Here is a 288358-nt window from a genome sequence, read left to right as displayed (position 1 = left end):
CTTCCCAATTTGATCTACAGATTCAGCGCAATTCCCACCAAAATCCCAGCAAGTCATTTTGTGATATTGAAAAACTGATTCTAAAGTTTACATGAATACTGTATCCCAAATATACACAATTATTATTTGTCAATGAAAAATAAATTCTTAAAAAGTCAATTTTAAAATGTAAAAAATAAAGTTTTTATAGAGAGGCAAAAGGCCCAGAGTAGCCAACACAATTTGAAAGAGAAGAACAAGTTGGAGGACTAACACTACCTGACTTCGAGACTTACTATAAAGTTACAGTAATTAAGGTAGTGTGATATCTGCAAAAGATTAGACAAACAGATGAAGAAACAGAATACAGAACTCAGAAATAGACCCACATAAATAGTTAACTGATTTTTGAAAAGGAGCAAAGGAAATAAAATGGAGAAAAGACAGACTTTTCAATAAATTGTGCTGAACAACTGGACCTTCACATGCAAAAACATGAATCTAGACATATACCTTACACCTTCATTAAAATTTTGTCAAAATGGATTACAGACCTAAATGTAAAATCCAAAACTAAAACTCTGTGAGAAGATAACATAGGAGAAAATGTAGATGACCCTGGATTTGGCAATGACTTTTAAAAAACGACAACAAAGGCATGATCCATGAAAGGAAGAACGGATAAGCTGGACTTCATTAAAATGAAAACTTTCTACTCTGCAAAAGACACTGCCAAGAGAATAAAAAGATAAAGCACAGACTGGAAGAAAATATTTGCAAAACTCATATCCAATAATGGATTATTATCCAAAATACACCAAACAGCTCTTAAAATTCAGCAATAAGAACACAAACAACCCCATTTCATCAAAGATACACAGATGGGTAAATAAGCATATGAAAAGATATTCCATATTACGTATCAGGGAAATGCAAACAAAAACAATAAGATACCTATACATTTATTAGAATGACCAAAATTCAAAACTCTTACAACACCAAATGCTGGTGAAGATGTGGAGCAACAGCAACTCTCAGTCATCGCTAGTGGAAATGTAAAATGGCACAGCCATTCTGGGAAAGTTTGGTGGTTTATTACAAAACTAAACATACTCTTACCATACAATCCAGCAATCATGCTCGTCAGCATTTACCCAAAGGAGTTAAAAATTTGTATGTCTACATTGAAATCTGCATAGAGATTCTTATAGCAGCTTAATTCATACTTGCTAAAACTTGGAAGCAACCAAAATGTCCTTCAGTAGTTGAATGAACAAAATAGATTTGGTGTACATCCAATGAAATATTATTCAGCACCCTGAAAAGAAATCTGCCAATAAGCCATAAAAAGACATGGAAGAAACAAATGCATATTACTAAGTCAAAGAAGCCAATCTAATGAGGCTACTTAATTAAATGACTCCAAATATATGAGATTCTGAAAAAGGCAAAACTGGGAAGCAGTAAAAAGATCGGGGTTGCCACTGGTTAAGGGGAAAAGAGGGATGAATAGGCAGAGCACAGAGGATTGTTTTAGAGCAGTGAAACTCCACTGTATGACACTATTAACAGTGGATACGTGCATTATGTATTTGCCCAAACCCACAGAATGTACATCACCAAGGGTGTACCTAATGTAAACTGTGGACTTTGGGTGATAACGGTGTATCAATATAGGTTTGTGTATTATAACAAAAGTACCACTCTGATATTCATAATGAGGGAGGATGTCTGTAGAGGATGTATCAATAAAAAATATATCTTTAAAAAGATCTAAGTAGAGAAAAATAAACAAAGGCTTTGGCATTTTGGAAAGAAATAATATATAAGTAGATCTAACCAAAAAGCATAGAAAAGGATACTTTTACTGAAAACATGTTTATAACATTGTATCAAATACCAAAGTCGGCCTTGACAAACCTTCACTGTTCTTGATCAAAAACTATAATAATTTTATTTTTTCTATTTGAGGTTACTGAAGAAGATAAATCATGTTTTACCCTCTGCTTTAGTTAGAAGGAAATTCATGTGGCCTTTCTCTAGGAACTTCATGAAATATGTTTTTGTATATATACAAAACCAGCTTTGGGGGGGATCCAATTTATGCATCTATTCATTTTTACTGCTGTTATATAGGTATTTGCCAACCACTGTGAACAGATTGAGGATTTATAAATACATGCAAGCCTAAAGATTACCAAACAATTGATATACAGTAAACACAAATGTATTAATCAGAATCTCTTAATACATCTAAAGATCAGACTCATGTAAAAGAAGAAAATATATGTAATGGCTAAAAACTAGGGTTTGAACAGATTTCTATGCCAAAATATTTTAATATATTATTTGATATAGGTTTACAATAGGTAAGTGATACTGGTACATTCCATTTTTACCAGTGTATTAACTTAGCAATTCTTAAACTATGATCAGGGAGCCCCTGGCCATCCAAAACCCTTTCAGGAATTTTGTAAAGTTGAAACTGTTTTCACAAGATATTATTTACCTTTCTCACTCTTATTCTCTCACAAGTGTACAGTGTAGTTTTCAAGAGGTTACATGATATGTGATAATTTCATCACAATGACAGCTAACAGGACATGTACTTGATATTCTTTTATTCTAAAAAATTTGTTTTAGTATCTAATATGGCAAATATTGATAAACGTTAATCAAATATTAAAACAAAGCTCTTTGGGCACTCAGCCTCAAAGAGCTATAAAGAAGTCTTGAGACCAAAATGGTTGCAAACTGCTGCTTTAACCTATGAAGTAACCTGCTGTTTTCCAATCAAGACCATTTTCTAGGCCGGGCGCAGTGGCTCACGCCTGTAATCCCAGCACTTTGGGAGGCCGAGGAGGGCGGATCACAAGGTCAGGAGATCGAGACCACGGTGAAACCCCGTCTCTACTAAAAATACAAAAAATTAGCCGGGCGCGGTTGCGGGCACCTGTAGTCCCAGCTACTCGGGAGGCTGAAGCAGGAGAATGGCGTGAACCCGGGAGGCGGACCTTGCAGTGAGCCGAGGTCACGCCACTGCCCTCCAGCCAGGGGGATAGAGCAAGACTCCGTCTCAACAACAACAACAAAAAAGGCCATTTTTCTAGAGTTTTCAAGAGCAGAAAGAGAATTTTTTAAGTTGGCAATTTTGGAAAAATGATCAAGCATATATGACATTATTCTTTATAGAAAGCACAATAATAATGAACAACTTAAAGAACAAAGAATTGTTAACCAAATTAATAAAATTTTACTAAGCAAGAACTCTGAAAACATGAATAATTAAGTAATAAGCAACTGTTAGTAACAAATGTATAACACGTCAACTCAAATACTAACTCGAAAACACTAAGCAGAAGCCTCGACTCTCTGCAGCTGGTTAATCCAAAAGCTCTTGTAGTTTTTCCTTTGCAAAGAGTCAGTGACGAGAACTGCAGATATAAAGAAATTTACTTCTTTCTTTTTAGGGAAAACAAGAACAAAAACAAAAACCCTAGCTAAAGAAAGTTTCTAAGTTAACCAAATAGTTGTTCAAACAAAGAAAAGGCAATTTTAAAAAATATTTCCTTAAGGCACTTAAATGCCCATATTTTTCAAAAGGAAAAATTCAGAAAAAATGTACCTGAAAATGGCTGGATTGCAGACATGCTTTGGATCCAATGCTTCGCCTTGTATAAACTCATAGCATAGTCCATTATTGAAGGTACAGTAGAGTTGTGGTGCACACCCATGAGCCTGCAACACTCGAAAACTCTTTACTTCCTCATCTCGATCGACTAATAACTCAGTCTTATTGCCATAAATTCTCACCAGGACTACATCCTCCATGGTATTTCCCACGTAACAGCCAATAAGTTTATTTGTGATTCCATCTGTAAAGAGCTGCCAAAAATAAAAATTAAAAATGGGGGAAAAAAAGGAATTATCTATCTTTACAGAACAGGAGATAAATTGAAAATCATGAGTTAAATACTTATTAAAGAAAACACCAACTTCTTAACATAAAAGAACCATCTTTGAATACAATTTTATCTAACATCTATAATTTTAATTCTATATTTAAACTAAGGGGACAACTAATGTTAATATGTTGCCCTTAATTCATATAACATGCCTTCCTTGATCCAAAGTGTTAATTATTCACTGTCTTCAATATTTCTATATAACTTTTTTGATACATGCCATTTCTTACAGTCCACCTTGTATCACAATCTCTGCACATCTGTGTGTGTGTATGTGTGTGTGTACACATACAGGGAATCTCTCCTATGTCCAACAGATTGGAAAGTCTCTGAGAATGGGAACACTGTCCTATTCCTGGTATGGTTCATTACTTATAGAAGTCCTTAACAACATTCATAGACTTGTTACTAAATATACAAATATAATCTACCATAATTTAATTATGGCAAATCTCCAACTTACTAAAAACTCAATTTTAAATATTAATTTTAAAGATTATCTAATATAACATGCATTAAACATTGTGTTATGCACTCAGGGTATAACAGTTTTGACTATTATAATTTAACCACTATGGCTATAAACAAAAACACAACCTTACAGAAAGACAAAAGAGATAAGTAGAGATTTCTATGGTATTTTTTTAAATGAGACTTTGGGGCTTGTCAAGACCTTTAAGTCAAATACTTTAAATCCTTTTTTAGATCTGAGCACAGAAGGTGTATTTCAAAAGGAAACAGGTGATTAGCAATACTAATTATAAAAGTCTATTAAAAATTATAATTTTCATTTTCCTCTGTATTAATCTGACACTAGAACTAACACTTCACTTCTATTATAATTCAGCACTTTTGGAGGCTCCCAAGTGGAACAAAGGGAGAAAAGAAGAAAGCGAAAGCAAGAATTCAGGATATTTTTTCCATGTCAACAGGGCAAGAATAGGAAAAAAGAACAGAAGTTTTAAAAGTATGTATACACATTTAACTAATGCTTGAGAAAGAGGGTAAATATTTCTATCTCAATTAGACTGATATGATATTAAATGACATATAAAAAAAGATGTGAAACTATTTACTAAAACTATTAATAATATACAACTAACTAGTGTTGAGATAATGGTTTTTATTATATATAGGTCTTAGCTGTTACCTTTATTCACATAATGCAGTAACACTTCATGAACCAGTGTAAAGGGACTTATTTTGAATATCCCCATTTTTTAGATATGTGCATACTAGTGTTGCTTTCCACCTAGATTTCAAAAAGACTGTATGAAAGACACTGTCAGGAAGTATATATACTTAAAATGAGTATTTTTTATCATAATTGTAATTTTATTAAAATCCGCAATGAAAAACATGTTATTTCTTATCACAATGCCACTATCAATTCACACATGCTGTTCTGTAACTTCTTCAGATGTCATAGATAGAATATTTCAAATACAGTAATAAAGATTGAGAAACCTTTTAACATTCTGAAATGTTTATAATGAATGAAACTCTGGGCTCCTCAAACTCCAGAAATCATCATCTCCATTTTCTGAATCTTCACAGCAAATAGTAGGTGCTTAATACTTAATACTAGGTGCTTAACACTAGAACTCATATAGTTACCAACATTAATGTCTTCATCCAGCTTATAAAAATTGCATTCTCTTGTTCTTGCCTATAATGATCAAACATATCCCTAAATTGACCATGCTATATTATACACATTTATTTGTGCAAACATAAAAAGATGTATACATGTAAGGGCTAGAGACAGATATGATTACTCAATACAGATTACTAAACACTAATTAAACATATATAAAGATGACACAGTGTCACAACTCCAATGACCCTGGCCCTAACTTTCTGTATTGCACAACAGCTACATAATTGGCAATGAAATGATAGGCAAAGAAACCTCTAGAATAAAAAGATATGTGAATAATATAATTCCACATTTATCAAAATATTTTATGTATAAAGATTTATTTGTCTACAAAGATACTAGGTAGTTTAAATCTTGTTTCTTTATTTTTTTGTTTCTCTGTAAGTAATTTAACCTTTTATCTTTTGGCTTATGCATGTTTACTAACTTGTATTTTCACAGCAATGAACCTGGTTTACTAGTGGAAAAATCAGTAGCAAAACAATGGCCTGGCACTCAGTAGGCCTTGAAGTCATGCTGAACATAGTTTTACAAAACATCAATATTCAACATCAGATGAGGTCACTCTGTGATTATAATGGATCCAGAAAACAACAAAACCACTCTGTAATCATGTCTGAAGGTGGAAAAAAAATACGAACTTTGTCCAAATGACAAAAATTACCAAATATCTCCTTATCCTGGCTAATATGAGTGACTGCTGCTCTTTTCCAGTCAAACTTTGGCCCTGCTTCATTTCTTCAGCCTTCTAGGTAAGATTAAGACACCCCTAAGTCATAGACTTATCCCACTTCCTTCCTGACAGCATCCAATCCAGAGAATACCCTGTTTACCTTGAACCCTCCACCAAATCACCAGACAAATCCCCACCATTCTCAATGATGTAGTTCTCCCTTACTGCAGTGAGTAATAAACCCAACTTCTTCAGCTACAGGTGAGTTTCTACCGGTTTCTCGCTGGAGAACAATGACTTCAGTTTAAAGATGGACAGGTGATACTTCTTACCTTTGCATTGTTCCCACCTCATATATAAACCACAAGTAACTCAATGTGCTGAACCATCTAAAATACGCTATTAAAATACACTATACACACTCTAGCTATGTATATTATCTTAAATATATACTAGAAATATAAAATTCCACCTCAGTAGAGGTGAGACAAAATATAAATCTTAGTGAGCTCCTTTTAATGGGGCTTATCCTGCACTATTTGTCAAGTATTTCACACGGCAGTACTTGAGAGGATGAGCTACAGAGCCAGAGTTTGAGTTTGAATCCCAGCTCTGTTACATACAAACCGAGTAAACTTAGGCAAGTCACTTACCCTCTGTGTGTCTCTATCTCATATATAAAATCAGTATATTAGAATCTACTTATTGCATTGCTCTGAAGATTAATATGTTATATACATAAAAGTACTTAGAACAGTGCTTGGCACTCAGTAAGCTCGTAAATGTAGCCAATGATACATTTAAATTTCAATACAAAACAGAAAAATAATGTTGAAATTATAAAATAATTAAGACTAAAATATATGTTAAAACAATATTTAAAAACAATACTTTCTTTTTTTTTTTTTTTTTTTTGAGACAGAGTCTCGCTCTGCCGCCCAGGCTGGAGTGCAGTGGCGTGATCTTGGCTCACTGCAAGCTCCGCCTCCCGGGTTCATGCCATTCTCCTGCCTCAGCCTCCCGAGTACAGGCGCCCGCCACCTCGCCCGGCTAGTTTTTTTGTATTTTTTAGTAGAGACGGGGTTTCACCGTGTCAGCCAGGATGGTCTCGATCTCCTGACCTCGTGATCCGCCCGTCTCGGCCTCCCAAAGTGCTGGGATTACAGGCTTGAGCCACCGCGCCCGGCCTAAAAACAATACTTTCAATATGTCTCTGAAAGTAGCTTAAATCCAAATAGCTAAATGTTAAATATCATTTCTGGGCAAATTCTCTTTCACATCTAAAAAAAAAAAAAAAGGCTTTCAATTTAGTTAGAAATGCCATTCAATGTTACTCTCTCAAGTTAGTATTATCCTATATGCATTTGGTTTTGCACGACGAATTATATCCCGTTAAACTTTAATCCCTAAAATGTATACTACTAAGCTAGTAAATTTAGCTACTAATCACTTCTAATCTTTAGTTTAAATATTAACAGCTTTTAAATACTAGGAAAATTAATAATGGATTCTCAATTTGTTCTCTGCCTTACCTCATCACGTAATTTTTAAAAACAACATCTATATTGGTTAAAAATACAATTTAAACTTACCCTTTAACAAATTCCAACAACCCAGGAGTCTATTTTTTAACTGCTTAATATTGATGAAGTTATCAACGTTACTATGAAAACTGGCAATTAAGTAGAATTAAGCGTTTATCCTACATTTTATGTAAACCACATTTCATAATATCCAAACCGCTCTAATTAATGAGAGAAAGTTATGTACCAAAGAATTCCAGTTGACAAATGTGGAGGATACAACAGAAAAAGTATTCAGGAAACAATCTTCAATGAATGAGACCATTAGATGAAAGATTGACAGGTAATTTTATAATGGTAGGAGTCATTTGTCACCTCCTGATTTCAAGAAACAATCTGACATGCTATACCTTCTGATGTGATGCAATATGAAATACACTGCACTACCCATGATTTGAAATCTAATCAAGTTTCTAGATCTTCTCTTTTTTTTTTTTGATAAGAGTCTCGCAGTGACTCTCCTGCCTCAGCCTCCCAAGTAGCTGGGATTAAGGCACCTGCCACTACACCCAGCTAATTTTTATATTTTTAGTAAAGACAGGGTTTCCTCATGTTGGCCAGGCTGGTCTAGAACTCCTGATCTCAAGTGATCCACCCGCCTCAGCCTCCCAAAGTGCTAGGATTCCATGTGTGAGCCACGATGCCCGGCCAGATCTTCCTATTCCTAAGAAACACCACATGGCTGGCCACAGTGGCATGAATGCCTATAATCCCAACACTTTGGAAGCCAGGAGAATCACTTGGGGTCAGGAGTTCAAGACAACCCTGGCTAACGTGGTGACACCCCGTTTCTCTAAAAAAAAAAAAAAAAAAAAAAAACCACCACAAAGAGGAACAACAAAAAATATACAAATCCACAATGTGGGTCTTTCTACACAAACGCCCCACCAATAGTCAATAGTATGGCAGTCTAGTTTACGGAGGCTTAGGAAACACACAGATGCATCTAGTTTGTTTCCTAACTCAAACTAATATGTATAAAAATATTTTTTGAGGTAAAATTTTATTATGAACTGGCTATTAAACAGTACTTAGACATTACTACTAATTTTGCTAGGTGTTATAATGGTGCTGTGATCATGTAAAAAAAAATTTTTTTATGTTTACAAATGCATACGGAAATACACAAAGACAATGACAAGGTCTGACTGAGATTTGCTTTAGAATACTTTAAAGGGGTTAAAAATCAAATGAAGCAAATATGGATTCTGGATAATATACGAATATTTTATTCTCTCAATTTTGAGTATGTTAGAAAATTATAGTTTTTAACTTGCATGATACAACTAATCAAAGTGTAAGTGAGGAACTCTAGAGCTTCTATTAGAGAATTACAAAATATAAAAGATCAAGGAGAAATTCTAGAGTGTCTATTAGAGAATTACATAATATAATATAGCACAAGTATGTAACATTCACTTGCTAGCAGATTCCAAAACAAGTAAATGATAAAACTTAAAGACAGGCCGCGCATGATGGTTCATGCCTGTGATTCCAGCACTTCAGGAGGCCGAGGCAGGTGGATCACTTCAGGTCAGGAGTTCGAGACTAGCCTGGTCAATATGGTGAAACACTATCTCTACTAAAAATACAAAAATTAGCTGGGTGTGGTGGTGCATGCCTGTAATTCCAGCTACTCACGAGGCTGAGGCAGGAGAATCACTTAAACTCAGGAGGCAAAGGTTGCAGTGAGCCAAGATCGCTCCACTGCACTCCAGCCTGGGAGGCAGAGTGAGACTCCGTCTCAAAAAAACAAAACAAAACAAAACACCTTAAAGACAGGTTAAAAAGGGGGAAAAAAAGTTAAAAGGTCCAAGTGTTATGGGACGGAAAAATATATTATGCGGCCATGTATCCCACCCACTTCTAGAGGCCAACTTCTTTCTCCTTCCCTTCTCTGCCAAATTTCTTGCAAGAGAATTTTGTATTCAATCATTTCCACTTCCAAACCTACCATCTGCTCTTTTTTTGTAATTTTTATTTTTATCAATCAACAGTAGACCTCCCGCTAAACTACTTTTCAACTCTCATGCTATTTAATTCCTTATTTTTAAATACCATTCTTAAACTGCTTTTCTGTAAAGTTTACACATTATCTGAGACTTCTTATGAGACTGAGCTTTATTTTCTTCACACATATACTCTCTCTCTCTCTCTCTCTCTGTCACTTCTCCTATCTTCCTCTACCCAATATAAGTATATCAGATTTTTTATTTTATCAATCTTCAATTACACTATTTTGTACACATCCTTCCAAACCCCAACATGAGATATACTGTAAATTTCCTTTCCGGATAGTTTGTTTCCTCTTTAACTAATAACTGGCTTATTTTCTCATTTGCTTACTTTTTAATATACCTATTTGTACTCTCTATATTAGTGACTTTCAAATTGGGCTATAAAGCCCTCAAGGAATGGGAATGGGAATCCAAGTGGGCAAAAAAGCTCTGCTATATCCCCAGCACATACAAACGCACATGTGCGCATATACTACACTACCACCATCTCGCCCTCGTTTATTTCACATATACATGACACCTGGGGACAAGATTTTATTTAAACAAAGAATTCTAACCCTATAGAAAAGGTTGAAAATCACTGATAAAAATCATCTAATGGGCCACTTTCACTCTTGGCCAAGGCAAAGTAATGGGGACAGGATTTACCCTTTTACTTGAAACAACCTCTCTCCCACAAATAAAAACCAGACAAAGCATATGAAATAACAATTTTTAAGACAATGGACTTTAGAGAGAACAGTGATTCCTGAGAGATGGGAAACAAACAATATGAACTCTATGATTGCCCCCAGCTTAATGTCTTGAGAGAATTCTCAGGTCCCAGCAAAGGGAAAGAGAACCCAGATGGAGCTTGTGTGGACTTCATTAATTGAGATAAACTGAGCATCAGAGGATATCAAAACAGCTAGAGTATGCAGGACAGAGTAGTAAACCGGAAAGACAGGGAGACAGACAGAAAGGAGACAGCACTCTAGAGGATCTGCAAATGGCCCCACTGTATCCCCTTGGTATCCGAGGGGGATTCATTCCAGGACCCCACCCCCACAACACCACCAAAATCTACAAATGCTCAAGCCTGTTAAATTTTGTTTTAAATTTTTTTGTTCATATTATTTTACATGTTCTGAAAGTCTGTTATATAGAATGATGTAGTAGTTGCACATAACCTATTTATATTCTGCCACACACTTTAAATCATCACTAGATTACTTACAATACCTAATACAATGTAGATGTTATGTAAATAGTTGTTATACTGTATTGTTTAATAAATAATGACAAGAAAAAATATCTACACGTGTTCAGTACTGAAACAACCATCTTTTTTTTCTCTTAATATTTTCAATCCGCAGTTGCTTGAATCCATGGAGGCAGAAGCCATGGATATGAAAGGACAACTCTATATGCTGCTTACAAAACACATAGAGAAGAAGCTGATGTAGCTAGCTATCTCATAACAGATAAAATAGACCTTAATGAAGTATTACTAAAGATAAGGAGGGACATTTTATAATGACAAAGGGATTGATCCACCCAGAAGATATAAAAATTCTAAATGTGTATGCATCCAACAATACAACTTCAAAAGATACAGAGCAAAAACTTACAGAATTAAACAAATCCCATAATAAATGTAGGAAATTTGAGCACACCATTCAAGACCTCAATTTTAATTTTTTAAATGTTTATAGATAACACTATTTTTTTACAAGACCTCATTTTTTTGAGCAGAGAAAAATCATTATGTAGTAAGAGCTCTAAACAACAAAGTTAAAAATCCAAATTAACTGACATACACAGAACACTACACTCAACAACAGAATATTCTTTTTCTTATCTTTTTTTTGAGAGGGTCCCACTCTGTTCACCCAGGCGGCAGTGCAGTGACACAATCACAGCTCACTGCAGCCTCAACCTCCCAGGCTGAAACAATCCTCCCACCTCAGCCACCCGAGTAGCTGGGACTAAGGCGTGCATCACCACGCCCGGCTAAGGTTTTGCATTTTTTTGTAGAGACAGGGTTTTGCCATGTTGGCCAGGCTAATCTTGAATTCCTGGAGTCAGTCTGCCCACCTCAGGCTCCCAAAGTGCTGGGCCGTGCCCGGCCAAGAACATACTTTCTTTTCAAGGCTACACAAAACATTACCAAAATTGACTATGGGCTTCATTATAAAGCAAGCCTCAACAAATATCAAAGGATTAAAATCACTTAGAGTATCTTCTCAAACTACAGTGGATATGAGTTAGATATCAATAACATACACACCAAATAAAACTGGTTAAGATAATGAATTTTTATGTTTTTATAACAATTTTTTTAAAAAATTAAATATGCATCAACTCAATGGAAATGAATCAAATACACATGTAAAATAAGTGAGATAAAGAAAAAAACACCACAATGGCAATTAGAAAACATTTTGAACTAAATGATAATAAACACATATTGTCAAGCGAGTGGTATCTGTAACCTAATATCAACACTAGAAGTCTTAGAACTTCTTTCTGTTCATTGTTTCTTGGTATCATAGTCACCAAAGAAAACACGATGCGCAGTCAAGCACTGCATGGAACAACGCTTTACTCACACAGAGAGGAGACAAAGCAAGATCAGCTTCAGTAATGGGTGTTGGTCTCCCATGGTGGGCAAGTGCCTCCCAGTAGCTGATGCCAACAACTGGCCTACACAAACCCCTCCTGGGCTACAGCAGACCAACCCCATCCCTCCATCCCCTCCCCACTGGGAAGACACTGTAGGTGAGCCAGGTGACATACGACACACATGCTGAAGCAGAGCAAAGGAGTACACACTGAGTCTAAAACAGGAAAAAATATTCCCACACAGGAAAAAATAGGTCCAGCACAGGCTATGAGGACTCTTACCTCTTGGTAAGAAAGTGTTTCAGGCCCAAAGCCCATTTCTATTTGGTGAGAAGGGATGGAAGGACTGTGTGCATGAGACTGCCTTTCCCAACACAAGTCAAGACTTGTGGATACTTACAAAGACATGTAATGAACAATATATGAGAAATTTAAAAGGCAAAAAATTAGTGCTTCCAGCTCAAGAAGCTAGAAAAATAACAGCTAATTAACCTTCGAAAACAAAAAAAGGATTAGGAAGGAAATAACGAAGGACAAAACTATCAATAAAATAGAAAAACTCAACAGTCAAAAATTGTTATTTTTTAATAACTTCAAAAATAGCAAACTTTTGAAAACTTCAAAAGTTTGAGATGTGATGGTTCATGCCTGTAATCCCAACACTTTGGGAGGCCAAGGTGGGCAGACTGCTTGAACTCAGGAGTTCAAGACCAGCCTGGGCAACATGATGAAATTCCATCTCTAATAAATAAATAAATAAATAAATAAATAAATAAATAAATAAATAAGCTGGGCACGGGGCGAGCACCTGGTCGAGGCTGTAGTGGGCCATGATAGCACCACTGCATTCAATCCCGGGCAACAGAGTGACACCTTGCCTCAAAACAAACAAAAATTATTCTTTGAAAAGATTAACACAGTAGATAACTTCTTAGCAAAATGTATGAAGACAATAAAGTGACACAAATGATAAAGAAATGAACTTCACTACAGACCTTAAACATGTATTATTAAAAGCAACTCTTCCAAAAATAGAAAAAAAAGAAATACCTCCGAACTTGGTACCAAAACTTGTCAAGGACATTATAAGAAAGGAAAATTTCAGACCAATCTCTTTCATAAGCAGAGTTGCAAAAATCCTAATCAAAATATTAGCAATTGATACAATAATAAAAAAGAGAATATATACAACCAAATAGGGTTTTCTCCAGGAATGCAAAGGTTACTTAACATTTAAATTTTTTTTAAAATCAAAGTAATTCACCTCAATAAGAGAAAAATTAAGAAAAATCTTATAATCATCATGAAATGCAGAAAAAACATTTGGACAAATTCATCATTCATGATGAAAATACTTAACAAACAAAGAATAAAAAGAAACTTGCTTAATCTGGTAAAGTCATTAAAGAAAATCTATAGCATATATCATACCTAACAATAAATTATTGAAAATGTTCTCCTTAAGACTGGGAAATAAAGGATGCCCACTATCAACTTTCATCTTTTTCAAGTGTGTTAGAGAGGTCCTTACTAGTGCAGTAAGACAAAAAGACAGAAGGACAGACAGCAATTATGTATTATTTTCAGATTTTACATAGAGAAAATGCAAAAATAATCTACATAAAAACCTTTAGAATGTGAAAAATTCAATATACAACAATTATAATCCTATATACCAACAACAAAGTAATTTTTTAAGTGACATCCTTTACAATAATATCAAAAAGCATCAATACCTAGGGATAAATCAAATAAAACACATGAGATCTCCACAGTGAAAACTTCAAAACTTTGAGAGAAATTAAAAACCTAAACAAACGGCATATATGGTGTTTATTAATTTTAAGATTCAATCTTGTTAAAAGAATTCACTTCTCCCCAAATCTATCTATTGATTCTACAAAATATAATCAAAATCCTATCCAGTTTCTTTTGTGGGAATTCCAGAATTGAGTCTACAACTTATATGGCAACTTAAAAAGTCAAGAATAGTCAAGGCAATCTCAAAAACGAACAAAGCTGGAGTCCTATACCAAAGCCTATAATAACTACATCAAATACCAAGTCCTGTAGCAATGATTGAGCGTAATCCGCACACAGTGGTACTGCTGCAGTAACAGACAAAACAGACCAAAAGAAAAGAACAGGCGGGGTGCAGTGGCTCGCGCCTGTAATCCCAGCAATTTGGGAGGCCAAGGCGGGCAGATCACTTGAGGCCAGGAGTTCAAGACCAGCCTGGCCCACATGGTGAATTCCCATCTCCACTAAAAATACAAAAGAAAATTGGCAGGGCATGGTGGCGGGCACCTGTAATCCCAGCTACTGGGGAGGCTGAGGCAGAAGAATCACTTGACCCCGGGAGGTGAGGCTGCAGTGGGCCGAGATTACGCCACTGCACTCCAGCCTCAGTGACAGAGTGAGACTATGTCTCAAAAAAAAAAAAACAGAACAGAATTCATAAACAGATCCACATATAATGCCATCTGATTTATGACAAAGGTGACACTGCAATGGGGAAGTATTTTCAACAAATGATACTGCATCAACCGACAGCCATTTGGGAAAGAAATGAATCATAACCCCTCCACCTCAAACCATACATAACAATCAATTATAAACCAGATGGCTTATACATCAAAGTGTAAAATATGAAATAATAAAGCTTCTAGAAGAAAATAGGAGTATCTTCATAACTTTGGCACTGGAAAAGATCTCTTGTTCAAGACACAAAACATACTATCCATTAAAAAATTGAAAAGTTAGTCTTAAGACTATCAAAAGACAATATTAAGAATAAAAATGTGCAGTCGCAGTGGTTCACGCCTATAATCCCAGCACTTTGGGAGGCCAAGGTGGGTGGATCACCTGAGGTCAGGAGCTTGAGACCAGCCTGACCAATATGGTGAAACCCCGTCTCTAGTAAAATTACAAAAATTAGCCGGGCGTGGCGGCGTGTGCCTGTAGTTCCAGCTACTCAGGAGGCTGAGACAAGAGAATCGCTTTAACCCGGGAGGCAGAGGTTGCAGTGAGCCTAGATCGCACTACTGCACTCCAGCCTGAGCAACAGAATGAGACTCTGTCTCAAAAAAAAAAAAAAAAGAAAAAGAAAATGTAAGCCACAAAGCAGGAGAAAATATGTGAAAACATTATTTCTAAAAGAGGACGCAACTAGAATATATAAAGAATATCTACAAACCATTGAAAACATATTTCTAAGAGATGACTCATCTAGAATACATAAACAACATCTACCAATCATTGAGAAAAAATCAGATAATCCAACAGAAAAATCAGCAAAAGGCTTGAACAGGAACCTCAAAATAGAACACATCCAAAAAAAACCCCCACACACAGAAAACAGATGCACTAATTGTAGAAACAAGAGCAACTTTATTTTAAAATGTTAATCTACCATGTAACTTCTGACAAACCCTTGTCCAAGAATGCCTAAAAAATGTCTTTCTGTAGAAATGTCCATTCATTGTAAGTTTCACCCAAAACAACCCTTGATGCTGGGTTGCAGAAATTGTAAGTTGTGACACCCATAGCCACCTACACATTCCTTCCAGAGCATGCATACTTTCCCCAAGACATAAGACCTGGGTCTGAGGGGTTGTGAGGTAGAGACCTACCTGTTTTGTAGCCACCCAAGACCACACTTCTGCATCTAACTTCCCCTAGTAAGTCACCCAAAACCAACGAACTGGATTTGTCTGCCTCCTTTTTTGGTTTCTCAGCTCCTTCCACATTTAGAGGTTGCTTTGCATATATGGCCCTTTCACAAAACAGTAGTTATCAGGAATATGCAAATTATACCTGGAATAAGATACTCCAATACCCACCAGAAAGAAAAAAATAAAGGCAGACAATAGCAATTACTGGTAAAGATATACAATAACTGAAACTCTCACATATTGCTATTAGGAATATAAACCGGGACAATCACTTCAGAAAACTGAAAGCATCTAACAAAGCTGAAAATACACAAACTAGATGACTCAGAAAGTCTACTTCTAGGTATCCACTTAACAGAAATGGATATTCGTGTTCAAAAAAAGTGTATTTGTAAGAAGCATAATTTGTGATAGTCAAAACATGAAAACAACCCAAGTGTTCATTAACAGTAGGAGACAAATAAATCAAGGTGTATTCTTAAAATGGAATGATAGTCAGTCATGGAAAAGAACAATAACTATACACGCTTGAATAAATCTCTCAAAATCTGGGCCTATGCCAAACCAAAATTTTTAAAAAATACATATTTCATATGATGCCATTATATAAAATTCAAAAAGAGGCAAAACACTGACACAAGGCACAGTGGCTCACACCTGTAATCCCAGCACTTTGGGAAGCTAAGGTAAGAGGGTCACTTGAGGCCAGGAGTTCAAGACCAGCCTGGCAACACAGCAAGACCATATCACTACAAAAAAGGTAAAAACTAGGCAGGTATGGTGGCATGCACCTTTAGTCTCAGGTACTCTGGATGCTGATGTAGAAGGGATCGCGTGAGCTCAGGAGTACAAGGCTGCAGTGAGCTATGATAGCATCACTGCACTCCAGCCTGGATGACAGCACAAGACCCCATCCCTTAAAAAAAAAAGTAAAAATTTAAAAAATAATAAATAATAACTAAGTCACATTATGTTTAACATGATCATCAAATATTAGGTTTGTGACTATCAAAAATTATACTCCCATTCAAACATGGGAAAATGTTTATAAAGGGCTAGTGAAAAAAAGAATATAAAATTATATATATGATTGCAAATACGTAAAATAGGTTTAGGAGAAGTAGACGGTAATAAAAATAAAACAGTTGTAAATAGAATATTGATGACAGGAAATTGATTTTTTTTCTCCTATTCAGTTGTGGTACAACCTTTCAGTAAAACTAAATTATTTCATGTTCATATCGTTTCTTGTACAAAGACCTTCATGCACTTATTATTTTCTCAGAGTACTTACTTTCAAAAAATAACTAATTCAAAACATTCTATTTTGTTAATTAGAAAAAAAAAAATCTGCTATTATGATTACCACTAGAGGGAGGGAGAGATCAAGACTAAGAAGGAAAATGAAGACACTCGGTTGCTGGAAATTAGTTTTCTTTTCCTGGGTTGGGGTGGGTAAACGTTTTACAACAATTTATGATTTGTCCATTTTTCTATATGTTTGCTTTTTTTTTTTTTTTCCATTTTTAAAAGAATGTTAAAAATGTATTTATAGCCATTCTGGTATATCAAAGAGTAGAATAACTCCTTAGAAAACAAAATAAAGAGAAATAGAACCTCTGATTTCTTAAATAAAGGTATTCTACTACGTCCCTATCTTTGTCATCCACTCCTTCCCCCACAAAAAACACCTTAATCTTCTTCCCTAACCTGCAATCAATTAACAAGTCCTGCACATTTATTTTCTGAAATGTGAAATCTGTACCTTATTTCCATCTCATCTGTCCTAATCTGGGCCCCAGCACCTCTTGTCTGGACTAACGCAACAGTCTCTCTCAAATTATTTCCTCAAGTTTTTTAAATGCAATACACAGGAAGAAATATATTTATCATTTGATATAATATGTACATAGATACTTTTTTTTTTTTTGAGACGAAGTCTCGCTCTGTCGCCCAGGCTGGAGTGCAGTGGTGTGATCTCGGCTCACTGCAAGCTCTGCCTCCCAGATTCACGCCATTCTCCTGCCTCAGCCTCCTGAGTACCTGGGACTACAGGCGCCCGCCACCACGCCCAGCTAATTTTTTGTATTTTTTAGTAAAGACAGGGTTTCACCGAGTTAGGCAGGATGGTCTTGATCTCCTGACCTTGTGATCCACCCGCCTCAGCCTCCCAAAGTGCTAGGATTACAGGTGTGAGCCACCGCGCCCGGCAGTACATAGATACTTTTATATAAAACGAAAGCACGCTTCACAAAAGAATACGTACCACTGGGTGCAATGGCTCACGCCTGTAATCCCAGCACTTCGGGAGGCCGAGGCAGGTGGCTCACCTGAGGTTGGGAGTTCAAGACCAGCCTGACCAACATGAAGAAATCCCGTCTCTACTAAAAATACAAAAATTAGCCAGGCGTAGTGGCAGGTGTCTGTAATCCCAGCTACTCGGGAGGCTGAGGCAGGAGAATCACTTGAACCCGTGAGGCGGAGGTTGCGGTGAGCTGAGATCACACCATTGTACTACTCCAGCCTAGGCAACAAAAGCAAAACTCCATCTCAAAAAAAAAAAAAAAAAAGAGTACTTACCTTACTACTTGCAAGGCTGTCTGATGTATCCTCTACAATTATGTACTCTAACTCATCTTTTTAAACTGTAATGGTCTGAAGACAGTATTGATTTGGCATCTTATTAATGTATGGTAATCACCAGTTTCAAAACCAACGTTCTGAGTGATGACTTATTTCCCAATTTAAAACATTTCCCTCAAACAACCCTTCTCTACATTCTTGCCTGTCACTTCTCTAATACGTGATATAATTTACCTGCTTAAAAATGTCCAGGCCAGGCGTGGTGGCTCACGCCTGTAATCCCAGCATTTTGGGAGGCCAAGGTGGGTGGATCACTTGAGGTTAGGCATTCGAGACCAGCCTGGCCAACATGGTGAAACCTAACTTCACTAAAAATACAAAAATTAGCTAAGCATGGTGGCGCAGGTCTCTAATCCAAGCTACTTGGGTGGCTGAGGCGAGAGAATCACTTGAACCCCAGAAGCGGAGGTTGCAGTGAGCTGAGATCACACCACTGCACTGCAGCCTGGGCGACAGCGAGACTCTGTCTCAAAAAAAAAAAAATAAAATACAAAAATAAAAACATCCAGTGGCTTCCCATGATGTCCTAAATGATGAGTAAGCTGCTCAAAGTCTAGATTCATTGCCTTTGTGAGACAGTTTTCCTTGCTCAGAAATGTTTCTCCTTTCAGTCTGATCTCATCTACCCTTCAAAGCTTAGCTCAGGTACCCCCACTTCTATGAAGCCTTCTGTCCTACATTATTCCATGCCTACCTTGGGCTACAGTTAGTTGTCCAAGGACTCTTACTGAAAACTAGCATTATACCTAGTACAAAAAACATGTGTCAGAATTACTGAATTTTAGGAGCTCACAATTCTCTCAGTTGGGATGGGAGAATTGGAAATGAGAGGTGGAGGAATATAGTACCAAAACATACTATGCGTAATTGTAGGTATATCATTGAATTCTCATGACTATTTTCCAAGGTAATCCCATTTTACAGGGACTTTAAAACTTGCCAAAGGTTACAAATGGCTGGAAATAATATTGAAAACCATCCTCTTTCCATATTATGCTCAGTCCCCAAAAAGACGTGATGCAGTTTACATAGTCCAAGTTACACGGCTATTATACATGAAAACAAACTAGCACTTTAGGCTCCTGACTGCATAGTCACATCTTAATAAAATACATGGGAGCCTAACAAACTTTTCATGTTTTTGATGGGCGTCTATTAAACATTATATACTTTATTATTCTAAAATGCTGAAAACAGGGAGGGAATAGGAAACGGAAAACTGGATATAACCACTAATATTAAAAGTTACATTGAATATAAACTATGACTCCTTATTCGTATCTACAGGACTCAAGATTTCCTATAATTCTTAGGGAAAGTAAACTAATATATTGTTTACTTTTTTAATGTATTAAAAAATTAGCCGTAACTTAATATATTAGCTTACCTAAGACTTTTCAGAAGCTACTGCTGAAAGGAACAAACTCATTTTTTTAAAAACAGAAAAGAAAATCGATTATTATATTAGAACACTAATGGAGACATAACTTGAGAGAGCAATTGTATAGATCTGGCTTTTTCTTCTTCCTTTAAGACAAAGACCAATATAAAATATTAACTATCAATATTAAGAGTGGTTACAGGTTCTTAATAGACTATTTAGGTAACTACCTCCAACACTGTTAGAAAGAGGAAGGATATGAAAACTGCTGTGTAGCTACACAACCTAACACAAACATAAGTTTCCATGATAGTTCACATATGCTTACAAAATATAATGAAAAGATTTTTTAAAACATGCATTCAAAAACATGCAAAAACCTGTAGTAAAGCAGAAAGAACAGTACATTTTTGAAACTTCTTGTGTAATCTTTGCATGTGAACTAAATTTGAATGTTCATTCCATAAACATTACGTTGTTATAATTTTCTTATTTGTCTTCCCCATCGGACTAGGAATTTCAAAGAGCAAATGTTTGTTTTTTGATTCAAGCATTCAATATATAGTAGGTGCTCAGCAGCAATAACGATTATCATGAAAGATAGCATTTATTTTACCCTCACAATAACCCATTGAGGTAGGGACAACTACTGGATCAATTTTACAGCTCAGGATACTGGACAACAGGAAGTTTAATGATTTGACCAGGGTAACAAAGCTAGTAAAGTACAGAATCTGGACTCAAAACTAGCACTGTGTTCAAACCTCATGCTCTTGAGTACTGTAACATACTGTTATTGAAAAACAAAGTTGCTATAAGGTACCATATAGCAAACAATCTCATTTAGACCCAGTAAAGGAATAAATACATTAGTTTTGTAAGGTTAAATAATAATTATGGTGTTAATATCCTACCTATGAAGCCTTTGTCATTATCTACTATAAGTTCCAAGTAATAGAAAAATTCACAGTGACAAGTTAGCGAGAAAAACAACATTGCTTAATACAGCAAACAGAAAGATCCTGAGACAACATAACTGGAATATTCCAAACACTAATTCATCAGCTCTTCAGAAAATGAAAAACAATTTTAAGAGTCCATTGAGAAATATTTTGGACCTGAGACGTGACTTGATTCTTTATTCCTTTATACAATGACTATCCAAAGAAAAGTATTAAAAATTAAAAATCCAAATCTTCAAGTAAGTTAGAGAGTTGTTACACAACAAAAGTCACTATCCTAAAGGAAAGCTGAAGTGATCCCTTTTTCCTAAAATGGTATCACATATGAAAAAAGTAATGCAAATTTATGTTCAAGGGAACTTGAAAGTAGAATCTTTTTATGAGCCAAAGCTTTTAAGAAATTAATTTTATACAGAAGCACTTTCCCTGCCTTAATCATAATATACAAACAAAACTCTTGGTCAAAGAACAATAATTCATAAGATGGTTTCTCATCTCAGATCTGCCATTTGTAAACAGCAAATTCAGTTTCATTAACTATATAATACATATTAACAGTACCATCTACATCTACCTCACAGGATAGTTGGGAGAATGTATGTGAAAAGTGCTTTATAAACAGTAAAGGACTATTAAATACAAAGCACTGTGGCTGTATTGTTGTTTTAGATTTACTCTGCCTATTCTGTTACTATACTCTGAAAACCTCACCACCTCCTTTATACTTTATTCTTTTAATCTAGTAAGAACAGGAATTCTATCTAAAATGAGATATATTATTGCATGTGCCCACAAGTTTTGAGCAAAGACTGGGCTTTCTATCATTTTGACTCTAGTCTTTTTTTAGCTTGTTTTTTCTTTTTATTTTCTGATATGTTCTGGATAGTTCAGCTTGCAGGAATAATCAATCACCAGATAAGTATCACTACAGTAAGTTTCTAAGGTATACTTCAAGTATATCTTAAACATACAAAAATGTTAGAAAAATACTGACAAAAAAAAACAGGCTAAATTACTGATACTCGACTGCTCTAAAATTACATTATATTCTGTCAACTATATAATACATACTTCTTCTGAAATGTGAGGTATGATTTGTATCTGTTTCAAGGGAAATACAATGAAATCTCAAAAGAAAATATTTCCATTGAGATTTACTTTCAGAATTTAAAGAAATTCTGAAGCATTATGAAAGTAGAGTTTGCAATGACCTAGAATGCAAGGCGCCAGATCTATTGAGCTGAAAGGTGAACTCATCAATTCAGCTTAGCAGATGCTTTTAGGCCAGCTTCTAGACCAAAGCTTTGCTTGCACATGGAGGGAATGTATTTCTAACTAATAATCATCTTAGGGAAAAATAAATGGTTGTATTTACCTGCACTTACAAATATTAAAAATTCAGATTATAAACCCAGAGGTCTTTAGGTTAAAAGTTGCTACAAGAAACCAATATTTAATCACACGTAGTTACTTTCCAACAAGCAAAAACAGTTTAATGTCACTACATTTTGCCCTTTTTTACCTACATCCTGGCTTACTTCACTGAGTTTCACCTAAAAAAGAGATAGTGTCTACCTAATATGGTTGTTTGGACGACTAAAATAAAAAAATATAACTTACCTTACCCCACAGTAGCTATCATTACTATTCTACAGACAAATACATCAAAGGAAATTCCAGTCTTCAAAGCTTCAAACTTTAAAGTCACTGCTTAAAAGTAACTGATCTGCCAACGCTGGAGTTTACCAGGATGTAGCACTCTTTAATTAATAATGTTTTATGTGTAAATGACTGCCAGAAAATAAATCATCTTAATAAATTTTAGAGCCTTATATAATAAAATACAAATAAATTGATAAACTAAACAAGTACTGAATTTCAGTTTGGAAGATGCATTTCCTTTAAAGGAAATATATTTTTTAAATGACATAAAAATCACTTCGCGTTCACTATTTCCTGTATACTCGGCTAACAAATACTCCCTTAAATTTCAAAATGTGTTGTCTAACAGTTTCTTTTCCAAAACATACGGGTCCTTTTAAGCTGCTTAAAAACTCTTCTAGGCAATAAGAACTGAAACTAACGCGTGAAAACCCAAGTGTCAGGAACTGCTCTGAGCCCTAGGCACTGCTCATGTTTTATTCATCTCTGTATGGGCGGCTGGCTAGTTTAGCAAAGAATTTAGCAAATAAATCAACAAATACTGGTGAATAAATTAGTCATCAAAACGAGGCAGATGGTTTGGCTAATTCAAATGAATGTTCTTACATTATTGCTCAGATTTAGAACAAATCCCAAATATCCCAGCCTCGAAAATTACTGGGTTTTTTTGTTGTTTGCAAGGGAAAAGGAGAAAATGAGATCTATTTTCGTATCTAGTTCCTGAAACTAAAGCTAAAAACAAATTAGTATTCAAAAAAAAAAAAATCACGTAGTGGAAATCATAACTTCCAACTATCAGAAAACTCCTAGAGTCTCAGGGATTTTTCTCCTCCCAATTTTTTCTCTATCTATCAATACGGTGTCCCATGAAAAGGAAAGAGTCACAAGCCACTGCTCCTTCTAGTATCAGGTATTAATTTCACTAAGACGACTTTAATAATTCAGAAATATCGACTCAAACAAAACAATGTGTGTGGTGCTACCTAAGAACCGACCTAGCGATGCGTGGTCGTGGTCATTGCTTTGGGAATAGAGTACGCTCGCCAATCGGAGGGCTTGGGAAGACAAAACGCAGTGTGAGGCATCAATGAAAGCACATCGCAGGGGGAGGGGAGAGGAAGGAAAAGATCAGAGAGGATTAATGACTGCATTACTGGTGGGACGGGAGGAGGCAGTCGAGGACCCCGTGCAAGGGGAGTGGAGAGGTTCATTTTGCAGTGACCGTGGACTGGGGAGTGGGAGGAGGGGCAACTATCAACAGGAATCTCCCCCCTGTGGATGGGTGCGTCACTTACGCAGCCGCTTCTGGAAAGAGAAAATGTGCCCTCAGGTCAATCTCAAAGAGCAACTGCGACGGGAAGGGGGAGTGACCTTCCTAGGTGTGAGGGGAAATACAGGGTCACTTCCCAACGGACTTAGGGAGGAGATGTTGCCCTAGGTCCTCCTCGGTCATCGTGGGACACAGGCGATTGTGGTGAGGACCCCCACAGCCGCGTGAGGGACATAAGAGACCCAGAGCTGAGGTGTGGGCGTTACCTGCAGGGTCACCTCCTGGGGGTCCCAGTGAGGCCGCAGGTGTTGCAGGAGGCTCAGGGCTCCCTCCCGGCAGCGCTGCTCCTCCTGATCCTGAACGGTGACGTTCAGCTTGGGCACCTCCGGGGAGCCGGGAGGGACGTGGATGTAATTGGCCATGGCCCAGGCGACGGCGGAGACTACCACCACGACGACGGCGACGGCGACCACGAGAACGGCGGGCGCCGACAGACTGGTGGATCCTTCCGTCCCGGGGCGCCCTCGCGGGAGGGCTGGGGGCGCTCGGACGGGCGGGCGAGCGGCAGGAGAACGTCTGGAGGCGGCACTGTCGCCGATCCGGGTCTGGACAGCAGCTGAACTGAGCCCGGGCCGCTCTCGGGAAAAATTCCTGTTGTCGGCGCTCGACCGCGGGCGGCCGCGGAGCATGCCGGGGCTGGCCTGACGCTGGCGTCACGCGCGGGGCGGGGCCTGCGCTGCGTCAGGGGGCGGAGGCGGGGTTTCTCGCCTTCCGTCACAATGGAACCGCTGTAGCGCGATGGACTTGTAGGCCTGCGATTAGCACACACCCATCCCTGGGAACTGCTGGTCTGGAAAGCGGGGCTGCTTCTCCGGGATGAGCCCGAGCCCTCTCAAGCCCCTCAAGGCATTGAAGCTTTAGCTCACCTGATCCGAAAGATCGTGGGCATCCGGGCTCGAGTTAAAGACTGAATTTTTGTGGGAAGCAAGGGACACGTTCTAAAATAACCCTAGGATCACTCTCCGAACTTGTGCTGAGTCTAGGCAAGCAGTGTTACTCAGTCGCCTTGATCTTGGAGCTGCTGTGTACTGGGGACCTCACACTAGCCTGGTTAACTGTATTCCCATTAGAGTACACGGGATCGCAGTACTCGGGACAAGCTGAGTTCGGGTATTTGGGTAAGACAACTGCAACACTTAAGTTATTTGTGGAGTAAGATGTTCGACCATACAGAGAATAATTCGAAGCTGGGGAGAACAGGTTAGAGTCTGGTATATAGAAGAAAGGGAAGGAAAGGAATAGTTTTGAAGCTCAACACTAGAACAACCCGATGTCCGTGCCAGGGTACCTCGAGTGGGCCATGAAATCTTGCGTCTCAGTGCCTTACAGGGAATGGTAGAAACTGGATAAGCTACAAGTAAAGTATTGGGGCCTCCTAATTTTCCTTTTTGATGGAGGAAAACGGTCTGGGATTCCCTGCAGCACTTAGTACTTGGTGAATACGTTTGTTAGTAGTAAATAAAACCCTTAACTGGACTGAGTTTCATTAACATTCAAAATGTTTAATTACTTCACCAGCATTAAGTTTACATCCTGATTGTTAAAGAAAGAACCTACTTACCTTTGTAATTCGCAAAGTAATTACTTCACCTATAACGGTAAACTTCCTAAACTAAAAAGAGTGGTGGAAATGGAGCTTTATAAAACAGCAAAGAAGTTGATTTAACATTTTTCAAATTTAGTGGGTTTTTTTGCTTGCTTTTTAAATTTGTTTTGAGACGGAGCCTCACTCTGCATCCAGGCTGGAGTGCAATGGTGCGATCTCGGCCCACTGCAACCTGCGCCTCCCGGGTGTAAGCGATTCTCCCGCCTCAGCCTCACGAGTAGCGAGTAGCTGGGATTACAGGTGCGTGCCACCACGCCCAACAAATTTTTGTATTTTTAGTAGAGACGGGTTTCACCACGTTGGCCAGGCTGGTCTCGAACTCCTGACCTCAGGTGATCCACCCACCTCGGCCTACCAAAGCGCTGGGGATTATAGGCAGGGCGCGATGCCTCGCTGGCATGAGCCACCGCGCCCTGCCAGATTTAGGCATAATTTTCTACTAGGAACATTAAGAGTGTGTGTTCCTTCCACTTGGGGGAGAAATCGTAAATATACTAATACTTTCACATTGCAGATAATATCCCTTGCATTTTTGTATAAAATGTATTTTTATTAAGCAGTTGACATTTTAAGAATTTTAAAACTTTAAGAATTGTAAAATAATTTAATTTAAAATTATGTTGCAAACTGCACTGGTTTGTAATGGTAAATAAGAGTCCATTAACAAGTAGAAGAAAAAGAAAAACAACTGTTAGGTACCTGAGAAAAAAAGTAACAAAAATGTACAGGATCCATGGATAAAATTAATGGAGAAATGAACCATATTCATAAATGAGAAAAGATTAATATAAAGGACTCAATTTTCCCTGAACTAATCAGTACATATAATGCAGTTCCAGTTAAAATCTCAAAAGGGTTTTTTTACTGAACTTGTTAAAATGACATTGAAATTCATATCAAAAGTTAAGGTCCAAGAAAAGTGCTGTAATTGGGGAGAGAGGAATGGGGACAGGTAAGATGAGGGAATATATTGGGAGGACCAATCCTACCAGGATGTATTATATATTGGTTTAGGTATGGGCACATAAGCTACTAGAACATAATGAAGTCCCAGAACAAAACCCATGCACATATGAGAACTTTGTATATAACAAAAGTACCATTACAAATTAATGAGAAAGTCCAGACTGATCAATGAACCGAAGTGGTACAGTTGCTTTTTGTATGAGAAAAAAATTTTGATCCCTCCCTCTTATTAGGCATAAAAATTAATTTGGGGAAGATTAAAAACCTAAATGTTAAAAGCAAAACTTTAAAAATGTGCAAGAAATATCAATTCTTATCAACCTAATCTACGGATTTAATTCTAATCACCCCAGGTTATGTCGTAGATATCAGCAAACCAGTTCTAATGTTTACATGCAAAGTCACAAGAGCCAGAGTAGCCAACACAATATTAAAGAAAAACAAAGTCAGAAAACAGACTTGAAGACAGTATAGCTGGGTGCAGTGGCTCATGCCTGTAATCCCAGCACTTTCGGAAGCTGAGGCGGGAGGTTCACTTGAGCCCAGGAGTTCAAGGCCAGCCTGGGCAACACAGTGAGACCTCATCTCTCCAAAAAAAACTTAATTAGCCAGGTGTGGTGGTGCACACCTGTAGTCACAGCTACTCAGAGGCTGAGACAGGAGGATTGCCTGAGCCCAAGAGATTCAGTCTGCAGTGAGCCATGATCAAGTTACTGCACCCAAGCCTGGGCAACAGAACGAGACCTTGTCTAAAAAAAGAAAAAAATAATAGTATACATTCCAGTAATCAAGACAGTGTAGTATTGAGGCCAAGCCGAGTGGATCACTTGGGGTCAGTAGTTTGAGACCAGCCTGGCCAACATGGTGAAACACTGTCTCTACTAAAAATATAAAACTTAGCTGGGCGTGGTGGCAGGCACCTGTAATCCCAGCTACTTGGGAGGCTGAGGCCGGAGAATCACTTGAACCTGGGAGGTGGAGGTTGCAATGAACCAAGATCACACCACTGCACTTCAGCCTAGGTAATAGAGTGAGACTCTGTCTCAAAAAAAAAGAAAAGAAAAGAAAAGAAAAGAAAAAAAGACATGTAGTACAGTGTAGTATTCTCAAAAGAATAGATAAATAGATCTATGAAACAAAATAGAGTCCAGAAATAGATCCACACAAATACCGTCAACTAATATTTAACAAAGGAAAAAGGCAATTCAAATTTTGAATAAATGGTGCCAGAACAACTGGATATACACTTGCAAAAAAAAAAAAAAAAAGAATCCAGACACAGACCTTACACCTTTCACAAAAAGTAATTTAAAATGGATCGTAGACATAAATATAAAACACAAAACTATACAACTCTTAGAAAGCAACGTAACAGAACATCTAGGTGACTCTGGGTTTGGCAGTTACTCTTTAGATGCAACATCAAAAGCGCAACCCATGAAAGAAAACTGGTAACTTGTACTTCATTAAAATTAAAAACTTTTGCTCTGCAAAAGATAGTTAAGAGAATGAAAAGAGAAGCCACAGACTGGAAAAAAAATGTTTGCAAAACATATTCAATAGAAGACTTCTATTCAAACTATACAAAGTACTCTTTAAACTTAACAATAGAAAAACCCAATTTTAAAATGGGCAAAAGATCAGAACAGATATCTCACCAAGAAGATATACAGATGGCACAAAAGCATATGAAAACATATTCAATATCTAAACAATGAGATACTATTACGTATCTATTGGAATAGCTGAAATCCAAAACACAACCAACCAAATGCTATGAAGATGTGAAGAGGAACTATCATCGCTGGTAGGATGCAAAATGGTACGGTCACTTTGGAAGACAGTCTGGCAGATTCTTACGGAGTTAAACATAGTCTTACCATACAATCTAGCAGTCATGTTCCTTGGTACCTACCCAGATGACCTGAAAACTTATGTCCACACAGAAACTTGCACACTAATGTTTCTAGCACCTTTATTCATAACTGTCAAAAATTGGAGCAACCAAGAAAATAGATGAATGTACAATAAAAACTGCTACATCCATAAAATGGAACATTATTGAATGATGAAAAGAAATGTAGGATCAAGTCACAAGAAGGGAAGAATGGAGCATAGGAGATTTTTAGGGCAATGAAACTATTCTATATGATATTATAATGGTGGATGCATGACATTATAAATTAGTCAAAACTCACGGAACTATGCAATACAAAGAGTGAACCTGAATATAAATTGTGGACTTTAGTTCATATTTGTATTTTTGTCAGTCAACATACTCCCTTGCTGTAGTAGTTAATAAATGTAAATGAATAAAACAGTCCGAAAATATAGAATCAGATTTCTATGATTGTAAGTTAGAGAAGGATTCCTAAACAGACTCATAAAGCACGTACTATGAGGAAAAAGGATTGATAAATTTGAAAACATTAAAATTTGAAACCTCATGACTGAAAATACCATGAAGATAAATGACAAGCCATAAAAAGATAAGATATTTGCAATGTGTATGATCAAAAAAGTATTTATATTCAGGATACTACTAATAAATAAGGAAGTTAATCACCCAGTAGAATAACTGGCAAACAAATAGCAGTTTGAAGAAAAGGAAATCCAAATAGCCAATAAACTTTTGAAACGGTACCTCCCTAATTGTAATGTCTAATAATAAGATAATGTAAATTAGAATAATAATGAGATACCATTTCACACCCATTAGATTGGAAAAATTTTGAAGTCTGATAATGCCAAGTATACATTTCTTGTGGAGAAGTATATTTATTTGTAAAAACTTTGGAAAACAATTTTGCAAATTTTTATAAAGTTAATGGTAGACATTCTTTACCATCTAGCGGTTTCAATTCCAGGTAGATGCGAAAATCCTATACCATGTACATGATAAAGTGTGTACAAGAATGTTCACTGCTGTCTTGCTCCTTGTATTGCTAAAAACTGGCAGCAGTCTAACTGTCCCACAATACGAAAATGATTAGGTGGATGGATAGTTAGATCAACAGATCATTAGATGTTAGAGAGATAGGAATATATTATGACAGAATAAAGATGGCAAATGGAACATATGCATCTACTTATGCACATATTCAGGAGGCAACAGCGGTCCTAGAAGTCGAAATTCAAGCAATAGTTCTGGAAACCCAACAGCCCTTCTGGTTAGTTGAGTTCTCTGTCTCTTCTCTCCACCTGTTTTTACCTATCTTCTGTTTCTAATTGTCTGGTTTTGCTTCCTCATGATTTCTGTGTACTGGCTTCTTTTCATGTGGCTTCCTATCATTTAGATCTTACTCAAAAGTTGTTCTCTCCATGGAGGGGCATTTCCATCCATCACTTCCCTTATCACAACGACCTGTTTTATTTTTTATATATCATAAAACAATGGGAGTTACCTTGGAATCAATGTATTCACTTTTTTTTTCCCAGCAAAGCAGCAAAAGTTTATTAAGCATAGTAACACTCCCAGAGAGGGGAGAGTGCGCTGACCTCTGTGAAATGAGATCAGCTAAAATCAGTGTATGTTTTATTTACCTTTTTAGTGTCCCTCTTACGTATTAGAATGTTAGTGCCAGCAAAGCAGAGCCACAGCTTGTCTATTGCCACATTTCCACTGCCTACAATAGTGCCTAGAACATAAAAAGATAATAAATGCTTAAGTCCACCTAATTAGTCCTGAAACTGTGCCAGTCTCACATAAGAATAGCACTCAGCCAGGGGCTGTATCCGCTTAACTCATTATGCTGAAATCACCTGCCTGATCGTTTCCTAGGCCACTGGCCAGCCCACTAGTTATCTTTGAGTCTGGAAAAAAATCTTAGCTACAGGGTGTCAGTAAAATATTCCAGCATCTTGCAACACAGGTTGAGAGAATATAACATAGCTATTAAGATGTGACATTATTTTGAAGTATACAACACATTTAATAGTCCCTTTCCCATACTTCACATGGCATTGGGACCCTCCAATACCTGGAATGTCCTGCCTCCTATGTCTGCTTCTTACACCCTCACTCATCCTTCAAAGCTTAACTCTCCAGCAATCTTCTTCATGGAGCTTATCTGGATTTTCCTAGTCCAAATTTACTTCTCCCTCTCATATATCTGTTAAAACACCTACAAAATTCTGCCTTATGACACCCACATTGTAGATTTAAGTCATAATGATTATACCACATATAAAAGACTAGAAAAGCTGTTTCTAACTTGTTACATAATGAGCATTTGTCTGAGGGAATGAAAGGATCACTGAATATAAACCCAGGGGTGCTCTGGTTGTTACGTGACAAGGGTCTGGATTCAGACCCCAAGAGAGGGTTCTTGGATCTCATGCAAGAAATAATTCAGGGCGAATCCACAGTGCAAAGTGAAAGGAAGTTTATTAAGAAAGTAAAGGAATAAAAGAACAGCTACTCTATAGACAGAGCAGCCCCAGGGGCTGCAGATTGCCTATTTTTATGGTTATTTTTTGATGGTACGCTAAACAAGGGGTAGATTATTCATGCCTCCTCTTTTTAGACCACATAGGGTAACTTCCTGACATTGTCATGGAATTTGTAAACTGTCATGGTGCTGGTGGGAATGTAGCAGTGAGGACAATCAGAGGTCACTCTCATCACCATTTTGGTTTTGGTGGGTTTAGGCTGGCTCCTTTACTGCAACCTGTTTAATCAGCCATCCCTCTTGTTTTTTCTGAGCAGCAGTCAGAGATCACTGGTTGATTTACAGGAATAAGCAGGGCTGGCCTAAATTGCAGAAAGAAAAACAGCAGATGAGACTACAATTTAATAGCAAGTATACCATAGTTACTGAAACATAATCTCTCTCCAGTTTCCCATTGCTACTAAAGACAAATTATGGTAAGACCAATTTGCTTTATTATACTTGGCTTGATTATTTGTGTAAAGTGCAGCAAGAATCATAATTTGCCATACAGGCTTTTTCATTGGCTTTGATGGAAATTTGTTCCATAAGGAATCTCAGATAACACTTTTTTAGAGCCAAGTCCTGCCATGGGTTTGTACCCTCAAATACCCAAGTTGAGTAAATTCCGTTCCTCTTGGGGTCCCAAGATAACTTGGGGCTTCTGGACCTGAGAAAAAGTGACATTCTTTACTTACCACAGGTAGAAAACCTGTACAAGGGACTGTGTAGGCAAAGTATGAGGCCAGTTCCCCAAAGGGCTTTCATTGGTTTTACAAGTCAAGTTTGACTCCTTAAAGGAAAGCACACCATTCCAGTTAAAGCCTTGGTAAAATAACCAATTTCTCCAATTGCGTCCTGTTGCAAAAGAAAACTGATTCTTATTGCACTTATGTAAATAACCACACTTAACTTATTGCCATAAGTTAAGAATACTCACAAATAGTCTCCAAATTCTGGAGAAATCAGATAGAGAGAAACAAATATGTTCCAAATGTTATTCACAGCAGTATAGTTTACTCAATTGCTACAAGCTGTAAATAGCTCGAAAGAAAAGTTTTCTTGAATCTGGGAAAAAAAACAAAGGATCAGCAATGTTTTAAGCAAAAAGTCACAAAGATTACTTATGCTTTTTATTGATTCTGGTTATTTAGTTAACTCCTGTTTTGCTTGATATTCATGAACACTTTAGCTGTCTGTGACAGTTCTGAAAGTTGTTTCCTCTATTCTAATGTCACAATTTTCAAAGTGTCAGAAACCTGCATATAAGAATGTCTGTTAGAGTTCTATAGCTGATTATAAACCAGCTTCTATGGAGAGTTAAAACAAGACAAAAATTGTCTGTGGATGACGAAACGTCTTAGGACAGCCACAGTCACAATTGACAAAGGAATTTTGGTTACCTCTCTGGCACAAAATGATTTTATGTAACAATATAATTACTCATAACATACACTAAGCCATATTAGAATTACAGAAGTTTCCCATAATTTTGGAACATATATTAATAACACATTTACAGCCCAAAGAAAACCAAACACCATTTCATATTTGATAATGCTTCCTATGTAATTTATTTTTCTTGAGACGGAGTCTCGCTCTGTCGTCCAGGCTGGAGTGCAGTGGCGCAATCTTGACTCACTGCAAGCTCTGCCTCCTGGGTTCACACCATTCTCCCACCTCAGCCTCCCAAGTAGCTGGGACTACAGGCACCCGCCACCATGCCTGGCTAACTTTTTTGTAGTTTTTGGTAGAGACGGGGTTTCACTGTATTAACCAGGATGGTCTCGATCTCCTGACCTCACGATCCACCCATCTCGGCCTCCCAACGTGCTGGGATTACAGGCATGAGCCACCGCGCCTGGCCCTACATAACTTTTATACCAAATAAGCCAAATGTCACTGTTGCACTAGTGCATTATTGATGTCAAACCCAATTCTTAATGAAACCTTATCAATAAATGTATTTAATTTTTATCAGTTTGACCAAAGGTAAGATTTTCATAAACCTTTTATAACCCTTTACAATTTTTGTTAAAGAGCAGATCATAAGCAGGGTTTTGCTTTAAGAAAAACCTGTTAGGCCAGGCATGGTGGCTCACACCTGTAATCCCAGCACTTTGGCAGGCTGAGGTGAGTGGATTGCCTGACGTCAGGAGTTTGAGACCAGCCTGACCAACACAATGAAATCCCATCTCTACTAAAAATACAAAAATTAGCTGGACATGGTGGTATGCACCTGTAAACTCAGCTACTTGGGAGGCTGTGACAGGAGAATCACTTGAACCCAGGAAGCTGAGGTTGCAGTGAGCCTAGATCACACCATTGTACTCCAGCCTGGGCAACAGATCAAGACTCTGCCTCAAAAAAAAAAAAAAAAAAAAGGGAAAACCTGTTGTGCTTTTATTCCAGTGGTTAATTTGCAGAAAAACTGAATAATATCCCTTTAACTTTAGCCAATGTCCACACAGAATCTGTTTTACGGGTTAATTTTTCATAAACCATTAGACATTTTTCCTTTCTTAAACAATCCTTTAACACTTTAGGCAGAAAAAAATCTACCTTCCCATGACTTCTTATACTCTTTCACCAAAAACACATTTTACTTTCTTTACACACCTTGCATGTAAAGTTGTTTCTTTGTAGTTTTAATTACATGTTATAATGTTAACTTTTAGCAACTTCTATTTTTGGTGAAAACCTTGGTAAATCTGAGATTTTAATTATGTACTAAGTGTGGATCCTACTCTAAGACACACCAGGCAGAAGTACATATAAGAGCTGACTCTCCAGCATAGCTAGGGGGTGTGGCTAATTCTACATGTTCCCAGGCCTTACCTTCCTTAAGCAGGCAAGTTGTATAGTAAGAGTCATGGTAGCATTGTATGAAGCATTTAGAAGGCCTAACAACCTTTGAATTGTACATTTCTTGCATAAATTTCCTCCACAAATCCTTTCAAGACTTACACAGACTATCTGAGACATTCTTGAACTTTCTGACTTGCCCTAAACATCAATAGTCATTTTACTTTAAGACAAGAATTGGCCATACAAGATCATTTCTCATATAAAATCTTTTTTTATAATTTTCTTTGTATAGCTAGGGTGCATGGTGAATTCCACATGTCCCCAGACCTTATCTAGAATCTAATGGCTTTAAGATAGGTAAATTGAACAATTTTCAAGCAGTTTATGACCTTAAAGCATTTAGTAAACTTATTATCTGACCTGCATAATTTAGACCGAATATCTTTACTTACCAATAATTTTTAAAACTACCTTGGCCAGGCACGGTGGCTCATGCCTGTAATCTCAGCACTTTGGGAGACTGAGGAGGGTGGATCACAAGGTCTGGAGTTCAAGACCATCCTGGCCAACATGGTGAAACCCCATCTCTACTAAAAATACAAAAAATGAGCTGGGCATGGTGGCATGCACCTGTAGTCCCAGCTACTTGGGAGGCTGAGGCAGGAGAATCACTTGAACCCAGGAGGCGGAGGTTGCAGTGAGCCCAGATTGCACCACTGCACTCCAGGCTGGTGACAGAATGAGACTCCATCTTAAAAAAATAAAACAGAACTATCTTTAGTTCCCAAAGATTACTTAAGTCACATGACTAAAAGTCATTACACTTTTTTACTTTTCTGATAAAATATTAAGCTCTTATTATTTTTCAATTAAGCTATTTCATATGTAAATATAACAAACATAATACATATAAATACATAGACAGAAGATACAAGATCATCCCCTAGGCCAGGAATTGAAGCCTGAATCCAGGCCACCATTGTGAAAAGAGAAAGCATGACCACATGGTTACAAGGTCAAGTTCCCAAGGGCATAACTGACCATAGAGAAACTTCATCCAGTTTACACACACACACACACACACACACACACACACACACACACACACACAGAAAGCGGGGCGGGGGAGAGAGAGAGAGAGAAACCAGAAATCTGACTGGTAAGAAATTCTTATCCTTTTGCTGGCATTACAGGCTTCTGGATTCCCTTTCCCCGAGCAGCCCTAGTGACCCAGCTGGCTGTACACAGCCCCAAGGGCCAAGCCACAACACAAAGGAAAATTATCTTTTTCTGTTCTGGCCAGAGCAAAATACATGTGACAAAACGTAGACATTAGCCACTCTGCTTAGCACCCATTATTAAACTTGAAAGGCTTAAACTTGCCCCTGGTTGGGCCCCATCATGGTTAATCCAACCTCTGATCAGGAATTTCAACATGTGGTCTCTGGGCAAGATGGTCACCCTGAATAATAGAAAAGATAAGAAAGAGAAAGGAGAGAAAGAAAAGCATTGCCTGTGGCAGGGTGGGGAAGGCAAAATGATCAGGGAGGCCAGAGAAAGACCCACCCATTGCATCGACACTGAAAAGGTCAGACGGCTGCTGCCAGTCAAGCAGGGATCTTTTCCAGCAATCCTATCAGCTTTCAAGTTTTGCCTTTTGGGGAGGAAAATGCTCCCCATGTCACCCAATCCTGTACATGCCTAATCCTAGCACCCACAGGTCTCAGCAGAGTGCAAGGCAGATTAATCCAAAGAAAATAGCAGTTAACAACCCATAGTGCCGAAGCTGTCCTTGGCCAAGAGGAACTTTATCAGGAGGGGCCTCTAATTCCCTAAATCTTAGAAGACCTCTAATCCCCTTCTAAGTTGGGCCTCTAACCCAAGGCCAGTCAAGCATCCTTGCCTTTTATTAAGAGGGGCCTCTAACCCACTCTGTCTTAGGAGAGACTATAACTCCACTAACTTGGGCCTGTAACAAGCCCATTCTTTATCTGGGTACCATACCACTTACCCAAAGTCGTCCAATCAGTGTTGCAGTCTATTTCCTTCAGGTTGGGGGAGGTTTCTTTAGTATTGTCCCTTCACGATTGGCCAGAAAGATGCTACAGGACCCCAACACTTACCCAAAGGTAGCTGTTGGGTCCGGGTTTCTACACTATGGTCCCTCCTGTGGTCACTAGAAATATGTTATAGGACAGGGGTCTGGATTCAGGCCCCAAAAGAGGGTTCTTGGATCTTGTGCAAGAAAGAATTGAGGGCGAATCTGCAGTGTAAAGTGAAAGAAGGTTAATTAAGAAAGTCAAGGAATTAAAGAACAACTACTTGATAGAGCAGCCCCAAGGGCTGCCGGTTGCCCATTTTTATGGTTATTTCTTGATGATATGCTAAACAAAGGGTGGATTATTCATGCCTCCCCTTTTTAGACCATATAAAGTAGCTTCCTGATGTTGCCATGGCATTTGTAAACTGCTATGGTGCCGATGGGAGGGTGGCAGTGAGGACGACCAGAGGTCACTCTTGTCACCATTTTGGTTTTGGTGGGTTTAGGCCAGCTCCTTTACTGCAACCTATTTTATCAGCAAGGTCTTTATGATCTGTATTTTGTGCCAACCTCCTATTTCATCCTGTGACTTAGAATGCCTTAACCATCTGGGAATGCAGCCCAGCAGGTGTTAGCCTCATTTTACCCAGCTCCTATTCAAGATGGAGTTGTTCTGCTTCATATGCTTCTGACATGGTCATAAATGTTTTAATTACAATGGGATTAGATTTAGTTACCAGAGTGTTGCAGGAAGTCAGGGACCCTGAACAGAGGGGTTGGAGCCATGGCAGAGGAACATAAATTGTGAAGATTTCATTTTAAGATGGACATTTTATCAGTTCCCAAATAATACTTTTATAATTTCTTATGCCTGTCTTTAATCTCTTAATCCTGTTATCTTCGTAAGCTGAGGATGTATGTCACCTCAGGACCACTGTGATAATTGTGTCACTTGTACAAATTGATTATAAAACGTGTGTTGGAGCAATAGGAAACCAGTGCACCTTGAAAAAGAACAGAATAACAGCAATTTTTATGGAACAAGGTAAGACAACCATAAGGTCTGACTGCCTGCAGGGTTGGGCAAAAAGAGCCGTATTTTTCTTCTTGCAGAGAGCCTATAAATGGATGTGCAAGTAGGAGAGATACCGCTAAATGATTTTCCTAGCAAAGAATGTTAATATTAATACCCTGGGAAAGGAATGCGTTCCTGGGGGGAGGTCTATAAATGACCACTCTGGGAATGTCTGTCTTGTGCAGTTGAGATAAGGACTGAGATATGCCCTGGTCTCCTGCAGAACCCTCAGGCTTACTAAGGTGGGGAGAAACTCTGCCTTGGTAAATTTGAGGTCAGACCGGTTCTCTGCTCTCGAACCCTGTTTTCTGTTGTTTAAGATGTTTACCAAGACAATACAGGCACTGCTGAGCATAGACCCTTATCAGTAGTTCTGCTTTTGCCCTTTGCCTTGTGATCTTTGTTGGACCCTTGTCAGTAGTTCTGCTTTTGCCCTTTGTCCTGTACCCTCCAAAGCATGTGATCTTTGTTTGACCCTTAGTAGTAGTTCTGCTTTTTGCCCTTTGAAGCATGTAATCTTTGTACCTCCTCCCTGTTCTTACACCCCCTCCCCTTTTTAAACCCTTAATAAAAACTTGCTGGTTTGAGTTTCAGGCAGGCATCATGGTCCTACCGATATGTGATGTCACCCCTGGCAGCCCAGCCGTCAAATTCCTCTCTTTATACTGTCTCTCTTTATTTCTCAGCCGGCCGACACTTACAGAAAATAGAAAGAACCTGCATTGAAATATTGGGGGTGGGTTCCCCCAATACAGAGTAACAACATAAAGAATTTGCAGAAGAAAATATTCTGTGAAACAAGATCATGTAGGCATGTCTAACAGCTAGATCATCCACCAAATTACAAACATGTTCAAAATCACTCTCACACACCTCATAGAAAATCAGTTAATTCATGTCATTGTAGAGAGAACTGAATATTCAGGAATTCAAAACATCTGTGATACCAGACTTCAAAGACATACATGCTTTGCCCCACCTTCCATGAAAGCAAGGGAAAAAGAAGGCCACTAAGGGCTGAGATTTTTAGAGATGCTACGTCAAAATGAGGCTGCCACTATTCTGCACTTTTCGACTTTAAGACAGAGTAAGGGATCTGGTCATCTATAAAACTGCTGCAGCAACCACATTAATCATCTAAGAAAGGCTTACTACTTACATGTGTGCTCAGTTGTAACACCTAATATTTAACTCTATACAACCTGCCTCTTGGTTCTTATTCTATCTTGTCTCTTTTTGTATTTCTAGAATCAGAAATTATAGAGTTATAAATTATAATTCTATTTCATACATAAGATTATCTCGAGAGCTGGAATTCTATCATTTTCCCTTTTATATCCTCAGCAGTCTTAAGACTGTGTTTACATATTGTAAATTATAATTGTGGGTTTAATTGAACAAAGAAACATACCAAACTGTCCCTAATTTTCATAATCTAAAATATATAAGGGAAAAATTGTAAACATCAGTATATGAGTAATGAAAAAGGATGTACCTTACAAATGTTAGATCACATCTTTAAGCCATAAATTGTGAGGTCAGCACAGGAATAAAGAGATCAATACAAAAAGAAAGATTCAAGGATATATGGTATGTAGAATGTAAAAAAGGCAATATTTTAACTCAGTAGGGGAAAGTTATTAAAAAATAATATTGAGGCTGGGCACAGTGGCTCACACCTGTAATCCAAACACTTTGAAAGGCTGAACAAGGGAGGATCTCTTGAGCCCAGGAGTTTGAGACCAGCCTGGGCAACAGAGTAAGACCCTGTCTCTACAAAAAAAAAAATAAATAAATTAGCCGAATGTGGCCATGGCACAAACCTAGAGTCCCAGCTACACAAGAGGCTGAGCCGGGAGGATTGCTTGAACCCAGGAGGTTGAAGCTGCAGTGAGCCAGCCTGGGTGACAGAGCAAGACCCTTTTTTAAAATAATAATGATAATGATAGATTACTTTTCACAGATTTTGGTAAAGTCGTTTCAGTAATCAATGTTATTTAAGTTGTAGTAATAAAAAATTCACAAGTGCTGATAAATACTTCATCATTATATAAATATCAAATATATGCATATATATTTGCATATATAAATGCAAACACATATATTCTAAAACTATATTTATACATATTTATATATTATGTATATATAATATATACATACATACATTCAGTATATATACATGTATATATATAATATATACACATACATAATATAACACGTATATGTTATGTATGTATATAATATATAAATATGTACATATATAAATATACGCATTTATAAATCTATATTTATGTAGTGACAAATACATGACTCTAAAGATGAAAAAACAGATACTTCGCTTGCTTAAATCCTGGAGGTTTCTTAATCCATTTTTCCTCAGGGCTTAGGTAATGATTGCCATTTAGTAGCCACTTAATTAATTGTTGAGTGATAAAACTGGTAACAGACTAAATATGTTCTGCGTTACAGTTTAAAATTTTTTTTTCAGACTCTATGCTGAATTGAATAATCAGCCTTTATTGTTTTACTACTATTCCAACTTTCCCCCAAATGAATGCAATCACTTTAACACCAATTCCTAAGTTAAACTTTTAATATCTTTACACCTATTTGGTTCTTCATAAGGAATGTTTTCAAAAATGTTTTGATATTTTGAAGAGAGGATTTCAGAGCAATTATGTACCCACAAACTACAAAAGGTTAATGCCAACTACTTGTGTGACTGTAGTATATGAAAGACACACAAGAACCATTTTCTCCAGCTTCAGATTCTACTTGGCTTTGCTCCAACGCGTGCAATGTTTTTAAGACTTTCTTGCTCTTTAGAGATGTAGTGAAGGGGATTAAAAGGATATGAACTTTGTAGTTAGACAGTCCTGCTGTCGAATTTGAGCAATTTATTACATCTCTTTTAACCTCAGTTTCCTCATCTCTGTTGTTATCACTGCAAAACCATTGCAAAACAGTGATAACAACAGTGATGCAGAGAAGATTTAAATAGATGATTGTCAATTCTTTGAAATAATTCCTGGTGCTAGGAAGGGCTCAAATATGTTTTGAGCCAATATTATTAAATATTTATCTGAATTAAATAAAATGGTATATAATAGCTATTATTGCATGAGTTATGTTATTATTAGTAAGTAGTAGAAGAGGTAAAAGATGTTCTTAACTTAATCCAGGGAAATTGTTCCAATGTTTAAACTTTAATTAGTTCAGAACCCAGAACTTCAGAATCTAGAACTGAGTTAAAACTTTGGGGTCTGCTTTTCTTTTCTTTCCTTGGGGTAAGTTTATCACAGGCTAGCAGGGAATATGCTGGGAAAAAGTAAAGAGAATATCAAGGACCTACTTTCTCTTGTCCTTTGTTATCTACTAAGTCTGCTCATGTTACTCTCCTTTTTTTCCCATTGTATATTTTAAAGCTGCTGTGAGTAACATGACCTGGAAAGAGAGCACTAGCAAGGAATAAGGAGTGATACAGTGACTGGTGGCTAAGAGATAATGTCTGCAAGTCACCTAAAACCATTGCAGACACAGGGAGATTGGCTTTTATGGATTTGGAGGATTCCTGATTTTGAAGACTCTGATGATTGCTAAAGAGTTAAATGAAATACTAGTGTGTTTTTGTGTGTGTGTTTTGTTTTTGTTTGTTTGTTTGTTTTTATAAAAACAGGCAGAATGTAGCCCTATTAATTGTAAACTGGCGAGATAAACCAGGATGCCTTGGTAACCACTAGACAACAGATTGTCAAGAAATCCAGTAATAACCATCCAAAAGAGTTTAAAGTACAATGAGGCGAAATCCTGATGGCTTTAAAAGAATAGAGCCTACTGTACCAATTAATTAACTTTTATGATAGTGTTAGACCATTAGTGACAACGAGGAAACATTGGATTTAATATATTTGAACTGTGGTAAGATGTGATTCTTTCTTTTTATCAACACATTAAAACCATATGGTCTAGAATCCAGTATTATAAATTAGAAAATTGACTGGAACTCTTATCCAAATGGTTCACAGTACTATTGCTGCTGAAATTTACTAAATGGGTCTATTTAAGGATCAGTCCAAGGGATTTTTAATATACTTATATGAGACAAGGATGAGACATTTTACAAAAAACAGTAGGAGTTTCTACCCACTCATACACCTCTGAGTCAGTGCTTAGAAACAGTAATTGCCAAACTGAGGTACACCTTCTTGACCCAAAACTATATGTCTGAAACAAATACGTAAGAGGTGTCCAAACACAGACCTTCAGATGGAAAAAATAAAAAGGAAGGTGGAGGAGAAAAGGGAAAGAGGCAGAGAGGTAGAAAAACCTAAATAATATAAGATGTCCTAATTAGCTATAAAAGGAATACAAAACTTATGTATTTAGATAGATACAAATTGACTCCTTTAATGTAGTTATCTCTTGAGCTGATCACAAAATAATAAATGATAAAAGCAGTACACATGACAAATTATAAAAAACCAAAATTATCAACCTGAGGGTGAAAACAAGGACCAAATATTATGAAGCAAATGAATATTCTTCTAAGTAAAAACTGAGTCAAAAGGAAATTTAAAATATATTGTAGTGGGCCATTCTTGCATTACTATAAAGAAATACTTGAGCTTGGGTAATTTATAAATAAGTGAGATTGAATTGGCTTACAGTTCTGTGGGCTTTACAGGAAGCATGGTGCTGGCATCTGCTAAGCTTCCAGCGAGGCCTCACCAAGCTTACAATCATGGTGGAAAGTGGAGGGGGACCAGGCACATCACATGGTGAAAGCAGGTGAAAGTGAGAGAGTGGAGTGAGGAGGTGCCACACACTTTTAAATGACCAGATCTTGCATGAATTTAAAGCGAGAACTGACCTATCACCAACGGAATGGCCTAAGCTGTTCATGAGGGATCCATTCCCATGGTCCAAACACCTGCCACCAGGCCTCACCTCCAGCATTGGAGATTACATTTCAACATGAGATTGAACTGGGGACAAATATCCAAACTATATATACACTGATATTATTTTCAAATTTATTGATATGAAAACTATATACAAAAATGGGCTACTGCTAAATCAGAACTTTTTTATTATCAGAATAGGAGAAGAGAAGATAAGCACTGTGCTTAACATTTAAAAAAATATCGGGGCTGGGTGCAATGGCTCACGCCTATAATCCCAGCATTTTGGGAGGCCGAGGAGGTGAGCAGATGACCTGAACTCAGGAGTTTGAGACCAGCCTGGGCAATGTGGTAAAACCCTGTGTTCACAAAAAATACAAAAATTAGCCAGACATGGTGGCTTGCACCTGCAGTCCCAGCTACTTGGGAGACTGAGGTGGGAGGATTGTTTGAGCCTGGGAGGCAGAGATTGCAGTTTGCTGAGGTAGCACCACTGCACTGTGTCTCAAAAACGAAAACAAAAACAAAAACCTTCAGGGAGGGGAAATGGGAAGAGCCGTCTCTCTTTCAGCTTAGCCAAGGCCACCTCAGCTATAATAGAATGTGCAAATATAAATGGGATTCTGTTGTGCCACCAATAACCAGTTCAGGGGAAAATATTTTTTCAAAAAAAAAAAAAAAAAAGATTGCATAGGCATTTGCAGCATAAAGAGTAAGTTACTCAGGAATAAAGATGTGCAAGAACTTTTTCTTTTTCTTTTTTGGCATATGCTCATTTTTAAAATTATAAAATATTAAAATGTAGAAAGAAAGAAAGAGTGTCTTTTTGTCTACTTGGCAATCATTACAAATAACATGAGCTCCACACAGTTTCGTTACAAATAATTTAATCCAAACAGTGATTAGTCTAAACAACAAAGTGGTCAAAACACATTCTCAGTAACTAACTTTTATACATGATGCTTCATTTACCAATTTCTCGATCATTATACATCTTTAATAATTTTTGTCTGGTTTTGAAATTTTTCAGTTGGTTTTCCTGTTTTTCTTAAGTATTTTCAGCTAATTCTATAGGTCTGAGCTATATGAACACTGAAATTTAAAAAATAACCTAAATACTAAGTGGGAAACAAATTTGTGTTATCCAGGCTGCATAAACTTAGGCAGTCAATACATTAAAATGTAGTCACGAAAAGTATCCATTGAAATGAAAAACAAAATAAGGTGATCAAACTGTATGTAATGTGCTTTCAAGTTAAAAAACTAAAATTAAAAAATACATATATATGCACATATATATCTATATTTATGCTCAGAAAGGGATTTAGGAAGGTAGAAGTCATTGTTCAACATAAACAATATAAACCAATATTTTTATTGTAAATTGACAAATTATTGTATATATGAGGTACAAAGTGATATTATGTCTCATATATACATACAATGTAGAATGATTAAATCAAGCTAATTAACACATCCATCACCTCAAATACATATCATTTTTTGTGGTGAGAACATTTGCAATTTACTCTCCTAGCAACTTTTTACATCTTTTTTAATTTATTTATATTTATTTATGTATTTATTTATTTATTTATTTATTATACTTTAAGTTCTGGGATACATGTGCAGAACATGCAGGTTTGTTACATATGTGTAAACGTGCCACAGTGGTTTGCTGCACCCATCAACCCATCATCTACATTAGGTATTTCTCCTAATGTTCTCCCTTCCCTAGCCCCCCACTCCCTGACAGGCCGTGGTGTGTGATGTTCCCCTCCCTGTGTCCATATGTTCTCATTGTTCAACTCCCACTTATTATTAACTATGGTCATGATGCTGTGCAATAATCTCAAAAAACGTATTTCTCCTAACAGAAACTTATTACCTTTTAACCAACATCCCTACTATCCCCAGCCTTTGATAGCCACCATTCTACTCTCTACTTTTATAAGGGTTCGATTGTTTTTCTGTTTGTTTGTTTGGGTTTTTTTTTGTTTGTTTTTTGAGAAAAGAAGGAAGGAAGGAAGGAAGGAGAGAGGGCGGGAGCAAGGAAGGAAGGAAAGGAGGGAGGGAGGGAAGGAGGATGTCTTGTCTGTCGCTCTGTCACCCAGGCTGGAGTGCAGTGGCATGATCTCAGCTCACTGCGGCCTCTACCTCTTGGGTTCATGCAGTTCTCCTGCCTCAGCCTCCCGAGTAGCTGTGACAACAGATTCATGCCACCACGCCCGGCTATGTAAGTATTTGATTGTTTTACATTCCACATTAAGTGAGTTCATGTGTTTTTCTGTGCCTGGTTTAGTACACTTAGCATAATGTCCTCCAGGTTCATCCATGTTGTCTCAAATGACAGAATTTCCTCTTTTTTTAATGCTGAATACTATTTTACTGTGAATATATACCACATTTTCTTTATCTATTTGTCCATTGATGGACACTTAGGTTGATCCCATAACTTGGCTATTGCAAATAATGCTGTAATGAACATGGTAGCACAGACATCTCTTCAACATACTGATTTCATCTCCTTTGCATATATACCAAAAGTGGCATTGCTAGATCATATGGTAATTGTATTTTTAGTTTTTTGCAGAATCTCCATACAGGTTTCCATAATGGCTATATTAAGCTACATCCCCATCAACAGTGTAAAAGGGTTTACTTTTCTCCAAATCCTCACCAAAATTTCTCTTTTATCTTTTTTGATAATAGCCATTCTGACAAGTATGAGGTGATAGCTGTTTGTGGTATTAAACTGCATTTCCCTAATGAGTAGTGATGTTGAGCATTTTTTAATGTATCTGTTGGTCATTTGTATGTCTTCTTTTGAGAAATGTCTATTCAAGTCTTTTGCCCATTTTTTTCTTTTCTCTTTCTTTTTATTTTTTTCCAGATAGAGTCTCACTCTGTTGCCCAGGCTGGAGTGCAGTGGTGTGATCTTGGCAACCTCCATGTCCTAGGTTCAAGTGATTCTCCTATTTCAGCCTCCTGAGTAGCTGAGATTACAGGCACTTGGCACCATGCCCGGCTATTTATTGTATTTTAATTTAGTGGAGATGGGGTCTTGCCATGTTAGCCAGGCTGGTCTTGAACTCCTGCCTCAGGTGATCTGCCTGCTTTGGCCTCCCAGAGTGCTGGGATTACAAGCATAAACCACCACACTTGGCCCACCCATTTTTCAATCAGGTTATTTGTTTTTTTCTTAATGAATTTTCTGAGTCCCTTATACATTTTGGGTGTTAATCTCTTATCAGATGTATGACTTGTTTTTGGACACTTGTACACCTTCTTTGAGAAGTATTTGTTCATGACTTTTGCCTATTTTTTGATGAGGTCATTTGTTTTTTTGCTTGTTGAATTGTTTAAGTTCCTTATAGATTCTGACTATTAGACCTACGTGGATGCATAGTTTGTGAATATATTCTCCCATTCTGTAGGTTGTCTGTTTACTCTATTGTTAGTCTCTTTAGCTATGTAGAAGCTCTTTGGTTTAATTAGGTCCCACTTATCAATTTTTGTTTTTGTTGCAATTGCTTTTGAGGTCCTAGTCATAAATTCTTTCCAAATACCAATGTCTAGAATGTTGTTTCCTAGGTTTTCTTCTAGAATTCTTATAGTTTGAGGTCTTACAGTTAAATTTTTAATATAAGCCTGGTGCAGTGGCTCATCCTTGTAATCCCAGCATTTTGGGATTTGGGTGGATCACTTGAGCCCAGGAGTTCAAGACCAGCGTGGGCACTGTGGCGAAACTGTGTCTCTACAAAAAATTAAAATATTAGCTGGGCCTGGTGGCATGTGCTAGCTACATGGGAGGCTGAGGCAGGAGGATCACCCGAGCCCAAGGAGGTCAAGGCTGCAGTGAGCTATAAACCTGGCACTGCACTCCAGTCTGGATGACAGAGTGACTCTCTGTCTCAAAAAACAAACAAAACAAAACAAAACGTAAGTCTTTAATCCACATTGAGTTAATTTATATATATATGTTGAAAGATAGGGGTCTAGTTTTGTTCTGCATATGGCTAGCCAGCTATCCCAGCACCATTTATTAAATAGGGTGTCATTTCCCCCGTGCTTATTTTTGTCAACTTTGTCAAAGATTAGATGACTGTAGTGTGCAGCTTTATTTCTGGGTTCTCTATGCTGTTTCATTGGTCTATGTGTCTGGTTTGGTACGATGCTGTTTTGGTGACTGTAGCCTTATCATATAGTTTGAAGTCAGGTAATATGATGCCTCCATCTGTGTTCTTTTTACTTAGGATTGCTTTAGGTATTGGGCTTTTTTTTTTGGTTCCATTTAAATTTCAGAATAGTTTTTATATGTCTGTGAAAAATGATATCGATAGTTTGATAGCAATGGCATTAAATCTATAGATTGCTTTGAGCAGTATGGCCACTTTAACAATATTGATTCTTTCAATCCATGCGCATGAAATGTTTTTCCCTTTGTGTCACCTATGATTTTGTTTAGCAGTATTTCATAGTTCTCCTTGTAGAGATCTTCCACTTATTTGGTTAGATGTATTCCTAGGTATTGTTTTGTGTAGCTATTGTAAATGGAATTGCATTCTCAATTTGGCTCTCAGTTTTAACATTAATGGTACATAAAAATGCTACAGATTTTTGTACATTGATTTTGTATTCTGAAACTTTATTGTAGTCCTGGGCTTTTCTTTGATGGGAAACTTTTTATTACTGATTCAATCTCCTCATTATTGTTCAATTCAGATTTTCTATTTCTTCAAGATTTCACTCTTGGTAAGTTGTATATGTCTAGGAATCTATCCATTTCTTATAGATTATCCAGTTTGTTGGCATATAGTTGTCAAAGTAATCTCTCATGATTATTTTCATTTCTGTGGTATTAGTTGTCATGTCTCTTCTTTCATTTCTGATTTTGAGTTTTCTTCTCTTTTTTTCTTAGTATAGCTACATGTTTATCAATTTTATGTTTTTAATAAGCCAACTCTTAGTATTTTTTATATTTTTCTATTTTTTCGTAGTCTCTATTTTATTTATTTCCCCTTTAATCATTGTTATTTCTTTCCTTCTGCTCACCTTGGACTCAGTTTGTTCTTCTTTTTCTACTTCCTTGTAGTATAACATTAGATGGTTTATTTGAGACCTTTCTCTTTTTTGATATAGGCATTTATTGCTATAAATTTCCCTCTTAGAATTGCTTTTGCTACATCCTATAAGTTTTGGTATATTATGTTTCCATTTTCATTTAACTCAAGATAATTTTTAATTTCCCATTTGATTTCTTCTTTGATCCATTTGTTGTTCAGGAGCATGTTACTTAATTTCCACATATTTATGAATTTTCAAAACTTCTCCTGTTACCGATTTTTAGTTTCATACCATTGTGGTCAGAGAAGTTACTTGATATGTTTCAATCCTCTTAAATTTGCTCAGACTTGTTTTGTGGTCTAACATATAATTTATCCTAGAGAATGTTACGTGTGTTTTTGAGAAGACTGTATTCTGTTGCTGTTGGATGAAATGCTCTGTATATGTCTGTTAGGTCTATTTGATCTAAAGTGTAGGGCAAGTCCAGTGTTTCCTTATTAATTTATATGTAGATGATCTGTTCATTATTGATAGTAGGACTTGAAGGCCCCTATTGCAATTATTATATTGCAATCCATCTCTTCCTTCAGATTTTTAAATGTTTGCTTTATATATTTAGGGGCTCCAATGTTGGGTGCATATAGATTTATAATTATTATATTCTCTTGATGAATTGGCCCCTTTATTATATATAATGATCTTCTTTGTGTCTTTTTACAGTTTTTTTTTTTTAAATTTAAAGTCTGCTTTATCTGATACAAATATAGCTACCCCTGTTGTCTTTTGGTTTCCGTTTGCATGGAATATCTTTTTCTATCTCTTTACTGTCAGTCTACTTGTGTCCTGAAAATTGAAGTGAGTCTCTTCCAGGCAGTATATAGTTGGGTCCTATTTTTTTAGATCCATTCAACTACTCTGTCTTTTATTGGAGAATGTAATCCACTTACAGTTGTCTTAGTTTATTTTGCACTGCTATAACAGAATACCACAGACTGTGTAATTTATAATGAACAGAATTGTATTGGCTCATGGTTCTGGGGGCTGGGAAGTCCAAGATCAAGGGATCGGCATCTGATAAAGGCCTACTTTCAACCTAACACGGTAGAAGGCATCACATAGATGATAGAAAGAGCAAGAGGATGCCAAACTCATCCTTTTATAAGGAACTCACTCCTGTGACAATGGCATTAATGCATTCATTAGGATAGAGCCCTATGACCCAAATACGTCGCCATAGGCCTGCACTTCCCAACACCTCCACATTGGAGGTCAAGTTACCAGCACATGAACTTCAGGTGGCACATTCAGACCATGGCAACATTCAAAGTAATTATTGATAGATAACAGCTTACTAATGCCATTTGATAATTTATTTTCTGGTTGTTTGTAGAGACAGTATTTCTTTCTTCCTCTCTTGCTGTCTTACTTTGTGGTTTCATGATTTTTCTGTAGTAGTATGCTTTGAATCCTTTCTATTTATGTTCAGGGATCCCCATGAGGTGAGACTGAAATGGGCTTCCTGGAAAGCTTCTTGGAATGTTAAAGAAACTGGATATTCACTTCCTAACTCCTTTCAAGACCACAAAAATCAGCATAAGGCTAGCATCATTGTTTAAAATGTATTTAGATATAAAGAAGTTGAGAGTAAAAAAGTCAGATAATCAATATATGAAAACTAATGACCAGGAATATTAAGGTTTGGACAATTTTTTTCAAAATATTTATTTACTTGGCTCTGGTGGCACATGCCTATAATCCCAGATACTTGGGAGGCTGAGGCAGGAGAATCACTTGGATACAGGAGATGGAAGTTGCAGTGTGCTGAGATTGTGCCACTGCACTCCAGACTGGGCAACAGAGCAAGTCTCCTTCTCAAAAAAGAAAAACATATCTATATATGTATATATGCATATACACATATTTATTTGCTATATGTAACATACAACCATAAAATACATATGAATTTATGGATTTACTTATATATAATTTTACACACATGTGTATCTTACATCATCTTTATCATATTGTATATCAGGTTTTGTATAATGCTTTTTTTTCATTCACATTATATGCATTTTTTCATGTGATTAAAATTCACAGAAAGCATAATTTTGTTGGCTACACATTATTGTCATACAACATTTATTTATTTATTTGTTTATTTATTTATATTGTGGTTAAAAAGCACATAACATGAAATTTACCCTTTGAACCAAGTTTTAAGTGTAGAATATTGTTATCTATACAAACAGCATGGATCCAGTTAGCCAACTGGGCCTACTCAGCTGGCTTTTTTGAATGGAAGTTCAAGGCTTGCTTAGCAGGTAGGTAAAGTTAAGCTGGTGTAATAACCACTCACACTCAATTTTCACATTGTAAAATATGAATAATTCTACTAACTAGCTCGTCAGATTATTAACTAGATTAAATATAATGTATAAATCACTTAACACAAAAGCACAGTACCTACTCAGTACACGTTTCCTTTTATTAATAGTATTGGTCAGTTTATGTCAATCTGAACTCTTAATACCAGTGGAGACCTGGAGATATTTAGAGGCTTAGATCACTTAAATTAATTTTGCATCATTAAAAATAAAATATTTTGTTTTCACTAGCTAGCACCATGTTTTCACTTTTAAAATGTGATGCATGCAAATGAAATCTATTTGTGTGTGTACGTGTGTTATCATTTGACTTACATCACACAGTGTCTGACAAAAAGTAATAAATCTTTCTTGAATGAACAGTATTGTATGGTTATAAAGCGGCTACCACATACTACAAACTGTGAAATGTTATATTCTGAGTTCACACAAGACCTACATCACTGAAAGCCTTGGTTGATAACAGTAGATAAAAGGCTTAATGGATTCATTGACTTCCCATAAACAAATAATGAAGTTCATAGTCTATCGTTCATTATACCTGGGCTGAAGGAGACTCTACCATACTTATCTGTCAAGAGCTCTAACTAGGAATGAAGGAAGGAGTTTCCCTTCCCGTTTCAAGTCCCTTGGACAACAAGCTGGCTAATATTGATGGGGAAGGGACACTCGTGCACAGAAGTAGGTAAAACTAGGCACCGTTCAAGACCAGCCTGGCCAGCATACTGAAACCTCGTCTCTACAAAAAATACAAAAAATTAGCTGGGCATGGTGGTGGGCTTCTGTAGTCCCAGCTACTCGGGAGGCTGAGGCAGGAGAATCGCTTGAACCTGGGAGGCGGAGGTTGCAGTGAGTCGAGATCGCGCCACTGCACTCCAGCCTGGGCAACAAGAGCAAAACTCTGTCTCAGGGGGAAAAAAAAAGCAGGTCAAACTAGGCTGAATTTTAAATAACTGAATATGACTGAAAATTTATGGGATTTTCCTGAGGTATCATTAAGAGATGAGTCAGGGAGATTTGAAAAAACAGAATTGAAGTCATTTAGAAAAAAAGTTCTACCTTTATACCCTAAGGCAGAAAAATCGCTTATTAAACTCGTTATGCACATTTTGACGGCAGAAAAACTTTTAAAAACTTTTGAAGTCCATGGTCGTACCACCTGAGTGTACTTGATCACGTCTGGAAAACTTTTAGAGCCATTAAAGAGTTTAAGAACCTTAAAACTAAGGAAGAATTAATGTTACTTATGACATATGATACTTAAGAAGAAAATAATTTACACTACATGTAAATCACTTGATATTAATATTAATAACAGTATAATAAATACATAGTGTAATAAAATTGTTATATTTTCATTAAATTTTATCATGCTAGAAATACCACTTGTGAATTGTGCTTAATAATTTATAACAAAGACAGTAGGATATCTGAAGGATGTCCCTCCTTCCGTTTGCTGCCTGACAAAAACTTATACTTGTATATCCAGACCAGTACAAATGCCACCTCTAGGAATGTTATAAATAATATACTTCTATATCACATTGTATTATAATTATCTGGTTTTTTTTTCCATAACTAGATATGTGTCCTTCAAAAATAAGAAAATACCTTATTTTTGTATTCCCTACCTGGTATAATGCCTGACGCATAGTAGGCAGTTAATAAGTGACTAAGTTATTTAATGAGTAAGTCATATATACAGTCATGCGTTGCTTAACAATGGGATAGTCGGAGAAATTCACTGTTAGGTGATTTCATAACTGTGAAAACATCATAGACACAAACCTCCATGGTCTATCCTACCATACACCTAGGCTATATGGTATAGCCTAATGCTCCTAGGCTACAAACCTGAATAGCATGTTTTTGTATTGGATATGTAGGCAATTATAACACCATGGCAAGTATTTGTGCATCTAAATATGAAAAAGGTACAATTTTTAAAAGGAATAATAATCTTATGGGACCACTATCATATATGCAATCTGTCACTGACCAAACATTGTTATGTGAGGCATGGCTGTATTTCTCATCATTAGAGTTGAAATTAAGTTTGGAATAACTAGAATATTTTGGGAAAGTCATTGATGTTCATGAGCATGAGGTGCTCAATGTACTTGTTTAGTATGACCTTTTTTCATAAGGTTACAGGAGATTTACTGGCAGAGCTGATAATTGACTTTATTGCTCACCAAATTGCTGACTCTAACATAGATATTAAAAATTATGAAAAACATCTAAATTGTTGGCTTTTTAAAGATCACTCTGTTTACTTCAGGCTGTGATGCATTTATTACTATGAAGTCAAAGAACAGTTCTAAGAGATCTTAATTTCCCAGTAACATGATAGTGAGCTGAATAGTGGAATATGACCTAAGGCTTGCAATTCTACGCGAGTGTTTAACTTCCTCAAGTAACTCATTAACTGTTTGTCTTACTAAGCAAAGTGCAGGATGATTCTGAAATAACTAAATAGACTAATAAATGTTTTTGCAACAGGGAAATCTTTCACACTTGTATGCTGTTATTAAAATAGATACTCTACTGTGTGTGAGCTGTCTTAATTCACTGAGATACTACCTCAAATTTTTTGCTTGGTGTGTTTCTTTTTTAACTTCAAATGTGGTGCAGACAGAGTTACAAAGCCCTCATTTCAACTTTGCAAGCCTTTGTGCATTCTTTCTCAAAACAATGGAATTTTCTACTTAGCACATACTCAAATGCATGCAAGGAAATATTCTTCTAAGAGGTAAATACAGTAATGCAGTGATTAATTTTTTAAAAGATTCTATTTAAAAAGTAAACTTAATATTGTTTTATTTATAGTCTTATATGGAATGGTACACCTTTTAAATTCTAAATTAAAGTGACATTGGTATTAATTTGGCTACTATCCTAGTTTTACAAGCCTCGCTACAGGTATTTTCATATCTGTAGACTTGAGTAAAGTGTCCAATATAAGGCCGGGTGCAGTGGCTCACGCCTGTAATCCCAGCACTTTGGGAAGCTGAGGGGGACGGATTGCCTGAGTTCAAGAGTTCAAGACCAGTCTGGCCAACATGGTGAAGCCCCGTCTTTACTAAAAATACAAAAAAATTAGCCAGGCATGGTGGCATGTGCCTGTTATTCCAGGCACATACTTAAGAGGCTAAGGCAGGATAATTGCTTGAACCAGGGAGGTATAGGTTGCAGTGAGCTGAGATCTCACCACTGCACTCCAGCCTAGGCAACAGAGCAAGACTTCGTCTCAAAAAAAAAAAAAAAGGGTCTGATAAAAAGATAAAATTTCTTCAGATGAAGATGAAATATTTTCAGAAGGAGTTCTAAGTGAAAACTCAGTTTAGCCACAATCTAGACATCTATGTCTGTCTTGTTCATCTTTTGTTTCCTAGCACATAAATTAATCTATGAAAAAAGAACCTGAACTAATTGTCTTACAATTAAAGAGTACTTAAACTGAACTGTAATTAAAGGATTTTCTTTTTTGTCAGCAACATAATGGGTTTATATTTAATATACTACTTCTTATCAGGAGGATGTTACTCAGTTAATATAAAGGTTTTTTTAACATTAAATCTCTTTTCCATGCCAATGTCTTTAAATCTTTTCTGCATTTCAGTATTAGATACACTGAATGCATTTTTCTAAATGTTATTTTCCCCCAGAGATAAAAAGTTCCCCTTTTTGGCTGACTATTTGATATATAAATACAATATCAACTTGGGAGATAACAAAACAAAATTCTAATAAAAATACAGAGAAAAGACTGCAACGATTCAGGAGGCAGTGATTACAAGTGAACAGTGGTGATTTCCTAGACTTCTGGGCAAGAACTTCCTTCTTTCTATTTTATGTGCTTTGAAATTTTAAAACTATGAACTATTATGAAAATTTCAGCCATCTTACTTCTTTGACCACCTTTCTGACCAGCAAATACAAATCATAGGCTGAATTTTTCAGTGCATAATTTGCTGTAAAGAAAACTTTTTCCATGTATATACATATATCTGTTTGTTCCCATTTCATGGAAACAATGAAGAATGTAAAACTCCCCTATTTACTGATTCTTGAAAACTTTCAGACACCAAAGCTCAGGTTTAGCCTCAATAGCACAAAGGTTTTCAGGCTGAGGTTTGATTCAGTAGGCCCTTCAAAGTCACATGTGTCCATATCTTTCTAGTGCAAATACCTGCAAGTAAGCACAAATGCCTGTAATGCTGAGAACCACACCTAACAAGAGAGCGATTACATCACTGGCTTCTTCTGCTTCAACAACAGGCAGCATCAAAACAGTGACATGAGACCTAAGGACAACTATGTTGAAACTGAGGTCATGCTGTTGAAATCTTGAGGGCTGAAGGTTCCAAAGAAATGATATACATAGAATTCTATCTGACTTGAAATTTTCCTTTTCTGGAGCTCCAGATGCTGAGACTAAGAGGTTCCTCGTGAGGCTGCTTTGCAGGAAGCAGTCATTACAGGAATCAAAGCATTTTCTTTCCTTTTGATGCATAACTATCTTATCTACACACAGATGATAAGAGCACAGAAAAATGTTATTTCTGTTATTTAGTAATGATTCTAATTTAAAACAAATCCTTAGGTTGCACTAAAAGAAACATCTCGATCAAGAAAAGTAATAGTTCCACTGAATTGGGTTCAAATGAAATGTTTATACAATTGTTATTAATTTTTTAAAATTTTTTTGAGACAGGGTCTCACTCTGTCACCCAGGCTGGAGGGTGGTGGTGTGATCTCGGCTCACTGCAACCTCTGCCTCCTGGGTTAAAGTTATTCTCTTGCCTCAGGCTTCTTGAGTAGCTGGGACTACAACCATGCACCACCGTGTCTGGCTGATTTTTGTGTTTTTAGAGGAGACAAGGTTTCACCATGTTGGTCAAGCTGGTCTCAAACTCCTGGCCTCAAGTGATTCACCCGCCTCAGCCTCCCAAAGTGCTGGGATTACAGGCGTGAGCCACTGTGCCCAGCCTGTTATTAATTTATAATGCCACTAAAATAAATACAACAGAATAAGACTTTTAATGAGGGTGTGGAGAAATACAACCAGAAAATCTAACCTATATCTGTGCCTCCTGGCCAGTAACCCTTTAGGAATTCTGTATGGAGAGCAGGTCAGGTGGGAAAGATGTCTGGGGCTGGCCCTTGGTGGGAGGCTGTGGCTAAGAGGAAAGGCTCAGGTTTGGGAGCCCAGAGCCTTGCCTGGCTCTGATCTCTGACTTCTAGAGCCCCAGCTGCTGGCCGATTCTAGAATATCCTACTTGATATGATTAAAAGGCCTAGGAGAGCTCGGGGCCCTCAGTGGCAAAACAACAATGTCCAACCCTTGGTCTCCTCTCTTTCCACTTTTTGTTAAACAGCATCCCAGTTGGTTTTTCCCACCAGTGGTGCTGTTGAGATTTTTAAAATATTGCCTCCATTTATCAAGGAGAGAAATAATAACTAAGAAATATACCCTTAAAAAATATTTATTTCTTTTTCTAAAAATATGGGAGCCAACATTCCATTCATGGAAGAAAGACAAGGCCAACCTCTTACCCTCAGAGAGGTCCACCTGGTTTGACATTGCAATACTTCGCATTTTTTTTTGGTTATTATTTCATTTCAATTCCATCCTTCTATTCTTCTCAGTCTATATCCATAGACCAAGGGGCAAACAGATACTCAGATAACTGCCAAAAAAAAAATTAGTTACTAATATATAATTAACATTTATTGAACATTATGCCAGCCAGTGTTTTAGATACTTTATAAATATCATTAATTTTCTTTCTTTCTTTCTTTTTTATTTTTTATTTTTTCAAGGTGGAGTTTCACCCTTGTTGCCTAGGCTGGAGTGCAGTGGCACAGTCTCAGCTCACTGCAACCTCTGCCTCCTGGGTTCAAGCGATTCTCCTACCTCAGCCTCCTGAGTAGCTGGAATTACTTGGCATGCACCACCGTGCCTAGCTAATTTTTTATTTTTTATTTTTTTTGTATTTTGAGTAGAGACGGGGTTTCACCATGTTGGCCAGGCTGGTCTTGAACTCTTGACCTTAGGTGATCCGCCTGCCTCAGCCTCCCAAAGTGCTGGAATTACAGGCATGAGCCACTGCACCTGGCCTAAATATCATTAATTTTCACAACCACTCTATGAAAGAAAACCATGATTCAGTATATAGTTCTCTTCAAGGAGAGAAAAACTGCTTACTAAAACTGAGCAATATTAGGTAATTGTGTGAATCCATTCCTAAAGGTCATTGCCTCCACAATAGACAGTTATTTTCAGTTGTAGTTGTATGAATGATATATAATGCCACAGCTGAAATCCTGCTGCTCTGAGAAAGTTAAGAGTGCGTCCATAGAAACCTGAGCAGGTTAGTGAAGCATTCAAAAATGCTGTTGCTCGTGGAAAGGTTAAAATCACTGTGACACTTTAGCATAGAGAAGAGACTACTTAGGCAGCTATCTTCAGATATTTGAAGGGCATTTTGTACAGAACAGATTGGATCTTATTTTTGTATTGCTGCCAGGCACAAATAAGATACACGAAATGGGACAGGGAGACTTTGTGAGTCAATGAGTTCTCTTTGCATTGCTAAAAGTGCTCAAGATTATCATTATCAGGGTAGAGCTTGTTTTTGTTCTTTTTAAATTTATTCCAAAACAAATACGAAACAGCTTTACCAAAAATGAAAGGAAAGAAATAAAGCAGGAAGGTAAAGCGGGAAGATAGGCAGAAAGGAAGGATGATAGAAAAGAGAGAGAGTTTGGGAAAAACATAAGGGGTGATCCATTAAAGATTTTTTCAAGAAGTAAATGGAAAGTAAATTTAAGATGAGTCACTGTTTTCCTAAGAGAATAGGAAGGTTTATCCATTGTATGATCTGGTAAGTATATCAAAATTTTTTTTTAAATTACATAAAAAAGATCCTAAGATACAAAATAGTCAATGTTGATGATATATATGATGGATATTGTCATATCTTTTTGGTAGGATTATGTATATTGATACATTTAAACAAACAATAATTTGACAAAATAAAGCATTTATAACTTCCGCACCATAATTCTACTTCTGTGAATCTATCCTAGTGAAAAAAATCGTAAGAAGCTGTGAGCATAAGCATATTCATCACAGTGTATTTTTTAAATAGCAGAAAATTGGAAATAATATAAATCCAAATTATAGAGGAATAGTACATTAACTGCAGCACATTCAGTGGATAGAATGTTATGTTGCCATCAAAAAGATGTTGTCGGCTGGGTGCAGTGGCTCACACCTGTAATTCTAACACTTTGGGAGGCCGGGGAGGGTGGATTGCCTGAGCTTGGGAGTTCAAGGCCAGGCTGGGCAACACGGTGAAAGCCTGTCTCTACTAAAATACAAAAAATTAGCTGGGCGTGGTGACATGCGCCTGTAGTTCCAGCTACTCAGGAGGCTGAGGCAGGAGAATCACCTGACCCTGGGAGGCGAAGTTACAATGAGCCAAGATTGCCTCTCTGCACTCCAGCCTAGGCGACAGGGTGAGAGCAAGACTCCGTCTCCCCGCCACCAGAAAAAGGATGTTGTCAAAGAATGTGTATCAGCAGGGGGCTAAGGCAGGAAGATTGCTTGAACCCAGGAGTTGGAAGCTGCAGTGAGCTTTGATCACATCACTGAACTCCAGCCTGAGTATACATAGGCAAAACATTTTTTAAAGGACTTGTAAAATTTACTTGGCTCTCTTCTAAAATTGTGAATAAATTCCACCTCAGTGACATTTCCCACATTTTCCTCTTCTTTTCAATTCTCTGCAACCCTACATTATTCTGGATCCTCTTACTTATAAACCACAATCCAATATTCCCTTTTCCCCTTTTGTCAGCTGCTTTCTTTCTCTCTATACCCCTCTATCAGTTATTTTTTTAAAGTTATCCCAGATCAATTTAGTTTTTCTCTCCCTGCCTTCACCCCTTCCCAATTTTGAATTCTACATATCAAAAGTCCATCACTACAGCCTGGCAGAAGATGAGTCTTCTCTGGGGGAAAGGAGGTGGACGCCAGAATGAAACACACAAAGTCAGCATTGTCTCTTGTGGTAGAGGGAAGGTCATCTCCACATTAATAATTTTTTATCCTGTTTAGTTATAAACCAGTTAACAAAATTTAAGATACCAAATATTGAAACTTGGTACTCAAGTCTTATAGTCAAACTGGTTTTTGTTCAAATAGATACACTCCCACCAGAAATACATGAAAATATCCATAATATACACCTGCATCAGCATTGGGCATTTTATTTCTTAGTCTCCTTTTTCAGGCAAAACTAACAAAAATTATGTTAAAGTACTGATAAACACACAATTATAACATTAGCATAAGTGGTGGTGCTGACATGTAAAGGACTAGAAAGGTCTCCCAGACAGAAGGGCCAGGATTTTACCGTGAAAATAAAACTTATTTGGAACTACGTCTTAGGACCCTGACAATTTCTTGCTGAGTTAAGACGTATGATTTACATAAATCCTGGTTACATTGAGGGGCAAAAGAGATGAGAAATAGCCAGTTGTTAATGGGGAATATGTCAAGAGGAAGGAAGACAGAAGTGAGGGCTGTAAGAATACTTAAAACGCTTCCTTGTTTTTGAATTTTTTTAAATTTCAATTTCTAAACATAATTGATTTTACTAGAGGCCTGCTGCTGTCTTTGATTAAATGAGAAAAGATTAATTGCTAGACCTTGCACCCCACTAGATGCTTCCTGTGATATCCTGTTTTCTGTTAACTACTTAATCAATAATTTAATTAAAAATCAGTAGAATTACAAGTATGTAGGATAAAGTCCCATGAGGTCCTGGAGGGACTTTAAAATACTTTAGCAACAAAAAGAAAGAAAATAAGGGTAGCTAAAGCCCATACGACAAAATTCCAGCCCATATGACAAAATCTGGGTGGTGCATGTATGAGGGTTCATTATGCTAGTCTTTCTATAACACTTTTGTGAGTGCTTAACATTCTCCGTAATATTTAAATCAGTAATATGATGAAGGCAATTTTGAGCTGTTTTAAAAAATAAAGTTTCTAAAACTAAAGTTTTCTGTCAACAAAGTTGTTTTTATATTACATCTTGATTTATTGATTTATGTAGAATAAATATAGATGAAAAAATACAGATGAGTTCCTGACATATAAAAAAAAGTCTAACTATCCAAGGATGAAAGAACTATGCATATGATAAAGATCAGATTCAAGAAATTTTAACGTTAGACATTAAGAAGTAACACCAACTTGCACTTCTTATTACAAACAAAGAATCCAACGTGCCTTTGAATTGTTTCCAAGATTCTTCACTTGCTCTTTTCCATCTTCTGTCCCACTTTTCTTGGTCTTGTACCTCAGTCTTGGATTTAGGTTTAAACACCCTTTCTCTTCACTCGATTGTTCTCTTGTTGGTTTATTCGAATGGAAAAATGGAAAATACGCGATGTAGGATTCAAGATAAAATGGCTTTTGGATCAAAAATATTCTTAGAAGAACTGGGACCAATACCAGGAATGGTGGTAACTAAAGAGAGAAGGGAAAAGAATTAACATGTTTTGATTCGTCTATTATGTGCCAAGGCAGTATCATGGATATATATAAACAGCAGGGTAAGACATTTTAAAATATTGATTAAAAGAAGCTTATTATTATTTTCCTTTTTTTTTTTTTTTTTTTTGGCAGTGTCTCAATCTATTGCCCAAGCTGGACTGCAGTGGCACAATCATAGCCCACTGCAGCCACGATTTCCTGGGTTCGAGTGATCATCCCACCTCAGCCTCCTGAGTAGCTGAGACCACAGGCGTGCACCACCACACCGACAAAGTTTTTAATTTTTTTGTAGAGACAGGGCCTCACTATGTTGCCCAGGCTGGTTTCAAACTCCCAAGTTCCAGCAATCCTTCCACCTTGGCCTTCCAAAGTGTTGGGATTACAGGCATGAGTCACTGCATCCGGCCTATTATTCATTTGTTGAAGAGTCACTAGAGTGGCCCTATTTTTTATGCAAATGCAAGACAAGCAGGGTTCTTTGCCCTGTAGTGATGATATAGCAAATATCTTCTATGACTCCATTGAATCAGTCACTCACTGTGATTCTGGGAATGTGAGACTGACTACTGGCACATTTGCATAAGGAACCCAGGGCCTTCTGGGAGGGGAAAAAAATCCTAAATATTTTCTCTGGGAATATACTGCTCCCTCTTTCTCTGAGGTGTGAAATTAGAGAATACTGCTGAGCTAGAGAAGGTAGGCTTTATTCATCCAAGGGCCAGTGGTAGGGATAGGCAGCATGTCTCCTAAGATTAATATAGAGAAAGGTGTTATTTGAACTGGTAACCCCAACCCTTGGCACTCAAATAATAAAATACAGAAGCAAGTAGAATAATAAATATATTTATACTTTTTTCCACATAAAGAGTTAAATAATAAATATATTTGTACTCTTTTCCACATAAAGAGTTAGTTGAGGTTGGGCATGGTGGCTCATGCCTGTAAAACTAGTACTTTGGGAGGCTGAGGAGGGTAGACTGCTTGAGCCCAGGAGTTCAAGACCAGCCTGTACAACAAAGGCAGACCCTGTCTCTATAAGAGAAAAAAAATGTTATCCTTCCCCAGAACAAAGCACAATTTTCACCTCACATTGGATTTTCCCCTCCTTTACCTTTCATTTCATGGAAATTTAGCTCTAAATTATTCTCTGTATGCCATACCTCTACATCTTAGGAAAATTACCTATGTGTAAAATAGTGTTGTTTGCACTTAAAAATAATAATTTGGAGTTAGTAGAAGTGAATAAAGCAAGAGGCATTCAAATCCTATGCTGTCTGTTCCATGGCCAGACTTCCTCATCCTAAATCCTGACTTTGTTTTACCCTTACCGTTTTTTTTTATTTTATTTTTTATTTTTATTTTATTTTATTTTTTTGAGACGGAATCTCACTGTGTCACCAGGCTGGAGTGCAGTAAGGCGATCTTAGCCCACTGCAACCTGGGCCTCCCGGGTTCAAGCGGTTCTTCTGTTTCAGTCTCTTGAGTAGCCGGGACTACAGGTGCACGCCACCACTCCCAGCTAATTTTTGTATTTTTAGTAGAGGTGGGGTTTCACCATGTTGGACACGATAGTCTTGATCTCTTGACCTGGTGATCTGCCCGCCTCAGCCTCCCAAAGTGCTGGGATTACAGGCATGAGTCACTGTGCACGGCCACCTTCTTATCTGAATAGTTCTCACCCTTGATTTCCCACCTCAAGTTCTATTTTCCTCTTGAAATCTCACCAGCCATCTCACTCCACAGAAACGTTTTTCTGCTTCTGAATTCCTGTTATATTTACCACTCATTTTCATACTCTCCCCTATGGTTATATTTGAAGTATATAAACTAAAATTTGAGTTGGAGTTTATTTGAAAGCAGTGACAACATTCTGGATCTTTCTGAACTCTTCCAAGGGATTAATGTGGTGTTCCATATGTAAGTTGAGCATTAGATTGAAATGCTACTAATTTTCTCAGAACATACGAGTTCTTCTACCTCTCTTTGGCTCTGTTTAGCTTAGTAACAGTCATGGACAACAGCATGTGAATCTTAGGACTGTTATTGGCTAACCTAGCAACCATGCAGTTCCCAAGGATACAAACTCTGAAGACACACCCTTTTGGTATGGTAATGAATGAAGCTAAAGAGGTAACTAAAATCAAATGTCAATATTAGAACTAGTGTATAATTAACTGTGGCTTTATGGTCTCTGTAGGAGCCACTATTACCCTCTCTAAATCAAACATTTTCCTTTAGTCACATGAGATAAACGTCTTAAACTTTTAAAAAATGAAATAACGAGAACAAGTAGAGGAGTATCAAGAATAATATAACAACGAACCATGTACACATAATTAACCAACACTATCATACAGCCATTTTTCCTAAGAAATAAAACATTATAGAACTTGAGCCTTCTGCCAGGCATGGTGGCTCATGCCTGTAATCCCAACATTCTGGGAAACTGAGACAGGCAGATAGATCACTTAAGTCAGGAATTTGAGACCAGCCTGGCCAACATGGTGAAACCCCATCTCTACCGAAAGATTAAAATTAGTATTAATAAATAAAACTAATTTATTAATACTAATATAAAAATTAGTCAGGCATGGTGGCACACACATGTAATCCCAACTACTCAGGAGGCTGAGGCACAAGAATGGCTTGAACCCAGGAGGAAGAGGCTGCAGGGAACTGAGATATTGCCACTGAACTCCAGCCTGGGTGACAGAGTGAGACTCTCTCTCTCTAAAAAAAACAAAAAGAATTTGAGCCTTCCTAAATCGTTTTCCTTCCTCTTTCTCCAGCCTAAAGCTGATATGTACAATTTTCCCATTCATGTTTGTGTGTTTTTTTAACCATATATGTATATACTAACACTGTGTAGTACTATTTTGCATATTTACAAATGTTACACAATTGCTATATTAAAAATAGCAATCTCCAAACTGCTTTTTTATTAATGATTAAAATGTCATTAAAAATTAAATTCGTTTCTTAATTTTTTATTGTCTCCTTTGATCATCTTTCATTATTTTCTATCATTATTTTTCTTTCTATTTTCTTTGGCTTTGCTCTCTTTTTTTTGTAAATGTTCTATTAATATGTGTGATTGAAGAAAAATACATCTTTTCTACATTAGTTTGCCTTAAGAAATATATGGAAAGCCTGGCCAACAAAGTGAGATCCCATCTCTACAACAAATTTAAAAATTAGCTGTGTGTGATGGTGTGTGCCTGCAGTTTTAGCCACTCAGGAGGCTAAGGCAGGAGGACTGCTTGAGCTCAGAAGTAAGAGGCTGCAGTGAACCATGATCATGCCACTGCACTCCAATCTGGGTGACAAAGACTCTCTCCCTGCGCCCCAACAATCCCAGCAAAAAAAAAAAAAAAAAGAAAAAGAAAAAGAAATACATAGGACATAGGTTTACTATTAAGTCTAAAATAAGGCCAGGCATTGAGGCTCACACCTATAGTCCCAACACTTTGGGGGACCGAGGCAGGAGAATTGCTTGAGGCCAGGGATTTGAGACCAGCCTGGGAACCCTGTCTCTATAGTTAAAAAAATGCGTGTGTGTGTGTGTGTGTGTGTGTGTGTGTGTGAGAGAGAGAGAGAGAGAGAGAGAGAGAAATGATACATTTGCAATTTTGGTATCTATGTGATTAAATGGCATGAGAAATAAACAATTGTAGAAGTTTAAGGAAAAGATTATCTTAAAGTTTGTATCAATATTTAGAGAAAATGTTTTCACCTACATTGGATATCTTTTTAACTTTTTTTTTTTTTTGAGATGGAGTTTCGCTCTTGTTGCCCAGACTGGAGTGCAATGGTGCAACCTCGGCTCATTGCAACTTTCGTCTCCCAGGGTCAAGGGATTCTCCTGCCTCAGCCTCCCAAGTAGCTGGGATTACAGGCACCCACCACCATGCCTGGCTAATGTTTTTTGTATTTTCAGTAGAGACAGGGTGTCACGATTTTGGTCAGGCTGGTCTTGAACTCCTGACCTCAGGTGATCCATCCACCTTGGCCTCACAAAGTGCTGAGATTACAAGTGTGAGCAACTGCGCCTGTTTACTTTTAAGATAATCTATTTTTCCTTTCACTATGATGGGTCTAAGTGCAGATTATTTTATTTTAAACTTTGGTGTACACTATGATTTTCAAGATTTATGACATTCTTTAATTCTAGAATATCCTATTCATTATCTGTTCAAATAGTAGATCTCATCATACATTTTCTTCTCTTTTTTCCTTTGCTTTAAAGGAAAAAAATAAACATCCAGATAAAGAGGTTCTGAACTTCTACCAGTACTGTAGGTATCTTCAGGTATATGGATGCCTAATAAGCATGCTGAGATGATCTAAGAATGGAGAGCAAACTCCTTTTTTTCTTTTAATTAAAGAATTTTTTTTAGGCCAGGTACAATGGCTCATGCCTGTAATCCCCACATTTTGGGAGGCTGAGGTGGGTGAATCACTTGAGGCCAGGAGTTCGAGACCAGCCTGGGCAACATGGTGAAACCCTGCCTCTATGAGAAATATAAAAATCAGCCAGGTGTGGTGGTTCACACCTGTAGTCCCAGCTACTCATGAGGCAAAGGTGGGTGGATCAGTTGAGCCCAGGAGAATTTTTTAGAGACAGGATCTCTCTCTGTCACCCAGGCTGGAGTGCAGTGGTGGGATCATAGCTCACTGCAGCCTCAAACCTCTGGGCTCAAGCAATCCTCCTGCCTCAGCCTCCTGATTAGCTAGGACTACAGATGCATGCTACCACACCCAGCTAATTTTCAATTTTTGGGAGAGACAGGGTATTGCTATGTTGATGAGGGTTCCTGTATATTTCTTAAGGTAAACTGTTGTAGAAAAGATACTCCAACAAATAATGACTTAAAATGTAAGTATTTAGTTTTCTCATATGTAATCCTGAGGCCACTGGACCAAGTTTCCTGGCTGGTTCTGCTCTACATGGTCATTAATTGGCCCTGATTTTTTCCATCCTGTCTCTTCACCATTGCCTAAGTCAAGAATTCTTAGTCATTTTTGGCCGGGCGTGGTGGCTCACGCCTGTAATGCCAGCATTTTGGGAGACCAAGGCGGGCAGATCACCTGAGGTCAGGAGTTCGAGACCAGCCTCAACATGATCTCTACCAAAAATACAAAATTAGCCAGGCGTGGTGGTGCATGCCTATAATCCCAGCTACTCAGGAGGCTGAGGCAGGAGAATTGCTTGAACCTGGGAGGCGGAGGTTGTGGTGAGCCGAGATCGCGCCATTGCACTCCAGCTTGGGCAATAAGAGTGAAACTCTGTCTCAAAAAAAAAAAAAGAATTCTTAGTTATTTTTGTGCTGTGGACTCCATTGGTCTTCTAGTTAAGTGTATGGACTCCCAGAATAACTTTTAATGCATAAAATGAAATACATTTGGAATCAAAAGAATGATGAATAATAGCCATTGTGTGATTTGATTACCTTCTATGAATCTCAACCTTTAGTTGTTGTTTAATCTCTGCTTTTTGGGAGAGTCTGATCTTCTGCAGCAGAAAACTTAGACAGAAATTGCTACTGGGTGTGGAGTTCAGTCATAACAAAAACTTAAAAATACACAGCAATGGCTTTTGGACTAGGTGGTGGACAGAGAATGGAAGGATGCCAGGAGACTGTTGGAGGAGGCTGGAAAAGCAGTGAGGAGGCTGTCAATAAAGACTGGAGAAACAGCAAAAAGAGCATTAGAGGAGGCTGGAGAGGCAATGAGGCAATTATTGGAAACTAGAAAAGGGGAACCCAGAGTATGTAGTAGCAGAAAAATTACCAAGCTTGTAATCTGTAGAGACTGATTTAAGCACTGATTTATCCAACAGCTATTTATTGAAAATCTATGCTGTGCCAGACACTGTGATAGGAGCTAAGAGACAATGTTAGTGTTGCAAGAAAACTTAATTTCACCAGTTAGCAATTTTCAGAATATTTTTGTAAATATTGGTAGCTTCTAACAATTAAATGTAGGTGGGGTCTACCTCCCTCCACCAATTTCCAATAGCCTTGATGTCAGTGTATTGTAAGTGGTATCTTATAATAAATGTAAATCATAGACGAAATTCTGACAAATATATTCACTAGAATACCATTTTAATATTAATATACACAGAAATTTTAGTCCTTCCATGACAAAATACAGCATAATTCTAATAAGAAATACATAGTAAGGGCTGGGGGCGGTGGCTCACGCCTGTAATCCCAGCACTTTGGGAGGCCGAGGGCGGATCACGAGGTCAAGAGATCGAGACCATCCTGGCCAACATGGTGAAACCTCGTCTCTACTAAAAATACAAAAATTAGCTTTGCGTGGTGGCGCGCACCTATAGTCCCAGCTACTTGGGAGCCTTAGGCAGGAGAATTGTTTGAACCTGGGAGGCAGAGGTTGCAGTAAGCTGAGATCACGCCACTGCACTCTAGCCCGGCAACAGAGCAAGACTTCATCTCAAAAAAAAAAAGAAATAGTAAGATGATGAAGCAGACAAAAGTCATAGTATTAATATTTTTGCAGTAGGTTTGAGAATAAGTTGTTTGTTGTTGATATATTTTACTGTTTTATGTTTTAAGAAGTTTGGTATATTTAGTATCTTACAGATTACTTTTATGATTCCAATACAAAATGTCTCATTTATTCAGGCTTGCAATTTCAAGTTGAAAGGTATAAGGTAACGTTATTAGTTATATAAATGGCATTTTAACCCCTAAAATAAGTTGAGATTCAATATTAATATGTATACATATTTAATTTGCCAGATTTACAAGTCATATACATTCTTGGGAAATTTTGTCAAATGGACAATTTAAACATTTAACTAAAATTGTAAATGAAACCAAATATAAATCAAAGGCCTCATAAAAGTAACTGTTAAAATTTGTCAGATTTATAAATTAATAATTTGATTCATAACTTAAAAGCTTAAGAAATAGGTTTTTGAATTTGTAACATTAATAAATCAAATATGAATTTAATAACTTCAAGTAATATTTTCCTGAGTCATTCTCAAGAACATCAAAATATTGTCCTTGACAAAAATGAATCAAGTTCATCAGTGTAAAGTAATAGTGTTACCGAAAAGGGATCTCGATCCAGATCCCAAGAGAGGGTTCTTGGATCTCACACAAGCGAGTTTGGGGCAAGTTCACAGAGCAAAGTGAAAGCGAGTTTATTAAGAAGTAAAAGAATAGTAAGAATGGTTACTACATAGAGCAGGGCATTCAAGAGCAGATAAAGCAAGAGGAGGAACACATCCATCTTAGGTAGAGGCTTGTTTAAATATCATATAATAAAGAAAACAATGGGGAGCACACCAATGGGGAGATGTGCTGTCCTACAAGGGCGTGTAACAAAGGATTATTATTCTTTGTGTAACTACTCTCTTCTGCAGTAATATATATTATCTTTTCTTTTTCTTTTTCTTTTTCTTTTTTTTTGAGTCAGGGCCTTGCTCTGTTGCCCAGACAGCATTGTAGGGATCCATCTTTGTTCACTGCAGCCTCCACCTCCTGGGCTCTAGTGATCCTCCCACCTGAGCCTCACAAGCAGCTGGGACCACAGGTGTGAGCCACCATGCCAGGCTAATGTTTGTGTTTTTGGTAAAGACAGGGTTTTGTCATGTTGCCCAGGCTGCTTTCTAACTCCTGAGCTCGAGTGATCCACCCTCCTCAGACTTCCAAAGTGCTGGTATTATAGGTGTGAGCCATCGCCTGGCCTGTATTATCTTTAAAGTGAAATTTATTCTTAAACTAAGAATGCTTTTGTTCTTGAGATATGGGACCTCAGGACATTTCCTGGGTTTGTTATTTTCTATGTCTGTTAAGTCCTGAGTCTGTTTGGTAAATATTATTAACTTGTTTCCTTAACTGTACCTAAGAATGCCTGACTTGGGAATGCTGCCCAGTAGGTCTCAGCCTCATGTTACCCAGCCCTTATTCAAGACGGAATCGTTCTGGTTCAAATGCCTTTGACAACAGCTTTCATTGAAAAGGAATACAATGAAGGAATATCGTGTGTGTGTGTGTGTGTGTGTGTGTGTGTGTGTGTGTGTTCTTTGGACTTATTTTTTTATTTAATTTAATAGCTAAAATTTACAATTCTAAAATTTTATTTGAGTGTTTAAGCATTTTAAGTAATACACTGCTAAAGAGAGAGGGTTTTATTTTTTCATTTTCAGTATTGCACTTCAAGAATTGTCCAAAGGTGACCCAGAGAACTCACTGTAGGCTTCTCAGACAATTAACAGCTCCCTCTCCCAGTGGATGGGGATGCAATGAACTTAGCTATCCACAGGCTGGTGATTTCTTATTCCCTAGCAGGAAGGTTACAATTTCCCATGGGCCCCGAGATCTCCAGGAAGGCGTAGATCTAGGATTTTGTGGGGCCTAAAGTTTATATATGTCTCTTTTTGCTGATTCTTCTTTTTTTTTTTTTTTTTTTTTAAAGACAGTCTTGATCTGTTGTCCAGCCTGGAGTACAGTGGTGTGATCTTGGCTCATTGCAACCTCCACCTCCCAGGCTCAAGTGATTCTCCTGCCTCAGCCTCCCAAGTAACTGCCACTACAGGTGTGCACCACCATATCCAGCTAATTTTATTGTATTTTTAGTAGAGATGGGGTTTCACCATGTTGGCCAGGCTGGTCTCGAACTCCTGATCTCAAGTGATATGCCTGCCTTGGCCTCCCAAAGTACTGAGATTACAGGCGTGAACCACCATGCCCAGCCTGACCCTTAATTTTTTATTTCTCAGATAAATCTTATTTCTTAATCCATCCCAGGTGACATAGTAGAATTTATCTTTGCCTTCTTCATCTTAAGTGCTACTATTTGTGTGTTGATTCAGTGCTATTACTCTGTTTCACATGGAGCTATGGGGGAAATTAATTTGAAATTTTATTCTGGACAAATGCAATGGAACAGTAAGACATAACTCTGTGGTAACAATTATGTGTAAGTGGAATGTAAGAAAGATTAGAAAAATATTTAAAATTAGAAAATTTCATTCCTATCAGCAAATTATGACAGATGTGAAAAATATCTCAGGAATAAAAGTGTCTATTGCTACAAATTATGTGTTTTTACATTATACGATTGAACAACATAGGCTTAAACTTCCCGGGTCCACTTATATGTGGATTTTCTTCCACTTCTGCCACCTCTGAGACAGCAAGACCAACTCCTCCTCTTCCACCTACTCCTTACCCAATGTGAACACAACCAAGCTGAAGACCTTAATGATGATCGACTTCTACTTAATATTATGCACAGTAAACATATTTTCTCTTTCCTATGACTTTCTTTGTTTTTTTCTCTATCTTACTTTATTGTAAGAATACAGTGTATAATACATATAACATGTAAAAAATGTGTTAATTAACTGTTTGTGTTATCAGTAAGGCTTCTGGCCAACAGTAGGCTATTAGTAGTTAAGTTTTAGGGGAGTTATACATGGATTTTCAACTGCAAGTGGGGTTAATGCACCAACTCCCATTTTTCAAGGGTCAATGGTATAGCCCTCCCCTCCTTTTTTTTTTTGATGGAGTCTCGCTCAGTTGCCCTGGTTGGAGTGCAGTGGCACGAACTCGGCTTATTGCAACTTCTGCCTCCAGAGTTCAAGCAATTCTCTAGCCTCACAGCCGCAGCCTTCTGAGTAGCTGGGATTACAGGCACCTGCCACCATACCCAGCTAATTTTTGTGTTTTTTAGTAGAGATGGGGTTTTGCCATGTTGGTCAGGCTGGTCTCAAACTCCTGACCTCAGGTGATCCTCTCGCTTCGGCCTCCCAAAGTGCTGAGATTACAGGTGTGAGCCATTGCGCCTGACCTGGTATAGCCCTTTTGCACTTATGCAATTAACATGCCTTTATTATTAAATACAAGATCGTAGCTGAGACTGTAGGCATTTTTAGTAGAGATGGAGTTTCACTATGTTGGCCAGGCTGGTCTGGAACTCCTGACCTCAAGTGATTACCTACCTCGGCCTCCCAAAGTGCTGAGATTACAGGTGTGAGCCACTGTGCTCAGCCCTCTGTCTCTTATATAGTGTGACTGGTGCTTTTGCGAAGAATGTGTTTTTTTCTAACATGGTGTTTTAGTATATTTTTCATAACATTTTTCTGTAATCTTTTTGAGGGCTGCATTTAATTATTTAATTTAGAGTTGTTGACTTCATCAACTGCACCTTATCTAGACAATGTATAATCATATAATATGTACTCTTTTGTGTCTGGTCTTTTGTTCAGCAAAATTTTTTTTTTTTTTTTTTTTGAGACGGAGTCTCGCTCTGTCGCCCAGGCTGGAGTGCGGTGGCGCGATCTCGGCTCACTGCAAGCTCCACCTCCCGGGTTCACGCCATTCTCCCGCCTCAGCCTCCGAGTAGCTGGGACTACAGGCGCCCGCCACCACGCCCGGCTAGTTTTTTGTATTTTTAGTAGAGACGGGGTTTCACCATGTTAGCCAGGATGGTCTCGATCTCCTGACCTCGTGATCCACCCGCCTCGGCCTCCCAAAGTGCTGGGATTACAGGCTTGAGCCACCGCGCCCGGCCCTTGTTCAGCAAAATTTTTTTGTGATTCATCCATGTTGAGACGTGTATCCATAATTCCTTTTTATTTCTGAATAGTGTTACTTTGAATGACTATGTCACACTACAGTTTGTTTATCCATTTACCTATTAATGGACATGTGGGTTGGATCCAGTTTCTAGCTGCTACGAATAAAACAGCTACACATATTCTGATTCAAGTTCTTTACCAGTGGTGAAAATATTCCAAATCTTCAAAGTGATGGGCATTACATAACTACACACATTTATAAAGTCTCATATAACCATATACCTAAAAAGGATGATTTTTACTGGGTGTAAATTTTACTTCAATAAACCTGACTTTAATAATATATGTATATGTATGTGTGTGTGTCTGTCTAAAAGAAGCATAGCACTAAGGAAAAAATGGTGGTTACTAAATTAAGAAAACTTATGAGGTATAAACGTACTTGAAATTGGTTGCAATACATACATAATTAATAATTGTGTACAAACAAGTTGCTATATTCTACCAATAGAAATATGTAGTTATCAAAAAATTGTAGTTAATGTCTGGGTGTGGTGGTTCATGCCTGTAATCCTGGCACTTTGGGAGGCCACGGCAGAAGGATCACTTTAGCTTAGAAGTTTGAAACCAATGTGAGCAACATAGTGAGACATCGTCTCTATTTCTATTTTTTATTGTAGTTATAAAAGATAAATATCTATATTTATCTGTCCACCAATCCATCTATCCATCTCTCTCTCTATCTATCCATTCAGAAAAACTAACTACAAAACTTTTGTTATCGGGAGGCTGAAACAGGAGAATTGCTTGAATCTGGGAGGTTGGAGGTTGCAGTGAGCCGAGATCGCGCCATTGCACTCCAGCCTGGACGATAGAGTCAGACTCTGTCTCAAAAAAAGAAAAACAAAACAAAACAAAACAAAAAAATTTTTGTTATAAAGTTGATATTGGGCCAGCTGCAGTGAGTCATGTCTATAATTCCAGCCGAGGCAGGAGGATCACCTGAGGCAAGGAGTTCGAGAGCAGTCTAGCCAGCATGGTGAAATCCCATCTCTACTAAAAATATAAACATTAGCCAGGCATAGTGACACATGCCTGTTTTCCTAGCTACTTGGGAGGCTGAGCAATGAGATTTGCTTGAACCTGGGAGGCAGAGGTTGCAGTGAGCCGAGATCGCACCAGTGCACTACAGCCTGGGTGACAGAGCAAGATAAAAAAAAAATAAAGCTGAGGTTGAATACAGCAATCAAAAATTTTAGCATTACAGTACATACTTTCTCTTTGTTCTCAAATATGAATAAGATTTTTTAAATGAGCCTTTTAATAATTACTTTGTGAACCAATCTAAGTGTTTTATAATGGTATTGAACTTTTTGCAAACTAGTACACTATATTTGGGTTTAATTTTGTTCAAAATCAGTTGCAAAATTTAATTAAAACATTGGAGAATCAAAAGACTTCAGCTTTTTAAGTTTTTAGGAAATTCTGATTATTAAAACTAAACTTTCAACCAGGAAGACATTAAAATTACCTCTATGAAAGCAAAGAAAAAGTAGAACATTTAACGAGAATGTAAAATTAACAAAAATTGAATTCCATCATAATAGGTTCATTCTTTGAATATATTTTATAATGAAAAGAATGAAATTGATACATCTAATAGTTTTACCACAGTTACATTTGATTAATTATTCTTACAAACCCTAGAGACAAATTAAGAAGGTCTATCTTGAAAAAAATCTCTTTTAAAAAAAGATACTATGGACCAGGCATGGTGGCTCATGCCTGTAATCCCCAGCACTTTGGAAGGCCAAGGCAAGAGAATTGCTTGAGGCCAGAAATCTCATACCAGCCTGGGCAACATAGTGAGACCCCATCTCTACACACACACACACACACACACACACACACACATACACAAAAGATAATATGAATGGAGGTTAAAAATCTTTACTTCTGAAAATATTTGAGCCCAAAGTATTTTACATATCAATACAAATGAAATAAAATTTATAATATCTTCTGTTTAGCGGAATTTTCTCTGAATTTCCCAAGTACCTCAGAATCTGTAGAGGGAATATTTTCTGTATTAAAAATATTATGGTCTAGAAGAACAAATTTGTAGGACTTACACTTATTGATTGCAAGACTTACTATAAAGCTACAAAAATTAAGAAAGTGTGTACTGGCATGCACACTTCCTTAATTTTTGTAGCTTTATACTAAGTCTTGACCTTCATTATATGAATATATGGAATATATATACAATAAATATGTATGTGTATGGAATATATATAGAATATATACATATATGGCATGCATACATACATATATGCATATATATACACATATAGAATATACACATATATTCTATATATACTCCATATATGGCATGCATATATATACATATATTCTATATATATTCCATATATTTATATAAATTATGTATTTTTATATATGGAATATAGATGTAAACAGAATAAAAGGCAGAAATAGAACTGTACACATACACGGCCAATTGATTTTTGACAAAGATGCCAAAGTATTTCAATGTGAAAGGAATAATCTTTTTCAGCAAATGGTACGGGAAGAACTGGTTATTCAGAAGTGCTATAGTTTGGATATGGGTTGTTTGTCCCCAGCAAATCTTACATTGAAATTTGATCCCAAGGTTGGAGGTGGCCTAATGGGAAGTGTTTGAGTCATGGGGCAGATCCCTCTTGAATGGATTAGTGCCCTTCCTGGGGGTAAGTGAGTTCTCACTCTGTTAGTTCCTAAGCGAGCTGGTTGTTAAAGACAGCCTGGTACCTCATCCCTCTTGCTCTTTCCTCCTCTCTTTCTGTGTGATTTCCGCAACACCAGCTCCCCCTCACCTTCCACCATGGATGGAAGTAGCCTGGGGTCCACACCAGATGCAGATGTTGGTGCCATGTTTCTTGTACAGCCTGCAGAACCATAAGCAAAATAAACCTCTTTTCTTTATAAATTTCCTGGTCTCAGGTATTTCTTCACAGCAGCACAAAACAGATTAAGACAAGAGGGAAAAAAAATGAAGCTTAATCCTTAATTTTCATTTCACAAAACTTAACTTGAAATGGGTCACAGAATTACATGTAAATGTTAAAAGTTATAAAAATCTGTGACCTTGGCATAGGTAAAGACTTTTTAGATGGTACATAAAAAGCATGGGCTATAAAAGAAGTAAATGAATACATAGGACTTTATTGAAATGAGAACTCTTGCTCTGAAAAATACAATCAAGAAAATGAAAGGTGAGTCATAGAGAAAATATTTGTCATACACGTATATACTGATAAAGAGCTTACATCCAAAACTCTTACAATTCACAAAGACAAAGAAGCCAGTTCTTAAAACTGAGCAAAAAGCCAGGCATGGTAGCACACGCCTGTAGTCCCAGCTGCTCAGGAGGCTGAGGTTGGGGATCACTTAAGGCTGGGAATTTGAGGTTTTAGTGCACTATCCTCACACCTGTGAATAACTATTGCACTCCAGCCTGGGCAGTATAGTAAGATTCCACCTTCAAAAAAAAACTGAGCAAAAGATTTGAAAAGACACTTTACAAAAGAAAATATATGAATAGCAAAAAAAGAAAACAAAAAAAGTCCATTATCTTAAGTCATCATAGAAATGCAAATTTAAATCACAATAAGATAACCACTGCCCATCCATTAGAATGGCTAATACTAAAAAGACTGCTAACATCAAATGTTGGAGAGAACGTGAATCTACCAGGACTCATGGATTGCTGATGGGAACGCAAATGGTATGGGAATTTTGGAAAATAGTTTAACAATTTCTTTAAAGTTAAACATATAGTTCAACCCAGCAATTCCACTCCTAGGTATTTATCCAAAGGAAATGAAAACACATATCCACATAATAATTTAAATCTCAGTATTTATAGCAACTTTATTTATAGTAGCCCCAACCTGAATCCAACCCAAATGTCTATCAATAGGTGAATGGACAAACAAATTTGTTTCTTTTTATTAAGTAGTATGCCATATATATGTGTGTGTGTGTGTGTGTGTGTGTGTGTATATATAATTATTATTATTTTTATTCACAAGCCAAAGGACATTTGGGTTATTTCCAAGTTGGGGCTACTATAAATAAAGGTGCTGTAAATATTCATGCAGACGTCTTTGTATGAATATAAGTTTTCATTTATTTTGGGTAATCACATGGGACTGGCATTGCTGGGTTATATGTTAACAGTATATTTAGTTTCATAAGAAACTGCCAAACTGTTTCCCAAAATGGTTGTATTATTTGGATCTCCATTAGCAATGTATGGGAGTTCAAGTTGCTCTGTATTTTAGCCAACATTTTATATTCTCACTTTTTTTTTTAGTCTTTGTAATAGGTGTTCTTATGAACTCAATTTTGTCCTCCCCAAAATTCATATGCTGAAATCTTAACCCTCAATGTGACTGTATTTAGAGATAGGGCTTTTCAGGAGGTAATTTAGGTTAAATGACATCACATGGGTGGGGCTGTAATCCAACAGAACTGGCATCTTTATAAGAGGAAGAAACACCAGGAATACACATGCACAGGGGAAAGGCCATGTGAGACCACAACAAGAAGGCACCACCTGTAAGCCAGGAAAAGAGGCCTCCCCAGAAACCAACATGCTGGTACCTTAATTTTGGACTTCCAGCCTCCAGAAATGTGAGAAAATAAATTCCTGTTGCAGTCCATTCTGTGGTATTCTGTTATGATAGCCAAGCAGACTAGTACAGATTGTATAGTGGTATCTCACTGTGGTTTTCATTTGTACTTCTCTAGTGATTAATGATATTGAACATCTTTTCATGTACTTATTTGCATCTTTAGCTCTTTTTATGAACTGCATGTCTGCATAAAATTCATAATTTTGTGCACCAAAACCAATTCTTAGTACATTTTGCTCCACAGATTTCTTAATTCATTAGGATCATTGTCTTTACCATCATTCTGTGACTCACCAGCATCTGTGTTTGGATGAGTAATTTTTGCAAAAATTATGTTTCAGGGCTGAAAGCTTTCTTTTTCCCACAATGGACAGTTATACAAAGTTTAATATAGTGATTACCTTTTATACATTTGATAAAAGTAACTTGTTTTAATTTATGAAAGAAAAATTTAATAAACTATAAAAATCTCTGTGAAAGCAATAAGACAAATGTATAAAAACGATTTTAGTTAGTGGAGCATGGTGGCGCACGCCTGTAATCCCAGCTAGTCAAAAGACCGAGGCAGGAGAATCGCTTAAACCTGGGAGGCAGAGGTTGCAGTGAGCCGAGATCACGCCACTGCACTCCAGCCTGGGCGACAGAGCAAGAGTCTATCCCCTACAACAACAACAACAAAAAGATTTTATATCTTCTTTTTCATACATGTTGACTTACTGGAACAAGAGCAAAATCTGCATTAGATGAGAGGCTCTAAACTTCTCCATAAGTTGGTGTTCAATAATAATGTTTTTTAAGGTCATTGGAGACTTCTGTGAGCACCCATCCACCACAAATAACTCCACATTTGTGTTGTCTGCTTTTGTTTATTTATTTATATATGAGAAAGAGTCTTGCTCTGTCACCCAGGTGGAGTGCACTGGCGTGATCTCGACTCACTGCAACCTCCGCCTCCTGGGTTCAAGCAATTCTTGTGCCTAAGCCTCCCAAGTAGGTAGGTGGGACTACAGGCGTGTACCACCATGATCAGCTAATTTTTGTATTTTCAGTAGAGACAGAGTTTCCCCATATTGGCCAGGCTGGTCTCGAACCCCTGGCCTCAAGTGATCTGCCTGTCTTGGCCTCCCAAAGTGCTGGGATTACAGGCATGAACCAGTGCACCTGGCCTATTGTCTGTTTCTAGATGGCCTATTTGAATTATGTCTGAACATAATACACATGTAGCCTCATCAAATTTGTTTTCCTTTTGTTCTGTTTTGTTTTTGAGACAGGGTCTCACGTTGCTCAGTCTGGAGTGCAGCGACACCATCACAGCTCACTTCCAACCTTGACCTCCCTGGGCTCAGGTGATCCTACCAACTCAGCCACCCAAGTAGCTAGGACTACAGGCACGTAACACCATGGCCAGCTAATTTTTGTAATTTTTTGGTAGAGATGGGGTCTCACTATGTTGTCCAGGCTAAATTTGTTTCCCCAAATGTAGATATTAGAAAATGTGGGATTTGTCTTCATTGATTGTGAAAGTGCAGGTCCTCCTCTACGTTGTTGCTGACTACTGACAATGCTTTAAAACTCCCAGTGTGTGAAGTAAGAATTTCATGGAGATACTTTGCTCCTGCAATTTCTATTCTGTTAAAAGAAAAATCTACTCCATCTAGGGTAATATTGTTTTTACATCAGCCAGATACATAATTCCATCCTGAGTTATTTGATTGCAGCTGATATCAAGGCAGCATAGGCTACTGTTCAGATACAGTGAATAACATGTAAATGTTGTATACTACAGTTTTTTATATTATGCTTACACATGTGTAGTTGAACAAGGCAGTTATTTTCTTTCAACATATGGCCTAGGTGGCCCGTGGACTCTTTCTGTTTGCCATACTGCACAGGTCAGTTTAGGTTTATTCCCTTAATGGCTTTGTTTTTAGTTAGTACTGTAGCAAATGCTATCAGACTTTGCATTCCCAGATCACAGTAACCCAGACCTACTTTCTCTAAGGATGAATTAATTTGCAGCATTGCAGCAAAAAATGTTCCACACTTATTTTTAATCTTGTTTCCAGTCATTCTTAAGTATTTCAGAGTTCTGTTCTTATTTACTGCTTTGCCAATCAATTTTCCACCTTGGCTGAATGCAGTGGCTCACGCCTGTGATCCCAGCACTTTGTGAGGCCGAGGCAGGTGGATCACCTAAGGTCAGGAGTTTGATACCAGCCTGGCCAGCATGGTGAAACCCTGTCTCTACTAAAAATATAAAAATTAGCCAGGGATGGTGGCGCATGCCTGTAATCCCAGCTACTCGGGAGGCTAAGGCAGGAGAATTGCTTGAACCTGGGAGGTGGAGGTTGCAGTGAGCCAAGATTGTACCACTATACTCCAGCCTGGGCAACAGAGTGAAACTCTGTTTAAAACAAAACAAAACAAAACAAAAAAACACTCCTCCTTCAGGCCCAGTATCATCAAACATAAGGTTTAAGTAAATGAGATTAAGTTATTTCTGAAGCAGTTTTACACTATAGTATGTGTCAACATCACTTATGAGGTTGTATCTAACATCCAAACTCTTAATATATAACTGATTCTTAAAAAAAAAAAAAAAAGGAATTAAGATTATGCAGTGGCACTATCATAGTTCACTGAAGCCTTGAACCCCTGGGCTCAAGTGATTCTCCTGCCTTGGCCTCCCAAATTTCTGAGATTACAGGCATGAGCCACTGCATCCAGGCTAGTTAACTATTTAAAATTCTAGAAAGAACCCAAAAATCTTCACCTGTTACTCTTTTTACTGGCAATAAGTAATTATTAACAGCAATATTTAATGTGCTTCCTTCTTCTAGTTATGCCCATTGGGGTCAATGTCAGAGTTGTGGCCAGAATGGGTGGCAGAGGGGGTGAGCCAGCCAGGGCAAGAGGTGGCATCCTACTAGCCGCTCCATGTACTCCTTTTATCCCACAGGCTGCAGCAGCTGTGCCACCATTCAATACTAATTCGTTTTTTGGGGGGGTGTTTGTTTGTTTATTTGTTTAATTTTTGAGACCGGGCCTTGCTCTGCAGCCCAGGCTGGAGTGCAGTAGCGTAACCATGGCTCACTGCAGCCTCAACCTCCCTAGCTCAAGTGATCCTCCCATTTCAGCCTCCCAAGTAGCTGAGACTATAGGTGCACACCACCATTCCTGGCTAATTTTTTAATTGTTTGTAGAGATGAGGTCCCTACCTCATCTCTTTAATTGTAAAGAGATGAGCCTTTACAATAATGTTAGATAATTCACTTTAGACAGAAAAATGACCTTCCAAAAGATTTGTTTTGATTCTATAAATGAAGAATCAAATGAAGAAACTCTATTACTGAAATTAACTGATATTCTATTTTAAGCATCTGATAACACTGGGAGAAAAAAAAAAAAACAGCCACCATCTAACTGTTTGCAAAGCCTTTCCTTCTGCTAATGGAGCCAACACCTTAATAGCTATTGCTCCACTTTTCATAAGTGCACAAAAGAAGTTTCAATAAAAACGGGCAAAATTAATTGAAACATTGATCTAATTCAAAGGTGTGCTTCACAAAGTGATATGTAAATAGGCTTTCTACATCTTCGTATTTTAAATTTTTGTCTCTGGGTACAGTCTTTTAAAATTAAGTATTCACTTTTAAAGTAGAAGCCAATGTTTCTTTAACTGATTTGTTTATTTCGGATTTTCAGCAGTCGGTGATACTACCACGGTCACCATGGTAGATGTAAATAGTGGCAAACGTGCTGTTCAAATAACATGTCCACCATTAATGTTCTTAAGAAATGGAAACACAGTCATTTTTTCATTAAACATGTATGTTATGGGTTGAATTGTGCCCTACCCCACCCCCACAAATGTGTATATTAAAGTCCTAGCACCAGTACTGCAGAATATGATCTTATTTGGGAATAGGGTCATTTTAGGCTTAATTAGTTAAGATGAGGTAATACTGGAGTAGAGTGGCCTCTAATCCAATGTGGCGGTGTCCTTATAAAAAGGGAGAAATTGGGACACAGACATGAATACAAGGGAAATACCATGTGAAAATAATGACAGAGAATTGGGGTGATATTTTTGCAAGCCATGGAATGCCAAAGTTTGCCAGCAATTCACCAGAAGCTAGGGTAGAGGCATGGAACAGATTCTCTTTCATAGCCCTCAGAAGGAACCAATCCCACTGACACCTTGATTTTGGACTTCCAGCCTTCAGAACTGTGAGACAATGAATTTAAGTGCTTTAAGCAACCCACAATTGTGGGTACTTTGTTATCGCAACCTTAACAGACTAATATAATGAGCTTACATTATTTTTAAGTACATTATTGCTAAAAAGGCTTATTATAAAATAAAAATGCATTACCACTCAATAGCATAAGTAAGTCATTTTATATGTGAATTGTGCAATGAATGATAAAATACAGTACTAAAAATTCCCGGCCAGGCGTGGTGGCTCATGCCTGTAATCCCAGCACTTTGGGAGGCTGCGGTGGGCAGATCACCTGAGGTCAGGAGTTCAAGACCAGCCTGACCAAGATGGAGAAGCCCCGTCTCTACTAAAAATACAAAATTAGCTCGGCGTGGTCACGCATGCCTGTAGTCTCAGCTACTCAGGAGACTGAGGCAGGAGAATCGCTTGAACTCAGGAGGCGGAGGTTGCAGTGAGCCTAGATCGCAGCATTGCACTTCAGCCTGGGCAACAAAAGCAAAACTTCATTAAAAAAAAAAAAAAAAATTCCCAGACTTCTCAATACACTTTTATAGTAGGACTGTGCCGCCTTTATTCCCTGCATGTATCTCCTGTACTTCTAACTAATGTACTTCTAACCAACAATTTATTATATTTCTCACTCATCTCCAGGGACTGGCAGACTGGTGGATATTTGCATCTTGCAAGCTAAAACACATGCCAGGCACAGGTCATGGCTCAACTGGCTGATCAACTAAGTGGCTGGAAGGAACAGCTGTGTTAATTAATAACTTCACTCACTGCCACCTGAGACCAAATTCAGCTGACCCTCACCGCTCATGTCCAAGTGAACTTTTTTATATTCACATATTCCCTGAATGGGTATCTTCAAAATGGAGCATAAGTTATTCTATGTCTGGAAAGGGCTGGGGAAAGAGTGATAACCTGATCATATTTAAGATTTAACATGTGTGTAGCTGAAGTCTCTGTTTGATGCACTTACATCTCACATACTACTAGAAGAGACCATGACAGAAGCTGGAAATAGAAAGTGAAGGCTTACCAAAATCATCTCAGATTATTAAAATGCATCTATTGCATTATAATATTTTATTTAAAATGATAATCATATTTTATTTAAAATGAAAAATCCAGGAAGATGCTAAAGTGAGCAGGCAGTAGGATATGTGGTCACTTTTTTTTTTTTTTTTAGACACAGTCTCACTCTGTCACCCAGGCTGGAGTGCAGTGGTGCAATCATGGCTCACTGCAGTCTTGATCTCCCCCAGGCTCAGGTGATCCTCCCACCTCAGCCTCCCAAGTAGCTGAGACTACAAGTGCGTGTCACCATGGCCAGCTAATTTTTGTATTTTTTGTAGATACGTTGTTTTGTCAGGTTGCCCAGGCTGGTCTCGAACTCCTGGGCTCAGGTCATTTGCCCACCTCAGCCTCCCAAAGTGCTGGGATTACAGAGGTGAGCCACCGCGTTCCACCTGTGGTCACCTATGTCATAAGGCTTTCTGGTAGATTGTTTCCATAATTGTTCCAAGTGAATTTATGCTACCTTGTATACATACCGGTGGTATACCTAGTACAGTTGACCCACAGAACAATTTTTTAAACAAAATTTATTGGTAATGCAAAATAAACTGTCATTCTCTTTAGGCTCTATAAAGGTATGCGTCCCTTGTTACTGACTTTACCTGAAATACAGGAAACTTTTCTAATTTATAGGCTCAAATTGGTTGTTTTCTTTTTATTTTTCTCTCAGCAACATTTTCCTCAATTACATCTTTGATTTTTGTTTCTGTTCCCATTGTTCTCATTTGCTTCTCAGGCAATCCTATACTTATTAAATGGGATTTTTTTTTTTTTTTTTTACTCTTCTCCATCTTTATCATCTCCTTTCTCATTATTTTGATCTGTTTTTGTGGACTTTTCTTTTTTTAGAAAATTCTCAGATCTGCCCTCTCTATCACAAATCCCATTTTCTCTGTACTTATTCTGTTCTTTACTACTTTCAAAGCAAACTTACAAATAACAAATATAAAAGATACTTAGGTCCCACCCCCAGAGATACCAATTGAATACTCTGGAGTGTGGCCCAAGCAAGTTTTTTTTTTAAAAAATTGTGGTAAAATATACATGGCATACAATTTGTCATTTTAGCCTCTTTTACGTGTGCAATTCAGTGTCATTAAATACATTTACATTGTTGGCAACCATAACTAGCATCTATTTCCAGAAATTTTTCATCTTGCAGATAATTTTTAACAACTCCCTCTTTGACATGAAAAAACTATTCTTAGAAATAATCATAAAATAAAATGAATCATAATAATGACCATAAAAGAAACATACTAAAAATGTTCTTCTATTCAACTTTTATACAATACTGCCAATAAAAAATAAAGAGCAAATATATACTAAAAAGCACAATGACTTATTTAATGGCTTTTCTGTCTGCCTAACCATTTGAACTTTGACCCTTTGGCTCAAGCAATCCTCCTACCTCAGCCTCCCAAAATGCTGGGATTACAGGCATGAGTCACTGTGCCCAGCCTGATTTCCAATTTAGAATCTACTGTATAAATTCAGGAATAGGTAGTGCTATGGAGATTGGAGACAGGATCCAAGGGAGCTCAATTTATTCATAAATGTTGCAAATGTAATCTTGCAACCAACACAGGTAGCTCAATCTATGTATGTTGGAGGCAACTATATAATTGAAAGTTCTCTGAATTAGCTACCATGTAGAATAAAATGTTTATTTAAAAAGTAATAAAAATGTGGCTGGGTGAGTGATGAAAACAACTCTCGGTGGAGAGGGGAGCTGCAAGGGGATGGGAAGGGCAGGTTGCTCTCCCCTGAGGTTAAGTCACTTCTCAACCTCACGCCTAGTGGCTCATGCCTGTAATATTAGCACTTTGGGAGGCCGAGGCAGGTGGATCACTTGAGGTCAGGAGTTCAAAACCAGTCTGTCCAACATGGTAAAACCCCGTCTCTACTAAAAATACAAAAAATTAGTGGGGCATGGTGGTGAGTGTCTGTAATCCCGGCTACTTGGGAGGCCGAGGCAGGAGAATCCCTTGAACCTGGGAGGCAGAGATTGTAGTGAGCCGAGATCATGCCACTGCATTCCAGCCTGGGCAACAGAGCAAGACTCCGTCTCATAAAAAATAATAAAATAAAATAAAATAAAATAAAATGTAATAGTATCTGCAACAATTATTAAAACTAAACCAACAAAATAATTTTTCAGGAAGGAGTATGCTATCATTGCCATTATCTAGAATTAATGGCTCACTATGCTAATAAAAATAAAAGTAATTTTCAGTAGGTTTTAGTACTGTTTCAAGATTCTCACTGGACAATACATCCGCTTAGTGCCTGGCCTTAGGATAGGCTGCTCTCACGGTCCCACCCTTGGCATACCGCTGGTTCATACCTTGTTAGTCCCTCCCACTGATCCAATGATAGAGGTTGGAAGAAGAGAAATTCTAGGCAGACGGGGCGGGTCTCTGGCAAAATCCCACCTTCCAGCTGAAAAGCCTGAAATCCAGTGCCCAAAGTGAGAACTTCCATCCCTGTGTGCCTACTCTTTTCCTTCCTATTGGTTCTTTCTGAATAATGTCTTTCTACCAATTGAATGTTGCCTTTTCCAAAACTGTCTATGGCCTTCCCCGCCTCATCCTATGTCTGTAAAGATTCCAGACTTAGCTGGCAGAGGAGAGAAGTGGCTTATGTTGGGAAGAAGCAAGTTGACTTCAGAGAAAGCAGCTGGATGTCAGAAAGAGGCAATTTGACTTCAGAAGAGAGAAGCAGAGAGGTGACTTAACCTTAAGGGAGAGCGACCTGCCCTTCCCATCCCCTTTCCAGCTCCCCTCTCCACTGAGAGTTGCTTTCATCACTCAATAAAATTCTACACATTCACCATGCTTCAGGTCGTCTGTATGACCTCATTCCTTTTGGGCACCAGAAAAGAATTCGGAATACACTAAGCATGGGTACCCCCAAAAAGCTGTCATACTGGCCCTTCGCCCTCACTGGTGGAGGGCAGCTGCCCCATGTGACACTGCTGTTCGTGGACAGTGGAACTAAGGGAGCATTGTAACACACCCTCTGGGGCCTTGGAGTCACAGGCACCCAAACCTGGATGCTGCCATGGGGCCTGCGTGGAGTTTGCTCCTGCTGGTACTAAAGCAGCTGGTTCCTACACTTGCTCGCCTGAGCACTCCCTCCCCTGAGGACTGCAGCACAGCAGACCTGAGTGAGTGGAGCTTCCGCCGGCACCTAAGTTCTCCCACCTGTGAGGGGTTGAGTGGGGTGGACTGAGTTAATGGGGCACTTCTGTTGCAAGTCCTGCAAAGGGGTCAAGAAAGTATCCTGCAACACGACATTGACTCCAGGCTTGGCCCTGTGATTTACTTTGCCCTCTCTTATAGCCTTGAGGTTGCCATATGAAAAAGCCTGAGCTAGTAGCCTTCATGCTGGAGTCATTTGACCCAACCAACAGCAGCACTAACCGCCAGGCATGTAAGTGCATTTTTCAGACAATCTAGCCCCAGTCAAGCTACCTCACAATTTCAGTCACATGAGTAATTCCCAGCAAAACCAATAGAAGAATATCTCACTCGAGTCCAGCTCAAATTGCACTGGCCCATAAAATTTTAAGCAAATAAAAGGGATGGTGTTTCAAGGCACTAAGTTTTGGGGTTGATTTTTTGTGCAGCAATAGGTAATTAATATACCATTGTAATAATTTTGATTTTTATTTTGAGTGACATGGGAAGACATTCGAATATTTTGAGCCAGAGTCAGACATGATCTGACCTTTCAAGAAGATTACTCTGGTTGCTATGTTGGGGGGAAAACAAAAAACAAAAAAAAAAAAAAAAAAAAAACCCCACAGCAACATAGGTAACTAAAGAAAGGAGGGAGACAATTTGGCAAGGTGATACAGTGAGCTAGATGAGACATGATGGTGGCAGTTGGGTAGTAGCAGTGCAGATGGTGAGAAATGGTCAGAATCTGGGTTCTAAATTAAGAGAAAGTTTGTTGATAGATTGAATGTGAGGTGAAAGAAAGAGAATCAGAAGGCTCATGGATTTTTTGTCAGATGATAACATGAGAAAGAGCGCAAAACTCTTTTTGTAAGCTAGGGGAAGACAATAACGTCAGGGATTCTGTTCAGGAATGTTAAGTTAGAAATACCTGTAGACATCTAGTCTGCAGGACAATGATTCAGGATTTATATATGAGCTATAAACTTAAGAGCTGTGAGTATATAAATAAGATTGAAAGCCACGAGGCTAGATGGAATTTTCTAGGGATTTAGAGCAAATTGAGAAGAGAAGATCCAATAACTAAATTCTGAGACAGACACTTGAATGTTTAGAGAATCTGTTCTCAAAGTATGATCTGTGGTCCCATGGGGTTCCCTAACACTCTTACCTGGAACCCTGGAGATCAAAACTACATTTTCATAATCATACAAAGACATTATCTGCTTTTTTTTTTTTTTTTTTTTTTTTTTTACTGTATTGACAATTGCATTGAAATACAAAAACAATGGTGGGTAAATTGCTGTCACTTTAGCATAAATCGAAGACAGTGGTACTAAACTCAATTAGAAGTTAATTATATGCTTCACCACTGTTGCTCTTGTAGTTTAAAATGAAATGCCAACTATTGCTCTTGTAGTTTAAAATGAAAATGTAAGAATGCCCTTGAGGAGAGGGTAACCATTCCTGATGACCACTTATTACACATCTATTTATTAACAACATTCTGTATAAAAACGTAGAAATATTAACATTCTGTATAAAAACATGGAAACTTCTCATAAACTACTTCTGGTCCATAGTGAAATTGGCTCAAGGAAAGACACTTGTGCCATTGTTTGAATTGCAGGCTGAATGACTTTCTTTAGGGAACACATTTTTTATCCGAAAATCAACTAACAGAAAAATTAGGTTTATTCAAACTTGGGTTTTTGGCAGACATTTTCTTGAAAATAAACCAAGTGACATTGTCACTTTAAAGAAAACAACTGACTGTCTTTGTTGCCAGTGATAACATTTGAACTTTCAAGCAAAAATTTTGGAAAATTTGCCTCTGTAAGCTTGACAGCTTCCCAATATTGTCAGGTGAGGTCAGTAGTGATATTAGGAAATGTGATTTTTTGATATTATATAATGAGACGTGTCAACATTTGAATAATCTGCATAATTCAGGGAACTAATATTTTCCCATTGACTAATGCATAATGTTACAAAATCATGAATGGGTAAAAAAGCCATTTAAAGTGCAGGATTGACAATAGATTTTCACATAACTGAGTACAAAACATTTACTGATAGAGTTTTAGACTGCACTTCACAATTAACCTTCAAGAAACTAACACTTGGAGTTAGGTACAAAATCAAAGGGAAACATCCAAAATTATTTCAAAAGGCTATTAAAATACTCTTCCTTTTTCCAAATATGTTATCTAAGTTAGGTCAGATTTTCTTCATATGCTTCAACCCAAACAATGCATTAGAATAGATTGAATTAGAAGGAGAAATGACACTCCAGCTGTCTTCTTTTAAACTAGACTAGGAGTGGGCAAATCTTTTCCATGAAAGTCCAAATACTCGATATTTTAGGATTTACCTGCCATATAGTTTCTCTTTGTCACAAATATGCAGCTCTTTCATTGTAGTGAGAAAGCTCCCACAAATACTATGTAAGTTAATGAACATGGCTGTATTCCAATAAATATTTATAAAAATAAGCAGTGGTCCGAATTTGTCCAATAGGCTGTAGTTTGCAGAACCTAGCCCCACACTAGGCAGTAAAGATATTTTTAAAACTATAAAACAATACCAGTTTTCTTACTAATTTGTTTTGAAAAACAGTTTTTTCCATAAAAATTGTATGTAGGTTTCGAAAATATAGCTATTTTTTCATAAAAAATGTATTTCTGTTAATATGTAGTAGGTTTCTAATGATCATGTTTAAACAAATTAATCAATAATTCTTTTTAAGTCTCAACTTTAATGTATGATACAGTAATAATTGATAGATAAAAGCCACATAACCAAAAGCTCTTTGAGAGCTTTAATAGTTTTTAAGAATGGAAATGGGGTCTTGGTACCAAAAAGGTTGAAAACTACTGGTTTGTAGGCAGGAGACATGAGAAGAAACCAGTAAATGAGACAGTGGAGGAGTGGCCCATTGAGGAAGCAGGAAAACTGGAAATGGGATATCCTGGAAACCAAGTGAACAACTTGTTTCAAGGAGGAGAGTGTGAGACTAACTGTGTCATCTGATAATAGCATCATCAGAATACTAATGGTGAGGAAGACCAGGTCAGGTGGCTCACGCCTGTAATTCCAGCAATTTGGGAGGCCAGGGAGTAAGGATCGTTTGAGCCTGGGAGTTTGAGACCAGCCTGAGAAACATAGCAAGACCTTATCTCTGTAAAAAATAAAAAAACTAGCTTGGTGCTGTGGCACACTCCTGTGGTCCCAGCTACTTGGGAGACTGAGATGGGAGGATCGCTTGAGCCCAGGAGGTCAAGGCTGCAGTGAGCCATAATTGCACTACTTCACTCCAGATACTGGTCTCAAAAAAAATGCTAATGACAAGGGACCAATAGACAGCGAAATGTTGAGCTTGTTGAGCTTCAAGAGACAGTAGGGCTAATAGGGCTGTAGGACACTGGAGAAGACGAAGGCATCCAGGGCACTTGTCTTAGTCCATTTGGGTTGGGGAGGCCTTTGCTGAGGGTGAGAAGACCTCATCTACCGGCAAAGAGGACTAATCAGAATTTAGGGACTCAAGGTCCCCACGTTCATCAGGGTCTTCCCACATGTCCCCATTCCAACTTATAGGATCTCATTATTTCCCAGTCAGTGCCTATACTTTGACAGTAGATACCCTACACTATAGGAAATAAGCCTGTCCCTTATGGCACACCTAGAAGCTCTTAGGTCATTTACGCTGTGCTTGACCCAGGAATTTAAATTCCTGAGCTCATCATTTTCTTTCATTACTTTATCCAGTGGCATTAGTAGCAACCAATCAACATCATTATATTTTTCAGTTTTACAACAATATTTGAAACTATCACATACAGAGTTACTCACCTCCTTGCCTCTTGTAAGGGGTTGATTAGGAGTATCCAATGCAGATATTTTGCATATTTCTATAAATAGTTCAGAACATGGACTATTAGTGCTTTCTTTACTATGGAAATGAGATCCTTAGCATTTTTAGATCTAAACAGATTAAAGAGCCAGTTCCAGAAACCCCAAAACCAATTCAGAAAACTCATTTTTAAAATTTTATTTATCTAGAATCACTCTTGTTAATAAAATCTGTATTAGTTAAGGTTCTCTAGAGAATTACAACTAATAGGATACATAGAAAGATAGACATATGAGAGGATTTATTATGGGAATTGGCTCATGTGATTATGGAGGACAAGAAGTAGAATGATATGCTGTTTTGCAAGCTGGAAAACCAAGAAAGCTAATAGTGTAATTCAGTCTGAATCTAAAAGCCTGAGAATCAGGGGAGCCAACACTGTAACTCTCAGTTCAAAAGCCTAAAAGCCGGGGACAAGTAGGGTATGTGTATCGGGGTTGCTGGTATGAGTCCTGAGAGCCTGGAACTCTGATATGCCAAGGCAGGGGATGATGGTTGTTTCGGCTACACAAGACAGGGAGAATTTGCCTTTTCTTTGCCTTTTTGTTCTATCTGGGCCCTCAAGGGATTGGATGGTGCCTGCTTACATTGGCAAGGGTGGATAATCTTTACTGAGTCTGCTGAGCCAAATGCTAATCTCTTTTCACCTTCGCAGACACACCCAGAAATGTTTTATCAGCTATTTGGGTATCAATTAACCAGTCAAGTTGACTCATGGCACTGGTTAAAGAAATTGCTTTAAATGAGTGAAAAGTTCCCACTTCTGAAACAAGAGGTAGTAAATAAAGGATGAAGGCAGTTGTGGGCAAATTTGTAGGTGCAGTAGCAGGAACTGAAGGAGTGTCAATCTGATAGTTTCTATTTTCACTTTGAAGTAGGAGTGAAGCATCTTTTGAAATGAGGGGGTGAAGTGTTTCGGAGGCTTAGAAGAGTAGGAAACGTGAAAGGCTGAAGAAATGAGGAGAGAGAGCTAACGAGGAAAATTAGAGGGTTTCCAGGTAATGTTGACTTGCCAGGTGGGGTTAGAAATTATGAATGTATTGTGGCACCAATCTATATGATTGATGGATTTTCTCTAGCAAATATTTAAGAGCCCAGGTATTAGTACAGAGAAAGTAGACAATAAACCTGCTAGACCAGAAGTAGGCAAACTTCTCCTGTAAAGAGCCAGATAGTACATATTTTAGGATTTGCAGGCTATACAGTTTCAATCACAGCTATTCAACTCTGCCTTTGTAGTATAAAATCAGCTATAGATAATATATAAACAAATGAGCATGGCTGTGTTCCAGTAACACTTATATTCACTGAAATCTGAATTTTGTGGCATGACATTTTATGTCACAAAACATTACTCTTTCACTGATTTTTTTCAACTGTTTAAAAACATAAAAACAATTCTTAGCTTGTGGGCCATACAAAAATAGGCAGCAGGTTGATTGGTCTGTGGGGTCCGTAGTTTGTAAACCTTTGCCCTAAACTTTGGGGCAAATTAGAGGAAGGTACCTGCTCAGGACAGATCTACCCCAGGACTCTGAACAAAGCTTTAGTTTTTTTTTCCATTTGTCCCCTTTGCTGGGTGCTTTTGTACAGTGCACAAACTGCTCTTATGCTTTCAGATTTGGGGATCTATCAGACCCCCAAATGATGGTTGTTTCAGATACAGCATGGAAAGTGAGGATATTGGCACAAAAATGGTTGAAAAGACAGGTAACTTTAGTGTTATCTGAATAGGGGTGGGAGGTAAGGCGGAAAGGTGCTGATAGACATCCAGTCAAGGGGATCAAGGGCCATTAAGTATTTTTTTTTTTTTTCTTTTTTGAGATGGAGTCTTGCTCTTGGCTCTGGTTGCCCAGGCTGGTGTGCAATGGTGAGATGACTCACTGCAACCTCCGCCTACCGGGTTCAAGCAATTATCCTGCCTCAGCCTCCACAGTAGCTGGGATTATAGGCACCTGCCACCACACCCAGCTAATTTTTGTATTTTTAGTAGAAACAGGATTTCACCATGTTGGCCAAGCTGGTCTCGAACCCCTGACCTCAGGTGATCCGCCCACTTCGGCCTCCCAAAGTTCTGGGATTACCGGCCACTGCGCCCAGCTCTATTAAGTGTATATGAGCTCAAGGAACCAATATAATAGGAATAATTGAGGGAAGAGTTGGAACATTAAAGTCCTAGAGAGGCATGTTTGAACGTATGATGTAAGAGTGAAAGAGTTTAGGCAATTTTACGATGTAGTGTGTGGCACATCCAAGGGGTCAAAGTCTTTGATGAGAAAGAGAAAATGGCCACATTGTCAGTAAGTGACAGCACCGATAGAGATTAGAGGTTGACACAGCTGATGTTATGAACATAAAGAAACAATGACAGTAAAAATGTAATGATCTGGAAATGGTTCAGGGACAAAGGGAAGATCAGTCACTTTAACTCATGCCTGACACTCTCTTGTCCTCTCCCTTCCAAAAATTAGCTCCCAACTTTTGCTTCTATACCCCAAGGACTTAGGTCCTTTAAGATCCTTTTCTTTCCTCCCAAAGAACCAGTCAGGAACTGGGAAGAAAACATTAGTGAAGAAATTTAGAGGTTAACATATAAGAAATAGAAAAGCTGGAGATGTTTATAGGTTACAGGTTTTGCTTCATTGTGGTTATATATTTCAACTGCTGACTAGAATCTCCAGCTGAATGAATCAGAGGCTTCTTAAGCTCAATATGCACAAAATAGAACTGAATTTCCTCCTTGACACATTCTGCCCATGCTGCCAGGTAAACTTCTTCCTGCTTTTGTGTAACTCTCTCAGTAAAAGATATTACCAGCCCCTCTCCTTACCCAACTCCTTCCATAGGTTTCCTTAGTCTATCCGACTATCTTCGTATCCAGTGCTACCCCTCTGCTTTAGGTTCTCATCATCTCTGACTTGGATTATTAGAACTTCCTTTCAATGAACTCCCTAATAATCCTGCTTTATTTAAATTTTCCTAAGTTGTTCATCATTGATTTTTGTGTTAATTTGATTTTGTAAAATATTGCATTAAAATTTCATTTATCTTGATACCCAAATAGTTTTGTGCCTCCTTAAGGTGTGCACAAAAAGCAAGTGCTGTCCTCACTTCACTCTTGTCCTAGCCCTTCTCCTACCTCCAGTCTTGTCTCCCTCAATCTGTTTTCCATTTAGCCAGGCAGCCAGTCAAATAAAATACGTAAGTAATCATGCCACATTCCTGCTTAAAATTCATCAAAGTATTCCCCTCAGGTTAATTCAACGAGACCTCACCAAGATCAATCTTGTTCTGGTCCCTGCTTTCTATTTCAGTCTCTATTTTGGATTTCCTCTTTTTCCTCTATTTGTTATTGCCATGGCTAACATTATGTACAGACACAGAATGAACACATAATGTTCTTAGAGCTTCCCATGTATTATTTTATTCTATATGATGAGGTGATATAGATGCTATTATATTATTTCTATATTATTTTATAGCCAAAGGCATTGCTATAAAGGGTTACCTGAGGTTGGGAATTTATTTTAGAAAGAAATTTATTTGGCTTACAATTCTGCAGGTTGTGCAAGCATGGTATCAACATCTGCACAGCTTCTAGTGAGACCTCAGGAAGCTCACAATCATGGTGGAAGGCAGAGAGGGAGCTGCCATACCATATGGCAAGAGAGGGAGCAAGAGACAGAAAGAGAGATAAGTGTCATGCCATGCTCTTTTAAAAACAACCAGCTCTCACGTGAACTCATAGAGAACGCAGTCACTACCATGAGGACAGCACCAAGACATTCATGAGGGATCTGCTCCCATAACCCAAATGCCTCCCCCTAGGTCCATCTCCAACATTAGGGATCACACTTCAGCATGAGATTTGGAGTGGACACACATCCAAACCACGTCAGTCACTAAGCTATAAAGTTTCACAGTTCCCTTCCCCTAAGTCTTTTTATGCTTTTCTACATTTCCCCTCCTTGGAAAACTCTCCATTCCCCTGCTGTGGTTACTTCCTGCAGTAGGTGGATTAGTGGCTCCCCTAAGGCATTCACATCCCAATCCCTGGAACCTGTTACCTAACACGGTAAAATGATTTCGCAGTTGTGATTAGGTTCAGAATTTGAGATAGGAAAGTTATCCTTGTATTATCTGAATGGACCCATTGTAATTACAAAGGCCCTTACAAGAGTGAGACAGGGAGATCAGAGTGAGAGAGAAGATACGATGATGGAAGCAGAGAGGTCAGAGTGATGCCATTGCTGGCAGGGGGCCATGAGGAATGTAGGCAGCCTCTGGAAGTCAGAAAAGGCAAAGAACACACTATTGCTTACAGCCTCCAGAAAGAATGCAGCCCTGCTGACACCTTGATCTTGGACTTTCAATGTCCAGAGCTGCAAGTTAATACATTTGTGTTATTTTAAGTCATTAAATTTCTGGTAATTTGTTACAGCAGCAATGGGAAACTAATACACTTCCTCTGGAATGCCTTTCCTGGTCCCCTCAAATTATATTAGATGCTCTTCCCAAATGTTCCCACAATTTCCTGTTCTTGCCTTTTACTCAGCACTCGCTGTGTTGCATTGCATTTCCTGGTTATGAGCCCATCTCTACCTCTAGGTGGTAAGTTCCTTTGACTGGGATCTCGTTTTTTGTATCCTCAGAACTTTACTTAAAGATACACAGTTGGAGCTCAACAGACATTTGTTGAGTGAATAAATAAATGTGATTTCTCAGTCAAAGAGGGTTTGGATTGTGTGTTTATACTACAATTATGTTTAAAATGATGATTACTAAGCTTAAAATGCAACCAAATTTGCCTTCCTGTTAAGAAAAAATAAAAACATAAAGGACACAGAGTGGGCTTTTTTCTAAGAATCCCATGAACACTGCAGGGGGAAGCAGTTACCTTGACAGTAATGAGAAACCTGCTTTCTTCAGAGAAGCAAATGAAGCAATAAAACAAGAGAGGGTAAAGTAATTAAGAAATTCTGGGCCGGGCACAGTGGCTCACGCCTGTAATCCCAGCACTTTAGGAGGCCGAGGAGGATTACCTGAGGTGAGGAGTTCAAGACCAACCTGGCCAAAGTGGTGACGCCTGTCTCTAAAAATACAAAAATTAGCTGGGTGTGGTGGTGTACGCCTGTAATCCCAGCACTTTAGGAGGCCGAGGTGGATTACCTGAGATCAGGAGTTCAAAACCAACCTGGCCAACGTGGTGATACCCTGTCTCTAAAAATACAAAAGTTAGCTGGGTGTGGTGGTGTACGCCTGTAATCCCAGCACTTTAGGAGGCTGAGGCGGATTACCTGAGATCAGGAGTTCAAAACCAACCTGGCCAACGTGGTGACACCCTGTCTCTAAAAATACAAAAATTAGCTGGGTGTGGTGGTGCAGGCCTGTAATCACGGCTATTCGGGTGAGGCTGAGGTAGGAGAATTACTTGAACCTGGGAGGCAGAGGTTGCAGTGAGCCGAGATCACACCACTGTACTCTAGCCTGGGTAACAGAGATAGGCTCTGTTTAAGAAGAAGAAGAAGAAGAAGAAGAGAAAACCTGAAGTTTAACATAGGCTTATACGTTTTTTACATAGTAAGACACATACTTAGAAATGACATATGTGCTAGCTACGAGAAGTTTTTATTCATGACAGTGTTGAATTGAGTGGGACTGTGCTTGGCCTGCTACTGTTGAATATGACTCAAACACAAGTCAGGAACACATGACATTTTATTCCTATTTTTCTTTTGTTGTGAGTCTTTGTAATGCTCTATGTCTCACTCCATTCAGCTGATATAACAAAATATCATAAACTGGGTAACTTGTAAATGATATTTATTTATTATGGTTCTGGAGGCTGGGAAGCCTCAAGGCACTGGCAGATTTGATGTCTAGTGAGGGCCTGCTTCCTGGTTCATGGAATGATACCTTCTCACTGTGCACATGAGGTGGAAGGGCAAGATAGTTGTTGGGGGCCTCTTTTATAGGGGTACTAATCCCATTTGTGAGGGTTCCACATCACTACAATGGCCCCTTCTCTTAATATTATCACATCAGAGATTAAGTTTCAACATATGATTTTTGGGGGGACACATTCAGACCACAGCACCTAATTTAACAGTGTAATTTCAGTATGCTGATTCTCAAAGGGAGAAGTCATTACACAATCACCTGTTTCTCTCCCATCCTATAACCCACCAACTATTTTAATAGTCTGGCATGGTGTGACTGGGTCATCTGCTTAGGGTATTACAAGCTTAAGTCAGGTGTTAGTCAGACTGGGTTTTACCTGGTGGCTCTGGAGAAAAAAATCTGCTTCCAAGTTCAGTGGTACACTTACCACAATTCAGTCCCTTGTGGTTGTCGAACTGAGGTACCATTTCCTCGCTGGCTATTAGCTTGGAATTCCTCTTAGCAACTAGAGGCTGCTTTTAGGTACTTTTCCTGTGGCCACAATTGTCACTTTACAACACAGATGCTACGCCTAAAAACTTAACAATAAATATTATCATATACCCAGGCAAGATTAAAATTTCCCTGATTGTCTCAGAAAACAAATCTTATGGTTTGTTAACAGAAGGATCCAATCAGGATTCAAACATTGCCTTTGGTTGAATTATGTCTTAAATCTTTTAAAATATAAAACTTTTATCCAATTCTTTATTTTTCTTGCAATGTATTTGTTGAAGAAACATGAATTTGTTTACAGAATTGTCTTCATTTTAGATCTTCCTGATTGCATCCCAATGGTGTTATTTAACATGCTCCTCTGTCTACTGTATTTTTTATAAAATTGGCAAATAGGTATGAGATTTGATTCAATTCAGTTTCAATTTTTTTTTTTTTACAGCAGGAATACTTCATGGGAAGTATTGTGTTTGTACTATTGTATCAAATCAGGAGACACATAAGCTTGGTTCTGTTTCTGTGATGTCAACAACCACTAATCACCATTGGCTGAACCCAAGATTTCATTAGGGGTTGCAGACAGGTGATATTTTAATTTTACCAATTCTTCCTCATTTATTAAGTACAATATTTCTATATAGAAAAACTTTCTCTCATCAACTATTTCCTTAGGTTACCCTGAGGTGCAGTTCTTCCAGGAAGGGCAAGATAAACACTTGATTCATTCTTTTTGTTGTTTCTGTTTTTAGAATAACCTATTGGTTTCCCAGCATTCTCCAAAGGGATCAATAAGTTTTGTTGGTCATTTCTTTTTTTTTTTTTTTTTTTGAGATGGTGTCTCGCTCTGTCACCCAGGCTGGAGTGCAGTGGTGTGATTTCAGCTCACTGCAAGCTCCGCCTCCCAGGTTCATGCCATTCTCCTGCCTCAGCCTCTCGAGTAGCTGGGACTACAGGTACCCGCCACCATGCCTGGCTAGTATTTTTGTATTTTTGGTAGAGACGCGGTTTCACCATGTTAGCCAGGATGGTCTCAATCTCCTGACCTCGTGATCCGCCTGTCTCGGCCTCCTAAAGTGCTGGGATTACAGGCATGAGCCACTATGCCTGGCTTGTTGGTCATTTCTTGTTGTGGGAAGTCAGGGACTCTAAACGGAAGGACTGGCTGGAGCCGCAGCAGAGGAACATAAATTGTGAAGATTTCATTTTAATATGGACATTTATCAGTTCCCAAATAATTCTTTTATAATTTTTTACGCTTGTCTTTAATCTCTTAATCCTGTTATCTTCGTAAGCTGAGGATGTATGTCACCTCAGGACCACTGTGATAATTGTGTTAACTGTACAAATTGACTGTAAAACATGTATGTTTGAACAATATGAAATCAGTGCACCTTGAAAAGAACAGAATAACAGTGATTTTTTTTTTTTTTTTTTGAGACGGAGTCTAGCTCTGTCGCCCAGGCTGGAGTGCAGTGGCCAGATCTCAGCTCACTGCAAGCTCCGCCTCCCGGGTTTACACCATTCTCCTGGCTCAGCCTCCCGAGTAGCTGGGACTACAGGCACCTGCCACCTCGCCCGGCTAGTTTTTTGTATTTTTTTAGTAGAGACGGGGTTTCACCGTGTTAACCAGGATGGTCTCAATCTCCTGACCTTGTGATCCGCCCGTCTCGGCCTCCCAAAGTGCTGGGATTACAGGCTTGAGCCACCGCGCCCGGCCAATAACAGTGATTTTTAAGGAACAAGGGGAGATTTTTAGGGAATAAGGTCTGACTGCCTAGGGGTCCGACAAAAAGAGCCGTATTTTTCTTCTTGCAAAGAGCCTATAAATGGACATGCAAGTAGGGAAGATATCACTAAATTCTTTTCCAAGCAAGGAATATTAATATTAATACCCTGGGAAAGGAATGCATTCCTGGGGGGAGGTGTATAAATGGCCGCTCTGGCAATGTCTGTCTTATGTGGTTGAGATAAGGACTGAGATACGCCCTGGTCTCCTGCAGTACCCTTAGGCTTACTAGGGTGGGGAGAAACTCCGCCCTGGTAAATTTGTCGTCAGACTGGTTCTCTGCTCTCAAACGCTGTTTTCTGTTATTTAAGACGTTTATCAAGGCAATATGTGCACCGCTGAACATAGACCCTTATCAGTAGTTCTGCTTTTGCCCTTTGCCTTGAGATCTTTGTTGGATCCTTATTAGTTCTGCTTTTGCCCTTTGTCCTGTTCCTTCAAAAGCACGTGATCTTTGTTAGAACCTTATTAGTAGTTCTGCTTTTTGTCCTTTGAAGCATGTGATCTTTGTACCTACTCCCTGTTCTTACACCCCCTTCCCTTTTGAAATCCTTAATAAAAACTTGCTGGTTTTGAGGCTCAGGTGGGCATCATGGTCCTACCGATATGTGATGTCACCCCCGGCGGCCCAGCTGTCAAATTGCCCTCTTTGTACTGTCTCTCTTTATTTCTCAGCTGGCCAACACTTATGGAAAATAGAAAGAACCTACATTGAAATATTGGGGGTGGGTTCCCCCAATAATATCTGTAGTAGTAGTTGTTGTTAATATCATTATGAACTCTGGATTATTGCAAATTTGACATGTTCCAATTCATTGCAGCTATTGATCTTCTTGATGCTCAAATTGCTCCATCTCTGGACACTGGGAGCCTCTTTTATTGGCTCCTGTGTTCCTTTGTTGTGACCCTATTAGTCTTGGATAGATTCCTTGCTTTCCAGTATAATCAACTCATCTTGCTCTAGTCTTCCAATTAGCCTTTTCTCTACAGACATGTCTTGGTTCTTTTATGTAGGAAATAGCATTTATTGTAGAGGCCACAATCTCATCACTGGGTGAATTCATTTATTTGTTGGTAAATATTTCTAAGACATTTCCATGAATACCGTTAGAAAAAACTTAAATACATAAATAAAACATCATGCCTATAATCCCAGCACTCTGGGAGGCAGAGGCAGGAGGATTGCTTGAGCCCAGGAGTTCCATACCAGCCTGGGCAACATGGTAAGATCCCATTTTTTTTTAAAGTTACCTGGGTGTGGTGGTGTGTGTCTGTTGTTCCAGCTACTTGGGAGGCTGAGCTGGGAGGATCACTTGAGCCCAGAAGGTTGAAACTGCAGTAAGCTGTGATTGCACCACTGCACTACTGTACTCCAGTCTGGGTGACAAGGCAAGACCGGCCACAAAAGGAGAAAAAAAGAAAAAGAAAAGAGAAAATATATTATAAATTCATACTGTTCATAATGTTATTTCTAACCGTGAATTAGGATGACTGTATTTATTTAATTTGTATATGGTATCTCTTTTTTTCTAACCCTGAAAATCTTGGTTCCTGATGAGACTGAAATAATTGTGTGAACACTCTTTCTCTATATGTATACATACATACATATATATATACACACACACACACACAATTACAGATATATAATACTGGTATTATTACTAGCAGTATGATTAAAAAAACAGTTTAAGGTTTTTTTTGTAGTTACTTTTGTCCTTAGGCTATTTCCCAGTAGGGATGTACAGATAAATTCCTATATTGTAAAATAACTTAAAATAATTCTTTTCTGTATGGTTAATTTTCCATATCTCTACCTTGTTAAGTTTATTTCATTTTGTTTTCAATTAAAATTTTATTTTCAATTAAAATTTTATTTTCATTTACTTTACTTTATAATGATGTATTAGTCTGTTCTTGCATTGCCATAAAGAACTATCTGCAACTGGGTAATTTATAAAGAAAAGAGGTTTAATTGGCTCATGGTTATGCAGGCTGTACAGGAAGCATGGCTGGGGAGGTCTTAGGAAACTTTCAATCATGGTAGAAGGCAAAGAGAAAGGAGGCATGCCTCACATGATCAGAGAAGGAGGAAGAGAGCGAAGGTAGGGTGGTGCCACACACTTTTAAACAACCAGATCTCATGAGAACTCATTCACTATCATGAGATCAGCATGGGGGAAAGCTGCCCCCATGATCCCATCACCTCTCACCAGACCCCTCCTCCAATACTGGGGATTACAATTCATCATGAGATCTGGGCAGGGACACAAATCCAAACCATATCAAATGATATAAATCACTTACATGCTTCCAAATATGTTTGATACATATGATAAAACAAGGTACATTTAGAAAAGTTTAGCTTCATTACTTTTTTACTCCCTCTGTCCTCTCTGCCTTCCATAGATAACCATTTTTGTTTATCATTCATCTAAAAATAATACATACAAGTAGATTTCTCTATATTATTTGTCCACTCCTTTCTTAGATAAAAGATGCTTTTTTTTTTCTCTAAACATGCTTGTTTTTTAATGTTTACCTAGTAAACCCTGGCGATTACACCATAGTCATATGTAGATATTTATTTTATGGCTGAATATTATTCAAATATGCAAAATCACAGTTTATTCAACCAATCTTTTTATGGTAGGCATATGCATTGTTCCTAGTCTTTTTGCTATGTCAAAGAGTGCTGCCAATAATATCCCTGTGCACACAACTTTTTGTGTTTTTGCTGGTGTTTCTTTGGGATAGATTCCTGGAAGTAGAATTATTGGATCAGGCACAAATCCATACCTAATTGTGCTAGATATTGGCAAATTCTCCTCTATAGGGGTTGTATCATTTGCATGCTGAGCTGAAACATATGAGGGTGTGTATTTCTCCACAGCCTTTTCAACAGAGTATGTTGTCAAATGTTTGGATTTGTACCTAATATGCAAAAAATATACAACGTGATAAGATCAATTTGCATCTCTTTTATTATGGCATCTCTTTACATGGTAAAGGACCATTTGACTTTCTTTTTCTGTGACTCACCTGTTTATATTTCTTGTCTATCTTTCAAAAGGATTTTTAGCTCTTTTAGAAGCTCTTTATATATCAGCCCTTTATATATTAACTCTTTTTCTGTGATATAAGTTCCAAATATTATGAGTAACATTCAATTTTTCATTTTTTCATCTAGCTATCCAGTTATCCCAACGTCAATGATTAAGAAATGGAATATGGTGGTTTTTATGCAATTGAAATAAGACCAATATAGTTGGAATAGGGCAGTTGGAGAGTCCTGTGAAATAAAGCTAATAAAGTAGATAGGGACCAGATCATAGAGTCTTATGGTCTATCCTGGAAATTCTGGTTTTTATCTTAATAGCAGTAGACAGCCACTGAAGACTTTCAAGCTAGGCAGTATGTATCAGGGGATGTTTGAGCAAATCTCCTTTAGCTGGGGATTGTAGGTTTATTTGCTCAAATATGAGGCAAGACACTGAGGGCCCAGTAACCAAGCCACAAGGGGCAGAAGTAATGACTAAAGTTCCAGGGTATGAATCTTTAGTATTAAAGATACTAAAGCCCCAATAGCTTTAGAATTAGAAGACCTGTATTGATTTTTCTCATTCTAATATATTTCCCATAAGTATTGCTACCTAGAGCTAAAATTTCCACTTCACCTCATCTGAACTGCAGGAGCTGCCTGCATGATGTGTGACCTGTAATGTGTGAAGCTACTCCCTCTGTGGGAAGCAACACAACCTGTAGCAAGTTTAGAATTCTCTTCTGCAGCTGTCTGGAACAAACTGGATAGGTGCCATATTGTGTGGGCTGTATAGGGACACTAGCCATGGATTCAGCTCACTTGCTCTTCCCATCAGTTGCAGTAATTTGTAACTGCCCACTTGTCAGCACTCCTTTAAATGACGCTAGTGCATAGCGAGTTCAGCTGAAGGGTCACGGTATCCTAGTCTTTACAGATTTAGCAAATATATCTAGCTTTTCTTTTCAAGGTACATTGGGTATGTTATTAGATTGCTCCTCTAACAACAGGGAAAGACTGGAAGTTAACAAGTGGGTTGGGAAATTACATGTCAATTTAATTAATCTAATTAACGTTACAGTTAGTGCCTCTGTGAAGATAATGGCTTATAGGACTATAAAAACTCTAATTATTAGTGCCATCTAATGGGCAAAGGGAAAGGGGTGTGCATAAGAGAAAATATGTAGTGTTGGATTAAAATTTTGGGGTTAAAAATTTTACGAGTCAGGAATACAACCTGGATCCCATGAACTGAGGTGAACTGGGACCTCCTTAAGTTTGTAGATAATGTTAAATTAAAATGGAACAATCTAGCACTAGGTGACAAGCTAACACAAGGTGGAGAAGCCATAGCGTTTAATTTTAATTTTATTTTTAAGTTTTTTTGAGACAGTCTCACTCTGTTTTCCAGGCTGGAGTGCAGTGGTGCAATCTCAGCTAACTGCAGCCTCCACCTCCTGAGCTCAAATGATTCTCGTGCCTCAACCTCCCGAGTAGCTGGGATTACAGGTGCCTACCACCATGTCTGGCTAATTTTTGTATTTTTAGTAGAGACGGGGTTTTGCCATGTTGGTCAAGATGGTCTTGAACCCCTGATCTCAAGCGATCCACCCGCCATGGCCTCCCAAAGTGCTGCGAGTACAGGAGTAATTGGTCAGGGGTGAGGAAGAGTCAAAGATAAGTGTCAGTTCAGACTAGAGTTTCCACAAAGCCCTTATGTAGACATAAATGGAAAACCTGCAGGCTTTGCAGTACCAGCATGAATAAGGGGAACTTGTTTTGGTGCTAACACAATAAGGAAGTGTCTGCCTATTTATATCTCAGTACCATGACTCACTGAGTGCATTGATAGGCACTGATAAAAAGCAATGTGGGCCGGGTGTGGTGGCTCACGCCTGTAATCCCAGCACTTTGGGAGGCCAAGTTGGGTGGATCACCTGAGGTCAGGAGTTTGAGATTAGCCTGACCAACATGGTGAAACCCCGTCTCTACTAAAAATACAAAAATTAGCTGGGTGTGGTGGCAGGTGCCTGTAATCCCAGTTACTTGGGAGGCTGAGGCAGGAGAATCACTTGAACCTGGGAGGCAGAGGTGGCAGTGAGCAGAGATCGCGCCATTGCACTCCAGCCTGGGCAACAAGAGCAAAACTCCTAAAAAAAGCAATGTCTTTCACTGTAATAAGCTTCCAATTTAGAGAATATTTTACTTGATGTGGTCCTTATGCCCATGGTACATTAGGTATGCCCTCATGAGATATAAGGGAACTAATAAGATGATGAGTTTACCTAGATGCCTACTTACCTCATTTTTACTCCTTAATCAAAGCAAAAGTGGGCCACACGGTGGCTCACACATGCATTCCTAGCACTTTGGGAGGATGAGGCAGGCGTATCACTTGAGCCCAAGAGTTTCAGATCAGCCTAGGCAACATGGGGAGGCCTCATCTCTACCAAAATATAAAAATTAGCCAGACGTGGTGGTGTGCGCCTAGAGTCTCAGCTACTCAGGAGGCTAAGGCTGGAGGATCTTCCTGGGAGGATTGAGGCTGGGAGCCTGGGAGATTGAGGCTGCAGTGAACTGTGATCTTGCCACTGCACTTTAGCCTTGGTAACAGAGTGGGACCCTGTCCCAAAGGAAAAAAAAATCAAAGCAAAAGTAACTGAACAGAGCCCAAGTTGTCATTTGTATAATTATACTTCTAATCCCAGCCCACCTTCAAACTTAAAATCAGTGAGTTTCTGGCTTGAGCAATTGACTATGTAGTTGGTGTTGCTGTTTAGTAGAAGACCACCAGATCTTTTGTTGTTGTTGTTGTCATTGTGGTTGTTGTGGTTATGGGAAAGGCAAAGAAAATCAGGTCAGTTTTGGACATCTTGACATTTGAGGTCACTTTGATACTACAAATGGAAATAGTAACTTGGCAGTTGCATATATGGGTCAAGATCCCAGAAGTGAGTTATAGACTAAAGATAACGATTCGAGAGTCCTTGGCTAAACAGATGGAAATTAAAATTATGAGCATGGATGAGATCACCTAGGGAGAGAGTACAGTTGGAAGAGAATAGAGACAAAAACTGAACCTGAGAAAAACACATATTTAATAGTTAAGGACAGGGAGTAGGCTGAGAAGACAGATGTATAAACCAGAATAGGTAAGAGAAGCTTGGTTTCTGAATACCAAAAGGAAGATTATTTTAAGGAGAGCGTGGTCAACAGCATCAAATGCTACTGAGAGTCATGTAAATAAAAAACTGAAGCCAGGCATGGTAGCACGTGCCTGTAGTCTCAGCAACCTGGGAGGCTGAGGCAGAAGGACTGCGTGAGCCCAAGGGTTTGAGACCAGTCTGGGCAACATAGCAAGACCCCATCTCAAAAACAAAAACTTAAAACTAAAAAGTGTCCATTGCATTTAGCAACCAGAGATTATTGATGGCATTAGTGAAAGCTGCTTTTGTAGAATGGTGGTGGCTAAATCCAGATATTAATAGTTTTTGGAGTGCTTAGGAAGTGAGGAGAGGGCATTAAGTACTGACAACCCTTGAGAAATTTAACCTTGAAAGGATGGGAAAGATTAACAGGAACATTTTAGGAAGCCAGTAAAGAAGAGCGATCCAAGTAGTAATAGCATGCATATTAACTGTTAATTTAATTCCACAATAATTTGTTGATCACATGAAGAGCACAAGGCAAAGAACTGAGAATTGAGAGATGAGTAAGAAGCAATCCCTTCCCTCAGAGTGCTCGTGGTTTAGTGGGTGGGGGGGAGAGATGGATACATAATTATTGCATGGAAAGTATAATAATCAATGTATTAGATTTAGTAGTAGCATAGGTGAGAGTGAAGAGCATATTTATTAGGAAGGAGATCAGAGAAGACATAGAAGTGACTTCTGTAAAAGGCAAAAGATTTATACGCTCTAAAAAGAAACAGAGGATTGACTTTTGAACTGAGTTATGAATTCATACGTGTTTGGTAGGATGACTATGAGAGAGATACTCCAGGAAGAAGGAAAAGTATAGTTTTTTGGAAAACTACATGTAATCTTTAAAGAGGTGGGTTCTTGGAATCACATTGTCTAGATTTAAAACCTGCCTCTATCATTAGCAGCTTTGTGACCTTGGGTAATCACCACAGCTTTGAAAACCCACAATTTTCTCATTTATAAAATGAAGGCTGATAATTCCTACCTCAGGATTTTAGGGAGCCTTAAAAGCTGTGAAACTGAATTCAGTAGCTAGCATGCAGCAAGCCAATAATACATGTTAACTCTTGTTATTGTTAATTTAAAATGCAAAAAGAGTGGCAGGGTATGAAGCTAAAGAAGGTAATGACGAGTCACATTATGGTAGATTTGTCAGGAAAGTTAGCACTGTTCCCAGCATTAATTAAAACAAACGAGAACAATTATTAGGAAACAGTTCAACTGAAGTCAGGCTTAAGTCTACTAAAAATAGTTTTCAGGAAGCATCTTAATTATAATCTCTTGTTGATGAAGCCTAAGGCAACAAGTATGTACAAGTACCTAATTAGGAGGCTGAGATTGCTAACCTCTAATTGTGCAATTTGCAAATTTTTTTTACATTACATTTTGTAACGCAATGCATTACTTTCCCATTAATATTGGTGCTAAACTTCATTTTTCTAGTTTTTTTCTTTATACATTTCATATTTTTAAAAATGAGTTGGTAATATGGTAATACTTCGATTTTATCACAAAAACCATTTCAACCCTACCACCAAAAACAACAAACAACACTGATCATGCCGGGCAAGATGGCTCATGCCTGTAATCCCAGCACTTTGTGAGGCCAAGGCAGGAGGATGGCTTAAGCCAGGATTGAGACCAGCCTGCACAATACAGGGAGACTCCATCTCTACAAAAAATTAAAAAAACTAGCAGAGCATGGTGGTGTGTGCATGTAGTCCCAGGAACTTGGTGGGCTGAGGGGAGGATCGCTTGGCCCAGAAGATTGAGGCTGTAGTGAGCTATGATCCTGTCACTGCACTCCAGGCTGGGTGACAGAGACCTTGTCTCAAAATAAATAAATAACCTTGATCACACAGTGTAGCCAACCTTCAGAATTTTGGCAAGGGTATTTTAAGGGTAGAGTCAGACTCCAGAAAAAGCTGCAGGTGGACCTAAGGAAATTTGCATGGGACCTACGACCCCTATCCTTTGACATAGTTCGAATTGATAAAAGTTTCTCTAGTCCAAAGAGCAAGCGATTTTTTTAGATTTTTATTTTGAGGAAGTCGTTTTCTCTGTAGGAGTTCAACTTCTCACTTATGTGAACAATATTCTTGTCATAGAAGGAATTTTTGTCATGAAAAGATAATTCGGGATCACTACTGTTTGGAGTATTTAATCTACTCTATTGAGTATTTTTGAAGTTAAAAAGATCATACAGATATCTTCACTTAGGAATGAAAGGTTATAATCTTTCAGCCGACATGAGCTCTGATTTTGTTGATACTGGGTACACTGTTAATGCTGATTTTGATATTTGGTAAGTACTGGTTTATGTTATATCCTGTGTGTGCCTCCATTTCCCTAATGTAGTCTGAGCCTGTAGATAACACCTTACTCTATGTCTAGTTGAGTCAATGCTTCAAGATGTTTAATGCTCTCCGGGTTCATTTCTTGTGGTTGACTATACTTTCCATGGTAGGAAGTACTGAACTTCTGCTACTACTGTAGGTCTTATCTTTAGGCTTGCGGATGCTTAAGAAAAACACTGTGACGATCTAAGAGTGCAGGGCAAACCATTTTTTTTAATTAAAAAAGTTTCTTTTAAGAGACAGGGTTTCACTCTGTTGCCCAGGTTGGGATGCAGTGGTGAGATGACAGCTCACTGCAGCCTCAAACTCCTGGGCTCAAGCAATTCTCCCAGATTCTCCCACCTCAGCTTCCTAGGTAGCTGAGACCACAGACGAACCACTGGGCCAGCTAATTTTTGCATTTCTTGTAGAGAAGGGGTCTTACTATGTTGCCCCTTCTCCATGTGGCTGGTCTCCAACTCCTGGCCTCAATCAATCCTCCTGCCTCAGCCTCCCACAGTGCTGGGATTACAAGTCTGAGCCACCGCACCCACCAGCAGAAACTTTATTTCAAGAGGCGACTTTGGATTTCAAGGTGACCTCCCCCACCCCGCCCACAGTAATATCTGTGACCCAGTAAACAATACAAGTGCCTATGACTGAATACAACATTTCACCAAATAATATTTATTTCACTATTCGAGATGTGCCTGGTATCTCCTTTTCTTTCTTTTCTTTTTTTTCCTGGAGACAGAGGAGTGATCTCGGCTCACTGCAACCTCCGCCTCCCAGGTTCAAGCGATTTTCCTGCCTCAGCTTCCTGAGTAGCTGGAATTAGAGGCAGTTGCCATGACGCCCAGCTAATTTTTGCAATTTTAGTAGAGTCGGGGTTTCGCCATGTTGTCCAGGCTGGTCTGGAACTCCTGACCTCAGGTGATCCGCCCGCCTCGCATCCCAAAGTGCTGGGATTACAGACGTGAGCCACTGCGCCCCGCCATCTAACTCTATTTCATAGAAAACTGAAACCACCACACGCAACTGTACCCCTTCCAAGTAGAAACCAGCTAATTTGGTTTTACGAATCACTAAAGGGGTCACTAAACGCCGACTGAAAACGCTCTTCTAGCAGTCTTCGCTGCTACTCCATCTGTCACAGCCCATCCGAAAAGCGGCGTTAGCAGCTGGGAAGGCCGCGGCCGGAAGCTAAGTCACAGAGCCGCACTCGCGCTTCAGCCCGCAAGATGGAGCATTTCCCTCCAGGGAAGCAGCGCCGCACCTATGCACAGCCTCGACTCGGTGGATGATGCAGGACTCGGCCCATTTCCCTGCCCTCCAGCTTTCTCAAAGTTAGCCCCGCCCCTTATCTTTCCTCGGCGAGTTTAGTTTCGCCCCGCCAAGTGGGCAGAGCGCCGAACGATCGATGCTTTCTTCAGTGCCCTGAGAGCCGCCATTTTTGAGGGCGGGGGAAGAGAAACAAGCAGCGGCGGCAGAGGCTCAATGGGATGCTGACTGGGTTTTGCTTCTCGTCCCAGCCCTGTGGGGCCGGGGCAGAAGAACCCATCAAAGCCCTTCCTCCGGCCGCCTCTCCGGAATGAGGTCTCAGCACCCGCGTGGGACATCACCCTTCCTCCTGCCTGAGTGAGTGGCGACCTGCGGCGCGACTGCCGGGCGCCCGCGCGCGCCCCCGCGCGCCGCTTCGCTGTCAGTTACCCCGCGCGCCTCCGCCCCTCTCCCGCCGGCCTCGCGCTCGGCGCAGACTCGTTTGTTTGTTTCTGCAGGAGCCCAAGAAGAGGCCGAAACCGAGACCATGCCTGGGAAGCTGAAGGTGAAAATCGTGGCTGGGCGCCATTTGCCAGTGATGGACCGTGCAAGTGACCTGACTGATGCCTTCGTGGAGGTTGGTGCGGGGTCCTGCCCCTCAAAACACAGGGAGCGCCAAGCCCTGTGAAGGATCTACCCACCTCGCCCCCAGCCCCTCAGCCTATTCCCCCCTCGACTGCCCTCCCGTCGGCCGTGATTGTCCAGCTGTCCCACGAGGGATGACCGCCGAGACTTCAGTGCGTGCGATGGGTGCACGGCTTGCAGGCGTCCGCGGCACAGTCCGCTGCGCGGGGAGGCTTGTACTGTTCTGCATGCGGGGGTGACCCTGATGTCAGGACTCATTAACAGGCCACCTGCCACTCAGGAGATCCCAAGGCGTGGCCGCGCAGCCACCGACACACACACACACACACACACACACACACGAATGCCGGGGTGACTCTGATGTCAGGACTCATTAACAGGCCACCTGCCACTCAGGAGATCTCAAAGTGTGACCCCACAGCCACTGAAACACACACACACACACACACACACACACACACCCTTGGAAGGGATGGCCAGAGTGGTGGACATCATGTTTAAGAAGGTGCATGAATCCCTTTATGGACACTTGGAGTCCCACAGTGCGTCCCACATGCCTAACATTTTGTGAATCTGCCATGCATGTTCTAAAACACAACTGTAACACTTCCTGCTCTTGCATAGACTGGTAGGTCTGATGAGGTGTTTCAGAGTAATTTAGCGCCTTGAGGTAGGAAGTCAATTAATTGCCATGGACTTAAATTGCAAAATTGCTTTTTAAGTCTAATGATTAGTTTAAAAGTCATGCAAATTAGTAAAGGCCTAGGGCCGGGAAGGTAATAACCCAGAGTCTGAAAGAAGCCAAGTGAAGATTGTAATAAAAATTGGCGTGATGAGCCAGAGCATTAGAGCAGTAATCATTTGGGCTATTAGTGCTTAGAGTTGATGGATAGATATATCATAATATATAGCCCGATTTCATCTCAATATTCCTGATGTTTCCTAAGTGTTCTCTAACCTAATAATTGCAGTTCACTGCCCCTCCTCATTGTCATGGTGATTCTTAATCACTTCATTGGAGAAAGTTTTTGAGTGCTGTTGTGCCAGATGTTAGGTAATAGGAATCCACAAATAACTGAAGCATAGTGTTTGCTTTCCGGTAGTTCAGACATCGACCCACACAGCCTATTTAATAATTAATAGGTAACATGTTGAATGTAATAATTGCCTGATCTGTGCTAAGTACTTTTAAATTCTTAGTTTTCGCAACAGTCCTACTATAGGAGTATTGTTATTGTCCCATGTTACGGTTGAGGTAACTGAGGCCCAGGAAGGGTAAATAATTTGCTTGAGGTTACATAGCTTGCAAACCTCCATAGCCTGACAGTTTGTTCTCTTAACTGCTCTGCTAATACAGCCTCACCAGACAAAGTGATGAGTATTGTATTAGAATATGGAAACAATTGTCTCTGAAGGTTGAGAAAGGCTTGCTGTGAAAGTGACATTTGAAATGGGCCTTGAAGGACACCCAGGATTTTACCGGGCAAAGGGAACATCAAAGGCAGGCATAGGATGGGATATATAGTAAGTTCAGGAAACTGCCTTAGTTTGGTATGTGTCTGGAGGAAAGGGTATGAGATATGTGGGTAGTGGAGCTTGTTAAGGATGAGGCTGGAAAGCCCTATTTTCTGTAAAAACCTCCTTTTCTGTAGTATTTATAAGGAGAGACAAGGAAGCTTTTTTTTTTTTTTCCTTTCTTTCTTTTTTAAAGACAAGTTTTATTCTGTTGCCCAGGCTGGAATGCAGCTCACTGCAGCCTCCAACTCCCGGCCTCAAGCCATCCTCCTGCCTCTCCCGCTTCAGCCTCCCCAAGTGCTGGGATTATGGACCTGAGCCACCACACCTGGCCAGGGGAGTTTTTAAAGCAGAAATAAAATAAGATCATGTTTGTATTAGTTTGTTTCTTTATAGGATGGCCTGAATGGGGATGCTATTGATGGACTAGACAGATGGGAAGTGAGGCAGGGAGATCAGTTAAGAAGGTGGTAAAATTATCCAGGTAATATGTGGGAATGTGCATAGGAATGGATTTGAACAGGAAGATTTGTGGGACATTTCTTAGGTTAAAATTGTCAGGCCTTGATAGTTACGTGGATTTTGCTGGTGATGAAGGGGCTGATTCACAGGTTACTTACTACTTCCTTCTTTGAACAAATTGAGTGTCGGCTGTTTGCCAGGCTCTGGGCTAGTCACTGGTCTAGCCAATGGATAAACATGGTGAGTAAGACAGACTTGGTTCCTGCTCTTAATGCAGCTTATATTTTAGTAAGAGAGACAGATAAATTTAAAGGTAAATAAGGTAAATAAATTTTAAATTTATTTAAAATTATTTAAATAAAAAGGTAAATAAATTATTGAATATATAGTTACAAATTGGGATGGGTGCCATGAAAGAGAACAATAGAAAGAGAACAACAGGGAACACCTACTTTAGGTTGAGTTATCAGGGGAGGCCCCTGAGAAAAGTGTTTGTCAAACCCAGGATCTGCTGGATGAGAAGGAGCCTGCTGCTGAGAGAGCATATGTGTGTGTGTAGGGGAGTGGGTGGACAGAAGGTAACCCGGATATCTCATGTCGAGATTTGGTGTGTTTTAGGAAGTGAAGGAAGATGCCTGTGGCTGGCACATAGTCAGTGAAGGGAAGAGTAGTATAAGATAAAGTTGGAGAGTTAATCAAAGAGCCAGTCTTGCAAGGACTAAGGCCATGATTGACAGTTTGAATTTTACCCTAAATTCATTGAAAAGCCCTTGTTAAGATGAGCACTATTGTTATATGGAGAATAGATTAAAGGGGAAAGAGTAGAAATCAGGCAGTTAGGAGATTCTGTAATAGTTCAAATAACAGGTGATATGGGCCAAGGTGATGGATTTGATAATGCAGACAAGTGGATGAATTCCACGTGTATTTTGAAGATAGATTAAAAGATCACTCCTAGCTTTCTGAAGTATTGGGTTTTCTGAAACTCCATGGAGATGGTAAAGATTGAGGTGGATCATTTTCCATTTCAGCATGTTAGGTTTGTGATGTCTGTAGGGCCTTTAATTGGAGATGTTAAGGAAGTGATTTATGACTGTGGCATTCAAAAAAAAAAAAGGTCTGAGTAAAAATGAGGACACGAGCCAGTGTTTCTCAAGTCCTGTGAGACCCAGGACTCCCTTTAGATAGCCAGTATTTTACCCTTTCTATCCTGGCATGATATTTTTTAGTTAATATATCCTGTGTATCCTTACAATTAAAAACAAACCAGTACCATGGTCTAACTATGACAGAGAAATAGAAGTTGTTGTTGTTGTTATAATTATTATTTTTTTGAGACAGTCTTGCTCTTTCACCCAGGCTGGAGTGCAGTGGTGTGATCTTGGCTCACTGCAGCCTCCGTCTCCTGGGTTCAAGTGATTCTCCTGTCTCAGCCTCCAGAGTAGCTGGGATTACAGGCGCTCGCCACCACGCCCTGCTAATTTTTGTATTTTTTAGTAGAGATGGGGTTTTGCCATGTTGGCCAGGCCGGTTTCAAACTCCTGACCTCAGATGATCCACCTGCCTGGGTCTCCCAAAGTGCTGGGATTACAAGTGTGAGCCACCGTGCCCGGCCTGTTGTTACTATGTTAATATGGAAGTACTTTTTCATGACCATAATAGAAAACATGAGGTAATCAGATGAATCAATGAATATTTATTCAGCCTTTGTATGTATTAGACACTACTGGATGCTGGGGCTATGGCAGTAAATTTAAAAGAACTTCAGTCATGGAACTTACATTTTAGTGGGAGAAGAGAGTTCATAAATAAGGTAATTAAGTAAAAGATATAGTATACTGGATCAATGAATATTTATTTGACCTTTGTATGTATTAGACACTGTACTGGATACTGGGTCTATAGCAATAAATTATAAAAACTTGAGTCATGGAACTTACATTTTAGTGGGAGGAGAGAGTTCACAAATAAGGTAAGTAAATAAAAGATATAGTATGCTGGATGTTGAGAAGTGCCCCATATGGAGAAAATAAAGCTGGGACACGGAATAGGCAGTGCAGCACCTATGTGAAAATCATGTGAATATAACTGCTTCTCAAACAGAGCGAGACAGTTGTGTAGTTTTGGCATCTCATCATTGCCACTGGTTATCTGATTTTTCAAAATAGTCAACTCGTGGGAAAAAGCAGGGTTGCCTCTTGATTTACATGATGGTTGTAGTTCTTGACAATTATGTACACTGAAACCCGATTGTAATACTTTTATCTGTAAAACTGAGGTTCTAGGTAGGTTTCTTTTTTTTCTCTTTTTTTTTTTTTTGAGACAGAGCTTTGCTCTTGTTGCCCAGGTCGGAATGCAATGGCGCTGTCTCAGCTCACTGTAACCTCCGCCTCCCAGGTTCAAGCGATCTTCCTGCCTCAGCCTCCTGAGTAGCTAGGACTACCGGTACACCACCATGCCTGGCTAATTTTTTGTATTTTTGTAGAGGCAGGGTTTCACCATGTTGGACAGACTGGTCTTGAACACCTGACCTCAGGTGATCTACCCGTCTTGGCCTCCCAAAGTGCGGGGATTACAGGCATGGCCCACCGCACCCGGCCTTCTAGGTAGGTTTCTTACCCATGTGATTGTCTAGTGGGACATTTGAAAATCATGACATGGTAAAAGTCTTCATTGTTGGGAACTCACTTGCATTGAAGAATACCTAGCATTTCTGGCCCTTCTTCACTTAATGCAATTATTGTTTTCCACAAAAACACTGCTAGAAATTTCTAAAGCTTCTTTAGGAGTTGGTTCTGTCTTTTTTGCAAACCCGTGACTTAGGGGAAGGGAGAGAAACAGGATGAATCCTTGAAAAAACTTGTTATTAAGAGGTTTATTAGAGGAGGAGGACTAGGGGAAGGAAACTGAGATTGTGAGCCAGTGGGTGGGAGAAAAATGGGGAACATAATGTCTTAGAAGGCAAAAGAGGAAGTTTCTTTAAAGAGGAAGCTCAACTGTCAGATGTTACTGGGGTCAAGTAAGAAGACAGAAAAATTATTGGATTGGACAACATGGGGGTGTGACAAGAGGCATGATGAGGATGGAATCCCATCCTGTAGTGATTTAAAGAGAATTAAAGTACATGGGAAGTGAGGAAGTAGAAAGAGCATGAATAGGCAACTGTTTCAAGGTGTATGGCTATGAAGGGGGGAGGAAAAATAGTGTGGTATTTAAGAAGTAGTTTTAGTACTTAAAAAATAAATGAAAAGATACAGAAACTATTTGTGTGCTAATAGGAATAATCCCGTAGAAAGGGGAAAAATTAATGCAGGAAAAGGGGGATAATGAAGGATTACAATATGATAAAGGGAAAAATGCTTGATATAGACTAAGTTCATAGAAGAGGGAGATAATGAAGTGTGGGCTAGTCATGAGAAACCTTTATCCTGGGCCTGGAGGATGGTAGAATTTCCAAAGGCAGAGAGAAAAAGGAAGAAAAAATTTTCAGGTGACTAGCACAAACTTGATAAAAGCAAAAGAAGAAATAGGGTATGTATCGATGTAATTGAATGTATTTCAGTTGAATGAATTTCATTCATATGTAATCGGAAGGAGGATTCTTGTTGAACAGAAGTGGGAAATAAATCTGGCTAGGAAAGGGGGATACAGATTATTGAATAGTCCAAAAATTAGGAGGAGAAGTCTGTACAGTTGAAGCTCTCTTAACAACTTCCATTAACTGACTCATTGCAATCCTCAGTGCTCTGCATTCCTTCCATAAAGCGTATTCATAAATACTCCTCTGGGTAAGACTACCCTAGTGTGCCTGGAGTTTCCCATCAGTTGGCTGATATACTTTACCAAGAGGCAGTTGTGTTTATTCCCAAATCTGCTTATGTCAACTGTATTTGTTACTATATTTTATTTAAAGCTTATATAAATCAGTGAATGTAAAGACATGGAAATGGTCACTAAAAATTGCTCTTGAATTAGGTGGAGAAAAGATTGTAAAAAATAGAGGATTAGTGAATGTAAAGACATGAAAATGGTCACTAAAAATTAGTCTTGAATTAGGTGGAGAAAAGATTGTAAAAAATAGAGTATTCTTTGTTCATGCTTTTTAAAGCATCCCAAACTGGAAATCAGAGATGAATGTGGCTTATGCAAAAAAGATGACTAAACAGTTGACTTTTACGCAAATAAGAAGTCTTAGCCTTGAATTAAAAGACAGGAATGAATGTTTGTTTATATGTTTTATCTTAAAATGTTTACAGTTTGTATTATTTTTAGTGATCATCTAATTTAACCAAGTTATTTGATTAACTGATCAAGTATTGGTCCTGGTTGCATTGATTGAGAGAATTTCCACTATATATGATGTCAGGAGTGTAGGAACCCAGCGAAGACCAAGTAATACTTAAAGATGATTAGTCTTGCAGGAATCTCTAGAGTAAGATGGGGTTCTGAATAAGGGAAGTATTAATGGAAATATATCTCAATATTAATGTGTGTTACCAATTGTTTGGCTAAACTGCATTGTCGTCTTGTGTTTTTCTAGGAACCTTTGAGGGAACAGGGAGAGGAAAATAAATATTTAATGAATATTTCCTACGTACATACATTTTGCTAGGTCTCTACATGCGTTATATCATGTAATGCTCACTTAACAATCCCACTTTTCAGAGGAAGAAGCCAATTTAAATAAGATTAATAACTTCCTCGAGGTAATTTAGCTAATGAGTAGGTAAAGAGAATGCTTTACTTTACTGGGGAAGATCTCCATTAAAATCCCTGATGTTCTTTAACAAAGTTATAAGGCATTCATTTAATTGCTGAGTAATAAAATGTCCTTTTAATTAAATAAGACTAAGTGAACCGAGATTCTCCTGTGCTAGAATGGAAATCATCCAATGTTGGCAAAATACACACTCCAGCCTTTTTCTTTTTGTTTCTTGTCCTTTATTTACTTGTTTGAGAGACTGGGTCTTGCTCTGTCACTCAGGCCTGAATGCAGCCGCCTTGAACTCCTGACTTCAAGCAGTCCTCTTGCTTTAGCTTCCTGAGTAGCTGGGACTGCAGGCACGCACCACCCTGCCTGGCTGATGCCTTTTCCTTTTTTCTAAAGTCTTTTTTGTTTGTTTAATGCAGTTTGTGGACTATCAGATCTTTATTTAGAATGAACAGTTGCACAACAACAAAAAGGCACAGTATAGCAAAACTGTTATAGTGGGACAAAACTGTAGAGTGCTTTAAATTTGTCACTTAAAAAATCATGTGCTACTTTTGGCAGTTGAGCCAAAACCCTTAAGTATATTTGGCTTTTGAATGATTTTGAATGTTTTTATAAATCCTAACAGTATTTTACTTCATATAAAGCAACTTTAGATAAATTAGACGGTATTTCCATCATGCCTTGAATATTGAAATGGAATGAAAATTAAATTAGTAATTAAGCAAGAACCTCTATTCTCCCTAAGTTTTTCCTTATTAAGTTTCATTTCTTTATTGTTGTGATTTTAAAAATTATGCAAGTAATACTTGAATGCTCCCCATTAAAAAAGATTCAAACACTCAAGTATAACTTGAAAACCCCTTACTTTCTTCTTACAACACTGTACTCTATTCCCTACACCCGATCAGTCCCTTCTACAGAGATAATTGCTGTCAGTTCTTTGGTTTATGTTAATCTTTTCTTCATCCCCTTAAAAAAATACTTGTATATCTATATTGCATTTTTAGAAACAAATATAATCCTACTTTATATATTCTGCTACTTGTTTTTTCAGTTATTGTGTAATTAATATCTTCTCATGACAGTATGTATAATCGACTCCATTCTTTATAGGGGCACATGATTTATTCAGTCACTTTCCTGCTGAATGACTATATTTTTGGTGGGGGTGGGGCTTATGTGAAAGTACTTCTGTAGGTTAAAATTCCTGGAAGCAAATCTAGGATTCTGCAATTTGAATGAACATAAAGTTATTGCCATTTGAATATTAATTTTTGATGTTTTTGAATTTTAAAATAATGCATTTAAAATAGGTAGTATCATGCATGGTTCAAAATTCAAAAGGTACAAAATGAGTCAGCTTCTCTCTCCCAGCCTTTCCTCTGCTCTTTCTAGTGACCACTGTTACTATTTCTTGTATATACTTCTAGAAATAATGTGCACATATATAGACATATACTTATATAAATTCTGTCCTTTTTTTTTTTTTTTTTTTTTTTTTGCTGAAGAATGCCATATATCTGCAGTAGAAAGGTATATCTTGGAAGTTATTCCTTATCAGTGCATGGAGAACTGCTTTATTCTATTTAGTGCTACATTGTGTTGCTTTACCATAAATTTAGTTAGTTCCATATTAATAGATATTTAGCTTGTTTCCAAGCTTTTGCTACACTAATGCTGCTGATATATGCCATTGTGTACCTCTGTGGGATAAATTCTAAGAAATAGAATTGCTAGCTTAAAAGGGATTTAAGGCATTTAAAATTTTGGTATATGTTGTCAAGTTGTTCTCTGTAGAGATTTTTCTACACTCCTACCAGCAAAGTATGACAGTACCTCACGAATTCTGTGTTCAAACCTTTTGATCTTTGCCAGCCTGATAAGTAAAAATATTTTAGTTTGTATTTCTCTTAGTGTGAATGAGGTTGATCATCTTTTGATGTGGTTAAAGACAGCTGTATTTCCATTTCTGTGACTTGTCTGATCATATCCTTTGCCTATTTTTTCTACTGGGTTGTTGATCTTTTATTGCTCTGTACGTGCTCTTTAGAAATGGGGGAAGTTAGTTCTTTGTGATGTGTGGAGCTGGTCAAGCAGAACAGTGGGTAATCCCTTATTGTGGGTATAGTCTACAAGCTTACCTAGATCCATCTGTACTTTCTTCCCTTTGTCTCAGAGGATAATAGTCTTTTGTCCCCTTTATGGTTAATACTTCTGTTGGTTGGCTGACATTAACATTTACTTTTATTCACATTTTTGATATTTATATGTGAATAATTTCTTATTCATTTTTAGGTAAAATTTGGTAATACCACCTTTAAAACAGATGTGTACCTTAAGTCACTCAACCCTCAGTGGAACTCGGAGTGGTTTAAATTTGAGGTAAGTTTTTAAATGTCAACATTTTTTAGTGTATTTTTTTGAGGTGAATCTTTTCCCTCAGGAATAATGAGAACCTTTTATTTCAGGCATAGTAGTATTTCTACATCATAAAAATATTTTCTTTTCTGCTTACCTAGGAATATTGAGTATAAAAATGTTATATTACATTTAAGAAAATATGGTATATGATAACACATGAACAAAAGAAGTCCTCAAATGTATTATATTATTATTATTATTGTAGTTTTCTCTAAATTTTAGCATATACCAAAAATTACTTAAGAATAATATATGGATTAAAATAAATTTTTAAAAATTGTAGTACTATATATTGTGAATATTGCCATTTAAATCATTTGTAAGTGTACAGTTTGGTGGCATTAATTACATTCACAGTGTTTTGCTACCATCACCACTATTTCTAGAACTTTTTCTTTACCCTAAATGGAAATTGTGTACCCACTAACCAGTAACTTCCCATTCCCTCCTCTCCCTAGACTCTGGTAACCTCTAATCTACTTTCTGTTTCTTTGAATTTGCTTATGCTAGATATTTCATATAAATGGAATCATATAATACTTGTCCTGTTGTATCTGCTTTCTTTTACTCAGCATAATGTTTTCAGGGTTCATCCACACTGTAACATGTATCAGAATTTTATTCCTTCTTAGGGCTGAATAATATCCCATCGTATATGTATGCCACATTTTATTTTCTAATTGAGTTATTTTTGTTGTTGAGTTGTAAAAGTTCTTTATATATTCTTAATATTAACTTATTATCAGATATATAACTTGCAAATATTTTCACTCATTCAGTAGGTTGTCTTTTTACTTTCTTGATAATTTTCTTTGATGCACAGAAGTTTTTAATTTTGATGAAGTCCAATATATTTATTTATTTTTTGGTGTGAAATGAAAGAATCTGTTGTCAACTCTAAGGTCATGAAGATTACCCCTATGGTTTTTGTAAGAGTTTTATGATTTTAGTTTTTATGTATAGGTCATGGATTCATTTGGAGTTACTTTTTATAATGGTGTGAGGTAAGAGGCCAGCTTCATTCCTTTTTTTTTAAAGACAGAGTCTTACTCTGTTGCCCAGGCTGGAGTGTAGTGGCATGATCTTGGCTCACTGCAACCTCCGCCTGCTAGGTTCGGGTGATTCTTCTGCCTCAGCCTCCCTAGTAGCTGGAATTACAAGCATGTGCCATCATGCCTGGCTAATTTTTTTGTATTTTTAGTAGAGATGGTGTTCACCCTTTTGGCCCGGCTGGTCTCGAACTCCTGACCTCAAGTGATCTACCTGCCTTGGCCTCCCAAAGTACTAGGATTACAGGTGTTAGCCACTACGCCTGGCCCCAACTTCATTCATGTATGTCGAAATTCATACATGTAGAAATTCAGTTGTTTGGGCACATTTGTTGAAGAGACTCTTCTTTCCCCATTGATTGGTAGTCCACACAGAGACAGGAGGTGGTTATGTTCAAATGGCTCATGGCCTGGTGATCTGAGGGGATTTCTCCAAAAGGGGAGCCTCCCATCTCCTCACCCAGGTCTCTTTTCATTCCTCCCATCTTCCCACTTGTGCTTCCTTCCTTGAGACACTTGAATGTAGAGGTCCCTATCACTCATGTTCTCCTCTTGTGCTCTTCTTAGGAAGTCCATTGTGTTACTGTTAGAATGTCTGTTTTATGTTGCACCCAGCCACCTCCCTGCAGTTTCTGCCCTCTTTCTCTCTATATCTGTTTATTTTTTCATGCATTGATTTGGTCTGTCGGCATGCCCCAATCTTCCAAGAGATTATAGGGACTTTACTAGGCTTTGGGATCAACAAGGTGACATACAAAAGGAGATACAATTCTCACTTACAGACTGCTTATTATAGCCCAGGCACTGGTGAAGTGCTTTACATGTGTTAACCTCATTCAATTCTCACAATGCCATGAAGGCACCTTTATTTATTTATTTATTTTTGAGATGGAGTCTTACCCTGTCACCCAGGCTGGAGTGCAGTGGTGTGATCTCGGCTCACTGCAAGCTCTGCCTTCTGGATTCACGCCATTCTCCTGCCTCAGCCTCCCGAGTAGCTGGGACTACAGGCACCCACCACCACGCCCGGCTAAGTTTTTGTGTTTTTTAGTAGAGACAGGGTTTCACTGTGCTAGCCAGGATGGTCTCGATCCCCTGACCTCGTGATCCACCTGCCTCGGCCCCCCAAAGCGCTGGGTTTACAGGTGTGAGCCACCACGCCCAGCTGGCACCTTTTATTTTAAGATGACTCGGAATTCCAACCCAGAGCTAGCTAAGTGGTAGAGTAAGGATTCAAACCGAAGTCGGCCTGACTCCAAAGCTATTACCAGATCACCACACCTCCATCTTACATTCTCCCTTTCTACCCACTCCCCTTCCCAAATTAAACATCCTTGTCAGTTATTGTTCCCTGTGCCAGCAGTGTTTTCCTTGCTTTTTAAATTCTTCTTCACTACTATATCCTCAACCCCCAGAAGAGCATGTAATAGGCTCTCAGTAAATATTTGCTACACATATTGCCCATTTCTCTGATAACCACTTCCTTCACCTCTCAGCTGCAAGAGAAATTTTCTTCTTTGGAATTTTCTTTGGACTACTTAAGAACCTTGTGAGGACCAGTTTGGTTTTTCCTCCCCTGCTATTTCATGCCAGCCCTTATATTGGGCAGCACTGTGGCTGCTGTGCCTTTTCTGAGGCCTCTTTCATAACCATTATGGAGCCTGGGTAAAGTTTAGCTCTTGCAGGGTAAGGTGTCATTCTTCAGTGAAAGAGAACAAGGGAAGAAAAGTATTGGGTTGCTTGAAAGACGCTTTGATCATGCATGAGTTTAAACTGCCAAACTCATACCTGAAGATGGAAGAAATAACACTAGGATGTTTAGGCACTGCTTTGCTTATGGTTTATATTAGGACCGTGATCTTTCTTTTAGTGTTGGAAGGCACATTCAGTAGTGGTTGGGATACTGCGTAGCAGCCCTCTATTGGAAAAGCTTAAAGGTCTGGATTAAGAGAAAACACATTCTATTTCTGGTGCCTGCTAATTTGCAGATGACCTCAGACAGCCTTACCATTTGGAGCCTCTGTTTTTTTCAAATGTGAATCCTTTCCAGAGTAGTATAGAGGTGGCTATGAAGCATGTTGTATGTTAATATGAGTTGCACTAGTCAAAAAAAAGAGACTTTTGTGTATGTGTATGTGTGTGTGTATATATATATATATTTTTGTTTTGTTTTGTTTTTGTTTTTGAGATGGAATTTCCCGCTTGTTGCCCAGGCTGGAGGGCAGTGGTGCGATCTTGGCTCACTGCAACCTCTGCCTCCTGGGTTCAAGCGATTCTCCTTCCTCAGCCTCTCGAGTAGCTGGAATTAACACTCATGCGCCACCACATCCTGCTAATTTTGTATTTTTAGTAGAGACGGGGTTTCTCCATGTTGGTCAGGCTGTTCTCAAACTCACGACCTCAGGTGATCCACCCGCCTCGACCTCCCAAAGTGCTGGGATTACGGTCGTGAGCCACTGTGCGCGGCCCAGGAATAATATTTTTAAATCACTCAGCATTTTGGATAGGCATTCGGTGTTTGGCAGAAAGTGGGTTTGAATATTAGCATTTTGGGGTATATCTTCTGTTCTTTCGTTAATGTATAGTTTAGTTAGTCTGAGTGGCGTAGGTGTGCTAAAAAAATAGAACTGCAGTTTGAAAAGATTTTGTTACCAAACTTAATCTCAGTTTGTATAAGAAAGGTGTACCTCATCTGTAGACTCAGAGCATTTATGGACAGTGACAGCTTTTATTTATTATCTCTGTGGAATATAACTGTATTTCTCAAAATTACTACCTCATCAGAGTAGCTTGGCTGTGTCTCAGTCTTCTACCAAAAGGACTCAGTTATAGAAACTGTTATTCTTAACCTCCCAGTAGCTTTCACCGAAAGGTTTTCAAGCAGATGGATCTCTCTAAGGAAGATAATTCCTGGTTTCTGTAAACTCCTCCTCTTTTAAACTGGACTTCCATGTTATCTGCTAGAACATTGAACTGGAGGTCAGTAAATTTTTTAGGACTTTACGTTTGAGGCGAGTTAAAAAAAATCAGTTGGACGTAGATGTGAGGATTTATTTCTGGACTCTCAATTCCATTCCATTGGTCTATATGTCTGTCTTTATACTATTACCATACTGTTTTGATTACTATAGCTTTGTAGTGAGTTTTGAAATCCGGAAGTGAGAGTCCTACAAGTTTGTATTTTTAGTTGATATTTTCATCATGAAATATTTTGATTCTCTTCTCATTTTCTTTTATGTTATGTACAGATTTTTCTTTTAGCTGTTTCTAAAATGCCACTATGTATTTTGAAAGACCCGTTGCACATGTATTCAGTCTATTGTGACATTTTAAACTACATTATTAAAGGTGTGGAATATATGAGTCAAAAAATAATTAGAGTACCTTCCTTGTATGATTTCAGATGGAATTAGAATTACAGAGTCTATCTTCATTACCCAAGCAAAACACTGGAATGTTTATATAGTTTATTTTGATGGCCTTTCCCCCAACTATAACCTAGAAATTGTTAAAAACAAATAGTTTTAATTACATTGTTATTGAAATGGTGGGAGAAGGCAAGCTTCATATGTCGGAGTAATTTTCATGATACTAGGAAATATCAAAAAAGTGATATTTTAATGATGATGGTAATAAACTGATATTTTTTAAAGCTAATGAGTACTCAAGCAGCTTACTTAACAATATGAAAAATAATATATTTATTTTCTGAAATAAGGGATTTACCAGGCAGTTCCCTTAAAATTTAGTAAGTTAGTGGCTGGGTGCAGTAGCTTACGCCTAATCTCGGCACTTTGGGAAGCCGAGGCAGGTGGATCACCTGAGATCCAGAGTTCAAGTCCAACCTGGGCAACATGGTGAAACCCCGTCTCTACTAAAATACAAAAATTAGCCAGGTGTGGTGGTGCGCATCTGTAATCCCAGCTATGTGGGAGGCCGAGGCCTGAGAATCGGTTGAACCTGGGAGGCAGAGGTTGCAGTGAGTCAAGATCACACCATTGCACTCCAGCCTGGGTGACAGAGTGAGACTCCATCTTTAAAAAAAAAAAAGACATTTAGTAAGTTATTGTTTTGACTAGTCTTCCTGAATAATGTATATACTGTGAAAAATGTATTTAAAACTTTGTGTTTATAGTTAACATTGATTATGTAGTACTTTTTAAACCCTTCTTAAGACCCTGTTTATCAGTTGTTAATTGCATTCAGTTATATATATATATATATATATTCAGTTGTATAGATATATACACACACAGTTGTGTATATATAGTTTATATATATACACAGTTGTGTATGTATACATATACAGTGTAGATATACAGTTGTGTATATACAGTTGTATATACATATACATATATATAGTTGTATTATACAGTTATATATACGCAACTATATATACAACTGTGTATATATGTACAGTTATATATATACACAACTATATATACACAACTGTGTTTATACAGTGTATATATATACAGTTGTGTGGATATATATATATATATATATATATATATATATATATAGCACTCAAATAAATGTCTTAAGCAAAATAGATGTTTTTATCTTACATGAAAGGAATGTTGTACCAGGCAGTGTAAGGGTAGTATGGTTGCTCCACGCAGTCATTTCGGACTCCGTTATCTATACATAGCCTGTGGCTTCTCTTAAAATGATTCAAGGTCCTTTTGGCTCCAGTTTAGCACCTGGAGTTCCAGTGAGCACATGAGTATTCCAGGCGGGCAGAAGGAGCTAGAGTGAAGGGGAGTCCAGGAGGAGGAGCTGATGAGTTAACATAACACTTTCAGATGAGCAAGCCTTCTTTAACAAGTTTGATGTAATGATTTATGCTTGTATCACATTTAGTTGCAAGGGAGGCTAAGAAATGCAGTATTTTAGCAGTGCATATTGCTAATTTAAACATTTAAAACATCTCTCAGAAAGTCCTAATTTATAATATTTTGGGATTCCAGAGAGGCTCTATTTACTCTACTAAATATTCTTAATTACTTCATTATAATTAATTCTTGAATTTCCCTATTCATATTAGTCATATTATTAGCTATCTATGTATATATCACAAGCTATATTTAGTCACTTAGTCGTCAGTTTAGCGCCCCCTAATGTCAGGGAAGGGATACCTTAGTGTACCATGAGAAAAAATGATAATACTCAGGGGTGAATGTACAGGTGGTTAAATAAGTATATACAGAGAGTATTTTTAATGGAGTTAGAAATGGGGAGAAATGTCTTGGAGTAATGATTAATGGTTTGTTTTATGATTCTTTCTCTTTTATTAAATGTATACATAACAGAATAGTACTGGAGAGAATGCCATTGGATGACAGATGATTCGGAATGGGTTGGGATTCAAAATGATCATTTTATTTTAACATTTCATTATGGAAAATTTCAAGCATGCATAAAGGTAGATTAGTATATTGAACCTCACCCACCTTTAACAGCTGTCTACATTTTACTGTTCTTGTTTTTTCTTTTTAACTCCCGCCCACCCCAGTTTTCCTTCTAGGGGGGATATTTTAAGGCAAATTTGAGATGTTGTATGATTTCATCTATAAATTCCAAATTATATACCTCTTATCCATTATCACACTAATGATATCAGTAATTCCTTAATGTATTTTAATTCTTAAAATAATCTTCAGAGGCTGGATTATTAGCTTAACATGAACAAGAAATTAAACAGGGGATAGCGAAAGGCATAATGTTTCATATCCAAGTTTAAAAAACCAACCAAAGTATACGGGTTGTAGAGTTATCACTTGACCAAAGCATATGTAAGAGTGATACAGAGATTGTGGCCAACCACAGACTCAGTCTTAATAGTATGGTATGTCTGGTGTAAAGAAGAACATCCATAGACTGCATTTTAAAAGTGTAATTTTCTTATTATAGAAAATAATCCTTTTGCATTCTGTCCCAGTCTTAATACTGTCTGTAATATGTTCCCTTCTGGCCACTATATTGGATGAAGGGGGCTGGCAAATTAGATAATGGCCTGATATCCAGACGGTGGCAGCCAAAATAGTGAACGTGTCTTCCATGAGGGAGAAATCGTTTTGCACTGTTCTCCATTGTAAATCCCTCCGTTGGGCACAGTGTTTGGCATATGATAATAACTCGATAATGACTAAATAAAAGGGGAAAGGGTAGACGTTTATATCATGAACTTAATTTGTGAACTTACTTAATTTGTGAATTTGTTACACATAATGTTAGTTATGTGTAACTACACATAACTTACACATAATGTTAGTTTCTTACACATAATGTTTCTTACACATAATGTTAGTTTTCCTTATGGTTTTGTTCTCTGAAATCACCCTTAGAAATTGTGGTGTCATTGTACTCAATTAGCATTCTTCTCTCTATAGATACTACATGAACTGTAATATGACGTTCCTTAGGCACTTTTGCTGTATATCGTAGGCAAAGTTGTAAAACACAGAATGATATGTACAAAAATTGAGATATAACTTTTTTTGTTGTTAGTCATCCCACTCTTGTGCTGAGAGATAAACTTTTTTTCTTTAGAAAGATGAGATATTGTGTAGGAAAAGGAGCTATAACTTTTTGTGTGTTAATTCTTTTCTCTACTTTGGTGCTTAGAAATCTGTAAGATTTTATTTGCAGATGGTCATCCTTTTCGTTTGATATAGGTGTACATTTGTGGTAATTAAGATTTAAAAACTATGTGAGATTTAATTTTAAGGTATGCTTTTAGGTGGATGATGAAGACTTACAGGATGAACCTTTACAGATCACAGTTCTTGACCATGATACTTACAGTGCAAATGATGCCATTGGTAAAGTGTACATTGATATTGATCCTTTACTGTATAGTGAAGCTGCAACAGTCATCTCAGGATGGTTTCCAATTTATGACACCATACATGGTAAGGAATAATAAGAAAGTATTAAAAATAACAATCTTAATCTTTTTTACTTGTCTTTAAAGACATTTGTGCTATATTTGGTGGTTTAAAATAAGTATCTTTAGGCTAGGTGCGGTGGCTCTTGCCTGTAATCCCAGCACTTTGGGAGGCCGAGGCGGGTGGATCACCCGAGGTCGGGAGTTTGAGATCAGCCTGGCCAACATGGAGAAACCTCGTCTCTACTAAAAATACAAAATTAGCTGGGCGTGGTGGCGCATGCCTGTAATCCCAGCTACTTGGGAGGCTGAGGCAGGAGAATCGCTTGAACCCGGGAGGCGGAGGTTGCGATGAGCCGAGATCACGTTCTGTGCAACAAGAGCGAGACAGTTTAAAAAAAAAAAAAAAAACCATATATACATATGTGTGTGTGTGTGTGTGTGTGTATATATCTCTTAAGATGATGCCTTTTTAAAAATAAACAAATAATAGTAAATTATTGTTAGTAAAATTGTTGCTTCTCAACATAATTTGAGATAATGCTTGCTAAATTTGTACAGTATGGTAAGTAAATGCATGATTTAAAACTGATCTAGTGTTGATACTGTGTTTCTAAAACACATTTTCAAACTGATTAATACTGATTTTTGTGCTTACAAATTATTTAAAAGTTTTTTGTTGCCTGAAGCAGGACCTTCTGGGCAGTTGGGATTACAGGCACATGCCGTGACACTTGGCTGATTTTTAAATTTTTTTGTAGAGACACGGTTTTGCCATATTGGCTAGGCTGGCCTTAACTCCAGAGCTCAGGTCTGCCTCAGCTTCCCAGAGTGTTGAGATTTGCTTTCTTAATATTTTAGTAGGTAAATTATTGAGTCAGTTTTCTTAGGTCTTCCACCATAAGTGTGAATTTGACATGAAGTCAGGACAGTCAAATGAAAATATTTAGTAAATGTTTAGAGATAAGAGCTGGGTCATTCTTATTTATCAGAGCATGTTTTGAAAACCCGTATTCTTGGAAATTTTTATTTACTTAATTTTTTTCTCGCTATGTTTTCCAGGCTGGTCTCAAACCCCTGAGCCCAAGCTGTCCTCCTGCCTTGCTTCCTGTTACAGGCATGAGCCACTACTCTTAGCTTGGAATTTTTTAGTTAGCTTACTTTAACTTATATTCATTGAAATGAATAAAACTTCTTTTGTTTTAAATCAGATTCTTGCATTACTTCTTAAGAATATATAATCTGGGATCATAAAGATCTGAATTTTAATCCTGGATCTGCCACTTAACAGCTATTGACACTATGTTAATTCCTTCATTTTTATTAAATATTAATTTCTTCCTTTGTAAAACGAGGATGATGCTACCTTATTGGGTTAATGTGACCACTCTGAGATACTACCTGTAAAGCATTTAGTACATCCTCTTTCACTGCTCAGCAAATGTTGTCACCATAATCATTACATCATCATCAATTCAAATGGGACTCCTTTCTAATTGGTCTTGGGTCAAAGTGGAAACTTGTGGTGAAAATGAAAATTACTCATTTTCTAATGCATACATGTTGTGCTTCAGAAAATATACAGAAACTACTGAGAATGAAAATAATTAGGAAACAAAGCTGCCATTACTATCATGATCAACACATTACAGATGCACCTTGATTTGTGATGGGGTTATATCCCGATAAATTCATCCTAAGTTGAAAACGCATTTAATATATCTAATCAACTAAACATTGTAGCTTAGCCTAGCCTATCTCAAATGTGCACAGAACACTTATATTAGCCAACAGTTGGACAGAATCAACTAAAACAAAGACTACTTTTTAAATAAAGTATTGAACATCTCATGTAATTCATTGAATTCTGGACTGAAAGTGAAAAACAGAATGGTTTTGCACCTTGGTAAAGTTCAAAAAATTGTAAGTTAAATCATTGTATTTTAAAATCATTATTTAGCATTAATTTGCTTCATTATTTAATTGTACATTACTTTCTTAAGGTATAAACTTGATTTTCTTTTTAAATATAATTTATAGGTATCCGTGGAGAAATCAATGTAGTTGTCAAAGTAGACCTCTTCAATGATTTAAATCGATTTAGGCAGTCATCATGTGGAGTCAAATTCTTTTGCAGTAAGTAAACACATTCTGTTACTCAACAGGAAATGTAATAACTGTTAAATATGAGAAATCAAGTTAGCATTTCAGAAGGCAAGTAGAAAGGGTATTATACTTGGTTTTAATGCCAAAGAGAAAATTGTTAATTTTCTAGAATAGTTACAGTAGTTCTGATTTGAGTATAAATGGTATCTAGTTTTTGAACATTTATAGAAAGTTTTATTAGAAAAATCCAGTGACATTTTACTGTAGTATAGGACACTGAAAGAAAGGAGCAGAACACGACGGCTAAGCACTGTGGTGCTGTCCCAAAATACACAGGCTTCTATGGTTATTGGGTCTAGGGAACTCCATGAAATATATGGGTCTGAAATGGGCAGATCTTGGTGACTCACAGCCAGCCTGCAATAGTAGGATTGAAATCCCTAACTAGCTGACTTAGCTTCAGTGCACTAATGTTTATTTTAAGAGGCTAATTTGGTACAGATGTATTCAGGTTCTCTCCTTTTTGAATCTGAACTTGACTCCTCAGGTCATGTCAGAAAGGTAGTGGTTTGATTTTTGAAACTGTGCTATATGGTGTACAGAAGTGCTTTCACAAAGGGCTTTGAATAATTGAAGATTTAAAAAAATTCATTATCTGCTTTCTACCTATTTATGTAATAATTAGCTAGCTGACCTAAATTTTGATTTTTTAAACTTTGTATTGAATTCTGTTTAAGGTCGTCTATAGCTGTTTTCCAATTTATACAAATGCAATTTATATTTATTTTGCTTACATGAGAAAGGTGAGAGGCTCCATGAAAGAAAATAAGTATTTCTAAAAATGAAATAGATCTTAGAAGACTGATTGGAAGTATTATTATAATTACATTGAGAATATTACAGTAAAAGATGTTCTTATGTATCTAAAGGTCAGAAAACTGAGATGAACAGTTTTTAAAAACTGAGTTTTACCTTTTGATAAACAGAAGCATAATAATTTGTTTTAACAGCAACATCTATTCCAAAGTGCTATAGAGCTGTGATAATTCATGGATTTGTAGAAGAACTTGTGGTCAATGAAGACCCAGAATATCAGTGGATTGATCGAATTCGCACACCAAGGGCATCAAATGAGGCCAGACAGAGACTCATTTCGTTAATGTCAGGTATTTAAAAAAAATAACTTTATTACTGACTGATTTAATACTCTTAAATTTTTCACTTTCCTTTGACATGCTACCTCAACTTTTACAATGAAGGGTATGAATTAGCAGTGACTGAATGCCTTCCCCGACCCAGCCTTCCTGAACACACTTGCATTGCCTTCTTTTAACAAGTGGAAATGCAAATCAGAAGCTTGTAGTAAAAGGAAATTGTGTTGATGAGGTAGTGTAGTGGAAAGAGCACTGAACAAGGGGGGTTCAGGAAGGAACCCTGAATGGGAACCTGGATTCCAGTTTTCCTCCCTCTACCATTTATTTGTCAGAGCTTAAGCAAATCACCTTCTTCTGTCTCTCATACTTTCTGTTCAAATGTTGCCTTTTCACAGTTCTTCCCTGGGTAGTGTAGTTCCCTCTACCCATTTGACCACTTTCCCTGCCACTGTGACCTCCTTCCCTTTTTAAATTTTTCTTTGAAAAACTTGTTTACTATTTTATTTAAAGTTTATATTTATATTAAGAGTTATATATGTATATGCATGAATATATATGCATACATATGTTTCACACAAAGTATCAATGTTCTATTTATATAGTAAATATGTATATTTGTTTTTGTTCTATATATTTGTGCTGTATAAGTATATATTATATTTTATAATTATGCTATATTGTAATAGAATTATGTTCTGTATTCCGTAGAAGCTAAACCAGATTATCTTTTAAGTTTCCTTCAAGCTCTGAAAATCTGTGATTTTCTTGGACTTTTTTTTTTTTTTTTTTTTACCACTACCATATCCAGTCTTATAGTATGTAATGTAGAGAGAAGCAAGAATGAGATTTCCTACTCTTTGTAGGTGAACTGCAGAGGAAGATTGGCTTGAAAGTACTTGAAATGAGAGGAAATGCAGTTGTGGGGTACTTACAGTGTTTCGATCTGGAGGGCGAATCTGGGTTAGTGGTGAGAGCCATAGGAACGGCGTGTACTCTGGATAAATTAAGTAGCCCAGCAGCATTCCTTCCTGCATGTAATTCCCCATCCAAAGAAATGAAGGAGTAAGTATGAATCAATGAAATTGTTCTTGCTAAGATTTTTATCTTTTATCTATGCTTTTTCATTTGATTTGAAACATTTTAGTAGGGTGGTTCAACATTTTCTCTGTGATGATTTTTATTGGCAATGACTGTCAAAATTTAAAACTTAAAAATATTTAAATATTCCTAATATTTTATTTATACCATCTTATTTATTTGTATTTTTATTTTTTGAGACAGGGTCTTGCTCTGTTGCTCAGGCTGGAGTTCAGTGGCACAGTCTTGGCTCACTGCAGTCTTGACCTTCCAAGCTCAGGTGATCCTCCCACCTCAGCCTCCTGAGTAGCTGGGACTACAAGGGCACGCCTGCATGCCCAGCTAATTTTTGTATTTTTAGTAGAGATGGGATTTTGCCATGTTGCCCAGGCTGGTCTCAAACTCCTGATCTACCTGTCTTGAACTCCCAAAATGCTGGGATTTACAGGTGTGAGCCACTGTGCCCAACCTATACCATCTTACTATGAAACAAATTAAGTAATATAAAATTAAACATTCCAGATATTTAGACACTGCATATATGAAGCATAAAATGAATATTCATGCATTCTGTGGCATTTTATTTTCTGAGGAATGCTTAAAACCCTCTACCAGATAATCCAATTATATTTATTAATGGCCACATAGTATATAAAGCAGGAAAAATTGATTTGTGCGGAAGTCTTAAACTCAAATGTCTAGAGGCCAGGGAATTTATATGAATAAACTAACCGAGTGTAATTAAATAGAGTATACCACTGCCTGCAAAGCCAAGGTTGGCAAACTTTTTTGGGAAAGGCCAATATTTTAGGGTCTGCCCATATGATCTCTTGTCTTTATTTACAGAAAAGGGAGTTTGCTGATCCCTAATCTAAAGAAATTTAGAGTCATACATTTTAGAAAATCTATGTGTGATCCTGCAAAACACTTTTGTTGACTTGATTTGGCCTGTGTGTGTCATCACTGTGTCAGAGGCAGAGATTTTCAGCATGATGATAGTGGTGACTGTCAATACAGAATGTTTGGAACAAGATTTTTCTGTCATAATGATTAGGGGGCTAGGTCCTGTTGGGGACTAGAGAGACTGACTGTTCTGCAAAGCAAGGGACAACCCTATACAATGAAGATTTGTTCCATCCTAAATGCCTTTAGAACTTCAGTTGAAGATCACTCATCTAGAGATTCTTCTAAGTCAGGGGTTGGCAAACTTTGTCTGTGAATGACAAACTGTACAGGTAAATAATTCAGTTTTTGCCGATGTTGCTTCATAACTGCCATTGTAGCACAAAGGCAAACATAAACAGTATGCAAATGAATACAGTGTGACTGTGTTCAAATAAAACTTACTTACAAAACAGATGGCAGGACACATTCGGCCTGCAGTCTGTAGTTTGCGGACTCCTGTCCTAGATAATCAGGGAGTCAGAGTTGTATAGTCAGGAAACCTAAAATGTTCCGCAGTTCAGCAGTAGTCAGGAGGGGTTGAATAGAAAGGTATCGTAGTATGAAAAAACATGTTTTTTCACAATCTTTTTTAAAATGAAATTTTCATCTTAAGTGCATTCTTTTTGTTTAGGCATTTTGTTTCTGCTGGCTATTAGTCATTTGGGTTGAATTTTATTCATAAAAGGAAGCACAGTGTTACATACTGCATAATTTTATTTGGAAACACATTGGCAAATGAAATAATTGTTTTAAATAAATTGAAGAATGAATTTGCTTTATATTCCATTTGAAATATCTCCTAGAAAGAGAAGAATTGCCAGCTGCCAGCAGTAGAGTCAGATTGCAGGTTTAGCTTTTTGAGGGATTCAGATTGTTTTTCCCTCTCTCTGTAGCAAATTTAAGTAAATATTTAGTAGCAAATTAAAGTGAAAGTTTAAGCCAATTTAAGTAAGTTACTTAGTTGAAAGAGAATGAGAAAGCTATATTACCTGTTGCTTTCTTAGAAATAAGGATAGCAGGGGTATATGTTTTGCATGCATTCAGGAAGAGTTCTATTAGCGTAAATCTTCTGGGATTGTATGTGTCTTCTCCTTTTCTAATCTTGTTGTAGCCTCATGATGAACTTAAGTTCCTTCCTTAGGATTTTCTGAAAGGCATCTTACTAATAAAGTCAAGTTATTTTGAAAAAACCCTCAATACTCAGGCTGTTTTATTTCAACTAGCTTCATTGTATTTTTGATAATGAAGCAATTTGGGTTCTATTTCAAAGCCTATTTTATGATTCAGCTGATTATAACTATTCTGGTATTTAATTATCATGTAATATTGTTGATTCTAGACAGAAATTTGATAAAAGGTTGTCTAGATTATGTTATTGACTGGCTGGAAAGGAATATTAATATTATAAATACCACAGGTTATTATTATGAGACATCCTTTCATGCAGAGACACTGATCGAATCAGAAAACTCCAAGAATACATTATGGTGATGTTCCAGTGCATTTGAATTTTAATTTGATGCCATAATTTGAACATTTTACACTGTTCATTTTAGTTTTTCATTTTATTTTACCTATATTAATGGTGTGTTCTACTTCCTAAATTTGTTTTTTTCTTTTAGATGTTTAGTGTCATGCACACTATAAATCCCTTTGGTGTTTTCCAGCTTAACTCTCTTGACGATAGAAAGTGCTTTTAAGTATGAGTTATTGCTTCTTTACTTAAGAAAAGTGTTGAGAGACAAATTCTCCTGTGTATAGTACTGATTATAATAAATATAGCTTTGTTTATTTTTAAGTCTTGGATTTTTAAATTCTTTTTGAGAATTCTTACACTTTTTCTCACTTCAGCAGAGAAATAAAAACAAAAACAAAACGTTACTCATTTTTTTGTGTAAAAGTAGATCACCAATGAATTGTTTGATTCTTATCCATTGTAGTAAATATCTTTTAATTTCTATTAGCAACAAACGTAGAAACATTTCCGCTATTGTAAAATCAGTAATATTTTCCGAAAGTAGTCTGTAGACCTTAGGAAGGACTATTATGATCAATTAGTGATAGCTCATGTTTGAACCTTGACAAATTGTGAATTGGGGATTGTTCTTGGGCAGTCAGTAATATAGCAATGGAAAAGAAAAAAAAGGTCAGGTAAAGTTGGGCTCTTGGCCTGCCTTTAAAGTGGGGATGATAGTTTTTCAGAGTGTACTCACTTATGATTCATATGGTTCTGTTTCCCTCATTGTGTGTAAGCAAAGGCATTGCACAATGAAATAATTGCTGATATTAAATTCAGGATTCTTATTTATGTAATATACCTTTTTACAACATTCAGTGTAATCCTTTTAGCCAAATTTTTTCTTAAAAATTTAAAATGTTATATATCAATGTATTCTCGTATAACTGCTCTAAGTATACACACACATAGATATGGTTTATTATAGGATGTAAGTTGATATCTTAGAAAATTTTGATTTGGAATATAGTTTATATAATATATTCTGTATGAGAGCCAAAGTTATTGACATTGTTTTATGAAGGTGTCTTTAAAAGCAAGGTCCCCTTGTTTTGCTTCCAGTGTAACCTGATTTTAAGCTATATATTTGGTATATAGAAATACTAGAATATGTTTATCTGCATATATGCGTTCAGTTCACTCATTTCTCTTTATGCCGTCATCTCTCATATTCTTAAGTACCCCTATCTTAGCAACCTAGACAGTTATTTAACTTTCTTTATAGAAAATATAATTAATTATATCTGCAATTCATATCTCAGTTTCAAAGGTAATGTAAGAACTTCATATTTGATTTTTTACTTTTATGGGTGTCCCTCCCCATAAATAGTGCATAGTGAGTTCTGTTGTGATGAAAATAATAACAAATATGTTAAGGAAACTTAAAATACAGATCTTAGTCTTGTTCTCACTTAATTTCATTGACTATTCTGCTTGCCATTTTCTTATTCACAATTAATAAATTAATCACAATTAATTTATTAATCGGATACTTTAAAACTATGACTATATCCTAACAAATTAATATTGAGCTATTTTTCAATTTCAACTTGTTTTTTGCATGCTAGGGATTAAAAAAAATAAGTTCTCTTCCCTAACTAAAGCTCCTTTGAAATTATTTTAACATAACTCTGCAATCTGTTGTATGTATTGTTTTCTTTTCTTCCACTTTGACCGCAAATTCCCTCAGGTCTCCGCTGGTTCATCCTCCAAGCCATGGATGCCGCTCGACTCACAACAGCCCAATTCACACTGCTACTGGCTCACGACTTACTCAGAACTTCTCTGTGTCTGTTCCCACTCTCATCTATACTGGTACGAGACTGCTCAGACTCCAGAGCTGGGGAGATGCAGGCCACGGGCAGAGTGGCTGCAGAGGCAGGCAGGCAGGTAGTGTAGGCAGGTACCACAAGTCTTTGCTTCATCCTTTTCTTACTCGAAGTCCAGCTGCAGTGAGGAACTTCTGTATTTAGCTGCCACAGAGTCTCTAACTATATGGAAGTGAAGGTATTTTTCCAGCTTCCAAAGTCTCTTCCACAGATCCTCAAATAATGCTATTTTGTGTATGTGTACTGTGAGTTTTGAGGCGAATCCTCCCATACATATTTTATAATTATTTCTTCATTTGCTTAAAAATAAAATTGATGATTAGATTCTAAATGAAGTAGCTGCCAAAGCTTCCAATTTGCTTATTTTCTTTATATACAAAACCTATTACAGTAGGTTCTATTTCATTCTGTGGAAGAGAGCTATTGGAGAACAGGTAAGCAACTATTCTGCATTAAAGGCAATGTTTCTGTGTAGCTGTATTCATTTTTCTCTCTGCTGTGTTTTTAGCTGTGGCACTCTTGCTGCTATAGGATAAGGAAACATTTTTTATTTTGAGGATATCTGTGTGTGTGCAAATATAAAAACAATTATGAATATTTACACACACCGCTTGTAGTTACCATTTTTCTTTTGTAACTTACAGCATTATTTGAAAATATTTTGTCATGTATTCTTTTTATTTCTCCTTTTGATATTTTTTATCCCCTTAGTCTGTCATTTCATGCTTTTTTGCTTTTTCACTTGGCTTATTAACTGTTTCAATGCAGATAATATTTATCTGGAGAGTGATGAATGGTTAAACAGCAATTGGTTGTCTTTGGCCTCATTCCCAGCTCCACACGTAAGAAATGACTGCTGGCCCTGCCCCAATTCTTTCCTGGTGTTTGGATCATGCTGCCACCCGTCAAGCCCTTTGGCACATGATTACTTAATATTTCTCCACCTTCTTCTGGCAGGATTCCCTTCAATGAAGATCCCAATCCCAATACTCACTCATCAGGACCCTCAACCCCTCTGAAAAACCAAACCTATTCCTTTTCACCTTCCAAGTCCTACAGTCGACAGTCCTCTTCTTCTGACACAGATTTGAGTTTGACACCCAAAACTGGTAAGGCGCTTCCACCCACCTTTTGTTTTTTCTTTTTTAAAAAATTTGTTTCTATTTCTTATTAGCTTTCCATCCAAATCTTTCCTCTTGTTTTTGGCACTTAAGTTAAAAAGAAAATGTGAATACTGACCATTTTCAGTTACTGCAATTAAAATATGAAAATTTTGTATAATTCAGAAATTATCTTGTCTACATTTCATTGATTTAATCATAGTGTAGATATCAAAGTCCACGATTTATTTTGGCATATAGACATTTTTCATTTTATGCTCAAATTAAGAGGAATAACATCTTAAAACATTTGACTAAAAAGTAACACTAGTAGATTGTAATTAGTTGCATACAAGCATTTTTGAATTTATTATTTCTGCCTATTAATGAATATAATTCTAAGATTTTATTATGAAAAAACTTTTAACCACTGAAATGGTTGTATTAGAGTACATCTATCTATTAACTGGATATTTAAAATGTTTGGTTTTACTAGTCTTTCTAGGTTAGAAAATAGCATTTTTACTTATTCTTAAATTTTTCTGTTTATTAAATTTATATCTTTTTCTTTTCTATTGTATTTTGATGAATGATTTCTGGGTTTTTATGAAAATGTTTTATGATAAAAAGTTGATGAAAAAATCAGATTAGTTCCTTATACCTTAGAATAGAATTAACTTATTTAAATTATTAAAGTATTATTGTTTAGAAAAATTTAAAATAAATTAAACTTAAAACTTAATGGTGTGAAATTTTTATAAATAGTATTTTTGTCTGACAGTTTTCCCATCAGATGATTAAAACAGTTATTTGTTATTTTTAATTAATATTTTTTAATAGCCCTATTTGTATGTTAGAAATTTATAAAACAATCCTAGATTTTGTGAAAACAAGGAAAAGAAGCCTAAATCCAAAGCAGTGCTACTTCTACAGAAAGATCATTTTTTAAAAAGGCTGTAGATTTAATTTCTGTTTTCATAAATGAAGTCATAAAATATAAAGATAAACACCTGTTTTCTTGAAGATAACAGCTTCATCTTTCTAGATAATTATGAATAATGTCTACACATAATGTAGTTATTTGATAGTAATATATGCTTTGGAATTTGGCACCTTACCAGGTTTATGCCATAAAAACTGAACCATCCAGACTGTAGTGAAAACAAATTTTTTTTTTTTCAGATAAAGCGTAAAAGACTCTGGCCTTAAAATTCATGACAATCAAGACAAAGACTTACATTACTATTTGAGTAATAAGTTTAAAAAATATTTTTGAGACTGTGGTCCACTGACTGCATATTCCAAGCCTTTATTTATTTATTATTATTATTATTATTTTTTATTTTTTTTGCCATACCATAGATAAAATTTGGAAAGCATTTCCTTGGTCTTTCTGTTTCTTTTTTCTTTTTTTTTTTTTTAAATTCACCAAAAAGGCCAAGCCTAAAGAAGATTGTCAAGTAATAATTATTAATGAACTTTTCATATTTTATCTTCTGGTTCCAAATTTTTAGTTTAAAAATTTTTATTTACAAATGGGGTGTTATTCCCATGTATTCCTATATTTATAAGCTGCCTCTAAATAGTTTTGTTTTTCCTAAAATTATTTATTACTTCAATAGCTTATTTATATAACATTAGCAATTTTCAGCCCCTTGGCCTTATATTGTGAGTCCCTGAATCTCTCTGAATTGTCCTGAAGAGCACTCCTATCTCATGGAGACTTCAAATGGAAAAATTGTGATTGTTATAAAAGTTCTAAAACTAAAATTTCAGCCTGTATTTCATGATTTTCTGCCTTCTAATTTACCTATATCAGAATCAGTGTCTTGAGAAATAATGGACAGACATAAGCTGATTATAATTTATTTGAGAATCCAAAAGTAGAATAAACGACATTTAGACAGAAATTTTTTTTTTTTTTTTTTCTGTTTGTAGTTCAAGCTACATTATCTGTTTTTCTGGTAGGTCTCTTTTAAAAACATTTATATTTATTTCTCTAGATACTAATTTTGACATTTACAAGGTTTTATTTTTATATTTTTTCCCAAGTATTTAATAGTGGAATTTTAGATTTACTAGTGTTAGAATATTGATTTGATACCTGATTTTAGCTAATATTTTTAGCCAGTCTTTTAACTATGTATAGTTTTTACAGAGGATATTTGACCCTTAGGGTACTCAAATCACGGTAAATGCAAATAATACTATGATCAGAGTAAAGTATTAAACATTTTAGAGGAAAAAGAAAAGCATTAATATGTATCTCAAAACTGGACAGAAAGAAGTTAATATTAAAATTAATACTGACAACTGTTTACCTAATCCAGTACTGAGTATTTTTTATGGGTATTCAATTAAAGTGCCCATAAATGCTATCTAAAGTTAGTAACATTTGAAGTACTGCACCTTTATAACTTTAAATAAGTGTTTATATTTTAGGCAGCAAGTCTGGCTCTAAACATTTGAAAATGTGGTATATTTTAATCTTACAAATTCTTAAGCCAAAAAGGGCAGGCAAGTTAAGTATTTTGAAGACGTCAATTAAAAGTTATTAGAATCACATAAAATCCTAAGTTAGTGATTTAAAAAATTTTAGTGAATGTGAAGTTTGTAAAGGTTTTGTTAAGTTTTAGACTATGCCTTTTATTTACATTATGTGGGATAGATGGTCTTGCTAGTGACTTTTCATTTGCTTAGTGTAATTTGTCTGTACATTTTAAAGTTCATTTTTATTGTTATATTTTGCCTCATCATTGCTTTCCTTAGCCTGCATTTTTTGATCATCTTCTGAATCTGCATCTTTTCTCTGCTACTTTCCTCCACAGCACCTTACCCACAGGGACCTAGGATTTACCTGTGTCCCAGCTCCCCCTCTCTCTCTTGTGGTTCCCTTCATCTTAAAAAGTCCTGTCTCCTCCTCTCGGAATCTAGCCTTACCCCTCATCATTCTAGCCTTGTCAGCCCAGTTCTGAGGAAAAGTGTTTCTTTCAGTGAAGAGCTGTTCCTGGCTGCTTCTGGTAGGATCACATTATGTCAGCTTTTTAATCCCTTTATTTTTCATGCTGTAAAGAATTATTGGATATTTTATACAAGATGCCTTTCTATTATTTTTCTTACTGGTAGACAGTTAAATAATTGGAATTATAAGGATATAATTGAGGATTACTTGATGGCTAATCATGAATATTCTGCCAAATTATTTTATATATTAAAAGATTATATGTCTAAGGACATAGATCTGGGTATTTCTAATATTATTAGATTCTTATTACTACAGTTTCTGTTTTAGATGCTTTACTTTCTTTCTCTTCATACCAACTCCATTCACATTGGACCTGTATCATCATGTTGCTAAACCAGTTGGTTACATTAGTAAATTATTCTGTTTGAATCAGTTTAAGTCTCATTTTGGTGATATTCTTTCATTATCTTTTTTTTTCTGTCTGTTGCATTAATTATTAAATTTTTCTGATATATTTTCTGATATTTCACTTATCACTACAAATTTACATTTTATTTTCTGGCTTTTAATATGCTTCATATAAAGATCTTAGTTTCATTTCTATGTTTAGTATTGTATAGTCTCTAAAAATAATGTTCAGATTACTATAAGAAAATTTTTTTTTTTTTTTTTTTTTAAAGAACAGAATGGGACTATACATATGCTAACCTTTGTTTCCTTATCCAAGAACAGCTAAAAATGTAAAAGTTAGTTTCTTTTTAAGTCATTGTAGTAAATTTGGCTGTATGCATCTTCAGTTTTGAAAGGGATGGGATTAACTCTAGTCTGTAGAGCACTGGCTTCTTACCTGTCCCCTGCTTTCTGTGATTCTTTGACCATAGTTGATCTATTGGCATGGTCAGAACAATAAAATAAGGTAGGGAAAGAAATTTAAAATGAAGCCATAAAAAATATATCTAAGAGCTTGGGAAAGGTACTTCTTTCATTCATAACTATGTACATTTGTGATGTGTCTATTACATGTCCGTGATTTTTTGTTTATTTAAAAAAAGTTTATGTTGATTTTTGTGAATGAGTATTGACAAGTATGAAATTAATACTGTTTTGTCATGATACGTTTAGAAATGGGAAGTTATAAGAAAATAGATTTGACTATATTTCAAAATCACCTAAATTTTATGTGTTTTAGAGAATTTTGGAATATTTTAAGTGAGCACAAGTAGTGCTTTTGTCTCTATATTTACATTTAATCAGACATATTATATTTCTCATTTTTTAGTATTCCTAAATTGTTAGCATAGTAATTGTTATTATCTTGATTATTTTAATTAATTAAAAGACTCAGCTTTTAAAATGGAATATTCTGGAAAGTTTCATCACCTTAACATAATTTTTCTTATAATTTTCAGAAAAAATTAAGTCCAAAACTAGCTGGGGTCCGTAGGGTTCTGACATCTTGCATCTAAAGAAAACTTTGTGAATAAAAGTAGAGTAAAATATGTGCTTTAGTTGTCATCCCCAGTGCTTTAAATGTTTCGATCATTTTATCACATTTCAACTCATGATGTTTATGAAGATGAATGCAATTAAACTTTGTTTCTATAGTTGTTTTTTTTTGGTTGTTATTTATGTACTGATGTTCTGTAGGAATGGGAAGTGGTAGTGCTGGAAAAGAAGGGGGGCCCTTTAAAGCTCTTTTAAGACAACAGACTCAATCAGCTTTGGAACAAAGGGTAAGATTCACTTGATATTCTTTATTCTTACACTGTTAATATGACTTTGTTATCTTATGCTTCCATGTACTTACATGTTTTCATGAACTGTTTTCGTTACACATCTATAATATTGCAGTTTTGAAGTCCAAAATGGATTTAAGATGTCAAAGTAATTTGTTTATGGATAATTACCTTTGATTTGGAATAATTACATAATAATAATTTTTGTTTTGTCATTTAATCTTTTATCAGAAATACTATTTTTGAGAATACCTATTGAATGCTAAAGTAATTTTCCATTACATTTATTATTGGAAAGGAGATGGTAAACATTTTTGCAGAAAAAAGTATTCCAGTAGCATTTTATTATATTAAAAATAATTCCTTAGTATATAAATATATTTGTTTGCTGAGATTACTTTTATCATTGGCCAATCTCTTAGGAATAAGAAATGTACAGATTCTGTATTTCTAAAGATTAATATAATGTGGTTATTCATTATAATGCATCTATTTTAGTTATTGTAAGTTTGATATTTAGCTATGTTTGTTGATTGGGAAAATAAGCAGTTACAGTTTTTGGATGATTTCTCTCTCTCTTTTTTTTTTTTAATAAACTTCATTGCTAAGGGAGGATCGCCTCATAGGTTCTGTAGAAGGCGGGTATGTTTCCGAAAAATGTGTGAGAGCCTATTTCTTGTATTGATAGCTTTTCTAGTTTTAATCTTGGTCATTTAAGTTTTATTTAAGCTTTTAGCAAATGTTGACAGCATTTGTCTTTTCATAATGCAAAGTTTTTTTTTCTTTTTAAATTTAATAGCACTGTGAGGCTCATGTTCTTTTTTCTACTAACTAATATGGTGCATGTTATATATGTCATGTCAATAATTTTAAGACATAGTTCTATAGCTTTCATTATGTCTGATTTGGAAGCTCTAAGCATTCACAGAATTTTCTTTTACATGTTCTATATTACACTAGCATTTGGGGGAAAAAAGGTGAAAGAGTAAATACCTGTAAAAGGATACATTTCGTAAAACTAAACTATTTCTCCTCTAGAGGTTGGTACAATTTGTTTTCTAGACTTTTCCCTCCTTATGCTGACAGTATCTGTGTATGCACTGTTTACTTAGACAAGGCTGGAGAAAGCAGAGCTGAACTAAGCAATGATGAGGCTTTAGCTCATTTTTTGCTTCATGCTCTATCAAGCAGCAGTTACCTTCCAGCTACTCTTGCACCTTGCAGGCAAACCTACAACTGCCACCAAAAGGCCCACCTAAACATTCAAATCAACTGTTAAAACCAAATGTAACAAAAGACTGAAAACATTGAAGAGGGTCAGAGTGAAGGTGTGTGTGTGCATTCACTTACCATTTTTTTTGGCCAGAATGATCTTATCTTTTTCCCTGTTCCATTATTATGTTCTCTACAGAGTTTTTCACAATAGGAATATGCTTGCTTATAATCAAATTACCATTCTGGAATTCACAGTAACAGAAAAATGTGGGTTCCCTTGAAATTCTATATAATAAGATTTTACTTGTATGTTGTGCCTGTGACTTTGCTGTCTGTACCAAGAATCTTTAAAAACCATCTCACTTAAAGGGAAAACAATATTAAGCAATGAAAACCATTTTGAATTTAGTTTGGATAAAATTTGTGTTTTCAAATATGCATTTAAACATTCTTAAAATTTTGGACACATTTATTCATTGGACATAGATTACTAAAAAATCTTCATGGAATTAACAGCAAAGGTGTAGAGAACTATAGTTTCATTTACAACTTTGTCAGTCCTGAGTTGGCAGTACATCTACATCGTCTAAACTCGAAGTAGCAGTTACTCAGGTTTATGAAACTACTTCTCTACCTTGTGTACAAAGTAAGCAGCAAAAGCATTATCATCTTTGGCTTTCCTATTCACTTGTGACTGCCATTAGTATGGCTTTTGTTTTGGGAAAAACAAGAAGTATGAAGAATTCTCCCCATATGTGTTCAGATATGACTTAATTCTGCTAACCTGAACACTAGATTATGTCACTGACATGATCTACTTATATGATGTTTCATATTCATTTCTATCTCTTGGTAAACAACCCTTAATAAATTATATGACTTTTTTTTTTTTTTTTCTTGAGGAAAGAGAAACTTTATTTGCCCAATCTCTTTTACAGATTATTCAAGTAGTAGTTATCAAAATTAAAAGTGTTATTCTTTACTTTCACAGAAGCATTGCCGGGTTTTTGGTAGATGAGAAATAGAGATAAAAGTTTTGTTTAGATTTAACTTCCACCTATGAATTTTTTGATGTAAAGTAAATAGATATTTAATTAATTAATTAGGAGAGAGACTCTCTCTATGATGCCCAGGCTGGTTTCGAACTTCTGGGCTCAAGTGATCCTCCCATCTCAGCCTCTTAAAGTGCTGGGATTAGAGGCATGAGCCACTGTGCTCAGCCAGATGTTTTTCAATAAGACTTTTATTTTACATGTGAGAAAATATGGAAGTACTTTTTTAGTTCCTTCAGTCAAGAAACCTAGTTAACTTAGTTTAACCTAGGATTTCCCAAGTACATTTTATTAGAACTTTCCTTTTAAAATACCTGTTAGTGAGGAATGCATTTTGAGAAACATTGATATAAGGTAAACTCTTGAAGAATTTTGATCTTTTTAGAAGTGAGAGTAAAATTGTACAATAAATCATGGTAGAAATCTGTTATTGATTTTATATCTAGAAAGTTTAGTCTTTTGCAATAATAAAAAGAGTGTTTGATTTAAAGAATAAACTATTTGAATATCTCCTAAGAAAAATCCTATTTAAATCTCTTTTTAAAAGAATACTCCCATTGTGCTCTCATGATTTTTCAACTAACCTGTCTTTGAGCACACACTATTAAATATGTTTATGCTGCCTGCCCTTGGCTTATGTCAGATCATCAGCATGTAACTTTATCTAGGTACCACAGGGAAAGCTACTTTAAATATGAAGACTTTCTGGAGAAAATTTCTTCTGCAGTTCCTGAAATTCACATCTAGGCGTTGAAAGCAGGATGTGCTTGGGCTGATCTTAAGGAAGCTATTCTTTTTTTTTTTTTTTTTTTTAATTAAGACGAAATTTTGCTCTTCTTGCCCAGGCTGGATGGCAATGGCGTGATCTTGGCTCACTGCAACCTCTGCCTCCAGGATTCAAGCAATTCTCCTGCTTCAGCCTCTCGAGTAGCTGGGATTACAGGCATCTGCCACCATGCCTGGCTAATTTTTGTATTTTTAGTAGAGACAAGGTTTCACTATGTTGACCAGGCTGTTCTTGAACTCCTGACCTCAGGTGATCCACCCACCTCAGCCTCCCAAAGTGCTGGGATTACAGGCATGAGCCACTGTGCCCAGCGAAAACTATTAAACAGAAGAAAAATCTATAAATTCATCAGGTGTAATAAAATCAAATCCGTAACTCTAAATGACAGTGAAACCAGATGATAAAGTTTGTTGCTCACAAAGAATCTAGGAATACAAGGCCCTCTTGAGTTCAGTTTTTCATATAAAAAAATGGAGATAGTAGTACTTCCCTCATATGGGAAAGGTTATAAAGCACAGACTACAGGGCCTGGCACATGGAAGTACTTGACAGTAGTTGCTAGTTATGGTGGTGATGATAGGTACTTAACAATCTGCTATAGATTTCAGCAGTAGCTCTTCTAATAAGAATTGTATGAAGACAGAGTTTTGGTTAAATAACAATGAGATTTTTTATTTATTATAGGTTTAATTTTGTGTTTTAGAATGAATTGGTGTGCCGAGTAAGTGAATTGGGGACATGTAAGGTGGAGAGTGAGTCGTGGCCTCTTTGGGCAGCCATTGCCCTGTGTGTTTCTTTCTGACCAGCTCCACTACAATGCTTCCCCTCATTTCTTTACCCCAAACAAAGAACTTTGGGGAGAAGGGTAAAGAACCCTGAATTGAAAAGTCATTTAGGTTCATTTATTCATACTTATATAAAATCTTATATGAAAATGTTTTCTAATATATACTGTACCTATTTAATTTCTTTAGAAGGGAAAAGGAAGTACTGTCTTCCATTTAGCTTACAAAAATGTTACTTTCAGTATCTCTTGTCTAGATATTTGAAAGATTTAAGTAGAAAGATTACATATAAAGTGATTTTTTATTCTGTGAGACCACCACATGCCTCAGATATTTTGAGGAAGTATTAAAATTTAAGTGATCCTAACACTGAACCTAACTACATTATTAATAATATAAGCTTACCTATACATTTCTCATTTAAAACTCACATTTATAAAATTCAAATGGACTTGCTCAGTGACTACCAAACTGTTTTCCCAACTTCTTTCTTAACACTTATATTATTGTGTAATTACCCCTGTGTGTGCTGTGCCTAACAATAAATCCATTCAAATATTTTTATGACTCAAAACTTCATTTACATTCAAATTTCTTAACAATAAATATGAATTCATTATGAGGTAATCTTCTAGTTTGCACAGTTTTTATTAGATTTCCAGGAAGAAAACTTGGAGGACAGAAAAAGAAGTTTAAATGGAAATAAGGATGCATTTTGACTAAACATATTATAATACATTTATTGTAAGTGACGTACTCTCCTTCCATCCTCTTCCTTATCTTCCCTCTACCTGTCTGCTGGGCCAAACCTAACCACTTCCATAGAGTAGTTTTTTTACTCTTTTCTTACATAGCCTAGATTTTTCTTTCTCTTGTTTAAAGATTACTTCTAAATTTGAACTGAATTTATTTCTAAATATGTGTGTGTGTGTACACATGTTTTTTTATACTCAGCCTTCATGGGTTACTGAGTTGCGCAGGACTGATTGCTTTTGTGTTAAATGATTCCAAGTTGCTGTGCTTTGTGATCATGCTTTTGTGAGTTTTTATTTTCCATGCCTGAAGCAGCCAGTGAATAATTCTTGCTGCTTTTAATGTGCCTGCTTCTGGTGGTATTCTGTATCTCTTTACCAACTTTTATTTGTTGCATTTAATCTGCGGTGGTCTGGAAAATAAGATCATGATAAATTTTAGAATTGTTTGTTCTTAAGATAAAAATTTATAACTACTATAATATAGTATGAATATGATCTGTGGGAGTCTCCTATGAATAAAGTATATGAGCTTTAGTGCTTGAGACCATAACAGTTCTTTTGACTGTTGAGAGCCCCGTTTTGCTTATTTTTCTCAATTATGCTCAATTATGTTCTAAATAGCTGAGGCTACTAGTAAGTGATTCCAGTTAAGTGAGCTACATTAATCTTGCAGCCTGACAGGTCAAACATCAAGTTATCCTTACTTGCATCCAATTTGTATAATGTGAGGGGCCTCCATGTTTCCACAGGAGCTCTGTTTTCTTATTGGGTGCTATTTCAATGAATTTCCTTTCTCAGCTTTTTCATTTCTCTTTCTTGTGTTTCTCTTTGTCTCTAAGTTGATGAATTTTATGTCTTTAAGAGAGAAGGAGAGAATAAAGCGTGCAAGAACTTGTGGAGTTTTATTGCCTTCCTGTTATCTATGTACCTGTCACCTTTCCTTAATGTACCTTTATGCACTTGTATTTGTTCCTGCCACATTGGTGTTGATAGAGTAACCTCAGGCAATGATTCTTTAACCACCTCAACTTGATATTTGCCCCTCTCCTCTTTCTCTTAACCCACACTGCTTAGCCTCTCACTTACCCTCCCTTGGTCCCACTTTCATTTAGATCTCTTGGCCCCAGGTTTTTAGAGTCTTTACCGGTGTCTTATACTGGGTGTTCATGTGAAGGGGGTGTCTATACCACTGAGAAATAGATAATGGGGTAGAGTGATAGGGCAGTTCCCTCATCTCATTGAGAAGTTCCATCAGAGTTGGAGATTCAGAGGAAGGAAGAGTATGTTTTAAATATCTTAAATTGAAAGAACACTTTTTTTTTCCTCATTGAGAACTGACGAAATGGGTCTTTGGATTCTGTATAACATTGTATATATGGGGAAATGGATTTGAAACTCTAAACATTTAATAAAATTTTTAATTACAAAGCATGTGTAATGTAGAATGGGTGGCCTTTTATTTCAAGGGATGTAATACATTTGCTTATGACAAGCTTTTTAATCAGCAAATTTTTTACACTTTACACACGGTAAGTTTATTTTTCCCCTATTCTTTCCACTAGGAATTTCCATTTTTTACCTTGACGGCATTTCCTCCTGGATTCCTTGTACACGTTGGGGGTGTAGTTAGTGCACGTTCTGTGAAGCTTTTGGATCGCATCCACAATCCTGGTATGTTTTTAAAAAGTTTCAATGTTTCCTTTATTTAAATTGTGGTTATTAAAATTGATTTTCATGATTTTTTAAAGCCAAATCTATCTGAAAAGAGAAATGAAAAGAAAGTATAAACTAGCATGTTACTTTAATATATTTGTAGTAATCTTAATTATAAATAAACTAAGTGTATTTTAGTTACTTTTCTGTAAAAAACAAATCTTAATTTATTTTTGGTCACAATATCACTTTAAGGAAATCCTTAAATAACTTTTCTTTGACCCAGGGGAGATAAACATTTTTATAAATTGACCATTATGGCCATTAGTTTAAGATGTTAGTTCTTTTCATTAGCAGTAGCTCTTTATAGATTGCTTATTTTCATTTTTCTTAAAACAGATATTTTTAAAAATGTAATGGTAAAGCTGGGCACAGTAACATGTGGCTGTAGTCCCAGCTACTCAGGAGGCCGAGGCAAGGAGGATCGCTTGAGCCCAGGGCAACATAGCCAGACCTGGGCAACAGCCTGGGCAACACAACAAGACCTGTGTAAGCACTGTGGGTGTCATAGGAACAGATAAGTAGCAGAGGGAACCAGATGAGTCCATGGGTCAGAGACCCTCTTCCTGAGCAGGCGACTGGAGCTATCATTTCTTAGAGCTCATTATGTAACTTGAACACACTGGGACTGTCTTTGACCATGGCCACCTGTCCCCTCCAGCCTGCCCAGGCAGCATTTAGGAGACACAGAACCGAGATCCCAGCACTGTGCTGGGATTCCACTCTGTCACTGGTGGTGGAATCCAGCATGGGCAACAAAGTAATTGTAGACTTTGTCTAGAGTAGCTAAGAATTGAAAAACAGACAGACAAACTAACATCTGGTCCCTCAGTTTCTTTTATGTAGCTATTTGTTCTGTTTAAGCAACGAGTAAGAATAGTAGGTTATTTCTTTAAAACATAGGAACATAATTAAAAGCAAGTAGGCATCAAAGTCCTACGGGATTCAGGCCCTTGGATCAGAAATACTCTGGTGATTTTTCTGTGTCTAAAATAAGCATGATAAATAGTGGAAACTTTCCATATGGAATGTGTTCTTATATCTCTCATTGACTAGATGCTCAATCAACATACATTAAACCTGAAGTTATATTAGTATTCTTATTTGGCATATAGACATATATATTTTTGAAAATTTTAAATTATCACATCCAGTGACCTCTTTGTGAGGCTTGTATTGACAGCTATAAAAAGAAGGGTGGCCGGGCACGGTGGCTCACGCCTGTAAAATACTAAAAATACAAAAATTGGCTGAGCATGGTGGCAGGCGCCTGTAATCCCAGCTACTCAGGAAGCTGAGGCAGAGAATTGCTTGAACCCGGGAGGTGGAGGTTGCAGTGAGCCAAGATCGCGCCATTGCCCTCCAGCCTGGGCGACAAGAGCAAAGCTCTGTCTCAAAAAAAAAAAAAAAGAAAAAAAGAAGAGTAAAAGGCTTTGAAGTTATTGGACCAAAACATTGTAAATAATGACTATTTTTGAGGATACAGAGCATTACTATTTTAAAAATTGTTTTAAAAGTTTATGCCCTGTAGTTTGATGTCATTTGAGTTTATTTCAGAGAAGACTAGAATTCTCTGGACCTTGAATGAGATTTCAGAAAAACAGTGCAAGTCAGGATCATTTAACTCTAAAACTGGGCAAATACATCTTTTAAGCACTGGTTTTCTCTTTTTTTTCCCTTCTTTAGTTTTTTTTCCCCCCTGTTTCTTATTTTTGTGGTCAATATAAAATGTTTTCTCCATTGTGGTATTTGTGTACAGTACTTAAAGAAAAATTCAGACTGATGCCAGTTTAATGTATTGGGATCTTGAAGACTATGCCAAATTCTACATCTTTGTGTTAAGGAACTTGAATTATTTGGAAAATGCAAGGAAGTACCGAGTTAACATACCTGACATCAACCTTGTGACCCAAGGCCAGTTACCTGTGTTTCTATGGACCATTGACTCAAATATTTTAATAGATGGCACCCACTGATCTAATAGTTCGAAACATGGTTTCAGGAATATATTTAATTACTGGATATCTTCTGCTTACTGAAAAACATTTTGGGCTGGATGCAGTGGCTCATGCCTGTAATCCCAACACTTTGGGAAGCCACTTTGAGGCGGGTGGATCACTTGAGGTCAGGAGTTTTGAGACCAGCCTGACCAACAAGGTGAAACCCTGTCTCTACTAAAAATACAAAAATTAGCCAGGCCTGGTGGCAGGCGCCTGTAGTCCCAGCTACTCGGGAGTCTGAGACAGGAGAATTGCTTGAAACCGGTAGGTGGAGGTTGCAGTGAGCTGAGATCGTGCCACTGCACTCTAGCCTGGGCGACAGAATGAGACTCTGTCTCAAAAAAAAAAAAAGAAAAAGAAAAAGAAAAACATTTTGATTTTGTTTTCTTACTTCCATGTACTCTGAATAAGCTATAGAGTCTGGGAGAACAAGTGAAGTTTACTTAAATAAGTTTAAGTAGAGAGCTGTATTTAAAGTGTCACTACTTAAAAAAAAAAAAAAAACTAACTGCATTTTGGGATTTATTTTACCTGCCAGTTCATGCTAACTGTGCAAGAAATGTAAGAATCCAGGCCCAGGGAAGAAAAGAGTCATTCTTATTACAGAATGTCTTTTGGGTATTGTAACTACCAGCTCACCCATTCTCTGCCTTTCCTCCCAGTTTAGAGTATTTTTTCAGCTCACATGTAGAAATTCTCAGTTATTAATGGATTATTTCCCAAAAGGTCATAGACATATACATATAAGTGCTTTCAAATGGTGTATGAGTTACATTTTCATTTTGGTTTATTTTTAGTTAAATACATGTGATTATTCTAATGGTTCCAATATTATATTATTTTGATTTAAAGTATCACATTCTGACTGGGCACGGTCACTTACACCTGTAATCCCAGCATTTTGGGAGGCCAAGGCGGGCAGATCGCTTGAGCTCGGGAATTTTAGACCAGCCTGGGCAGCATGGTGAAACCCTCTCTCTACCAAAAATACAAAAATTATCTGGGCGTGGTAGCACACGTCTGTGGTCCTAAATACTTGGGAGGCTGAGGCAGCAGGATCACTTGAACCCTAGAGATGGAGGTTGCAGTAAGCCGAGATCATGCCACTGCACTCCAGCGTAGGTGACAGAGGGAGACTCCATCTCAAAAAATAAAATGTCACATTCTTTGGATTGTTTTATGTATTATTATACACTAAAAAGGAAAATTTTCTTAAGAACATTTACTAATCTCCAGACCTTTTAAGTAATTATTTATGAAGAAATTTTAATATATTGAAGAAAAGCTGAATGTTGAAACAAAACAAAACTCTAGATTAACATCTACCATAATGATGATGTTTTAATTTTGTGACAGTTACTCTGCTGAGAGAAACTTACAATGGATTGAGATGCATGTGCTAATGTTAAAAATGCTGTGTTTGCATTCTCAAATGAATTTTGCAGCTATTTTTTGACTAGTGAATATGGGAAATTTTTGTTTCATTCTCACTATAGAAGGGAAAAAATCTTATTTTAAAACCACTACCACCTGCTAACTATGGATTTTTATTTTGGAGGCTTTTTTAAAGAACATCCTCCTTTGGTAAATTTTGAGCAAACAGGTGACTGCAACAAGGGAAAGAATGGGGTGGTTTTAAAAATCAAGGTAATTCAATAATTAGATTAGTTAATGTTAGATTACTATAGCATGCTCCTTTCCCCTTTTCTATTTCTAGTTCTTATTAACTCTACTGTCTGTGTCTTTCCAGTTCCTGTCGAGTGGTGTTGTCAATTGCGTTCTTGTTTGTAGTGTTTTTTGTTTTATTCCTACTATTCTGCACCTAAAACTGATCTACTAATTTGCTGTTTTGAACTCAGCCTTTGTCGGAATTATGGGTAACACAAGATCTTACAAACTGCTAGACTGGAATAGTTTCAATTCAGGTATTTTAATGGTCATTCAGTACTACATATGCTGACAAAAATTATGGCAGCTCAGTGAAGTTTTTAGAAATGTTCTAGATGAAGTAAGTTTAAGGTCAATTCAGTTATACAGATATATTCTGTGCTACGTATGTAATAACTCTTGTAATTTCAGTGGAAATGCAAATATAAAAATGTGTTAACTAAAATGAATTAATGAAAGCCATAGAAATACTATAAATTATCAATGACTTTTCTTAGGTAATTAACTTCAGAATGATGATTTTAAATTGTGTTTATTACGTTTTGGATGGTTTTCTATATCAGGTAAATGATGTAGGCTTTAGCTTTAAGATTAAGCAAGTGTTTGTTAAATATAAGTATTTAATGTTTCATAAATTAAAAATAAAGTATATTTAAATGCACATTTAGATTTGAATAGAATATATTTAGTGTTCTGTAGGATACTGTAAAAGTATAACTGTTAGCATTTTTATTTATAATTCTAGAAGTGTTCCAAAATAGATAACTAAGAACAGACTTGGGGGATTAACAGCTTTCTTAAACTTTCCTCCTTCCCTTTCCACATGTGAATATAATTTTTAAAAAGTAATTTTACATATGAATGTAGTTTGTAGCTTTTAAATAAACCAGACTAAGATAGCAAGTTTTACAGCTGATGATGTGTTTTAGAGTTAAAAGCAATTTTTCTTTTTGATAAAAACATAATAATGTACATTTCTAATTGTTTATATTATATTTTTTAGAATGAAATAATACAACCATTTTGATTCAGTCAGAAGCTGGTATGTTGCCTAAAGAAACTTTTCAGTTATTTGTCTCAGAAAGTATATCTTACAGATAAGCAAAGCACCAAGGGGCTCAGAATTTTAGATAATATCTCAGAATCTTTTCTATATTGTAAACTTTTTTTGTTCTTAGGAGTTCAAGATATAAGTTTTGATGTAAGTAATGCACGTTTGACTATGAAGTAAATCATATTCATCATGTAGATTTACCTAAATTCAGTCTGGTAAACCATATGATAAGTCCAACATTTACAGATGCAGATTGATATCAATCGATAATCCGTAGGGAAATTTCCTATCCAAGTTTTTACCAGCATGCTGTCACTGATTAGAATTAAAATGATCATTTGTTAGTGTAATATTTTATAATTGGTTTTTAGTGAGAAATTGAAAAATACCTTGCTAGGTTAATTTCTTAAAAATAAGAACTTTTAAAACATAGGCAGATTAGTATAGTGGAAAGATATATAGAAAAAGGACATTGAGAGCATATTCATCATTAATAATGTAGGGAACTGAAATCTTGTCAGGGCAAAGATGTTTAGAATGAGATGTGTATTGGTCAAATCATAGAACAATCTTGGAAATGGAAATGGCAATAATTAAATCTTATAGACATAGTCAGGACATTGTCCCACAAAAGCAGAATTATGGTTTGGCAAAGAGAAACATGGTTGAGGAAGCAGTATATCTTGCCATCACTTCAAAATAATGTCAGGTAGAAAGTATATGAAGAAAAAAGGTGGATATAAGTTATAGAATGTTAAAAGAACATAAATGATGACACCTCGTAGTATGCTTCTGATTAATTAGAATCTTTCTGGTAAGACCTAGTATATATTCAGAAACAACTGATTTTCATACTCGTTTAGGAAAAATAACTTGATAATTCTGAAGAAAAATTTGATATAGGTAAATATATGCAAATCATTTATGTATTCTTCTCTGTAATTTGAGAATATTTAGCCATTGCTCTCCTATGTAGAAAATCAAGAACTAACCGTGGTAGGAAAAGAATTGTTGATACCATTTTTATTAGGGCTAGAATTGCTCATTCACACTGTATTTCCTGGCTTCTTTGTACCATGTATTACATGAAGCATCATCATTTTAATAACAGCCTTCCAAGAGAAAATATACACCACCATATTAAATATAATTAATTATTAGACATTCTTATTTCAGAAACATTAAAATATGGAAAGATACGGGAAGATTATTATACAGTAATGTTGTATAAAATATGACAGGTCATGCAAGCTTATATCAGAATTTATTTTGTGCCATGCAATTTGCTAGGTGTTAGGGTGGAAAGATTGCCAGTCCCTCTGCCTTCATGAAGCTCATATTCTTGGAGGACAGAAAAACATTAAATAATTTACTGTGTAGTATGGTGTGATACAATATAAAGGTTAAAGAAGAAGGCTTGATTAACTCTGTATGAGGGAAACTTACAGAAGTTGTAATTCTTGAGCTCAGATTTGAAGGATAGGTGAAAGAATCACATAGATTTATATTTCGGTACCCATGTTTATATATACTTTGAGTGTGGTTCTGAAACTTCTAGCATTTGCAAAACAATGTCCTAGCCAGTACTCATTTGATGATGTTTACATAGTTCGTGCTTACTAGGTTGCTTACCTCGGAGTACAAAATATCTTGGTTAGTTTAGCTTTTTTTTTTCTGTCTCCTTTTCTCCTGCTTTGCTGCCATAGTTTGTGTTAACTACAGTGTTAGAATTTTTTTTTGTTTTTTGGAGATGAAGTCTTGCTCTATCGCCTGGAGTTCAGTGGCGTGATCTCAGCTCACTGCAACCTCCGCCTCCCAAGTTCAAGTGATTTTCGTGCCTCAGCCTCCCAAGTAGCTGGAATTACAGGTGTGTGCCACCATGCCCAGCTAATTATTTTTTGGTAGACATGGGGTTTCACCATGTTGGCCAGGCTGATCTCGAACTTCTGACCTCAAGTGATCCGTCTGCCTCAGCCTCCCAGTGTGGGGATTACAGGCATGAGCCACCACACCCAGCCCTAGAAATGTTTTTATAGAGCAGGAAGAAGGGAACTCAATATTAGAATTTATTTTTAAAATGTTACCTTTACTTATCATGCTGCTTATGTTTCTGGCTTGGTAACAGACTTTGAGAAAGGCCAGGCAGGTGAGTGTTGCTGCTAGGAAGCAGAATGCAGCATTTACATTACAGATCTTATGTGTGACATTCTAGGATTGGAAGTGTGTAAGAATAAGGGTAGCCTATGCTCACATTTGCATTCGATCATTGACTATAGGGTGGAGAATGGGCTTAAAGGCAATAAGACTATAGACAGGGAGACCAATTAGTAGACTGTGTGGTAACCTTGGCTAAATAGGTAACCTAGGTTTTGGTGGTGATAGGAGAGCTACATTGATCAATAACTTATTATGTGCCATGTAGTCTTTTAAGTGTTTTGTAATAGTAGACCATTTAATCCTCAAAACAGATCTCTGAGGTCGGCACTAATCCTGTTTTGTAGGTGAGCAAAGTGAAATAGTAGTTTTCCAAAGGTGAATAGTTAGAAAGTGGTTGAGTCACAGTTTGTACTTGCGTACTCTGGCTTCAGAACCTATACTCTTAACTATAGATTAATGAGATATTTTGAGTATAATAATAGCAGGACCTAGTAACTAGTGAAATGTGGCAAATGAAGCAGGCTCTTGTCTGCTTTCAATACAAGAGAAAGAAAGGGGAATTATCCCACATAACTACAGCTCTATAATTATACATAGCAATTGGGTGCTACCCTTTGGAAACTCAAGTTTATTTGAGCGTTGAGATGGGAAAATGTTTACAGAGCAAGTTTTAATAGTCCTAACTCAGTTTTCAAATGAGTATGATCTTTTATTTTTTTCCGTTGAGTTACCACTAGAAGTATTTTTGAGTAGCTAACATACATAATTTTTAAATCAGTGATAATCTTGATAGTTGTGGATAATTTGCTATTTTTTCCTCTGTGGAGATTGCATGTCAGCTTAGATTTTTTTTTTTAAGAAGTGTCAAGAAGTAGTAAAGTAGTTATATAGTGTGGTATCAAAATGTAATTATATATTAGTTGGAGATAGTTTCCAGATGTAGACAAAATTTGTGAGTTGATATTTTAAGTCCTGAGTTAGTAAAACAAGTTGTTTAACACTAGATAGCCTTTTGTTTGTGTTTGAGAATATTTTTAAAAGGGTTTTAAACAGATTTTATTTTAGACAGATTATAGATCTTAGAACATATTATACTTAAGTTTTTCTCATTCATAAACTTCTACTAGTGATAAGGCAAGCTTTGGATTAATGGTTCAAAATTAGTACATATTAGTCTTTTTTGTTAGCCATCAGAATTATAGTTGTTTAGAAAATTTATTTTAGGAGCAAAAGTGAGTAGTTATGTCCTATAAAAATAAGTATGATAATTACTTTACAAAATATTTAATGGTAACAAAGTGTGAGTCAGCTGATTATATAAGGATATATTTACAGAATGTAGATATCAATCTGCTCATCTGAATGAATTTTTTTTTTTTAAGTTTCAATGCAGTTAAGTTTTTCTTCGGTGGATGTTTGTGGAGTGCCTACCATGTGTTGAACACTGTGTTGGGTACTGGGAACAAAATTGGTAAGCCAGGCAGGCATCCTGTCCACACCCAGTCTAGGGTAATTCTTACACTATTTGGTGTGTGCATATGTGTGTATTGGTTAAAGGAGATAGGTGGTAGGCTGTCTTGGAATTTTAATTCTACTGATAATCTCAGCAATTATCATTTTCTCTGAGAGATACTTATAAGCAGATGTACAAAGTATACCTAAAGTAGTTATACAGCTTTTGGTTTTCAGTATTTTAATAAGGTTTTCAGGAAGTAGATAAATAAGTTCAAGATGCAAGATGGCATAAATACAGTATGTGTGACATGTGAGCTTTTCTATATTACCAGTAACTTTAGAATAATGAAAATCCAGTTACATTGTGTGTGTGTGTGTGTGTGTGTGCATGCGTGTGTGTAGTGAAATTTCACAATTATGGAGTAGACTACACATTTGACTTTCTAAATTTACAGATAGTAAAGACTCCAGTTTGGTCCAACATGGATTATATCTTAGTTTCCTCCTAACATCCCAAGTGACTACATCTTGATGTTTGCTCTGTATTTGCATATGACTTCCTCTATAATGAGAATCTTCTTCCTAGTCTACTGATCCCCACCCAGTTTGAGGTTATATACTCCTTTGAACCTGAACTCTCTAATTTCTTTTTCATTAGGGGAAATTTATCTTCTTCAAGAGGTTAGCAGTTGGAATGTTACTTTCAGGTATTTGGGAATACAGCTTTTTATACTGTCCGTTAACATGATAGATTATCATTGTGTTAACCTTTATTTGATCCAACCTAACATTTTATCTCCTTTTGTTGATTTATAAATTAGATTGAATAACTGTCCATTTTTAAAATAATTTTTTATCGATACATAATATTTGTTTTATTTATGGGGTACATGTTTTATTTTGTTACATGCATAGAATAAGTAATGATCAAATCAGGGTATGTGGAGTATCCATCACCTTGAGTATTTATCATTTCTAAGTGTTGGGAACATTTCAAGTTCTTTCTTATAGCTGTTTTGAAATGTACAGTACAGTGTTGTTAACTATAGTGAATCTGCTTTAAAACATTAGAATAGTTTCTTTTTTCTTTTAACCATATTAAAAGAATCTGCAAGGCAGAGTTATTCTCTTCCAGAGCTATATAAAAATGGACTGAACTTAACATTTCAGGTAGTTGGTGTTTCTTAGTTGCCAATTGTGTGATTGCCTAAAATCTCAAAGAGGTTGAGTTTAATAAGGGCATATCATGTTGAGTTGTTCACATTGTTATTTTCTGAGATATAAACTGCCGTTTTAGAATTTTACCAGTTTCACCTGTACTTCAGAAACAAAGTGTTAAAAAGATGGCAAGATATCGAGCTGTGGCCATGCTCTAGGAATGTAACATAGTAAACATTAATGAATTCTGATATCAACCTAAGTGTGCTGACATTACCCCTAAAAGAGACATCAGTGAGGATTGATTTAGGGCTCAGTTCATGCCTGCAATTAAAAGGATATATTAAAAGATTTGTTATATTATCTACAAAGAGTTTTGACCCATAGAAGAAAAACATAAAATAGTATAAAATATAATTTGTATATTAAACTTATATGTATAAAATATATAATTTGAGTATAAAAATATGTTAAAAATATTAATTTGTATATAATTAAATTTTAAATTCTCCTAAAATAACTTTTATAATTATAAATAATTCTGTAGATTAGCAGAAGAAACATGGTGTTTAAGGTGAAGAGGTTTGTTTCTTAACTTCTTTGAAATGTTTATTAAATGTGACCTCACATCTCAGCTGTATATCCTTCAAATAACTAAATAGTATCATTTCATGTGTGGCATATATAGTTGCCACAAAATTTTAAGCCAGATTCAAACATGTTTGCTTTTATGTTAGTGTAGTATCCTCAATTTTGTACTTTTGTGGGGTGAATAAGATAATTCAAATTCATTAGTGTATTTCTTATAGGAAAACACAATACATTCCTGTAAGACTGTAGCTACCAGTTTTTAAACCTTAAACATTCTATTGTAGGGATTAAATGCTGTGATATCTCTGAATTTTTATTGGTAATAGAATAGGCGGAATCATAATTACTACTTGAAGATTCTGTAGCTCATGTCTGGCATGAGTATAAAATAAGCTTTGATGATAAATTTAACTTTTCTTTACTGTTAAACAAATTAATCTTAATTTTGTTTTAATTAAACGCCCCCTAAATTTAGTAGCCAAAAATTTTTCCTTTAGTCTCTTGCTTACAGTTGTAGATAATTGTTAGTATAATTACCAGTTTGTGATTAAGTGCTCCCTACTGTATGCTTGCCTTGCTTTCACCTAGAATTTAGGGCCATTACTTTCTGTAACCATTTCAGTGAGCTGCCATAGTTTTCAGTCTGTACTGTCACCTGATCCAAGCATGCGCCAAAATATCCACTGTTTCTGGCTCCTGTATGCTGAATCTGCTTTGCAAACCCTTCGTTCTTTGAGCTTTTGCTTTAGCCAAAAACCAAATTTAACAAGTTTTCTGGAGTGTGGACATATGCCATTTGCTTCCTTAGCTCCCATGTTATGTAACTCTTTAGCTTTGTATTAAACTTGTAAATACTTTATTAAATACAATAATGGCATCCCCATGTGCAATTGTGTGGCTCATGTGTTAAAATAAAGGCTGCTTGTGAATTTGTCAGAAGAATATGAATGCTCCACTTGTGCTGCATTCAGCTTTTTTGTTTGTTTGTTTGTTTTTTGAATCAGCCATTTATTCTTTCATAGTGTTTGGTTTAATTATTTGATTATTTTATGTGTTATACTAAGGTAAGTTTAATGTAAATGAACTTTGTATTCTATGTGATATCTCGTAGGAATTGTTATAATATACTTTCCCACTTAGACATGCTGGCCTTTTAAAAATAAATATATGTAGAACTTAAGTAGCTTTCTCCATTTTTTATTAATTTTTAAAACACTGTTTATGGATTACTTTCTGTAAAGTTCATTTTTAAAACAGTAAAGCTACCATGTATTACTTGTGGTACAGATGTAGGCAAACCTAATGTGAGAAAAATCTATTCTTATAAAAACATAGTACATAATTATTTGCTTTAGAAAATAATGTTGTAAACTTCTAGAATGGTTTAAAAAGTAAGTAGGTTTTATTAGTGAGCTTATGAAAAGTTAGACTTTTTATTTCATGCAATTTTTGGGGGAAATAGGTATTTTCTAAACTGATATACATTTCTGTAGTTATTTGTGATAAGTATTTTCTCAGAATCATAGGTAATTTAATAGATTAGAGCAACCACTTGAATAATAGTTCATCTTATGATACAAAAATTCTCTTTTAGGAAAGGATGATATTAAATGGATGTTCAGATTGGTCCGTAAGTGTGTATGTCTTAGAAGAAAAAGAGAGTATGGATTTGAAAGTGTATTTTTGCTGTTAATATATATACTTCATTTGGGAATATGAAGAAATTCTTTAACACAAGTAGTATTTGTGTAAAATAGGTTCACTTAATTGTTCACACATTTCTTAATTTATAACATTGATTGCTAATACCATATTGTAGTCTTTTCTATTTCTCGTCCTTATTTTATCTTGTACTTTGATGTTTTTCTCAGTTTCCTGAATTCTGCATTTCTTTCTTCTGAAAGAAAGTTTTAAGGTAGCTTTGTCTTGGAACCAAAACTTTAATTCAAGAACTGGCTGGCATCATTTGTAGTTCTGGCTTTTATCTCCTTAATTCTCCCTTTTGCTGATCCTCCTCCCTGTGGAGGAAACAAAAATTTCATCATAGGAATGTGAGCTATAACACGCCTCTTAACCTTTCTTTACTTTGCTGTCTTCACTATTTTACTAGTGAGTATAATTCTACTTATTCTACTAATTTTGAAAAACATATTTTGAAAATCAGATATATACTGCAATTCAAAAATAGAAACTTTGGATTTTTTGGTTTTTAGATTTATTAGTGTCTTTAAATGGAAAATTTACGATGAGAGCTTAGCATTCTATTTAGAGTTGATTTTTTTTTTCTATCTCAAGTTGTTCCCAAATGAGAATTGGCCACAAAAAGAAATAAATTATGATATACTAATTATAGACTTTCTGTTTTTAACACGTTGTACATGAAAAGCTACTATAATTTGCAGCTGCTGTCACCAGTAGTTCGCAGCTAAATGCAAGTGATTAGGAAATATGTATGACAGATGCTCCACTTACAGTGCTCCATTACAAGCAATATTGGACTTCTCTTTGATAATAAAATACAATTCTGTGATTCTAAATCATTTTTAAAAATTACAGACCAATACATGGAGTGTTATATCTGAAATTTTTCCTTATATACATTACCAAAGTATTTGAATTAATTTTTTAAGTGTGTTTGCTTTCTTTTTTTTTTTTTTTTAATTAGTCTCTAATTTCTTGTATTTTGCCTGAAGACCCACATCTCTATAGAAGGATGGCTTACAGATGGCTTTCTCTCTTTTAACATTGACAAATCTTTGCCTTGGAAAGAATCCACAATATAGTGAGTTATAAAAAATAGGTACCAAGAAATGAAATCAGAATTTAAGTTAAATTTATGGATATAACACATAAGGTGTTCACTCAGTGAGGTGAGATGTAGGATATCCTCTTAGTCTAATTCTAAAATTCTAATCATAGCTAAGATAAGAATTTGGAAACTCTGGGTCTACATTTAAAATTATATCTAATCATATATTCCTTTAGTTATCTCTTAAAGTAATAAAGCAAATGCAGATAGGTGGTTTGTTTTCCAGCAATCGAGTTTAAAATGTTAAATCTTATGCCTTTTGAGAAGTAACATTTTAAAGATGGGAAGTTTAAAAATCCATTATAGAATAATACTTCTTTACTTCCCATAGTATGTGTATTTTAAACATTTCATGTTCATATAGATAATGTGCTGTTGAGTAATAAACTGATTTAAAATTTATTTTTCAGATGAACCAGAAACTCGAGATGCATGGTGGGCAGAAATCAGACAAGAAATAAAATCACATGCTAAAGCATTAGGCTGTCATGCTGTAGTGGGCTACAGTGAATCAACTAGCATCTGGTAAATGATAATAACAACTTGATTTTCTAGACACTAATTTAGACTGCCATCTGAAAGGGGAAAAGCTTTATGCAAATAAAAGAAAAGAGAATAGCGAAGTGGTCAGGAGCATGGGCCTTGGAGTACATTAGATTAAGGTTCGTATGCTGTCTTTGCCAGTTAATGACTGTGTAATTATGAGAAAGTTATTTAACTCTTCTGAGCCTCAGTTTGTACATTAAAATGGAGATAATACCACACATCAATTAATTGTTTAAATCAATATTAAATGAGAATATAATACTGGCACATAGCAAATATTAACTCTAGGCTTCCTTTATTCTACTGTGTAACTGTATTAACTTCTTTCACTGGAACCTTTGGAACCCTTAATCTACTGTAAATGAATTGCCATGTGCCTTTAAAGTTTGTCCACAAACTCATTCTGCCTTCTTTTACCTAATGTAATGTAACTTTCTCCTGCTAACAAATCATTCTTCCTAATACTGACAAATTAGGGAGGGGCTTTCATATTCTTGGTTCTCAATTCCTTTTTCTCCTTCCCTTGATTTGAACAATCTCCTTCTTTAAAGTACATGCCACTCTACTGTTCCATTATCTACTTCCAAAGCATTCTTTTGCCTATCTTAGTTACTTCTCTGTTCTCTCTTCCAGTTGCACATGATTATGTTCATTCTAGCAACTGGCATTATAGTTTCTTATTCTCAAGTCCTCTGACCCCACTTAACTTTCAACCATATTTTGGACCTCAGTATCACTTGATACTGCTCCTCCTTAAAATTTTGAAACTATAAAATTTTACTCTCAGATCACAACTTAACGTTTTTCTACCAGTATCATTTGCTCTTTTATATCTAGTTTGTTTTGAACCTTACCTTAACCAATTGTTTTCTCAGCCCCTTACTTAGGTTCTGGCTTTTCTTGTTCTTTTGCCATCCTTGAACCCTACTTTCAGCCCCCTCAAAAGTTTACAATTGATACCATCTAGAAACTGTTTAACCTTCTGCTATCTTATTTTTCTACCATCTATTCTTAGATAATTCTTACTGTCAGATCCTCTGCTCTTGTGGTGATCCTTATTGTTAGGGAAAAATGATTAAACTGTAGTAAATGTGGGCATTACAGAGCCATATTATTTAATCTTCTGTGGGCTTTTCTTTTCCTTTGCAGATCATGTGTTATACTCCTGGACTGTTTATTCCCATAGTAGCTGTTCTACTCTTGTTAACTACTAACTTTGTCATGCTTATCTTGCCTTACTCCCTGGTTGTCTTGCTGCATTGATGGATTTAATGTCATAAACTTTCAAGCCTCAGATAAATGATTTTTTTGTTTGTTTGTTTTTGAGACAGAGTTTCACTCTTTCATTCAGGCTGGAGTGCAATGGTGTGATTTCGGCTCACTGCAACCTCCGCCTCCCGGGTTCAAGTGATTCTCCCACCTCAGCCTCCTTAGTAGCTGGGATTACAGCTGCCCGCCACCATGTCTGGCTAATTTTTGTATTTTTAGTACAGATGGGGTTTCACCATGTTGGCCAGGCTGGTCTCAAACTCCTGACCTCATGATCTGCCCGCTGCGGCCTCCCACAGTGCTGAGATTACAGGCGTAAGCCACCATACCCAACCAGAGATATGGTTTTATAAAGAAGACATAGTTCTTGGTATCAGATTTACATTCTACTGGATAATTATGATGTAAAATAAATTTTAAAATTGAGATATAGATGCTTTGGGATCCTAGAGGGCTGAAAGCTTGAAGTAGAATTGGAAGAAAGTGTCAATGAAGTAACTGATGCTTGAGTTGGATTTTGGGGGATGAATATGAATTATATAAATTAAAAGAAAAGGCATAGGGAGAGGTTTCAAAGCTTATAAGATGCATTCGACGCTTAAAAGAGTAGCAAAAAAAGAAGGCCACAGAATGTAGACTCAGGATGGCTGAAGATAGGTCACAGTTGGAGGAGTCTGCAAATGAGTTCAGTTAATTTACTTAGAAGTTTGAGTACATCTGACAGAAGCTTTTTTTCCTTTCTAGACCTCAAAAACATCTATGTATTTAAAGTTTTACTAATCTTTTCTGTTCCAGCCCATGCTACTTTCTGTTACTGGATTAAACTCTCTGAAATGCACTTCTGCTCTTACAACTTCTTGATTTGAAGGCATCAGTGGTTTCATGTTATTCCTTCTGACATCCTTAATTCCTACCTACGCTTTAAGCCTGGTCTCCCTTTGTTTATTTACAGTTCAAGTGACTGTTCCTTCCCTGTTCTCTTAGGCTCCTGTTTTATTTATACCTGGTTTTCAGCAGTTCATCCCTAGGTTGCTACTTTTCTCATTTGTTTAGGTTATCTCATTCAATAATTATGTTGATTGTTTAATTTTTTAGCTTTCAAATTGGGTGACATATAAAGAATTTAAAAATTATTTTGAATATCAGTTTTCTGTTATATGGTGATATAGTTTAAGCTTCATTTAGTAGATTTTATGTATTGTTTCAGAAACCTTTATAATGATTTAAATTTAGATTAAGCTATATAAATCACCTATATAGAGATATTTAAATAGTTGTGCTTTTAGAATAATTTTAATAAAACTTCATATACATTTAAAGAATATTTTAATATAATTTGATTCATGCTAGATTCAGCAATATAATTTATTACTGCTTATATATTTTGAAACATTTCATTCTTTCAGCCTTGCCATATTTTAAATGAAGTTACTGTCTTTAATATTAATACTTTATTTCAATTTTTAATTTATGAAGAATTCTTGTCCTCCATTCAAATAAAGTTACCTCTGTTTTCTAGGCTAGGTTTAGGAGTTAAACCTCATAAATATTAATTAATATTTAGTAGAGTCTAACTTGAACTTAAATTGTCACTGTTATAATTATTTTGATAGTTAGCATTTTCCAAAGTTACACTGTCTGAAAAATGTTAACTTATTTGTGTTTTTTCCTTTATAGTGAAGAGGTCTGCATTTTATCTGCATCTGGTACAGCGGCTGTACTGAATCCTAGATTTCTGCAGGATGGCACTGTGGAAGGCTGTTTGGAACAGAGGTTGTCATGGCAGCCTGGCTTATTTTCCATAAGGGCAGAGAAGGGAGAGGTTGACTTTTTTTCTCAGAGTTGGTATAATTCTTCTCTGTAGGGTGGCTTACAGTGGTACAGTGTAGAAATCAGGACCAAGCACTTCACTAATTTTTAACTAACCCATAGTAACAGAGGAGTATTGGATTCTGTACTATATGGCAAACATTATTGTTTCTAGTATCTTGATAAGTGACATGTGTGATTGCCAGTTGAAGAATTTCAAGTGTACATTTTTTTTTGCTTCGTCATGATATAGAACTAATCTTTTGATTTTTGTCTTCCTTTCATTTCCCTGTGTCTCACCTCCAAAAACAGAGGTTATGAAACAATTTTTATAAAAACAATTCTTAATTTATAAAATAATAAAAGTACTGTATTTTATCAAGATTATCTATAGATATAATATATATGGTCCTTCCCTGTCCATAGGGAATTGGTTACAGGACCCCTTGCAGATATCAAAACCTGCAGATGCTCAAATCCCTTATATAAAATGGTATAGTATTTGCATGTAACCTATGCACATTCTCCCCTATACTTTAAATAATCTCTAGATTATTTGTAATACCTGATACAATACCTGTTCATCATTTCATTTTCATGGATTCAGTGTAATGCTCAGCACGTGGCAAATTCATTTTTTGCTTTTTGGAATTTTGTGGGATTTTTTATTTTTTTCCTGAATATTTCAACCTGTGGTTGGTTGAATCCATACATGCCAAACCCATGGATACGGAAGGGTGACTGTATATTTAAATATATATACATATATATATATAGACACACACACACATGTAAACTATTAGTTTGTTACCAGAGTCTACCTGGATAATACAGATTTTAATTACCCCTTATGCCACAGTGTGCCTATTTACTTCCCCCCCCCCCCCCAGTATTAATATATTAAGCATATATTAAGAAAGGAAGCAAAGGTCAAGTGTGTGGTGGCTGACGCTTGTATTCCCAGCACTTTGAGAGGCTGAGGTGGTTGGATCACTTGAGGTCAGGGGTTTGAGACCAGCCTGGCCAACATGGTGAAACCTCATCTTCACTAAAAATACAAAAATTAGCCTGGCATGATGGCGGGCACCTGTAATCCCAGATACTCCGGAGGCTGAGGCAGGAGAATTGATTGCTTGAGCCTGGGAGGCGGAGGTTGCAGTGAGCCAAGATGGCACCCCTGTTGTCTAACCTGGGCAACAGAGCGAGACCCCATCTTAAAAAGAAAAAAAAAAAAGGCAAAAAAATTCTGTACCTTGTCAAATTTAGTATAAACTTGCAAGCATTTAAGATATTCTAGTTCTGGTATTCACTAGAGGAACTTGGTCAGTTTCTTTGGTCCGTATTAAAATGGATATTGACTATTATAAATTCCAGAGCCTTAAAGGTCATTGTAAATAGGAAAGTGAAGGTGGGGCATTTTGAAGCACACTAAATAATTAGAATGTTGTGTTGAGAAACTCTCTTTGTCTGTGAGTTGTACCAGTGGTACGATATAGTTCTTACACGTCTGTAGATTTCATTCTTAAGTTGATAGGAAGCCTAATTTAACAAGTAACCTTTTTCATGTAGCTTGTTTTTTTTCTGTATTGTGGCTTGGATGGATACAGTACATTCTTTTATATGGTAGTTCAGTACAATAGGTGCCACCCCTAGTTGTAAAAAAAAAAAAAAAAAAAAAGAAAAAAGAAGGAAAATGTCTTTTCTTTCTGCTATGAAATTATTGTTGCTTATTAGAAAAAATTTAGAGAATGTAGGAGAGTAGAAGGAAAAAAAGATTCCTTATGATCTCACTATTCAGGGACAATCCCTGTGTACATTTCATATTTTGAATGCTTTCATAAATTTTAATACTTTTATTTTTATGCCTTATATATACCACTAATGTTGACATTTGTGTGAGCCGTTTAGTTAAAAATTGCTTCAGTTTTCATCCTTTTATACCCCCTTATAACACATTGGCTTTGGATTCAAACAAACTGAAATTCAAACATGAGGCCTGCTACTTAGTGCTTAGTGTGACTTAGCAAGTTATCTCAGGTTGGTTTCAGGCTAAGTGGAACTACTATTTGCTGCTATATGGTGAACATTATACTGTGTTTAGCTATAGTTTTCTTATTTAATCTCTAAAGAAACCCACAAACTTCTCTAGGTACATATTCTAGTTTTATAAAGGAGTTTCTGAGAGGTTAAGTAATTTTCTTGTTCAGGATCACACAGTTCGGTTCAGATGTCTGACTTCTCTGTTAGTTGTAATATACCAGAATGGCATCTTCACAGTAAAAGAATATCTGGGAGTAATTTAATGTGAGTTAGAGAGTTATGAAGATTCAGTTAAAAATTCTGTAGTCCTAGCTACTTGGGAGGCCGAAGTAGGAGGATCACTTGAGCCCAGGAGTTGAAGGCTACAGTGAACTATGATTGTACCACCACCACACTCCAGCCTGGGTGATAGCAACACCCTGTATCCAAAAAAAAAAAAAAAAAAAAAAAGTATGTAAAAAATCTGCAAAAGTCTTGTTTCCTGGTATATATAATATGAATTTTCCTTTACTTTTTAAATCTGTCTGGTTGCCAAGTTTCAGCTTCTAATGGGTTCCTTTAAGTTAGGGAGCATTGAGACCCACATCTTTCCAGAGCTCTGGAGGATCTGGTTGTGTGAAAGTGTGGAGTCTTTTTGTGGAGCTTCTCTCTGTTTCCATCCTTATTGTGCCGACATGCTCAAATTTAATGAACGAAAAAAATGCTTAATCATTTTAGAATGAACTCACAAACAGCATAATACGACAAGCATTTTATAATGAGTGGGGAGGTTGTGGATGGTTCATTTTTGGTTTATGTATATCATTTATGAAATAGATGTTTTGGTTTTTCAAAAAAGTTAAAACTATCACAGGAAATTAGAAATCTTAGAGTATGCCTATTTTTGACTTACTATTTTTCTTTTTTAATACTTTTTACATTAAATTAAAAACTATTATGCTTGGATTTTGTTTTTCAATTTTTGGGGGTACCTAGTAGCTGGTATATATTTATAGGGTACATGAAAATATACAATTAAATTATTGATTATAGTCACCCTGTTGTGCTATCAAACGCTAGGTCTTATTCATTCTTTCTATTTTTTTTGTACCCATTGGCCATCCCCACCTTCCCTCCAGCCTGCCACTACCCTTCCCAGCCTCTGGTAACCAAAATATTTTTTTTCTTTGGGAATTTTTTTGTGGTTATATTTGTCAACCAGTGGGAAAATGTCATCATCATCATCTAACCTTTTTTTTTTTTTAAATGTTGTATCCCAGAGAAAAAACTTTGAGGTGATAGGGGTGTTTGTCAGGTGATAAGTCATCACACAAATAAATTGGTGCAAAATAACTTTGCAGTTGGTAAGTCTTTTCTCTCATAGGAGAAATGCATGGTTCTGATTTCATGGTCATTTTTAATTCTTATCAGTCATAGTGGTACTCTTGTAGCCTACAGTGGTAGAAGTTGGATAGTTCGTATACAAGTACTGTGTATGTAATATCACTTACATAATTATTTTTGAAAAAATTTGTATGTTTTTAAAGAATGTCTTTTTTTTCTTAATCTATTTATATAGGCTTGAAGAAAATTTGTCTACACGTTGTGGGTTTTGCCATATACCATATGATGAACTGAATATGCCATTTCCAGCTCATCTCACATATTGCTATAACTGCAGGAAACAAAAAGTTCCTGATGTTCTGTTTACAACTATAGACCTCCCAACAGATGCAACAGTTATTGGAAAAGGTTGTCTTATTCAAGCAAGGTATGTTTGTGAAAACAGCATTTGGTGTCCCTGAAAAAGTATGATATATGGAGCCATAAACCTATTTTCAAGTGTCAGCTCTACAGTTTCCAACCTGTTTGATCCTGCACAAACTGGGCAATTCTGCTGGAACTTTGTATTTTATTGCATGTAAAAAAAAAAAAAAAAAAAAAAAAAATCCTCTGTGTAAAACTCAAATAAGTTTTTATACAAAAGCAGTTTTTAACTTTTAAATTCTATACAAATATTTATCATTCTGGGAATTATTAACCTGCCAAAGGCTAGGGATGTGACTAAGTATAGACTGCTTCAATGACATTCAATATGTAACACATTTTAGAAATTGACTCTCTTTTTTTCTTTTAAAGAATAGTGCCATGAAGTGTTTCTTTTACTGCTTTAATTAGCTGGTAAGAGTTCCTTTTAAAATGCACTGGAGTAGAAAATCCTAATTGGGACACTCATGACAACAGCTGCCAGGTTACCAAATCCATCAGGTACTTCTGTCCTCATCTTAGTTCTGACATCTCAGCAATAGTGACAGCATTATTTTCGCCTTGAAATTCCTTTGATTTCATGATGCCACACCTTCTATGTTTTCCTACCTTTATGTGTAATCTTCAGCCTCCTTGCTGACTTCTCATTTCTTGATCTTTGAGAGCCATGGATTTGGACCCTTTGCTCAAAGCTCTCTCCCTAGTTGAACTCATCAACTTATATAGATCTATATGCTATCTATGTATCTGTGACTGCCAAATTTATAACTCTAGTCCAGAACTTTCTTTTGAGCTTTAGACTTATATACCTGTCTACTTCTATCCCATTTTGATAAGCCATAGGCATCTCATACTTGTTCCACGTTGAACTGCTGATTTTCTCCACTTTTCTTATTAGCCTTTTTTGTTTTAATGGTACCTTTATCCAGTTCTTCATGCCAAATTTGGTATTCTTTGACACTATCCTCTTTTTCAACCTCCCTACATCAAATTTATTACAAAGCCCATTGATTTTTCTTCTAAAATGTATTTCTAATCCATTTATTTTTTTCCCTCTTGTATCTTAGACCTTCCATTTGGGATTGTTTTCCTTTTGCCTTAAGTGTGCGCTTTAGTATTTCTTTTGATGGATCTGCTGGTAGTGAACTATTTTTTTTTTTTTTTTGGTCTGTCTGAAAAATGTGATTATTTTACTTTTATCTTTAAAAAATATTTTGGGCTGGCAGCTGTTTCTTTACAGCACATTGAAGATACTCTTTCACCACTGTCTTCTGGCTTTCATTGCTACTGTTGAGAAATAATCTCTTAGTCTATTAGTCTTTGAATATAGCCTATGTGGCACAAAGTAGATGCTCAAGTGACTTTTGTATTTTTTTAATGAGTAACATTTTCTTCTGCTTTCCATTTATATTGAACACATGCAGTTATAAAACCTAAGATTTTAAATGATATTCTCTACTGATTTTGGTCATTATTTCATTTTTAGAGATTTTGAGATTTTTTATTGTTTACTGAAATATGGTTCTTTAAAATATTTAATTTTTGTGGGTAAACAGGTCTATATATTTAATGAGATACATGAGATACTTTGATACAGGCATGCAATGCATAATAATCGCAACGTGTAAAATGGGGTATCCATCCCCTCAAGCATTTATCCTTTGTGTTAGAAATAATCCTGTTATACTCTTAGTTATTTTAACTTGTACAATTAAATTATTGTTGACTGTAGACACCCTGTTGTGCTATCAAATACTAGGTCTTACTCATTCTTTCTGTTTTTTTGTACCCATTATGAAATAGGATTTTTAGTGCAAATTTATACAATGACAAAAAAACAGAAAAGTTTATTGATATAACTCAGTAAGTCCATTAAAAACAAGTAAATGTTTTATTCAGCACACTTTTAGAAAGTTTTAAAAATTGACATTTTTAAAGATGGTACCAAGAATACTGTTCACTGACTTATTTTCATTTACAGGTTATGTCGCTTAAAAAAGAAAGCACAGGCAGAAGCAAATGCTACAGCTATCAGTAATCTGTTGCCATTTATGGAATATGAAGTGCATACTCAGCTAATGAATAAACTAAAACTCAAAGGAATGAATGCTTTGTTTGGACTAAGAATTCAGATCACAGTGGGTGAAAATATGTTGATGGGCTTAGCGGTAAGTTTAGATGTTTTTGGTTTTGTTTTATGATTTCTTTAATTATAGTAGATTCTATTTTATGTGATTCAAAGAGTCTTTTCAAAGACTTATCTAAAGACTGACATTAAGACCTTTATGGTATGAGGACATTTTAAGAAGTGAAATATCTGGTGATGGGTTTTCACATATTTTAAAGGGACTGTGATCATAACTTTAATAATTCTATTTCTAAAAGTTACCATTTGTCACTTGCTTAATAAGTTGTCCACAGTTTTTCTGGACTTTATTATTGTTTACATATTGCTAAAACAGGGTTCCCCCATCTCAGTACCAGGGCAGGATACCTCTTTGTTGCCGGGAACTGAGTTGTGCTTTGTAGGATGCTTAGCAGCATCCATGGCAACTCCCCACTATAACATAGTAGCATCTCCCCAGTTGTGACAATCAAGAATGTCTTCAGAAATTGCCAAATGTCCCTTAGTGGGCAGGGCAAAATTACCCCAGGATGTGGATTAATCTTTAGTTTTGATGGAGAAGATAAAGCAAAACATGTGAGACACTATTAGACAGACAATTAAGCTTTATCATAAATGTGCACCTGTGGCCAGTGGTAGACTGTGTAATAAAATACAGGTGTTTCTGGCCAGGTGTGTTGGCTCACACCCATAATTCCAACACGTTGGGCGGCTGTGGTGGGAGGATCACTTGGGCCCAGAAGTTAGAGCAGCCTGGGTGAGACTACTCTCTCTATAAAAAAATACTAAAAATTAACCAGGTGTGCTGGCAGGAAGCTCAGGTGGGAGGATCACTTGAGTCCTGGGAGGTTGAGGCTGTAGTGAGCCCTGATCATTTCACTGCGCTCCAACCGAGGCGATAGAGTGAGACTCTGTCTAAAACAAACAAACAAACAAACAAACAAAAAAGGTGTGTTTCTTAAGTGCTGATGAAATATAAGAGAAGAAGAAACAGCTGTGTCTTAGCTTAAGGTTCATTTTGGCTTGTTAGCAAATAAATTCAGACTGGAAAGATGATAATGAGGAAAGCCAGTGCTGCTTCTATAAGTAGTGTAGGACTCAGAGAACCAGGTGCCTGCAAAATGTGTATTGATCATATGGAATCTGATGAACTATGTTTATGGAAATTCTCTCATTTTCTAGGTACTTTGCTAACCAGCATTTTGTCTGTGTTACTGATAGTTTTCAAATTTAAATTCTCTTGCCATCTTTTTGAGAATACCTAGACATTTAATTTTAAGAAAATAATGGAATTTGGCTTTTTTGTCCCTATACATTTGCAGGTCGAATGCACATTTGTTCCCTGTTTCATCTTTCTCTAAGAGCAAATATGTAAATTTTTGTACGTAGAGGATAATTGTATGATGACGATAAACTAATTAGGTATTAACAGTTTTCTAACAACAGACATTTGTAATAAGTAACTTGGTTCATATTAAAATATTTGATATTTAGGCTGGGCATGGTGACTCATGTCTGTAATCCCAGCACTTTGAGAGGCCGAGGTGAGTAGATCGCTCAAGCCCAGAAGTCTGAGACCAGCCTGGGTAACATGGCAAAACCCCATCTCTACTAAAAATACAAAAATTACCCAGGCGTGGCAGCTTGTGCCTATAGTTCCAGCGACTTGGGAGGCTGAGGTGGGAGAATCAGCTGAGCCTGGGAGCTTGAGGCTGCAGTGAGCCGTGATCGTGCCACTGCCCTCCAGTCTGGGGACAGAGCGAGACCCTGTCTAAAAAAAAAAAATCTCTTTTATACTTAGAAGTAACTTGGGGAAAAGTAGTTATTTTAATTCAGTGGTCTAAAAATTTGTATGCTTAGTGAGGACATTACATAAATGTATAATTTGTGCTTGATGCAAGACTGTAATGATTGGTGGATGCCTATGCATGTCAATTAAGAGCTGGATTCAGATTGAGGGGTTTAAAAAACATTTTGCTAGCTATAGCAAACATTTTTGATGATCGAGTCCCAGGAAACTAGTTTATGACACTGAAGTAATTCAAGACTTGCCTCCAGTATTGCTTTTCTGATTCATACTAATCTTTTCCTTCTTGATCACTGGTGCTACTAACTACCACGGTTTGACATTTCATCTTTGTGCTTTGTTATAGTTTGTGCACTTAAATCGTGAAGTCTCAAGAGTAGCTTTTTTATGGGGTGATCTCTGATGAGTGCCGACTAGATGTTCGGCACTGTGCTATTCCAGAAGGAATGTGATATTATCTTCACTTTACAGGAGGAGAAAATGTGTGCTGTGATAGGTTGAGACTATAAAGTGATGTGGTTACATGTGTTAGAACTGGATTTCAAATCCAGGCCTATCTGATGCCAGAGTCTGTGTTCTCAGCCGTTCAGGGCTGTTGCTTCATTAATGAGGAGCTAAAACGCATTAGAAGTGGTGGACTAAGGCTTCATATGGCATGGCGGAGGGGCGTTCCCTGGTTGAGTATTAGAGACTTGGTCATGTATACAGTGATGGACACTAATGAACAAACCAGGAGTAAGCACTCTTGAGGAACAATTTAATCTACTATGCAGACTTCTTCATCAATGCCTTTTTAGGATTGGTGTTGAGTTAAAAGAGTTGTCTTTTCTCTTTCCCATTCCACCCCGTTGACGTTAACAATTTGATGTTTATACTTCTATTTTTTTGCTTTGCTTGTATTAGCATATTTACACATAAGTGCACATAAGGATATATATAAATGTTACCTTGTTTTGTATTTCTCATAATAGTTTTCCAGTAGTAATGATATGTAGTACTGTTTCAGAGTCAGATATTAAATAGTAATTTAATTAGATGATATTTAAAATAAATCTGTATCAAGTAAAAAATTTTCTCTGCTAATTAGGAAGGTAGGGCAATATAGTGAAATAAGTTTGGGTTTTGAAGTGAGAAACACTCAATTTAAATCGTTTGTCTACATTTACTGACTTGACTTGAGTAAGTTCCCTGTCCTTTCTGAATTTCAGTCTCTTGCCTTGCAAAAGTTTCCTCTTTACTTTTGCCACCTTTAAAGATAGAGCGTCTGCTCATTCATGAAAAATTTGTTTTTTAGCAACCTTTAATATTTTTTTGCTATTTTTAATTCTAATTGTATTTTTAAAAATGATGAGATAGGTCAGGGCCCAGTGGCTCACACCTGTAATCCTAGCACTTTAGGAGGCTGAGGCAGGTGGATCAGTTGAGGTCAGGAGTTGGAGACCAGCCTGGCCAACATGGTGAAAACCCATCTCTACTAAAAATACAAAAATTAGCTGAGTGTGATGGTGGGCGCCTGTAATCCTAGCTACTCAGGAGGCTGAGGCAGAAGAGTCACTGGAACCCGGGAGGTGGAGGTTGCAGTGAGCCAGGATCATGCCACTACACTCCAGCCTGGGTGTAAGAGTGTGACTTGGTCTCAAAAAAAAAAAAAAAAAAAAAAAAAAGATTGTGAGGTAGAAACATAAATATAATTGGGTATGTAGTGAAAAGTAAATCCCCATTTCATAACTGTCTCCCACCTACCCAGGGGCCTCCCCAAAAGAAACCAACCCTTGTTACCAGTTGTTTTTGTGTGCCTTTCCAGAGATGTCCTATATATACCCTGATGCTGATTATATTCTTCCTTATACGACATTCTTGGTTTTTGTTTGTTTGTTTTTTCTTGTTTTGAGACAGTCTTGCTCTGTTGCCCGGGCTGGAGTGCAGAGGCATGATCTTGATTCACTGCAACCTCTGCCTTCCGGGTTCAAGTGATTCTCCTGCCTCAGCCTCCTGAATAGCAGGGATTATGGGTGCACACCACTACACCCAGCTAATTTTTGTATTTTCAGTAGAGACGGGGTTTCACCATGTTGGCCAGGTCTCGAACTCCTGACCTCAAGTAATCTGCCCGCCTCGGCCTCCCAAAGTACTGGGATTACAGGTGTGAGCCACTGCACCCAGCTGTTGACCACATTCTTAAATATGAAAACATAAGGACTGTTATTCTGTAGATATTTTTTCTGATTATTTCGCCATTATTTTTTACAAGTCTGCCACAGGTGTATATTTAGCAGCTTTACCAACCCCTGGTGGTATTCAGATTGCCGGGAAGACTCCTAATGATGGCTCATATGAACAACACATCTCCCATATGCAGAAGAAGATAAATGACACAATTGCTAAAAACAAAGAGTTATATGAAATCAATCCTCCAGTAAGTAAAACAAACCTACATTGTGAATATATTAGTTATTATTTATTAGTATATTTTTAGGTTATCTTATTGAGGACATAAGATTTTTTTTTCACTGTTTAGATTAGCTTTCCTTATTACCCATTCTTTCACCTCCCTTTATGTCTTTGCTCAACTGTCTCCTTTTCAGGTAAGCCTACTCTAACCATTCTATTTAAAAATTATGACTTCATTTTTGGCACTTCCTATCACCTTTCCCTCTTTTATTGTTTTCTGTAGCTCTTATCTTTGTGAGTGTGTTTGTGTTTGTGTGTGTGTGTGTTTTATTGGTCTATTGCCTGTTAGTACCAGTAGAATGAAGCTCCATGAGGGCTTTATTTCTATTGCCTAGAAAAGTTTCTCTTGGTATTAGTCTCTTAGTATTTGTTGAGTGATGAAATAAATGGTTTAAAATGTTCTTTGTTAGTAAAAAGAGATTCTTATCGGTGGTAAAAATGTGAAAGAATACAGTTTTTCAGTTACAGTTTCTTTTTTTACAAGTTTGCTCCCAGTCATTTCCTCTAATCAGTCTTTTTACCAACTTTGCAATAAATATCACAATGCTTCCTCCTCTGTGGATGCCTAATGGCAGTAGTCTGAATTGAAAGAAAAATGTGTTGGAGTTAGAATGAAACTTTTTGTTTGTATGAGTCTCTGATAATAAAATACTTTCACAAAAGGAAATTATAACATCGTTGTTGTTTTTATTATTTTAAATGTCTTACCTAACTGGCTGATCTTCTGGAACAGTGTGTCTGGATTGTTGCATCACAAGTATAGCTTTCATCGTATTATTCTAGTATAGTTGTTAATTTGGGAGGAATTTTAAGGATATGACCTAGAGCTGCACTGTTCATTATTCACTGTGGGAGCCACTGGCCACATGTGACTTTTGAGCACTTGTGACTAGTCTGAATTGAAATGTGTAGTAAGTATAAAATATACACTGGATTTTAAAGATTTAGTGTGAAAAAACTGTGTAAAATATGAATATTTTTGTATTGATTATGTGTCAAAAATTTGATATTTTGGATATACTGAATGAAATAAAATGTTTTATTAAAATTGATTTTATCTATTTCTTTTTACTTTATTATGTATGTGGCTTGCTTTATATTTGTATTGAACAGTACTGACTTAGGGCATCTTTAAAATGAATACAAATGTTGATGTGTTAACATATTTATATTTGAAAAACAGACTGTAAAAGTTCTTTGTGCACCACTTTACTGACTGCTGATTTTTATAGTACATTATTTTTATTTGATAGTTATATTTTGATATTTGAACATCTGTTTATAGTCTGCCACTTGGGAAAAGTGATTTGTGAAACTTTGTGTTAGGGTTTCATATATTCTTCATTTATTATTTCTAATGATATGAGCTGAACTCTTTTACTTAATAGTGTTTCTTACCTCTGTAAATCCATCCTGACCTCCCATAGGGAGAGTGGACTCTTCCTCCATTGTGTACTTGTTGTACCTGTATATACTTGTATAGAAACTGTTACATATTATTATACTTAGTTTTTATATATCTGTCTTCCTTTACTGTAATGTAAGGTCTTTGGAGACAGGGATGTATTTAAATAAGAATATGAATTAAGTTACTTCATCCATTCAGTACTTACTGAGCTGCTACTGTGTGTCACACAGTTTACATTTAGAAGGAGGGAGTGAATCTATTATGATTTTAAAAATTTTAGTATATATGAATTTCATGTGTTGAGGATAACTGTATTTTCACAACAGTTCTCATCAGTTTATGAATCTTCTAATATGTCTTTCCTTATTGTAGATACTGACTACATTATAGTCTTTTAGCATAATCTCTTAGCATTTGTTTGACAGAGTCAGTATACAGGGTTGATTACCAGGCCACTATATACATTACAGTGTTGTGTTGTGTCCACCCTGAATATGTGGATCAGGGTGTTCCTTCTCTTGGGATGATAGCCCTCAATGAAATAAATGCTGCTGTTTGAATTTTTTCTCAATACATTAAAAAATGTTTCTAATACAGAGGTGTAGTACCACTTAAGCTTTCTGTAGATAATCAAAGGTATCAAAATAAGATGCATATCTCTTGGAATAACAGTACTAGTGATGAAATTTCAGTATGAGTGTAGAACGTATTAAATACCAGACAGTTATATTTATTAAGTCTGTGGCATTGTGAACAAAGGCATAACAGAATTTAAAACTACTGTAAAATTATAAAAAGTTGTGTGGTATCTAATGGGAATAACGTTGCACTGTGTATCAAAAGACTGATCTAGACTGGCTCTACACTTTCTAGTTTTCAGATCTAGGCAGACTACTAATTTACTTCTGAATTACAGCTCTTTTCCATTTTGTAGTCATTATAATGTTAACTTTATAGAGGGCAGATTAATTTGGAGTACAAATAAGATAAATGGATGTGAAAGTGCTCCATAGATCATTACATTGTGAAATTGTGTGGTGGTAGCCTTTTATCTAAGGTATGTACTAGCAATGAACATTTAAAACTATATATTTTTGAAGAACTTTATGTACAATTTCCTTGTTTATTAAAAAGACAACTCTGTTGCATCAGCAATAGGCTATGCCTTTTGCTTTTGTTTTCACATATTCACATTCTTCCAGCATTCATTGTGGCCAAGAGGTGCTTAGAACCTCTAGCGATCTTTGGCTATGTAACAGCAAAAAGCTCACTAAGCCATACAGTATTGCACCATACATTGACCTTAAAAGGATCATTATTGTAACTATCAAAGTTTATTTAGCTTAATAAATAACAAATACGTGCATAGTATATGTATATATATATTCATACTCATACATCGATCATATTCCACGTTTTGCTATGTGGAGCTTTGAAAAATTACCAGTGGATAAGAAAAGATATAAAAGATTAGAAATCTTTCTAGGAACATAAGTCTTTAAATTTTTATGGCCTATTAGGACTTTCATAATGCTGAATAGAAAATATGCACACCCAGGAGTACTGGATTTCTGGGCTGTAAGGACTGCCAATTCCATACACATTGTAGTGTCCTGTGTGTACACTGGATGTCAGTTTTGTCTTGTTATGTCTGTGACAGTTATATATATTTTTCTGATTCATGTATCATTAAGGCTGCCATATCCTCGTATCATTAAGGCTGCCGTATCCTCTATAAAAGTTTAGTTATAAAGGTTATACTTAAGTACAGACTTCACTGAGTATAGTTTACAGGCTTTTTCTCCACAGCTAGGTGTCTACTAATATAAAGATATAAAATTTAAACTGGAAAAGACAATCTCATTTAATATGAAACAATCATATTTCTTTTAGGAGATATCTGAAGAGATTATAGGATCACCCATCCCAGAACCTAGGCAACGCTCAAGACTTCTAAGATCTCAATCAGAAAGCTCGGATGAAGTTACAGAATTAGACCTTTCACATGGGAAAAAAGATGCTTTTGTTTTGGAGGTAATGTCGCAGTGGACTAATTTCTTAAAGGTTTTGGAAGCTAAGATACACATTTTTTCAGATGCTAAATTAGTATACTTTTATATCATTGCAACTGTTATAAATATTTAAAAAATTAGTATATAAATTACAACAAACTTGAAAATAACAGAACTTGGTAACATATGTTTGTTCAATACCAGGTGACTGATATAATAATGCAGATGGTTCTGAAAAAGTTAATGTATGGGTTGAAATAATGATACAATAGTATTAAACCTTTGAAGTTATTTTCATAAACTTGAATGAATTTAAATGAGAAATTAAAGTGTCATTCTTTAACTTACTATAATTATTACTTTTTTTGTATGTTACTGTAGTTAGAACATTTTTTAATATAAACACTGTAAATTCTGAGTGTAGTATTTTCTTACCGAATTCAAAAGGTATAATTGACCCATCTTTATGAAAAGATACTCAGAACACTTTAGGAACTTTCCCAGAGAGTAAATATCACATGAAAAGTTGATGGAGACTCTTTCTTCCCAGATCTGCCTCCTCTGCACTCCCCTGTAGAATGGTTGGCTCCCAAAGAGAGAGATTTTTCTTTTTCATATCGAAGGACAGGAAAAATAAATGAGTAAGATGTAAATTGAGAGAGAAAAAAATCAGATGCTTTGATCTCAGTGTAGCAGGAAGCTGGTGGTAGAATAGTGTTGGGATGGGATTGGAGGTTTAAAGAGTCAGGAACAGTGCCAGTGGCTGTAACAAGGATCTATGAGAGACGCACAGGCCTAACTAAGGTGAGAGTGTCATTTTGTAGAAAACCCAACATGTATGGTTATTTGTCCCCCACTTTTTCCCCACATTTCTCTACAGTCTGAGAATGGAAAATATGTTATGGAAAATATGCCAGGTCAAGGAGGCTAAAAGTTCCAGGGTACTATTTAGAACAATGCTGCTCAAAGTGTGATGTAACTACTTGTGGCGTCAGCTCTACCTGGGAGCTTGTAAGAAATGCAAATTCTTGGGCCCCTACCTCAGACCTAGTAGATGAGAATTTAAACGTGGAGCCCAGGAATCTGTTTAACAAACTTTCCAGGTGATGTCAAACATTACCTGAAGTTTGATCTAGGGCATTATTGATATGTCTGATCTTGGGATCCTGGCTAAGTAGAGAGGCACATGAGAACAAAGTGCTTCAAACATGGGCAGAGGACAGAGGGCAAGTAGAAGATCCAGTAAGAGAGGACAAAGAGACAGGACTGTAGTTGGAGAATGCTCGAGATCCTGGGTGTGGAGCATTTTGGGGAATAGTGGGTTGAGGTATGACTGTGACTGTGGGTAGCCACGTGAAGTGGAAGTGAAAGTGGTTCTTGAAGTCTTGAGGGTGATGTGGGAAGAAGAAGCTTAGCAAGTCTGCAGATTAGGACTTAGAAACTGAGATGCAGATGAATGTCAGCACCTGTCCAGCTGGGTAGTTTCCCTGTTTATTTTTCACAGTGGATTACGGTGATATAAGAAAAATAGAATTTAGACCTATTTATTTTATTAGAAAAATAGAATTTAGACCTATTATTAAATATGTCTTTAAATTTATCTCTGCCTAATTCCATTGTAAAGCAGTTCTGCATTTAGTCAAAGGATTTGATTACACTTTATTAATTTAAACAAATTGGAATAATGATTGCTTATGACATCTTTGTAAGTCTTTAGAAACATATTCTCGTAAAGGTTTGAGAAAGAGCTAGTTTTCTTTTTTAACTTAGTGTACTTTGTATGTAAAATATTTCACTTAGAAGTATTTGTGGTTACTACTGTGGAGGAATTTACTGATATTAGAATTTTCTTGTTACATATTTTTCCTTAGGGAAAAATGACTCTGCTTTTTCTTGACTCTATTAATAAATAGTCTTTTTAATGTGAAATAATTATGCATTTACTACATATATAATAGTTTTATTCTCTATTTTAAGATTGATGACACAGATGCCATGGAAGATGTCCATTCTCTACTTACTGATGTTCCTCCTCCTTCAGGTGAACCAAAAAATTACCTTTGAGATGAAACTAGTTTTATATATAAATGTTTTAGCTCATAATTGTTACAGTACTTATTTTACTTTAAAGGAAGGACTTACCACAGTGTCACAGCTTATCATGTACTTTGCTACTCCAAGGTAGAAAACATAACTTAGGTGGAAGTGATTTTTAGTCTTTTTATATTTATACATGGAAAAAAAAAAACCTATGATAATTTATTGGGATGGTTTAAAGTCTCCTGCAGGTATAATTTTAGAAGAAAAAAAATGAAGGGTTTTTTAGTTAGAACTTCATGTAATAATTGAAAAATGTCATTTAACACAAAAATCAATGAAATATTATCATATATTTTGATTATAATTTATTTTGACAGGCTTTTATAGTTGTAATACAGAAATTATGCCCGGTATAAATAATTGGACATCTGAAATACAGGTAAACCTTTTTTTCTTAATTTTAAGCAAATAACACATAAGTTATCTTAATAAGTTCCATCTAAATATTTGTTTTGTTTTTTTTTTTAACCTCCTTATTGCAATTAAAATACTATCCTTATTCTACTACGTTAGTTAATATTGTTCATTATTTGGCAGTTTATCAACTGTTAAAATATTTAGTTAAAAATAATAAAATGACATGTTCTGTCACCCCACATTTAGATGTTCACTTCAGTAAGAGTAATCAGATTAAGCAGCCTCAACCTGACTAATCAAGCTCTCAATAAGAACTTTAATGATCTCTGTGAAAATTTGCTCAAGGTAGGAACCTTCTGACGAAATTTTATTTCATGCGTCTAAGATAATGAAACTTTAAAAGTGTCTATATTGCTGTATTACCTGTAATACTTTACAAAGTTGTGGGCTGAATCACTCCTACCTCCTTATCTTACCTCTGTCAGCAGGTGAGATACTAAAGTTGTCCTGTCCCCCTTACTATATCATACTATAAAAGAAATAGTTTGTTAGTTAATAGCTTTAACTTCCATAAAAATCTAGTGTATATGTGTACATTAAAAAAAACTTACTATATTTTTTGTGACTTACTGACAAATGATTAAATCTTATTGTCTACTTAAATATTAAAAAGTATATTCTTAGTGTAAAAATACACACAAAAAAGTGGACCAGTTTTGTTTTAATTTTTTTTAACTCTCCATTTACTATAATGTAATGTACATTAAGAAAATCAGCTTTTATAAATTTTTAAATAAAAAAGGTGACATTACTAATATTTTCTATTGTGTAGAGCCTGTACTTTAAACTACGATCTATGATCCCCTGCTGCCTTTGCCATGTAAATTTTACAGTATCTCTGCCTGAAGATGAATTAATTCAGGTAATTAAGATTTAGTCCATTATTAAAGAATAGTCTTTATCTGATCTATTATTTTTATTATCTATTTCATTATCATAATTTTGCCATAATTAAGTAACTTATACTAGTTTACCTCAGAGTATTACAAAATATATGTTAGTATGCATTAGGCCATGTGCGTTTCTTTTTCTGAACTTTAGTTATCTGAGGGAGTAAGTGCACATATGCTCCAGCATGTGTACAGTAGGATCTGTACCCATCATGTGGGATTTTACCAGTTCCCATTTTTTAGAGAAGGTTCTTCAGCTCTTTCTGGAATATTGAGATTTAGGTGTAACTGTTTGGCATAGTTGTAGTTTGTGTATCTGAATTTATATATAATTCTGGTTGAGGATTTTAACCAGGAAAGGTATTTGGTATAGGTTGTACCATGGTACTGAAAAAAATATGTAAGAAACTTACTTTTGGCAGTGATTATTTTGCTAACCATATTGTTTCTATAATTCTAGGTTACAGTCACGGCAGTTGCAATAACTTTTGACAAAAATCAGGCTTTACAAACCACAAAAACCCCTGTTGAAAAGTCGTTGCAAAGAGGTAAATCTTTACTGGATAGGAAGTTCGGTTTGTGTTTGTCTGTGTTATGGTTCAGTGATAAAATATACAGGACAGCTGGATTCAGTAAATTACTTGTTCCTTGAAGAATATTTGCTGCTTTTTCTGTTCATCTTTGTAAAGATAACTGTGTGGATAAGCATATGGCTGACTTGATATTTTTCATACATGACTAGGTGGTATTTGACTGATATTTACATAGGGAATGCTGCTGGGTTTTTTAGACTTAAATTATAGCATACTAATTCTGCAGTAATATAAGGGTTTCTGTACTACGATCTCTGGCAAGGTCTTCAAGGCATCTGACATCTGAGGACCTACTGATGTAGTAAGCACAATTGTGTGCCTGTGTATTATTTTCAGGACAAGTTCCATAGTGTTCAACAGATTCACAAAGGTGGCCTTAATCCAGTAAAATTTAGAAAGTAGTATTCGTAATATATTCTGAATAAATCCAAATTACTGGAAACTATGTGTTCTGAAAAACACATAATGAGGGATACTATACTTTCTTGTATAGTTCGAATGACTTACTGGCTAAATGAAATATTCATGATTAGTCCTAAACTTTTAAAAGTTGATTACATTCTACATGTATAGCATTGATAAGATTTGAGCAGTGAGTCAGGTAGATGTATTAAATGATTATGTGTTCCGATATTTGTCAAAGAAGACATGTAACCAGTTTAAGTGGCATAAAAACTAGTAATGGACAAAGTGTAGGATATTAATTATTATTATCTAGCATTTATTATTTGCAAAGCACTGTGCTAAATTACTTACAGATATTAATTTCTTAAAGCCTCACAACAGTCATACCAGGGAAGATAGCACCAGTCTCAGCATCATGTAGATGAAGGGTTTCCATGGGAGAAATCAGGGAGAAAATGACCAGAATAAATTGGGGCGGGAAGGTGGAGCTGAGAATATGTATATGTATGTTGTCACAGATTCTTAATTTTAAAAAATTAATAATAGATCATTACTAAATAACTGGTATTTTTCTTGCCTTTCTAGCCTCTACAGATAATGAAGAACTTTTACAGTTTCCACTGGAACTGTGTTCAGATTCACTTCCTTCTCATCCTTTTCCACCAGTTAAAGGTTGGTTAAGTAAGGGAAAAAGCAAACACAAATCCTAGTTTCTAGTTCCTTTCACTGCTTCTTCATTATAGGCAATCTTACTACCTTGAGGTGAAAATGTATCCTTCATTCCCTCATTATATGTTTCTTCATATTCATAAAGGGGATAAATTAATGTTCCTCTTATTTTAATTTCTCAAGTAATTTCATTATAAGGTATTAAGGTAATTTTTCCTGTGATATTCCATTCTCATACCTTAATGTGTTAAAGCTTTATTTTCAAAGGTTTGGATTTCCCACTGTAACTATTCACACTTAGAATACTTGATATTTATATTATATTTGGTAAGTTTTTTCCAGCAACAATTAAACCTTCACAAAAAGTTTTGGATTTTCCTGGACAACAGAATGCTTTTTTTTTCAGAGGATATATGAAGAGGTTTTGAGTGGGAGTAGTACAAGTGAGAAAGGGATGAGCTTCCGGTCTTTGCTGTGGTGATAATTGAAGAACATTGTTATGTACTTATATAAGACACTGCAATTTTTTTTTTCCGGTGCAAATTGATAGCTCCTTACTTTAATAGCAATAAATCTATTTTGATCTGCATAATCTTTGGAGAAAAGTGGGAGGTATTGTTTTCCTTTCTCATCTGATTTTAGTATAATTTTTATTACAAAAAATTAAAATTACTATACCTTATTTTGTAGCATTATGTATTAGATAAATATAGTATGTGTTTTTCACTTTAAGTTTGTTTTGAGAAATGATATAGTTATTTGAAATCAGCTATTCAACTTTTATGTCTTAAAATACAATGGATATTATTTTATGATTCCTGCTCGTTATTTGATACCAAATTATGTATAATACAGAATAGTTTTATATTCACTTTACGTATATGTCAACAGAATCTTTATTAAATCAGTACAAAGTCTGTTTAGTAGATAAATAGATCTTGTCTTATATTTCGAAGATGAAAAATAAGCTGCTTCCAGATTCTGAACTTTGTAACGTGGTAACTATGATCCTTTTTCCTTTCTGTCATCACCTAAAATTCTGATTGAGAACTCCATAGAGAATTGTAGCATATCTCAATATCCTTGAAAGAATAGAGAGGAAAAATCAAATTCAAAGGGAATGTGAGTTCAGATTTATGAATTAAATACAGCTTCCAGGCAGGAAGCAGAACTGTCAAGAGTCTTCCTTGGGCCAGGCCTGTTGGCTCATACCTGTAATCCCAGCACTTTGAGAGGCTGAGGCGAGAACATTGCTTGAATCCAGGACTTTAAGACCAGCCTGGGCAACATAGTGAGACCCCAACTCTACAAAAAATAAATAATTAGCTGCATGTGGTGGTGTACACCTGTGATTCTAGCTACGAGGGAGGCTGAGGTGGGAGGATTGCTTGATCCCAGGAGGTTAAGGCTACAGTGAGCTGTGATTGTGCCACAGTACTCCAGCCTGGGAGATAGGGGGAGACCCTCTCTCAAAAAGAAGAAAAGTCTTTCTTGAACTCACTATACAGCAAGTTTTTTTTTTTTTCTTTAACATCTACTTTATACAGAAATTTGTTTTTGTTCATGGTTAGTTCCATATCACTTCTAGGTATAATTTCATTTATCCTTACATCCTTACCCTGCAATAGGGGCCAAAAAAAACCTCAAAAACAAAAAAACCTAAAACCTAATCAACAAAGGTTTGATTGATTGTTATTCTGTAGGAAAAGGTATTTGTGGACTTGGGGTCCCTGTTAACTCTGTTTTACTATATTGTTAATACCAACTGAATTTTGCAGAAGATTAGATTTAAGCTTTCTAAGTTTGACTTGTCTATAAAGACAACTTTCCACTTCTGCAGTAGCTTTCAAAATGTTTTCAAAGGAATTATAACTGGTGCTTATGTGATCGTTAGTATGTGGTATGCAAAATGATACTTTGTGAACTAAAAAACAAGAAAATAAGAATTTGAGTATAGTAAGTCCTATTTGAACAGTACCTAAAATATTTGCAACTCATTTTAGGGAGAATGGAGAGGGACCATGAGGTAGGTTGGAAAAGCAACCGACCTGTGTTTTTCTCTCAGTTCTGCTGTGGATTAGGTGTGAGAACTTGGACCAATTGCTTAACCTCTTTGAGCCTCAGCTCCTCATGTGTAAAATGTGAAAAGATTAAGATTCTCTCTAACCTTTAAAATTCCTTGGGTTTCTGTAGTTTATGGTTCTTCAATTATTAACATATTCCCATTTTTGAAAAGTAAATCAAAAGCTAAATTAGTCCTCAAGGTCACACTGAGCTTCTGTAATTTACATGTGTTCAGCTGGGCGCGGTGACTCATACCTGTAATCCCAGCACTTTGGGAGGCCGAAGCAGGCGGATTGCTTGAGCCTAGGAGTCTCTTCTCTACAAAAAATACAAAAATTAGTCATGCATGGTGATGTGCCTGTGGTCCTAGCTACTGAGGAAGCTGGGTGGTAGAATCACCTGAACCCAGGGAGGTTGAGGCTACAGTAAGCTGTGATTGTGCCACTGCACTCCAGCCTGGGCGACAGAGTGACCCTGTCTCAAGAAAAATAAATAAATAAATAAATAAATAAATAATGATTTCAAATAACTTTTAATCAATTAAACCAATAATTTTAATTTTAAATTCTGCTCCTCTGAACCATAGAGGTTTGTCAGAGGTACCTCATGGCCTTCCAGGAGGCAGGGTGAAAGGGAGCAGAGAAGGATGGGATTGAGGGTAGGTGTCTGCATCCCCTACTTTTCTGAAACAGCAGCTTTGATTCCATGTGTTTTTATATCCATCTTCTGTATGTGATTTCACTTGAAGAAAGGCTCTCAAAAAGTTTGAAAACCATTGATTGATCGTGCCACCCTTTATTGTCATCATCATCATCATCAGACCATCACATCTAATACTAATATATGTAAAACTTTTTATACTAAGTGCTTAACTGTAAAACCTATGTGCTTTTCCTTGAATATTGCATTGTAAAATCATCAGTAAACACTTAAAAGTATATCTGTACCTTTCTGTCAATATTTCTGTAGTTTTGTGAATTGTGGTTTATGTTCCATGCTTATTTATTGTCTTGTGCTTCCTCAAGTCTTTTCAGGAGGACATGGGCTAAATATAGTTTTTAAAGTTATCTCAAAATGTTTTGGAAAATTTGAGAGTAAGATAGGTTTTGAAAAGGCCTGAAAAATATAATAGAGTCTTAAAAATGGAGTAATCGAGTGTTGTAACATGACAGAAGGCAATGTCTGGAAAAATTTAAGCATTGCCATTTAGTGGAAATAGGCAGGAAGAGAGGAAGGTAAGAGTGTTAAGGATAAATGCTCAGAAGATTTGTCTGCTTTATAAAATATGCATCCATAAGAGGCTTAAAAGTCAATTACTAATGCTGATAAATAAAAGTATAGTTTTTAAATTGTTTTGTTAAGTTGAATAAGCTGATAGCTTTTTTTTTTTACTTTCAGTAACTTTGAATTCCAGTTTATATTTCATGTTTTTAATCACAAATAGGATGATTGTTAAAATTTTTTATTTCCTTTTATATTGGCTAGGGGATTAGTCTAAGCATAGTGTGTTTATTAATACTTCCATCTTTTTACTTGTAGATAAACCTTTCATTGTCTTTTTGTGTTATTGAAAATGGGTGAATGTCATGTAAAGAAATGTTCAATAATGTATATCTTATTTCACTGTGTAGAGTAAGCCTCGGCCTGAATTGTCCATCCATGTTCAATTTTTTCTTTCCATCGTTTATTATATTTGGTTTTGTTTTTAAAGGTAACAAAGTAGTTTGATGTATGTCTCAAATTTATGGTTCATTTGGTGTTACCTTGCTGGATATCTTGATTTTTCTGATTTGATACATTAACTGGTGCTGAGCTTAAGTAATTTATTAAAGGATAGATGATATGATATCAACATAAATTATTTATGTTTATACAAGAGTGTGATATGAGAAAAATGATAGCTATAGCAAACTTTTAATACAATTTTCATGTTTTTTTCTCATCATTGATATCTAAACCTGAGTTTTTCTCTGAAATGATTTTCAAGAGACTTTAAAAATAATGTATGGATGGATGGATGGATAGATAGATAGATAGAAAAAAAGAATGAGCAAAATGGGGGGAGTCTGGGTTGAGGTAATCTGGGAGAAGAGTAAAAAAAATCGGCAAGATTTTTCTCATAGATTTCAGTTTATCTCAAGAATTTTATACATGTAATTTTTATAAAAGGTTAGCATATTACTTCAGAGAAATATCTAAAGGCTTACATCTTGAGCTATTAGTTGCTGTATTGTAAGGCTTAAGAACTTAGATTAGACAAGTGTGTATAAATCATATACCACTTTAAATATATTTCAAGTTCTTAAAAAAATATTACCTAAGGTAGGATAATAGTTTTCATTAAAACACTGATCGTTTAAAAATTAAAAAGGTTTAATTAAGTCAATTTTAGTTTTAAATACCGTTGAGTGAAACTGTATAGAAGATATGTATATATGTTTAAATACCCATCTTGTTTCCTGCTTTCCTTTTGCTTTTACTAGAGTACTTTCCTCATGTTCAGTGGCATAAGCTATAGGCTAGCAGGAATACTCTATTCATTACATTAGCTGCTGACTGCTGTGGCAAGCATAGGTTAAAATTTGGATTTCAATATAAAAGAAAACAAGTTGGCTTATACCCACAATACATGGTACTTCAAAATTAGGTGTCTACATCAGAAGTTTTTTATTGTAGGCTAGAAGAGTTACTTTTTCTTTGTTAAACCAAATTAGATTTTTTTCTTTTTAGAGACAGTCTCTCTCACAGATTTGATTTTAAAATAGTTTAACTGTTTGAATTTAATGTCTTGCTAACATTATGTTAAACTAGCAATTAGAAGTGTACATTTGTAAAAAATACAGAAGTTATCTTTTACTTTTCCTACCAACTAACGGTTTGAATTCTTATGACTATATATAATTCCTTATACTAATTAAAAGCATTTTTATATATTAATAGTCCATTGCATGTCTGTTGTTACTATTTTTAAAAAAATACATTTTGTCACTATGACCAAGTGGCAGCAACAATAAAAAGCTGCTAAAATTCTTGATGTTATTGGATGGCCAAATAATCAATGGCAAGTTTTAAAAGGAAAGAGATGCTCGGGGGAAGAAAATGCAAAAACCGGAAACTAACTAGAGGAAAATGTGTGAAAAACTCATCCAAGAAATGGGAAGGAAGGAAGGAAGGAAAGGAAGGATGGAAAGGAAGGGAAGGGAAGGGAGAGGAGGGGAGGGAGAGGAGAAGGAAAGGAAGGAAGGAAAAAAATTGATGGAGAAGTAGGAATAAAGAATCTTTATCTCAGTAGCTTCTTCAAGGCAGCTTGAGGACAGTGAAATCCATGGTTAGAGGAAGAGGGAGTAAAAAGCAAAGAAAAATTGCATTGCGTTACTGACAGAAAACGGATTATGTGGAAGAGAAGCTATAAAAGATAGGAGTGAGAGGGGGATTGCATGCTTGGAAATGGAAGCAGGAAAATGTAAGAAGCAGATTGAAGAAGAAAGACAAGTGGTTTAGGATGTCGTACACCTTTAATTAGAAACTTAAATGACCCAAATAGGGAAGTTAATTGTCTTTGTTATCTAATATATGTACTACCGACGTATCACAGTTGAAGTTTTCCCTTGTAAACTGTCCAAATTGAAGCTAGTTTTATCTTTAGGTATGCCTTAGTAATTTGTAAGTGTAATATGGCAGTTTCCTTATCAATTCATCAATATTTGAGTATTGTTATAGATCAGGTTGATACTGAATGTTTAGGTATATCATTTGTCTACCCCAGTCATGAAGTTAGATTTTATACTTATAAAGCATAACTAATCAATGCAGTATCGATTGATGGAAATTCCTAAAGAAACATAAAACCCAGGTTTGATCATAATAAAACTGAGAATGTTTAAATAGGAAAATAAAACATAAATTATAATGACTCTCAATTTTAATCTGCCAGAGAATCATTTGTAGTAACTGTAGTTAACTTTTGTAGTAACTAGTTAATCATTTATAGTAACTTTTTTAGTTTTAATAATTTTTAAAAGACATTCAGATAAGATTTTCTCAAATATTTTTTAATTATTTAGAGCAAAGATGATCTGTAAATTCTAATGATATAAAGTGGGTAGTCAAAAAAGGTACTGATCAGTGTAGAAATTTATTACTGTATTTATCTTTGTTTGGTACTACTGTGACAAAACACTTGAGACTGTGTAATTTATAAAGAACAGGTATTTATTGGCTCTCAGTTTTGAAGGTTGGAAGTCCAATATCAAGGTACCAGCATCTGGCTGGGGCCTTCTTGCTGCATTATCACAGGGCAGAAGGGCAAAAAGAGAGCACGAGGAGGTCAAACCTCCCTTTTTATAATGGCACTAATCCCATCCATGAGGGTGGAGATCTGGCCTAATCAGGCCTTAAATGTCCTACTTTTTTTTTCTTTCTTTTTTTTTTTTTTTTTTTTTTGAGATGGAGTCTCCCTCCGTTGCCAAGGCTGGAGTGCAGAGGCACAATCTCAGTTCACTGCAACCTTTGCCTCCCGGGTTCAAGTGATTCTCCTGCCTCAGCCTCCCAAGTAGCTGGGATTATAGGTGCCTGCCACCATGCCTGGCTAATTTTTTGTGTGTGTGTGTGTTTTTAGTAGAGACAGGGTTTCACCATATTGACCAGGCTGGTCTCGAACTCCTGACCTCAAGTGATCCACCTGCCTTGGCCTCCCAAAGTGCTGGGATTACAGGCATGAGCCACCGTCCGGCCTTTTTTTTTTTTTTTTTGCGAGACAGGGTGTCACTCTGTCCCCCACGCTGGAGTGCAGTGCTGCGATCTTGGCTCACTGCAGCCTTTACCTCCTGGGCTCAAGCGATCCTCCCACCTCAGCCTCCTGAGTAGCTGGGACCACTAGCACCCCCTCGCGTGGCTAATGTTTATATTTTATCGTAGTGATGGGGTTTCAACATGTTGCCCAGGCTGGCCTTGAGCTCCTGAGCTCAACGTACCTGCCCACTTCAGTTTCCCAAATTGCTGGGATTACAGGCATGAACCACTGCCCCTGGCCAGAATGTTCTACTTCTTAGTACTGTTACAATGACAGTTAAATTTCAACAAGTTGTGGAGGGCACATACATTCAAATAATTACTGCAGCTAACAAATACCTTTGCCATTGATTACGACAAGTTATTTAGAAGAATGGAAAAGTCTCAGACTTTAGATGCACTGGAGATTGTCTGTTTGAGGGAGGAAGAATCATTTTTGTCAATAATATGCTTATTTCCACTAAATTGCTTTTAACCTGGGTTAGTTTCCCTCTCACACCACTAGACACAGGGCTTGTTAAATATTGCTAGAGTGCACTAGGGGAATAATAAACCATAGCCCTGTTTTGCTTTGCTAAGTTTCTAGGGTCATTTATTTGGGGCTTGCAGGGTTATCACTTAATGGTGACTTTAAAAAAATGCAAAATAATCTTCTTCTTGTATTAAATGGGAAACCAAATTATAAGAGAAGTGGACTGTTGTGTGGCTTGAGACTCTGCAGCTAGAAGGGAGATCTGACATGAAAAGCATTTGTTTCAGACTCTTCCATATAGATCTACAAATGGCACACAACTGAGCACAACTCAACAAAGTCTGAAAGACTTGAGGAGATTTCTGCCCTTGAATAATGAAATATGTTGTTTTTAAATTAGTATTAGCCTAGAGATTGCATATTGTTTTATTTCTTTTAAATCAGAACTCCCAGTTTGTCAGTGAGCCAGACTGCATGTATCTGCAGTACCTTCTCTTTTGAAAAGCCTATCACCTGAGAAGCCAAACTCTGATCCGGAGAAGCAGAGGGACTGGGAGTTTGAGGTCATCAGACATTTGAGGTATTCAAACCAGTCCAAGGTGCTGATGTCTATCTGCTGCTGGGACCAGCTGGCCTTGGGCCTCTTGGGCCTTTTTTTTTCTGGGAGAAAAATTAAGATAGCAAGCATGTTAAAAGATGAACCTGCTCTCCCTAAGTGAAATCAAAATCTTCTCCCTTAAAAACTTTGGTTTTCAGATTTTTATTCAGATACATTCATATTTGAGGGCAGGGAATAAACATTTTCCCTCCCTTTTTTCCCTCTTCACCCTTTATAAATTTTGTGGGGTAAAAGTAATACATGTATATCGTGAAAAATTCAAATACTACAAAAATCATATAGTCCAGAATAAAGCTCCCTTCTCCATTTTCTTCCCCAAGAGGCAACTACTTTTAACAGTTTGCTGTCTGTCTTTCAAAGATACTCTATTCATCCTTTTTAAAAAACACAAGTATTTTACATATCATTGTGTTCCTTGTTTTTTCCACTTGATATTAGAGATGGGAACAGATACTTAATACATACTCAGGTAAGCTCTTTCTTTGTACATTTGCCATTAAAATATACGCAGTTCCTACTAGGGAATTCGATATTACTCAGATAATATCAAGGTATACAAAAGATTTTAGTTTTAGTGATTTTTCAGAAATTTTTAAGCCATTCGTCTTTCCCCTGCAGTTTAAAAAAATGCACGGAATTCCTAATACCAGCTATATGTTCTGTAATTCTACACCAACCAAATCTATACTGCACAAGACATATGAGAGCCTCAGGACCCTCTCGGGATATGTAAGTTAGGGGTAGGACAGTTGGTGTCCCAGTCTCTCCATTGAGTCTGTTTCTGTGCTGAGTCTCCCTGCAGATCAGGTAAGCCTCTGAGTGTCAGCTCTGTGCTGGTCTTTCTGTAGGTCTCATCTCCTAGACTTCCAAAGTCCCTCAAGATCCTGAATCAGGAGGACTTTTCCTATCTAGATCTCCAGTCAGCGAGCATGATGGTCAGGGCATGTCCACAACGTGGTATCCTCACAGGCCTTTCGTGAACTCCACTTGGTGATCCCTTTTATTTATCAGCTCTGTATATGCTGCAGTATTAGCTAGTGGTCAATTGCTTTATAAAAACTATGGGCCAGGTGGTGGCTCACACCTATAATCCCACGACTTTGGGAGGCCGAGGCAGGCGGATTACCTGAGGTCAGGAGTTCGAGACCAGCCTGGCCAACATGGTAAAACCCATCTCTACTAAAAATATAAAAAAATTAGCCAGGCGTGGTGGTGGGCGCCTGTAATCCCAGCTACTTGGGAGGCTGAGGCCAGAGAATCACTTGAATCTGGGAGGTGGAGGTTGCAGTGAGCTGAGACCGTGCCACTACCCTCCCACCTGGGCAACAAGACTAAAACTCCGTCTCAAAAAAAAAAAAATTGTGTTGGTGGGTCGTGGTGAGATACTTGCATTGGATTTTCAATTAGCAGCAATATTCTATGGTAGAAACATTCTGTACAAATAATGTTTTGAAAAGTTTTTAAAATTAATTTCAGCATGTTATCAAAAAAATCAACACATTAAGTAGAAATTAAAAAATTGTATCTATCAATTTATCTATACTTAAACTGGCCAACCGAAATTATTCTCAGTGCTTTTCATGAGTTATTTCTAAATTGGCAACACTATTCTTTTAGTTGTAAAATTCTTTCAAACAAAACTTTAAATATTCTAATGTGGGTAGAATGAGCATTAAAAATTATGAAGTTTTTTTTATAGTGCTATTTAAATTTGTACAATACCTTAAATACCTGTAATAAAAAATATCAGGGAAAATTCTGGATGCTACTGTTATGAGGTTACTGGAAAGGGAGTGATACTGCCTGAGATTCCTAGTTGTCTCTGTGATAACTCATTTTTTAGTTTTGCAAAGTCTTGATACCACCAGAGGGAGCTGTTGATATCGAAGTCCTTGAATGAAGAAGTTGGTGGTGAGGAGAGTTAAGACTAGGGAGCAGCTTATGCTGATCTATGAAGCATAATCATTATCTTGTCTGTAATTTTTAATCTTACAGGCTCTTCCCCACAGCAAACATTTCCCCTCTATGTTTCATTTCAGCTATTCTTCCCAACACATTGGCCCTTTTCTCTGCCTGGTCTCACATCCTGCTTTCATCATACTCACATTTGTTACTATGTTTATATTTTCTTGTGACTATGAAGTTTCTGAAACTTTTTTTGTGTTATAGTAAGCAAGTAGTCTCCTTTGGCATGGTATTTATGAACTGAGCTAGTTTTCATGTGTCAATAGAAACTGCATTGTAAACCTAAATGCTTTTATTTGGTTTGCTTTTGCAATGAAGCCATAAAGATTTCCTCCTATTCTTCTGGCTTATAGAGGTATTAACAAATAACAAAGAAGAGGTACTGGCTTGTACTTAGCATCCGAGCTAATGTTGTTCATATTGTCTTATTAGAACACCTGGAGAGTGCAAGTTCTAACTCAGGTATACCAGCTGCACAGAGAGGTGAGTTTATCTAATTAAGCAAATAGTCACCAAAGGTGTAAAATTCTAGTTTGGTGGTGCATGAAATTATAGACATCAAAGAAATGCACTGGACAATATGGCATAGACACCAAAATCTGGCTTTTTTTTTTTTTTTTTCGTAGGTAGAATATGTTCTTTTAAAAAAATCAATTAAACTAATATTTAAATTTTTTAGTATGTTAATGGTTTCCCAGTTTCTAAGCATAAAATTTTAGCTCCTTAAAATTTTTTCCCAGCTTAGCAGTAGTAAAAGTTATTCTTTTAAAAAGGGGGAACTTGTGAGGCTCACACCTGCCCCAACCCCGTATTATCAGAGGCTTCATTGCCCAAAATCAGACATGGAAACAAAACATTAACAAAAATGGCCCTTTGGTTTTCCTCTTACTGACTGTAGAAAGAAGATATTTTAATAACAGATAAGTCAACTAGTAACTTTTTAAAATGTGTTCTTCAACATTTGATTCTCTCTCTTTTTTTTTAAATTTTAGGGTAAAACTAGGGAAATGAATTATTCACAAAGTTTTGATTATAAAATAGGAACAACTGAAATATTATAAATTAAGAAGAGTAGGAAATAAAGTTAGTTAAAGCGCAGTATGTGGTCCTTTCACTGATAATTTATGTTAGACCCCAATCAGGCTCTCCCTAAGAGACCACACAACTATGACATCACCAAAAATGCTCAGCCTGCTAACTGAGAACTTGGTTTTGGACAAATCAGTGTCTAAAGCTTGACTCTTTACTATCTCTCTTATCTGACTTGAAAAGGACCGTTCTTTTTCTGAGTTACAGTTAAATTACATCATCGAAAGGAGTGTTAAGACGAGTAAGAGACATCATCCATATTTTTTTCTTTGTTTTTTCTTTTGTTTTCTGTCTGTGTTTTCAGCAACGTCAGTTGATTACAGTTCCTTTGCAGACAGATGCAGCAGCTGGATAGAGCTCATTAAACTGAAAGCTCAGACCATAAGGCGTGGATCAATTAAGACAAGTAGGCGGATGTTTCTACCACATTATGATAATCTGAGAAACATATCCCTGATTTCCCAGTGGTAAAAGCTAGACCTTACTACCCAGTAATAACGTTGCCAATCCATCATGTATTAGAGTGTGAAAGCTGCAGACTCTAAGGGTCATTTAGGAAAAGCTTTTGAAAGGCCTTTAGATTTATTAGTTTTACCTATAGAATTGTGTTTTTAAAATTTTCTTTTTTGTGCAGGCATTTTTAAAAGTATATAAATAGATATTATATTGTTCTAGTTGAAAATAAATTACCAACTCTCTTATTGAAGAGACATTCTTCCAGGACCCAAGGTACTATTTAGTATGTGGCATCTGTTGGTTTATTAAGTGTGATATGCAGAGGGCTAAACGAATAAAGAATTTCTGGAGAGAAAGTAGTTATTACCTTACTGCTAGAATCAGAATCATTACTTATATGTTATCTTTACCCCATGTGTTTTGGTAAATTTTGAGGTAAATGTATTTGAGTGAAAGAACTTACCATATATTAGAAGGGGAAAAAACTACATTTCACAGGAAATAACATAGGATGTGAAACCAGCCAGATCTGGTTCTGAATCCTAGAAGTGCCATTTTAATAGCTCTCAGACCTTGGGCAAGTTACTTAACTTCTCTAAGCTTCCATTTCCTCATGCATGAAATGGGGATGATGATGATAGCCTATGTTTCTGGGTTGTTGTAAGGATTAGATATATATATGTCTGTCTTATGGCAGTTATTTAGTAAGTGGTAGCTATTGTTTTTTTTGTTTTGTTTTGTTTTGTTTTTTTACTTTATAAACAACCAGCTTTTAGCTAGCAGAGGTCATTGTGTTAAGCTTTTAAAACTATGAGTTGGTTTTCAAAAAGGTTTGGAAAAAGCAAATATCTTACAATTAGATAACATAAGGTTTATCTACAAGTTGACAATGATGAAGTCGTCTGAAAAAGATGGAAAAATTGCGCTGGGAAATATAACAACTTTCACACTCTCCTTGTAATAATTTGTTCCTACAGCAGATAATTTTAATGCTCTGCCGCTTTTTCTTTTTCTTCACTTTATAACCAATCATTGTGTGTGTAGCTATACTGCATCAACATTTTCTTTTGCAGGAATGCCATTTTTCTTCCAAAAGAATTCCATTCCAGCATTTCCTCTCATGTTTTTCTGTCTCTCTTTTTTAATTGCATGCAGTGCATGATAATTTCTTTTCTTTCATGACATGGCTTAGCCTCACAGACAGCTGAATGTTGTCACCACTTATTTGGAAACCTCAGGGAATAATTGTGTTACCAGCGTCTGTTCTGAATGTTTTCTCCTCTTTCTCCAATTTTAGCCGTGACAGTTGAAAAAGCAAGTCCAGTGGGTGATGGAAATTTCCGGAATCGTTCTGCTCCACCTTGTGCAAATTCCACAGTTGGGGTTGTTAAGATGACACCTCTTTCTTTTATTCCTGGAGCAAAAATAACTAAGTATCTTGGGATAATTAACATGTTTTTTATTCGAGAGACTACTTCTCTTCGGGAGGTAATTTTATAGAAGTTGTTTCATTGTTTTTTTGAGTTTTCTCTGATTGAAGATTTAGTAACAAAACCAAACAAGTTTCAAATTGTTATTTTTTGCCAAAAATAACTTACAAATATTTATTTATATTTTAATAATCTATCTGGATTGAGTCTAGAGTTTATTTCATTTAGCAGCTAGGATTATCCCAAGAATTGTGTTAGTTTTAAACCTATTTATTGTTAAAAATCTTAGAACCTTATCATATAGTAAATAAAACAAATATCTGTGTTCAAATAGAGGTTTAAAATAGCCCTGAAAGAACAGCTTCATTTTCTCAGTAATTTAGCAACTTTTGACAGATCACATTTAGAAATAATAGAGGACTCTATTATGGATATATGTCTAAAGAGATACTTTATGTAATTTAGCTCTGCTGTTTCTTCCTACTGAGAAAGGAATGAAGCTGCTCATCTTTTACTCTCTCCATTAGTGTATGAGGATGACATTTCTTCAATCTTATCTCACACTGAGTATCATTAAACTTTAATTTGGTTTTTAAATAACAAGTTGTAATATTTTACTTGATGTGGAAAAAGTTCAGAATCAGAGTCAGCCTGTTATATCTTTTATAACACAGGAATTTAAACTTAAAACAATTATATAATGTCATATGTTAAGGAACAGGGGCTACCAAGCAAATTAATATTGTGAATAGGGAAATTTTTTAATTACTGAAGTGTGACATCCAATAATCTTTTCAAATTTTACTTTAGCTGCAGTTTGTATTTTTAAAAAGTATATTCATTATAAAGACGAATAAGGCACACTTAGCTGTGCCCTTTTTCACCAGCAGTGTTTCTATACTTTCTTAGGAATAACAGCCTGCACGCTATCTTTAATAACATACTCACCATCCTGCGCCTAGCACAGTAGCTGGAACAGAGTAAACACAATATGTTTTTGTGTAAATGAATGAATAGCTTCTGACAGATTATTTAATTACTTAGATGGATGTTTTCTTTGAGGTAAATTAGTCCAGGCATGGTGGCTCACGCCTGTAATCTCACCACTTTGGGAGGCCGAGGCGGGTAGATTGCTTGAGGCCAGCAGTTCGAGACCAGCCTGGCCAACATGACAAAACTCCTTCTCTACTAAAAATAGAAAAATTAGCCAGGCGTGGTGTCACATGCCTGTAATCCCAGCTGCTCGGGAGGCTGAGGTACAAGAATTGCTTGAACATGAGAGGTGGAGGTTGCAGTGAGCTGAGATTGCACCATTGCACTCCAGCCTAGGTGACAGAGTGAGACTCTCTCCTCCCCCCAAAAAAAAGATAAATTAGTTTTTATATCACTCTTAATTATGTTAAGATGAAAAATAAACTATCAAGATATTCTCAAAAACCTTTTGATAGAGAACTAAAATAGATGATACTTCTCTACATCCATTTACATTTGACAAAGATTTGGTGCGAAAAGTTGGCATGTATTATGAATTAATCTTTCTACTTGCTCTTGGTAGCACATGGATATTACACTATTTTGAATCCATAAAATTTTATTTCCTAAGCCTTCTTGACTACTTAAGCTCCCATACCTCAAAATGTTGCTTCTTGGTGGATTTTCCTTCAACAGAAACTTATAATATTAACTGTGTAGCACAATATTCCAAATGTGTTAATTGCCTGAGTTGTTTCCTTACAGTTAATTAATATTTTTTAAATTAATCCTCTACAGAGCTACTGTGTCATCAGAATTTTTTGATTTAATAAACAGGAGGAAATTGATAAAAGTCAAAGAAAAATATACTGAACTATGATTGAGTTGGAGGCAGGCTGAAGCAACTCCCTTAATTCCTTAACTACAAAAAGAGATATCTTTACAAAACTATATGTAGTATCCTCAGGCTTTTCAGAAAGATGGATTTTTCCCCTTCCAGTTTAAAGTTGGAAATTTCCTCCTAGACTGTAAATAAGTACAATAGAATTTGTGGAAACCTAGGTTGAAAAGCATTTTAAGCTATTGACTAGCCTTTGATTTCTGTTTTCCTTGTTTTTGAATATGGAAAAAGTACCCTGAACTACTGGATTTTATTTCCTAACAGTTATGTATAGAATTCTTATTATATGCACCTGTTGAACTAGATGTTAGCATATAGTTGTATGCAAAACAGATACAGTCCCTGACCTAATGGAACTTACAATCTAGTAGAACTGGAGCATGGTAGACAAAAACAAATAAATCATATAATTAGTATCTAATTACTAGGGAGAGTAAGTAATATAAAGAAATTGAACAGAGGCTATCAGAGAATGTAATAGAGGAATTCAACTTATAGTTCACAGTCAGAGAAGGTATCTCTGAAGACATTATAGGTAAATTGGGACCAAGGAGTGAATGAGTTGTTCTGTGGAAAAAACAACAAAAAAAAACTGAGTGAAAAGTCTTCAGGAGCAACATGTGCCAGTGAGCCTGAGGTAGGAAAAGTGCTTGTGCATTTGAGAAACTGAAAAAAAGGCAAGTTTGATTGAACATGGTTCAGGTTCAGAATGAGAGATATGGATAGCAGGTAAGTTTTATTGTTTAGGCTTATCATCAATTTGTTTTAATGATGATGAGCATGATTTAATGGAGATGTTGAAGGTGGAGGCACAATTTGAATTCTTGCCCTGCCATTTACTTATTAGCTGTTTGATCATAGCTAGTCATGGGCAAGTTACAAATTCTCCGGGCTTCAGTTTTATCATCTGTAAAGTAAATGTAGTAAATCCTTGCCTGGACATGTGTTCAGTCAATGTTTGTTCATTCAGTAAATCCCCATTGTGAGGGAAGTTTAAGTTATTTGGTATATTAAGATAATTTAGGATGTTTTAATATATATTCTTTGACATTTTGTATATATTCCTATATCCATACACATGTATCTATGGTATGATTTTCCTGTGTGTTATTATTTAGGAAGGAGGAGTCAGTGGTTTTCTCCATGCTTTTATTGCTGAAGTGTTTGCAATGGTGAGAGCTCATGTTGCTGCGTTAGGAGGGAATGCTGTTGTCTCCTACATAATGAAGCAGTGTGTCTTCATGGAGAATCCAAATAAAAACCAGGTAAGATGCAGTTAAAAATTCCTGATTGGCGAGAACCTGAGAATTTCTTCCATGGCTTCCTACCCCTAACCCCCTCCAAAAGAGATTGCTCTTTAGAACCCTTTGAGTCTAGATGTGTAAGACATTTTAATGAATTTCTTAATAACCACGGTCATACATAGTCACAAGTCAATACATGCTATTTCGGCATCTCAGGTAACTAGGTATTATTATTAATCACGTCTGGAATTTGTCCTCCTGAGTTACTGTCTCCACCCTCTTTTTGGTAAGTGTTTGGAATACAGTGATAGCTAACTGAGGAGAGCTAAAGATGTCCTTTAGTTTGGACTATGATGCTGTCCAGTTTTAGCTGCCTTACTAATGAAGAGTATATCATAGTGAGACCAAAGTGCTTGCTTATTTCTGATAAGTGGTGTATTCTGTTAATGGGGTTGAAAGCAGTTAGTTTAAATCTTAAAATAAATTTCTAAATTTTCTGTTAAGATAATAACTCACTTAAAATTGTTAAAATTTTTAAAAAATTAATTAACTATACTAAATAGTGTGAAATACCTTAAACACAGTTCTTCCCAACCTGCTTCTCTTGGCACACATCAAAAATCCTATTTCTGTGGTCCACTGGTATACTGTGGTAAATGCATGAAGCTGTATGTGGCTGCTGGTAATTGGCCCTGGGTTTCTGACCCAGGTGACTCCCCTGAGAGCAGAGGGGATCAATATCTTGGCAGACACAGAGCTTAAGAAGCTCTAATATAGACTAATTACTTATCATCTAAGCAGGAGTAAAAATGAATAGATGTGTGTGTATATATATATTTTTTGCCCCTACCTGTACATCTGGATAATTGTAACCAAAGACAAATCATTTAAATTCTTAGTATCATTGTTTTTTTCATTAATAAAATTATCTTACAGTGAAAGTGAGTTGTTGTCATAAATATAAAAGCAGTTTGATAAGACATTATGGAAATGCAAAATTGTTTTAGCTTTATTTAAGAGATAGGGTTTTGCCATATTACCCAGGCTAAACTTGAACTCCTGAGCTCAAGCGATCTTCCCATCTCAGCTTCCCTAGTGGCTGGGACTACTGGCACGTGGCACCACATCTGACTGGTTTTAGTTTTATTTTGAAGTCATGAAGTTTAATCAATTTCTTCAGAAGGGTACTTCATTTACTAAGTTCTTTTCAGGTTTTCTTGATAGTTTACACATTTTCATAACTCATGGTATATTAAACTTCATTAAGAAGATGTTGAAGAAAAATAGTGATAAACAAAACTATGAGACAACCTTCTGATAAATTTTGGCAATGGCTAAGGCATGTTAGAGGGAGAAGGGAAGTTATGAAACATCCTAGGAGGATTTTTGGTAGATAATTGGGGCATATCTAAAGCTCAGTGAGGCTACTGCAGTTCTGGATTTGCAACCAGCTTATTGATAAGATCTGGAGTGAAGGAGATTGTGTGGAGTGGTCAAAAGGGGTACATGGGGAGAAGAAAGATTGAGAAAGGAACAGTGAGAAAGGCAGAAGGAAAACCAAGAGCGCTGAGAACTACCTATACACAGATCATTTGAAAGTGGAAGTAGAATGGAAACCAGGCACATCCTGAGCAGGAGTGTTTGATACAATTTGGTATTATCTGGTCATAAAGAAAGCATCTATTAGATCTTGAAATTATATTCAACTGGGTACTTCTTTGTAATAATTTATTTGATATAAGAGGATTTTCCCTAGTTTAAGAATCCTTTTTTGCTTCATTACTTTGTATTTGAGAATGAGATTTGTAGTTTTGGGTTTTTCCCAGTGTTAAATTTATACAACTTGTTCACTGACTTAATTAGCACCTTAACAAATGCCTCAAAATCAGCTTATCCAGAACAAAACTTATATCTGTGCCTCAGTTTTCTCATCTATGACATTGGGATAAAAATTGGGGAAATCATGAGTTAATATATGTAATGTGCTTTGTGCCTGGTGGATAGTAAGCACTGTAAAGGTTGTTACTATTATCTTTTAAATGTTTGTCTTCAATGATTTCTCACAAGACAAAGTCATGCTTCTTAATATGTCCTACAAGGTCTTCCACGTTCTCAGGTCTTCTACCTTTTCAGACTCGTCTGTTGCCCCCCTCACCTCTCCTAACATACCCAAGACGTAGACTGAATTGTTTGGTTTTCCAAATGAACTGCTTTTTTTTTTTTCCCCCTCCATTTCTGGTACTTTGTAGTGTTGATATTAACTCCATTTTGTAGGTGAAAAAACTGAGGGTTAAGTTTGGTTTGAGGCTATAAATAGAAAAGCTAGAATATACCCAGATTTTCCACCACCAGCCCTCTTCCTCTGTACCTAAATGATAACTATCAACGGCTGATTACCACTGAGGTGCACACATCATATCAGGTGCCATGATTTATGTCATTAGCTTCTCCCCCTACTTTTATGTGAGATCTTGCATGTACACAAAAAATGTAGAGAACTGCACACAGACATTCTTACAACCCTCAGCTTAAGAAATAAAGTATTAAAAATATGGTTGAAGCCTCAGTGGGCCTATTTCCTCTTCATACTGAGTGAACCATCTTAATTTTGTCATTCCTATGCATGCTTTTATATCTTAAAAAAATTAATTGTAGTCTTATTTTGTATCTAAAATGTTTTAATATATTTTTGAATAGGTAGTACATGATTAAAAATTCAAAAAGGTATGAATGGAAAAGTCTCTCCTTGTCTGCTATTCCAGCCAGTCAGTTTTCCTCCCCACATGCAACCAAATTTTTCTTTTTGGTAACTTCTAGAGATGTAACACTCCAAACTATGTAACCAGAGAGATTTTATACATACAAGCAAATATATATTCTTTTATTTTCCGGTTTAATATAAGTGGTAGCTTTACAGTACATACTGCTTCTCAGCTTGCTCTTTCACCTGATTTTTCTTGGCAAGGTTTTCGTTTCAGGACATAAAGATTACCTTTATGTTTGTTACAACCACATAACACTCCATGGTATACGTCGATCGGAATTTCTTTAATTAGTCCCCTACTGATAAACATTTAGGTTGTTTTCAGTAAATGTTGTGCTAATACATACAGTGCTACAAAAACAATGTGATACATAAGTGATTAGCACAAGTGTGAGCATCTCTGTAGGGAAAATTTCTTAAAACAGAATTGCTAGGTCAAAAGTAGTACCTTTGTAATTTTCATGGAGATTTCCAAAGTTCCCCTTCATTGAGATATTTTGCACTTTATATAAATATATAAGGATATATATAGTTATGTAAATGATTTTATATTGTATATGTCATTTTGCAAATTGCTTTTGTTAATTCATCATAATATTTACCCATATTGTTTGAGCTTTAGGTCATTTTTCACTTCCATATAGTATTTCAGATATGAATATTCCACAGTTTATTTTCATTTCCCTTTTGATGGGCATTTAGTTTGTTTCTAGTATTTTGCTAAACATGATGCAGTGAAAAGTCACTTATTAATCTTTGTTGCATACATGTCCAAGATTTCTCTAGGGAACACATATACATGGAATTAATGGATCATGCAGTGTGTTCTTTTTCTGCTTTAGGAGATGGTTCTTTTCAGGATGGTTGCACTTCCCACTGCAGTGTTAAGTATGTTGCTGTTGTCCCATGTCTTTGTTAACACTTGGTGACATCCAACTTTTACATTTTTTGCCAATATATATGAAGTGGTGTCTCGTCGTCATTTTAATTATGTATCTCTAATAGAGGGCTTGAATATGTTTTCATATGTTCACAGGAGCTCCTTGAGTTTTCTTTCCTGTGAATTGCCCTCTTGCCCTTTTCTCATTTTTCTGTTGGATTGTCTATCTTTATCCTAAAATTTAGAAGCCTGTGCTTTTTTGGCTGTACAGCACTGCCCCTTGTGTAACAGAAGAGTATGAATGTGTTGAGTATAACTGAACCTGTCCTGTTTATTGTTCTTACAGGCACAGTGTCTTATAAATGTAAGTGGTGATGCAGTGGTTTTTGTTCGTGAATCTGACTTAGAAGTGGTGTCATCTCAGCAACCTACTACCAACTGCCAGTCATCATGTACTGAAGGCGAAGTTACAACCTGAGGAAAATTAGGAAAAAAGAGTTCAACTAAATGAAATTCATCAATCTCTGTTATTTTGTCATTATCTTCTTAGACTTAAAATTGAACTTGAGATAAATAAGGAAGAATTGGGTAGATTTTACTTGCCTGGAGTCTTTTGGAGGCATGAGAATTTTCTAATCTTGACATTTTGTTTGCCTGTTCTAGACAGGCCCTGTGGGATCTTGACCCTTCAGTAAGTTAAGATAAATTTTTAAAAGAACTGTAGCAAAGATGGAACCTTTGTAATTTATGTTGATTTTAATAAAATCATAATTTAAAAAATGAAACGGGAAGATTGTCAGGAAATTAGGATAGCTACTGTAGTGTAATTTAGAAAAACTAAGCAAGAGATTCTCCAATTGTTAGTGAGTAAGCAGTCTGATTTGAGAAATGTGTGGGGACAACGGAGAAAAGTTTTCAAAAAACTACTATGTAGATTTCTGAATGTGTTTTATTTTGATGAGGAATTTGGTAACAACTGAAAGGGAAAAGTGCTTCAGTCATCTTTTGAAAACAAGTTAAAATTCTGGAACTTGTATCTGTAATACATCCTAACTCCTATAAAAGAAAATAATCTGTCATAGCTGGTGTCCTTTCACTGAAAGTTTTAATACTGTCTCTAAGGAGAGAGGAAAAGATTATTATATAATTTTATAACTGGCAATATTTGAGTTAGTATTTGGCTAAAAGAGACTTGACTTCAACTGGGATGAAAATGTCAGTGAATTTTGTTGAAGTAGTAAAAATACAGGTGACTTAGTAGGAACATAAAATTATTTTCTAATAAGATAATATTGTACTCCTACCAAATAAACAGGATTTTAGTAATATCTGAGGGATTTTTGATGGTGAGTTAGACTGTATTTGGCATAGAATTTGGAAATGTAACTTGAATGTAAATATGCTGCAAAATGTTGAATGTATACATAGAAAGACTTCTTCTGTCGATGCCAAATACCTGTTGTAAATGAACCTTAAATATTACATTCCTCCTTTGCACAGTAATATTTCTTTATAACACTTATGATTTTTCCTCCCAGGACAACAAACTGCCCTTAAGAGTCATTTCTTTGTTATCACAGGTGTCAATATTTTTCTGTATTTTGTTTATAATTTTATTTTTTAAATAAAAAGTTTATAAAAATAAACTGGAATATTCCTAAATCTCTTTTTTACTTCCATCATATACCACTGTCAGTTTTCTGAATCACTTTCTATCTTATCATCTCCATTCATTTCTTCAGTCAACAAACATCTATTGAGCACCTATTAATTGCAAGGCCCTGGCCTTAATTTTGGAAGGGGTGTGTGTTTGCAATTTTGGCTCTTTTATTGTTTCAGGTTAGGTAGGTATTCATTCAACAACTATTAAATGCCTGCTAGATGGTAGGGCACAGTTTTAGGCAGTGAATGAAACACAAAAGTTCTTCCTCTCATAGAGCTTAAAGTCAGTGTTTACACAGGTAAGTAATTTGTAAGATGTGGTAGTGCAGTATTTTAATAATTGCTAATATTTATTGAATGCATACTGTGGGCAGCCAGTCTAATAAAGATGTTTTCGTATTAACTCTCTTAATCCTTATGGAAACCTTATTGTTAAGCACCAGTTTATAGTTGAGGAAGCAGAATTGAGAGTTTATGTGAGTTGCCCCAAAGACAGTAAATAGTGGAGCCAAGATTCAAGCACAGGCAACTTGGCTCTAAAACCTACACTAGTAAGTGAGAAAATGTGAGTGTAGCTTGAAATAGAGGTACTTCCCAAAGGAGACAGTATTTTAGCTCAAGTCAGGAAAAGTAGCTCACTGGAATTTGGTATTCCCAGTTTATTCATCCATCCATCCATTCGTCCAGCCATTTGTCCGTCGAGCAGCTGTTCAGTGATTGCATAGTGTGCTCCAGAGTCTTTTCTAGGCAAAGGAATAATACAGCCATTGCTAATTGGCTGTTTTGTGCCATGTCCTGTGTACGATAATTCATAAAACAAGCCAGCTGGGATTATCTCTATTTTAGTATGAACAATTGTATACTCATGGTGAGACCCAGACTGATTTCTGTCAAAGCTGGAGTTTCCTTAACCACCCAGACTTGCTGCGTATTTGCTCACATGGGCCTGTTTGCTCCTGTGGGCCACCTTTGAAGCACAATCATCTGGACCAAGATTGGTTCCTTCCAGAAAGGCTAATGTTACCCAACACCCCAAGAGCTGCTGCTCTTTCACTATGTGTAGATTATCCCTGAAACATGAGCATCTGTAATGGACATGCTAGGACTTAGTCTTTTGGAAATAGGCCAGTTTACAGCATTTACAGCAGGTCTAACATGCCCTTCATCTTTCATCGCTGCTCTAAGGGGAAATGACTCAATTTAAAGGAAGTCATTGTCCCACTTCCTCCACCTCCTTCTCTCCCATGATCCATTATCATCTGGCTTTTATCACCTGTTCCGCCCCTGAATTTGAACATGCCAAAGATAGAAGTATTGGATTGCAATATTAAGTATTTGGCAAAAGTTTTTTTTTATGCATACAGCTTTTTCATAAGTGCATAAATGGGATTATATAAACAATGTTTAGAGTAGTTTTATTTTTTACCTTTTTGCCTGGTTTTCTCTTCTTCCCTATCACATCCCTTCCAATCCATGTTAATAACCGAGTGTGTATCCTTACATATTTTGAAAAATCTGTTAGATATAATTTAAATTCAACAAAATTCATCTATTTTAAGTGTGTAGTTTGAGCTTGGCAAATATACATCATGTAACCAAGTATGGAACGTTTCCATCACCAATAAAGTTCCCTGGTGTCCCTCCGCAGTCAGTCTACTCCCTCTTCCATGTCAGTGGGATCTTGTGCTCGGCAACTTTCATTTGGCATAATGCTTTTGAGATGCATCTATGCATGGACAACATTTTTGGCCAGTGGGAATAATCGAGCTGTTTTGCATTTGAGTTTGCACTTTTTTTGTGAAAATCGAAATTTCTGTCATATGGAGTTGACTTTTTCTTGTTAATACTTAATCTGCTATGTGAGACAATTTCCCCCCTATTTTGTTGTCTATCTTTACAGTAACTTTTTACAATATCTATACTTTTTATTATGGACAGTGTGACCATCTTTCCTTCTTTCAGCTTCTTAGTGAAATTGACCTCTATGGGGGCTGTCCTTAAGCTTCATCAATTTTCATACATCTTGAATTGCTCCTATGTCAGTATGTCTCCATCAGTAAAAATTTACTATGTCTTATTTCCATAAATGTCATTACTACTTAGCCAGTTTAGCTTGAGTCAGAAGTCTGGAAGATCAAAACCTATCCTCTTTCCAATACGCCACCGAATCTCATGGCACCAGGTGCATAAAGACGTGGAAGCATAAAAATGTGTGTTGTGTGGAAGCAACACATCTATTTACAAACTGTCTTTTTTTCCTTTTTCTTTCAGAGGAGGGTCTTTTTCAGAGTACTTTTGATAATCTGATCTAAGCTCTGGACCTTTTTTGTCCCCCAAAATAAGCATACACATGAACTTTTGCATACTACTTCAGGAGGTTTATTGAAACCACTTCTTTGACCCCAGGATGAATAAGGAACCACGCTGAAGAAAATGTTAGGAATGGTTGGATAAATATTATCCTAAAAAGTTTGGTTTCTTTCTAATAGAAAAGTCAAGGCGCTATAAAGACTCAATCGCTCTCTCTCTTTTTTTATATATATATATAATTAAATAGAAATATATTTATATACTTAATATAAAACATTTATATTTATATAATTAATATAAATCAACATTTATATTTATATATAAATATATATATTTAGTTAACAGATTAATTATTAATATATAACTAATATATAATATATATTTAATATATATAACAATTATATAGTAACATACCTATATTGATATCTGAATTTATATAAATTGGATATATAATTATATAATTTTTTGAAGTTTTTTAATAGCAAAAGATTGCAGATATTAATCTACAACAGTTGTTTTAAATTATGTATACATTGTGGAATGATTAAATTGAGTTAACTAGCTTTTTTTTTTTATTAAATTGAGCTAATTCGCACTTTTTTCTTTTGTGGTGGGACCACTGAGAATCTACTTCTCTTAGCAATTTTCAAGAACGCAATACATTATTAACTGTAGTCACTATGTGTATGATAGATCTCTTGAACTTATTCCTCCTATTTAATTGGAATTTTGTATCCTTTGACCAACATCTCCTAATACCCCACCTCTGGCAACCACCATTCTACTATCTACTTCTATGAGTTCAACTTTTTAAAATTTCACGTATACTATGTAAGATCATGTGGTATTTGTCATTCTTTCCTGGCTTATTTTACTTAACATTGTGTTTTCCAGGTTCATTCATGTTGTTGAAAATGGCTGAATTTCCTTATTTTTAAAGACTGAATAGTGTCCCATTGTGTATAGATACTATATTTTCTCTATCCACTTATCTGTTTATGGACACTTAGGTTGATTTCATAACTTGGTTATTGTGAAAAACGCTGTTAATGAACATTGGAGTGCAGATACCTCTTTGACATACTGATTTCATATCCCTTGGAAGCATGCAGAGTAGTGGGATTGCTGGATCATATGTTAGTTCTATTTTCAATTTTTTGGGAAGCCTCCAGACTCTTTTCCATAATGGCTGTACTAATTTATATTCTTATCAACAGCGTGCAAGTTTCCCTTTTCTCCATGTACTCTCCAACAAAGACTATATTTTTACATATAAAAAATAAAAATATAAAAGTGGTTCCTCTGCTTTTTGAAAGTAAGACTCTTGTCTGTAAAAAATCCTTCTAAATAAACATTTGTTCACTGGAGTTTTTTTTTAAAGACTATATTTTTAAATATTAAAAAAACCTCAAAATAAGGAGAATAATGGACTCCCAAAGATGTCCCCAACTTAATCCCCTGTGAATATATTACCTAACATGTCAAAAACTTTGCAAATATGATCAAGGTTAAGGACCTTGAGATGGAGACATTATCCTGGTTTATCTGGGAGGGTCCTAGAATCTAATCACATGAATCCTTAAAAGTGGAAACAGGGTATAAGAGGTAAGAGAGATTCTATGTGAGTAGGACTGGACGCAACACTGCGACTTTGAGGCAGAGGAAGAAATGTGGGCCGGGTGCCGTAGCTAACTCCTGTGATCCCAGAACTTTGGGAGGCCGAGAAAGTAACAGTCCCGCCAATGACTTGATTTTAGCCTGGTGAGACCCATGTCGTCAGTTCTGACGTACCGAACTGTAAGGTAATAAGTTTGTGTTGTTGAAACCACTAAGGTTGCGGTAGCAACAGAAAACGAATACAAATTCCCATACAAGTTCAACTATAGAGATATATAAAGTGTAAAATTACCGTACAGCTGTGCTATTTGTGATAATAACATCCAATAGAAAATGCTTCACAAATTCAAGGTACACGCACTGTTATCTCTCTTATTTTTCCTAACAATTTTGTGTATACCCATATGAATAATTAGCAGAAGTCCAGAATCTCCTGCCTGTAAGCTCTTCTCTACTTCTGGAATCGTCCAACAACTTTAAGGCTCAATGCAATCCCCAAAGGGTTAACGGCTTCCACACCCAAGCGGCCATAGCGCAGGAACCTTCTCGGTTCACTCTTGCGTCTGCTTCTTGCAATCACACGGTGGCGCTGTTGGAATGAGTTCCACACAGAACAGGGAAGTAGCTCTTCAGGTGATGATGCAATACTAACCAAGACTCCTGCACGGGCTTCCCAGGGGTCTTTAGGCCATGCCTAATCTATCCAAGAAAGTCCGCCCAGGTTCAGTTCCCAGTGCTCAACCCTCTAGTTCTCATTCACAGCTGCCTCTCAATGGACCAGGAAGCCCCAGGGGCTCCTTATCATAACTGGTTCTGGGGTTTGTCACTTCATAGCGATATCCTCAAGTGCTTCCAGGGACCTTTCCCTTATTCCCCAAAGGGAATCATGTCAGGAAATTCCAAAGTATTCGTACACATCCTTCTAAAGAGAGTTTAGCAATGTCAGGATGATTTTCTGGTAATAGAGGACTTGCTGATACCTCTCATTACAGTTAATCTTTTAGAGCATAATTCAACTTTTAAAATGATCTTTATATGGTAAAATTGATAATTTTTTCATGTTTATTTATTTTTATTTTTATTAGTTTATTTTTCCATAAGTTATTGGGGTACAGATGCTATTTGGTTACATGAGTAAGTTCTTTAGTGGTGATTTGTGAGATTTTGGTGCACCCATCACCTGAGCAGTATACACTGCACCATATTTGTTGTCTTTTATCCCTCGCCGCCCTCCCACTCTTCCCCTTGAGTCTCCAAAGTCCGTTGTCCCATTTTTATGCCTTTGTGTTCTCATAGCTTAGCTCCCACATATCAGTGAGAACATATGATGTTTGGGTTTCCAATCCTCAGTTACTTCACTTAGAATAATAGTCTCCAATCTCATCCAGGTCACTGCAAGTGTTGTTAATTCATTCCTTTTTATGGCTGAGTAGTATTCCATCATATATATATATGTGTGTGTGTGTATATATGTGTGTGTGTATATATATATGTGTGTGTGTGTATATATATATATAACAGTTTCTTTATCCACTCGACTGATGGACATTTGGGTTGGTTCTACGATTTTGCAATTGTGAATTGTGCTGCTATAAGCATGTGTGTGCAAGTATATTTTTCAAATAATGACCTCTTTTCCTCTGGGTAGATACCCAGTGGTGGGATTGCTGGATCAAATGGTAGTTCTACTTTTAGTTCATTAAGGGATCTCCACACTGTTTTCCATAGTGGCTGTACTAGTTTACATTCCCACCAGCAGTGTAGCAATGTTCCCTGATAGCCACATCCATGCCAACATCTACTGTTTCTTGATTTTTTTTATTATGGACATTCCCCTGAGAGTAAAGTGATAGCGCATTGTGATTTTGATTTGCAATTCCCTGATCATGAGTGATGTTGAGCATTTTTTCATAAGTTTATTGGCCATTTGTATATCTTCTTTTGAGAATTATCTATTCATGTCCTTAGCCCACTTTTTGATGGGATTGTTTGTTTTTTTCTTACTGATTTGTTTTTGTTGTAGATTTTGGATATTAGTCCTTTGTCAGATGTATAGATTGTGAAGATTTTCTCCCACTCGGTGGATTGTCTGTTTACTCTGCTGACTGTTCCTTTTGCCAGGTAAAAGCTCTTTAATTAGGTCCCAGCTATTTATCTTTGTTTTTATTGCATTTGCTTTTGGGTTTTTGGTCATGAAATCCTTGCCTAAGCCAATAGCTAGAAGAGTTTTTCCAGTGTTATCTTCTAGAATTTTTACAGTTTCAGGTCTTAGGTTTAAGTCCTTAATCCATCTTAAGTTGATTTTTGTATGAGGTGAGAGATGAGGATCCAGTTTCATTCTCCTACATGTGGCTAGCCAATTATTCCAGCACCATTTGTTGAAAAGGGTGTCCTGTCCCCACTTTATAGTTTTGTTTGCTTTGTCGAAGATCAGTTGGCTGTAAGTATTTGGGTTTATTTCTGGGTTCTCTACTCAGTTCCATTGGTCTATCTGCCTATTTTTATACCAGCGCCACACTCTTTTAGTGACTGTGGTCTCATAGTATAGTTTGAAATCAGGTAGTGTGATACCTCCAGACTTGTTCTTTTTGATTAGTCTTGTTTTGGCTATGCAGGCTCTTTTTTGGTTACATATGGATTTTAGGATTATTTTTTCTAACTCTGTGAAGAATGGTGGTGGTATTTTGATGGGGATTGCATTTAATTTGTGGATTGCTTTGGCAGAATGGTCATTTTTACAATATTGATTCTACCCATCCATGAGCATGGGATGCATTTCCATTTGTTTATGTCGGCTGTGATTTCTTTCAGCGATATTTTGTAGTTTTTCTTGTAGAGGTCTTTTGACTCCTCCGTTAAGTATATTCCTAAGTATTTTATTTGTGGCTACTGTAAAAGGGGTTGAGTTCTTGATTTGATTCTCTGCTTGGTTGCTGTTGTTGTGTAGAAGAGCTATGGATTTGCATACATTAATCTTGTATCTAGGAACTTTACTGAATGCCTTTATCAGTTCTAGGAGCTTTCTGGAAGAGTCCTTGGGGTTTTCAAGGTAAACGATCATATCATCAGCAAACGGGGACAGTTTGACTTTCCTCTTTACTGATTTGGATGCCCTTTATTTATTTGTCTGATTTCTCTGGCTAGGACTTCCAATATTATGTTGAAGAGGAGTGGTGAGAGTGGGCATCCTTGTCTCATTCCTGTTCTCAAAGGGAATGCTTGCAATTTTTCCCCATTCAGTATTATGTTGATTGTGGGTTTGTCATAGATGGATTTTATTACATTAAGGCATGTCCCTTGTATGTTGATTTTGCTGAGAATTTTAATCATAAAGGGATGCTGAATTTTATCTAATGCTTTTTCTGCATCTATTGAGATGATCATGTGATTTTTGTTTTTACTTCTGTTTAGGTGGTATATCACATTTATTGACTTGTGTATGTTAAACCATCCCTGCATCCCTGGTATGAAACCCAATTGATCATGGTGGATTATCTTTTTTGATATGTTGTTGGATTTTGTTAGGTCATATTTTATTAAGGATTTTAGCATCTAACTTCATCAAGGATAACGGTCTGTAGTTTTATTTTGTAGTTGTATCCTTTCCTGGTTTTGGTATTAGGGTGGTGCTGGCTTCATAGAATGAATTAGGGAGGGTTCCTTCTTTATCTTGTGGAATAGTATCAAAAGGATTGGTACAAATTCTTCTTTGAATGTCTGATAGAATTCTGCTGTGAATCCATCTGGTCCTGGATTTTTTTTGTTGGTAATTTTTAAATTACCGTTTCAATCTCACTGCTTGTTATTGGTCTGCTCAGGGTATCTAATTCTTCCTGCTTTAAGCTAGGAGAGTTGTATTTTTTCAGGAATTTATCCATCTCTTCTAGGTTTTCTAATTTATGTGTGTAAAGTTGTTCATAGTAGCCTTGAATGATCTTTTGTATTTCAGTGGTGTCAGTGGTGTCAGTTGTAATGTCTCCTGTTTCGTTTCTTAGTGAGGTTATTTGAATTTTCTCTCTTCTTTTTTTGGTTAATCTTGCTAATGGTCTATCAATTTTATTTATCTTTTCAAAGAACCAGCTTTTTGTTTCATTTATTGTTTGTATTTTTTGTTTGTTTCAGTTTCACTTAGTTCTGCTCTGATCTTGGTTATTTCCTTTATTCTGCTGGGTTTGGGTTTGGTTTGTTCTTGTTTCTCTAGTTCCTTGAGGCGTGACCTTAGACTGTCTGTTTGTGCTCTTTCAGACATTTTGATATAGGCATTTAGGGCTAGGAACCTCTTATCACTGCCTTAACTGTATCCCAGAGGTTTTGATAGGTTGCGTCATTTTTGTCATTCAGTTTGAATCATTTTTTAATTTCCATCTTGATTTCATTTTTGACCCAATGCTCATTCAGGAGCAGGTTATTTAATTTCCATGTATTTGTGTGGTTTTGAAGGTTCCTTTTGGACTTGATTTCCAGTTTTATTCCACTGTAGTCTAAGAGAGTACTTGATATAATTCAATTTTCTGAAATTTATTGAGGCTCATTTTATGGCCTATCATGTGGTCTATCTTGGAGAAAGTTCCATGTGCTGTTGAATAAAATGTGTGTTCTGAGGTTGTTGGATGAAATGTTCTGTATATACCTGTTAAGTCCATTTGTTCCATGGTATAGTTTAAATCCTTTGTTTCTTTGCGAACTGTCTGTCTTGATGACCTGTCTAGTGCTGTCAGTGAAGTATTGAAGTCCCCCACTATTATTTTGTTGCTATTTATCTCATTTCTTAGGTCTATTAGTAATTGTTTCATAAATTTGGGATCTCAGGTGTTTGATGCGTATATGTTTAGTATTGTGATATTTTCCTGTTGGACAAGGCCTTTTATCAATATATAGTGTTCCTCTTTGTCTCCTTTAACCGCTGTCGCTTTAAAGTTTGTTTTATCTGATATAAGAATAGCTACCCCTGCTCACTTTTGGTGTCTATTTGCATGAAATGCCTTTTCCCACCCCTTTACTTTAAGTTTATGTGAGTCCTTATCTGTTAGGTGAGTTTTTTGAAGGCAACACATGGTTGGTTGGTGAGTTCTTATCCATTGGTTCCGTATCTTTTAAGTGGAGCACTTAGGCATTTACATTCAATGTTAATATTGAAATGTTACTTACCGTTGCATTGATCGTGCTCTTTGTTGCCTATGTACTTTGTTTTGTTTGCTGTTTTTGCTTTTTTAAGTTATACTTTTGTTTTATAGGTCCTGTGTGATTTATGCTTTAAAGAGGTTCTGTTTTGATGTTTTTCTAGGATTTGTTTCAGGATTCAGAGCTCCTTTTAGCAGTTCTTACAGTGTTTGCTTGGCAATGGCAAATTCTCTCAGCATTTGTTTATCTGAAAATGACTATATCTTTCCTTCATATCTGCTTAGTTTCACTGTATTTAAAGTTTTTGGCTGATAATTGTTTCTTTTGAGTAGGCTGAAGATAGGGCTTCAATCCCTTCTAGCTTGTAGGGTTTCTGCTGAGAAATCTGCTGTTAATCTGATAAGTTTTCCTCCATAGGTTACCTACTGCTTCTGTCTCACAGCTCTTAAGATTCTTTCCTTCATCTTAACTTTGTATGACCTGATGACAATGTGCCTAGGTGAAGATCTTTTTGCGGTGAATTTCCCAGGTGTTCTTTGTGCTTCTTGTATTTGCATGTCTAGGTCTCTAGCAAGGCTGGGGAAGTTTTCCTTAATTATTCCCCCAAATATTGTTTTCCAAGCTTTTAGAATTGTCTTCTTCCTGAGGAACACGGATCATTCTTAGGTTTTGTCATTTAACACAATCCCAGATTTCTTGGAGGCTTTGTTTGTATTTTCTAATTCTTTTTTCTTTGTCTTTGTTGAAGTGGGTTAATTTGAAGACCTTGTCTTCGAGCTCTGAATTTTTTTCCCACATGTTCAATTCTATTGCCAAGACTTTCCAGAGCATTTTGCATTCCTGAAGTGTGTCCAAAGTTTCCTGAATTTTTGACTTTTTCTTTAAGTTACCTATTTCCTTGAATATTTCTCCCTTCACTTCTTGTGTCATTTTTTGGATTTCATTGCATTGGCCTTCACCTTTCTCTGGCCCCTCCCTGATTACCTCAATAACTAACCTCCTGAATTGTTTTTCAGATAAATAAGGGATTTCTTCTTGGTTTGGATCTACTGCTGGTGAACTATTGTGATTTTGGGGGGGCATTGGTGAGCCTTGTTTTGTCATATTACCAGGATTGGTTTTCTGGCTCCTTCTCATTTGGGTAGGTCCTGTCAGAGTCTAGGGCTGAAAGATGTTGTTTGGATTTTTTGTCCCATGGAGTGTTCCGTTGATGTAGTACTCTCCCGCTTTTCCTGTGGTTGTGGCTCCCTGTGAGATGAACTGCAGTGATTGTTGTCTCTCTTCTGGGTCTAGGCACCCAGAGAGTCTATCCAGCTCTAGGCTGGTACTGGGGGTTGTCTGCACAGAGTCCTGTGATGTGAACCATCTATGGGTCTCTCAGCCATGGATACCAGTGCCTGTTCCAGTGGAGATGGCAGAGGGTGCAATGTACTCTGTGAGTGTCCTTAGCTTTGGTGGTTTAACGCTCTATTTTTGTGCTGGTTAGCCTCCTGCCAGGAATTGGCACTTTCCAGAAAGCATCAACTGTAGTAGTGTGGAGAGGTACTGGTGATGGGTGGGGCCCTAGAATTCCCAAGATTATATGCCCTTTGTCTTCCACGACCAGGGTGGGTAGGGAAGGACCATCAGGTGGGGGTGGGGCTAGGTGTGTGTGAGCTCAGACTCTCCTTGGATGGGTCTTGCTGTGGCTGCTGTGGGGCATGGGGGTGAGATTCCCAGATCACTGGAGTTGTGTACGTAGGAGGATTATGGCTGCCTCTGTTGAGTCGTGCAGCTTGTCAGGGAAGTGGGGGAAAGCCAGCAGTTACAGACCTCACCCAGCTCTCACAGAAACCAAAGGGCCAGGCTCACTCCCACTGTGCCTACTGCAACAGTCCTGAGTCTGTTTCCAGGCGGAGGGTGAGATGGGCTTGAAAACTTGCCCAAGGCTTTCTGTCTCCTAGCTGTGAAAGAAAAGGGCTTTAGTTCTTCCCCTGCCTGTGAAGTCTACAAGCCAGATTTGCACCCTTCCCCAAGTTCTGGCCAGGAGGTTTCTCACCCCATTCAAATTGTTACTAAGTTCAGCCAGAGAATTCCTTCTCCCTGTGGAGTTTTACCCTCTAGTCTTCTGGCCACCCTCCCAATGGATCCCTGTGGTGCCAGGCAGGAATGGGCTGCTTGGGGACCCAGTGAGCTTCCAGGGCCTTTCAGCTGCTTTCTCTACCCCTGTATTTTGCTTGGCTCCGCTCTCTAACTTGACTCAGCTCCAGGTAAAGTTGGAAACTTCTCCCACAAACAGACCTTCAGCTTCTTCAGTGGGAGTGTGTGTTCAGGAGAGGAGGGTCTCCCTTTCCAACTTCCACAGTTGGGGCACTCACAGTATTTAGGGTGTCTCCGGGTCCTGCCGGAGCAATCTGCTTCCTTCAGAGGGTCTATGGGTCCTCTCAGGATTGCTGGTTTGTTCTTGCAGCCGATCTGGAGCTAAAATTCACAATGCAAGCCTCTGTACGCTGCTCTCTCCAGAGCTGCAATCCAGTCCATCCTCCCATCTGCCATGATCCCTACATGCTAAAATTTATTAATCTTTTAAGTATTTAATTTTGTATGTCTGTTGGCTTCCGTTTTAACAAATTCTTCCTTGCTACAAAGTCAAAATTTATTGGAGTATATTGAGGTCTAGTTATATGAGAAAAATTTTACCTGTTTTGTATGTGGAATTCCATAAATTTTGAAAAGTACTTGTAGTTGTGTAACCATCATTGTAATCAAGATCCAGAACATTTCCATCACCCAAGAAAGTTTCTTCCTGCCCCTAAGTAATGAATCCCCTCTACCAGCACCCAGCCCCTGAAACCGGTGATCTGTTTTTTGTTCCCAAGTTTACCTTTTCAAGAATGTTATATAAATGGAAAAATACGGAATGTTTCCTTTTGAGTCCAGCTTCGCTCACTTAGCATGATATATTTGAGATTCGTCTGTATTGTTGCATGTATTAGCACTTCATTCCTCCCTTTATTTCTGAGTAGTGTTCTATCATATGGATGTAGCACAATATGTTTATCCACTCACAAACTGGTGTACACTGGGTTGTTTTTAGTATTTGGAAATTATTGATAAAACCCTACAAACTTTCATGTACAGGTCTTTTTGTGAGCATACGTTTCCATTTCTTTTGGATCAATACCTAAGGGAAGGATTGCTTATCGTATGCGTCATATGATAAGTACACGTTTAATGATATGAAATTGCCAAACTGCTTTCCAAAGTAGCTGTACAATTTTACATTCCCACTCACAATATATGAGGGTTCTTTTTGCTTTGCATCCTCACCAGTGCTTGATATTCTCAGTTTGGTTTTAGCTATTCTAGTAGGTGTATCTCACTGTGGTTTAAATTTGCATTTTCCTAATGACTAATAATATTATGAGTAATTTTTCACATGCTCATTTGCTATCCACATTTCTTCCTTGGTGATATGTCTGTTCAAGTCTTTTGATTATTTTTGTATTTTAAATTGGTTTGAGTTTTGATTGAGTTCCTTGTATATTCTGTATATCAGTGGTTCCTTTTTTAAATAAGATATGTGTTTTGTGGACATTTTCTTTCAATCTGTGACTTGTCTTTGCATTCTTTTAACATTATCTTTTAAGGAACAGAAGTTTTTAATTTTGATGAAGTGATGAAGTCCAATTTATCATTTTTTAATTTTGTGGTTCATGCTTTTTGTGTTCCACCTAAGAAATGTTTGCCTAATGCAGATCACAAAGATTATCTGGAAGTTTCAGAGTTTTCAGCTCTACATTTAGGTGTGTGATCATTTCAAATTATATTTGTATATGGTGTCAGGTTTGGTCAAGGTTGATTTGTTTGTTTCTGCATATAATGTTCAGTTGCTCTAGCACTATTTGTTGAAATGACCAGCTTTTCTTCGTTGAACTGATTTGACATCTTTGTTGAAAATTGTTTGGTCACATAGATATGAATTTATTTCTGGAGTCTGTCATGTGTTCTGCTGATCTACATGTCTACCCCTTTTCCAATACTGCACTGTCTTGATTCCTGAAACTTAGAGTTACTGTGCAAATAAAGGAATGTAAATCCTCTGACTTTGTTCACATTTCTCAAATAAATTTTTTGGCTATTCTAACTTTTTTTGTGTGTTTTTTTTTCCTCCATAAAATTAGAGCAGGCCTTACAATTTTTATTTTTAAAAAGCCCCAAGCTGATATTTTTGATTGAAATTGTGTTGAATCTATAGACCAGTTGAGAAAGCATTGACAACTTAACAATATTGAGTCTTCCAATTCATAATCATTGTGTTACCCTCTGTTTATTTGATTCTGTCATCAATGTTTTAGCATTTTTAGCACACAAATCTTATTCATCTTTGGGGGCATTATACCTATTTCAAATTTATTTTGGTCTTCTTGTAAATGGTACTGTTTAATTTTAATTTTAATTTCCAGAAATTATTTATTTTTAGTATATACTAATATAATTGATTTTTACATCCATCTTGTATCCTGCAGCCATTTATTAATTTTAGTGTCTTTTTGTAGAATCATTTCTGAGTTTCTATCAGTGGAATTACCCATTGTCATGATTACAAATAGTAATAGTTTTATTTCTTTCTTTTCAAACTGGATGATTTTTGCTACTTTTTCTTGTTTCTTATTAAATTGGCCATATTAATAATTATTTTAGTAAATTATTAAGCACAATGTATAGTGGTAAGAGTGGACATCCTAGCCTTGTTCCAGCTCTTAGGGGGAAGGCATTTAGTATTTCACCATTAACTGTGATGTTATCTGTGGGGTTTCCAAGAATAAACATTTTGTGAAATGTTTATTCTGCATCTATCAATGTGATTACACGGATTTTCTTCTTTAGTTTTCTTCTTTAGTTTGTTGATATCATGAATTACACTTATTGATTTTTAAAAACTAAACAAAATGTTCCCTCATCTTCTACTTTACAGAGGAGTTTATCTACAATTGACGCTGTTTGATCCATAAATGTGTGATAGAATTTGCCGGTAAAGGCATCCAACACTTGAGTTATCTTTGTTGGCAGGTCTTTATGAATTAAATCTATTAATACATATAGGGCTATTTAGGTTATCCTTTTGTTTTTGTATAGGCTTTGGCAGTTTGTGTCTTCCAAGAAATTTGTCCCTTTTTTCCTAAATTGTTGAATTTATTGGCATAGAGTTATTCATAATATTATCTTCTTATTTTTTAAAATATCTGTAGAATCTGTAGTGATATGTCTGCTATTATTCCAGATATTGGTAATTTGTGTCTTCCTTTGTTTTTTTCCTCAATCAGGTCAGTTTGGATAGAAGTTCTTTTCATCTATTGATCTTTTCAAAGTACTGACTTTTGATGTCATTGATTTTTTCCCTATTTTTCTCTGTTTTGGTTTTGTTTCTGCTCTTTTTTTAAAATTAAAAATATATTTAGGAGGTGCAAGTGCAGACTTCTTACATGTGTCTATTGCATAGTAGTGAAGTCTGGGCTTTTAGTGTACCAGTTACCCAAACAGTGAACATTGTACCCGATAGGTGTATATATACACACACACACACACACACACACATATATACACACACATATATACACATATACACACACACATATACACACACACACACATACACATATATATACACACATATATACACACACTCACAGACACACACCATGGAATACTACTCAGCAATAAAAAAGATGTATTTATATCATATATATCCATATATATCACATTTACTTTATCCAGTCCTCCACTGATGGACACTAAGGTTGATTCCATATCTTTGGTATTGTGAATAACTGCTGTGAAAAACATGAGTGTGGTGTCTTTTTGAATAATGATTTATTTCCCTTTGGGTATATACCCAGTAGTGGGATTGCTGGATTGAATGGTAGTTCTATTTTAAATTATTTGAGAAATCTCCATACTACTTTCCATAAAGGTTGTACTAATTTACATTGCCACCAACAGTGTACAAGCATTCTTTTTTTCTCCACGTCCTCACCAACATCTGTTGTTTTTAGACTTTTTATAGTAGCCATTCTGAGTGGTGTCAGATGATATCTCATTGTGCTTTTAATTTGTATTTCTCTGATGATTAGTGAGGTTGAGCAGTTTCATATGTTTGTTGGCTGAGTAATATCGGCCTTATAGCATGAATTAGGGAGAATTCCCTTCTCAATTTTTTGGAATAGTTTCAGGAAGGTTGGTATTAGTTCTTCTTTGTATGTTTTGTGGAATTTAGCTGTGAATCCCTCTGGTCCTGGGATTTATTTGGTTGGGAGTTTTTTTTGTTTTGTTTTGTTTTGTTTTTACTGATTCAATTTTGCTACTCATTATTGGTCTGTTTAGGAGTTTCATTTCTTCATGGTAAAATCTCAGGAGGTTGTGTATTTTCAGGGATTTACCCATTTCCATTAAGTTTTCCAGAGTGTGCCTACTCTTATCTTTATTAATTCCATTTTCTAAATGCCTTTAGTTTAATTTGCTCTTTTTTTAAAGTTTCTTAAAGTAGAAGCCTAGAGCATTTATTTAAGGCTTTTCTTCTTCTCTAATGTAAGCATTTAATGTAATACATTCCCCTTTATATACTACCTTAACTAAAGCCACACATTTTGATACTGTGTTTTCTTTTATAATGAATTCAAATATTTTATATTTTCCCTTTTAACTTTTGCTTTGACACATGGATATTTAAAAGGGTGATGTTTAATTTCCAAATATTTAGGTACTTTCCAGATATATTTCTGTTGTTGATTTTTAGTTTCATTTTTTTTCAAAGGACATACGTTTTATGACTTCAACTCTTTTAAATTTATTAAGACTTACTTTATGGCCTGGAATATAACCTATCTTATTGGATTTTCCATATTTTAGAAAAATGTTTATACTCCTTTTGTTGGATGGCGTTTTCTGTAAGTGGCAATTAGGTTAAATTAGTTGATAGTGTTGTTTAAGTCTTCCATAGTCTTACTAATTTTTTTTGTTGTTGAGATGGAGTCTTGCTCTGTCACCCAGGCTGGAATGCAGTGGTATGATCTTGGCTCACTGCAAACTCTGCCTCCTGAGTTCAAGTGATTCTCATGCCTCAGCCTCCCGAGTAGCTGAGACTGCAGGTATGGGCAACCACAATTGGCTAATTTTTGTATTTTTAGTAGAGCAGGGTTTTGCCACATTGCCCAGGTTGGCCTCAAACTCCTGGGCTCAAGCCATCTGCCCGCCTCGGCCTCCCAAAGTGCTGAGATTACAGGAGTGAGCCACCGCGCCTGCCCAGTCTTACTAATTTTGTTTCTACTTGTTCTCTTGACACTGAGAGAGGAGTATAGAAGTCTGGAGAATAGTGGTAGTTTATCCTATTTCACTTTTCTGTTCTATTAATTTTTTGCTTCATTTATTTAGAAGCTCTGTTGTTAGATGCATATACATTTAGAATTATGATATCTTCTTGGGGAATTGAACCTTCTATTATTATGCTGTGTCCCTCTTTATCCCTGTTAATGTTCATTTTATAGAGGTCTACTTTTTGTGAAATTAGAATAGCCACTTTAGCTTTTTTTTAGAAAAAACAATTTATCTTTTTTTTTTTAAATCTTTCTTTTTTTTTAGCCAATCTGTATTTTTATATTTAAACTTGGATTTCTTATAGACTGTGTATGGTTGGTTTCTTTTGTTTTTTCTAATCTGACAATCTTTGTTTTAGAAATAACCTAAAACAAAGGTTTTAAGTAACCTAAAACAAAGATTTTAAGATTAGAAAAATATTTATTTTAGTGTAATTATTGACAGAATTATATTAAACCTATATTTTAATGTAATTTAAACCATTTATTTTAATGTTATTAATAGGATTATATTAAAACCTACCATCTTGCTAGTTATTTGCTATTTGTTCCATATGTTCTTAGTTTCTTTTTATCCATTCTTTCTGTCTGCTTTCAAATCAATTGCATATTTTTTTTCTGATTTTATTTTATCTCCACTATTGGCTTATAAGTTGTGTCTCTTCTTAAGTAAGTTTTAATGGTTGTTCTAAGCTTTTCAACATATGCTTTTAATTTATCACAGTCTACCTTAACATAATATTACAGTACTTTGTACTTAAGCTAGCAGAATTAGTTTGTGTTTGTAGAATATTCTCTGAACGATTTCAATCAACTTTATTATTTACTTTTTACATTCTTCTTCCTTTAGATTTTATCAGTGTTTTTGATTCTAGCTTCATGGGATGAATGCTTAGTGTATTTATTGTCAGTCTTAGTTTCTAATAAGTATATTTGAAGTTATAAATTTACCTACAATTTCCCTACTAGCATTCCAAAAGGTTTTTTTAAAACTTTTATTTTAAGTTCAGGGGTACAAGTGAAGGTTTGTTACATAGGTAAACTTGTGTCATGGGTGTTGCTGTACAGATTATTTCATCACCGAGGTATTAAGCCTAGTACCCATTCATTGTTTTTCCTGATCCTCTCTCTCCTCCCCTTCTCCATCCTCTGAAAGGCCCCATTGTGTGTTGTTCCCCTCTATGTGTCCATGCTGTTCTCATCATTTAGGTTCTACTTGTAAGTGAGAACATGCAGTATTTGGTTTTCTGTTCCTGTGTTAGTTTGCTGAGGATAATGACCTACAGTTTCATCCATGTCCCTGCAAAGGACATAATCTTGTTCTTTTCTGTGGCTGCATTGTATTCCATGGTGTATATGTACCACATTTTCTTTATTCAGTCTATTATTGATGGGCATTTAGATTTATTTCATGTCTTTCCTATTGTGAATAGTGCTGAAATAAACATATGTGTGCATGTGTCTTTATAACAGAATAATTTATATTCCTTTGGGCATATACCAAGTAATGGGATTGCTGGGTCAAATGATATTTCTGTCTTTAGGTGACTGGGGAATTACCACACTGTCTTCCACAATGACTGAGCTAATTTACACTCCCACCAACAGTGTATAATTGTTCCTTTTTCTCCACAACCTCGTCAGCATCTGTTATTTTTTGACTTTTTAATAGTAGCCATTCTGACTGGTATGAGATGGTATTTCACTGTGGTTTTAATTTCCATTTCTCTAATGATCAGTGATGTTGAGCTTTTTTTAATATGATTGTTGGCCACATGTATAACTTCTTTTGAAAAACGTCTGTTCATGTCCTTTGCTGACTTTTTAATGGGTTTTTTTCTTATAAATTTGTTTAAGTTTCTTATAGATGCTGGATATTAGATCTTTGTTGGATGCATAGTTTGCAAATTTTTTCTCCCATTCTGTAGGCTGTCTTTTGGCTCTGTTGATAGTTTCTTTTGCTGTGCAGAAGCTCTTTAGTTTAATTAGATCCCATTTGTCAATTTTTGCTTTTGTTGAAATTGCTTTTGGCATCTTTGTCATGACATCTTTGCCTATGCCTATGTCCTGAGTGATATTGCCTATGTTGTCTTTCAGGGTTTTTGTAGTTTTGGGTTTTACCTTTAAGTCTTTAATCCATCTTGGATTAATTTTTGTATATGGTGTGAAAGGGGTCCAGTTTCAATCTCCTGCATATGGCTAGCCAGTTATCCCAGCACCACTAATTGGATAGGAAGTCCTTTCCTCATTGCTTGTTTTTGTCAGACTTGCCAAATATCAGATAGTTGTAGTGTGCAGTTTTATTTCTGGGTTCTCCATTCTGTTCCATTGGTCTATGTGTCTGTTCTTGTACCAGTACTATGCTGTTTTGGTTACTGTAGCCCTGTAGTGTAGTTTGAAGTCATGTGGCATGACACTTCTAGCTTTATTCTTCTTGCTTAGGATTGACTTGGCTATTCGGGCTCTTTTTTGGTTCCATATGAATTTTAAAACAGTTTTTTCTATTTCTGTGAAGAATGTCAATGTCAATGGTAGTTTAATGGAAATAGCATTGAATCTATAAATTTCTTTGGGCAGTATGGCCTTTTTTTTTTTTTTTTTTTTTTTTTTTTTGAGATGGAGTCTCGCTCTGTCGCCCAGGCTGGATTGCAGTGGCCGGATCTCAGCTCACTGCAAGCTCCGCCTCCCGGGTTTAGGCCATTCTCCTGCCTCAGCCTCCGGAGTAGCTGGGACTATAGGAGCCCGCCACCCCGCCTGGCTAGTTTTTTTTGGATTTTTTAGTAGAGACGGGGGTTTCACCATATTAGCCAGGATGGTCTCGATCTCCTGACTTCGTGATCCGCCCGTCTCGGCTTCCCAAAGTGCTGGGATTACAGGCTTGAGCCACCGCACCCGGCCCAGTATGGCCATTTTAATGATGTTGATTCTTCCTATCCATGAGCATGGAATGTTTTTCCATTTGTTTGTGTCCTCTCTGATTTCTTTGAGCAGTGTTTTGTCGTTCTCCTTGTAGAGATCTTTCACCTCCCTAGTTAGCGTATTCTTAGGTATTTCATTTTTTTGTGTGTGACAATTGTTTATGAGAGTTCATTCGTGATTTTGTTCTCCGCTTGACTGTTGTTGGTGTAGAGGAATAGCATTCCAAAAGTTTTATGCAGTGCTTTTATTTTTTTACTCTGAATACTTATAACTATCACTATGATTTCTTGATTAACCTATGAATTGTTTAGAAGTGTATTTTCAGTCTCCAAATGTATAGTTTATTTTTTCCACTTAGTTGTTTTTCTAATTAATTTGCATAATGATAGATATTGTTATCTAAATAACAATTTTTTTTGAAAATTGTTGAAAATTTACTGGTTGCCTTTTTACTTTGTAATTTCATGTATGTTTGAAAAGAAAATGCATTATTTGTTGCATGCAAAGTTATATATCTTTATCATCTATCATCTATCATCATGTATCTATATAATCAAGCTTGTTAACTATAATTAAATCTTCTATATTTTATCAATATTTTTGTCAACATGCTCTATCGATTTCTGAGAAATGTGAATGTAGTATATTAATTACATTGATGGTGTGGGGAAGGGGAAAAAACTTTTTTCTTTGGGTTCGGTGGCTGGGGCCCTCCAAATTAGACTGGCAAACCAGTATAATGTTCTGTTGTTAAATGCATTAAAAACAGAAAAAGTTTGTTATTGCATATGCATATAGAGGCCATTATAGAAAATTAAAGACACCAAAGAAGTGATAGGACTGAGGGCTTATATACTTTTTTTAAACAAAGAATGATAAATTGTGGAAATGTGACAAGAGAAAGGAAAAGGAAGTTTGTGCTAGGAGAGGTAAACTGTGGGAAAGTGATTTGGAAATACATGGGGAAAGTAGTGGAAGACAAAGGTTATTTTAGTGAGATTTGTTTCAGCCTGATCTTGGTGTTGACTTTCTACCTTCTTCATGACTGTAAAACTCTCTCAAGAGAGGAGATATATGGTAGTCCTGGTTTCTCAAAGTTGCTGCTTTAGTCAGATAAGAAAAGCCTTGAAAGGGTTTCTATCTGTATCTGTTGGTTCTCATTTGCCTCCAACCCAAAATATTCCTTATACCGAAGTGGCATATTTTGGGGTGGCATATTCTAATTCTCTTCAGTGGCCCCAATTAAATGCCTCTGTAAAACCACGTGTTTAGCAATGTTACATTGCAGCTCCTGCTGTCAAGATGTGACATCAGTTTCCCCGCGCGTTGAGTTTGGGCTGGCCTTCTATCTTGCATTAAACGATAGAATACAGAGAAGTGATGATGTGCCCACTCTGAGCCTGGATCACAGAGGTATTGTGGGTGCTTTTGCTTTCTCTCTGGAACATCTATTATCTCATGCCAATCAGCCTTATCTGGTCTGCTCGAAGGGAAGAAACTTTGTCGAGCAGAGATAAGACATCTCAGTTGTGCCTATCTTACATTTGAATTAGCCAACTGATGAATAGGTGCTATGAACAAGAATAAATGATAATTATCTTCAGACAGTGAGTTTGGGGGTGATTTTTTTTTCAATGAAGCAATAACTAACTGATATATTGCATAAAGATTTTCCACTCTAGTTATGCAGTTGTCAATTTGTCTTTATAATTCTGGCATGTTTACTTTTTATATTTTGAGACCATGACTTTAGATGCATGTAACTTTATAATTTTGATATCATCTTTGTTGTTTATATCCTTTAGCAATGTAAATGTGTATTTCACTAATGTTAAATGTGTTCCCGTTCATGCATTTAAAAGATCACCTTTTTTTCTTTTTTCTTTCTTTTTTTTTTTTTTTGAGACAGAGTCTCGCTCTGTCTCTCAGGTTGGAGTGCAGTGGCGAAATCTCGGCTCAAAGCAAGCTCCGCCTTCTGGGTTCACGCCATACTCCTGCCTCAGCCTCCTGAGTAGCTGGGTCTACAGGCGCCCGCCACCACGCCCGGTAATCTTTTTTGTATTTTTAGTAGAGGCGGGGTTTCACCGTGTACGCCAGGATGGTCTCGATCTCCTGACCTCGTGATCTACCCGCCTCGGCCTCCCAAAGTGCTGGGATTACAGGCGTGAGCCACCACGCCTGGCCAAAAAAAATCACATTTTTATTTTGAGCAGTTCTATTATAAGCATTAATATACCAGTTTCCTTTGGAATAATTTTTTGCCTGGTACACTTTTTCTCCAACCAATTATATTTAAATTCTCTGTGGTTTTTTGTTCCAATTGTGCCTCTTATATTTTGTCCACCATTTCTTTTTGTCTTTTTTTTCTTTCTCTGTTTTCTATTGAACTGATCAAGTTCTACCTTTGTTTTTCTCTTTTATCATTTGACAATTTAGGTTTCAAGAAAAGAATGTGTAATATCATGCTTTTCCACCTGCGTGTTTTGAAGCAACTGAGAGATGAATAAGAGGGTAAGGCAGATAAAAATATCAAATGCCACCTTTATTATTAACAAAGACTTGGAGAATTTGACTTTAAGTCTATTATCCCTGAGTTTGACAGACTTACTTAGTCACTAGCAGTGGTGAGAAATTGCAGGACTCCTTAGGGAGGAGCAGAGCAGAGCAGAATCTACATTCTCTGTTGGCAAGCAGATGCCAAGAAGAGAAAGGAGATCAGAAGAGTGTGTGCTAAGTGTTCAGCCGCTTCTCCCAAACTGCCATGTAGAGAAGCCATTTTGTCTCCCTCAGGGAAGAGTGAGAAGGGGTGGCCTGAGAGCCCAGAATTACTACTTTAATAAAAATCCCACCTAGTGGGGGCATAAGGGTTCCATGAAAATATGTCATGTATTCTATATCTATTCTTTCAGTGATTACTCCACATTTTAAATATATTGTATTAGGTTCCTGTGGTTGCTGTAACAAATGACTACAAATTTGGTCCTTTTAATCAAAGCACATTTATGCTTTTATATTCTGGATGCCAGAAATCTGAAAGCAATTTCACTGGACCAAGATTGGATGTCAGCAGGTTTGTGGTCTTTCCAGATGCTCTAGGGGGTGTAAATCTATTTCCTTTCCAGTCTCTAGAGCATCATTCCTTGCATGCCTTGGCTCGCTGTCCTTCCCTCCATCTTCAAAACCAGAAGCTTAGCATCTTGCCTCAGATGCGTAATCACATCACCCGTCTTTACTGTAATCAGATCTCCTTCTTCCTCCCTCTCATATGGATACTTGTTATTACGTTTAGGGTCCACCTAGATAATCTAGGGTAATCCCTCCATCTCAAGATCCTTAATTTAATCACAGCTGCAAAATCCTTTGCCATATAAATGTAAAATTCACAGTTTCTGGAGATTAGAACATAGATATCTCGGGGGGGGGGGTCATTATTCAGTTTATTTTGCATATAAAATTGTACATTTTTAAGGTGTACAGCATGATACTTCCATATACATATCTTGATATATACATACATGGTGAAATGATAACAGTCAAGCAGACAAACATACCCATCATCTCATATAATTATCTTTTTTCCTCCTGTGGTAAACGTATCTAAACTCCAGTCTTTTGGCAAATTACTGGTATACAATACATTATTACTAACTATAGTTCTCATGTTGTGTATTAGATCTCTAGCCTTATTCATCCTACATAACTACAATTTTGTTCCTTTTGACCCACATCTTCCCATTTATTTTTAATATTTTGTCTAACAAGTTTTGTCTCTCTAACAACTTAGACTGTCTCTGTCTTCCCAATAGACAAACCCTTAATATTAAGTGAATACAAAATAACTACTATCAATTAAGAAACATTTCCACAATCCTAATTTAAATCTATATCCACTTCTTGAATTTGATACTGTGTTTGTCAAATGATTCAGAATATTTGATAAGGTTGGCTATGTGTTTCTCTTTGCTAAACACTGGAATCATTTTATTATGTTTCATCAACTCTTATCTGGGGAATTTAATTAGAGAAATTCAAAAAAAGTGTACTAAAAAAAGTGTACTGTCACAGCAAAAATAGATACTGTATATTTGAAGAGTTGCCTACAGTACCAATACAGTGCTTTTATAGTGATGGCTTTTTGAAGTAGATTCAAGTATAAATGGTTAACTGGAAAACTTGATATTTCCAGTAGTGACATTTTCTTGACAGGAAATTATTTATTTGAGATTGTTCAAGGGAATTGATGAAATCCCTAGAGAAGATTACATGTGAAGTTCAGAATGAATAATGTCCCAGCATCTATAATGATTAGAAAAGTTTTTCTCTTCCTTTTGTATTGCAGTCAGTCACAAGCAATATTTTATTCTCATGGATAAGATTTTCAAAGAAACTGCTAGAAGTCAGGTTGAGGGAACAGGATAAATTCTTTTTGGCATAAGGCTGCAGGTAACTATTCCATATTCTATGAGAAATAAGCGCACACACATATGTTTTGACAGCAGAGTAGCCTCATTTAGTTATTCTTGTCTGCCTTAGGTGATCATTTTCTAGGCTTATTTAGAGAAACTGCCCTATTTACAGATGTTGTTCCTATCTTCTTACCACTGTCTGAAATTGAGGGAAAAAAAATTTCTACTTTTACCTCTTCACACTCAGTTATGCTGGATGGACCTCCTCAGAATTTAAACTGGTCAGTGTCTTAATTCTCCACTTTGAAATAAAGTACTCAGTCATTATTGACTCCCAGCATAGATATTAGAAATACTTAGTGGTCTATGAGATTTTACTCCACACATGGGCACAAATACCTCATTTACTGAAGTGGTTAGAATGAGGGAAATAACAGCTGAAGCTTCAATTTGTAATGGGTGGAAGAAGATGAGGAGGGACTGGGCTCAGTAGATTGATTGCTATTTGTCCCCTTGGGCATTTTTCAGAAAACCTTTTCGTATTTATCCTTACCATGTTCCAGAGGCACAAATAAAGGATCTCTGCTTAATGGGTTCCAAGTACAGACCAATTTTCCTTGACTAGAGACTCACTGGAATGGACACAGGCACCACTTTACCCTCAGATTTTAGTTAGTCAACAATTAATAACCGGTTCATAGTTGGTTTTATATATTGTCTCAGTTGACCTTGGTGTATTAAGAAGAATTCGACCGCTACCAGCACAGAGATTGGTATGTAATAAGGGTGCTGTAAATATTTATAACATGTTATAAATAAAAGTTTTTCTTTTCTAAAAAAATTAAAATTCTTTATTTAGGGTTCAAGATAGACTTTTAAGCATAAAGCCTTTTAAGCTAAAAATCAGTTAATTCTCTTAATGTTTGTTTGTCTCTAATGGCCTGTTACCATTTTAAGATCATCCTATTTGAGTTTGCATTACATTGTTTGTGTGTATGTGTTGGGGAGGGTGTTTTGACATTTTATTATTCTTTGCTCCCTATGTTTTAGAATCTTTTAAAATTATATCATTTCTTTTTTAAATATTATTTCTTCTGGAATCTTGTTTTTTAGAATTACAACCTGATATTTTGAAACTAAGGTCACTGGCCATGAATCTTTTAACTAATCCCTTCACAAACTTTCTAGTTTTAAATACCTGCTATTTAAACAGCAATCAACCAGAAAAAAAATTCCAATGAGGTCAATTATCCCTTGGCCCAAATCCCAAATTGATACATTCTTCAATTCTAATGTAGGCTTTGTCTAATCATTTAATACTTTGGCAAAAGTTTTGAAGAGTAAGAAAGTTGACATTAAGCATTTATGGGTTTTTTTGTTTGCATTTCACAAGAATTTTTGATTCGCTCTCCCTGTCATTTATCAGATCAGAAGTTGGATGTGTTTTGTTGCATAAAATACTACCCACGTACGACAGTTACATTTCCATTTCAGATGACCAGATGAAAGAGTAGTTTCCTTCAAAGCCCACAGTCATTTTGGAATGGGAATTATACCACGAGTGAAATAAGAAACTGTAAATAGGCTTTGGCACAACGATTGTACTCTCAGGCGCCAAGTTTTGTTGGCAAGAATTCTGGTAAGCAGGAGACTCTTGTAGTTCTGGCTCTTCCACTCATCTGGTATTATGACTTCTTCAGTTTAAAGTCACCTTTTCCAGAAAATGAGAACCTTGACAATGCAAGTAGCCACCCAGTCACTCTCTTTCACATCTCCTAATTTTAATTCTCTACATAGCCCTTATTGCTCATTACTGGGTATTTTTCTTGTTTGTTTCTTTTGATTATCTTCGTAGAATCTAAACTTCAGGGACTTTACAAAGGAATATACTATGTCTCATTGAATCTAAGGTGACATCAATGGTGAGATGCATCATTATGTTGGGGATGTAAGACTGCAGTCACAGCTCATTGCAGCCTTGTTATCCCAAGCTCAAGCAATCCTTCCTCCTTAGCCTCCTGAGTAGCTGGGACTACAGGTGCACATTACAACACCTGCACCCAGCTAAATTTTGTATTTTTGTAGAGATGAGGTTTGGCCATGTAGCCCAGGCTGGTCTTGAACTCTTATGCTCAAGCGATCTGCTCACCTTGGTTTACCAAAGTGCCGGGATTATAGGCATGAAACACTATGCCCAGCCTCTTCAGCATTTTCAATGAAAAGTTGCCAATATATGGTATTTTCGACATGATATCATTGTTTGTGGCATCAAGAGTATTGGTGAAGCTGAATTTCTGAAAATATTACTCCATTATTGTCTTTGACATTTTCTTCCCAGATGGTGACATTCCTTCTTTTAAGTTTTGATGCTTATGGGCCATCAATGTCTGGCAGACAGCAACTGTAAGACTCACCCTAATTTGAGATGTGGAATTGTGAAAAATTGAACATCTCAAAATTGAAAAAATAAGGGTTATAGGTATTGATATGGTTTGGCTCCATGTCCCCACTTAAACCTCATGTCCAATTGTAATCCCCACATATTGAACGAGGGGCCTGTTGGGAAGTGATTGAATCACGGAGGCAGACTTTCCCCTTGCTATTCTCGTGATAGTAAGTTATCAGGAGACCTGGTTGTTTGAAAGTGGGTAGCACCTCCCCCTTCCCTCTCTTGCTCCTGTTCCACCCATGTAGGATGTGCCAGCTTCCCCTTTGCCTTCTGTCATGATTGTAAGTTTCCTGAGGCCTCCCCCAGCCATGTTTCCGGTACAACCTGTGGAACCCTGAGCCAATTAAACCTCTTTTCTTTATAAATTACCCAGTCTCAGGTAGTTCTTTTTTTTTTTTTTTTTTTGAGACGGAGTTTCACCTTGTCGACCAGGCTGGAGTACAATGGCGCGATCTCGGCTCAGTGCAACCTCTGCCTGGCAGATTCAAGCTATTCTCCTGCCTCAGCCTCCTGAGTAGCTGGGATTACAGGCACCTGCCACCATGCCTGGCTAATTTTGTATTTTTAGTAGATACGGGGTTTCACTATGTTGGCCAGGCTGGTCTCGAACTCCTGACCTCAGGTAATCCACCCTCTTCAGCCTCCCAAAGTGCTGGGATTACTGGTGTGAGCCACTGCACCTGGCCTCAGGTAGTTCTTTACAGCAATGTGAGAATGGACTAATACAGGTACTCAATAAATAAGTAATTTTCAAATACTTGAATATATGACTTTTGTCAAATCTATGTGTCCTTGGGCAAGCCAGTTTATTCCTTAAGCTATATTTTTCCCATTCAGGAAAGTAAGATGTTGGCCTAGAAGTCCTCTAAGAGCCTTTTTGGCTAAAAAAAAAAAAAAAAAAAAGTACATGCTTTGTAAATGGCTGGAGTTCATAAATGTGAGAATGTATAATTTTAGTGAACTATTAAAAGTATTCTGTCCAGTCTGGTCTTCAAGGATTTAAATTTCCCAGTCAGACAAATGAGAATACCACCCAGCTGTTCTATTAGACAGTTGATGAGGTGACAATTGAAGGGTGAGGATTCTTGCCACACTTAGCTGACCCCTTTCTCTTTCCCTGGCTGCAGCTGGTTAGTATACAGTGCGCAGAGCACTGCCATTAGAGAGAGATAAAAACAATGAGAGGCTTTACACATGGGAAGAAAGGTATTCTTAGCCTCAATATGGCCCAGTTCCCAGGATGTGGGGAAAAGATAACCTCTGGACTCTTTGCCAAGGTGAGGCTCCAGTTAGAGAGCAGGCCTCTGGTTGCAGCCATGGTGGACTCTCAGGCCAACCGAGGAAGAGCTGGCCTGGCAGCAGGTGACCCAATGGGCAGATGTTGAAAAACCTTGTTTGCCAACTACCGTCTATCTGTGCTCAGCCACAGGGTCCTATATCTGCAAAAGTGACTGAATGGTCACTTTCTAAGTGACTATTCATAGAATTGTTCCTTTATTTTTATTTCTTTATTTTTTGAGATGGACTCTCGCCCTGTAGCCCAGGCTAGAATGCAGTGGCGTGATCTCAGCTCACTGCAACCTCCACCTATCAGGCTCAAACAAGCCTCCCACCTCTGCCTCCAGAGTAGCTGGGACTACAGACACCTATCATCATGCTTGGCTAATTTTTGTATTTTTAGTAGAGATGGGGTTTCACCATGTTGGCCAGGTTAGTCTCAAACTGCTGACCTCAAGTGATCTGCCTGCCTTGGCCTCTCGGAGAGCTAGGATTACAGGCATAAGTAACCACCCCTGGCCAGAATTGCTCCTTTATAAAGCCTTGAGTAAATGTCAAAAAACTGGGGGGGGGGGGGGGGGCGATTCCATGATTCACCAGATAACCCGTATAAATGCATACCATCTAACTAAAAATACGCATTTTTAAGCCAGTTAATCTTCATGGCCTTCAATTTGCTATCCATGGACCTGTACTGTGTTTCAGAAGGCTCTATCTTGGATACAGTGACCTTCTGCACATCAGTGAAAGGACTGAAACTTGAAGAAGGAAAATTGGGATCCATGTCTACTTTGTTTCCCACATGTTATTCTGTTACCTCAAGTATCTGACTTCATTGTAATTCATTGCTTCTTGTCTGTTTCTTTCCCTAGGTTATGAGACGGTCCACAGAGAACTGAGTAAGAACAATGGTATACTTTATTAACTAAAATGATCACATCTTGCTTTATTATTTATTTGTTGTTTTTTTTTTAACTATCCTAGAACAGATAATGTATTGTAGTTTGTTGCCTCGGGAAAGATTTCATTCTGCTTACATGACACAGAGAGAAGCTGGCTTAAACTTCCCTTGGATCCTTCCTATACTTGGCTTTGTGCTAAAGAGTCACACAGTTGTGGGAATCTTGCAAGCATAATTTCAATTTCTACTTTCAGATCAGAATCAAGGAAAGATTAGAAAGGAGTCCATTTCAAAATGTATAGACCACTTCAGAAATACTTATTCTATCCTACCTGTTCTGAATGTATTAAATTTATTAAAAACTTCTAAGTACCCTGCCAAATTTTTTGTTAATATTATAATCAAATGTACTTAGTTATTGGTGTCTCCGCAACCACTGAAAATGCCATGCAATTATAAACAGAATATGTTTTCTCATTTGAAATGGCAAAGCCCCAGAGGTTCTAATAGCCACCCTCTTACAGATACATTATTCATTGTAAACTAGCTTTCTAGAATCCTAGATTATGGAGAACTAAGTATCTTCTATATTTTAAACCACATGTATGTTAATGTATATAATGAGCATTTCAAACAATCTTTTTGCTCCTGGTCAAGTTTTTATTTTTATTTTTTTAATAATAAAGGCAGCCGGGCATGGAGGGTCACGCCTATTATCCCAGCACTTTGGGAGGCCAAGGAGGGTGGATCAACTGAGGTCAGTAGTTCGAGACCAGCCTGGCCAATATGGCGAAACCCCATCTCTACTAAAAATACAAAAATTAGCTGGGTGTGGTGGCACACGCCTGTAATCCCAGCTACTCGGGAGGCAGAGGCATGAGAGTCGCTTGAACCTGGGAGGTGGAGGCTGCAGCGAGCCGAGATTGCCCCACTGCACTCCAGCCAGGGTGACAGAGTAAGACTCCATCTCAAAATAATAATAATAACAATAATAATAATAATAATGATATAGGCACTGAACATTTTGGAAAAAACTTAAGAAATAAGAAAAACAACAAGTTAGGGAAGTTTAACTGACAAAGCATTTAACACAATTCATTATAAGATGAATGACAAACAAGTAAAATGGAAGATGAATAAGAGATTTATTTAGTGCATCAACTGTTAAAATGCAGGTCTTTATGGCTTATGCTTCTGTATAGATGCTAGGCCCCAAAGGGAGGTCTATTTCCCAATTAAAAACATGAAAAACACCACTCATCAACTGCAGGGAATACTTTTGAGATTAGATGCTAGGCATTGCACAAATGGAAGCTTTCCAAAAGACAACATACAGAATGACATGTTGGGAGGGGGTTCAGGAGGTCACCCAGATCAGTCGTCCTTTGTTACAATTTTTAGGGAAGGATATTCCAAAACCGGTCTGACGTTTACGTGCCCAAAGACCATGAGAAATCTTAAAATTTTGTCACACAATGAATATAGAGAAAAGTTTTTAAAAAGTCCACAACAAAGTAGATACAATTGTATAGAAACATCTAGATCATAGAGCTCCCCAGATCAAGCCCCCTCTTTTAACCCCACCACCCCGTGTTTTCTCATTATGTTTAGACTGAAATTAAAATCCTGCAAGATCCTGTATGAATTAGCGCCTGACTCCTCTGACATCAGCGTCTTCCACTTTCTCCCAGTGTCCCAGTTTCCTCTGTTTCAAATACTGTGCGGTAGCAATAATGTATCTCTTGTTCATCACTGCACATCTACAAAATATCTTCACAGCAACACCTACATTGGTATTTGATTGGATATACCTCATGTTTTAACTGTTTGATAAATATTTCTACAAATTTACAAAAGATTAAAAAGTTATATATATATTTGAGTGGATATATATGTATATAATTATTGTAATAGTGATGTTTTATGTGCTTCAAAGTTCCTTTATATGTTTTTTTCCCCTTTCAGTTCTATCTTGTTTCCTAGTTTCTTGAAACTCCCACATTCTTGATATTAGATTACTAGAACACTAGCAGCGGATAGAAGTCATTGACAAAATAGATGAATCACTCAATGTGGCTTGGTACTGGCACTGAAAAAATAGATTGACACAGCAATAGAAGGGAAGAATGTGTTTATTGCTGTCAGAAAATACCTGGAAATATCAGTTTCTCCAGTCAGAGAAGTCAGACTCCAAGTGAGTATTTCAGCACAGTCTTTCTGGAAGCAAGGTAATACAAGCATACAGATGCAAAATGGAATGACTCAGCAGCCAAGATTCAATCAGCCTAAGGCATAGAAGCGGCATTTAAGGGAAACTGTGAATGACAGACACCAGCTCCAAATCAGAGCAAAATGATATGTCCTTAGACTGAAAAGTTTCTTGTCTTTTTTTTTTTTTTTTTTTTGAGACGGAGTCTTGCTCTGTCTCTCAGTGCAGTGGCGCCATCTCCGCTCACTGCAAGCTCCGTTGCCTCCCGGGTTCACGCCATTCTCCTGCCTCAGCCTCCCGAGTAGCTGGGACTACAGGCGTCCGCCACCACACCCGGCTAATTTTTTTGTATTTTTAGTAGAGACAGGGTTTCACCATGTTCGCCAGGATGGTCTGGATCTCCTGACCTCCTGATCTGCCCACCTCGGCCTCCCCAAGTGCTGGGATTACAGACATGAGCCACCGCACCTGGCCAGTTTCTTGTCTTTTTAAGCCTCATTTGAGCCAAGGTAGTGATAGCACTTTCCATCATGGCACCACCTAAGGAGAGCAGAAACTCTGGGCTAATGTGCCATGGACAGGAAGGACAGTCAACATGTGCATTCAAATTCTGTTCACGCTTCTGCTTTGAACCAAAGTCATTTTCTAGGTTGAGTGAAAACGACCTTACCTGACTCGTCCTAGCTCTGATTCCAGCAAATGCCACAAGCCGAGTATTCTCCACCCAGGCTGAGCTCACTCACTCAGTTCTGAGCATTCTCTCCCCAACTTGTGATATAACAAAACACAGAGAGTGTCTATACGCATTTTACATATCTCTGAGGTTTAGGTGTGAAATGCAACGGTTTTGTTTCAAAGCCCAGATGACTGTTTGCAGAGTGTGACGGAACTGTGAGCAGCTGGAGGGTGATACATCCTTCTCCCCACCAAATTTCTATCAGCAAGCATTTAAAGGAGATACTGGCCTAGCTCACAACGGACTAACCTCCCATGATTCATTGTGCAGCAGACCGTTTTCTCCAAAATTGACAACACGATATTTTCAGCCCCACATAGTTTTCAAGAACCTCACCTTTGCCTACCAAGAAATGGACTAGGGCTCTTCCACTTGAAACTGAAAATAGAATGGAAAATAAAGGAAAGAAATGTTGCACAACTTCTGAGGCTAGGTCCTAGAAGATGATAGAGTCAGTTTCTCTCTCTCTCTCTCTCTCTCTCTCTCTTTCTCCACATTCACCTTGGAAAGCTATCCATCATGTTTTCAAGAAGCTCAAGCTGGCTTGTGTGAAGAGAACACACAAAGCAGCCGTCAGCTCCAGCCACAGTCTCAGCACACAGCAGCCTTGCTGCCAGACATGAGAGAGTGAATTCAGCTGAATCCAGCCCTCAGTCAGCTATGCAGCTATTGGGAACTAATACAGATTTCATGCTTTTTGCTCATTAACTTTCATTCTGGCAGGTTGCCATAGCCAAATTCTACAGAATGTGCTTTGGGCTTTTGCCTGTGTCATGCACTCCGCTGGAGATGCTCTTTTCCTTTTCTTCTAAGCAAATACAAATTCTTCATTTTTACTTCTTAACAGAACTCGCAAATCTCTTCTGTAAGGACTGGTGCTGTTCTCTATATTCTGCATATCCCTACACACAGTGAACTCTTTTATACTGGACTTATTTGCATTCATGTGTGTTTTGTTTTTCTTTCTCTTTGCTTTTTCCCACAGGGCCACGTCTTAAATTTTTAATTAGACTGCTAATGACTGGAATTTATAGGAGGGGTAGTGTGGAGGTTGTGGGGTAAGTATTTGGTTCAAGGCCCAGCCTGCTCAGGTCCTTGTACTGGTTCTACCACTTTACTGGCAGCGTGCCTGGAAACAAGCTACTTCGAAGATACTTCATGTCTCTAGGGGTCAGGGTTCTATCAGAGAAACAGAAAGGTAGGATATGTATGTGTAGTCCAAAATCTGCAGGACAGCCTGACAGGCCTGTAATGCAACCCACAGGCAGAATGTCTTCTTCCTCAGGAAAATCTCAACTGATTGGATAAAGTCTACTCACATTACAGAGAATAATTTTTTAACATCAACTGATTACAGATGTTTAAGCACATCTACAAAATACCTTCTTAGCAACACCTAGACTAGCATTTGATTGAATAGCTGGGTACTATAGCCTAGCTTAGCTGACTCATAAAACTCATAAAAGTCCATCACAGTATCTCTGTGACTAAATTTCCTCATTTGTAAAATGGGACAATTATAGTACAGGGTGAATATCCCTTACCTGAAATGCTTGGGACCAGATGTGTTTCAGATTTTGGATTATTTTTGGATTTTGAGATATTTACATACACATTATGAGATATTTTGGGGATGGAACCCAAGTCTAAACATGAAATTCATGTATGTTTCATATACACCTTATAGGTACAGGCTGAAGATAATTTTATGCAATATTTAAAAATAATTTTGTGCACAAAAACAAAGTTTTATTTTTATTTTTTTATTTTTATTCTTTGTTTTTCAGACAGGGTCTCAGTGTGCCATCCAGGCTGGAGTTGCAGTGGTGCGATCATGGCTCACTGCAGCCTCAACTTCCCTAGCTCCAGCAATCCTCTCACCTCAGTCTCCTGAGTTTGGGACTACAGGCATGCGCCACCATGCCTCACCAATTTTATTGTGTTTTTGGTAGAGACAGGATTTTGCCATGTTGCCCAGACTGGTCTCAAGCTCCTGAGCTCGATCAGTCCACCCACCTCAGCCTCCCAAAGTGCTGGGATTACAGGTATGAACTACCATGCCCGGTCAAAACACGGTTTTGTTTTGACCCATCACATGAAGTCAGGTGTAGAATTTTTCACTTGTGGTGTCATGTCAGTTTTCAGAAAGTTTCAGATTTTAGAGCATTTCAGATTTTGGATTTTCAGATTAGGAATGCTCAACCTGTAACACTTCATAAAGTGTCCTAGCCATATATGACAGTGACTGCCACATATTAAGTGCTATGTAAGTGTTGGTTATTACTATTACTTCTTTGTATGAATAGTTAGTATGCTAAAATACTTGCAGTTTTCCTGATTAAGTATTATAGTACTATTTCTTTAAAGAATGCTACTTCTGTTTTGCTGTAAGAATCTTGACAGACGAGTGTATAGAATTAACCCAACCCTGGTTTCCAAAAGTCATAACACATTTTTCTTTTATGACATATGTTTACAAGAACTTTTTACAGAAAGACTTCTTGAGAGCAGCTGAACCTGTATTGCCATAATAAGAGGATTAGCCATAAAGGATATAAAGAGATGTATGTTTCTAGCCACTCCTCGTTAAGGAGCTGTTTGTAACCATTAATCAATGAGCAAGGAAACTGGTTCTGCTCTGGTCTAGATTTTTCTTCCTATTTCTAGGTTTCCTCTCAGGGGTCTCACAGAATATTGAGATGGCTCCCTCTTGAATCCAAAAGCCTTATTACCAAGCCCTAATCTTTATTAATGTAAATATTTAAGTACAAATACAAACAATAAGTCTTTGTCAGTTGATTTCTATGGAAGACTTTGCTTCACCCCAACTTGTGCTAATAAATCTAGGCTTCTTGCTTTCCAGAGAAGCCGAGATGGCAGCATGATGTCAATACTGTAGTTTAGTGCTTCTCTCTGGCACTGGGGCAATTTGTCTTATGTTTCTGTTCTTCCCAGCAGCTACTGTCTCCTTAGATGCAAGAATGAGATGAAGGTTTGTAGCCCAACTGTCGGCAGAAATAAGAACTTCCTCATTGTGGTACACACTGAAATGAATCCTTTATTGAGTTTACCACACCACATTCTCTGTTCTGTACTCACACCACTGTTGACATCTTAACTGGAGCCTCATGGTATATTACTGTTTACTGGATCATCTTCAATGATGAAACCAAAAGCAAAAAATGAAAAAAACACCAGATATGTCTTCAGTGCTTCTGTATTAAATATAATACAGACATGCAACTTTTTCTACCTGTGTTTATGAGTAAAATAAGCTCATACTGTTCCTGTTAAAAATTTGCCAGTAAGAAAAATAACTTAATATGATGGCTAGCTGTTTAATGTCTCATAAATATTAAGCAAGGATAATTGTCAAAAACAAATAAATTAAATAGATGTAAGTAAAATAAAAGTATATAAATAACATTTTCAACAGTAATTCTATCTACTTAAAAATAGTTACTCGAATATTTTCATAACTTATACCTCTAAAGTTATATTAAGTGAAATGATGGATATTCATTCACGGTCTAGATCATTGCCAAATATGATAAAATATAAAAACATTAATTGCTAAACATAGTTTATTTGCTTTTGGCTTTGAAGGAGTTCAGAATACACCATCCCCAAAATATGCTGAACTGGCATATTAACTATTTTGAATTAAAGGCACATGAAAAATAGCATAGGTAAAAACAAAAACAAAAACACTCTGATTCGCCTTCTATTTCTTTTTTTTTATACTTTAAGTTCTAGGGTACATGTGCACAATGTGCAGGTTTGTTACATATGTACACATGTGCCATGTTGGTGTGCTGCACCTATTAACTCGTCATTTACATTAGGTATATCTCCTAATGCTATCCCTCCCCCTTCCTCCCACCCCATGACAGGCCCCAGTGTGTGATGTTCCCCACCCTGTGTCCAAGTGATCTCATTGTTCAATTCCCACTTGTGAGTGAGAACATGCAGTGTTTGGTTTTCTGTCCTTGTGATAGTTTGGTGAGAATGATGGTTTCCAGCTTCATGCATGTCCCTACAAAGGACATGAACTCATCCTTTTATATGGCTGTATAGTATCCCATAGCATATATGTGCCACATTTTCCTTATCCAGTCTATCATTGATGGGCATTTGGGTTGGTTCCAAGTCTTTGCTGTTGTGAATAGTGCCACAATAAATATACGTGTGCATGTGTCTTTATAGCAGCATGATTTATAATCCTTTGGGTATGTACCCAGTAATGGGATGACTGGGTCAAATGGTATTTCTAGTCCTAGATCCTTGATGAATCGCCACACTGTCTTCCACAATCGTTGAACTAGTTTACAGTCCCACTGAAAGTGTTCCTATTTTTCCACATCCTCTCCAGCCCCTGTTGTTTCCTGACTTTTTAATGATAGTCATTCTAACTGGTGTGAGATGGTATCTCATTGTGGTTGTGATTTGCATTTCTCTGATGGCCAGTGATGTTGAGCATTTTTTTTCATGTGTCTGTTGGCTGCATAAATGTCTTCTTTTGAGAAGTGTCTGTTCATATCCTTTGCCCACTTTTTGATGGGGTTGTTTGATTTTTTCTTGTAAATTTGTTTAAGTTCTTTGTAGTTTCTGGATATTAGCCCTTTATCAGATGTGTAGATTATAAAAATTTTCTCCCATTCTGTAGGTTGCCTGTTCACTCTGATGGTAGTTTATTTTGCTGTGCAGAAGGTCTTTAGTTTAATTAGACCCCATTTGTCAATTTTGGCTTTTGTTGCCATTGCTTTTGGTGTTTTAGACATGAAGTCCTTGCCCATGCCTATGTCCTGAATGGTATTGCCTAGGTTTTCTTCTGGGGTTTGTATGGTTTTAGGTCTAACATTTAAGTCTTTAATCCATCTTGAATTAATTTTTGTATGAAGTGTAAGGAAGGGATCTAGTTTCAGCTTTCTACATATGGCTATCCAGTTTTCCCAGCACCATTTATTAAATAGGGAATCCTTTCCCCATTTCTTGTTTTTCTCAGGTTTGTCAAAGATCAGATGGCTGTAGATGTGTGGTATTATTTCTGAGGACTCTGTTCTGTTCCATTGGGGTATATCTCTGTTTTGGTACCAGTACCATGCTGTTTTGGTTACTGTAGCCTTGTAGTACAGTTTGAAGTCAGGTACCATGATGCCTTCAGCTTTGTTCTTTTGGCTTAGGATTGTCTTGGCAATGAGGGCTCTTTTTTGGTTCCATATGAACTTTAAAGTAGTTTTTTCCAATTCTGTGAAGAAAGTCATTGGTAGCTTGATAGGGATGGCATTGAATCTATAAATTACCTTGGGCAGTATGGCCATTTTCACAATATTGATTCTTCCTATCCATGAGCATGGAATATTCTTCCATTTGTTTGTGTTCTCTTTTATTTTATTGAGCAGTGGTTTGTAGTTCTCCTTGAAGAGGTCCTTCACATATCTTGCAAGTTGGATTCCTAGGTATTTAATTCTCTTTGTAGCAATTGTGAATGGAAGTTCATTCATGATTTGGCTCTCTGTTTGTCTGTTATTAGCATATAGGAACGCTTGTGATATTTGCACATTGATATTTGTATCCTGAGATTTTGCTGAAGTTGCTTATCAGCTTAAGGAGATTTTGGGCTGAGACAATGGGGTTTTCTAAATATACAATCATGTCATCTGCAAGCAGGGACAATTCGACTTCCTCTTTTCCTAATTGAATACCTTTTATTTCTTTCTCCTGCCTGATTGCCCTGGCCAGAACTTCCAACACTCTGTTGAAAAGGAGTGGTGAGAGAGGGCATCCCTGTCTTGTGCCAGTTTTCAAAGGGAATGCTTCCATTTTTTGCCCATTCAGTATGATATTGGTTGTGGGTTTGTCATAAAAGCTCTTCTTATTTTGAGATACGTCCCATCAATACCTAGTTTATTGAGAATTTTTAGCATGAAGTGCTGTTGAATTTTGTCAAAGGCCTTTTGTGCATCTACTGAGGTAATCATGTGGTTTTTGTCTTTGGTTCTGTTTATAAGATGGATTACACTTATTAATTTGCGTATGTTGAACCAGCCTTGCATCCTAGGGATGAAGCCAACTTGATCATGGTGGATAAGCTTTTTGATGTGCTGCTGGATTCTCTTTGCCAGTATTTTATTGAGGATTTTTGCATCGATGTTCATCAGGGATATTGGTCTAAAATTCTCTTTTTTTGTTGTGTCTCTGCCAGGCTTTGGTATCAGGATGATGCTGGCCTCATAAAATGAGTTAGGGAGGATTCTTTTTCTATTGATTGGAATAGTTTCAGAAAGAATGGTACCAGCTCCTCTTTGTACCTCTGGTAGAATTCGGCTGTCAATTCGTCTGGTCCTGGACATTTTTGGTTGGTAGGCTATTAATTATTGCCTCAATTTCTGAGCCTGTTATTGATCTATTCAAGGATTCAGCTTCTTCCTGGTTTAGTCTTGGGAGGGTGTATGTGTCCAGGAATTTATCCATTTCTTCTAGGTTTTCTAGTTTATTTGCATAGAGGTGTTTATCGTATTCTCTGATGATAGTTTGTATTTCTGTGGAATCGGAGGTGATATCCCCTTTATCATTTTTTATTGTGTCTATTTTATTCTTCTCTCTTTTCTTCTTTATTAGTCTTGCTAGTGGTCTATCAATTTTGTTAATCTTTTCAAAAAACCAGCTCCTGGATTATTGATTTTTTGAAGGGATTTTTGTGTCTCTATCTCCTTCAGTTCTGCTCTGATCTTAGTTATTTCTTGCCTTCTGCTAGCTTTTGAATGTGTTTGCTCTCGCTTCTCTAGTTGTTTTAATTGTGATGTTAGGGTGTCAATTTTAGATCTTTCCTGCTTTCTCTTGTGGGCATTTAGTGCTATAAATTTCCCTCTACACACTGCTTTAAATGTGTCCCAGAGATTCTGGTATGTTGTGTCTTTGTTCTTACTGGTTTCAAAGAACATCTTTATTTCTGCGTTCATTTCGTTATGTACCCAGTAGTCATTCAGGAGCAGGTTGTTCAGTTTCCATGTAATTGAGAGGTTCTGAGTGGGTTTCTTTATCCTGAGTTCTAGTTTGATTGCACTGTGGTCTGAGAGACAGTTTGTTATTATTTCTGTTCTTTTACATTTGCGGAGGAGTACTTTACTTCCAACTATGTGGTCAATTTTGGAATAAGTGTGATGTAGTACTGAGAAGAATGTATATTCTGTTGATTTGGGGTGGAGAGTTCTGTGGATATCTCTTAGGTCTGCTTGGTGCAGAGCTGAGTTCAATTCCTGGATGTCCTTGTTAACTTTCTGTGTTGTTAATCTGTCTAATGTTTACAGTGGGGTGTTAAAGTCTTCCATTATTATTGTGTGGGAGTCTAAGTCTGTTCATAGGTCTCTACAGACTTACTTTATGAATCTGGGTGCTCCTGTATTGGGTGCACATATATTTAGGATAGTTAGCTCTTCTTGTTGAATTGATCCCTTTACCATTATGTAATGGCCTTCTTTGTCTCTTTTGATCTTTGTTGGTTTAAAGTCTGTTTTATCAGATACTGGGAGTGAAACTTCTGCTTTTTTTTTGTGTTCCATTTGCTTGGTAAATTTTCTTCCATCCCTTTATTTTGAGCCTATATGTGTCTCTGTACGTGAGATGTGTCTCCTGAATACAGCACACTGATGGATCTTGACTTTTTATCCAATTTGCCAGTCTGTGTCTTTTAATTGGAGAATTTAGCCCATTTACATTTAAGGTTAATATTGTTATGTGTGAATTTGATCCCGTCATTATGATGTTAGCTGGTTATTTTGTTCATTAGTTGATGCAGTTTCTTCCTAGCATTATTGTTTTTTATTTTTTTTTTTTTTTTTTTTTTTTTTTTTTTTTTTGCATGGCTGGTACTGTTTGTTCTTTTCCATGTTTAGTGCTTCCTTCAGGAGCTCTTCTAAGGCATGCTTGGTGGTGACAAAATCTCTCAGCATTTGCTTGTCTGTAAAGGATTTTATTTCTCCTTCACTTATGAAGTTTAATTTGGCTTGATATGAAATTCTGGGTTGAAAATTCTTTTCTTTAAGACTGTTGAATATTGGCCCCCACTCTCTTCTGGCTTGTAGAGTTTTTGCTGAGAGATCCACTGTTAGTCTGATGGGCTTCCCTTTGTGGGTAACCCGACCTTTCTCTCTGGCTGCCCTTAACATTTTTTCCTTCATTTCAACTTTGGTGAATGTGGTAATTATGTGTCTTGGAGGTGCTCTTCTTGAGGAGTATCTTTGTGGCTTTCTCTACGTTTCCTGATTTTGAATGTTGGCCTGCTTTACTAGGTTGAGGAAATTCTCCTGGATAATACCCTGAAAAATGTTTCCCAACTTGGTTCCATTCTCCCCGTCACTTTCAGGTACACCAATCAGATGTAGATTTGGTCTTTTCACATAGTCCCATATTTCTTGGAGGCTTTGTTTGTTTCTTTTTACTCTTTTTTCTCTAAATTTCTCTTCTCACTTCATTTCATTCATTTGATGTTCAATCACTGATACCCTTTCTTCCACTTGATCGAATCGGTTACTGAAGCTTGTGCATGCGTCATGTAGTTCTCATGTCATGGTTTTCAGCTCCATCATGTCATTTAAGGTCTTCTCTACACTGTTTATTCTAGTTAGCCATTCGTCTAATCGTTTTTCAAGGTTTTTAGCTTCTTTGTGATGGATTCGAACATCCTCCTTTAGCATGGAAACATTTGTTATTACTGATCATCTGACGCCTTCTTCTCTTAACTCGTCAAAGTCATTCTCCATCCAGCTTTGTTCCGTTGCTGGTGAGGAGCTGCATTCATTTGAAGGAGAAGAGGTGCTCTGATTTTTAGAATTTTCAGCTTTTCTGCTCTGGTTTCTTCCCATCTTGTGGTTTTATCTACCTTTGGTCTTTCATGATGGTGACGTACAGATGGGGTTTTGGTGTGGATGTCCTTTCTGTTTGTTAGTTTTCCTTCTAACAATCAGGACCCTCAGCTGCAGGTCTGTTGGAGTTTGCTGGAGGCCCACTCCAGACCCTGTTTGCCTGGGTATCACCAGCAAAGGCTGCAGAACAGCAAATATTGCAGAACAGCAAATGTTGCTGCCTGATTCATCCTCTGGAAACTTTGTCTCAGAGGGGCACCTAGCTGTATGAGGTGTTAGTCGGCCCCTACTTGGGGGGTGTCTCCCAGTTAGGCTGCTTGGGGGTCAGGGACCCACTTGAGGAGGCAGTCTGTTTGTTTTCAGATCTCAAACTCTGTGCTAGGAGAACCACTACTGTCTTCAAAGCTGTCAGATAGGGACATTTAAGTCTGCAGAAGTTTCTGCTGCCTTTTGTTCAGCTATGCCCTGCCCCCAAAGGTGGAGTCTACAGAGGCAGGCAGGCCTTCTTGAGCTGCAGTGGACTCCACCCCGTTTGAGCTTCCTGGCTGCTTTTTTTACCTACTCAAGCCTCAGCAATGGTGGACGCCCATCCCCCAGCCTCGCAGTTTGATCTCAGACTGCTGTGCTAGCAGTGAATGAGGCTCTGTGGACGTGGGACCCTCTGAGCCAGGCGCAGGATATAATCTCCTGGTGTGCTGTTTGCTAAGACGATTGGAAAAGTGCAGTATTAAGGTGGGAGTGTCCTGATTTTTCAGGTACCATCTGTCACAGCTTCCCGTGGCTAGGAAAGGGAATTCCCCGACCCCTTGCACTTCCCAAGTGAGGCGATACACTGCCCTGCTTCGGCTCATGCTCTGTGGGCTGCACCCACAGTCTGACAAGCCCCAGTGAGATGAACCCAGTACCTCAGTTGGAAATGTAGAAATCACCCTTCGTCTGCGTCACTCACACTGAGAGCTGTAGACTGGAGCTGCTCCTATTTGGCCATCTTGGAATCTCCATCTTCCATTTCTTAAAAGCAGAAGATAAAATTCCCACATGAAAGATGCTCTCCCCTTATAAGAAGGGAAGTGACATTCGTGTCAAGGATGCAAAGTTGAGGCAAAGGAAAATCTGTACAAACAACAGTTTGATTCTCAGGCTCAGTTGAAAACCTCTAAGAGGATAGAAATAAAATTTTGCTTCCTCTGCAGCTTCTTATTACAGAGACACTAAAGATATTTGAATTTGTAAGTAAACATGTGCCACATTTAAAAATTGTACTGTGCTTTCTCATAGTTATGAAATGGCATACTTCCTCATTTTTGCTGAAGATTAAGGTTACTAACAGCTAAGAATTAATTAATATATGTAATTAAGGCCACTAGAAATAATAAGAAAATCAAATTTATATAAAGTAGACAAGGAAAGTAAGATTTATTTTTGGTAAGATAAGCTATAAAGTACAAGGATGTGTTTTTTGCTGAGCAAAAGAAAATTATTTTGTTCTATTTTAGAGGTTAAAGTTTGTTTCAAATGAAAAAGAGGGAAATGAAGGACAAAAACTAAATGGACATAGAAATTGGTGTGGGGGGGGAGAGAGAAAGAGAGACAGATAATATGAAGAGAGATAATCTTATGTAGTTAAGCTGGCTAAAATGAAATGAATTTATTATAAGGGTTTAAAAATAAGGCTTAATATCAAAAGTATGTTGAGACAAAATTAGATTTTGGTCTTATTTTTGTTAAAAGAACAAAGATTTCTTAGGTTATTGGTGTATTCGTGATAAGTGACCATGAAAGATTTCTCTTTACCTCCTAAGTGATTTGCCTAAAAACAAAAGGTTTTTGGTCTTATCAAAATAATTTCCTTTGCTTCATGTTGTCTCGATCATGTCTGATAACTTAAGAAAACAGACTTCTCTGTTAAAAGAGTTGAAGTTTTTGTCAACTCTATAACTTTCTATATTTGTCTTTGAAATCATTAATTCTTATTTTGGTTACATGAATAACTAAGTATTGCTTCAAGTGTCCTATGATCCTATTTAATTAAGTGTTTAAAACCTTTTGACATTTTTGACAATTTCACCTTCCCCAAACCAAATCTTAAATAAAATGTGCTTGACCTCAACCTAACTTGGAGATTTTCCAGAGGGCTTCTGGAGAAACACAAAGGATTCATATTTAATCTTATCAAAAAGAGATGTTAAAATAATTAGGTTTATTTGGTATGTTAAATTGTGTGGGAAGCATTGTTAAATAAGAAACGATGATAAACCTTCTGTAGATTACATTTATGTGGATGTAGATATTCCAGAAATTATATAGAGTTGTTAGAAATTTTTTGTTTTTCTTATTAATCAGTTATAATCCTGGTTATTACCTTAAAATGCTATCTGTCACAGAAATAACCATATTTCCTCATCAATTTCATTTACATAAACACTTATCATCATCTTTAACTGTGGTCATTTTAAGTCTTTTTTCATTCAAAGATAGTTATTTTATTTCTCTGATGCTTTTTCTAGAAGCTTTTGCAAGTAGCTGTGTTACAAAATTGCAAGGGATTTATGGGAAAAATTCTGACAGGTTTCTGATAGCTTTAAAATCATACTACTAGGGTTGTTCCTAGCCTTGCAGGTCCACAAGCTGGGGCTGGCTGACTTGATATGCACTTGAGAGAAATCACCACAGCAGCTCAAATGTGGACAACTTTCCTGCCTGCTGTGTGGGCCATTCAGAAAGTTAACCAGAATACCCAAAAGCATCACCGGAGACATTCAAACTGCAAACCAGGAAAATCTATTATATTGAAACTGCCATATTAGAAAAAAATATGCTGTTTACACATTAATAAGCCAGGAATTGTAGCCCAAAATCTTAGAGATCTGAAAGATCAGATCCAGATATTCACCAGATTGGGGAAGGACAATCAACTGATCTATTTAATTTGTTAAATCTTCGCTATTGGGGGCCTTGGATTTGGGACATTTTTAAAGGCTTGCCATTATCCTCCTATGACTTATAGTCATAATATCCCTCTGTGCTGTAATCTTTCAAGAGTTTTAAGTGATTGTCAGCAGCCAGTGACTCAGCAGATTATCTCCATGAAGACTGAACGGAAACACTACAAGAACAAGAATCATCAAAAGAATCTATCAAGATTCTAGTTTGTAACCAACAGATGTCTACAGAAAGAAAACATGTAGAGACTGAGGATAATTGGTCACACTCAATTCAACTGAGAGAATGACCAAAAGGAAGAATTGTTAAAGAAAAGTAAAAATGGAGACCATGGTTTTGATACACTTCAAGGTCAACCATAACCACATATCCAAAACTTGATCCATTCTGAAATGACCTAAGTTTTCACTGAAATGCCAGCTCTAATCATAAGGAAAACACAAAGTGTACGCTTTTGTCTTTGTCAGCATGATTCAATAAAATTAAGCCAACCAGCTACAGACAAATCAGCTTAAATAGCTCTGCTTGTCTGAAAAACAGAATGTTAGTATATAACAGCCAATCATGAAAAAGATCAAAATACTCTCTCATCTGTGCTTCATAAGCTGCACTATAATTGTGTGTGGGAGGGGGCTTCATACCACTTTCAGCTTGATGTGTCCCGATTGCATTCTGTACTTTCTCTTATTGTATGACAATATGCTTTCAACTTTTTCCTAACTTGTCTGGGCACAGTGACTCACACCTAGTGGATTGCCCCAGCACTTGGAGAGGCTGAGGTGGGCAGTTCACTTGAGGCCAGGAGTTCGAGACCAGCCTGGCCAACATGGTGAATCCTCATCTCTACTAAAAATACAAAAATTAGCCAGGCATGGTGGCATGCGTCTTTAGTCCCAGCTATTTGGGAGGCTGAGACAAGAGATTCTCTTGGACCTGGGAGGTGGAGGTTGCAGTGAGCCGAGATTGCACCACTGCACTCCATCACAAAACAAAACAAAATGAAACAAAACACAACATCTTTTTCCTAACTCGATCTGTTTTTAATTTTTTGACACTACTATATATCCCAAAAAACAGTAAGAGCTAGATATTCATGATGCCACTCCAGGGGCATGCAAGACAGGTGGCTGCCTGAGAGCTGAGGGAGGCACATGGATGAGGTTGGAGGGTCCAAGAGCACCTGAAATTCCCTTGAGTCAATAGCATTTAGGACATCTGTAATTCTTTTAAAAGGAAGATGCACATGGGTTTCTACCTTCCTTTACATCATTAGAAACTGCTAAAATAGAAATTACTGTAACTGTTCAGCAGATGTGGGAAAAAATCTTCTGACTGCCTTTTACTGGCTCAATACAAAGTAATGTCTTACTGATACTACTTGTGGAAGCTGATGTACTTTGATATACACATTTTTGAAGTTATAAAAATGAGGAAGTGAAAAAATATAAGTGAAACAAGGTAACTTCCTATCGAAAATATTTCCATTCTTAAAAGCAACACTTTTTTTTTTTAATGATATGACTTTTCTTCCCAAATTCCAAGGGATTTCTTTTGTCTTTTGCTTTTTTGGGTTGACTTTCCACAGGACAGTAGATCTCAGAAAATGCAAATTAAAAAGGAATCCATTTTCATGTTTCAATAATATGCCTTAACAGCCTCTATGTGAATACTTCCTGTGACAAGAAACTTCGTACTCACAAGGCAGCTTATCCTCTTTTAAAAACTGCAACTCTAAGTATCAGAATAATGATATTAGGTAATTTCCAGAAAATGTTTTCATACTAATCGTAAAATATTTCTTATGGTTTAAAACCTTCATCTGATAGAGGTATAGGCAGGATGTTATTTCAGATCTTTAAGTTGATATTAAACTCTGAGTTTAAAGAAGTCCTCATTTCCTTCCTCTCTCCCTACTCTTATGGCTAGCCCTGGTGGTTGCTGACTCACTCACTGCTCCTTCTCCATGCCCACCTAAGACTGGACCTGAATTCTAGGGATGTACTTTAATGAGTCATGTACACAGTGAAACTACACTACCAAGTCATTGCATAAAGAAATTCTTCATGTAGAATGTTTAGAATAGCAAACCTCTATAATTGTATGTCATAATTTTCTATTTGACACTGTTAGTATTTCTGATCTTCAGAGCCAGACTTCTAGTACAGAGTAGGCTTCTTCCAGAAATCCCATGGTAAAATTGTACTGCTAAACAAGAAAATGTGTCATTGTTATTGTAATAGTAGAAAAAGCAAGTTAAAATTCTAAGAAGAGAAAAGATTTTTTTTGAAACCATAAAATAGCTTCATTGAAGATCTCAGGGTGGCTATAAGACAATGGATACTATTCAACACTTACCTGTGAAAAAAGTGCCAGAGAAGTAATTACTGGAAGTTGATTGCATAATATTGGATTTGAATATCATCCAAAGTGTTAGCACTTGCCTAGAAGGAAAGTCATTATAGTCTCTCAAAGCACAAGGTAATATTTGACACAAGTAGTATTCAAAGAATGTATGTGAGAAGGAAACTTAATATATTTAGCAGTTTTTCTTCAAGGTGGAATGTGTAAAAAATATGCATTTAAAATAGTAAAGTGATATGTCTTTCCTTTCTTTAAATCATGATGTCTTGGGATTTTCAACCTAATGAACTCAAGAGTTTCAGTGTTCAAAGAAATCTCAGAACAAGCTATGTACTGCACAAATGCATTTAGGACTCTTGTCAAAGTGGACTTTTGAGAGGCAAGGTTTTTTGAGAGAGAAAAGATTTGTACATTTTCAAGCTCCTACAAGATTGAAGGTCTGAACTTCAGTTATTCTAGAGATCACAGGAAGAAGGAGAATACAGGCTGTTACATAGCGAGTCTCCTCTTTATTAGGGAAGAAGAACAGATCACGGGGGAATAAAAAGGAAAGAAAAAAGACATGGTCAGATCTGTGACTTCTTTCGTCTTCATTTCAGGTTGAGCCTTGAGGATAAGGTGTTAAAAACTATTGGAAATGCAAAGGACACAAGCAGCAGAGTGAAAAAGCAACCTACAGAATGGGAAAGAACATCTGCAAATCATATGTGTGATAGGGAGTTAATATCTAGAATATGTAAAATTCTGCAACTCAACAAAAACAAAGTTGTGGAGATTGGTTACGCAATATTGTGAATACAGTTTACACTACTGGACTGTAAAATGGTTAAGATGTTAAACTTTATATTATGCATATTTAATCACAATTTTTTAAAAAGTCAGCATCACAATAAAAAAGTCAAAATATGATTTAGTTGTATGGGAGAAGTGTAAAAGCAATTGCAAGAAAAGCAAAAATTAATAGGTGGGACCTAATTAAACTAAAGAGATTCTTCACAGCAAAAGAAACTATCAACAGAGCCAAAAGACAATCTACAGAACGGAAGATACTCACAAATTATACATGTGACAAAGGTTTCACATTCAGACTCTATAAGGAACTTAAACAATTCAACAAGCAAAAAACAAGTAACCCCATCAAAAAGCAGGCAAAGGACATGAACAGACACTTCTCAAAAGAAGACATACAAGCAGTCGACAAACATATGAAAAAAAGTTCAACATCACTAATCATCAGAGAAACACAAATCAAAACCATAATGAGATACCATCTTACACCAGTCAGAATGGCTATTATTAAAAAGTAAAGGAAAACAGATGTTGGTGAGGCTGCAGAGAAAAGGGAATGCTTGTAACTGTTAATGGTAATGTACAGTAGTTCAGCCACTATAAAAAACGGTTTGGAGATTTGTCAAAAAAATTAAAATAGAACCACCATTTGACCCAGCAAGGTCATTACTGGGTATATATACAAAGTAAAATAAATTGTTTTACCCAAAAGACACATGCACTTGTATGTTCATCGCAGTGCTGTTAGCAAAGACGTGGAATCAACCTTAGTGCCTGTTAATGGTGGACTGGATAAGGAAAATGTGGTACATATACGCTATGGAATACTATACAACCATTTAAAAGAAGGAAATCATGTCCTTTGCAGCAACATAGATGCAGCCGGAGGCCATTATCCTAAGAAAATTAATGCAGAAACAGAAAACCAAATACCTTTTTTTTTTTTAATTAAAATAAATCTTGTTTAAGAACAAATTGCATAATGTAGCCTGTATTGAACACACAACTTTGACCTCATTAGTGGTCCATTAGCACCATTCTTTACTCAAAAGTGAAATGTTGTTACAGATTCTAGGTCCCTGTCACCATAAGTATGTTCTTAATCAATTTTCTGCTTTCGTGGTTTCTGTAAGGGGTGCATTCTAACTCCATCACACTGAGTTGTATTTCTGTTCAAATAAAAAGGCTTAATTTATTCTCTTTCTCCTAGAATTTAGCATTCCAGGATTCTGTGTTTTCTAAAAATAGGAATTTCCTATTTGGATTTCTGGATAATTTAATTCACGACTATGCAACCAACTTCAAAGACTGATACCTGCTGTGGCAAAACTAATGACTATCCATGATACATGGATAGATATTATTTCCTAAATTCATTTGTTGGTGTTTTCCAAACAGACTTATTGTCTAATAAGTCTTCCATCACCATCTGGTATAATTAAGAATGGCAAAACATGCCTCTTGCAGCACAAAATTCATTTGATGGCAAATAATGAAGATGAGCAATCCATGGTATGAGCCAAGATTCTGAACATAAAGGCTTCTTCAGCTAGCTGAGAGCAGGTAAGTGAAGAGCTCCTGCCATCTGTACTTGATTCTCCTTCCCCACTCACTCATTGTCCCGGAACATAGGGCAACAGCTGGCATTGGCTACAACTGAAACTGAAGCATCAGTTAGCAACAGTACTGACCCAGCCTAAAACTATGTCAACTTCCAGATATTGACTTCAGACTTCATTCTTAATTTGCCAGAATTTTTGTTTCCTTGTTTTTTATTCATACTTGTTTTTCTCAGTAACTCTGTTCTCCCTTTTATCTCTCCCTGGCATTTGACAAATCACCATTTTCTTTTCTTTTTTTTTTTTTTTTTACCAGTTTAATGCAACACACGGTTAGGATAAAACACATTTAAACATTTAAAAATTATAAAGTATATAAAGCAAAAGTTTGAAATTATACAACAGAAGTAAAAACTGTTAATAGGTTCTTTTGTTTTCTTGGATACACATGTTCTACGCATATTACAAGTATAAATAATACATATAAATCTTTGTTTTACACAAATGAAATCATATTCTACATACTATTTTGGATATTTTTCCTACTTAAAATGTGTTTCAACATATTTCCATAGCAGTATATACAATCTCCCTCCATTAAAACAATTATTTTAATAGGTTTTTGGGGAACAGGTGGTGTTTGGTTACATGAATAAGTTTTTTAGTGGGATTTCTGATATTTTGGTGCACCCATCACCCAAGCAGTGTACACCATACCCAATGTGTAGTCTTTTATCCCTCCCCCTCCCCCGCACTTTCTCTCAAGGCCCCAAAATCCATTGTATGTTCTTATGCCTTTGCGTCCCCATAGCTTAGCTCTCACTTATATGTGAGAACATATGATGTTTGGTTTTCCATTCCTGAGTCACTTCACTTAGAATAATGGTCCCCAAGTCCATCCAGGTTGCTGCAAATGCCATTATTTTCTTCCTTTTTATGGTTGTCACTTCATTTTTTTTATATACAACAATGAAGGACCATTTATTATGCTGTGAACAAGAAGTCCAGAGCAGGTTAACTCAAAGGTGCAACAATATCATCAAATATCCCACTCTTTCCCACTGAGTATGGCTGTCATCAACATATTAGCTTTCTCCTTCTGGTTACAAAATGGCTGCAGGGGCCCGGGCGCGGTGGCTCACGCCTGTAATCCCAGCACTTTGGGAGGCCCAGACGGGCGGATCACGAGGTCAGGAGATGGAGACCATCCTGGCAAACACGGTGAAACCCCGTCTCTACTAAAAAAATACAAAAAACTAGCCAGGCGAGGTGGCGGGCGCCTGTAGTCCCAGCTACTCAGGAGGCTGAGGCAGGAGAATGGCGTGAACCCGGGAGGCGGAGCTTGCAGAAAAAAAAAAAAAAAATGGCTGCAGGATAGCAGGGATCATACTCTGACAGGCCAAAGCACAATATTAAAAGAGGGGCTGTCTTTACTCGTCTCTTTAAGAGTTGACGAAACCTTTGCAGAAGGCCTCCAATAGGCTTCCCTTCACACACCGTTGGCCAGATCACACACATGCCCATATCTAACCCAACTAAGAGGCAAAGAGATCAGGCCCACAATAATTACCTAAGACCACTTAGGATGTACGCTAGGGAGGACCTGGCGCTAGGGAGGACATTCCTTCAGTTGCATGGGAGGAGAGGAACAAAATAAGACCTCTGCTAATAATAAAGAATGGGAATATGGTGGTTGTGTAGGCAACTACCTGTGTTAGTTATGTTTTTAATCTTGTTTTTCAAAATCATCTCAGTTAGCCTTCATTTATTTTCTTCATCTAAATTTGAGAATATCTTTATCATTCTCTTTTATAGTCCATTGAAATAATGAAGAATCTATAGGCTATTTGTATGTATCTGTGTATGAGGGAAAATATTTTTACAGTCTTACGTTTTTCAACCAGGTACATGGTTAAATCGGCATTATTAAGTTTTATTTAGGTCTTCAATAGAGTTTAAAATAGTTCTTCATAAAAGTCTACATATTCTTTGTTAGGTTAGTTCCTAGAAATTTTATAGTTTTATGGTTGTTGTTAAGGGGATCACATTTTCTCTCCAGTTTGTCCTCTATCTGTTTTTTGTTGTTGTTGTTGTTGTTTTTTTCTGAGACAGAGTCTCGCTCTGTACCCAGGCTGGAGTGCAGTGGTGCAATCTTGGCTCACTGCAACCTCCGCCTTCCAGTTTCAAGGGATTCTCCTGCCTCAGCCTCCTGAGTAGCTGGGACTACAGGCACAAGCCACCACTCCTGGTTAATTTTTGTATTTTTCGTGCAGATGGGTTTCACAATATTGGTCAGGCTGGTCTTGAACTCTTGACCTCAAGTGATCCACCCACCTCGGCCTCCCGAAGTGCTGGGATTACAGGCATGAGCCACCGCACCCAGCGTAACTTTCTTCTTAAGAAAATATCTTTTTTCCTTCAATCAAAACCTGTTTTCCTTTATTTTGTTTTTATTTTTCTTCTGTTTCTGTTCTGATAGTAAGTCAGACTGTTTCAAATCTGTGTGTTGTTTATGTGTGTGTTTGTGAATGTCCATGTATTACTACTTTACCGAGTTTTAAAAACCAAGATAGTAAATGTTATACACTCTACTTTGCTTTCTAAAATTTCTCAGTTCTTATTTTGTGCTTACTTCTGTTGTTTCTAAATATATTCCCAATTTCCCCCTTGTAGCATCTTCTTTTCCTAAGTCTTTTTTATAATTTCAAGTGATCATTTACTGTCCTTCTTCCTCTTTTATTATGTTATCATATACTCCCTCCTCTCCATTTTCAGTAGAGTGTTTTACTTTCTTATAATTTATTTCTATTATGATTTATTTATTGGACCATAATTCAGTTAGAAACATGAAATATCTTCTGTTATATTTTTGTTACTGACTTCTGGCTTAATTGAATTATAGTCACAATATGTCATCTGTATGACCTTAAATCTCTGAAATTATCTGAGAGCTGTTTTGAGGCTAAGTCATGATCACTTTTTGTGATTGGTTTATGTGTATTTCAAAGAATGTGATTTGAAGTTTGTAGGGTATGCTGCTTAAATATCTTATAGTCTTTTTTTGCTTTATTTTATTAGGTGCTGAGGTAGCTTTGTTAAAAAATGTTTCATTCTAGGTCGGCTGGTGGCTCAAGCCTGTAATCCCAGCACTTTGGGAGCCCAGACGCCTACGGATCACGAGGTCAGGCGATCGGTGACCATCCTGGCTAACACGATGTGAAACCCCGCCTCTCTACTAAAAGATACAAAAACTAGCCGGGCGGGTGGCGGCGCCTGTAGTCCCAGCTACTCCGAGGCTGAGGCAGGAGAATGGCGGGAACCCGGAGGCAGCTTGTAGTGAGCCGATGAGATCGGCTACCGTAACCAGCCTGAGCGACAGAGCGACTCCGTTCAAAAAAAAAAAAAAAAATGTTTCATTCTTATTGTGAATATGTTAACTTTCTCTTATAGTTATGTAAAATTTTGCTTTACATATTTTGTGTTAATATAAATAGGAATAAATACACATAAAATTGTTATATTTTCTGACATATTAAACTTTTTATTTTTTTTTAATCTTTTTTTTTTTTGAGTTGGGGGTCTCACAGTGTCACCCAGGCTGAGTGTAGTGGTGTGATCTTAGCTTACTGGAGCCTCTAAGTCCTGGGCTTAATCATCTTCCTGACTCAGCCTCTTGAGTGCTGGAACTACAGGGACATTGCACCACACCATGCGAATTTTTTATTTTTTATTTTTATAGAGACATTTGCCCATTTTTTTCTCTAGGTCTTTCAGGAGAAAATTGTACAGAAATGGTGAGAATGGACATTCTTTTCTTGTTCATGATCTTAGGGGGAAGGCATTTAGTCTTTCAACATTAATTATGATATTAGCTATGCAATTTTTATACATGGCCTTTATCAGGCTGATAACTTTTTTTAATATTCCTGGTTTACTGAGTATTTTTATTAGGAAGAGTGTTGGATTTTTTCAAACGATTTTTCTGTGTCTATTGAAATGATTATCTGGTTTTTGTAATAGGATATTATACATTGATTGATTTTCAGATGTTAACCATCTTGCATTATTTCTCAGATAAATGCCACTTGGTCATGTTGTGTAATCTTTTTAAAAATCAGCTTTATTGAAGTATAGTTACATATAAAGAACTGCACATATTTAATGTATATAATTTGATGAGTTTGAACATATGCACACCCATAATATCCTCACCACAATCAAGGTTATAGACATATTTAACACTTCCCAGAGTTTCTTGTGTTCCTTTGTTTTTTACTGAGGAGGGGTGCACCATATCATTTTATTAACTATGGGCACTGTGTTACAAGCAGATCTCTAGAATTTATTCATCTAACGTAACTGAAACTATGTCCTTTGAATAACAACTCCAAATTTCTCCTGTCTCCAGCCTCTGGCAACCACCATTGTATTCTCTGCTTCTATAAGTTTGACTAGTTTAGGTACTTAATGCAAGTGAAATCATGCAGTATTTGCCCTGTTCTATTTAGCATAGTCTCCTCCAGGTTCATTATGTTGTTGCAAATGGCAGAATTTCCTTACTTTTTAAGGCTGACTAATATTCCATTGTATGTATATGCCACATTTTCTTTATCCATTCATCTGCTGATGGATACTTAGGCTGTTTCCATGTCTTGGTTATTATGAACTGTGCTGAAATGAACATGAGAAGTGAAGACATCTCTTTGAGATTCTGATTTCATTCTTTTGTATATATTCCCAGAAGTGAGATTATTGGATCATATGGTAGTTCTATTTTTAGTTTTTTGAGGAATCTTCATACTGTTTTCCATAGCTGCCATACCCATTTATATTCCAACCAACACTTACATTCCAGTTTCTGCACAACTTTGCCAATACCTTTTTTTTTCAAGTAATAACCATCCTAACAGGTGTGAAGTGATAACTCATTGTAGTTTTGATTTGCATTTTATATAATGCTTTTTATATGTTGCTTGATTCAATTTGGTAGTATTTTATTGAGGATTTTTGCATCTATATTCATAATGACTTTTGTTTTTTGGAGATAGGGTCTCATTCTGTTGCCCAGGCTGGAGTGCAATGGCACTATCTTGGCTCATTGCAACCTCCGCCTCCCAGGTTGAAGCAATTCTTGTGCCTCAGCCTTCCAAGTAGCTGGCACTGCAGGCATGTGCCACCACACCCAGCTAATTTTTGTATTTTTAGTAGAGACAGGGTTTCACCATATTTGCCAGCCTGCTATTGAACTCCTAGCTTCAAGTGATTGGCCTGCCTCGGCCTCCGAAAATGCTAGGATTACAGGCATGAGCCACTGGGCCTGGCCCATAAAGATATATTGTTCTGTAGTTTTCTTGTGATGTATTTGTCTGGTTGTGTTAATATGGTAATCTTGGCCTCATAGAAGGAGTTGGGAAGTGTTCTTTCCTGTTCTATTTTTTTGAATGAGTTTGTGAAGAACTGGTGTTAATTCTTCTTTAGTTGTTTGGTAGAATTCATCACTGAATCTATTTGGTACTTGATTTGTGTGTATATGTTGGGGGTGGGGAGATTTTTGATCACTAATAAAATCTTTTTACATGTGATATGCTTATCAGGTGGTTTTTGCTCCTTGAATCTGTTTTAGTAGTTTGTGTCTTTCTAGGAATTTGTCTGTTTCATCAAGGATGTCTAATTTGTTGGCATATAATTATTTACAGTATCCTTTTTGGAATCATTTTTATTTCTGTGAGATCGGTAATGATGTCTCTGTTTCCTTTCCTAATTTTATTAAGTTAAATCAATCTTTCTTTCTTTCTTTCTTTCTTTCTTTCTTTCTCTCTCTCTCTTTCTCTTTCTCTCTCTCTTTCTCTCTCTCTCTCTTTCTTTCTTTCTTTTCTTTCTCTCTCTCTCCCTCCTTCCTTCCTTCCTTCCTTCCTTCCTTCCTTCCTTCCTTCCTTCCTTCCTTCCTTCTTTCTTTCTTTCTTTCTTTCTTTCTTTCTTTCTTTCTTTCTTTCTTTCCTCTTTGTGTCAGTTTACCTAAAGATGTGTCCATTTTGTTAACCTTTTAAAAAAATCCCAACTTTTGGTTTTCTTGATTTATTTTTTCTGTTCTCTATTTCATTTATTTCTGCTTTAATCTTTATTATTTTCTTCCATATGCTTGTTTTCAGTTTAGTTAGCCCTTCTTTTTCTAGTCTGAAGGTCTGTTGTTAAGCTATTGATTTAAGATTTTTCTTCTTTTTTTTTTTTTTTTTTCCGACTGAATCTCACTCTGTTGCCCAGGCTGGAGTGCAGTGGTGCGATCTCGGCTCACTACAAGCTCCGCCTCCTGGGTTTATGCCATTCTCCTATCTCAGCCTCCCCAGCAGCTGAGACAACAGGCACCCACCACCACGCCTGGCTAATTTTTTGTATTTTTAGTAGAGACAGGGTTTCACCATGTTAGCCAGGATGATCTCGATCTCCTGACCTTGTGATCTGCCTGCCCTGGCCTCCCAAAGTGCTGGAATTGCAGGTGTGAGTCACTGGGCCTGGCCAATATTTTTCTTCATTTTTTAATGTAGGTGTTTATAGCTAGTAATTTCCCTCTGAGCACTGCTTTCATTGCATCCCATAGTTTTTGGAATATTTTTGTTTTTATTTATTTAGCAACATTTTTTAGTTTTCTTTTCAGTTTACATTTATTTTTGGAACCACTGGTTACTTAGTAGTGTGTTTAATATACACTTTCCTGTGTGAATTCTCCAAATTTCTTTCTGTTATTGATTCCTAGTTTCATTTCACTGTGGCCAGAGAATATACTTTGTATGGTTTCAACTTTTTAAAACCTACTGAAGCCTGTTTTATGATCTAACAGATGGTTTAAGGTGGAGTATGTTCCACATACTCTTGAAACAATGTATATTCTTCTGTTGTTGAGTAGAATGTTCTATAGATGTTCAGTTAGGGCTAGTTGGTGTATAGTGTTCAAATCTTGTACTTCCTTGTTTGTCTGCTGCCTTGGTCTGTCTAGTATGGAGAATGGCATACTAAAGCCTCTAATTATTATTATTGAACTGTCTATTTTTTTCTTCAATTCTGTCACTTTTTGTTTCACGTACTTTGGGGATCTGGTGTTAGCTGCATATATATTTCTAAACATTTTCCAAAATGTTGAAATATATAGATTTGTTCATTTCATGAATGAATAATGAATCTTGCTGATGGTTTAGTTCCTTTATCATTATAAAATATCCTTTGTTTCAAGTAATAATTTTTGTTTAAAGTTTTTTTGTCGGAAATTAGTGCAGCCACTTTAGCTTTCCTTTACTTACTATTAGCATACTATATCTTTCTCTATTTTTTTACTCTCAACCTATTGTATCTTGAATCTCAAATGTGTTTGGTAGACAGCTTATGACAAGATTATGCTTTTTAAATTTATTCTGCCAATCTGTCTTTTGATTGGTGGGTTTAATCTATTTACATTTAATGCAATTGTTGATAATGTATGATTTACATATGGAATTTTGCCATTTGTTTTCTTTTTTTATTATACTTTAAGTTCTGGGATACATGTGCAGAACATGCAGGTTTGTTACATAGGTATACACATGCCATGGTGATTTACTGCACACATCAACCCATCATCTACATTAGGTATTTCTCCTAATGCTTTCCCTCCCATAGCCCCCCAGCCCCCAACAGGCCCCAGTGTGTGATGTTCCCCTCCCTGTGCCCATGTGTCCTCATTGTTCAACTTCCACTTATGAGTGAGAACATGCAGTGTTTGGTTTTCTGTTCTTGTGTTAGTTTGCTGAGAATGATGGTTTCCAGCTTCATCCATATCCCTGCAAAAGAATGAACCCATCTTTTTTATGGCTGCATAGTATTCCATGACATATATATGCCACATTTTCTTTATCCAATCTGTCATTGATGGGCATTTGGGTTGGTTTCAAGTCTTTGCTATTGTGAATAGTACCACAATAAACATATGTGTGCATGTGTTTTTATAGTAGAATTATTTATAATCCTTTGGGTAGGCCGGGCGTGGTGGCTCAAGCCTGTAATCCCGGCACTTTGGGAGGCCGAGACAGGCGGATCACGAGGTCAGGAGATTGAGACCATCCTGGCTAACACGGTGAAACCCCGTCTCTACTAAAAATACAAAAAACTAGCCAGGCGCGGTGGCGGGCGCCTGTAGTCCCAGCTACTCCAGAGGCTGAGGCAGGAGAATGGCGTAAACCCGGGAGGCGGAGCTTGCAGTGAGCTGAGATCAGGCCACTGCACTCCAGCCCGGGTGACAGAGCAAGACTCCATCTCAAAAAAAAAAAAAAAAAAAAAAAAAAAAATCCTTTGGGTATATACCCAGTAATGGGACTGCTGGGTCAAATGGTATTTCTGATTCTAGATCCTTGAGGAATTGCCACACTGTCTTCCACAATGGTTGAACAAATTTACATTCCCACCAACAGTGTAAAAGCGTTCCTCTTTCTCCATATCCTCTCCAGCATCTATTTTCTGTCTTTTTAATGATCACCATTCTAACTGATGTTGAGATGGTATCTCATTGTGGTTGTGATTTGCAGTTCTCTAATGACCAGTGATGATGAGTTGTTTTTCATTTGTTTGTTGGCTGCATAAGTGTCTTCTGTTGAGAAGTATTTGCTTATATCCTTTGCCCACTTTTCCATGGGGTTGCTTGTTTTTTTCCTTGTAAATTCAAGTTCTATGTAGATTCTGGATAATAGCCCTTTGTCAGGTGCATAGATTTCAAAAATTTTCTCCCATTCTGTGGGTTGGCTGTTCACTCTGATGATTTGTTTCCTGTATATCTTATGTCTTTGTCTATTTCTCCATTTTCCCTTTATTTTGAGTTAAACTGATATCTTGTAGTATAAAGTTTTAATTCCCCTCTCTCTTTTAATATGTTAAAAACTAAATGATTCAAATATTTATGTTTATACATGTAATACATATTATAGATAAGTATAAATATATATATATATATTTATTTATTTAAATTATTTTCTTAGTGGTTGTCCTGGAAATTACAAGTAACACCTTTACTCAAAACAATCTAGTTTATATTAGTAACAACTTAATTTCAATTGTATATAAAAACTTTCTGGTCAACTTCCAATGTAGTTCTCTTTCCTCACTGACCTTTTGTGCTATGATTGTCATATAAATTACATCTTGTTCATTATAAATCCTTCAACACAGTTTTATAACTAGCACCTTATGCAGTTGTCTTTGAAATCAGTGAGAGAAGAAAAGGGTTATGATCAATAATATACTTATGATGTCTTTTATATTATCAAATATAGTTACTTTTACTAATGCTTTTTATTTTTTCACATGGAGTTACTACTATCTAGTGTCCTTTCATTTCAGCTGGAAAGATTCCTTTTTGCATTTCTTTTTTTTTTTTTTTTGAGATGGAGTCTCACTCTGTTGCCCAGGCTGGAGTGCAGTGGTGCGATCTCCACTCACTGCAAGTTCTGCCTCCCAGGTGTTCACGCCATTCTCCTGCCTCAGCCTCCCAAGTAGCTGGGACTACAGGTGCCCGCCACCACACCTGGCTAATTTTTTATATTTTTAGTAGAGACGGGGTTTCACCATGTTAGCCAGGATGGTCTCGATCTCCCGACTTTGTGATCCGCCTGCCTCGGCCTCCCAAAGTGCTGAGATTACAGGCCTGAACCATGTGCCTGGCCCCTACTTTTTGTATTTCTTGCAGGGTGGGTTTGCCAGTAATGGATTGTCTCCATTTTTGTTTATCTGTGAATATCTTAATTTCTTATTTGTTTTGATAGATAGTTTTGGAAAATATAGAATTCTTAGTCGAAAGTCTATTTGTTCAGCACTTTGAATAAATTGTCTCACTGCCTCCTGGCTTCATGATTTCTGATGAGACATCATCAGATGTGTGAATTTGTAGAACATTATTTAAAAAATTCTTTCTTCCCCCTTTTCTTTCCTTCTGATATCTCCATTATGTGTATGTTGCTGTGCCTGATGGTTTCCCACAGTTCTCTGAGGTTTTGTTCATTTTTCTTTATTATTTTTTCTTTTGGTTTCTAAGATTAGAGACTTGCAGTCAACCTAGGTTTATGTTTTGGTGGCTCTTCTGTCATTTCAAATCAGCTGTTGTGTTCCTCCAGTGAATTGTCATTTCAATTAATTTTTTTAACTCTAAAATTTCCCTGTGATTTTTTAAAAAATATTTTCTGTCTCTTAAATGATATTCTGTACTTGGTGGTACATTTTATCATAATTCTCTTTAATTCTTTAGACATGGTTACTGCGATTTCTTTGATAATATTTATAATAGTTGATTGAAAGTCTTTCTCTAGTTTAATGTCTGGGCATACTGAGGGAATATTTCTATTGCCTTCCCTCCAGCACTCCCCCCGCCGCCATGTATGGGCCTTAATTTTCTGTTTTGTTGCATGTCTCATAGTTTTTTGTATAAAACTGGATATTTAAAATAATACCATGTTACAACCCTGGAAATTGCATCTCCCCTTTGTACCACCCCAGGGTCAGTTGTTGTAGCTGTTTGTTGATACTGTTATTGCTATTGTTTGTTTGGTCATATAGTGACTTTCCTGGATCAGTTTTGTGAACTCTGTATTCTTTGTAGTGTGTAGTCACTAAAATCTCTTTTCTGTTAATTTACCAATCAGGTAATAATTCAACAGTATTTCCTTAAATGCCTTAAACCAGTAAGTACACCAGTCTTTGCTAAGAATCTCTCAGAGTGTGTTGGAACCTGTTTTCAATCCTCGGCAAGTAGTTCACAACTCTGCCTTAACCTTCTCTTCTTGCTTGCACAGAGCCTTAAGATCTGCCAGAGGTTAAGAGATCAGGGCCTTGTCAGGTCTTCCTTGGAACATGCATGTTGTCTTCTAGATTTCTAGAAATTTGTCAGAGCTTTTCAGTGGCCCCTATGGACATCTCATTCCCCACTGTTCCTTTTGAATTTCTTGGTCAGCTTCTTGGTATTATCCCCAACTTTTATCACAGATTTATGCAACTGTAGTGTTAAATAACTAGTGTTGATTGTTTTTAAGACAACAGCCTAAGATAGTTACACAGACCAAGCTCTGGGAAAGAAACTTTTTAGCGAGCTTACAGACTGGTCAAATACTGACAATTCTCTGAGTATGAAGTTTTTGGGGTGGCCCAAACCTGTTCTGTCCCCTCCAGCAATGCTAGGTTGTGGTTTTCACAGCTATGACATTTGTGAGGCTGTTGGCTTTTGAGGCTACTGGAGAACTAGAGAAGGCAAATGAGACGAGAGCAAGTTAAAACACCACAGGCCTCACTATAATATTATTAATAAAATTCAGCTGTTTTTCTTGAATAAATGCTCGTGGGTTGTTGCAAGCCATCAATTTCCAGCATTCTTGAAAAGTCGACTTTGACAATATTTGTTCTTATGGAGGAGCTAGTTTTTGTAGATCTTTATTCCATAATTTTGGAAGTGCTTTCTCCTCCATGTTTCAAAAATTTTTAAAAACACATTTTTCATTTATTTTTCTCATTGTACATCTTTCTGGATGGTTCCCTCTGACTCATTTTACATCTCACCAATTGTCCCTTTAACTTTGTCTCATGTGCTATTAAAACTTTCCAATGACTTTTTATTTCAATGACCATGTTTCTTTGAATCACTATTGCCATAGATTGTAAGCCTTTCAACTGAAAGGAAGTAATAGTCAGAAAATAAATGCATCTTATATTTATGAAATTTGGTATTACATTCTTTAATAGGATACGTTTTATTTGCACCCTTTTCAAATCTGCCAGTCATTCTTTATAGTTTTCTGATTCCTATAGATACTTCCAAATTAGTCTTTTATTTTTTGGGCATAGCAAGTATAGAATTATATTTCTGTCAATTCCAATATATCATCTCTTTTCATGTCTGTTCCTGCTGCCTGCTATTTCTGCTGTTTTTGCTCATGCTGCTTTGTTTCCTGCTGTTTTCAGTGGTTTGGGGTTGTGATCCATGCATTTTTCCTTTAAAATTATTTGTGAAAGTTCTTTGATGCCTGCGTTAAAGATGAATCCCTACAAAAACGATTTGTGTTTGCATTTGCTGGACTCTAGGCTATACTATAATCAGAAACAATTTTAAACTGAATTCTCAATTTGAATTTTTTTTTTTACACATTCCAGCAAATGTGATCATGATTTAGTCATCCATGTGTTCACTTACTTCTGTTTATGGTTTTTCAAGTGTCTCTCCGCTTCTTCCCTTTTCTGTTCAACTAAGATAACATTCGTTGTGGTCTGTGGTTGGGTCTCTAGAGTGGGTTGATATTATTTTTTACATTTGTGAGGCTGAGGGCCTCTTTGCAGTCTCCTGAACTTGTCAGCATAATCCTCACCAGCTGAGCCAAAATCTTGGTGGCTGAAAAGAATAAAAATGTATTATTTCATTCATGGCATAGTCAGACATAAGTCAGTTGGCTCTCTTAGGTTTGTCCCCTCCAAGGCATCTGTCAAGAAGTTGTTAATATTTGGCAAAGGAAACTGCGCTCTTGAGGATGACTTTAAGGGCTGGGTGTGGAAGTGACATTCATAAGTTCTGTACTTATTCTACTGACTAAGCTAGACATGTGTCCCCAACAGAACTATAAGAAGCAATAGGAAATACAATCTTCCTGTGGGCCCAGAATAAAGAAACAGTATCTGCGAGCACAGAGCCAGTCTCTGTCTTACCTGTCTGTGGTGGTCCCACAGCCCTTGAGCAGTGAAAACAAAATCACAAGTCCTCAGGGTTCAGCAAACACTCTCAGAGCAAAATTAGCTTCAGAGCTTTGTTTTCCTCTCTGGGTTTCTGCCTTCTCCTAGATTTATGCCTGGCAATTGCTTGTCATCTCTTCTCTTCAAGGCTTTAAAATGATACAACAACATTTAAATGTGTTTAGCATTTATGGTTGTTCTCAGCTGGAGTGATGGTCCAGAAATGCAGCCAGACTGAGTTCCAGAAATGAAAATCCAAAAAAATTTTTCCGGCTGGGCGTGGTGGCTCACCCCTGTAATCCCAGCACTTTGGGAGGCTGAGTCAGGTGGATCATGAGGTCAAGAGATTGAGACTATCCTGGCCAACAGGGTGAAACCCCGTCTCTACTAAAAATACAAAAATTAGCTGGGCATGGTGGTGGGTGCCTGTAGTCCTAGCTACTTGGGAGGCTGAGGCAGGAGAATCACTTGAATCCGGGAGGGCGAGGTTGTAGTGAGCTGGGATCATGCCACTGCACTCCAGTCTGGTGACAGAGTGATACTCTGTCTAAAAAAAAAAAAAAAATTCTGTTACCTGGGCTTTGTAGGGCTATCACTATGCATATGATTCCCTGGAGCTTAACTCCCCTAAATAGCTTAACTATTTGTTTGGAGCTGGTAGGTAATAGATTCTTATTTTGCAAGTCTAAACAGCACATATATGCACTATATAACACTACATAAGATAACACTACATAAGGTTTAAGTGATCTCACATCTAGGTTTCATACTATCAGTTTCCAGAAGGGCCACTTTGTCTTTCTAGGTGAGAGGGCAATGTCTGTGGCTTTACCCTTTATCTATCTGGGGCAGAGATTATCTACTTTTCCATGAAGCTAATCACGATTACTCATTCAAGCCTGCTTCTGCCTCTCCCACTCTTGGGCATTGCTTTGCTTCTCCAGTTTTTCTCTGACATTCTGTTTTTAAATTGGCTTTGTCTGCTTGGCTGTGCTCAGGCTCTGCATGTGCAGGGTAGGTATGGGGAAATTCTATCGGCTTGCTGAAGGTCAGGGATCTCACATCAGCTCTTAGTTTGAGAACCAACCTCTCGCCTCTCACTTGTTTTTCCGGGCTCCTGGAATCCGAGCTTGTGATGCCTGCTGACCAAATCTCATAACAGATTTTTTTTATTTTATTAATTTCATCCCTTGGACATCTCTCTCCTTTTATGAAAGAATGTAAAAAAGGAACAACCAAACCTCAGCTTCTTTCTTAAACAATTCAGAAGCCACAGAAGCTGTGGGCTCCAGCCAAGGTCTCAAACTATCCTAAGTCATGTTATTTTTTTCCCATTGCTCAAAATGTTAGTGACATCTAGGAAGACCCTCTATACCTAAACAGATTTATGTCTGAAATAGGAAAGTAAGTTATTTAACACTTAGTTGCTTTGTCTCAGTGACATTTTTTAATTTAGTAAAATAGACCTCCCTGCAAATAGTGAGCCTTATAAATGTCTCAAAGACATTTATTCCAAATAAAATTCTATTTTACTTGGCATAGATAATATAGAGGCAGAGCTTTTAAAAATAAATGTTTTGAATGCTTTAGCAATGAAAGTTTTATGAATCTATTGAATATCTAGTTCAACTAGAGAAACATTTTTAAGGTCCTGTCTTTAAACACAGATTTTTCTTTGAGTGTAATTTGTTTGTATAAATTTTAGTGATTCAGGCCAGGATTGTCACTAAGGAGAAGGATTTTGGTATGTATTTTAACAACATTAGTTAAAAATAAGAATTTATGAACCAGTATTGGCACTAAATTATTTATTGGCACGAAACTATTTTTTCATAATTAACCCTTTTCTATAATTTTCACATATACGATATGTAGTTTTCATTTAATATTTTAAAGTGGAGAGACTATTTTTTCATTGTAAGAGAAAGTATGCCTTTTTGATCCAGATTGTCTGGTGTGACCTGATCCATTTTCCTACCCCTCCAGCATGTAGACACCTTGGGCAATTTACTTCCTGTGCTTTGGTTTCCTCAGCTACAAATTGGGTTTAATAACAATAATTCAAGTCATAGAGTTGTTGTGATATTAAGAGAGTCAATAGATGTAAAGCATTTAAAAGAGCTCCTGGTGCATCATAAGCCCTAAGAGTTACCAGTTAATATTAACATAAATAGTATTTTATTAACCTTTTTGTTTTGTATAAGCAAGTTATTATTACTGTAATAAAATAATTTTAAAAAATAAGTTGTGTTCCCAGAATCACAGGTCTTAACCATTTTGTTGTAATGATTCATCAGTCACCACCCATTCAGACCTATAAAAGCTACTCAACCTCAGTGTGTCACCTTCTTTATTCACAAAAATGGATATCACAGTAGTGCCCACTCACGAGGATGCTCTGAGGACCAATTTGAGCCATCATCGTATGTCAGGTACTTGGAGGAGCGTGTGGTGTACAGCAAGCATCCCAGCAAATGTCAACCATCCCCACACCTTTGTCACTATCCCCGTGAAGGTCTATATGTCTCCTTTATTTTAAATGTTATCTCAGTCTGAGTTGTTGAGTATTAAATGGAACTCAATGATATATCTTAGGTTTTATTTTTAACCCTGTACGTTTTTTTTTTTTTTTTTTTTGTATTCGTGACATGAGTGAACAGAATGCTTTAGTAAAAGTAACTTTATATTTCTGTCACAGTTTGTGGAAGTCAAGGATAAATTTTGAAAGCTTGTCGCTAGTTTCCATTCTGACTTTCAGGATTGGATATCTAACAAGTTAAAAAAGTAGCAGCCCTGCCTATCACAGGGAATAGGGAGAATGGTTTCAGTGCTAAGAGAGTAATAGATAATAACGCTACCCATCTTCCATTCATTATGCCAAGTTCTTTAAAAATGTTACCTCATTTAATCCTCGTAGCAACCCTACAGGGCAGGTTCTATTGCTATTATCATTTATAAATGAATAAACTGAGTCAGAGAATGGTTCAACAGATTAAATAACTTGCCTAAGATGATACCACTATTAAGTGGTAGAGCCACAGAAATTAAACCCAGGAAGTCTGGTTCTCAAATATTGACTCTTAAACATGAGCTTTGATGCAGGTGCAGAAGGATTTTATGATGGAGCAATGTGGTCTTCTCTGAGCAAGGCTTTCTCTCTGTGGGCTTGCTTTTTTCTTATGACATTATAATTAGAGCGACCTAAATCAGGGGCAGACACCAAGTGATATTGTTGTAGGAAAAAACCGGGCTCTTGTTACACCACCAGGAAAGGTGAAGCTCATGGACACATAGAAGGGCTAGGAGTGGAGTTTATTGGGTGAAAAGGAAAAAAAAAATCAGCAAAGTGAGAGGCGTTCCTGTTAACAGGCCCTCATCTCACAGACAGAATCCCAGGGACAGGATAGGCCGGATCCTCTCCGCTGCAAACAGCGCGAACTTCCCGAGGCCCCGCCCCGTCCTCCCACTGTGCAGGTCGGTGGGAGATTCTTCCAGAACCCCTTTTTACTTGGCTGTCTCAGGATTTTGTAAAACTTATAGTTTTATGGAGGACTTTATCCCCTTACTTTTATTTGTATGTCAAGTAATGTCTGTTTAACCTTTAATCTAGGTATTTCCAAATATTCCCAAAGTCTTTACGCAACTATAAATAAAAACTTATAATGGGCCAATTAAAATTTTGAAATATTTAAACATAGATTTTAATCTTAATATTTCTATAAGTCCAATAGAGTGAATTTTCTTGTGTTGTAAAGACTCTTAAATATGTCCACTTTATTGGATTTATTTTATATTATAAGTTATCTATTCACTTACCAGGGTGAACTTGTTTTGTACTTCCAGTGCCTTTTAGAGACGAACAATATTACTTGAGCCTAAGGATCCATTTAAGGGTAAATTCAGTTTACTATTATGTTATTAATGTACTATAATGCCAGGTAAAGAAGTAGTAATTATCCAAGTATTTGCAAGTATAATTCTGCTGGTATTTCATGCTTAAAGCTTGCTTCATTATTTTCTCTCGCTTTTTGGTATTATTTTTTAATAAGTTTCACAAGAATATTATTATTATTCCCCTTGTGAAGGCAGGGAGTGCAAACGTCAGAATTGTGGAAGTTTCTACTCTGAAAGAGACAGTCTGTTCCTTTTCAGAGTTTATGTGGCTACATAAACCAGGGTTCTGCAGCTTGAGTCAGAAACAAACTCCCAGTGCTCAGTATTACTGAAGACATTATTCGAGGTCTCCAGGGAGTCTGCTAATAAATCTGGGTGGTCTCTTAACCAACCAAACATGCTTACCTGAAAACTCCAAATATCCCTAATTACAAAAACTACCAGAAACCCCAAAAGACTGCTTGGCTTAAAAATAGATACAAATAAGGAGGTAGATGTTGAAATATATATATAGATCAGTGTTTCCCAACCTTGGCACTACTGATACTTTGAATAGATTAATTCTTTGTTGTGGAAGATTGTCCCGTGTGTTATAGAATTTAGCAGCATTCCTGGCCTCCGCCTATTAGATGCCAGTAGCATCCTTCCCCCAGTAATCATGGCCAAAAATGTCTTTGGACATTGCCAAACCTTGAGAACAACATCTCCTTGGTTGAAAATCACCGATACACATGTCGTAATTCAAATATATGCTGTGGTATGGAGAATCAAACCCAAGTAGAAACATTTAAAAATACTTCCCTGACCTTGATATTGTTGATGGAGAGGGAGGAGAGGGGTCCTGCTTCTCACCACAAAGCTGAAGGCCATGAGAGAGACCAAAATGGCACCAAGTGTAGTAGAAAGCAGAAAAGCAGACTGAACTCCAATTTGCAGACGGGTTGTTCTCTGGTTGTTCGGGATGGATAGGGATTGCTAACTTTTAGAGAGAGGTTCCAGAGAATTGCCTATATAAACCTTTTATGTTAAATGACTTCAGCAGCAGCATGAGGTGAGTGCACTTTTGTGGGAACTTTATGGTAGTCTTTATCTACCTTATAAATTGATTTCAATGTTGTTTGCAACTTAATATTTATGGAGAAAGTAGTTTTTCTACATTTAAAGGACGCGAGAGCCAGCATCAGAGATACTCTTAAAAGGACATTTAGACAATTTCATTTTCTGAGATAGACAGTGATATTTTATAAGCTAGAACTAAGGGGAAATAATGGGCAATATTTTTGCAATGAGGGAGACTTTTAGTAATTTGTTTCATTGTATGAGAAACTTAATTTAAGGTACCAAAACAAAGTAACACATAGTTCCCCACTGACTTCATTTTTGCTTTATAGCTACAACTATGAAAAATTATTCCTTATAAGAAAGATATAAAAATTTCATACACTCCTTATTTTTATTTCCCATTTATCTTGTCTTCCCTTTCTAATCCTATCTCTCCTCTCTGTTTACACTGTATTCTTCTCTTTTACCCTGCCTTGTACTTTCATTTTTTCCTCTGTCTATTCCCTTGCAGTTGGTTTTCTCATCTCTTTACAATTTATCAAACAGCCTGCAATGGTCTTACCAAGTTTCTACAAAGAGGACAGAATTGATTCAATGTTTTTGTCCTGCAACATGCAAATTTTTAATCTTCACATCGTTTTACTTGTGGATCTATATGGAAAAGGTTTGCACTAGAGAGTAATTCCATGCAGAATTAAACTTTATATGGTGGATGCTACTGATTATCCATAAAAGTCTGTTTTCCACTTGAACTATAGTCATAGAATTGTGACTAGATATGAAGTAAAAGCACACTGGGTTGGTAAAAACTACATGGAGAGACATTCTAAGAAGATTAAAATTTAATTGATTTAAAAATGTATGTCTGATTATATTTTAATTTTACATGTAGTAAAATTTACTATTTAGTTTACAGTTCTTTGAATTGTGAAACATGCATAGAGTCATAGGATCACCACCACCCAATCAAGATACATAACAGTTTCATCATCAAAAGAACATTTCTCAATATCCCTTTGTCATCAATCACTCTCCAGTCCCAACCCCTGACAACCACTGATCTGTCCTCTCTGCCTGTAGTTCTGCCTTTTCCACAATGTTGTATAATTGGAATCATACAGTATGTAGACTATGGCTTTTTTCACCTAACATGATGTATTTGAGATTTATTTTTGTTTGGTATCAAGTTGGGTATTTAAAACAATTGCTGAATCATATTCCTTTTTATGGATGGAGCAGAGTTTGTTTATCATCCACAAGCTAAAGAGCATTTGTGCTGTTTCCAGTTTTTGGCAGTTATAAATTAAGCTGCTATAAACATCTACATACAGGTTTTTGTGTGAATATAAATTTGGATTTGTCTTGGATAAATAACTGGGAATGGAATTGCTGAGTCATATAGTAATTAATGTGTAGCTATATGAGAAACTGTCAAACTGTTGTCTTAAATAGCTGTGCCAGTTTGCATTTCCATCAGTCATGTATGAGAGTTTTAGTTGTTTTGCATCGTTATCAGCATTCGGTATTGTTAATGACTTTTAATAAATGCGTAAGTAAATAAATGAATAAATAAAGCTATTCTAGTAGGTGTTTAATGATAACTTCCTGCAGTTTTAAATAATTATTCATAATGAATAATGATAATGTGCATTTGTTCATGTGCTTATTTTCCATTTGTGTAATTATTTTACTAAACTGTCTTAAAATCTTTTGCGAATTTTTTAAACTGTTTTTAATTTTCTTATTGCTGAATTTTGAGACTTCTTTACTCTTTTTTTTAACATTTTGAAAATTATACTTTAAGTTCTGGGGTACATATGCAGAACGTGCAGGTTTGTTACATAGGTATACACATGCCGTGGTGGTTTGCTGCACCCATCAACCTGTCATCTACATTAGGTACTTCTACTAAAGCTATCCCTCCCCAGCCCCCCCACCCCCCGACAGGCCCTGGTATGTGATGTTCCCTTCTCTGTGTCCATGTGTTCTCATTGTGCAATTCCCACTTATGAGTGAGAACATGTGGTGTTTGGTTTTCTGCCTCTGTGTTAGTTTGCTGATAATGATGGTTTCCAGTTTGACCCATGTCCCTGCAAAGAACATGAACTCATCTTTTTTATGCTGCATAGTATTCCACTGTGTGTATGTGCCACATTTTCTTTATCCAGTCTATCATTGATGGGCATTTGGGTTGGTTCCAAGTCTTTGCTACTGTGAACAGTGCTGCAGTAAACTTATGTGTGTGCATGTGTCTTTCTTTATAGTAGAATGACTTATAATACTTTGGGTATATACCCAGAAATGGAATTGCTGGATCAAATGGTATTTCTGGATCTAGATCCTTGAGGAATCGTCATAGTCTTCCACAATGATTGAACTAATTTACACTCCCACCAACAGTGTAAAAGCGTTCCTATTTCTCCACATCCTCTTCAGCATCTGTTGTTTCCTGACTTTTTAATGATCACCATTAAAACTGGCATGAGATGGTATCTCATTGTGGTTGTGATTTGCATTTCTTTAATGACCAGTGATGATGAGCTTCTTTCCGTAAGTTTGTTGGCCGCGTAAATGTCTTCTTTTGAGAAGTGTCTGTACATATCCTTTGCACACTTTTTGATGGGGTTTTTTTCTTGTAAGTTTGTTTAAGTTCTTTATAGATTCTGGATATTAGCCCTTTGTCAGATGGATAGATTGCAAAACTTTTCCCATTCTGTAGGTTGTCTGTTAACTCTGATGATAGTTTCTTTTGCTGTGAAGAAACTCTTTCATTTAATTAGATCCCATTTATTAATTTTAGCTTTTGTTGCCAATGCTTTTGGTGTTTTAGTCATGAAGTCTTTGCCCATGCCTATGTCCTGAATGGTATTGCCTAGGTTTTCTTCTAGGGTTTTAAGGTTTTATGTCTAATATTTAAGTCTTTAATCCATCTTGAATTAATTTTTGTATAAGGTGTAAGGAAGGGATCCAGTTTCAGCTTTCTACATATGGCTATCCAGTTTTCCCAGCACCATTTATTAAATAGGAATCCTTTCCCCATTTCTTGTTTTTGTCAGGTTTGTCAAAGATCAGATGGTTGTAAGTGTGTGGCATTATTTCTGAGGCCTCTGTTCTGTTCCATTGGGGTGTGTGTGTGTGTGTATATATGTATATATCTGTTTTGGTACCAGTACCATGCTGTTTTGGCTACTGTAGCCTTGTTGTATAGTTTGAAGTCAGGTAGCATGATGCCTCCAGCTTTGTTCTTTTTGCTTAGGATTGCCTTGGCTATACGGGCCCTTTTTTGGTTTCATATGAAATTTAAAGTAGTTTTTTTCTAATTATGTGAAGAAAGTCAATGGTAGCTTGATGAGGATAGCATTGAATCTATAAATTACTTTAGGCAGTATGGCCTTTTCACCACATTGATTCTTCCCATCCATGAGCATGGAATATTTTTTCATTTGCTTGTGTCCTCTTTTATTTTGTTGAGCAGTGGTTTGTAGCTCTCCTTGAAGAGGTCTTTCACATCCCTTGTAAGTTGGATTCCTAGGTATTTAATTCTCTTTGTAGCAATTATGAATGGGAATTCACTCATGATTTGGCTCTCTGTTTGTCTATTATTGGTGTATAGGAATGCTCATGATTTTTACACATTGATTTTTGTATCCTGAGACTTCGCTGAAGTTGCTTATCAGCTTAAGGAGATTTTGGGCTAAGATGATGGGGTTTTCTCAATATACAATCATGTCATTTGCAAACAGAGACCATTTGAATTCCTCTGTTCCTATATGAATACCCTTTATTTCATTCTCTTGCCTGATTGCCCTGGCCAGAACTTCCAATACTATGTTGAATAGGAGTGGTGAGAGAGGGCATCCTTGTCGTGTGCCAGTTTTCAAAGGGAATGTTTCCAGCTTTTGCCCATTCCGTATGATATTGGCTATGGGTTTGTCATGAATAACTCTTATTATTTTGAGATATGTTCCATCAATACCTAGTTTATTGAGAGTTTTTAGCATGAAAGTGTGTTGAATTTTGTCTAAGTCCTTTTCTGCATCTATTGAGATAACCATGTGGTTTTTGTCATTGTTTCTGTTTATGTGATGGATTACGATTATTGATTTGCATATGTTGAACAAGCCTTACATTCAAGGGATGAAGCTAACTTGATCATGGTAGATAAGCTTTTTGATGTGCTGCTGGATTTGGTTTGCCACTATTTTACGGTGGCTTTTTGCCTCGATATTCATCTGGGATATTGGACTGAAATTTTCTTTTTTTGTTGTGTCTTTGCCAGGTTTTGGTATCAGGATGATGCTGGTCTCATAAAATGAGTTATGGAGGAGTTCCTCTTTTTCTATTGTCTGGAATAGTTTCAGAAGTGATAGTACCAGCTCCTCTTTATGCCTCTGGTAGAATTCGGCTGTGAATCCGTCTGGTGCTGAGCTTTTTTTGGGTGGTAGGCTATTAATTACTGCCTCAATTTCAGAACTTGTTATTGGTCTATTCAGGGATTCAACTTTTTCCTGGGTTAGTCTTGGGAGGGTGTATGTGTCTAGGAATTTATCCATTTCTTCTAGATTTTCTAGTTTATTTGCGTAGAAGTGTTTAAAATATTCTCTGATGGTATTTTGCATTTCTGTGGGATCAGTGGTGATATCCCCTTTATCAGTTTTTATTGCATCTATTTGATTCTTCTCTCTTTTCTTTGTTAGTCTCGCTAATGGTCTCTTTTGTTAATCTTTTCAAAAATCCAGCTCTTGGATTCATTGATTTTTTGAAGGGTTTTTCGTGTCTCATATCTACTTCAGTTCTGCTCTGATCTTAATTATTTCTTGTCTTCTGCTAGCTTTTGAATGTGCTTGCTCTAGCTTCTCTAGTTGTTTTAATTGTGATGTTAGAGAGTTGATTTTAGATCTTTCCCACTTTCTCCTGTGTGTATTCAGCGCTATAAATTTCCCTCTAAACACTGCGTTAGCTGTGTCCCAGAGATTCTGGTATGTTGTGTCTTTGTACTCACTGGTTTCAAATACCTTCTTCATTATTGCCTTCATTTCGTTATGTACCCAGTAGTCATTCAGGATCAGGTTGTTCAGTTTCCATGTAGTTGTGTGGTTTTGAGTGAGTTTCTTAATCCTGAGTTTTAATTTGATTGTACTGAGGTCTGAGAGACTGTTTGTTATGATTTCTGTTCTTTTGCATTTGCTGAGGAGTGTTTTACTTCCAACTATGTGGTGAATTGTATAATTAGTGCAATTTGGTGTTGAGAAGAATGTATATTCTGCTGATTTGGGATGAAGAGTTCTGAAGATGTCTATTAGGTCTGCTTGGTCCAGAGCTAAGTTCAAGTCCTAAATAATTTCTGTCTTGTTGATCTGTCTAATGTGGACAGTGGGGTGTTAAAGTCTTTCACTATTATGGTGTGGGAGTCTAAGTTTCTTTGTAGGTATCTAAGACTTGCTATATGAATCTGGGTGCTCCTGTATTGGGTGGATATATATTTAGGATAGTTAGCTCTTCTTGTTGCATTGATCCCTTTACCATTATGTAATGTCCTTTTTTGTCTTTTTTGATCTTTGTTGGTTTAAAGTCTGTTTTATCAGAAACTAGGATTGCAACCCTTGCTTTTCTTTTTTTCTTTTTTTTTTTTTTTTTGCTTTCCATTTCCTTGGTAAATATTCCTTCACCCCTTTATTTTGAGCTTATGTGTGTCTTTGTATGTGAGATGGGTCTCCTGAATGCAGCACACCGATGAGTCTTGACTTTATCCAGTTTGCCAGCCTGTGTCTTTTAACTGGGGAATTTAACTCATTTACATTAAAAGTTAATGTTGTTATGAGTGAATTTGATCTTGTCATTATGATGCCAGCTGCTTATTTTGCCCATTAGTTGATTCAGTTTCTTCATAGTGTCAATGGTCTTTATAATTTGGTATCTTTTTGCAGTGGCTGGTACCAGTTTTTCCTTTCCATATTTAGTGTTTCCTTCAGGAGCTCTTGTAAGGCAGGCCTGATGGTGACAAAATCTCTCTGCATTTGCTTGTCTGTAAAGGATTTTATTTCTCCTTCGCCTATGAAGCTTAGCTTGGCTGGATATGAAATTCTGGGTTGAAAATTCTTTCCTTTAAAAATGTTGAATATTGGCCCCCACACTCATCTGGCTTGTAGGGTTTCTGCAGAGAGATCCAGTGTTAGTTTGATGGGCTTCCTTCTGTGGGTAACCTGACCTTTCTCTCTGGCTGCCCTTAACATCTTTTTCTTCATTTCAACCTTAGTGAGTCTGATAATTATGTGTCTTGGGGTGGCTCTTCTTGAGGAGCACCTTTGTAGTATTCTTTGTATTTCCTGAATTTGAATGTTGGCCTGTCTTGCTAGGCTGGGAAAGTTTTCCTGGAGGATATCCTGAAGCGTGTTTTCCAACTTAGTTCCATTCTGCCCGTCACTTTCAGGTACGCCAGTGAAATGTAGGTTTGGTCTGTTCACATAGTCCCATATTTCTTGGAGGCTTTGTTTGTTCCTTTTCATTCTTTTTTCTCTAATCTTGTCTTCATGCTTTATTTCATTAAGCTGATCTTCACTCTCTGGTATCCTTTCTTCTGCTTGATTGATTCAGCTATTGATACTTGTGATGCTTCATGAAGTTCTTGTGCTGTGTTTTTCAGCTCCATCAGGTCATTATGTTCTTCCTTAAACTGGTTATTCTAGTTGGCAATTCCTCTAGCCTTTTACTTCAAGATTCTTAGTTTCCTTGGATTGAGTTAGAACATGCTCCTTTAGCTCAAAGGAGTTTGTTGTTACCCACCTTCTGAAGCCTACTGCTGACAATTCGTCAAACTTATCCTCTGTCCAGTTTTGTTCCCTTGCTGGTGAGGACTTGTGATCTTTTGGAGGAGAAGAGGCGTTCTGCTTTTTGGAATTTTCAGCCTTTTTTCACTGGTTTCTCCTCATCTTCGTGGATTTATCTACCTTTGGTCTTTGATGTTGGTGGCCTTCTGATGGGGTTTCTGTGTGGACATCCTTTTTGTTGATGTTGATGCTATTCCTTTCTGTTTGTTAGTTTTCCTTCTAACAGTGAGGCCCCTCAGCTGCAGGTCTGCTGGAGTTTGCTGGGGGTCCACTCCAGACCCTGTTTGCCTGGGTATCACCAGCAGAGGCTGCAGAACAGCAACGATTGCTGCCTGTTCCTTCCTCTGGAAGCTTTGTCCAGAGGGACACCCACCAGATGCCAGCTGGAGCTCTCTAGTATGCGGTGTCTGTTGACCCCTGCTGGGAGGTGTCTCCCAGTCAGGAGGTATGGGGGTCAGGGACCCATTTGAGGAAGCAATCTGTCCCTTAGCAGAGCTCGAGCACTGTGCTGGGAGAGACATACTGCTCTCTTCAGAGCCGGGAAGGTAGGAACGTTTAAGTCTTCTGAAGCTGTGCCCACAGCTGGCCCTTCCCCCACATTCTCTGTCCTGGGGAGATGGTAGTTTTATCTATGAGCCCCTGACTGGGGCTGCTGCCTTACTTTCAGAGATGCCTCGCCCAGAGAGGAGAAATCTAGAGAGGCAGTTTGGCTACAGTGGCTCTGTGGAACTTCGGTGGGCTCCACCCAGTTTGAACTTCTTGGTGGCTTTGTTTACACTGTGAGGGGAAAACCACCTACTCAAGCCTCAGTAATGGTAGATGCCGCTTCCCCCACCAAGCTTGAGTGTCCCAGGTCAACTTCAGACTGCTGTACTGGCAGTGAGAATTTCAGGTCCGTGGATCTTGGCTTGCTGTGCTCTGTGGGCATGGGATCCACTGTGTTAGACCACTTGACTCTCTGGCTTCAGCTCCCTTTCCAGGGGAGTGAGTGGTTTTGTCTTGCTGGCATTCCAGGTGCCTCTGGGGTATGAAAAAAAAACTCCTGCAGCTAGCTCAATGTCTGCCCAAATGGCCACCCAGTTTTGTGCTTGAAACCCAGGGCCCTGGTGGCGTAGGCACCCGAGGGAATCTCCTGGTCTGCGGGTTGTGAAGACCATGGGAAAAGTGTGGTATCTGGGCCAGAATGCACCATTCCTCATGGCACAGTCCCTCATGGCTTCCCTTGGCTAGGGGAGGGAGTTCCCCAACCCCTTGTGCTTCCTGGGTAAGGCAATGCCTCACACTTCTTCGGCCTGCCCTCCATGGGCTGTACCCGCTGTCTAACCAGTCCCAGTGAGATAAGCTGGGTACCTCAGTTGGAAATGCAGAGATCACCCACCTTCTGCATTGATCTCACTGGGAGATGCAGAACGAAGATGTTCCTATTCGGCCGTCTTGCCTGTGACCCTTCTTTACTCTTTATACAAGTCCTTTGTCAGTAATAAAATTTGTAAACATTTTTTCCCAGTTTGTGGCTTTCAGTTCATTTTAAAAGTGTTTTTTAGAGGCGGAAATAATTTAATTTTGCTGATACTGATTTCATCAGCTTTTTAAAAAAATGGCTTGTGCTTTTGGTGTCTTATCTAAGGAATCTTTGCCTAACTCAAGGTCACAAAAATTTTCTCCTTTGTTTTCCTCTTAAAGTTGTATATTTTACATTTAGGCTTATGATCCATTTGAGTTAATCTTTTTAAATCAGGTATGAGATATGTGTTGAGGATTTTTTTTTTATGTCGATGTTTTAGCACCATTTGTTGAAATGACTATTTTTGCTCCATTAAACTTCCATTGTGTTTTTGTAAAAAAAAAAACATTGCCTATATTTTTGTGAATCTATTTATGGGTTCTCTATTCTGCATCATTATTATATTTGTCCTTTCACCAACACCACACAGTTTTCACCATGTAGCTTTATTTTTGGTCTTGAAATTATGTAATTGTAATATGAATCCTCCAACTTTATTCTGCTTTTTCAAAATTGTTTTGGCTATTCTAGGTCCTTTTCCTTTCCATATAAATTTTAGAATAAGTTTGCTAATATCTCTACAAAGTCCTGCTGGGATTTTTTTTAGAACTGCCTTAAATCTATAGATAAATTTTAAGACAAGTGGCACTCAACAATATTGATTAACACAATCTGTGGACACATTATCTCTCTTCATTTGTTTTGGTCTCTGGCTTTTTTCATCAGTGTCTAATATTTTTCAGCATACTTATATTGCACTTATCTTGTTAAAAGTGTACATATTTCATTTATTTGTATTTCTGATGCTATTTTAAATGGTACTCCCCATCTCCAAATTTTGATTTCCACTTTTTTGTTACTAGAATATAGAAATATAACTAATTTTTATATATTGACCTTGTATCTTGGAACCTTGCTAAATTCATTTATTAGTTTTAGGAGCTTCTTACTGGATTACTTTAGACTTTCTATGTAGATGGTCATTAATCTGTAAATAGAGATAATTTTATTTGCTCCTTTCCAATCTGTAGGCCATTTATTCTTTTCTTGCTTTATTGCAGTGGCTAGGACTATCAATAGGATATTAAATAGAAGTGGTGAAAACAGACATCCTTGCCTCATCAATGATCTTAGGGGAAAGGCTTAGATCTTTAATTGGTAAATACAATGTAGTTTATAGGTTATTTTGTTTGTTTGTTTGTTTTTTGTTTCTTTGTAGCTGCCCATTATCAGAGCCAAGGCATTTATTCTTTCATCATTAAGTCTGATGTAGAATGTAGAGATTTTTTAGATGTCCTTGATTAGGCTAATGAAGTTTATATTCCTAGTCCATATCAACTGCTATTAAATTTTATAACATGCTTTTTTGCATCTATTGAGATGATTATGTAATATTTTCTATTGATATTGTAAACCATATTGATTGATATTTTAATGTTGAATCAGCTTTGAACTACTGGGAAAATCCCACTTGGTCATGATATATTATCTTTCTGACATATTGCACATGCTGTAAGATTCTATTAATATTTTGTTGAAAATCTTTGTGTCCATATTCATGTTTTTCTATAGTTTTTACTTCTTGCTATATCTATGTCTGGTTTGGGTATTGGGTTATGCTGGTCTCATAAAATGAATTGAGAAATGTTCTGGAAAGGCATTGTATAGAGTTTGTATCATTTCTTTGAATGTACACCATAATTTTTCAGTCAAATGCTCTGGGAATAGACTTTTCTTGTGGAAACGTTTGTATGTACAAACTTAGTATTTCTTTAATGGACATATGATTATTTATTTTATCTATTTCTTTATCAAATTTATCAGTGAATCTTGGCAGTTTCGGTCATGCAATTATTCTATTTTATCTATATTTTTATATTTATGGGCATTGAGTAATTGATAGCCTTTTATTAACTTTTCTTTTGGATGGTTTTATTTTTAAAATGTTGTATTTTATATCATTATTGGCTTTTTGACTATCTAGCATTTGTACCTGTGCGTGTGTCCTAAGGATTGCAATATACCTACTTAACAGTCTTTGAGTTAATATTTTGCCATTTCAAGCCAAGTATAGAAATCTCCCCTTTAACCTTTCCTTTTCTGTTATGGTTGTCACATTTTACATCTATGTAAACTGAAAACCTGCATCAAGAAATATTACCATTTTTCTTTTTGATGGCTATGTATAAAGAACTTAGGAAGAGAAAAACAATTTTTAAAATATTTACCTGGATATATACCTACTTACATTGTTCTTCCTTCATTCCTGAAGTTCCAGATATCTCTCTGGTATCATTTTTCTTAAGCTGGGAAAACGTCTTTTACCATTTGTTTTAGAGCAAGTCTGCTGACAACACATTCTCTTAGGATCCCTTCATTTGAGAATATATTTATTTTGTCATTACTCCTGAAGGATACTTTCACTGGACATAGAATTGCGAGTTGACAGTTATTTATTATTTATTTATTTATTTATTTATTTATTTATTTATTTATAGTACTTTGAAGATGTCGTCCCACAGTTTTCCGGCCTCCCTAGTTTCTGATGAGAAATCCACAATCATTCATGTTGTTCTTCCCTTATATATAAAGTGGCATTTTAAGTGGCTTCTTTCATGGCTTTTCTTAACCTCTGGTTTTCAGCAGTTTTATTCTTACATGTCTGGATTTGGTTTTCCTTGGGTTTTCCTCTGTGGAGTGTGCCAAACTACTTAAATCTGTAGATTTATGCCTTTCCTCAAATCTGGGAAGTTTCAGTATTATTTCTTCAGATATATTTCCCTTTACTAATTGTTTCTCCTCTTCCTCCATGCTGCTAATGGGATGAATATTAGACCTTTTAATATTGTCTCACAGTTTCCTAAAGCTCTTTTAATTTTATTTTTAATCTCTTTTTCGCTTTGTTTTTCAGATTGGATGATCCCTTAACCAGTGGTCCCCAACCTTTTTGGCACCAGGGACCAGGTTCATGGAAGCCAATTTTTCTGTGCAAGGGGTGGGTGGGGGATGATTCAAGGGCATACATTTATTATGCACTTTATTTCTATTATTACTATGTTGTAATACATAATGATAAAATCATACAATTCACCATAACGTAAAATTAGTGGGAACCCTGAACTTGTTTTCCTGAAACTAAATGGCCTCATCTGGAGGTGCTAGGAGACAGTGACACATCATCAGGCATTAGATTCTTATAAGGAATGTGAAGCCTAGATCCCTCGCACGGGCAGTTCACAATAAGGTTTGTGTTCCTATGAGAATCTAATGCCCCTGCTGGCCTGACAGGAGGCAGAGCTCAGGCTGTAATGCTCGCTCAGCTCACCTCCTGCTGTGAGCCTGGTTCCTAACAGGCCACCAGTCTGTGGCCGGGGTTGGGAACCCCTGTCTTAACCTATCTTCTAAGTGTCTCTTCCCTTTTCACCTCCATTCTGCTATTGAACCCATACCCTATTTTTATTCCCAATATTGTATTTTTCAATTGTAAGGTTTTGATATCATTTGTTTTTAGTTTCTAGCTGAAAGCTTGTTTTTATTCATTTTAAGAATTTTCACCTTTGCCTCACAGGATAGTTAATAATGGCTGCTCTAATGTATTTTTCTGATAATTCCAATATCTAAGTCATCTCAGGGTTGTCATCTCTTGATTGTCTTTTCCCTTGGTAATTGCGCATATTTTCCTAGATTTTGATATTTTGAGTAATTTTAGATTGCATACTGAACATTTTGAATATTATGTCATAAAACACCGAGTCCTGTTAAAATTTTCTGGAGGAAGTTGATTATTCTGTTTTAAAAGACAATTCCGCTTTTTCTGGTTATATGATAAGATGAATTAGAAAAAAATTCTTCCTAGTTCTCCCACCAATTACACTTAAAAATCCTAAACATTATTTATGAAGCAAACACAGAAGACTTTTGAAGGTAGAGAAATGACAAGCTAGAGACCTGGGACTTGTAGAAACTTTAGCAGAGTTTCTTGTTTCTGTTTTGTTATTGTTGCTGTTGATTTACATACCCTGGACTGGGCGCTGAAGAATGGGGCAGTCTGGAAATACCAATGGGCATAGACCAAAAAAAATCCCAAAGAAAAGCAATTCTCTCTAGCTAAGGGACCATGACAATGGCAGTCTAGAAAGAATGAAATATTTTAGATACTAACTACCCTAATGCAATCATTACAACCCAGAGTAAATGGGCTACTTCCCCTTCAGCAAAGGCTGAGTGAGGAAACTGGACTTCCATCCTCATCTGACTATAATGAGCCCTTTCCTTCCCCTGTGCTGTCAGCAGAGACCACAGTGGGAGCTTGGACTTCCATCCCTATCTGGCAGTAATGAAAAGGTTCCTCCTTTCTCCTCTCCCACACTGGCCTGGTGTCAGAAAAAAAAAAAAAAAAACTGTTTGACAGAAGATTTAAATAAGTCCTAGAGTCTCACAGGAATACCTGAAATGCCCGGAATACAATAAAAATAACTTATTGTAAAAATCAGAAAAATCTTAACATGAATGAGAAGAGAAAATTCACCAGTGCCAACGCTGACTTGATAGAGACGTTGGAACTATCCAACAGGAAATTTAAAGCAGTCATCATAAAAAGGTTTCAATAATCAATTACAAGCATGCTTGAAACAAATGGAAAAAAAATAGTATTAAAGAAATACAACACTTTGGGAGGCTGAGACGGGCGGATCACGAGGTCAGGAGATCGAGACCATCCTGGCGAACACGGTATAACCCCGTCTCTACTAAATATACAAAAAATTAGCTGGGCATGGTGGCAGGCGCCTGTAGTGCCAGCTACTTGGGAGGCTGAGGCAGGAGAATGGCGTGAACCCGGGAGGAGGAGCTTGCAGTGAGCCGAGATCACGCCACCGCACTCCAGCCTGGACGACAGAGCGAGACTCGGTCTCAAAAAAGAAAACAAAACAAACAAACAAAAAAAGTGAAAAAGAAACAAAACAACAACAAAAACCCAACACACATAACGTGCACCTGAGTGCATCGTGGGAAGAAGTGTAATTGTGAATGGAAGGCTTTGCTGTTGCTGGGATTTCTTCTACCCTTTGCCTGATTTTAATTGAGTATGTTAATTAAGAAATCTTAGAATGGTCCAAACCCTCCTCCATAGTGAATATTAAGCAATACCCAAATCCCAGAAGGATAAAAAGAAATTTCAGCTTTAATTTAAATATGTAACAGAGTCGTTTAATCCTATAGTATGAATGTAGATTGGTGTAGCCTTTATGGATATATGGATACACCTTTATGGTGTAGCCTTTATGGATAAACACTATAATCTCTATAGAGGATAGTGGATAAACACTATAGTAGATATTCCTAAAGAAATTAAAAATAAAACAACCATATGACTCAGCAATCCCTCTTCTGGGTACATACCCAAAAGAGACGAAATCACTAACTCATAAAGATATACGCATTCTCATGTTTATTACAGCATTAGTCACAATGCCCATGATAGGGAAACAGTGTAAGTGTCTGCTGATGGGCAAATGGATAAAGTGTCTGCTGATGGGCAAATGGATATATGATACTATACTATATATGACACTATACTATACTATTCCGCCTTAAAAAAGGAGATCCTGCCAATTTGTCACAGCATGGATGGAGCTGGAGGACATTATGCTAAGTGAAATAAGCCAGACACAGAAAGAAATGTATTTAATGATCTCACTTACATATGGAATCTTTTTAAAAATGTCAAATACATACAGACAGAGAATAACACAGTGGTTACTGGTGTGGGGGCATGTGAAGGAAATGGGGTGATATAGGTCAAAGGATACAAAGTAGCAGATATGTAGGATGAACAAGTCTAGAGATCTAATGTACATGAGGACTACAGTTAATGAAATTAGATTTTATTAGGGATTTCATTAAATAAGCACATTTTAGCTGCTCTTGCGACAAAAAGAAAGTGACCATGTGAGATGATAGATATGTTAATCTGCTTCACTACAGTAATCATTTTACTGTTTAAATGTATCCAATAACATCATATTGTAAACCCCAAATATACACAATAACATTTATTTAAAAAATAATAAAAATAAATATTAAAATATAGTAGAACGACACTAATTTCCAACAGCTTGCTTGACAATTGTTCCTCTCTCGCTTGTGGGAAGAAAAATGGGTGACTCCTGTAAAGTAACTTGTTTACTGTGGCTTAAACCAAGTAGCTCCATCGGTAACCCTCATCGTGTCAGACATGGGTGAACCTATTCAGGAAATCCAATAGCGTAATATGACTGGGATGCTGTGAGAGTCTTGGTGATTTTTTTTCTTCTCTGTCCTAGTCTTAGAAGAAATCTGGCAAAATGTCCCTTTTCAGGGGAATGATTGATGTACATTCACCATTCTCTACCACAGGTAGTTGAATTCTCCGGTATATTTTGACGAGTTGGTGACATAAGGTTTAGTCAAATGCACGTTGGTATATGCATTAATGATAACAGGAGTTTCCCTGTCAGAGGGGAAAGCCCAGGAGGATCTGAGAACAGTACTGGCATCTATGACTAGATGAAGATGGCTAATCTGTGTGGTTAAAATACAGCTCAATCAGTTAAACACTTGAGAGTGACTTGGACTGGAGGCCACGAGAGACAGTCCACAGAAGGCAGAGAATAAACGAATGTGTTTGCTGGGCTCTGCTAGTAAGAAAGGAGACACAAAAATCTGTGGGGCATTTTGGACTTGGGGGACACCATACGCTGTTCCTGGGCATCTTGCTAGCTAAAATATATCAAGTGACAAGAAAGAAAAATATGAATTTGAAAGATATCCAAAATAAAAACAAGCTTTGAAGACTTACAGAGAGCTGTAACCCAAAACAGCACTATTTGGGTTGGCCTGCTGTACAAATTATTTTGGAGTGTTTTACTATCTAGATAGATATGTGCAGACTGTAGTCTCTTGCCAAAGTTGTTAACACTGTTCTCCATGCCCTAAGCAGTGACTGCTGGAAGAAAATTGAATTTGAAGATACCTGATGTCAAGACAAGATATGGCCCCTTCAGAAGACAATTACTGCCCTTTTACTGGGCTTTAGTGGTGATTGTTCCCACCACTCAGGGATTTCAAATAATTCTGAGACCTAAAGTACCTTGACGTCCTAGGTAATATCAGATTCATTCCGATAAGGAAGGAGCACCTCAACAGAGTTCAGTGTTAAAATAGAAATGGTATATTTATAGGAATGCTCCACTTGCTATGGCCCTGAAGACACTGTATCCATAAATATATTGCTACTTTGCTCTTAGGACCAACAACAGGAGCCCCCAAAACTGCCAGCTCTTGGTGCTGGATGGTTTTAATCATAGGTTTCTCTCCTTGTTAAAGTAAAGTGAGTTTCCTGGTTTACTTATAGAAGCCCTCAAATCAAGGATGTGCTGCAGTCTAGATGTTTGAGCCCATTTGATCAGTAGGTCATAAAACCTTGGCTGAAGAAGCAAGGGTAACGAGCAATGCTCAAAATTGAGGGCAGTATACCCATAGAACAGTAAGAGCTTGGACTTGCCAAGGCCTTAAGGCATAGTCAGGCAACACATTCTCCCTCCCTCCTTCCCTCCTTCCCTCCCTCCCTCCCTGCCTTCCCTCCCTCCCTTCTTCTTTCCTTCCTAGATTGTAATTATGAAATCCCTGTAGGAGCTCCAAGGATGAATTAAAATGGCCTATGTATATGCCAACCAGAAAAATGCAGTTGGTGGCTCAGAGGAGGACTGAGATGTAGAGGCTGTCTTGTCCAGCCTCTAGAAATAGCTACTTAGGTACATAACCCGAGCAGCATTTCAAGTTATGAAATGTTGGATGGAAAAATGATATATTTCTTTGTCTCTCATTGAAGCTGGTAATAAGGTAAATGTCAAGAATAAAAGAATCATCTAAAGATGGCTTTAGGTAAGATTCCCTGAGTTTAGGAGCTGGCATTTAGCTAGCAAATGGATACCTAGGACCCTCACTAGTAGTCCCAGCTGGCTTGACATGGGTCCTGCCTGAAGTAGACATGTAATCTGCTTTGGTCTTTTCTTACTTAGTCACCCAAGCAATGGTTAAGAATGTCATTTAAGGTATGTAGCACCAAGTCTGGTCCCGCAAATCACATTTCATTGGACTAAGGTATGCATTTAGCTGCTGGCAATGTAAAAAACTGAACTAAAAAAATAATAATGCATGGACCAATATCCCTGATCACACGCAGAGTAACAGTTTGGATGAGAACTGGGATGAGCAATTAGAATACCTATTAATAAACCTAAGGGGTGATGAGGCATGAAAAGATTGCTGACTCACTTGGGTGAACATGTTTCATCCAAGTATATAGGCAGCAAAGGGGAGGAACATCTTTTGGACAAGTTTTTGGAATATGGCATTGGGGAAAAAGGGAATAGGGTTCGATGCCATCACAGTGATTCTGTATTCCTCCTTTGCCACAAAATTTTTTGGTTTTCCTGTGTCCAAATGTCTCGGGTCTGGATTGCCCTTGTGTGTATGGAAGAGAGAGACAGTATTCAGGACATTCTTTTAATTACTCCTAATTTGACTCAGTGTATTCTTAGCATAGAGTGAGATGGATAGTGACTTTCTGTCATATGGCTAACTGAGGCCTGACCATATGTGCTACTTTATTGTTTAGTAGTAGAAGTCCCATTATCCCTAACTTTTTTTTTTTTTTTTAAACACTACTTTCTTGGACAGGGGCAAAAGAGGAACCTCTTACAAGGCTATGTCTGCTACCTGCCTTGTGATTGGGCAGAAATTCCCACCCATGGAAGCTGAAACTAGGTAATAAATGCAAACAAGTAGAAATTGTAGGAGATGGGAATGGGATATTTAACTGGTAACAATGCTAGGAAAGGGAACCATCATTCTTTTCTTGAGACATCTCACAGCAGGAAAATAATATTTTTAGCTGTCTCAGATGTGGTGTGGAACCATGGCCAATGCTAGGCAAAGCCCCCAGATTTGTTTTTCCCTGAAAAAAAAGATTGGATTGAATCCATGCTATAAAATTCACTCAAAGAATGTACTTGGGAAGTTTTGAGAAAATACATTAATTAGCATCCCTTGATGATTCTTGAATATGAGCAGGTTGCAGTTGCCATTTGGGTTGTGTTATGTTGGTTGTATTTATTGTATTTATTCTTTTGTAGTTTTTAGAGAAAACTTTTCTTTGAACTGGAGGATACATTGTGATTTTGGCATCTGTAGCTGATACTCTGCATTGCCGTGAACCAAGATGACAGCCTGTTAAGGCAACTGTGCATGATGAGAGATGACTTGCCACATCGCTGCCTGCCTTGTACATCAAGGTCTACTTTGCTTATTTGACAATACCAGATGTGAATACAGACAGTGCTAGACAAGCTCATCTTGATAGGGTTGGGATTGTGCTCCAGACAGTGAATATTGGCTTGACATGCTTATCATATATCACAGATAATTCATCCCTGGAACTTCAAAAAGGATAATTATGGAAATTTTATGACTTACTCAGAACTGTATCTAAGAGTTGCATAGGCTCAAATAGCACAATTCTTGAATTTCACCCACACCACAAATACACAGTGGCAACATTTGTTGTCCCTTAACAAGTAGTGGCTGCAATGTGCTAAAAGGGGCTTTTGGGTCTTAGTAATTGGGCTTGGTATGTGGAGACAAGTGGAGATGACAGTTCTTTTGAAGCTTCACAATTGTGATAGACCTGTTAAGTCAGATAAGTACAACTAGAAGGACAGCCATGGGCTTGACAGTTGGTCTGGAAAGATGATAAAGAAATATGCAAATGGATATTGCCCATTACCAAACTGATTGAGAATTAGGCTTGCTAACCTCTTTGAATGACATGAACCTTGGCATGTTGCTTACAATAGAATGTGATGTACTCGCAGGGAAGTGCCCAGGTATAATGAAGCATCAGGCTGGAAGGATACATTCGGGGGTGGGGAACTGTGGCAAGCCTAAACTATGGTGAGATGTCACTAGTCATTAGATGCCTTCTATCAGTTTCATCACACGCACAGTGCCACAAATTAAAAAGGCATTTATATTCTGTGTGGTACAAATTGGTTGACTTTTGACAAATTAAGGATCGTGACTTATTGTTCAGAATGACAGGCCCTCACTCCAAACTTTCTGAATCGGAATCTGAATTTTAACCATATTCCCCAGGTGAATCATATGCACATCAAAGTTTGAGAAACACTAGAATAGGCTTTATCTGTCCTTCTCATAATGCAGGATTGCTTCTATTTCTGTCAGTAGAGCTGAAGGAATTATTAGGGATTTTATCTGGTTTTGATATTGTCAAATATACTATATTGTATAAAAGAGATTTTCCAAAAGCCAACTGTCTTAGTCCATTCGTGTTGTTATAAAAGAATACCTGAGGCTGGGAGATTTATAAAGAAAAGAGGTTGGTTCGTGACTGACAGGCTGTACAAGAGGCACAGCACCAGCAGATGATTCTTGTGAGGGCTAGAGGCTGCTTCTACTCAAGGTGGAAGGTGAAGGGAAGCCAATTGCGTGGAGATCACATGGTGAGAGAGAGGAGTGACAGAGAGAGAGAGAGAAGAAGAAGGAGGAGGAGGTCATGCTCTTTTAACAATCAGTTCTCCAGACAATGAATATTGGCTCGAGAATATTACCCATATATATGTGGGTATATGTGTATAAAAATAGAATTATGTATATGTATAATTATATACAATATGTAATTATATAGATATAATTATATGTAATATAGATATATTATAGATATATTATATATAATTATATAGATATATGCATACTTATATATTATTATTATATATATACGTATATATAATAATAGAATTCTATAATTGGAGGAATCTTCAAGATTATCAACTATAATTGTCTGATTTTAGAAGAGAGAAAATGTAGCACAGAAAGATTAGGTGGCTTTGTAATCCACCTAGAATTTGATATAGTGTATATACTGACATTTAGAAAAAAGGGAATAGCTCATGCCAGAGGGAGTGGGCATTTAGTCTCCACTGGGTCTCATGAAACAGATGACCTTACAAAGTATACAAAGAATTTATCTGAACATGGTCCCCATAATAAAACCAGCCCAAGTCACTGTTAGGATTTGAATGTTTGTCTACTCTAAAGTTCATGTTGAAATTTAATCCCCCATGTGGCAGTATTAAGATGTGGAGCCTTTAAGAGGTGATTGGGTCATGAGGAACCTGCCCTCCTGAATGGGTTAATTCATTAATGGATTAATGGGTTACTGGTTTAATGGGTTATCATGGGAGTGGGACTGGTGACTTTATAAGAAGAAGAGAAACCTAAGCCAGCATGCTCAGTCCCTCACCATGTGATACCCTGATCCATGCTGGGAAGAGTCTCCACCAACAAGAAGTCCTTCACCAAAGTAGCACCTCAACCTTAGACTTCTCAGCCCTTACAACTGTAAGAAATAAATTTATTTACTATATAAATTACCCAGTTTCTGGTATTCTGTTATAGGAAAATGGACTAAGACAGCAACTGGAACAAGAGTGAATACAAATTTTCTTATGAATATTTTTACTGATAGGAGAAAAGATATTTGAGTATGGAGAAGGAGGGAATTTATTTGCTTTGTTGGGAAGATAGACTTCTTTTGATAATTTTTTCATGTTCCATGGACATTTTGTGTAACATAAAAAGTCTGATTTATGATATGCTAGCAGGAGTTATGGGGAAGCATAGTCACTGAATACAGTTTTAGCTCCATTAACACAGAAAAGACTGGCTGGTGCTAGAAAGGATGGAGACAATACGCTTTGTGTGAACTGGGACTCTGTCTGACTTGTTCATAGCTGTATCTTTACCCCTATGGTAGTGACTTGGATTAAAATAGTGGCTTTTTAGTTGTATGCGATTGGTGTCTACTCTCAAGTAGCTCAAAATAAAATTGAGAAATCAAATCATGTAATTCCAATATGCTGGTAAGAAAATAAAATTAAAATTCAAACCATGTTGCAATAGTTTTTGATGCACTGCTGAAAGAGGTTTACAAACAATTGGCATAAAATCACAAGGGGAGAGATGATCAGGACCTGGAATGTTGCAGGAGAAAATAAACATTCATGAAAAGAATGGGATATTGAAAATGGTTAAGATCTGAATAAGCAGAGAAAGTGAAACAGAATTTCAAATGAAGGAACTTACATGCATGAAGTAAGTCCAAGAAAGCTGAGACAAAGTATAGAATGACTCAGATGCAGGCAATTGGGTGTATGAGGATATAAGGATGAGAATAAGGGTTGTTGAGATTGTGGTTCATCCTGCCTGCTAGGCTATGGATTTTGACACGTATTTGTAGGCAACTGGTGGTTCTTGTTTAAGTGCAGGATGGAGTGACTAAAGGTGTCTTAGAAAGATAAATATGTCAGTGGTACACAAGATGGATGAGTTGAAGAACTGCTGGAAAAGATAATGTTAGGAGATAAAAGAAAAACCAGAAGCAGAATTGGGATGGTAGCAAATGGACTAAAAAGGGAAGATTGTCTTCTAAAAACATAACAAAGAAAGAATTGGAAGAACTTAGCACTGATCAGCTGGGGGACATTCACCATTGCTTTCCTCCTTCTACGCATAACCTAGGGACTTAGGATTTTCTTAAGGTTAAGACAAATATTTATCATACATAAAGTTAATAATATATTCTTTTCCATGCAAAAAGGTCAACACACTTTCATTAAGTAATCTCTGAATGTCTGTGGGAAGAATAATACCCTAAGCCAACGATTTTAGGATGGATGGTTTCAGGGTGACATTGTTCTACCTCAGATCATCAGGCATTGGATTCTCAAAAGAAACACACAACCTAGATCCCTCACATCTGCAGTTAACAACAGGGTTCGTCCTCCTGTGAGAATCTAATGCCACAGCTCATCTGACAGGAGTCAGAGCTCAGGCAGTAATGCTCACTGCCTGGCGCTCACCTTCTGCTGTGCTGCCCGGTTGCTAACAGGCCATGCATGAACTGGTACTGGTTCACAACCTGGGGGTTGGGGAACCCTGAGGCCCTTTCAGTTCTGTTGCTTAAGGTTACTCCATAAGGAAGCTACCCATTTATAAAAAGTTTTCTCAAGATATTTCTAGGTAGACCTTAAAAAAGAATAAAATGATGTAAATTGTTTGACCTCTATATGCCTCAATTGCTCCTTTCAAAAATAGGAATAACAATAAATAGTACATCCCAGGACTTTGTGAGGATTGAACGAGTTTATACATGTGAAGTGTCAACTTAGTGTCTCAGTGGTAGCTCCTCATTCTCTTCTTCCTCTTTTCTTATTTTTAATGCATCTGAAATAGCCTTTTTTGAAATACTAGAACAGTTGTTGCACACTAAAATGGTTGTTTTTCTCCTCAAACTATAGTTTGCTAAAACTACTTTTGAAATGATTAAATATCAGTACACAAAATTGTCCTTTGATATTCCAACCAGACTCTGACCTTGGATCACCTAAAAAAATAGACCATATGAAAGGAAATATATTCTTTCTTTATACACCATTTATCATGTCTTCTGCCACTCAATACTCCCTTGCTTTCTATGACACCATACTCTCTGGGTTTTCTTTCCCTCTTGGGCCAGTCCTTTTCTAACTCTTTTACACACTTATTCTTTTCCATGGGTCCACCTTTATGTTGGGTATTTATAGCTCAATCTTAGGTAGTCTTCTTTCTGCCCTGTGTTTTCCTCCACTAATTCAACAATTTTATTGATGTCATTATCTACAGATATGTAATTTCCAAATATATATCATACCCAAATCTCTTCTCTGAGTTCCAGGTACAAATACTTCCCTGCCCAGAAGATATTTCTACCTGGGTGTCTCAAAGGCACCTCACATTCACTTGTCCAAAACCAAATTCAAGTCCTGAGACCCAACTTGCTCCCCTTCTGGTGTTTGCTGTCTTTAAGAATAGCATATTTTATTATTTCGCCAGAAATCTATGAATTACTCTCAACACCTACGTTTCCGTCATGTCTGTTTTCAAATTTATCTTCAACTCCCATCAATTTTATTTCCTAAATGATTCTCTAATCCACCCTCTTTTCTTCATCTTTACTGCAAACATCTCAAGACTCTAAATAATCTCCCTGAATATCCTTTGGCTCTCTTCCTGCTTGTTTTTTTTTTTTTTTTTTTTTCTATTTAAAGTTTATATTTTTTGTTTTATGGAATGAATAAAAGCACATGTTTTAAGAAGCCATATAGTAATACCAGAACTACTAGGCTTAGAATAGTAAATAAATAGACAAATACACAAACAAACAAACAAATAGTACTACCTGTCCCATCCCTAATTCACTATTCCACAGAGGCTATCCTTTTTAGCTGTTTTAGTTATTTCTTAGGCAGTTACTTCAAATTTTGAAATAATGTTCTTACATTGGCTTTCCTAGATCTTTTTTAAAAATGTGATCTAATATATTCTTTCTAAGGAAGATAGAATTTTGTTGTGTTATACCCTCATATTACCCTACTCTCACCCAATATTATTATATCACATTTTTTGTTAAATTAGTATTTATTGTTTATGTTATTAAGATTAGGGATTAAATATATTGAAATATTTCTTTTCTTTTACAACTTTTCATTTTATCTGGAGTTAATTATTGCCTTGTTTTTACACTGGCTTAGTTAGTATATAGAAAACTAGCTAACACAATGTTCATTCTAAACACACTCAAACTTACCAGGTGGTCTCTCAGCTTAATTTTTTCTTCTGAGAGAACTTCTTTTTCAGGGTCTCTATTTTTCCACTTCAATAAAGTTTGCTTGCTCTTTTCCCCCTGCTTTTCCTCTTCTTTTTCAACCCTTTCTGGTTTTAACTGAGCATTCTATATCACTCCATTTAATCTTTTGTCTTAGTTTCTCTTCCTGAAAACCTACTGATGAAACAAC

At 36.8% G+C, this 288358-nt stretch overlaps 3 protein-coding genes and 1 pseudogene across 21 annotated transcripts in view; 1 reads left to right on the top strand and 3 right to left on the bottom strand.

Moving 5' to 3' along the window:
* Positions 1-24852, bottom strand: part of ETNK1 (ethanolamine kinase 1) — a 64409-nt gene extending 39557 nt beyond the window's left edge. The window contains exons 1-4 of one of the 3 annotated variants that reach the window (XM_021922109.2): positions 24341-24783; positions 3605-3864; position 3475; positions 3004-3413 (exon numbers count right to left, since the gene is read on the bottom strand). In XM_021922109.2, coding sequence (XP_021777801.1) covers positions 3222-3413; position 3475; positions 3605-3864; positions 24341-24763 — 876 coding nt within the window. In that variant the 5' untranslated portion in view covers positions 24764-24783 and the 3' untranslated portion in view covers positions 3004-3221. Of the gene's footprint in view, positions 1-3003; positions 3414-3474; positions 3476-3604; positions 3865-24340 lie in introns of those variants that run through there. The other 2 variants (XR_002515581.2, XM_003906110.5) reach the window with 2 other exon arrangements.
* A 28664-nt stretch (positions 24853-53516) lies between these two features.
* LOC110740656 (small integral membrane protein 30-like) lies at positions 53517-53753 on the bottom strand. Its single transcript, XM_021922110.2, is given in 2 exon segments — positions 53517-53708; positions 53711-53753. Coding segments are annotated over 2 exon segments (177 nt in total). The 3' UTR covers positions 53517-53574.
* Positions 53754-58890: 5137 nt separating this feature from the next.
* Positions 58891-100172, bottom strand: LOC101013123 (annotated as a pseudogene).
* A 4402-nt stretch (positions 100173-104574) lies between these two features.
* C2CD5 (C2 calcium dependent domain containing 5) lies at positions 104575-199567 on the top strand. 17 transcript variants are annotated; one of them, XM_009180356.4, is made up of 30 exons: positions 104575-105043; positions 105184-105302; positions 114297-114383; positions 122214-122385; positions 124401-124496; positions 125477-125632; positions 126484-126682; positions 131945-132096; positions 134916-135107; positions 136700-136785; positions 137398-137430; positions 142945-143053; positions 146955-147020; positions 156398-156512; positions 159480-159575; positions 163210-163401; positions 165379-165565; positions 169581-169745; positions 173082-173222; positions 175178-175241; positions 175618-175679; positions 175904-176002; positions 176490-176579; positions 177068-177155; positions 178191-178277; positions 188618-188668; positions 189579-189680; positions 191028-191218; positions 194152-194298; positions 198268-199567. In XM_009180356.4, the coding sequence occupies exons 2-30, from the start codon at positions 105213-105215 to the stop codon at positions 198397-198399; spliced, it is 3447 nt and encodes a 1148-aa protein (XP_009178620.1). In that variant the 5' UTR covers positions 104575-105043; positions 105184-105212; the 3' UTR covers positions 198400-199567. The 17 variants fall into 17 exon arrangements, with proteins under 17 accessions (XP_009178620.1, XP_009178627.1, XP_009178621.1 ...); XM_009180363.4 differs by lacking the exon at positions 134916-135107; XM_009180357.4 differs by lacking the exon at positions 137398-137430.
* Positions 199568-288358: the final 88791 nt, after the last annotated feature.

The sequence above is a fragment of the Papio anubis genome, chromosome 9, assembly GCF_008728515.1.
Source record: "Papio anubis isolate 15944 chromosome 9, Panubis1.0, whole genome shotgun sequence".
NCBI lineage: Eukaryota > Metazoa > Chordata > Mammalia > Primates > Cercopithecidae > Papio > Papio anubis.
This window is presented reverse-complemented; position numbering and strand designations above follow the sequence as displayed.

Coding starts and splice junctions, on each gene's coding strand:
- C2CD5 (XM_009180356.4), top strand. CDS start 105,213: ATGCCTGGGAAGCTGAAGGTGAAAATCGTGGCTGGGCGCCATTTGCCA. Junction 124,497..125,476: donor TGGAGTCAAATTCTTTTGCA/GTAAGTAAACAC, acceptor TTGTTTTAACAG/CAACATCTATTCCAAAGTGC. Junction 173,223..175,177: donor AAGATGCTTTTGTTTTGGAG/GTAATGTCGCAG, acceptor CTCTATTTTAAG/ATTGATGACACAGATGCCAT.